Genomic DNA, 267,357 nt, shown 5'->3' with positions numbered 1-267,357 from the left:
CCGCCCCCGTCCCGCCGCACGGCCCCGCCAGTGCCACGAGCGCTCCTCCCCTCCCGCGCCGCTTCCCGCGGCAGCCCCGCGCCACGGCCAGCCGGCACGCGGCATTCCTGGCACCCACGGTGTGCCACCAAATGGGAATTTTGCGGGAACTGCAGGTGGGAAAAGGAAGTACACACAGATCGGACAGAAGTGCAAACGGTTGATGGTGCGGGCTTACGTTGGAATATCACGTAGTTACCAGGAGGAGGGGGAATGGCTTCAAAGTGAAAGAGTAGGTTTAGATTACATATGAGTAAAAAAATCTTCACTGCGAGGGTGGTGAGGCACCGAACAGGTTGCACAGAGAAGCTGTGGATGCCCCATCCCTGGAAGTGTCCAAGGCCAGGTTGGATGGGGGCTCTGAGCAACCTGGTCTAGTGGAAGGTGTCCCTGCCCATGGCAGGGTGTTGGAACTAAGTGATTTTTAAGGTCCCTTCCAACCCAGGCCATTCTGATTCCATGATTCTGTGATCACAGGTGTCATCTTAATGTGTTTTACTTGCCTTTAAAATGTTACTGTTAGAGTTTTCAGCAGGATTGCTGCAAACTCCCATAATTGTTTAATTTCTCTTTGATACTGATAGATGAAAGGTCTGTCTGCTCTGCTGAAACCCTGTAAGCACTTTTCCATTGCAAGTATCCATTATGCAAAATAAGCTTTGCTGCCATGTGACTGACAAATTATGTATGGCTGGAGCATCTAAAAGCTTACTAGTGGATGGCTTTGGGTTACATCAGAGCTCAACTTCTCAGAAACTCCCACGGCTCTGTCTTGTTAATTAGCTTCCTGAAAGCCCACATATGACACAGACTGGCTTGCTTCATTATGGCAAGGTGACCAAAGCCAACACGTTGGTAGGCAGCATTATTATAAAGTGGGGGGGGATGAGACAAGACAGACACGGACACAAGGACACAACACGAAGAAAGGGAATTTATGAAGATTGCTGGTTTTCTAGTCCCTCCATGTAGTTTGCTTTTCAGGAGCAGTGCACACAGACGTCATGTATAATACATGTTGCTTTTAATCTGTGAAGCCTCATGCTGTGTTGAAAACCCCACAGGAAGATACTGTTTACTCAAGGGCCCCTGAACCAAAGCATTGAAAATTATGTCTGCCCAAAACACAGGTTAGGATGTGCACTGTAACCAATACAATCTGTCATCTGTATTTGTACTTAATAACCAATAGTGTAAGTGTCCCTCTGTAGTTAAAGTTCTTGGTCTTGATGTTGTATGTCCACAGTCTACTAACCATCTCTTTGGCACATTTAACTCACACAGCAGATACTCCTGCAAATACTGTAAAGTGAAAACTTTATCAGGTTAAACTAGCTGTTGTAAGAATTGGCAGCAGTGACACTGCAGCAACTGTAAGACTTGTGTGCTGTTGCCATCTAAGTACTCACAGAGCTTCTGTCGTGGGTTTGCAGTAGATGCTGCAAGATCACCCTCACGCCAATTCAGGTGTGCTTGTCCTGCTGCACTCAGAGCAATGCCCTTCACTTAATGCATCTGAGGAATGGGAAACCTCATCTCCAGTTTCCAACAACTGGCTTGCTTATATGTTTGCTTGTGCTTCAAAGTCCTGGTCATAGTTCTCAAGGTTCGTGACCATCAACTGCCTTTTTGGGACTGTCTGAAACTCGACAAAGATAGTGAAGCTCTCTAGGCCCAAAGATGCCTGAGCAGGAAAAAAACCCTCAAAACATTTACAACTTATCTGAAAACTGAAAAATGATAAATGGACTATTTCTGTGGTAACAGATTAAAGCAAAGGAAGTCACACAGATCAGAAAGTCCCTGGACAACACCTGATACTCAGAGGTTTTTAATGAGAGGAATGAAAAGCTGCACAAAAATCCTGTCCAGTTACTGTCTGTGGCTTGAGAGATACAAATTAGGTCACAGAACTTCTCTTGCCCAGTTTCCAGATAACGAGATAGACAGATCTGTGTGCTGTTCAAATCTTGACACTTTTTATTTGATTAAGGTTTCCCTATTTTTTTTTGAGAAAATGACTCTTTAACATTTTGGATAATTCTAACACTTTCTTTTTGAGGGGGGAAGGGATGCAGGAGAGGAGGTCGAAAGGGAGATTCTGACTTGAAGTGCCAGGCTGCTAGTAAAATTTGATTGAAAACCTGAAATCTGCTTCTTCAATTAATTCAGTCAGATTGAACTGGGAGGATATGTATTAGGTCAAGCTGTAGAAAATCTTTATTGTTGTATAAGTTGAAAGTTGCAAAGCTCTTTGTTGCTGTCATGGATGTACTCCTTGTCAAAATTAGAGTCTTTAATGAACATGAACTTTGACTGAAAGAAAATTTGACCTAAAATTAAAAGGATGGTTGAACTAATTAACAGGTGCTAAGCAAGCTCCCTTCCTGTGAATTTTATCCATAATTAGGACAATCTTAAACCAAACTTCAAGGTAAGAGACATCTCCAAAACTTGTAACTTGTCTTTAGCATAAAATTGGGTCTTCAGATTACTGTCTCCCATCAGCCCCCTATCCTATATTCCAGAGAGGATTTGGATACTTTGTGAGAGTTGGATGCCTTTTGAGGCAAACAGATCATGTAAGAGCTCTTGCTGCTGATAGCTGTTTTGTAAAGGCAAGTGTCAGTATCTCTCAGATATTTACAGTTTCTAAAATAAGTACTTTAAGATTTTTAATACTTAAGCTAAAGTATGTATGAAACAGTCATGAAGGCAAGTGAATCCACTACAGCTTCCACTGCTACCTGGAGCAATGAAAATAAGTGATTGTAGTAAACTGTATGTTCCCCTAGAGTTGAAAAGGCCTTTTTGGTATTTATTTCATTCATTCTCATGTAGGAAGAAATGGATAAAAGAGGTTGAAAAAAAAACAAACAACAAATCCCTTCCTGACACGCACCAAACCAAGGTCCTGGAGCAACACACCATTAAATTCCTGGAGCAACACACCATTAAATTTTCAATATGAAAAGTGAAAAGAATTGGGTCAGTGTTGGTGTAAGAATCTGGTGGACGAATGTAAATGTCACTGTTTGGGAAACGAATCAGTACTTTTTGTTGGTTTGGCTTTTGTTTGTTTGGGTTGTTTTTTTTTTTTTGTTTTGTTTTTTATCTCTACTAGTTGACCTACCAGACACCAAATCACATCTGTGCAAAAGTTCACTCATTTTTCCTTCCTTTAAGATCTGAATACAGCCAATGATCAGGCATTACCTCAATCTGATCAGTTTACTGTGAGCAGAGATCTTCAGAGTCCTAGGTATCTTTCAAACTTTAATTTAAAATAGATCACTTGAAAGAATTAAAAAATACAAAGGGTTACATCTGGTTCCCTCACAACGTTTGAAGCAGCAGCGAAACCAAAACAGGACTGCAAACACCTTCTCCTTTATTATAATGCTTTGACATTGTAGAAAACTATGTCCTTCACAAGCCACACACTTCTACATGAATGCACCTGAGGAAGAGGAAGGCTGCTCTCCTAAGTGCCTGTGGAATGTGAACTCTTTTGTGGATGAAAATCCAGTTCAGCGAAGCATGTCAGCATGTGTGTAAGACTGCTTCATTTCAGCCATGCATTTAAGAATGCGCTTAAATTTAAATATGTACTTAGCTGAATCGTTTTGCTAAGGCGAGATTGATGGCTGAATTGAGGCATTAAACTTTAATGACAGAGCTGGGAACACAAAATAATATGTAAATTGGCATGTGTTGTGTTGGGACTAGAACAAACTGATTCAAACAATGCAATCATTGCATGATTAAGATCTCTTGAAAGATGTGAAGCCATTAGAAAGGCTTAGGACCTGGTGACTTGAGAAGGGGCACAATCACTGACAATTGCTCAATCCTCACCCCATCTCAAATCACTTGTTTTAGGAGTGTTTGGAGGGGAGACTGGGTGGAAATTTCTTCCACACAGTAACTTAAACACTCAGATCTCTGTTGGTACATTAATTCTGTATGTTGCTCAGGGCAGGGTCATCTACTGATCTCCTTTTAACTAGGATGAAGAATGAATTCTTTGACTTCTTTTGGTCCAGTCACAAGTAACTTGAGCAGCTCTGTCCTTCTTGTCTGGAGAGACTCTGGAGTGAATGCTCTCCATGAGGCCCTGCCGGTCACGCGTTGTGCTCCTGCACAGGCAGGGCAGTGCCTCTAGGAAGGTCACCATGGAGCTGAGCACTGTGGTTTCCACCACGTGCTGATGACACCTGTTCTTTTTATTTCTCCCTCTTTAGACCCACTCAGGGCAGCCAAACAGTTTATACAATGACTCATGAAGATGGAGATATGGATAAAATCCTATCTGTCCAGAAGAGGCTGAGGTAATGTTTGCAGAAGAAAGAAACTGCTTCATTTCTGCTTGGCAGAAGATGCTGTATTTGTTCCTCCAAGTATAAGCAGTATTATATTATGCTTCCCAGATACATTCTTTTTGTGATTTTGTTTTCTACATTTTGGATGCATCATTTCTGTTAACTTTCTATTTAATAGAACAATGTTAACAGCTGTACTATAAACTCTGAAATAGTGATGGTGGTTTTGCATGTAATCCTTTTTTCTGTACAATAAAAGCAGTGGTGAGTCATACAGAAAAGCTCTATCTATCTCAGAGGCTGGTGGATCAAACAGGAGCTCTGACATTAGCTCCTGTGCCTGGTTTGCAGATCACATGCAAATGCCCCTTGACTGTATTTGTGCATCAGGAATGTTTACACAATGAATCAATTAGTTTTGAAAGAAGGAATGGCACTAAGGCTCAAGGTAAAGTTCAGCTACAAAAGTTTTGAAAAGAGACAAAACATCTCCCTCCTCCTCCAGAATAAATGCAGACTACTGTGAAAAGAGATGTTTCTTTTTTTCTTTTTTTTTTTTAATTAAAATGACAGGTAAAAATGATTCATTGAAATATCTACATTAACCAATGATTTTCTTGAAAGTATTTGTTGAAAGATTCAACACAATAAGTTTGACATAATTAAGTGATAATGCAGTAACACTTAAGCTCCTCTGAAAGTGACTTTTATTGTAACAATAAATCCTGCCTCAATAGTTTTTTGGAGATAAAGCATGTGTTACATGAATGATGTTGTTTTATCTTCCCACCTTTGGAATATCTTAGACCAAAGTGGCACATGAAAGAAATATTTTCTGCATGTAGTGTCAGGGGTGTTATGATTAAAACTATATACAGTCTTGTATCCCTATTATTCTTCTACAAATCTTCTTTTATCCTTCAGACTAGAAAAGGTAGCAGGAGATAGCACAACTTGCTCCTTGCTTATAGTTACATAACTGATACTTTCATATAATACTTTATCTCAGATTACCAATAACTGAGAGAGAGGGAGAGAGAAAACACCCTAACAGACTTAAGCCTTACCACATAATCACTGTAGGAACAATGAAACCTGAAGTACCAGGACCCACTGGAATTGTTCAGACCCACCAGGACCCTGGTTTGTGCAGGGAGGTAAACTAGACAACCTCCAGACATCCCTGCCAACCTAATTTATTCCATGATTGCTGCATGGTCTCTTTCTTAATCTGAAGCATTTGTGACTTGTCTACATTTGGCTTTTGTTCAAATAAGTAGAACATTCATTTATGTTGCTAACAGTAGCATTGCTCAAGCTGTAGCAGTGTAAAGATACAGCCAAGACAAACTTTATGAAGACAAATATTATCTTTTTCTTGGGCCAGTAGATGCAGCTAGACTAGCTATAGGTACTATGGGCCCACACAGATTGTGTTGGATCTGAAGCTTGCAGCAAACACGTGGCTGATAAAGGCTGGGAACAATCGCTCTGATAGAATGTGAGTGGTTTTCTTTTTCCCAATTTAGTGAATTAGATTAGACTGATATGGCTTAGGATGACAAGATGTCTGCAATATCAATTGATACTCTCTGTTTCCATTGGAATAAATTACAAAATCAACTTTTGTGAAACATTGGAGGCAAAATTCCCCTTTGAGGAGGTTGAGTGTTTATACTCTGATCCTGTAGCTTTGCACTGACATGGAGGAGCTCTGGGGTGGTTGGATCATGAGCAGCTCCAGTGGGCTTCTGGACTGATGAACATCTTTGATTTATAGTCCTGATTTGTGATCCTGATTTTGAACTACATTCCATCATTTCTGAAACTGACAAATACATTCCTTACTGCTAAGTGCTCCTCACATGTCTTGCAGAAATATTTCCACCACTGCAAACTTCTTATTTTGACTCTGTGCTCTTCTAATATGGGACTGGCCCTATGGTTGGTACTGCTGGAATTTTGCATGAGCAAAGACTGGAGCTGAGTGAATATATATCCTAAAAATTCATTTGCATTCAAAAGAGAACTTCCATTTAGCTGTGGTTGTAATCCTTTCATATTTATTTTCTATGCATATGTGATCATTTGAGCTTTACTAGCATAATACTTGTCTGAGAATTTCCGTGTGACTTACTCATGAGAGGCAAACATTTTATTCAAAGGCTGGGTCACCAAAAGGCAGATTAGATTTTTCTGTTTACTTTGTTTTGATTACTTATTCAAATCAAATTTACGATCCCTGTGGATAAAGCAAAGCAAAACTAGGCAATATTATAGTCAGTGGGACAGTAAACATTCACACTGTAGTTGTTAATTTAAAAGCCTACCTCGATATAGGTCAAAAGATATATGGGGCATAAATTATCTTTACTTGATTTATTGCAGAAGATACATTCCAAGCTGAAAATTTCAATCTGGATTACAAAATTCAGAAATGCAACGATCTGCAGACCTACAATTACTGAGGTATTTTATCGACAATTTTATAACAAGCACATTTTAGATATGAACTGCAGAGGTACAAGTGATTCAAGGCAAAATTTGCAATTTGAAAATCCTCTGGTAAGAGTAGCAAGGGTGAGTTAGAAATGCAGGATGTGGTTGCTTAGTTACTAAGCAGGAGTCCACCTGGAGAGCACAGAGCCCCTGCACTTCAGAGTATGGAGATGGGCTCCGCCCTTTGTTTTTGACTGACATTACTGCTGAATGTTAAAACCTAAAATGTGGGACCAGACAACTTTAATGAACGGTGGCTACCTCATTGCTATTGCAGCCAGTGGCAGTGTGACCATCCTTCCATCAGGGAAGGTAGAATCACGGGGAAAATTATAGACAAAATTTCATTTTAAGAGGCATTTTAGAGAATGCACCTTGGATATTTTTCTCTCAAATGCCATTCTACTGCACTCAGATTGACAAATCACAGATCTTCATTATCTGTTTTAATATTTTCAATGTAACCTTGATTACTTTTAATAATTTTTTAACTGTTTAAAACCTCTAAAAAATTGTTAACCTTTAGTATTTGAAATTAGTTTTCTTAGCAGAAACTGTGTAACAAGATTGTGTGATTCTGTGAAGTTTCTGCAATTTGCCAAAATCTGTTTTAAAAAGAAAATTACTTTCTACTGCTGCTTTTGAGTTCAGACCAAGTTTAGTAATTTCCAGTAGATGTGAAAATGGAAAGATGTCAGACTAATCTTAATAAAATTTTCCTGGAAATTGAGATGGCTCTTCAGAATTCCCCAGTCTACAGTTTTCCTTATGCAAGTGACAGCAGTTCAGCCTTGCTGCATGTTTCAAACTTGCAGTACTACTTATCGTTTTCCCAAAATGTAGTCTTCTTCTTTTGAAAAAGTAACTGAATTATGTTTGCTGAAATAAAAATGTGGAGATAGATATTTAAGAGCAAATGCATATCACTGATTTTTTTAGCCAAAATGAGTTTTTACACAACTACACTTATGACCAAATAATTTCTCGTTACTTGTTGTAATGTATATTTTTGTGAATATAAATATGTTATAAAATTCAATCCATAGAAAATAATCTGCTTCTGAAGTTAAAACTTATTGATACTTTGGGAACTGATTATAACAAACTTTTAGGATACAGTGCATGACAAGTCATTCCTCTGAAGGGAAGTTCTAGCCAGGTGAGGGTTGGTCTCTTCTCCCAGGCACTCAGCAATAGGACAAGGGGGCACAGGCTCAAGCTCTGCCAGGGGAAATTTAAGTTGGAGATCACAAAAAAATTCTTTCCAGAGAGAGTAATCAGGCATTGAAATGGGCTGCCCAGAGAGGTGGTGGATTCCCCATCCCTGGAGGTTTTTAAACTGAGATTGGATGTGGCGCTGAGTGCCATGATCTGGTAAATGGGCTGGAGTTGGACCAAGGGTTGGACTTGATGATCTCAGAGGTCTTTTCCAACCCAATCGATTCTATGATTCTATGATTCTATCATCCTTATATTTGTCTGCTTTAACAAGTTGAAGATTCCAAATGTGGATTCCCAACCTGCTGTATAAAAGAATCTTATTTTTCCAAACATGTTGTATAGAAACAAAAACCTAGTCAAAATTTAGATTTGTTCCCTGTTAGGATACAGAGGGTAGTGTCTTGCAGATGTATCTTACAATTTCAGTGCATTCAAATATGATAAAATCTCTATTGCAATTCTGAAATGTTTTTGACAGATGAAGAAAATCAATTGAAAAATCTCAGCTATACAACTTTAAAGATGAAATGATAGTTTATCTGATAATTTCTTTATGTTATGCAGTGAGCTGGGTAGTTACGGATCTGTTAGTTTCCTATTAGGGAGTAGCATAGCCTCAAAATTAAAATTCATAAATTATGCTATATTTTAAGATTCAAATGTTCAATTTTGGTGTGTATTTTAAATTTTGAAATATTTATAATGTATTTTCACCACTGTCTTGAAAATAATCAAGAAGACATTGGATTATTCCCCTTTCAACTGTGCAAAAATAAGTTAGAAGCACAGATGTTTTCCATAATTTGAAGCCTTAGAGGCCACAGGGAAAAATATTTTTAAATCAAATTTTTAATGGTTTCCATAATTGAAAGATATGCTAACATATTGTTGGGAATGCACAAAGTTTTTGTTTTGGAATATATGCAATTTTGACTAAGAGTGAATCTTGGAAAACAGCATGATCTAATTTGCTGTCACAGTCAAGTGATCTGTATGAATGACTTCAGATAATCTTATGACATACTTTTTTGTGCTTCTGCAGCTGCCATCTTGTCTTTTTCCAATTTTCTTATTTCTTAGCTAAAAATCAGATCTCAAACTCTGTGTTTGTAGAAGCTACCTTGGAATTATTTTATCACTCACACTATTTATATGCATTAGTGTACTTAAGGATGCAACTAGTTAAGAAACCTCTGCATAAATTGCAGTAAGTATTGTACTGAGATATGCACAGTAAGTTCTTAACAAATTTTCCAAAGTACAGCACATCTTTACAGTTGCATCCAAAGGGCAGGTTAGTGTCACAGTTATGGCCAGAGTCTGTGTAGGAATGTAGCTTGGCCAAGTAAAAGTATGTATGTAATACATAAAGCCCATCTTACTGTGGCATTACTTGCCCGTGCAATACCCATTTTTCATACCTAAAACTCTGATGCTTTTTTCCATACAGTTAATAGTTACTGATGTGAAAATGCAAGGGTAGGACTTCTGGACATGATCTGACTCCCTGCTGGCATGGGAGCAGGAGGAATGCATCTGCATCACATTGTTCCCCACGATGTGGGGAGGCACAGAAGGCAGATACTGGCCAGGATCAGGGCATTCCAGAAGCTGAAAAATTAAGGGACCATGAAGTACCTTGCAGATGAGCCTCACTTGCTCCAGAGAAGTGAATATTCATGTCTTTCTTCTCTGACCTTTGGCTCACTCTCCGGGGTTCTTTAATTTTAATTTAAACTGGAGACTAAGGGAAAGGAGTATAATCACCCCAGTTCTTCTGAAGGAATCTTCCATCCCTGAAACCTTCAACCACCTCTTGCCATCCAAATTACTTTTTCCCCCTCTCCCGTTTCATCTTGTGCTGCCCTCTTGCATTAGCAGTTCCTCACACACAAGCAGCATAATACAAAACCATATCAAGATGAAACCTTTCCTGCAGGCTGCTGAATCCTGGCTGGGAATTAACAAAAACCTACAGTAAGGGTTCTCTTGAGCCAATCCTGCAAACAACCAGCTGCCCTGGCCAGTTGAAACACTGAAGCATTGCATTTAAACACATCAGAAGCCATTGGCAAAGTTCTGTAGTATTAGTCCTTGTCCATCATCTCCTTAGCTGGGTTAAAAGAGTTCAAGCAATGGTCGGAGCAATGTGTTATTTTAACAGTCAAAAAACAAAGCCACATCTGCAGTTCCTGCTTTAGGTGAGCAATTTAGCACAGCCTTAGAACTATGTAAAAAGACAAGTGAGGGTTTTTTTAATGCTGTGAGTAATTATTATTGAGATGTTAACTTTGTGCAAAATTCTACTTTGAAAATGAGATTTAATCGAAAGTTACTGTGCTTAGTGTTACTGTGCATAGGTCTCCGTTTTCTTCTTGATCATGCAAAAATGAATGCAATAAGACATGACTCTTAAATTAAAGAGGGGATTATCACCTTCAGGGAGAAGTCAAAGGATTTAGGAAGAATCTCAAATAAGGTGTGGATGAACACAGTAATGACCAAGAGGTTAGCATTCACTGTCTGATAGGTTGAAATAAGGGAAGACCATTTGAGATGTGTATAACAAAGGTTTTTCAGTTTCCTGAAACCAGATTTGTTAACTATTAGTGTGTGCTAAAAAACCTTTGCCCTTTGATAAAAGGTTGGGAAATAAAATGTACATGTTAAATCTAAAGTAATTTTTCATTATTAGTAATATTATTAAATGTTATGTTTTGCCCTGTTTGTTTTTGTTGGGTAGGTTCATGTTCTGCCAGTTAATCCTGTTCTTTTGCATATTTTAATAATAAAGCACCTAATAAGGCGGTGACTGCTTCTAATAAATTAAAACCACCTGGATAAATAGAGAGGTGGTGTTGTCTATTAGGCACAATATCCAGGTTTGGTTAAAAACAGGAAAGTCTGTTTGAGCTCTCAAAGTAGCTTCTGCAGCCTAACACAGACATAAGACATTTGCTCTCAGCTCTATCAGAAATGCCTGAAGCATAAGGACCTGGTAAGTTCTGTTCACAGACAGAAATAATCACCTCACACAATATCAGATTTTGTCTGTTCAGCCCTCATAAATATTGTTGCAAATTCTACATGTGATAGAGAGAAAAAGAATTCTGCAGGCTTGTGAGATTTTTACTTTTTCAGCTCAGTGTGGTTTAATCACAAGCTTGGTAGCTTGGAAAAGAACAACCTACTTGTGCATTTTCCCAAAAGCAGATGGCTCATATGCCTCTGAAACAGAGAGGATGAAATGCTGAGGCTGTGGCTGGTTTCAATGCTTGCCTCATCAGTGGTGCTGCCAGTCACCCTACAAACCAGTGCAAGGTAGGTTTGAGTCAGAGGTGCTTACAGTACCTTCTGATAGTCTGAAACAACTGGGACTTACCCTGATTTTTCAGTCAGGCCCTTATAATTGTCAGTATGTTAGTGCACTGAGCTTGGCAACTCTTAGAGGCTGGGTTTAGCCAGGAATTCTGGATGACATCTCAGCAAAATTTTGACTGTTTCACATATGAGCCCATATGGAAACTGAGCTCTTTGGAAGTGCTTGGTCATTATCTAAGTGCGACTTTATCATTCTACATCAGCATAACCTTTCTGGGGACCTCTCCATGGGTGAAAGTACTGAGCTGAGGAGAAAAAAGGATCAGGAGAAAATGTACTACAGTAACCCCTTATTGGTGAATGAATGCACACTCATGCATACTTCAGCTATCAGCTTTGATATCCAAACACAATAGAGCTATAGACTAGGCTCAGAACTTGACCCTCAGTATCTTACTGCCAGGGCATTTATTCCTCAACTGGTTTCTTTAGTCTTAGGCTGTTTTGTGCTAAGTAATGAAGAAGCCTGGTAACCCTTGCTGTGCCGGAGGAGATTGTCCCTGTACAGCTGCAGTGGTGTAAGACCGGCAAACTTGAGCCCAACATGTAATGACATCTCCTGCTAATCCTTCTTCATCAACAGAATCCAAGCTTTACTAAACTGCTTTACTGATGGGATAATGATCACTTCTGTCTGTCAAGGCCTCCTTTTCAATGAAGATATAAAAGGGATCTATATAAAATCTATCTCCTCTTGGTCATGAAATATTTTATTAGGTTGTGAAGCACAGATTGTACAGCTGAGAGCATAACAAATTTGGAGAGAACTATCCCTGGAAAAACCATTTATGCTGCTCTCCTGCACATTCCTGTCTGCCTTTTATATCACTGTTAATATTATGAAGTGCATCTTTCTGCATGGTGGTCACAGTTCAAAGATTATTTGAAGGGAATATCTCATGACAGTCATTTTGGTTGATCAAGCCTTTGTAGTACCTGAGATGCAAGGATTTATGTTTTTTTGCTGTCTATCCCTCATATACATATATGTATATGTATGTATCTACCTCAAACTGATGGATTAAAGTAACTAGAACAGAGGAATCCCCATCCTAAGGACAGTATCTTCAGCTGTATTTGTGGTTTCAGTGAACACTTGTCTTTTGAGACAGTGGAGGAAAATTACAGAATACAAATATAAAATCAAGGAGCAGGAAGTATTTCTTTTCTTTAATCAAAAGCTCTGCTGACCTGTGTTCCTTTGTAACCTACTGGAAGGTCAGCCACGTATAGAACATAACACTATGGCTTTGAGTAGGGGAAATTACTTCAGCAAACACAAGGTCCTGATGACTCTATGTTCAATTCTCTGACTGCCCCTTCCCCTTTAATAGTAGGGAAAATATGAGGATGTATTTTGGCAGTCTCCATAGGACTGGACCAGATACCCAGCTTTTTAAAAAGAGAAAGCAGCACTTCCCTTTTAGGTAACAATCTAAAACTGTTTTAACGTCCCTGAATGATTTCTCCTTCCTGTGCCAAACAACTTTCAGATTCTAAGTGATTACCTTGTCTTGTGCCTTTTGGTCACAGCTGCATTGACATATGCAGCAGCACATATGAAAAAAGCTCTGTCACCACACCTTCACATTTACAAGTACTTGAGCACAGCACCTGCTGTGCTTTCTAGTGTGTTTTATTGAAAGCCATGCATGTGACAACCTATTGCCAGGGGAGGAGGGTCAGCACAAGAGACAGACATCAACTTTAAAGAACAAGTGTCTAATTTTACTATAGTGCAAGACAGCAAAGCTTACAAAAGAAGCCAAGAATTACAAAAGGATAAGTTCAGCAATGCACCTAATCATTACTACAAAGAATGTCTATAGTGATTAAGAAAGATAGATCAGCAGTTACCCCTTTAATACATTACCATCATCCTCCAGACCCACAGGTCAGCTGGGAAGCCCCAGTCACAGAAAAGGGTTGGAGAACATTCCCGGTAACTGGGACGTCCTACACAGTGTGTCCACTCGTAGTTGAGGTCTCCATCATTGTTGAGAAAGGATCCAGCTTTTATATTGTTAAACAAACAAGCTTACTTCACCACTTAGTGTGGAAAACATCTGGGTTCCTTCTCTCCTTGGGTTTCACCCAAAGCCTGGCCAGGGCTGAGAGGAAAAATGAGAGAGCTAATTTTGATCATCTACTGCCAAGCAGGGCCAGACATCTTCCATGGCCTTGGCCAGTCTCTAAATACAGAAATATAAATACATTCTTATTTCATTAATGAACAGATACAAATGTTCACTAATAAGCGGATACAAATATATCTTACTTAACAAGCATGTATGTTTACACAGTCTTATCATGCTATGTATTTTACTAATGATTATACATAATTTTGGCTAATAAGCAGATACGTGGCTAAACATAACATTAGGTTGGAAGGTTCATCTAGAGGTCAACTGTGGCTCAGGGCCTGTTGTTCAGGCCTCAGCCCTTCACAACCATACTATGAATGTTGTGCTTTCTCTCCCATCCCTTCCCCAATGTGCAAGTCACACCTGTAAGTGCACTACTTTTTTTTGGCAGAAATTTTGTTTTAAATGCATGTGCTGCTATTTATATACTGTAGAAAACATGAGGCTTAAAGCACTTGGCACAAAAGACACAGGCTGGTAATGTTCATAGTTTCTGAGGGAGTTCATTCCCCATAAGATGAGGTTTGCCTTTATGGGAAGTTCTCTTCCAAGTGAGGAGCAAAGTTGGTCATCACAATCTTCACACAGGAACTTTAAATGAATTTGGGCCCCAGACCACTGAGTGCTTTGAAGACAATAAACTTGGGCTGCACTCAATGTTGTATGAAAACACTAAAAGGGTACTTGTCCTAGTCTGTGTTGGCAAGAAGGAATGTTGCAGCCTTGTACTTGCTGGAATTTCCTAAGGGCTCATGACTTCTCACTCATATACATGGCACCGCTTTTGCATAGACAAGAGCTGAAAAAAGTTTGTATAATGGGGAACAGGTCATCAACAGTTGGAACAGGGAGGAAGTGTCCTGGAACTGGAAGCGGTGGGGTGTGTTAAGAAGCAAGAGCCTGTCATCCGTCATGAGCCCCTGGAGCTTTGCAAGTAGCTGACCCAGTGTGCCAGTTGTGGTTTGGTAACTTCAACCAAAGTCTACAGAAAAGTCCTTGGAGTGTTTCCCTTCACACAATAGTGTAACTTCTTTCTATTACAGGAGTCACTTGTAACTAACTCCATTTGCTCTTCTCAAGACTTGGGAGTAAGCTGAATGCAATGATGATGTTGTAGAGAACTATAATTATTTTATGTAAATGATATACTGCTGACATACAAGTTCAGTTTTGTAGTGTCCACGTGTGGAGCTGGATACAGCTGTAAAGTGCCCTGGCTTTTGAGGGAATGAAAAAAAAGTAGGGCCGCATGACAGAGGTGCAGTTTCACACCCATACACAGTTGATGCATCTTGCGGGGAACAGCTTGTACTATTTTGGTGCAATGAGGACTCTTGCTACTTCCCTAAGTTAGAGTAACAGCATCTCATTGCTGACAGCATCAGCACAGAGTCACAGAGTAGGGGAATGGTTGTCTGCTCAAGAGGTACTGATAGAGACTGATTTAACTACACCAGTGTGGCCATTCTGTGACTCTTGTGAACACACTTGTGACTGACTCACTGTTCCCATGCTGAGTTATATCATGTGACAGACTTCAAGGCTATGCCAACTTAAGGTTGCTAAGTAATGGACTCCTTGGCAGCAGGAGGAATGCTGCCAGCTGGGGTTCCCCAGGTTATGCTGATTTATAATATAAACTCGTTCTATTCTGTGTGTTGACTTGAATCCAGATTTGGACACAGTTAGGACCCAATTGCTGTTAGATGAGCCTGTAGGTGACTTCTGACTAACTTCTTTCATTTGTACAGGTGTGAAAATCTTGATGCTCTGGATTAGCTGGATAGAAAGGATATACCCAGAGCTGACCAGCTACTGCTCTCCTGAAGTAAAGTAGCACTACTGTCAGATAGGTTGCCACCCCTTCCCCACACACATGAAAGATGATGGATAAGCAATTAAAACTCATGTGGCATACAGAAAAATGCATTATTTAAACTGTGCTTCCTGACAGAATCAAATGACCATGTGATTACATCATGAGGGTGTAATCAAAGGGGTACAGTGGTGGTACTGCTACACAGACATCTTCAAAGGGAGCTTTTTTGGCTGGGATTTCAACCTCAGTCTCAACCTGTCTGTTCCTAAAAGGGATGGCAGCTCTGCAGAATGCTGACTCCCATGACCAATAAATGACATTACTTTTTCTCCAGTTATCATAAATAACATTTACTGTTAAAACACATGACAAAAACTCAATTACATTTTTTGCTGTTTTGAAAGAAATGCCTTTCTAGAATTCACTATGTGGTTAAAAGACTCTGCAATGGAGCTTTTATGATCAGACTGTTGTGCTCTAAATTGAAATAAAAAGAAGTACCTTCTTTGCCAAGGTGGTTTCAAATTGCCACAGTCAAAAGTCAAAACTTCAACATAATCTGAGATGACCAAGAGTATTTGTACAATGTAATGTCTGGTGACAAAACACCCTTCAGAAAAGCCATATCACCATACAAAATGAATTTAAAAGTGATTGCATAATATTTTTTCTTTTATTCTAGATATCAGCATCTCCCATAGACAAATACGTAACTTGCTGGATGAATAGACCAAGTCCTGCATGTTCTGAAAATTTGCAGTAATTCAATAAAGATTTCTTTTAAGAAAAGTACAGTATTTGGCTAACACTGTGAAATTTGCCCTCTGCTTAGGCCTTCACCTGCACCACCACATTTCAGCTTTCTGTCCTCTCTGTGTGTGCCCTCACACGTGCTTATTGTCACCAATACTGGCTAGTGAAATGACCCAATTTAGTCCTAAAATAGTGCATGCAAGTGAGCTGGTGCAGAGGAGAAGGAGCTAACTTCTAAAGAAGGGGTAAGAACAAGCCCTGTGCACATGCATAACATTCTAGCCCAGTGCTCGGTTGAGGCTAGTGTCCTGTGGAATTCCACCTCCTCCTGTATTAGCTAATTAGGTGGTGACAGGAACTCTCCCGGCTGCTGGCCCTTCGTCATCAACACTGCTCATTTGTTGAATGTTGCCTGGCCTGCGGGTTTGGCCTGCAGTGACTAATGATTTTCCAAGTGATTGAGCACAATCAAGGGACCGCTTCCCAGCAGATACCTTGTTTCAGAAGTTAAGAGGGTTGAATACAACAGGCATGGGCTAAAGTCCTTCCCATCTTCCCTTACTGACAGAGAATGGTCCTGGATAGTGCTCATTTGTGAGGATGTCTGCCTACATACTTGATCATTCGTTTTGCCCATACCACATGATTTATAAAGAAAAAAATTATTATCCACTGTCCCTCTGCAAATTGTCAGTGGAGATTGATCACATTTGGAGGGAACATGGAGGCCCTTGGCAGTCCTCATAGAATCACAATAGTTTGAGTAGGAAGGTGCCTTTAAAGGTCATCTAGTCTTTGCAATGAAAAAGGACATCTTCAACTAGATCAGATTGCCCAGAGCCTCATCCAACTTGACCTTGAATATTTCCAGGCATGAAGCATCTGCCACCTCTCTGGACAACCTGTTCCAGTGTTCCAGCACCCTCTGTTAAAATTTTCTTCCTTATATCTACATATACCTTCTCTTAAAAACTGTGAGCCCTTGTCCCATGTAATAAGCCCTGCTAAAGGGTTTGTCTGGATATTTCTTATAAGCCCACTTTAAGCACTGAAACTCTACAATAAGGCCTTGCTGAAACCTTCTTTCTCCAGGCTCTCAGCAACTCTTTGTAGAAGAGCTGCTCCACTCCTCTGATCATCTTGGTGGCCTTTCTTTGGACCTACTCCAGTGGGTCCATATCCTCCCTGTGTTGAGGACCCCAGAGCTGGACACAGTACTCCAGGTGGGGGTCTCACCAGAGTAGAAGGGCAGAATTACTGCCCTCAACCTGCTGGTCACATTGCTTTTGATGCAGCCCAGAATACCGTTGGCTTTCTGGGCCACAAGTGCACATTGCCGGGTCATGACCAGCTTTTTACCTACCAGTACCCTCAAGTCGTTCTCTGCAGTGTTGCTCTCAATCCCTTCTCTCCTCAGCCTGCATTGATACCAGGGGTTGCCCTGACCCAAGTGTAGGACCCTGCACTTGGCTTTGTTGAACGTCATTAGGTTCTCAAGGGCCCACTTCTTGAGCTTGTCCAGGTCCCTCTGGATGGCATCCCATCCTTCAGGTGTATCAATAGCACCACTCAGCTTAGTGTCATCTCCCCATTTACTGAGAGTGCACTCAATCCCTTTGCCTATGTCACTGATGAAAGTATAAGGCAGTGCTTGTCTCCATAGGGACCTCTGAGGGACATCTTTATTTACAGTGGCAGGGGCACTTTGGTGCTCCAGTCCCCATCTTGCACCCCATCCACTTGAGAGGTGTGGAAAGAGAGATTGGCAGTAGAATTTGAGGCCAAAATTGAGTATCTCAGCTGCCTTCTATTACCAGTTTGCCAGTCATGCCCACTGAAGGACTACACTTTCTTTGACCTTCCTTTTCTGGCTAACAAATCTGTAGAAGCACTTCTTGCTATTCTTTTCATTCCTCACTGAGTTCAGCTCCACCTACACCTTGGCCTGCCTAACCCCATCCCTACAAAACTTGACTGCATCACTATATTCTTCCCAGGATACCTGTCCCTGCTTCCCCTGCCTGTGAATTTCATTTTTTCCCTTTAGTTTTAGCAGCAAGTTTTGACTCAGCCGTGCTGGTATTTTGCCTTCCTTTCCTGATTTGTTACACCTGTGGATCAAGAGCTCCTATGCTTTTTGGAAAGCATCCTTAAAGATCTGCCAGCTCTGTTCTGCTCCCTTGTCCTCAAGGGCAGTTTCCCAGGGGGTCCCATTTACTAACTCCTAACAGCTGGAAGTTTGCTTTACTGATATTCAGGGTCCTGGCTTTACTCTTTGACTGACCCATATCCCTCTGGACTGTGAAATCCACCAGCACCTGATCACTGCAGCCCAGACTGTCTCCAGTCTTGAAATCCTTGATTAGCTCTCTTGCTTTGGTAACTATCAGATCCAGTACTGCATCCCCTCTGTTAGGGCTGTCTATGTCCTGGCTCAAGAAGTTATACTCCATGCATTCCAGGAATCTCCTGGATTGCCTATGGGTCACTGTACTACTTTTCTAGCAGATGTTGGGGTGGTTGAAGTCAGCAGGGCAAGAGCCTACAAGCACGATGATGCCTCCTGTAGCTGGAGCAGGAAAGTTTCATCAGTAGGCTTCCCTCGGTCAGGTGGCCTGTAGCAAACACTGACCATCAGGTTACTTTTGTTGCCTTTGTCTTTGATACTTATCCACAGGCTTTCAACCTACTTGTGGATATTCTTCAGAGACAGTTCTTCATGTTCTATCCATCACTTGATGTAGAGGGGAACCCTTCTGCCTCTCCTGTCCTTTCTGAACAGCCTGTAGCCATCGATAGCCACACTCCAGTCATGGAACTCATCCCACCAAGTTTCAGTAATGGCAACTAGGTTGTCACTTTCTAGCACCATGGTGGCTTCCAACTGCTCCTGTTTGTTGCCCATGCTAAGTATGTTGGTACAGAGACAGTTCAGCTGGGCTGTTGGCCATGTCACCACCTTACAGGAACACCCCTTAATTCCTCTGAGATACTTCCCTGTTGGCTTGTATTACCCTAGGAGCTCCTGGCTCATCTCTGTAAGACTTCAAGTGTGCTGTGGTATAGACTGCATCTTTCAGAGCTGGCTGAGGCCCTCACTAGGACTCTGTCACTCTAACCTTGGTGTGTCATCCCAAAGCTTTATCACAGTCTAGACTTACATTATCCTCCTCCCACTTCAAGTTTAAAGCTCTGTTGACAAGCTGTGCTATATGGTGAGGAAAGACCTCCTTCCTGCTTAATAATGAGGGGAAAATGTAAGGTTTAAATTTGGTGACTTCAACATCAAACTAACTTTGACCCACAGACACTGAATGCCATTGAAACGGAAGCTGCAAGATAATCAGTTCTGGGGCTGGAAGAAGATTTTCTGGGCAATGTTTCTGAATCATTTTTGCGGTAGTACTGCCACCTTTGTCCGTTAATAATGCTTTAGCAATGAAACTGCTTTGCTTTGGGTAGAACTCAGAACTTCTCTGCTTTCTTAGAAAAACAAAATTATGCTGATTTGTATTTTTTCCTTATGCAGGCTGCATTTGTTTGCACACAAGATGTGAATAATGAAGGAGTCTACAAAATTCAGCTGGGGAAATTCTGTTGGAGTTTGCAAGAACAAAACACACAAAAACAGCCTATCAAGTGAAAATGGCTGATTGATGCAAAAGGCAACACAGATGGAGGTAATGGGGTTTCAAAAGAGACATTAGAGAAGATCTGAATGGAAGCTCATAAATCTGCAGCAATTCAGCTTTGCCAAGAATTGCAGTGGGAAATCCTCACTAGGAGAGGTATTTCCATGCTGTATTCACCCATGAGAGCTTTGCTAGGGCAACCACGGGAAAGGCATGATCTAGTGATGACGGTGGGGCCCAGTAATCAGCATTCCTAAGCCCTGCCAGCCTGGCTGCTGACTCACCAGGTAGCCTTGAGTGAATCACTCATTGCCAGATGAGTCCACCTGACCTTGTCAAGGTGCCGCAAACAAGGAAGGAAAACAGAACTTACCTTTGGCAACTCTGACAAACAAGTTTTATCATGTTGTATTACAGCTTCCCCTGTGCCACCATGTCTTGGTTTCAGAGGAAAAAACCAAAATGTTTACCCACAAACGGGGGAGGGGGCCTCCTCCACAATAATCACGCCACTCTTTATGAAATTTAAGAAAAGGAACTTTAAATACAAGAAGGATAACTGTTCTTAACTGAGATATATATATATATATGTAAACAGACCAGAGTAAACCGCTTCCCCAACACCACAAGAGAAAAAAAAGAACAACAAAAACCCCCAAAACCAGCAGGTCTCCTCCTGGAGAAAAGCTGTACTTATGGCAGCATCGGTGCCACAGCCCGGCCGGCGGCAGGGTGAGCTCCCAGATGAACTCTGTCTCTCTCTCTCTGTGTCTCCCGTCGCAAACGAAGAAGGAAAAACTGGAAGTGACGAACCGCTGCGTGTCCTAGAAAAGCAGCTGCAAGTTCTCTCTCCCAGGTCGCTGCCCAGCCGGGGCAGGCAGGCCGTGATGCTGCAAACAGCGGTGAGACCGGAGCAGAGGCCGGGACCCCAGATGCAGGAACCAGGAGAGCAGTCGTGGCAAGGAGAAAAGAAGGGGCTCCCCAAGAAGCAACAGCAGCGAGCAGCCAGGAGCAGTCCGGGGCAGGCAGGAGCAGCCAGGAGACGGCCTCTCCTCTACCTAGCACACACATCGCTCCTGTGTTCCACCCAGCTAAGAATGGAAAAATGTCCCCAAAAACAAAAGAGACAATCTACCCCCACCCAAGCGATCAGTAGTTAACTACTTTTTGTTAACTACTGGCATGGGCAGTTAGTGGCAGGGGAGAGAATTTACATAAGAATTCCAAACTACAACACACCAGATAAGCAGCATGGCCAGGGAAGAAGGTTTAGGCCAGGCCAGGCCAGGCCAGGTTGTTTGGACTATGGGCTGTTGTCCTGGTGGGCCAGAGACACAAAGGGGTTGTTTGTTAGCTGAGGAGGATGAGGGAGGCTATTGACTGTTGCAAAAGAAATATGCAGTGGTAGAAAGCTCTTTGTACATAGGAAGTGGAGAATCTGGTTGGTGGAAAGCTTTTTGTACTTGGCAGCAGAGAACCCAACGGCTCAGCAGATCCCACGGGAAAGACCAGTGAGAGAGGAGGGTGCAGAGCGCCAGGGAGGGAGCCACATGAACATATGAAATAGTCTCGTACCACGCCAGCTCAGCTGAAGGGCTTAGGCTGGCCTTAAATCTTCCACCAAATGGCAAAAAGATCACTGCTTCTGGGAGTGGGCTATTAAATCCTGGAGGGCCACAAAATCTGGGGATTTTTCTGGTTTATTCCACCAGTGTCTCACCAGAAAGCATGCTGCATTGCTCGTCTGGGAAGGGCTGTCCTTGGTGCAACAACCTGACTCAAGGCAATTGCTGTGACATGCTCTTTCTCCTCTATGGGATCAGATGTGGGCAGCCTTGGAGTCTGAAACAATTCGGGATTGGGTTTTTCTGAGGGTTTCTCTCTGTGGTGCCTCTCCATAGCATCTCTTGTACCACCACCTCTGACCACTAACACTAAGCTGGACCGATATGAGTTGCAAAGCCTAAAATAAGAGCTGAGACCTAGATGGTGCTTGGTCAGACCTGCAAGCTCAGGACAGAAGGAGCCATAATTACCCTTCTCCCCTCCTGAGCTTCAGCTCACCTTGCCTCCGAGTGCTGGCTCTGGACCAAACTTCCCTGTTTCAGGAGATAATGTTGTCATTAATCACATTGCTGCATCTAGTATTTATACATAGAAAATTCAGGCTGTATTCCAGGTCATTGAAAATCACTCCCGAGTGCCAGCAGAGTTAGCTTTTGGCTGCAGCTGCTCAGATCCCATTACTGGTAAGGATCCTCACTAACATCTGTGGGGGCAGATTTTCAAGGAGGGGCAAATGAGAGGCTGCCCTGCAGAGCTGTAATCTGGGGTTTGGAGTCAGCCTGCATCTTGTACAGAGCCATATATAAGTGCCATTAAAGTCAGTCCAGAAGTTCTCACTGCAGTAGGCAGCTTAAGACACAAACACAGGCAACAAGGTGTGTCCTTGAGCACTTCCCCTGCCCAGCTCCTCCTGGGCTCTGTGAGGGCTGTGAAATGCTGGAGGGTTTGGGATGGGTCTCAGCTCTGCTGGGCTGAGGTGGGTAAACCAATGTGAGTAAGCTATATGGCCCCTAATTTCTGTCACTGTAACCCTTCAGTGACACCTGGAAGCTTCAGGGAGTGGTTCATAAAACTGCATTTACAACAGGTCAGCTGCTCTAATGGAGCTGCAGGAAGAGGTGTCTAGAAATCTTCATAGGTATGGGCTAAGCCCAACTATGTACCACAGACGACACAGAAAACTGTCCTGAACTGCTTGCACTAACCCACAAGCCAGGTTGTATTTTAGTAGGTAGTTTTCCACCAGTCTGTAAAGTATTCTCAGCACTCCAGCAGTCACACAGGTAGGTGATGGACATCCCTCTATGTGAGGTCTCACCCTGACACCACAAAGCACTCCACAGGAAGCAAGCCTTCATTCAGAGAGGGAGATGCCTCCATGCAGTAAGTGCTTCTCTTTTCTGGTCTGTGACTCTATTGGGAAACCAGGCTGGTGAAACATGTTTGCCAATTTTAATCCCTGGATAGCAGAGTGAAGACTTACATCCTTTGCACTGTGTCCAGCTACAGCATTGCTTTGCTAAACATATTAAGTGTTAGAATTTTTGTAGTCTCTTGGTAGATAAAAATAATACTTATGCTGAAGCTGGCCCATTGAGCTAGTGAAACACTGAAAACTCCCAGTAGTCTTTGAATAGATACATTTCAAAGCATTGCCCAAATATTTTGGAACAATATTCAGACTATGTTTTCTTTGTGAAATAAATTATTTGATGTTTGCAAAATATTTGATGTCTGCAACCTATTGAATTTGACTCTTAGCTCATGTTGAGCACTAAGCAACATGCTTCATGGCTGGAGGACTAAAGTTTCTCTCCTGACAACTGGTGACCAATTGCTTTTCTTTTTTTGGCTTTTCTGCAGGTATTTTATGCTAAATTCATGAAGCAATTGCCGAATGGCTTCTAATCACTGGTAGAAAAAACATCATTATCTCAAAAGTTGCAGTAAATTAAATTATGTGTTTTAGTTACACACACCTAAATGCTTTATTTACTCTTTGAAAAGAGCTATGAGCTAATTTTCTCTTCCTGAAACTATTAATGGGTATATTTTCAGTCATAGCTGGAGTTGCATGTATTACGTGACCAGCTGTCGTGTTAAATTCCTTTGGGCAAATCACCATTTAGTACTGCAGGTGCAAATTCTTCTGGAGACAGTGGGAGCAGCAACTACATATCCAAGAGCTGCACTTTGCCTGTTGAATTGAATTATCCAGACTCTCAGAGAGGACAAGGGGGAAAACAGAAGCAATAAATTGCAGTACCATTGGTATGCTGGAAGGATATAGAGGGATATGCCTTTTTGGACACTTTTCAGAAAAGCTGGTGAGCATATTTGAGAGGCTGGGAAAGAGGTAGCAACTGGAGCCAGTGGGAGAGCATGACTGTACCCACTGTCAGAGTTTCAGTGCACCAAAGCCAGGGTGCCTCACCCCATAATGACACAGCTAAATGGAAAGATTTTGTTTCTTTTGTGTCTCCACCCAGCTAGATAAAGATATGGCTAATGAAAGCCAAGTCACACCTGTCTACTGGCACCTTTTCCTCTTTAATTACGTGTGTTACCTTCCCAGATAGATTTATCTCAGCATAGAGATAAGTAGGTTCTTTTTGTTTGTTTTCTGTTTACCTTTTAATTTCAGAGGAAGTGTTTCATACCTGAAAGGTACAGATTGCAGTTGCTTTTACTTTCTCTAAGCTTAACTCTGGTGGCAAAATGGGAGCTGCTGAATCTTTTGTGTTTGATCCACTAGAGAACAGATCCGTAAATAAAAAGTTGGGGCTGCACAGATTATAGCCCTCTGACAATAGCCCATTAAAACCCATGAGGTAAACCCAGGGATGTCTTCAGCAATTTCATGAAACCAAAAATATTTATGTTTCTGATTTTAATATTTTCACATATCTTTTTATCTTTTTGCATATTATGATTTGAAGGAATTTTAATTCACCTCAAAATACTCGTTAATGCAATGGAAACACTTCACTGTCTAGTGTAGCTGGTTCTCGATCTGCATCTTTCATCAATACCTTCTCTGGGGAAATCTTTATTTCTAACAGACAACCCAAATCAGGATAACAGAGTTTGACCTACAATGAATTAGGGAAGCAGACATGGCTTAGCTGAGAAAACAGAGGTTTCTGTTAAGTGTGGAATTATCTGTCCTGAAGCAAAAACCCTTCTTGAACATACCGTATGTTCAGATGAGAAAATATTTTTTCAACTTCAAGCCTCTAGCAGAATGATAAAAGTCCTCATGTTGAAACTACAGGTGCTTCATGCAACACTGAGTAAATTCCTCTGGAATGAGTTTGGCTGGGGAGAAGTGACAGTGCTTTTATTCATTGCGCAAGCACCTCAGTCAGTCTGCTCAGGTTTCTGGAAACCTCTGTGGTCTGATTCACTATTTCCTTACTGTTTGTTCTGGGAGTGGGAGTAACTATGCAAACATGATGTTGATGCAATATGGTAGGGAGTATCTAGGCTAATCCCTACATTCAACTTCTGAACATGTTTGTTGAAAGCAAGGGGTTGGATTCCTTACTGTCTTCTCTCCTATGCTGTCTGTAAGCCTATGGAGATATAGCTACATATAGAGTTTTACACTCACTTTCTAACTGTAAATCACCCTGTGCAAGCCAGTGAAAGAGGTAATTTCAAGCGTACAGTGAACATGTTCTGACAGTTGGCATAGCTAGTATAAAAATTTATTATCATTTTACAGTTTTCATTTTAAAATTTGATCTTTTTACAAATTTACAACTTCTAAGAAATCATTGTTGTCTTCAGAATCATCTAAGGTAGTCAAGCTAACATCTTGGTTTTGATTTTGGTATTGATGGCTTGGTGCTTTCAATGAAGAATTACAATTTTCTTTCCTCCAGATTTCCTTTATTATGTCCAAAGATTTAGTTGTTCTACCAAGACTCCTCTGGTGACTAAGAGTTTAGTTGGAGGTCAGTATAGGAACCAGAAGCACACTTTTAGAGGTCTGTGGCATTTTTCAATATGCATTTCAGTCAGCATCCATCTCAACTAACATTGAGCACCTGCATCCGCATCTGAGCTAATCCTGTATGTCCCATTCCAGTAACAGTGAGAAACATTTGAGCTGTTTTAGGTATCTGCCTTATCAAGAAAGATAGGAAAACCTGCTTCCTTACATCGACAGTGAAGGCATCCCTTCAATGGACTTATATGTGGAAGGCTGCAGCCAGTTTGGTGATGGGACATCCCACCCTTTGCAACTGAGCAAGAAGCAGGATTTGATACAACAACTAGGTTATTTAAAGTAGCAGAATGTCTGAAGGAAGAAAAAACCCCCAGCAGACCTTCAGACCTGCTTTCCAGTTCCTGATTCTCCAGGGAATGTTGTGTTGGTTTTGGAGACATTTATGAGCGAGGAGTATTTAATGATTCCTTTAAAGGCTGCAGTTTTTAAGTGCAGGGTGCATGGTGGTTGCAAGTCTTTTCAGGAAAGAAAACCTTGACTTGTATTTGTCTGCAGATGGTATACTTTCAGTTGCAAAGCAGTGATATGGAGACCAGAAAGGTTTCCTGTTTAATCTCCCAGACAGAACTACAAACACATGAACAGTTTTCTAGAAAAACACAGCTAGAAGATTGCACTTCCTGGCATTGGCTGTGTAACACTGAACTGTAGGTGGATGTGGTTTGATATTGTGAAGTGTACATGGCATGCAGACAGGCAGGACAGGAGTCCATGGGACTTGGGATGCATCTGTGGGTGCTGAGGGAGACAGCTGTGGCTTTCTGGCATCTTTGGAAGGCTGTGGTCATTGGGGAAAGCCTCCAGTGACTGGAAAAATGTGAATGTCACATCTGAAGTGTGAGAAAGGATCCAAGAATCTGCAGGTTTGTTGACCTAGCCTGAAAAAGAAAGCTTATGAACATATCTTTTTGCCTTCCCACCCTGCCTGTCTTCTATGCTGGGATGACTGGCTCTGTGAACAAAAAGAGAGCAATGCTCATTACAAAGATACGAAACAGTACTGGCCCCAGTACTGACCCCTGAGGGAGGCCACTAGCAACCAGCTGTCACTGGAACTTTGTACCTCTGACCACAAACCTTTAAACCTAGTGTGATCCAGCCAGCTTTCCACCCACAATACAGTCCGCTCATCTCTTTCAGCAGTTTGGCTCTAAGGATGCTGTGAGAGGCTACAGTGAAGGCCAAGATCAAATCAAGAGGCAACTGGCACAGGCTGCAACAAAGGCAATCCTGATCAGATGAACGGAAAACCAAACCTCATGGGAGAATTGATTCCTACTCTGAAACACCCATTCTTCAAGATGCTGATAACACAGCTACTCAAGGCCCTGAACCATGTGTTGTTCTAAGAGAGCCCGATTCTAGTGAAGGGGTGGACCAGATGGGTGAAAGGCACTCAGACAGATCCTTTCGAATCTGAATTATTCTGTGGTGTGTGTGTTTATATGTAGGTGTGCAGGAGACTTTCAGCACCAGCTCTGGCCTTGTGTGGGAGGCTGTTTTGTACCTTAATTCAAAACAGTCATGTTTGGCCTTCTCCAGGAGAAGAAACAACATTCTGAGAGCTGATGTTTTTGTTTCCACTTCTGTTATGGAGATGTCAGAATCATGAAAGTTACCACCGTGTTTGAGACTAATTACCACCTATTTGATAAAAAGAATATAGGGCTGTATTGCTTTCTTACAATGTCAGGTGTGGAAGCTGTATGACCAATGGGAGGAGGTCTGTGCTCTCCTACAGAGGAAGGGCTGAAGGACAGAGCTGTCAGTCTACTGCTTATCATCCCTAATACCTATTTCTTGTTTTGTGTGTGAGTTGGTGTTTGTTTCACCCCTGACCCTGCTCTAAAATAAAAGATAATAGTTCAACATGTTCTTCCCATGCAGAGGCAGATAAAGAGAAATAACAGCAAGGATAGACCTATGGGGAACAGCAGTGAGAGGCAGTATGTACCTTCTCTGTCCGCCAGATAGGAAACAGAATAACCTTTAAGGGCTCAGCCAACAGAAAACATTTTCGTGACATCATCAGTACTAAACCTAAGCAACTCATGTTAATATTGCTTCCAGTATCATGATATAGATAATGCCTGTGAATGGATAGAAGGCTCCACATTGTGGGGCTACATCTGTGTACATTTTATCTCATATCTGATAATATAAGCACTTCTCTCTGTGCTCATTCTGAATCTTAGAGGAACATCAAGCGGGGCTCCTCTGACCCATTTTATAGCAGACCCACCTGCACTGAGCTTCCCTTTGTGGACAGAGGAGAGATATAAGTATTTCCATGGAGTAATTTCTCTCTTTTGATAGCATATCTTCAGAATATATTATACAACTGCCTGGAAACATCTGTTTCTTTCTAGCTTCTGGAAAGGATGTGTGGGTGACAGACTCAAATGCAGATATCTACACTATAAACATCAAGGGTGCAGATTCATCCCACCCTAATTGTAGTATGTTTGGGTAATTGCCCTGACCAGCCTCTCACAGGACCCTCAGTAACAGGGTCTGCATGTGAGCTCAGGCCCTGGTGCCCAGCCCTTGCCCCACCTATGTTGTAATTTTGCTATGCCCTGATGATCCTGACTGTCCTAGTTCAGCAGCCAGAACCAGTTTATCACTGTGCGGGTGTGAACAAAACTGTGTATTCTACACCTTCTACATCATTTCTCATTAACTGAACAATGGACCATTTGCAGCAGCTGCCCAGGGTACACCTTACCCCTCAGGTTACAAGCTGGGTGTTAAAGAAGCCTGTGAGATAAGAGCTGTGATAACTGCCCTCTGGGGAGGCATCAGCACCTTCACACCCAGCCTGAGGGGTCACGTCTCCTATGGGCCATCAACAATTCTAAAAATACCCTATGACTCACAGAGTCAGATCACCCATTGTGGAACTCCCTGCACTGGGGGAGATTCTGGGCATTCTCACCTGAACCTGGAGACTTCTGGGATCACACATCGGATCCAGAGGAGGACCAGAACCTTGACAGGACTGCGACCCCCACTCTCGACCACACTGTGACTGTCATCTGCACCAACAGTTTTTTCACTTTCTTTTACTTTGGTTTCGGGGGAACCACATCGGGCTCAGCACAGGGGCTAACGAACACCATTGTGTTTGTGCCCCAGAGTGCTGGGTTGTACTTCTAGATTTTGTGGGGTAAAACCAATTTCTATTTGTATCATTGAATTTATTGTAATATTTTTATTAAATTGTAACTCTGACTTATAGTCTTTTTTGTGTTGGGTTCATTTCTCCTGCCAGTTTACCTTTAAACCAGCACACTGACATACTCCTTTGACTCTGCATATTGACTTCACACCCAGCTCGTTGCCTGCTCCAGCATTCTTCCACAAGTCCTGCACCAGCTCCACAGGGATGTTACAACAACCCAAAGGGATCTGAAACCTGAAATGTCAGACATCAATGGGCAGGCAGCTGGACTGTGTCTCACGTGTCTAAAGCCTAAGTAAGTGTCTGTGTGGGAGCAAAGTGTCTAAGCTCTTGGTACAGTCAGTAAGGATCTAGACTATATACTTAGTGGAGTCTGGAGATAAATTCAGCTGACCAAATTTTGGTGTCTACCTCAGGAGAAGAGTAGCTTGCTAGGTTCCATCAGCTGTATGGGGTCAGTCTTCCTTGGCTACCATTGGAGTTTAAGCTGTATCTCACATCCAGGCACTATAATTCAGGCAAGCTAAATCCCACCCATGGTGACTAAAAAGTGAATAAAGAAATACATTTATGAGAAAAATAGGAAAATGTTCACTTTTTGTGTTAAACATTATGATTTTCATCTAAGGCTTATAGAAAGGGAAAAGCTTTGTGGCTATTTAAGGTTCAGTCACTGTGTCTGTACAGGCAATCACACGCTTACGGTGTGTTATATAAACTCTAACAAAACACATCCTTTGTTTATAGTCATATGGATTTACAAACGCTCTCTGGAAGAACAGAGACACACACATTGTATACAATATATTTTTTGTTTCTGTAAACTGTAAATGTGAACTTATAAATAATAATTTGGGATATTTTGCATATGGTTTTCTGCATTCTGTCTTTGTATGTTTACAAGTAAATGAAAATATTGGTAGTGTAAAATTATGATCTCTTTTTGCCCAGTCTCCTCTGCTCAGTTCTAAGGTATTCTTATATCCTCCTCTGTTGCCATAGAAATGATTGATACGTCCAATCACAGTATTCTTGCCATACCTTTGCTTCTACATATTGCCCTTTAAACCAGACTATCAGTTGACATTTTGATATTTTGCGTTATGTTCTGCAGAGACCAAAAAAAGAACTCAAATCAAACCCCAAAACCTTTGGCTTTGAGAAGCCTGAAACTAATCCAAAAGGCAAACTTACAAATATTAATACTGTGAATATCCATGATGTTATTCTAACCCTTGTGACATTTGTTTTTATTAACCCCTGACTCTGGCAAGCAATGACTTTGTGAGAATCTTAGCATCTTCTCATGCAAAATAAGTATTTGCATTGTTTAAATCTTCCTAGATATGGAACTTTAGAACAGAAAAGCAAATTTAAAGAGCTTCCTTTTCAGGGGCCTGCTAATTTGAGGAAGAATTAATTACAATTTTTGCAAATTTGGGTTTCCCTCTCAAGAAAGAAGAAGAAAAAAGGAACTAGTTAAGTTCTTTGAAATGATGCAATGAATAGCAGTCAGATTGACAAATTTAATTTTGCTTAATGTGTTTCAGAACTTAGTAATGCAAGCTGGCTACTTCCAGACTCAGATATCCATTCCACAGCAGTTTATCACCCTAAGAAATACCCTGGAGCTGACTGGACTTCTTTTCTACTGGTTTCCATTTCCTCCCAACAGTGCCTGCAGGGATATGTCACCAGACATACCTCCTGTTCCCTGCCTCTGGGCCATAAGTTTTGGGGTTTTTTTCCTTTTCCCCTCATTCCTTGTCCAGAACCCCATGAAGGCCTCTACACGGTCTCCTGTACATCCTCTATGCAGAGAGGGCTTTCTGTTTCTCTAAGGCATTTGCAAAGCATGAGTGCTCTCAGCTCAGAGTAAAGGAGCGCAACACACTTGGGAAAGGAGTCTGCATGGCTTTGCACCCCTGCTGCCTCCCATTGAGATACTCAGCATTTGGTCCATGCCCCAGAGGATCAGCTCAGAGCAGGGTGGCACAGGCAACAGCAAAAGGGGCTCTCGGTGCAATTGTGGCATGTCACTGGCGGACCTCGAAGCTGCTGCTTTCTTAGTCTCTTGGCTTTTTTGAGGACTCTGCATCCTGATGCTGCCTGTAATACCGATTTCTAGCAAGTGCCACTAGGTGGCTCGAGATTGAACCTCTGCACGGAACAGCTTTCAGTGGGATGTGTGTGTGTGTGGGGCAGCAATTTGGGAGTTATCCTTGGGTGGTGTGCACCACCCTCATCGCTTCTGTGATTTTCAGATCTTGGTTATAGATGCTGAAGGAGGGAAAGGGGCACCCAGCAAACTCTGAAATGGGAACAAGCTCATTCTCATTTCTCATGTGAAATGAAACACCAGGAATTTTCTTTGATTTATTCCTTGAGAACTGGGACTAGTGATAGCCTGGAGCTCAGCAGTACTCCCTGGAACACCAGTCATGCCTGTCCACTTCCCTCACCCCCACAAAATCCAGTCCCAACCCTCCTCCCCCAAAAAGTGTGTAGTAGTATTCTCTTTTAAAGTTTATCAAAGGCAATTGTTACCATCATCAGGGTCTTATTTTGAACTGAGTTTGCCTTGAGAACCCACCATGGATGAGAGGTCTGAGTCTAACCTACTGAACGAGAGAAGGGCTTTCCTAGACCCAGCCGATGACAAGGGTGATCACCACAAGCATCAGTTTTGTGCCTGTCGCCCTTGTGACCTCTTTCCCAGGGCTGCCCTGAAGTAATCAATTACTACCCATTTCTTGTTTTCCTCCATACCAAATGTCTATGTTTTCTGCCCCTTCTTATTCACTGTTATTCCAGGGTGCTCCTTGGGTTGTCCTTCCCTCAATGCATGGGGCTTTATGTGTTCTCCTGCAGCAGGAGATCTGCTGGCATCTCTTCTTCTCTCCCAGACAGTACACTTCCACATACCAGGAGGGCTGTATTCCTCTTCCCTTCCCTCACTGATAGCTGTCTGGGCACCAGACCTGTGGTTTGGCACACACCCTCTGCCTCTGTGGTGGGGCATCTCCCACCTGCCACTACCCTGAGCTGCCCCAGCTGCCTGTGGGGCAGGTGAGAGGATGCTGTGGGCAGGAGCTAGGAGGAGGAGGAGAGCGGGATGTACTTCTCAGCCCTGCCTGGAAAACCTCGCCCTGCTCCCTGGGGAGGCCAGGGCTGAGTTTGTCAGGGTGTCAACAGCTCAAAGGCAAGGAGGAGGAGGGGAAAGAGGAGATAGAGGCATTGTTGAGCAAGAAGATACAAGTGGGTGCCACTAGGCAGTTGTTTGAACTAAAAACAACTGCAGAGATGCTGGGAGCTGTAGCTGTGCTGAGCAGCTAGCCCATCCCCCTCACGTGGTGTTTTGATTCCCCTTTTCCTCCCCCAGAGTCAACAGGGCTTTGGCCAGTGATACCTTCCCTGACATTTTGGATTTGATTAGAAAGCAACGTATATCCTATGACATACAGGCAGGCGAGCACAGCAGCGCTGACAAGTCAAGCATGTGGTCTCACAGACCCTGACAGCAAGTCAGATATATGCCCCCACTCCATTGTGGTCCTTAAAAATTCCTCATTTAGGGCCAGAGACAGCAAAAACAACACCAAAGTACTCACCTGGCTCTTCTGTAATAAAGCATGGGGAAATTTCATTTGAGTTCTGCACAGCAGCTACTAGAGGTCCCAGTAACCCTCCAGAAATTAGAGGCTTGTTTAAAAGTGTAAAAATACACTTATTTCCAACTTTGCTTTTATTGAGAGAAAAGGGATGAAAAACGAATTCATTCGCCCCACCTGAAGCCTCTTCCATACTAGTGTTGGCTCTTGCCTCAGCCTCTGTCCCCACAAGCATTACCTGCCTCCTCCCAGAGGGCTCCTCCTGTCTTCCTCATTTTTAGGGTGGAGGCTAATAAGCTCCCCAACCCTGGTAAGTCGGGATTAATTAACCTGCAGATCCCTGCAGGCTTCCAACACCTGCTAGCTGAGAGAATCCAGCCAGACTCTCACGGTGCCTTTTTTTTTTTTTTTTGCACACAGCAAGTTTTAGAACCTGAAATAAGGGAAGGTTATTAGCTCTGGCTTTGCCTGTGTGTTTTACAGTGAAGAAACTAAAAAGGGGGAGGGGGGAAATAATATTTTATAGGGTCTGTTTTCATTCCTTTTTTTTTTTTCGTTTTAATCTAGACCAGCAATCTCTTTTGCATGGGAGAGGCATCTGCTAGCAAGCAGCTCTGCTGCATGCTATTACCACCTTTCTGAGGCTGCGGGACACAATTTTAGCTGAGTTCTGCCTTTCTGCTAATGGGCACCCCTCTCTTCTGGCTGGTGGCTGCCATCTGTGGCAAATGTAGAGCATGTAGTCAATCACTGGGGGATGCTGTTATCTGGTGCAACAGCTCTCTAGGGACTGATTTAGGGCCACTATAGTAATGACAGAGCTAATTGGATTTTTTTAGTCCCCCAACCTGTGTTTCCAGATGTGACAGAGAAGCATTGCTTTATTAACCTAGCTGTGTTCATCCATGCTTCCTGTTACAGAGGAAGTGATTTCGTGTTTTTTTTTCTTGGTGTTGAATCACAGCTTAGGGGGGGTTGTTTCCTGCCAGTTCCTGAACAAGAGCGAAGTGGTCTTTCTTGCTTGCTGGAATTGTACAGCATGCACTGAGCAGGGGTGCCACCCTGCTGAATATTGGCATTTTTTCTTTCAGTGAACACTTCTTGTTATCTCCACTAGTAAATGACTCCTTTTCCAGTGGACTGGGCAAACCAGAAAAAAAAATCCCTGGCAACATTCTTCAGTGACCCATTCAGGTGGATAAACCTTTTACAAATATTCCTTCACAGCTAACAGGATACTGGCAAATACCTTGTGTGCAGAAGAATGAAGATGGTGTTTTGCTGGCTCCCCTCCTGCAAGAGCCTTGGCCACTGCTGGAGAATTGCTACCACACAGCCTTTCCCTGCCCAGGCTCCACCTTCACACCAGCTTTCGTGCCCTCTGGGTCCTCCCTGCAGCTAGATGAAAACTGAATTAAAATACAGAGCTGTTTTCTGCTAATGCTTTGGCCCAACACCTCCCAGGCTGTGAGGGAGGAGAAAAGGGCCCACCTGGATGGGAAGATGTTTATTCACTGTAGAGCAGCAGCCTCAGTTCCTCTGCCAGTGCAGCTCACCAGCCACGTGTTCTTTTTTGCTATGCCTTTCTGGGAGAGATGAGAAACAAAGGCCCAAAGGGATCTTAAAAGGCATGCCGAAGGTCATAGTACGACAAACTCACAAGTTTTCTCACAAGTTTTGCTAGAGTGTTGTACAAAGCATCCAAAGAACAACTTGTATGCTATATTTGTTTGGATAATCCTGTGCTTTAGATAATGAACAGCCTGGCTCCATGTGTGACCCACTGCTAGGGCAAAGGAGTGTGTTTTAGAGAGCAGAAATTATTTTATGTCATGGCCATTGATCCTTTGTATTCTGCAGTTGTTCCCTGAGAATCTCCACAAGAATAAGTGCCCCATCTTTATTGATTGCAAAGATCTTCAAATGAGGCTGAAGGCTTGATAGTACTGTGCACAACACCACTTCAAAACCAGAGTGAAGAACATCCTTTATATCAGCATGGTAAATCTGTGTTCTTCACAGTCCAAGCAAGGGGGATGGTGGCTCTTGCCAACCCAAGTGGCTCCAACAGGATTCTTAAAAGAACACTTAAAAGGACACTCCATCCACCTGCAAACAGTCACAGCAAAGACTTTAAGAAATGTGGCTCTGGAGCAAGAAGGACCACATGCAATACCATCTGCATAAACGTCAGAGGCTTCATTCCCTTGGAAACCCTAAACCTGTAGACACATCTGCTTGTGCCTGGTCACTCCTTTCTCCTTACTTCGCACTTAACCTCTCTCCTTTCCTTCTCTTTTTTTAACCCCATCTGCCAGCATCAGGGCAAATCTGCTTTTGTATGCAGAATAGCTGCCTCTTCCCTACCACTCACACATCAGCCACAGTATCTTTTCCATCCACGATTCTATATAGCTCTTCTTTCACTAGCAACTGAAGGCTAGTACCTCAATAGTGGTTCTCCTTACAAAATCCCTACCTGCCCTCCCACACAGTTTCCCTGTGAAGCATTATTCCTAGCATCCTGGACTTGGCTTGCCTAAAGGCTGCCGCTCTTTAACTAGAAGACATGCTTCTGGCATTCCTAGGAAGAGAATTACAGTCATGCTGGCAGCTGCCCTGTGCCCCTGTCTATTGCAATAGCTCAAGATGATGCCAGCAGGCCCTGGGCTGCATTAGGAAGAGGGTCACCAGAAGGTCGAGGCAGCTGATTATTCCCATCTGTTCAGCACTGGTAGACAGACACATCGTGATGCTGGGTCCAGTTCTGAGCTGCCCAGTACAACACAGATAGGAACTTACTGCAGTTAGACAGTGAAGGGCTGTGAAAATGATGGTGTACCTGACATCTGAGGAGAGGCTGAGAGATCTGGTATTGTTCAGCCTGGAAAAGAGAAGCGTCAGAGGTATCTGAACCTTGTGTATGAACACCCAATGGGTTGACTAAAGAAGATGAAGTCAGACTGTAAGTGGTGTCCAGTTAAAGAATAAGAGGCAGTTGGCATGAATTGAAATACAAGAAATACCATTTCAACATTAAAAAAATCTCACACTTCTTTACTAAAAAGGTGACCACCTAGACAGCTTGTGGAGTCTCCATCCTTGGAGATACTCAAAATCCACCTGTATCCTGTCCTAAGCAAGCTGCACTAGCTGTCTTTGCTCTGATCAGGTGTCAGACTAGGCAATTCCAAGAGGCATCTGCCTTCTAGCCTTCACCATTCTGTGATCTGGCTTGCTGAGCCTCATGTCCTGTGGTCAGGCTCACTAAGCTTACCCTCAGCCATCTTGATTCAGTGGTGTTTGGCACTCTGTGGTAAAGGGACAAATTAACTCTTTTGTAGCAGATATTCAAGACACACCGAGCAGCTGACAAACACACACGTGATATGGGAGTAGATGAGGAAAAATCCATAGAGTGTTAAGTCCAGACAAGGCTTGTGGGATTCATCCCATCTAGTTCTGGACATTTGTAGTGTAACCATTTATGCCTGAGTGATGTAACTCCCTTTTGAGTCAAACAGACTCACTTCTGGCTCCCTTTTGAGTCAATACAGAGAAAGAGGCATTTCTAAAAAGTGATTCATGTGACCTATTTCACATGAGATGAATCATGGCCAAGAACTGCCTTTCCTTCTCTGATGACTATTATGAAGAGAAAGAGATGTGAAGAGGTCAAGTTTGGACTTCTATACTGTATACATCTTATGGCATTTAGGATGATTCCCACCTCTGATATTTGTGCCGAAGTCTATCTGTAATTGTCTAGAGTAAATTTTTACACACCATAAAATGCAGTCAAATTTGATGAATGTCTCTTCGACTACAAAGAGGACTAAACAAACAGACAACTGAAACGGACAGACAAACCACAGAGCACTAAAGATTAGAAGTTTGTACAAACAACCTAGGAGCCGGATGGAATTCTATTTTACTATTCCAAGAATGAGTGTTTTAGGGGTGCAGATCAAGGGCACTTTTTGAGTAATGGGACTTCATCTGGTATATTGGACCGAAGTCAAGGGTCCTAAACCCAAACCTATAGATTCCTTCTGTGGCTGGGCTACTCACAGTCCAAGGGAGTCTAGAGAACTGGTCACTGGTCACTTGATCAGTCCATGCTAATATCTCTGGGGTGGACAGAAGAGAGCTGTGGACAAGATGGCTCAGTAAGGATGTATATTAGATCAGTCTTTGCAATTGTTAGTCCAGATTTCTTTGCATACATCCATCAACAGGATCTTAACAGGCCAGATCTTCACAGTATCATGCTGTTGATTGGAGTTTCTTATTTATAAACTATCCTTGGCCTGAAATGACAAGCAGCAAGGAGGTAATATATATCCTTGGCAGTGACAGGCCCTAGGCTGGGTCAAATGCTTGAAGGGCCCTGCAAGAAGACACATATCTTGTCTTGTCTTTTGAAATATGACGAAACAACACAGCATAAAACCGTTTTCCCTTTTTGCACTGTCTGGCATGCATCTGGACAGCATTTGGACAGAAGACTGATCCAACTTGGCAGAGATGGTTTGGCTATGCAGAACGATGCCTGCACACACTATAGGAAGCCAGATTGCATAAACACAATGGTTGTATGGATGCTGAGGTGCAGTGTGGTCTTGGGTGCCTTAGACAGTCAGTCTAGGAGCTTGACCTTAATACTGCTCCAAGGGTTCTGTGAAAAGGCACTATAGCTCCAAATTTCAACAGACAAGTAATCGTGTTGCAAGATGCTTAGCCCCGGGATTTTTCAAGAGAAGCCACAGTCTTAGAGAGCTGCATAATTTTGGGATGTTAGCATTGTAAAAAAAAAATAAAGGATTGAGAAAGTATATGAAGTCAACAGCTTAGAAGAATAACATATGAATTGTGAATGATAGTTACTCTCAGATTAGGTATCCTAAATCTCAAATTAGTTCCTAGTATGAAAGGACTTGTGGCCTATGATTTCTCAGCATGTTGATAAAGACAATAATGCTTCCCCCCCAAGTGCTCAGAGATTGACACACAACTATATAAGATTTAAGTGTTATTAAATGTAGATATCAGCTGTTGTCCTGTAAAATGTAGTATGCAAAAATGTTGGAAATTGCTGTGGGATGCAGGGATAAGGTTGATATTTAAATATAATTTTATACCTTTCCAGTGTAAAATTTCATCATTAAAAAGTCATACAGTGTTTCTGTCCTATGTTATTTTGGTGGTGAGAGGATGCTTGAAATGTGTGGTGCTAAAGTAGCTGGTCTGTATTTAAAAATTGCCTTTTCAATGGTATGAAAATATATCTACATGTTTTCTTCCAGCAGAGGTGAATGAACACAAAGACAGGGCCTTTTTTTCTCTGCTGCACAAGTGTCCACCTTTGCATGATCTCCACCCTTTTCTCACACTGGCATGACTCCATGTAGGTCAAGAACAGTCAGCTGCAGAGGTTTCTACCCCCAAACTTAGCAAAATTGAAATGCAAGAGAAAACAATTGTGGTGACATCGTATTCTTTCTCAGACAAATTTCAGATCCCAACATTAGTGTAAAGATAGTCTTTCTCTCCTGGAGGAAATAAAGGACTTGTTCAGGAAGGGAACTGCAAGCATGGTTTTAGTACAGCTGGCAATGTCCTAGGGAACTCTGCAAAGCCTCCTGCCAAGTATGTAAGATCTGATCTGGGGGAACGCCCTTATTCAGAAGTGTACATTTGCATGCCATTAATGTCCTACTAGCTTTAGTACTTTAGCTCTTTTCTGAACTGGGACTTCCTCCTGTGGTATATGCCTTCATCTCATCATTTTCTTCCTATGTATTTATACTTAGCTCAAATAACGGCTCCAGTCTGAGCTTGTGAGAGGAGGGAGCAACAACGATCAAAGCAGCAGAAAAAGTTTTCAAAGTGCTGTTGGGAAATCATGGGCTGTTTTTTTATTCTTTGTATAAATTTTCCTGCTTTTTCCATTTCAGGGCTACTTGAGCCAAGGCCAAATTGCCTATTCACCACTGCCTAACAACATCCTTGTTTCTGATGAAGACTGCTTATAGTAAGTACACCAGTCTTAAATAGGAGAAGTTGGTCATCAGAGCTTCCATGCAGTTCCAGAAGAGTTACACTAATTCATAGCAGTTAAATATCTGTCCCCTGGACTTCATTTTGCTAGCCAAATGGGTAAATATCTTCCAAAGCATACATGATCGCACAGCTGAAAATCTTAAAAACTGGAACTGCATGAAAAAGCATTGCCTGGCCACATGGGATTCATCGCACCAGTCCAAGATGTCTTCAGCACAGGCTTCAGCCTCCAAACTAACCGTGCCTTCTTAGTGCTAAGATACTATTCCTCTGTTCCTCTTTGTCTGTCTACTTCATGATGAGATGAACCCAAAGGTTCATCCTGGAGGTGCTTACCTCTTTCAGTGACTATTAAAAGAAGCTTAGGTGATCAGCTTAGGTACAGGCATGCAAAAGGGACAGATGAATCACACATGTTTTATCTGGAGATCATAGCTCTCTGTAGACTCTCTTTAATTCAGTGTTTCTGCTATGACTAGAACCCCCCTAAAGCCTCCCCATTTCAGAAGAAAAAAATATTTGTATTGATTAGGAAGTTTTTCACTAGCAGTACTTCACAGTTTGATGCCGTGAATGACCCTTCCCCCCAAAAACAGGACTTCGAGCCACGTTAGTGTAGGGTAAGATAAAAAGTAAAGGTCCTTTAATAACACAGGGCCTACAGCCCACAGGAATACAGGATGACATGCATGTGTCTTAGTTCTTGTTTCTATGGCTTTTATAATAAGATCCTTCCAATCATTGCTTTACACATTTCTCAGTCCAGCCCCAGTCCCACCCCTGGTCCAACCCCCTGGAATTGGGTCTGGGGTCGTCAGGACCCTCTGTCTTCATCAGCTCTTCTTCCTCAGGCACACAAAGGTCTCTTGGAGCTTATCCAATTCTGGCTTTTGGGTCACTCTGACCTATGTTTATGTTTCATTCTGTAGGCCTTCTGATATCCTTCAGCTCTTTACCTTGGAAAGGAGTCTAAACAAGATTAATTAACTAAAGGAATTTGAGCTCCCTGTTCTGGGACAGGGGTAGTGATAGAAAGGCATTAAACTGTTAGAAATATTAACCCTCTAAAAATCTACAACTACTGTGTTCCTAAAATCTACAAAATGTGAAAATCAGAACAAAAACCCTTTCGGCATCAGTTACACCCAAGGAGCTTTACCAAACTGCTGTGTCACAGTTGCCCTGATATTTGGCCTACTTAAAACCAGATCACAGAGGGTAAATGTATCATACAGAAGAGCTCCCTATTAAATTAGCAAGATCTAGAAAAAGACAGAAGATGTCCTTGCAAGCCAAACTGTAATACAAAGCCAGAATACTTTGCCTTACGTCTAAATCCAGCAATGCCCCATAATATTCAACCTTTTACTATATTTTGATGACAGTATTTTGTTTAAAAGAATACCTGGAGGATTATTTTGTGTCAATCAGTAGCCCTTTTCATTTCAACAATCTATTTTTTAAAATTATATACTGCTTGGTGATATCAGCCTAGAGGCTTTGTCTGTTCCCATGGACCTTTCCCTGGTATTTCTACTGACATGTCAGCAGCAGCCCCACGAGATCTTGCTTTTGCTGTTGGAGCTACGCTTAAGAAGTTGCCAATGCCATTTCACCATTTCAGTCTCCCACTTGCTCTTCTTTGCTGTCATGGCCTCCTCAGTGATGCCACTGCCAGGAATCAGAACAAATTCACTCCTTCTGGGGGAGTGTTATTTTTTTGGCCAGTGTGAGGCTTAGTCCTGCAAACTCTTGTTCTGGCTATAAGAATTCACCCAAGGAGAGGTGTGAAGTCAGGTACAAGGCACCAGAGAAGAGAAGAGCAGGAGCAGTTTAAGTTAGCTTTACTGACAAAGCTAGAGTTTCCTGAAATTATGGCCTCTGTGGACCTCATGCTGTATAAAATGAAAGGGAAACTTAAATCAATTAAGTCTGTGTATTAATTGTGGAAATCCTTACATGGTGTTACATTTCCTTCAACAGCACTGTGTTTTAATTTTTCATTTGAAAGGATAGTTAATTCTCACCTAAGCTTTTTTCCCCGCTCTTCTTTTGCATTTTGGTGATAATTCAGTCTTCATTTTAGAGTTACTTTCAAAACATAATTCCCTACTCATTGTAAAATATAACACCAAATGAAAATCCCTTCAACATTCAAATAAAAGGGACTAGGAAACTGAAGAAGAAAGCTTTCAAAGGGCAGACTTCAGTAGTCTTAATGTTTGTTTAATATATGTGCCTTACACTTTAATTTTGACTTCTATAATTTACCTCACTTAAGGCACAGTTCTCAAAGTTTTATGAATTCACAGGGAGTTTGCACAATGCATGAAGTTCAACACAGGGATAAATTTGTAGGATTAAAGGCAGCTGTACTCAGACCAGGGGCACTGTGGGGATTCTTGCTATCACAGCTCTCTTGCAGAAGCCCACTGTTTGTAGAAGTGCATTGGCTTCATTCTGACTTCTGTACCAGCTCAGGCCACGGTTAAAGATTGATTATGACCAGATCTGTGGACTTTTTTGAATCACCTTGCTCTGCATCAGATACAGATTCACAACATCATCTTTCTGTTCAGTTACCCAAGTATAGAGAATTATTTCTGTGCTAGCTTTATGCCTTTTTTTTTTACCAAGTTTAAGCTGGCTACAGTATCTTCATCAGAAGATGGTCTGTGACAAAATTACTCCCTCAGAAATTTTTAACACATTTAAATTGACAGAATAAGTTCATAAATGTTAAGTGCTTTGCATCATGTTGTTGGGGCATTTCTGACTCAGTACAGCGAACATCAAGACTGTGTTCAGGGTCATGCCAAAACAAGGCCCATGTTCCTGAAAAGTGACCCTTACCTATCTCCTCAAGAGCCTGGCAGGCTTGCAGACTCAACTTGAACTGTGTTTATATAAGCTGGAGGGCTCTGAAAGAGCAGCACAACCACCTTCACTCTTACTACCTTGCTTGTTTCTGCCTTCATCACAGTGTGAGTGCAACTGAGCTGGAAAAAAACAAAATAAAATCTGAAAACAGGTGTTTTTTCCAATAGATACCTGTTTGGTCACATGACTCTTGTAAGGACAATGCAGTGACAGGAGCCAAAGACCAGAAGAAAAAAGCACAGGATACATGCCTGTGTGCTTGGTGGAGAGATCCTTATATAAGAACTGCCTGTAAATGCCTGCAGAGTCACAGCCACCATCATGATGGCAAAGCAACTTTTCTTATTCTGCAGCACAACCACAGCATGAGCAGGTTCTCTCTCTGCCTTGCTCATCATCCAAAAGCACAGATCTCAGAAACTCTGAGTGAGCATACCCAGGTGACACTGAGTGAGATAAAGCACATCAAGACAAATGTGAGGAGAACCAATACTCCATGAGGAGTTCTGACTCAGACAGGGAAGAAAAGAATTTGCTCATAGCTGCTACAGATACAGCTCAGGGCCCTGCATAAGAAGTGAAATAAGTGGCACAGTTGGGTCATGGGAAGATAACTACAAGCCAGCTTAGCTACAAGCAGAGATAGTCTGTGACAGCCAGTCACACTCAGTAATTGCATGCTTTGTATGACATATAGCAGGACCAGAAACAGCTTGTTAAAAGTCAGAGCATGGGCAGTCTCAAAAAATATCCATGGGATCATCTCCATTAGCCCAAGCATGCAACAGTGTTTTTATGTCAGGGTCATACCTTTTTGCCAGGTTTAAGCCCAACTGCAGAACTGCCAATTTGCAGTCTGATATGAAGTGCAAGATTGTGGACTGTGATGTGAATTCAGTCTGAGTAGGTCAGTTAGGGATGTGGAGTAAGAGAAAGACTGTGGCCGCATGAAATCACCCTTCCCTGCGTACAGGAGCAGTCTCTTCATGGAGACACAGTGCACCATGGATGTAAATCCCGTGTGGGTATGTTCAGAGTCAGATTCAAAATGCCCCAACTAGGTGATGCAAATTGCTGAACTTCACTCTACTGGTTTAGATTTGTACACAGATTTCTTTGGAAGCACATTATCCTGACAAACTTCATACCATTTCAGCTATCAGCTTCTCATGTCTTATGGCTCTAGATGGACCACATCCATCATAAAAGATGACATAAACACTGTATTATGCTATTTTCATAAGAATCTGTTAATTTGTGATCTGGATCATGTTAGAACTGCTGGGTGTTCCAGTACTGCACAGGTATGATGCTAATTATTACAGAACTAAGGTCAACTTTTCTCTTTAGGCTACACTACAGTGCCATCTGAGGTAAATCTTTCTACTCAAAATGACTTTTAGGACATGGTTTTGTGGTACCTAGATCTCTGTGCAACAAGAATTCCTGTTCTCACATTTCTGTCCACCACTCATTTAAAGCAGGTGTTAGTAGTGTGTTAGTAAGAGGTGAAGCAATCCTGCAAAAACATAAAGATGGTGTTTTCTATTGTGCTGAGATCAGCCTAGCTACCTGACCACAACACAGGGGAGCTGTGCTGGCACAGACGAGAAAACAGCACAGATGTGGAGCCTGGCTGGGTCTGGGGAAAGGTGGGCACCTCTAAAGTGCTGACAGTGCTGATAGTACTGTGCCTTCCCGCCTGGTACTGAGCAGCTGTGGAAAGTGCTCTGACTCACTTTGCCACTCTTCCTGCGCTAGCGAGATTTCTATTTTTAGGCAGTCCCTGTGTTTCAGAAGTCCTTTCAATCCAGTCCCCAAAATGCTAACAGAGGAAGCCAGCCAGGGGATGAAGAGTGATGGCCTCAAAGCATACAGTTAGTGGAAAACTGCTCCTTTTTTGCCCCATGCAACTAGGTGCATGAGTCTTGCCTGTGTGCTGGAATGAGGGTAACCCACTGGTCTGGGAGGCAGGGCAGTATCCTGAGAAAGGAGGAGCAGCAGGATGTCACCAGCAGCAGTGTGTGTGCAACAGGGCAACAAGAGCTGTAGGAACATGTCCACCCATATGACATTCATATGCAGCATGTAAGAACCTGGGTGTGCCAGCAGTGATCATGCAGAGCAGCTCTCACATAGAGGTGTGAAATAGTGGTGGTGGAAGCAGCAGAGGAAAGGAGCATAAGCTGGAGGAAGGCTGATTGTGTGGCATCCTTCAGGAATTGTTCTGCTCCCATTATGTGTTGTAATCAATGGCATGAGGAGAACATGCAGTATTTAATGTCTCCCAAGTGCCCTCTGACCTTGGGATCTCATGTACAGCAGAAGACATGGACTGTGCACTCATCCTCACTGACTACTCTGTCCTATGATAACTCCTCACCTCATGGACTTTTTCAGCCAAGGAGAGAATGATCTTCCTAGGGTATGAAGGGGAACATGTCTAACACTTCACACTATCAAGGAGGTCAAAATCACTCTCATATTCCACATAGAGAACGAGAATGGAGACAGGAAATGAGATGCCCCAAGGCTATGGGATGAATCAGCAGTGGAAACAAAATGAAAATTCAGAATTTCCTGTCTCTTTATTCATCTCTCTGAGTACTGTTGATGATTAAGCTCATAAAAAGTTAGTGCCGTTGATGACCTCTGGTCAGTGATTAGGGCCTCAGCACATTAAATGCGGAAAATAATAAAACAAAGACAATGTCAAAGAACTGGGGAAAAAAAATAGAGAGCAAGGAATTTCTTTTGTGGCTAGAACATAAATGTTGGGTTCCCATTGCTTCCACAGTGCCTCTTCCAGTAAGGAAGGAAGCTTCTCTAGTTCTACCCCTAAGGATCCACTGAGAGTTGAAATTGGCTTAAGCCACAGCCACAACCAAGAGGCAATGCAATGGTTACACTGCCTTCCCTCATGCAGCTTCTGCCCCTGTCCTTTTGTCCACACAACTGCTCAGGCAGGCACATGATGAAGCAGCCCAGGGAACTGATCAATAGTAACATTAAAAGTTCTTTTCCTTTCGTGGCCTAGCTTTGCTATGAATCCTGGCTCACTGCACAGCTGTATGAATGCTTGTGCTGACACATGGGATGAGGTGCCAGAGAACAGGAATAAATGGCCAGAGAAAGGGAGGCTCAGCACCCCTCTTTCAGGAATGCTGAAACTGCTCAGGCAGACACAGCTTCTCTGTTCCCTCCACTGCTATGAGCACAGTGAGCAGGGCTGGGGCAACTGTGTCTGAGGGTGATGGAAATCAGCACACAGGCCCCCAGCTTTCTCCTGCTTTGCTCCCAAATGGATGGAGCTGAGTCAGATTTTTTGATGCTTCGACGTAGTTTGTCATTAGAGAACACTGTGTGTGCTCTGTGTGTGGGGTGACTATCCACAGGGCTGAAATTGCCTTTTCTTGCATTTCATCTTCATTACAGTTTTTGATGGCTGTCTCACTCTGTCTCCTCAAGGGTGTTGGTTTCATCGTGAGGAAGAGTTGAAACAGATCACTCATCTTTCCAGTGGTTTTAGATTTGACCTTTTAACCTTTAGACTTTCCAAACTGGGTAAGTACACTTTTCTGGTGAAGAGCATGATGAACATGTGAAGAGAGTGGTTTTGGCCACAGCCAGAGAGGCTTCTTCCTCAGGAAAGCAAGCCTTTCATCCGTCTGCTTGTGTGGGAAAGAAAAGGAAGGTGAGGCAGCAGAGCACGGTGCTTCACCCTGGGAACAAGCAGGAAGTTCTCTTGTGGCATTTACTGCTTTATGAAAACTATTTTTTCCCTAAACTTAGGACATATGTTACTTTTCAAGGATTCATAATCTTGTTGTCAGCACTTTTGCTTCTTTAGTGGTCTTCTGGTATAATTCTAAAACACACCAAATAATAAACTCACTGTAATAAAATATAAGCTCAAGGCAGAGACGGAATACTATGGTGGAACCACATCAGAGCTACAGTGGTGAAAATGTGCATTTGGGCTTAGATCCTTGGCTCTAAAAAACCTGGGCTGTCGTTTTCAGGGACACAAGAAAGGTGTTACATGCTGGGTTTGGAAAACTTGCAGTTCAGATTTTGGGCTTGAAAGTCTTTCAGTGTCCACAAATACACAGCAACAGTCTCTAAGGTAGTATTAACATTACAAGAGGGGATTGTGGAGTTATAACAGATGTGTTCCACAGAAATGTCTTATTCATACTCAATAACAGTAAAAAAAGGAAGTATCAGGAGAGGACAAGAAACCAGGACAATACCATGACACTGCATAGGGAACCCATCATGAACATGATGTAGAAATCCACTTCCCTGTCTTAAAAAAGAAGGCATTAGAAGCAGAAATGGTTCAATGAAGGACAAATACAGAGTAGAATCATAGATTTGATTGGGTTGGAAAAGACCTCTGAGATCATCAAGTCCAACCCTTGGAGTAGCTTCCATTCATGGCATCACTAAAAAGATCAGAATTTGCCAGCTGGCAAAAACTGAGGAGAAACAAAACACAACAGAAGACTATAAAAAATTAGTGGAGAAATTGAATAGAAAATGATTGGTGTCCCTTGTAACAGAAGAACTAGCAGAGTTTTTTGTTTGTTTTTTTTTTGTTGTTGTTTTTGTTTGTTTGTTTTGTTTTTTTTTGCAATCTAGCACATGCTGGTTCAAAGCCAATGAACAAAGGTGGTCTCCATATAACATGCTAGTTCACCTTTGGAACTCTGAGTCAGAGGACACTGTAAGAGCCAGAAACGTGTATGAATCCACAAAGTAAATGGGCAATCTAATGGGAAGAAAAAAAATCAGAGAATGAAATACAGTGACACCAAATGCTGCTAAAGAACACTGAGCTGTAGAGAGCTGGCAGGATACCCCAGGGAAGTATTACTGGATGCTTAAAGTATCCCTGTGATCTTCTCTCAGCATTTAGCACTGGCTACATCTGCAGACAGGATGCTGGGGCAGATGGGAAATGGATCTGACCTTCCAAGACTTCTCTTATGCATAAAAAGGCTAAGTTAAATAAGCCATGTAATGCAAACCAGGCCAAAGATAATAAATCTTTTTGGAAATGCACTTTTCAAAATCCACTGCATCTTTAGACCTGATCTTGCTCCTGTGTGCATGCTCTCAGGTGGACCCAGCACCAAACCCATTAAAAATAGTTTGCCTTTTTCCAACTATAGGTTGCTGTACAGAGAAAAACAGTTTCCCGGCCTAGGCTGGAGTTTCCTTTATTTGTATCTGCACTTTAAGTGAAAATGAAGTACACTATTAAACTGTTATGGTAATTTACTCTTACACTTTCTGCTCAACAGGTTTGCTTTGTTTCAAAAGTATGTTTCTGTGATACTTATAGCTATGTATATGTAATTTTGTGGTTAAACTAGGAGAGGAAAACCTTGGTTCCCACAGGAAATGTAACTCGACCTCTTGCAAGCAGGTAACACTTTTGCCTTATCAGTGTGATAAAGAACTTCAAGAGAAACAAATCCTGCCAAAGTTTACACCTGCCTGCGAATGTGTGATGTGTCTAGCTCAAAAGAGGTTAATGAGATTTTTCCACGATCAGATTCTGCTGGAGGATTCTACTGGGTGGGAATGGGCCTGACACAGTCCTGTCTGTCAGTAAACGATGTGCTAAAATACCATGGCATTTGGGTCTGGTTCCGGGGGCAAGGATTTGGCTTGCTTTCTGCAGAAGTCTCTGATGGGGCAGGAATGCTTTTCCTGTGTGCCTGCGGTCCCGGGGCAGTGGGAAACAGATTCTGCTGGCCATGTGACCGGGGATGGAAAGGGAAAACACCCCTATCCCCGGTCAGCACCTGCCGTGACAGCCCCCAGCACTGGCTGCGCTGTGCCCCAGCGGCGTGGCGGGGGCGGCGGGACCCGCTCCCTGCCCTGGCCGGGAGCAGAGCAGCGTGGGCTGCCCGCAACATCAGCGGGTCGCGCAGCCCCACGGCCCTGCCGCAGACCCCACGGCCCTGCCGCAGACCCCACGGCCCTGCCGCGGACACGCGTGGGGCTCCGGGCCGGGCCCAAGCGCTGTTGTGGCGGGGCGGGGGCCGCCCCGGACCCGCGGGGCTGTGGCGGGGCGGCAGCGCGGGCAGGGCTGCGGGGCCGACTCCCTCCCCGCCCGCTCCCTCCCTCCGTCTCTCTGTGTCTCTCTCCCCGCGAGTTTACCCAGCAGTGCTCTGTGCGGGCGCGTTTCCGCCGGTTTTTCCTGTTGGAGAAGGGAAGGGGGAGCTGTTTTCTCTCTCTCTCTCTCTCTCTTCTCTCGCAGTATATTTTGTATCCCTTTTCTCCTCCTCCTTCTCCTCCTCCTTCTCCTCCTCCTCCTCCCCGGCTATCTTTGTCTGGCTCGCAGCACCCCGCTCCAGCCCCGCGCCCCTGCCCCGCCGCCCCGGGACGCGCCGCCCGTGCCCGCCGTGTCCGGCGCCCTTGGATGCGAGGGCAGCGCCGCGGGAAGGGCTGGGAGGCGGCGGGGGATCCGCCGCGGCGCTGGGCGTGAGCCGCCCCCTTATGCGAGAGCGGGGCCGCGGTTGCCACTGCTGGCTCCCGGCGTGAGCGCCGCCGGCCGGGCCGGGCCGGGCCGAACCGGGCCGAGCCGTGCCATGCCCGGGCGCGGGGCGCATCGTGAGGCTGCCAGAGGCTGCCGGCCCCGGCGCCGCTCCTGCCGCCGCCGCCGCGACATGGTGTGAGCCGCTGCCGCCGGGGACGAGCGGGCACCACCGACCCACCCACTCACCCATCGACCCGCAGCCTCGGGGGCACCCAGCCCCGCACTGCAACGCGGGGAGACACACGGACGCACGGACAAACCGCAGCACCCCTTCTCCTTCCTCCTTCCCTTCCTTCACCTCCCTCTCCCCCCCTCCTCCTCCCACCATCCATCTATCTATCCATCATCCCCCCTGCCAACCCCTCCCAATGTTGAAGAGTTTCAACCCGGCGGGGCTGGAGTGAAGAAGGGAAGGGCGGAAGGGAGGAGAGAAGAGCGGAGCGGAGCTCCGCGCAATTCACAGCTGCTCCAGAGAGAGGGGAGCGGCCTCGCTATTATTTAACAGAGGAGGAAAAAAATTAAAAGAAAAAAAAACACAAAAAGAAGAAACTGGAAAATGGCGAACGATTCTCCTGCAAAAAGTCTGGTGGATATCGACCTTTCCTCCCTGCGGGTGAGTGCCGGGGCCGGGGGCCGGGGCGGGGGCCCCCCGGGGCGGCGCGGCCCTTGCCGGGGCTGCGGGGCCCGGGGATGGGAGCGGCCGGGCTGGGGCCGGGGCCGAGGCCGGGGCCGGGGCCGGAGCCGGGCCGGGGCGTGGGGGGCCCACGGCCGCGTCGGGGAGCCCTCCCGCGGGGGCGGGCGGGGGGAGCGCGGCCCTGGGCTGCTTTTCCTTTGTTTGCATGTATTGGCATGTGCGTGGAAAAACAGGGCGCAACAGCTGCACGCCGCCAGCAGCCGGGCTCGCTGGCTCGGCTCTGCCAGCAGCCATCGCCTCCCAGAAATGTAACCCCGCTTCTCTTCTCCCCCTTTTCCCTCCCGCCCACCCCCGGCCCCTCTGCCCCTTCCTCCCCCTAGGACCCCGCTGGGATTTTTGAGCTCGTGGAAGTGGTTGGCAATGGCACGTACGGGCAAGTCTACAAGGTTTGTGTCAGAATTTCTTTTCCTTTTATTGTCGTTGATTTTCCAGAGGGTACCCGGTGCCTGCACCGGGCTGAGCACAAGGCTGCAGGCCAGGCACCCGCTGTGGCAAACGGAGCAGTGAGGGGTGGTCAAAGTGCTGTCCTTGTTATTGTTGCTGTCCGTGACAAGTTTGTCAGCCTCTTGCGTTCTGCGTTTTCCGAGGGGCACAAATTAGTCTCCCAAGTAGCCATCCTGAAATGATGAAATAGCTCTTTATTGTCCTTACTCCCCCCTGTGCTCCCTCCAGAGAAATGACAAACCAAGTAGACGCTGTCAGAGTGTGGCTGGGTTATACAAATAAGGTCCATGGGCTTATTGAGATTTGCTGCTGAAAATCCTCATGGAAGTTGCTGCTACTGCTCCAGTGACTTTAGACAAAGACATTTGCCTCGATTAAAATTGTCATTCGGTTTCCTTGTTGGAAAACCGTCAACTTGCTAAAGCTGTGGAGTTGGGGGTGAGTGCATCCAATCTCACTGGGATGTGCAGTGGATGGGGGCTGCAAAGTGACAGTAATAAGCGATTGAAGTAGGGAAGCTTATTTTGTGAAAATCAGAATTCCCAGAATAACCTGTTTGACAAGTGTACAACTTTAAAAAATAGAAATCGGACAGTGCCCATGTGGGTGTGAAACTAGCCTACTTTTTTGTTGTTGTTTCTTTTTTTCCCCTTTAGTGTGCAGTCAGTGGAACAAACAAACCTTGAGATTGCATGACGTTGCAGTGAGTGCTAGCTCCCAGGATGACTAATTATTCACACAGACTTAGTACTTGGCTAAAGACTGAAGGCTCTGGCCTTAAACTGTAAAAATGCAAGACACATTTAAAGAGGGAACGAGAGATAACTGAAAGTAACTGAGGATGCCTAGCTGCCTGTTTGGTTTCTTTGGTTGGTTTTGTTGTTGTTGGGTTTTTTGTTTTGTTTTGGTTTTTTGCTTATAAACAAGGCAGTGTAATTGGTGAGTTTCCCTGATGGCAAGATACTGTTGCGTGCAGCTCCAGTAACTAAATAAAGCACTTTGGTGCCTCTTCTGCAAATGAAATGCATGTCAGTTTGTTTTGAGGGCGTGAACCTCAGCCTTCCTGATGGAGAAGTCTGCCTCTACAACGTGTGTTGCCTTTTAAGACTTGAGGTAGAATAACCAGGCTGCTGCTGTTGGCATAAAGCTGGAAAAAAGGATGTGGCTCCAAAGGCCAGAGGAAAGGGGGGAGATGAGTAAGAACCTGCACTTTGACACAATCACGACCATTTAAATTTTTTCTGTCATTTTTTTCTGATAATTGAAATGACACAATTTAATTTTTTTTAGTAATCCTTTCCCTTCTAGAGCCTGCATCAGCTGAGACCTTAAAAAAATGTAGGACATGAATGTGTGACTTGAAACTCTCCTGTTAATTATTGCAATTTGGTGCATTGTTTCTCAGCTTACTTGTTAATGCTTTTAGTTAATGAGGAAAGTTCTCCGTGGTTTAACAGTCTTGGCAACTGAAATTTTAAATTTCTTTTTCCTTAAGTATGATGGAACTCTCCCAGAATAGTTAGCTTTAGAAATGAAACTCAGCACATATATTTATTGACCTGGAAGAGCTGAATGAACACCTGATGTCTAAGGGCATTGGTGTCACTGTGATAGCAGTGGGAGCAACAGGCTTGCTGTGGAGTCTGCAGACAGTAGTGGATTGACAGTTGTTTTAAGTTTGGGTTGGCACTGCTTCTTCTTCTTAGGCATTTGCCCACATTTATGTACAGAGGCTGATAATGTGGACATGTAACAGCTTTACATATACAAAAAGTACCAAACTAAATTTCCTTGCTGTGATAAACGCCCTGTAGAGAGCTAAGGGTTGGACTGGATGATCCTTGTGGGTCCCTTCCAACTCAGCATATTCTCTGATTCTGTGATCTGCTTAAAATAATGAAGTTACATGAAAAAAATTGTTGCAATAGTATTTAACTTTTCTTGGCCACTTTTTAGTTGCTCCAGGGACACCCAAAGGTGAAACTGTGTGTATATATTTTGAGGGCTTTCGTAGGAACTGCCTAACTGAGGGAAAAATGTGGTTTAACTGTGTTTGCTTGTTGCCTTCCGCTTTCCTCCTACTCAGCAACCAGTCCTTGAAATCTCTCTTCCTCAATGGTTTTATTTCCCTTTTAAGTGGTCTGTCATCCCAAGGGACGTGGGGGTGGGGTGTAGGTTGCCTTTGAGGAGCTGTGCTCCGAGATGTAGTTTGATGTACTTCCACATTCGAGTATAGGCATCAGCGATGATGTCACCCGGGAGCGGGATTGGCTGGCTACCTGCCACTGCCGGGAGGACACGGAGGGAGTGGGGAGGACATGACGTTATCTCTTTGTCTAGCTCATACACCCCAGCGATGATGCAGAAGGTCGTTTGCCTTGCTGAGGAATCTGCTTTCCAGCAGTGGTGGGAAGGGGACTGTGGCTACCTGTTGAAAACCAGAAAACAGTCCTGTTTTTCCCCTCTTTGCCTTAACTGATCTTGCTGGAAATAGCTGATCTATCTAGCATTTCTGTATCTAGTTCTACCTTAGCTTTTTATTTATCTATATATAGGTGTGTAGATGTATAAACAAGCATGAAACGTGAGGGTAGCCCTTGGATGTTTGGCACCTAAATAGCAGTGGAGTCACAGAGCAGTGTGGACCCTCGTGGGATTTTATGCCATTGAATGTGTTGGCTTATGTGAAGGGTGCTGTGGGCCTGAGATCTCAGTGGTGAGGTATTAAAATAGTAAGTTTTATGCTGCTGTGCTCGAACTGGGGTAATGGCTTTAAACTGAAAGAGAGCAGGTTTAGATTAGATATTGAGAAGGAATTCTTTACTCTGAGGGTAGTGAAGCACTGAACCAGGCTGCCCAGAGAAGTTGTAGGTGGCCCACTCCTGCAAGTGTTCAAGGCCAGGCTTGACTGGGCTTTGAGCAGTCTGGTGTAGTGGAAGCAGTTGGCACTAGCTGATCTTTAAGATCTTTTCCAACCCAAACCATTGTGTGATCCTGTGATTCTGAAGTCTCTAGAGTTTACATTATTTTCATCCTCATAACTGTATTTACACGTCTCCCCTATGAAGGAGTCTTGTGTTCCAAGAGGAACTTTGTAAAAAGTGGTGAACTGGTGAAAAAAAAAGAGCCTGAGGTTCCCCAGCCCTGGGTAGCTAAAAGAAAGGGGTGTTTTGGGAGAGCCTTTGCCAAGCTCAGCGGAAGGGGCAGCAGTGAGGATGGCTCATGTGTCCTGGGGCCAAGCAGAGCTCCTCTACTGCTCCTCTGAAATCCCGGGGAATGAAAGTCCGCATCGAAGTTGTTTGCCCTTTCGCAGCTGGTTCAAACTCCGACGACAATGGTGTGGAAGTTGCATTGCTGAGATTACGTAGGAAGCACAGGGTTAAATGCAGCCAAGTACAGCCGGTAGCCTTCCCTCTGAGCCGAGGCAGGAAGGGCTCACCACAGAACCCCGTGGGTCAGTAGTCTTACCACTTTTAAGGAGCCCCGCGCCTCTGCTGGGGTTGGGCGGGGTGAATTTCCCGTCAGTAGGTCGGAGTCAGCTGTCGGGAGGCGGGCGGCGTGTGCGGGCCGGTCCGGGCAGTGCCCCGTGCCCGCGGGGCACAGCGGGCAGGAGCGCCCAACGCTCGCCCGCCTCAGCGCTGTGCCCCCTCCTGAGGGGCATCAGGGCAGGCTGTGAATGGCACGGGAATCCACAGAAATAATGGTGCTAGCATGCAGCTGGGTTTTCTGTGCCCGCTGCTGGCTTGTGGTGCGGATGAGATGGACGATGGATGGATGTGCCACCCCTCTTCTTTCCTCTTCAGTGAGCTCAGTCCCGCTTCGGTGTAATTGGAACTTGTAGCCAGGCTCGAAGTGATCGGCTGTCTTAAGGGCTGTTTTTTGATCTGTTGCAAGTAGTGGAGAAGCATTTTTAACATTGTTGCAGTTAGATTTTAGTTTTTCACCTCCAACAGTAAGCTTAATTTGAAGTTTGGCTTGAACCAAATTAAAACACTCCTGAAATTTGTTTCGAGATAAGGTTCAAACTTGATGTTTGCTTCCCTTCTAGTTTTGGGTGGGTTTTTTTGTGTTTTCTTGGTTTTTTGGTGTTTGGGGTTTTTTTTGTGTGTGTGTGTGTGAAAATTACCTGTTAACCAAAGACAATTGGTTAATACTTCTAAAATTTTAAAATCTCTACCATCTGATCATTCATAGAGGCTTCTTAATTTTGCGGTTGAGACTGAACTGTGTTAACTTGCTCACTCACTTTTTTCAATGTGCATGTCTGTGTTTTTTAAGACATCTAACACTTCAAAATATTTGTTGTGAGTGTTCTATTACATCTTGCAGATAGACATTGTAATTCTCTTGTGACAACAATGTCAGGGGGCAGTGGGGGGAAGGACGTTTTTGTGGATAGTCTGGGATATAACAGGAGTGCACCAGGAAGATGAGAATTAGGGTTGATACTCCTAATTGCCCTCAACGCAGGCTGGTGACTTTTTAAGAGCCTTGTAATAGTTAATTCATAGTGAAGGCTTCTTTTGTTGATTTATGTTGCTGCTTTCCAAAACTGCATGTAAATGATGTGTATTGTCTAACTGCTGGCTTGTAAGAGGAAATGATGTAAGATGGGATCGTTTAAATGCTGATTTGAAAATAAATTGAAACTTGTATAAATATTTTCCCACGCTAGGGATACCCTCGTTTTGTCCTAATGGAGTTTGTCTTACAAGGTGACTGTGTTGGGTGGTAGGAAGAGAGGACAGTGCTTAGTATTCTCTACTAAGTCAGTCAAGGCATTTTTTTCCCCTCCTTCTCCCCTTTGTTTCTCTCACTGCTAAAGGGACATCATTGTGTATTCAAATGATTTTGTTAAACATGAATACAATTCCAGTCTTATCACTATAAAGACAAACTGTACTCAGAATCAGTGAGGTCACTGGTTTTCAGGAACTGGTCCAGACCAGCTCTCTTAAGTATGAACTGCCCTTCTTCCTTTCCTCCTCTGATTTTTTTTTGTGGATTGTGTTGCAAAGTGACAGTTTGTCATTGGAAAAATCATGAAGGACCAGGCAGTGACTGGAACACTGGAATTTTTTTGGGTTCTACAGCTAGATGTTTACCCTTCTATCCTCGCCCAAACTGTCTGAACTTTTGACCAGTTCTCCACCACCCAAATCCTTCTTAATTAAATATACAAAAGCTAGGCAGGTGGCCAGTGGGGATTACTGATATTTATTTTTATTAAAAAAAAAAGAAAAAGAGAAAAGAAAGCAATGTGTCAGTTGTGGGTAGCCACATGTCCCTCTTATTCTTCCTCCCCCAGTCCATCTGTCTGTTTGCAAAATGTGAGGGTTTTTTGTATCTTGTCTTAAATCAAATTGCAGGCTCCTGTGGCAGGGACTCCTCATTTCTGGAGTAAATAGAAGAGGACTCGGCACTCTCGGTACATGCAGGTCTTCAAGGTGGTGGATGGAACAAGATCTAACCCAGAGTTTTATGCTGACTCCTAGGATTTTTTTTCAGTTTTCTATAGGAATATATTTAAACTGGTGTGGATAAAATTTCAGTTGAAATCATCTTGTACTCTCCCCTTGCTTTTTGCATGTGTGTGCTCTCTCCTTATTGGTAGTAGTAGGGATCCTTTCCCCAGGCTTGTATACGTAGATAGTGTTCCCCAACGAGGTCTCTGCACTTTGCTCCAGGCATGAAAAAGATGAGCTTTATCCATAAGGCCCAGAGCAGGCGATTTTAGTAGTTTTGGGATGTTGAAGAAAGACGAGAGGAAAACGAGGGAGGTACACCTTGCATTCCTTGCTTTATTTTTGCTTTCTCCTAGTAATGGCACCTAGTTTGGTGACATGCTGTCAACTTCCAGGCACCGGAGCCTTGACAGTAGTGTGCGGAAACGCTTTGGTCTCTATGATGATGGCAGATCCACACCTCCCACCCTAGGGAATGATGTAGAGGAACGTCCCCAAAGGGAATCCAGCATTAAAAGAGATGCTCACCGTTTGCATTTCCGTGCCTTCAACAAATACATTCGTTAGTATGAATTTTTGCACTAGAATGCTACCTGACTTTTCTCATGTGGTCTAGCATGTGTTTGTGTATACACATTATGTTCTAGTCATCGTCTTTTCAAGTAGTACTTGCTGTTTCAAGGGTGATTTCAGCTCAGTAGTTCACATACCTACCTTCCTGAGATTTGTTTTCTTTGGAGGAAAGTGGTATTTTTGTTTTTCCCATTTTACACTTCTGACTGTACACTCTGGCTCTACCAGCCTTTGGATGACGCTGATATTTAAGCTCAACAGCACTGACTTGCACAATGTGAGCTTGACTGTAGTAAAAAGTTACAGTAAGATCCTTATCTGTGTCATTATTTTAGGTCCCAGCCAACAGAAAGTGGTGGAAAGAATTCAGCTTGCTTGAACGAGCATTGGATTTGGGAGGGGATCTCATGGCTTTGCACAAGAATTCTCTTATCAAATACCTTATGTTTGTAGCATTATAGGTCCCTGATTATTTCTCAGGTCAGCACAGGCTTGCGTTCTGATACTGTTGGCTCTCAAATTGGGCAACTATGGGAAGGAGGAGCAAAAAATGCACAACTTTACATACCTCTTGGGAACCTTGAGGTACCTTTGAATGTAGAGGGCTTGGAACTTTTGACATTGCATCTCAGTATTATTTCCAAAGTGTACTTTTGGCCTTGGATGTGGTGTGAGGCACTTTGACAGAGGCACAAAAATACGACACTTGCAAGCTGTAGGGTGCTGTTGAATGGTCAGTAATATGCTGTTGTGAAGTTCATGATACTTCCACCTAAGCCTCATTCTTGCTCCTCTGTCGTGTCCTGAGCAAGGCTTGATGTATCTTCTTCAGGGTGGCCACAGGGCTCTGCAGTCGTAACTTGTATCTTACCTGTTTCAGTGTTAGAAAAAGGACAGAGCAGCTTTCTGAAAGAGAAGTGAATACAAGCTGGGGACACTATAGTCCTGCAGACAGAGCAGTCCTCTGCTCTTCCAGGCTTTACCATCCTGCAGCAGAGTGAAATCTGCTGTTCTAGTGTAATGAATAATTACAATTTGACCTCAGTGGTGGTGGTTTTAATTTGCTGCTGACTGGGAGATCTCTGAAAAGCACCACTAAATAAAGATGAAATCACAGAGCTTGCAGAGCAGAGATGCTGACCCTTGCAGAGGACGTGCACTTCTGAGGCACATAAGGGTTGGATAGGTGTATGGATGCAGTGAGCTTCTCTGCACCTTATTTAGAAATTGGTGCAACTAACTGCAATCTCTGGTCCCCTGTGCAGCTCAGCTGTAGCAGGTGTGAAGGGTGTTGACTTCTCTCAGGGGTTCTCTCATGCCCCCTCCTCCTGCTTGACCTTGCATCATAGTTGCAAATAAAGGATGAAATCTATGGGAGGATTTGGAGTTAGGGAGAGATAGTGGAACAGTTGAGAGAGCAGCAGTCTACTGAAGGTGAATTTACAGAAGAAATCAGAAGGTGAAGAAGAATCTGGCTTAAATGCTGAGGATCAATTAGTGAACTGTTCTTATTTGTGGGAAACAAAAAGTAGCGTGGAGTCAGGGAAGTGCTTAATATAAGTAAGGAACAGCTTAACTGTCAGTAGAAACACATTAGTGTTATAATTTATATTTAAAAATGAATATATTGTTATGAAAGTTATATTGTGGAGTTCATCGACCAGCCAGGCTGTGGGCTTATGCACACCAGGGGAAAGTTTATTGACATGTTTTTGTGCAAATTTCAGCATGGCCCAGGCTGAGGAGACCTCCCTCAGCCCACCTAGCCATGTTGTGACCATGTGCCAGAATAAGGGATGTCTTTTGGGGGAGATTGTTTAACACTAGTGGCAAAATGCTTCTTTCCCACCAGAGCTGCGCCTCCCCAGATTGGTCTGGCACTGTAGGTGTCATTATTATTATACAAACAGGACACTACAAGTGCCAACAGGTCCTGATCAGCCTGTCTAGCAATGAAACACCTAACGTGGTAAAACTCCTAACATGGATGCAGTTATACTGGTATTGTAGTGCTTATCTAGTGTGTCTCCGCCACCTCCCTTTGGAGCTGTCCCACGGCACGTTGATAAGCCCTGCTCTCCATGCAGTGATTGCAGTGACTCATGGGTTTGTACCTGCCGCTGAAGGAGCTGCATGGACTGTAGACACGCGCTTCCTGGAGCAAGGTCTAGTCCTGGAGAACATCTGCTGTGGGCTGGTAAAGTAAACTAAAAATAAATGGCAGAGGAACTGGACTTCACACCAATCTATGAGATTCATAGTGAAGACATTTTATTACACATAGCACACAGTTTATATAGGGTTAGGACTACAGCTTATTGGCTAAAAGAGTTACACACCACCATGCTAGAAACTTCAATTGGTTAAAACCTATCTCTCACAAGTCCCATGTTTATATTATTTCATCCTGGCTATTTTTGTGCACCTGCAGAGTTCTGTGTATTACTACTATGTGAATTCTTGGGGAGTAAACCTCCTCCCTATCAGCCAGCAGAAACTGAGCTCTTAGCTGCCTCTGGCTGATAGCTAAGTCTCACAGGGCTTTCTATAGGTCTGAATTGCTCACTTTGGATTTTACTGTAACAACAGGCTGGGGTCAGGGATGTGGCTTGGGGGCTATTGGTGGTTTGCCATGGCCGTTTGTCTGCTTGTCCCCTGTGCCTGTGTGCCTCAAGCACCCCAGCAACTCCCTTGCTCTGGGGCTGCTGGTGAGGTTCACTTGTTTAATGCTCTTCTCGCCACCCTAGCTGAGGGAATCTCAAAAGAGCCCTCTGGGCACTTTAGGTTTGCAGCTTTGGAGGCATGGGTGCTGCCCCACTCCATACCTGCCTCTGAAGGTGTTCTTTCTTCTAGTGTTACTCTTCCTATGGAAATGCAGGTCCACATGTCCATCCTTGACACCTCTCTGCTTCCTCTGGCTACTCACTCTGTGATGTGTTATCTCCCCAAATGGGTTCTCTTTTTGTTATGTCCATGAATTTCCCCTCAGCTTCATTGCATATTTTAGGGCTCTGAAAATTGTGCTGGTTTTAGTTGTGAATGTCTGGGTTACCATCTTTTTATGTTGACCAGTCTATGGTATGGACTTATTGGCTCTGGTTCCTGCATCTGGCAACTGCACCTGAGGACAGAGGTGAAATGGAACGGTGTTACTTACTTAGGTAGATAAAAGAATGGCAGCAGCTTGAAATAATTGATTGCAACAAATCTGAATTTTATTAACTTCCTGAGGACTACTAAGGCAATAGTTTACTCCTGCTGGGTTACCTCAAAGCTGATGCACTTTGTTTGGGATTTTTGCATTTGGCACTGTTAAAAATTATTTGAAGTCTTAAAAATACAACAGACAATTTCAGTTAAGCTCCAGTAGTTACAGTCGTTTCTTCACAGGATTTTGTGAGAGTAGCTGTAGGGGATGACAGTGGGCAAGAGTTCATGATTCTAATTTAAACTGTAAGCTCAAAACAAAATAAACGTGTCTCAAAACTTGCTCTCCAAACTTAGAGCTGTCTAATGGTATTGGGTTGTTTTGTTTTCACATTCAGGAAAGAAAAGCTTAAGGTCGATGGGTCTTACTGTGTTATCGTAAAGTATACTATGCCCTACTTGGATTTATGTATCTTAGAGTCAGGGACATCCAAACGTTTTTTCAGTTCATTATTTTTCTTCATTTTTGTGCTTTCCAAGGGAAATTCCATAGAATACCTAAAAGAAAGCGTAACTGTACCCATCTTAGAAAGCTCTTGTCAAGAGGGAATACTTGTAGCTGAGTTATAAACCTTTACATGCAGGATCCATGAATTAAATAAAAATGCTGGTGACCCCTTAGCTGTAGTCCACTACCATGTGCTACTGCAATAATAAAAATAATTCTTGAGGGAACTGGCGCAGCAGAGTTTGCAAGTAATAATGAGGTGTTTGCTGACTGGAAGCCCTAATTAAGTTTCTTTTGTGCTTCCCAAAAAAGTGATAGTGCTATTTAATTCCAGTTATGTTATGGTGGCCTAACAGGTGCAAAATGCATTTTGTAGTGAGAGCTGATGATGCACACAGATGCACAGTAATTTAGAGCTTGTTTCTGTATGGTGGGCTTGGATGATACTTTTGAAAGGTGCTTAAGTAGGTGGGCTGCTTACTGTCCTTTTGCCTTCAATCTGAGCTGTGTGCTCTGGGACTCAGAGTGGAGAGCAATAGTACAGGGGAATGGCCTCTGGAGACAACTATGCTGGGATGAGATGAGTTACTGTTTACCTGCATCTTGGTTAGTTAAAATGGGAGTTTCGGATGAATGTCACAGTTTTATGTCTTCTGGATGTCTTAGAATGGGATAGGTTAACCCAACCATGTACCATGTATGCAGCAGCTTCTACAGTCCATCTTCTTTGTGGGATATATAGTAGGAGTGAAGATGCCTTTTTAAGGGAAAGTATGAAAGTGATTGACATGTGAAAATCCCCTGGCCCATCATGGAAGGAAAACATCCATTTTCTCAAAAGACTCCTAAATAAGTGACCTGTTTGTGCATTTTCCAAAAGGTGAATGTGCTTGGTGGATATTCTCTGCACTCTTATGTGGAGGCTGGGAACTTACATATAAATAGGTTTATTTCTGCAGAACTTCTGAGGGATCTGCTTGAGAACTATCACTGTGAAAAGCAATCAGTGCCTTATGTCTCTTCTCTGTGCCTCAGCAGTAAGCACTGGGGTCTTTCAGTCCAGGTAAATTAAACTTCTATAGAGAATGCCTTTCATCCAGCTTACTGTTTTTCAGGAGAGAATGATAGAAATACTTCAGCTTTTTTATGATGTTGATGAGGGTTGTAATTAAGTGCCTGACATTTATATTGGTTTTTTTTTTCAAAGGTGTGCTTCTCTGTAAGGTATCCTTTCCCATCAAAGTTTGTTTGTTTGTTTATTTGTTTATTTTCCCCAGATGTGTCACTGTATTGCTTCTCCCAGTCTGTAAGCTCAGCTAGTAGAATTTAGTTTGGTTGTGAATTTTATAATTAAATCTTAACCTGTTGTAAATCTAAGTATCTTTAATGAACACTGGGTTGGTTTTTGGGAGGACAATAACCTGGATCTTCCTTCAGCAGCTACAGTTGTGAAGTACTTGAAATTTCATATTCCCCAATATTTGTTAGACTGAGCTGTCAGTTGCATGGTAATGTCCTGTATAAACACAGAAGGAAGTGGAACTCTCTCGTCCTTCTCCTCTGATAGTCAAGTTATCCCCTGTGCTTTACTTTAGGGTAAGGGTGTTAGAGGGAAGTACAGTGGGGAACTTATGTAAATTATTCCCAGCCACTCAGGAAATACATAGCAGAGGTACAATCAAAACCTCTGAACACAGCGTTATGTGCTTTAATCAAAAGATATCCCTCCTTTTGCTTTAGTGGTAGCTGGGATCAGTTTTCACACTTACCCAAGCCAAACAGAGGGCAGACTTAGCATGCAGACCCTCTGGTCTCAAGAACTGTCCAGAGGAAGGGTCTAAGTGTCCTTAGGTGACCAGCTGGGTGGATCTCATAGAGTGAGTCTCATGGTACCCTGCTTGTTTTGCTTGTTTTTGTGGTGGAATTGCTATGTGCTGTCCTGCAGTTGGTGAGGTTTCTGCTTAAATGAGTTTTGCAGAAAGGCCTGAACTGAATTGCTCACACTTAACTGTATTGCTGTCTGTAACAGAGGTGAGAAAAGTATTAGGATATTTTACCATGACTAAACAGCAGCTTTTAATACCTTTAAAGTTGGTATATTGACATTTATGAGCAGATATCACATTACAGTGATAGCTTAAGGGGCCTTCTGCTGTGTATGAGAGCTCTTGGTTGATTGAGAAAGCAAATAAATAACATTTTAAAGCCACCCTAACACAATCAAGCATGTTAAATCGAAAATGCAAGTTGATACTATATCCTTAGAGTATCCTGTAAACTGCTGTTACTTCAGCAGATGAAGTTAGTGATGTACTGTCACAGGAGAAGGAGCAAAAGGCGCAGCATTGAGACCTGTGGGGGAGTTTGGGATGTGAAGGACCTCCCTCCTTTCACAGCTGGTGTTCTGTACACCATACTTTGCACCCAAGGGGTTTGGGGCTTTGGCAGAGCTGGCACACCTCCACGCTCCCTTAACTTGTCGCCTTCGCCTGTGTTTCTGGTGTGGTCTTGCGGGGGAAGAAAGAATGTCAGCCTATTAATAGTGACAGCGCAGGCTTTCTCCTCTTCATCTGTTAAAGATCACTGGAATGCTTTGAATAACAAATTAATGAAAAATCTCTTTGGGTTTTTTCTTTTTTTTTTTTAATCTGAGCATTGGGAAAGGTGCGCTTTGCTCCTTCTTTTCCCCCATGTAAAACACATTGAAATTCTCTGATCTGATGTGTCTTTGGAGACTATGCAGATCCCCCTGTGCTTTTTCAGCAAGAGTTAAGTTCTGGGGTGATGACAAGTGAATATGGAGAAAATATTTCAAGTCATGTAAAGAAATACTATTTGCGAAATAACCTGAGTGTTAAAAGGAGGAACAGGAGAAGATTTTCTTAGCCTTTGTGCAATTTTACATGGCAAGAAATGAAAATCTTTAATATTGACCTAATTTTATTTGTATTTAAGATCAAAGAGCTCTTGTGAATGAGTTGCTTGTCTTATATGTCAGTGGCTTTATGGTTTTTTGAATGGCTTGAGGCAGTAAATCAGTTCTGAGTAATGCTACCTTTCCTTAGATTTCCTCTGAGGTAATGGAAGAGTGCTCTGGTTTCCTCTTCAGGAATAAAGATATAATAGTGAGCAGACTTCTTTCCAGCTAATTACTGAGTTTGGACGTGCCTCCTCATGGACCAAGTGTTCTGGCAGCACTTGTGCTGGGTTTTAGGAAAGGATGGAAGAAATGGACAACAAAAACACTGTCATTGACACTGTCACTTTGGTTGCAGATTAAGTCTTTGTTGTGATCAAGGCTGGCTTTGGAGTGTCCTCTTTTGCTGCTGCTCTGCACCCCTTAGGTCTTTGATAACAGCATGTAATCAGTGTGTACTGTTGTTGCACAAAGAATATATGTTTTGTATACATGTGCTGTGGTTCCCCTGGGCTGTATGGGAAAGGGGAAGGTTTTATTTTGTGCTCCCCACCAGAAGGATCTTCTGTTGCAGAAAGGAGAAGGGAAGGTTAGGCAGACAGATGGAACACCTTGGGTGGTATCTGATTACTTTATTCCAGGAGGCGGAGGGATCCTCCTTGCTTACATGGTACAGAGCTGTGCTGAAAGTACCAGGTCTTGGAGATGACTGGACTCACTGGAGAATCTACTCTTCCAATAGTACCATAATCTGGGTTTAAATCTTTCCCCGTAACTCAGAAAGAAGATGGGAAAAGGATATTTGAACAGCATTTCGAATCTGTAAAGATGGCATCAACTTAGTTTGTAGATCCTTGTGAGTTTGGAAACAAAGCCCAATAGACTTGGATATAAAAATGTCATATTACTGTTAATATTTTTTCTCCCTGTAGGGAAAAGAGAGTCTTCTTAAGGGAAGAATCCTAAATCCTCTTCTTTAAGAATTGTTTTTGCAGGTGCTGTCATCTCAGCTGTTGGCTGACTTGAAATGGCACATGTAGATGAACCCCTACTGAAGAGGGTGTGGGTGGTACAGCACCTCTGAGGTGGTAGTTGTGTCTGCTGAGCTTTGACTGCTTGTGGGTCTGCAGCATTAGCGGTGGATGCTGCTGACTTGGCCCTGCCTCTTCTCACCTCCTCGGTGCTGAGATGGAGCTTGTTGTGAGAGTGAGAGGTGCCCAGTAAATGCGGAATCTCATAAAGTCACTAATGTTGCTGAACTTTACCGAAACCTGGCTTTTTGTCAAGTTTAGCTGAAAAATTGGGATTATGTTTTCCCTCCAGGAACTCTTGGTTTAAAGCTCCATTAATTGTGTGTCAGTTACCACATGTGTTATGATAATAATCAAGAGTGGAAAAGACTAGATTTATTTCAGTAAACATTTCACCTAGTAAAAATTTAATAGCTTATACGCCTTCAAAGGCAAAGACCATTCCTTTTTCTCCTATGTGGATTGTGCACCTAGAAGCAGTACAGAGTATTTCCCAGGGAGATGTGTTTTTAACCTGACCTTGAGATGTTGCTCTTCCCAAGAGATGTATGGGGCTGTTCCAAGGATTCTGAGTCCTGAGTTTCTTTGCAAGGCACAGATTGAATTTGCCTGTGCTGTGCTGAATTCTGTGGGTTTCTTTTAATAGTGACTACGGACAGCTTTGAAAGATGATAAAAACAACATGCTGAAATGACTAGGGACTTGCGTCTGAATCACAGCCATCCGCAAAACCACCTGGTTTTGGGAACCATTCTGCATGACAGCAGAGAGTCTATTGAGCACCCAAGCCAAACTTCTCTTCAACAAATATGTGATTTCATTGTTTGAATGTTTTGAGGGAAATGCTTTAAACATCTCTGCTGTCTCTAGCCAGCAGGAATGCAAAGACTTAACAGATTATGCAGAGCGCCCGTATGTTTATAATTTAAGAGGTGTAAATGTCATTTGAGAGACATGGAATTAAGAGCATGATAGAGGTAATCCTTCTTCTCCAGGGTTCAGGTGTATATTGATTTAGTTTAGATTATTTTTTAAAGCTAGATGTACTCTCCAGGAACAGACCCTCATCTGAAGTCAGAGTAACTAAACTGAGTGCCAGCCTGGCTCTGCAGCTTGTGGTTAGAGCTGTGTGGGCAAAGGCTGGCATGTTTTTGGTTTGAGACAATGTTCACTTGTCAGACTTGAGAGCAAAAAAGTATTCTTTCTAGATAGAACACTCTCTGGAAGTGTCTCAGGTCTTAAACTTCTTTGACTTATTCTTTAATCTTTTTTTCATGTAATGAATTTTCTAATTTTGTCATTTTTCTTAGCAGTGGCAAGTTTCTCTTCCTTTCTGTGTTTTTTTTTTGTCCTCGCTCTCTTCTGTCATACTTGTTTGATGTGGATGAATTCCTCTTGGTGGCCTCCCTTTCTCTATGCTCCTCATCTTTGGCATTTCTTCTCTAGGGTTGTCCATGGCTTATTTTCTTTTTTTTTTTTAGTATAAAAGTAACTAAAAAATAGAAAGGATATGGTTAAATCCATGTGACCTCTGGTATTGGCTGTAGTTCTGCCAAGATGAGTGAGGGTGAGGTATGTTTGTTTTTACGTGGATGTGTTGCTCCACATGAATTCTGTACCCTCTTTAGATCTTTATTTTGTGGTCTCTTTTTGCCCTGGCTTTCTGAAGAAATGAGGCTCTGTCCATTTTATTCTGTCCTCAACACTTTCTTAACCTCAGGGCTGACTTCAGCAGTGTTTTGATTTGGGGTATGGGTCTGAAATCCTTACAAGTTTTATGAAAAAATAGATGACTATGTAGACGGGAGTGTGACAGCCTGTTTACTCTTCTCCCCACTGCTTCTTTGTGGAGATAGCCTATTAAACTCCCTCTTTATTGTCACTGGGAGGGTGTGTGCCTGAGCTTCAGGCTTACTTTTGCTTGCAGATCTGTCTTTCATTCCACTGGGATGTTTTTTTTTACCCCCATCTTTGAGACATAACTGGTGCCATCTTCTGAGGTTGGGATGTTCCCCACCAGCAGACAGAGGCGCTCTGCAGGGATGATCTGCCCTCTCCCAGGGCAGGGGTCCTCTTCCCGTTGAGATTGAAGGTGTGAGGTTTGGATGTGCTAACTAAAGTATATTCAAAGTCTTTGTCTAGACAAGGCACTGCCCCTGACACATGCTAAGTTGGTTTTGTTAAAGCCTCGGGTACTTAGTGTGTGCTAACCTCGGGTGGTAAATCCGGGGCTAGACAAGCCCCCTAAGGAGGTGGTGGACGAGGTGGGGATTTCTTTGCATTAGTCTTGGCTGTAACTTCAGCTGGTGCCTGAATGCAAAACTGGTTATAAGCAGTAATAAACCCTGGGTGCTTTTTCTCTTGTCAGCTCCTGTCTGAATAGGGGCTTTTTCATGACACATGCTTGTTTGCTCATGTTTCTCTTTTAAGGAAAGCAGTTAAACTAGGCAATAACCACTAGTAATTCAGTGCTCTGTTAAGCATGTAATAAACCAAGCCCCAGATCCCTCGATCTGGAACCATTAGAGACTGCGGCCCTTTGTTTCTCTTTTGGTGGGCAGGAGGGAAGAAATGGGACATGGCCAACTTGTTTGGTGTGGGAAGGACAAAAGGGTGGCTGGACGGGGGAGAGGTGTGATGATGTGCTCCCAGGACAGGCATCGCCATCCTTCCCAAAAATTGCAGGATCAAATTCTGGCCTTTGCTCTATGTCTGTGATGGCAGAACATCATGAAGTCTGCTGCAAATTTGTTCTAAAAAGGAATTAGAGCTCCTTATGGCTGGTGTTGAACAATGTACAGGTCTCAGCTCATCCTCCTTAGTAAAGTGGGAACCTCTCATTGACTACAAGGCTTGCTGTTGTGTTCTGACCTTTGTTTAATCCAGGTGCAGCCCACCTGTGGGCTAGTCAGTAGCTGATTCAATTCTGCTCTGCTTGCACTCATTGCCAAAATACAACCTACTAAATTACCAAGTGGACTTCGTTGGCTGTTTTGTTTTTAGTTTGTTTTTTTGTTTAGTTTATTTTTGTTTTGTTTTGGTTGTTTTTGTTTTGTTTGTTTGTGTTAGAAAGCTCCTTCATGCAAGTGTTGGTACAGAGTGGAAATGAAGCTAAGACTTTAACCAGTGTGTTGATACATGTTTAGGACAAGTGTCTTACAGAGTTCTGGGAAACTCTTATTGTAAAAACAAAATTAAAGTGCCTTCTAATCTCTAAACTGCCCCCTTAAACCTCAAATGCTTTGCTCTTTCATAAAGAGAATGGCTTCATGCTCTTTCTCTGCATGATTCTGCAAAATACATTCCCAAAGGGGACCTTTCTTCTACTTATGCAGAACAAATTTTAGGAAAACGTTTCACTTTCTTCAGATTTATGAAAATTAACTCCATCATGACTTTTCAAAGTGTGAGTTTAAGCAAAAAATCACAAGTTATTTCAGTACTGGTTCTGATGCAGCTGTTTAAGGAATCTCTTTTTTAAACTGGGGGTGGCTGTTAATTATATTCAGGAGGCAAAAATGCAGTGTTGAGCTGAATAAACTGTTGGTTAGCTGATACTTATTTTGAGGTTGGGTGTGGCAGGTACGAAAGAGTTCTGTCAGAAACATCAAAGGAGAAGGACTGGTTTAAATTTTGAAATAACAGATTTTTAACAACATTTTCTAAGATTTTTCCTTCTGCAACATATTTTTACCAGCACTGCCATCTGGAAGAGCACCATTGCTCCCTGCCACCCTGCTTCCACTGCTTCGTTGCAATGCTTCTGGCTTTCCAAAATGTGATGTGACTTTTAGATGCTCAGTGCAGTTCACTGTAGGACTTGGACTATACACGAACTTTGTTTCTCAGTCCTCTCGGTATAAGAAGGCACCTAGTGGTTCTGTAAATGCTGAGTGGCAGTAAGACTGTAAGTGCTAGGCAAGTGATAGAGAGGAAGTGGGGGAACTGAGGAAGGAGAGCAGGTTGTCCCTGTGGGTCTCTCTTTAGCTGCTTGGCTGGCAGCTTCCACGTGGACCATCACCGCATCCTGTCTCTGGTTCTGTGGGTTAGCCCGTGTGATCGTCCCCCTGAGACTGTGTGGGCATCATGGCCTTAAGAAATGGTTCATTTAATTTGTCAGGATGATAATAACATTTGATGGGGGAAGCTTTAAATGTGAAGTGACTGCCCTTGGAGCCTGAAGCTTAGCCACAGTTTTCCTGGCTGGTTGTGCTTCTCCTCTCTGAATGTATCCATGGATTTGGTAGCCGTCTGCCCCTCTACTTTTCCTGCCTTTCCTGGGAGTGGAGTGGTTGGGAGAGCAGGGACACACACTAGGCTTACTACACTCAGTTTCTCAGCCTGCCAGGTTTACCAGGTGAAGTAAAATCAGTCATCTATTCAGATTTTTCTCGCCTCTTGTACGGACTGAGGTGTGCGTAGGAGTGTCTGTGACCTTGTGCTGTATCATGAACAGTGTGGGATGGAGAGACTGATGTACACCTCTCCAGCATTAGGCACACTGATTGCCACTCTATCCTTGTTCAGTCTTCCAGGACAGGAATACAGGGGTCCCTCTGGCACTGGCAGGCAACAGATTATAAAGACCAAAACTCTCACGAAGGTATCTGCAGTTTTGAATGTACTCACATAGCCCTTTTTCTCCAGGAAAACCATGATTGCATCTGTTTTTTTGAGATTTCCCTCCTCCCCTCTCCCCCTTTTGATATGCAGGGAGGTGACAGTTGTGGGAGGATTGAACCAAGTCTGTTTTTTTAGGTATTAGGAGGTACTTAGAGGAGTTTCTGTTCAGACCACCATCTGGACAAAGATTCATTTGCTGAGGAGTTGCGCTGGTTCCAGGGGTAGACTGTTCACGTGGTGTGGGTGGTACCAGCAGGCTGAAAAAGCAGTAAGGGAAGGTATAGGTTTCTATGTTGTTACTTTAGGACAGTGTGTTTCTTGAAGTTTTTACTGGATGGAAAAAAGCAGGTAGTTGGTGCAGATGGGCAGATCTGTTTTTTAGAGGGTTTGGTGTTGACCTCCGTAATACATTGGGTAGGCAAAGGACTCTAACCCTCGTTAATTGCTCCTGTATGGCAAATTCAGTAATAATAAAAGTGCTTGAGTACTTGGGAATTGCTTTTTCCTTCCACTTAACTGGACCCATCCCTGTCCCAGGCAGGAATTGCTGAAAGCAGCTTAGGTTCTTGGGAAGAGTTTAAATTGCAGCAGATTTCCAACCTGACCCCTTGAAGTGTTTGGCTCTTGCCCTTGGACACAGATCCTGTTAGTCCTGCTCTGTTGAATTTAACTGGCTGTGTTTCATGCTCTCTGTGCTGGAATTGATTGCCAGGGGGACACGGCACACATGTCCTGCTCTAGGGACACCACACCGGTGGGGATTCACATTTAGGCACCAGAAGGATTAAAGGGCACATTTTGCAAAGATACTACTTCGTCTCACTGATAAGCTGCGCTGAGCAGGCGCAGGGACAGAAGGTTAATGCCCCTTTTACCCAGGGTCTGTTTAAAGAAAGGCAGTCATTTAGCTAAAATATACATCCACAGTTCATTTCTGTTTAAACTGAAATTACTGAGTAAAGAAATGCATCCTGGGAATAGATTAAGCCGTGTGCCAGGAAAGGAGCACATTTCTCTCAAGCTCAGTTGACAGCAATATGCTTCAGGGCTTTCTGTATTAAATATTTGATAAATCTGTAGTAGACTTCAATTCTGCATGGTTTTAATTACTTTTGATTTTTTAAGCCTGCAGGATTCTGACTTTTTTTTTCATCGTGATCCTGTTTCATCGTGGAGTAAAGCACTTGGGTATAATCAGCCATAGCCACATCCTTATGATTGGCAGAGTGATCCCTGTGAAGCTGGTCATAAGGCTACATTTTTGACTCTGGGAGGTCCAGAAAGTTTTGGTCCTGAAATTTGTGGCTTCAGAAATACTTGATTAACTTTATTATTGTAGCAAAAGATTAGTTTTACTGCTGTTTTCCATATTTTATTAAAAGTGCAAGCATATGTGTTTGCTTCTAATAAACCCTTTCTTTCTGTTTCTCTGCTGGGTTGTTAGCAGCCAGTGCTTCCAGGGATTGTGGGGTGGGGAGAGAGGGATGGTGGGGAGGGAGGGATGGTGGAGAAACATTTGCTCCTCCAATTTTCTTTGAATTATTTTATGTCAGAAAATATTTACATTTCGTTTGGGGTTTTTTGGGTTAGGGAGGGTGATTCTCCCTGGGGTTTTTAAAGCAGGGTTCTGGATTTTCCTCTCCTGTTGAGTTATATTTGTAGTGTCTTTGCCCATCTGTGTGCTGTAAGCATGTAGGTGCCACTGCCCTCTGTGCCTGTTTGCTTTTCCCCCCCCAGTCCCAGCTAAGCAAAGCTGAGACCTTTCACTGCTCCCTGCATTGCATATCCATCTTATGGATAAACTTGTCTTGCAGGGGAGCCATGGACACAAGCAGTTCTGCTGAGCAGATGCACCCACGTTATCTCCCTGTGTAATTTACATCGGCCAGTGCAATGGTCTCACAACACTGAATGGAGAGGGAGGTCAAGGGAAAAAAACAAACCAACCCAGCCATAAGCAGTTGCTTGTAGCTTTTTCAGACAGCGTGTTCTTGCTGCTGCTTTATCACTCACATGCTGTGGGCTGGCAGACTGCGGACTGCAGAGAATAAGGAAAAAAAGAATTAAATCCACTCCAGAGAGAACTTTGTTGTTTGCTTATTCGTGGTGCAGATATCTTTCCTAGCAAGAGTACACATTTTTAAGGGAAAAGCACCGACCCCATGTGAGCAATTGTGATATTTTCTTGTGAGTAATCAATACATCCTTGTGCAAAGCAGGGCTGTTAAAAATACTTTCACCCAGCCAGAGGTGCAGGCCAGTAGTTGACAGTCTTTCTCCATTTCTCCTTATTATGACCAGCTCTGCAGCTGTTTGTCTTTTGAGAGTCCCTTTTGGGGGATGTTTTCTGTGACTTAATTTTTTTCCCCCTCCCCTTATGGTACATTCTTGGTCTCTGAGTTTTGCGTTCTCCATCCTTCAGAATATTTAATAATGTGGGAAATAAATCTTTCTTCATTCTGTTTTCCATAAGGTTGTAGGTATTTAAGAAACGCTGGGGACAGCTAAAACAAAAGGCCTTCCAAGACAAAAAGTATAATACAAGCCCCCTGAGTATCTTTGTCTTCTCCAGCTGCCCACTAGTAACCCTCCTTTTCCTTCAGTCTTGGGGGCTCCGTGAAGCCTCTTCCCTTTGGATTTAGCAAGTGCTCTTGCCTCTTAATCACTAGCAATAAAAACATGCGCTTAAGATCAGTTGAGTGTCTGGGGATAGTTCTCAAGACTGTATGTCTCAGTCTCTGCAGCTTTTTCCAACAGTGAGTGTGGATGGAGTGACTCAGACCCCTAAACTGGAGCTGACTGAGTGGCTTGCCTGGGGGCATGTGCTTGACCATTTCCCTCTTACCCCTTGCCTGGGGCAGAGATGGGTATTGGGCAGGTCCTCATTTTTCAGGAAACATCAGGGAAGTTATGTATGACTGGGTAGAGGATATGTTTGCTGTGTGTGCAACACTGGTGAAACTTTTGCCAAAGGGCTGCAGCTCACCCTGCTCCTTTCTCTGATACTAAATGTGTTTTAAGGAGACTGTGCTACTATGGGCAGCCATGGGAAGATGCTTTCAGTGTGGGTATGGTTCATAGGAACACAGTCACATAGCTGATGAGGGTTGATCTGTGTCAGGGCTTATGTTAGCCATGGGTGACCCTCTGGCTGACTGCAGGTTTGAAAGCTTAAGCTTGGATGGGACAGCCTGGTCATGCTGTCTTCCTCCATCACCTGCCTCTGCCTCTGCTCGTCAGCACGTTAGTGTTGCCCAACGCCAGTTTAACTCCTTGTCAATTCATCTCTATTATACAAGTCATCTGCTGACAAAACAAAGATCTGGGTCACTGCTCTTAAAATAGATCCAGCATTAGGCAAATTGTTCAAGCAAGCTTTCCTTTCCTCTGAGAAGGCAATGTTAACCCAGCCTCATAGGGATACCCCTAAGAAGTACAGCATCCTACAGCAGAGGCCCTGTCAGTTTTGCCTAATATGCTTTTAAAAAAATGCCAGCTGTTTGCACAATATTTGACTGGTGCCTGAGTGAGTAAGGTTTTCTTTCTTTATATTAATGCAGATGTATGCATCAATATGAATGATTTTTTTTTTTTTGAGGTGGTCTTTGCAAGCCTTTTCTTTCTTTGGGCTTTGGTTCCTGAAAGTGTGGATTGGCTTGTTAGCTTTATCCATAACAGCCGTAATAAATGTTATCTGTACAAGCTTATAGACAGAGTTTAATGGTGCCGCTTTCATCTTGATAATAATCATCCAGAAACTGCTCTGAACACACTGTGCCAAGCTCACATGTGGGTGCGCAACTGGTCAAGGTTGAATTACTCATTAAATTCACTTTTAAGGTCACAGCTGGGCTTCTGCAGACTTTGATCCTGAGTTATAGGACGACTTGCTGCACCACTTGCCCTTCTGCCAGACTACTGCAGATTTCCTGGGCCTAGGCTGCAAAATGTACTGCCTGGTGGTTTATTTTGCTTGTCCACGGGATTTCTTCTGCTCTGAAGAGAACTAATGGCACTGGGAATGGAACTGGAAAACACTGATTGAGAAAGGGGAAGTGGGAAGTAGGATGTTGGTTGTTCTTGCTCATCAGAGTCAACCTCTCTGTGTGTGTTGACGTTACTGTGGGCATGGAAAGCACAGTAGCCATTGATTTGATGAACTGGAAAGTCTAGGTGGAATTTCCATTTATGAGGCAGATACGGTTTGGTGTCCCATGAATGTGTTCCCTGTTTGACCCCTTGCCAGTCTGAGTTAGCAGTAGCAGAACGTGCCTCTACTGATGGAGGAGCTGGCAGTTTTCTTCTAATTGCAGGCTCATAGAATCCTTTCAATTGGAAAAAACCCTTTAATGTCATCAAATCCAACTGTTAATCTGGCACTGCCAAGTTATGCCTTAGAAAACATGGTATGTTTTTGAGGGAGAAGTGAGAGGACAGCGTGAGCCCTCATAATTCTTACCCTACCCTCTTCCTAATGTTATATTAATAATACCTGCTTCTGTTTTGGGTGATACCCCAAGTAGACACTAGACAAGGTTGTGGGTAGTGCTGTGCTATCATCTGAAACCAGCACAAACTGTGCACCCCAGCAAGGCTTCAGGGGAGCAGATACCTTCAAGATCGATCTGACAAAACCAGGCTGCTGACCAGGGGGCTGTGTGTGGAGGCAAGTAAAATACTGGTGAGAGTTGTGTGCAGCAGCGTTGTAAGTGGAGTTTCAGACTTATGTTTGGGCAACAGAAAATTGCTCTTTGTGCTAGCCCTCTGCAGCCCTGAAAAGCAGTGGCGTGAGCACTCACCACACATAGGGAATGGTGGCAGTTCTTCTGTAGTGTGTTAGCAAGAGCACTTGGTTAGCATGGAGTTCAGATGAAAGCACTTCCTTGGAGATGTGATCCTTTATCTCCTTCCTCCTGTAGACTACTCCAGCTATTGCACTGTAGAAAAGTCTTGGTAGAATCTATCCTGTTCTCCTGTTGAAATTTTAATACTTGCATGACTAAAGGTTTGATTGGTTTGGGAAGGAGATGATAGGCTGTGTATGGCTTTGTGTGATACATCATCACGTGCAGTGTTTTTTAAGAATTCGTGAGTCTGCACATCTAAGAATATTGAAATACTGTTCAGGTGAAAGAGAGGATGAAGAGTTGGTTGTTAATGATAGTTCCTCCACTTGGAAGAGGAGAGGTGGGAATGCTAGTACCTATTTCAGCCCTCTCCCGACAGTGTACTGTGAGGAAAAACAGAATGCCTAAGCACCTCTGAGGGGTGAGAGGGGAGGGCAGGCTGAACTGAGGAGTGGCTGTTGGCAGGTACCAGTTTTACCCCCAGTGAGGGACTGAGAAACAGAGGGAGTCCAATACTTCTGTAGATACTGTGCTCGTGCTGGATGGGAGCAGAAAGCTCCCTCCCTGATCAGGCCTGTATGTCCCCAGCAGTTTCTAAGTCCAAACTGTCTCTTGCCTGTCAGCTAAGGACAAACCATTTCTTCTCACAGACTAGGGGAAAAATCAAAGATCACTGTGGTAACCATTAATAATGTTTCTCTAATTTCCTGTGATGAAATGTTGCTTTGTTTCTTTTTTTCTTTGATGATGAGAAAGCAGAAATACCAGGCAGTGATTTTAAATGTCCCTCTCCAAAGGACATCACTAGTTTGGAAATTAACTCCTTTGTTTTGTCATGCTGCCATTGAGGTTAATCCTTACCTGGAGACTGGCATTTGCCTTTTCATTTTGGATTCTTCCCATTCCCAAATCACAAGTCTAATCAATTTAAGCAGAAATTAAAGATGGCAAACTGGGAAAATACTTTGCACTGTTTTCCTAGAGTGGCTGGTGCTTGTCGTGTGGTAGACCTTGTCAGTGATGCATTGGGAGCAGAAAACTCTTACTTGTTTGTCCCAAATCATTGTCAGGAAGATGGACTGAATGTGGGTCAAAAATTGTTTCAGGTGATTGTCACTCTTTTTATTTCAGCTGTTCTGAAGTTTTGCTGTACTGAGCCCAGCACTAAAGGTGAATGTCCTTCAGCTGCTGCTGCACCTTCGTTTGTGAGCTGAGCTCTGGGCTTGAGTTTTTGCTTGAATGTTTTAGTCACAAAGGGTGAGGATGGGGCAGAGAATGGTTTGCTGAATGTATTTGTGAGATCAGGCCTAAAGTTGTTCACATGACAATACTGAAGTACTAAAATGCACAGAGTAGGATTTTTCAGCAGGGCAATGCTGAGGTGCTGTATGCTTGAGTTACTTACTGTGTCTTTAAAAAACTGTTACCACTCTCTGTCTCTCTTATGTCAGCATTTCTTTTACAAAATTAGATTAAATTTGGCCCAGAACGACTTTTTTTTTCTCTTTTCCCCCAAGGGAATGGAATATTCATATGGGCTAGAAAACCAGCAAAAAGTAAATAGAAGTTTGCTGAAGTGGTCTTGCTGCTTGTGTTGTGCCTTTGGTATTACTCTCTTTGTTGGGAATGTTGAGCTAAATCTTAACTGAGGTTTGAATGGTGTAATCATGTGAAGTGCTAATTTTGACTCAAGAGGTAAGACAACAAAAGGAAGAAGAATAGAACAGTGGACATAATGCAGAGAGATTGAATTATTATGTTAAAGCCACATATGAAATATTCCTATTCAGGTGTTTTCATGCAGCTTGTAAGTCCTCTGTGCCAAGCCTTGTTGCTTGGTCTCCTCTGTGTCATTACTATAAATTTTTTAGTGTATGAGAGAAATGTGTGTGTACTGCACATCAGAATAATATAAATCATGCATGTTAACATACTAAGTGGATAGCTCTAACTGCTCTGTTAGGTTGATGGTGTCTTTATAATCAGGCCTTCTAAATCTGTGTCCTTTGCTCAGCGTACGGAGCTGTGACAGCTGTCCCTTGGACATTCATGTGCATATATTCATTTTTAGTTCCTGTATCAATCACTGGTTTTATGCAAAGCTTGATCAGGTTGATAAAAGGCAAAAAAGGATCATATCTAATACAGCTTACAGTGAAAAGTGGCACAGTAAGTTTCTCCTGCATGAACAGCAGTCCCCTGATGTATCAAGGAGACCTGATTATACAACAGGACTAATCAGCTCTGGATGCTGCCATGAATTATGGGTTGGCTTAAGTGCTGTGATACATGTTTCTGCCTTAAATTGATGTCAGAATCAAAACAAAAAACCAGAGCTGAAAGTCCAAATGTTGACAAGGCTTATCTTCTTTAGGTGTTCATCAGGGTTAAAGAAGAAGTTTCTTAATGTAATTATAACCTGTCTCTTCTATCCAGACTAGCAAGAATAAACCAGGTTATATTAAAACTTTACTCCGTGGTGTTACACAACCATGCTTATTTAAATGTGGCTATTTTTGTAATATGCATTGTGCCTTAATGGGAGTAGTGGATAAAGAGTGTTGACCCACTGAAGCATAGCTGAATGTAGAGGTATAGTGTTTATGCATGTTTGCACTTAGGGCAGAAAAAAGGTGGAAAACAATGAATGTGGGGAAAAAGAATCATATCTGGTATAACTATATGCCTTCTCATCATATGGAGAACCAATGAATTATATCTCCCCTCCCTTTCTTTATTTGTCTGTTTTCCATTTTTATTTTGCTATTTACAATGGTGTAATTTTGGCACCTTATGCACACAGCCTCCTCACTTTTTAATTTTGTACACCTGCAATTAATGTCTAAGGCTTACCTGTTTACTCAGACTTAGTTGCATCTATGGTTGAGAGAGGAATAGGTGCTTCCAGGTGATTCATCTGACCTGTCTTATTCCCTAATCAAAAGATGACTAGCTGAAACTAGCACTTAGGTGCCCTGAATTAGGACTGATGTGTTCCTTTTTTCCACCCTCATAATTTTACCCACTCAAATTGCTTTGTGAAGAGACTGAGGAGGGTGACTTTGGTCCGTCTCCAGTAATGCCCAAACCAGGTCCACAGCTGTTAGGTGAGTTTGGAGAATAACTGTGCTTGGGAGGTGGTGATTCAGACCAAGTGGCCTTCAGAAACCGTACAATACTGGCTATGGAGAACTCAGCTGTCTCTTAGATATGCAAATAGGCTCCCTTTGTTTTGGCTGGGAGAACTGGGTGTCTGTGTCTCCTCATGATGAGATTGTTTGTTTGTTTATCTATATGGGATTTTCAACATCATAAATTCTAAGTATAATTATAATAATAGATTACATGGTTATTTCACAGTGTGCCCTCTGCTGCCATCAGCTACTGCGTTCAAGAGCCTGTGTACCCATTCACAGCTCCTGCCCTCTTGCCATCTCTGTATTCCTGTTGTTCCAGGTTTCTCCTCATTGAAAGTTGTAGAACTTTTCAAACATTAAAAAAAAATTAAAGGAATGCTAAGAGCATTTTTGGGGTTGTCCTGTCCAGGAGCAGGATTTAGACTCAATGATTCTTGTGGGTTCCTTCTAACTCAGGATGTTCTATCATTGTGTGATTCTAACATGGTCTAGTAAGGAGGAAATTATCGATGCATTGGTAAGAAGCAGCACTCTGATGCCTTATTTTTGTGCAGACTGGGAGTAGTGGCACAGCCCCTGTGACGTGTGAGGTGTGTCTGTGGAGGAAAGCTGGCACCTAGCTTACAAATAATTATGGTCTAAGCAAGCTTGGAAAAGGGGCGGAGCGCAGTGAATAATTCGGTTTGTGCGGGTTTTGTTATGTGATAGGGTCAACTTCACTTGGGTTCCCATTTAATTTTTCTTCTAGGGTTTTACCCTTGGAAGATTCAAGTCACAAAATGAAGGGACACTGCCACGTGTGTGCTTCTTTTTGGAGGGAAGACTCAAAATCTGAACCTCCAAACTTAAACCTGGGTCTTTCTCTGGTGATTCTTTCAGCAGATGCATTGGCTGGGGGAGCTTGGCCCTTACCCAGCACCATTCCCTTAGCTGGGCTGGTACAGCCCTGGCAGCAGCCTGAATTTCAGCCTTAGGGCAGCTGTGCAAAGTGGCACCGGGTGCGGGAACAGTGGGGAGGGAGGAGGAGGAGGTTGAAGGGATGCTGGGATTGGCCCTGCTGTGAAACATGTACTTGGGAAACTGTGGTTGGAGACTGGCCTTTCATGAAAGTTGGATTTAGGTCTCTTTAGTGCTGGATCAGAAGTATTCTGATCAGATCTGAAACCTCACTGTGTAAACTCTGCTGGTTCAAATCTGTTTGCATTTATTTATTTATTTTATTTAAACGAGTTAAAACTTTCCACTGATGAGGCTTTGTACAAATTTGGGTGTCTCTCTCCTCCTGGAGCCAGTGGAAAGCTGGCAGGGTGTCCGAGCTTTCTTTCTTTTCCTTGGCTAGTGCAAGAGTAGTGTGGCTGGCTGGCTGCTGGCTTCTTGCCAGCATTTTGGGGTGGGGAGGTGATGGGCTTTGCTTGCCCCACGGGTGCCTGCTGGCTGGTTGGTGCTGGCAGGCTCCTGAGGATGGTGTGGTCCCCAGCTGGCACCAGTGCTGGCAAAACTGTGGCAACGTGTACTGCTCACACAGCTTGATTTGGCCAGGCACAGCCACTATTGTTGCTACAGAAAAATCAAAGGTGAGCAATTCAGATCTATATAGACCCTGTGAGGCTGAAGGCAGATATCAGCTGAGAAGCAGCAAGGCCACAGCTGCTGTTGTCTGGTAAAGGAGAAATCACTCCTTAGTTCTTAGCAACTCCCCAGAACCTTCTCATGAGAACTCAGGTTTCCCACAGGATGCTGGAGATGTTCCTGAAAACAGTCAGGATGATTTCACCAAAACACTGGACTTGTGAGATACAGATTATAACCAACTGGGATTTGCAGTTAGATGATGTGAGATTCAATTTAGCCAATGGAACGTAGCCTTAACCCTGTATAAACTGTGTGCAGTGTGTAATAAATGGCATTCGCTTGATCACATTGGTCTGATGTGTGGTGTCCTTATTCCTTATTATTTACTTTACCCCATGGCATGCACCCAGCTGAAAGAGCATTCCAGCTGCCTCTGCCAGCGTGTTGGGGGCAGCGTGCTGAGCGGGACGATGCCCTGGCACGGTGCTGCTTGTGCAGATGAGGTCCCTGTCGCTCTTGCTGGGGTGCCACGTCAGCTAGAAACTGTTAGCTCAGGAGCTGGAGCACTTGCAAATACATAAAACATGGATTAAAAATGTTGGGCTGGAGCGTTGAAGGGAGGTCTCTCAAGTCTCACCTGTGCTATGAAGATAACCATCTAGGCCTCTTTACCCAGGGTACAGCACAGTGCGAGTAAATGGTTCTTAGGATTGCTGATGAGGAACACCCCACAGCCAGCTTGTCTCCCTTGAAGGGGCTCATGGGTCTGCACTCATGGATGCTTGCAGCTTTGTCTTGAACAGTTTCCCTTCTGTGCTACTGCTCCTGAGGGAACATCATGTTCGAGTGAGGCAAAATCCTATTAAACTGATAGCTTCTCCTGCCCCAAGGAGAGGTAGGGAAACCTATGCCCCTTATTTTCTCCTCCCAATCACTGTGTCTGTGGGACAGTGATAGTACTGGCTAGTACAAGACCAAATTAATTCTTTTTCATTTATTGTTGTTTCTTGATGGGAGATTAAATTGAAATGGAAACACCACGTCAGAAAACTAGTAGAGCATTTAGTTTTACCTGGAAGCTGTATTAGGAGTGTGAAGCTTTCCTGGTAAGTTTTTCCCTGAAATGGTATTTTGACTGTGCAGCCCCTGTATTTGTTTGAACCAGGGGTGTTCCCTTCTTATGTTTACTGTTTTTCCCTTTTGCAAGCCGAACATCCCTCAGGTGTGCAGCTGAGCCATCCTGTGGTGGGTGGGACTGAAGGCAAGAGAAGGACAAGCATGTGCAGGAAGAGACATATTCTGGATTCCTGCTGTGGAGATGAGTAATCAGTGGTGGTTAAAGCAAAACAGCAGAATTACAGATAGAGTTTTATCTTTTCCTCACAATCCTTTTCCCTGCTGGAGAGCTTTGTACCCTTTCCTCATTAAGGTCTAAACAGCTGAGCCCCAGTGTTGCAGAAAAAAGTTGTGGGCGTGTTTTTTGTTGGCATTGGAAAAAACTTGCAAATTATCTTACTATTTTTCTCTTTTTACTGTGATCTTTGAAAATACGATCAATAGCCACATGCTAAATGCTGGATAGTTTGTGGAAGGGATTGTTGCACAGGACATGAGGTGTTTGTGTACTGCCTGGGTATGAGGATATGAAGAAATGCTCCTTTGTTTTTATAGGACTAACTTTGACTATATAGTATATTGGGGAGCAGAACTAGGAACTGAAGCCTACTGACACAGTTGCCCAGCCTGGTAGTTGTAAAGGTTTTGTGTATGAGGCCGTGAACAATGGCCTGGAATGTGATGCTATTGATTTTTTTTTCCCTGCAGTGTTTCGTAAATACTGTGCTGTTTAACTCAGCTTTTAACCTTGCAGGCAGTTTGAAGTGTGAGGCTTCTCACCCAGCATCAGATGGCTCACTCAGTGGAAAAAAAGCCAACCACCCTACAGCTCAAATCCCATCAGTACGTGAAAACGTGCCCATTCTGCTGTCCAATTCCCAGCAAAAGCGCCTGGGTGGTGGCAGCCCTCCAGGGTGGTCCCTGGGAGGTCTTGCACAGCTCACTGAGAGAGAAGTGTGAGCGCTGCAGGCTCCAACACTGCCTGGAGCCGTCAGCCTGCAGTCTGAGACGCCTTTGTTTGTCTCCTGATCGCTCTAGCATCTGTTTGGGCCTAACAGGGCTTTGTAGTACAGTGTAACTCTGCTTGCTGAGTTTTAGACTGCATGTGGTACTCCGTACTTGCCATGAAGAGACGACCATAGAGTGCTCTGAAAAAAAATCTTACAGCTAACCGAGACTTGTTTTAACCAGTTACCATTTCACTGAACGTTGCATTGCATATTCATTATAAAAAAAATACAAAACATAAAAAGTCCAGCGGGGAGCTTTATACCTTCTCCATGTTTTTATAATGTTCCCATTTTTCTGGATGTGCAGGTGTCTCATTTACATTCCTAGAAACACAGCATTCATGTTTCCTTTAAAGTCAAGGTTTCTGATCTGTTGTACTTAGCTTAAGGCATCCTTGGCATCGCTCAGGAACACCTTTGAGAGGAGACTGTTTCACAACGCAGTAACTGCAGGTGGTGACGTCATGGTGATACAAGCAAAAGAAAAATGATCAGGGGTGTCACCATGTGAGTTGGGTTTCTCTGGTGCTGTGTTACCCATGAGTGTGTCTTGTGTGTTGAGTTTCTGTCACAGCATGTCTTGATCTGTGCCTCGGTGTTCTGCTGTGCCTCTCATACAGCCAACCCTTTGAGCAGGTTATTGTACTGATTCTTCTCCCGGTTGTGCAGATCTGGATTTAGTTAGTGCTACACTCCCCTGTCTGACTTATTTATTGCTGTTTCACAAGGCAGATCAGCAAATACTGTTGAAAGACACACTTGATAGCATTATTAGGAGAAAAGCCAGTGCTGATCTTGTCTGTAGGTGGAATGACTACTCCTTGTAAATAAGATGATTAACACACATGCACACAGGAAAAAAAAACCCAACCGAAGAAAAAGGCCTTGAAATGTTCATTTTTTCCTTTAGACATCACTCTTGACTTGCTTGGGGCGAGGACCCTGTGTTGTGGTGAGTCTCTGATGGGTGACTCAGAAGGAGTGCTGATGACAAAACATCTGCTGGGAGTTTCTGCTTATGAGAGGAGCATCCTGTTTCTGCTTCTCTGCACCTTGCCTGCTTAGCCATCAGGCAGCTGTAGACGTTGCCTGTGTCTGTACTAATAAGTGCTCTGAGGTCACCCCAGAAATTAATTATATGCCAGGCAGTTAAATGCAACCCTGATGCCCAATCCCGTCAGATCTCAGAAGCTGAGCAGGGTCAGGCCTAGTTAGTACTTGGATGGGAGACCTCCTGGGAATACCGGGGGCTGTAGGCTCTAGTCGCGAGGACTTCACTGTCACTGTCCAAGCTCGCTCTGCCGTGGCAGATGAACCTCAGGAGTTCATCTGGTGGGGCCAGCTCTGTGCACGCTGTGCCTCACTTAAAAAGTCCACTGCGCAGGCTGGAAGGGCACACCCACATGGGGAGAGCCCTTCCCAAAGCTTCGTGTGCGAAGTCTAGCCATGAATTATATGCTGGACAAACAGTGGAAATGTAAAAGTATTTTTTGTTTCCTGGAGTAGCCCTCTTTGAAGTTTGGTGATGCAGAAAATGTACTGGAGGCTCTCATAGAGATTGTATGGCGAGGATTTTGCTGTAGGATCAGCTAAACGTGAAAAGGTCTGACCTGTAGGTGATTGAAATGAGTGTTGGCTAAAGTTAAGAAAGTAACAAAATGCGTAATTTTGTGTCTTTGTGTTTTACACCTCTGCCTGTTGATGCTTCTGCCTAAGCCAAGTTGGCAATGAAAGTGTCTAATTCCGAGTGTTGTTGGAAGATTTTGATACTGAATGTGGCTTTTATGTTGAGCTCTTTTGGGAACCAAATTCTATCATTTTATGATGGAACAATTTTAAGAAAGGGCAAGTGCTAGGTATCCCTTTGTCTTTTTTTATTCCACCTTCCCCTTTTTTTGTTTTCTATTTTCCTTTCGGGAGTGTGTGGGGTTGGTTTGTTTGTTTTTGTTTGTTTGTTTGTTTGTTTTTAATTAGCGCTATGGTAAGTTGATTGCACCTGTCAGGATCCTGATGTGTTGTGCTCATGATTCCAAGACAATGTAGCCATGGTCCAGTCGTTGCACTTGAATTCTTTGCATTCTGGCAGCATTCGTTGTTTAGCTGTTGGGATCTGTTAGAGTGCAGAAATCCCCATGGTGGGAAGGCATGCACATAGGCTCTGTGCTGAGAAATTATTTGATCGACCCCCCCTCCCCCCTGTGGAAAACATGTACTTTCAAAGGCTGTTTATTTGCCTTGCAGAGGGTCAACTCTAAAACCCTTTCTGAAATTATGCTCCTTGAAATCCTCTTGAAGAATGGTGGGCTCAAGCCAGAAAGGTCTTGTTTTACAGCCCTGCTGTCATGAAAGAAATCTAAGAGTAAAAAAAATACAGCTTCAATACTTCAGATATTTATTTTGCCCTTCCATTACACAAGCATCCTCTCCGTCCTTAGCTTGGGAGCCAGGGCATGTGTGTATGTGGGGCTGAGCATTCGAGGGGAACCCTGCTGCACAGGCACTTTTGGGCCTCTTCTGGACTCTGGTTCCCTTGTTGTTTTAACAAATAATCTTTGACCCATTTAGAATACTAATAAATACACCCTTCTCTTCCCAGTTCTCAGAAATCTCTTCAGTCTCCTGGTTGATTATGTATCTCCAAGCTTGCACAAATAAGTCCTCCAGTGTTATCTCGCCAAATGAAACCTTGGGAGGATGTGCTTGACCTTGTTTTTGTGCAGTGACTGTACCTTACCCACTTGTTCTGAAGAAGAAAGGTTTTGGTCTGTCAGCATGAACAAAATCCTTATCTTGTTCATGTTTTAATGGTCTGTATTGTAGACTTCACAATACTAGCCTGTATTATCCAAAAGCCCTTCATAGGAGGCATTTTAAACTGGAAGTTAAAACCAGAAAACAAACCAGAAGTGAAACTCCTGTACTCCTGTGATTGCCTACATTCCTTTCTTCCTTCTAAACTGATATATAGTTTTTCTTTTACATTTTTGCATGTCCTCACAACAAATGGGGTGCTTGCTACTTGGTAGCCCAAGCTCCAGCCCTGGCTTTCATGAGAGGCATTAATTTGAAAGAAAATTTAAGAATATCTGTAGGCTGCTAAAGAAAAACTGGAAGGCTTGCTTCATGTTAAGAGCTCCTATGTCATTCTTAGCTATGGAAATAAATGAGACTTGTTTTTGTGACCTGGCATATTTGCCTGAACTCCCTCCTTGTCACTGGTGGATGGAAGGACAGGCTTGTAGGTCTGTGTAACAACAGGTCAGAGGAACACTGCTTTCCAGAGCAACAGGAAAGGAATAAAAGCCCAAATACCTACTTTCAATTCCATGTCTGTGCATCTGCTCTGGGAAACTTCAAGATGGAAATAAATTAAGATTCAAGAATGCTTGGTTGGTAGCTTCCCTGGTACATGATCCTCTGTATTGTTTAAAGAATGTAAGCCCTTGTTTTAAACCCATCTGTCTCGGTTTGAGGGGAAAAACCAAAATGTTTTACCCACAAGCAGGGGAGGGGCCTCCTCCACAATAATCACACCACTCTTTATCAAATTTAAGAAAAGGAATTTTAATACAAGAAGGATAACTGATATATATATATATATATATATATATATATATATATATATATATGTAAACAGACTAGTGCAACCCACTTCCCCAACACCATAAGAGAAAAAAAAAAACAAGAACAAGACCCAGCAGGTTTTCCTCCGGGAGAAAAGGTTATACTTAAGTGTCCTTGTCACAGCCCGGCTGGCTGCAGAGTGAGTTTCAGTCCCTCTCCAGCGAAACAGACGAGCAGTGGGCTTTCAGATGGACTCAGTCTCTTCCCCCTGTGTTCCCCGTCCAAGAAGCAGAAAGGTACGAGCAACCAGCAGCAAATCCAAGGCAGGCAGCAGCACGGCAGGAAAAAGTAATCCGAAGTAGGCAGCGGCAAGACAGCCAGGGAAAACCCCAGCAGTAACCAGCAGGGCAGCCTGCCTCCTTGGAGCCCCCACTCCCCCGTTCCGCCGAGCCAAGACTGAGGAGAATATCCAAAAAAAAACCAAAAGAGACAAACCTGCCCCCACCCCAGCGATCACAGTTAACTGCTTCTTTTGTTAACCGCTGGCCTGGGCAGTTAAGTGGCAGGGGAGAGAATTTACATAATAATCCCAAACTACAACACCATCCCCATCCATCAGAACCAAGAAAGTAAGGAGTGACTTGTTGAATTTGGACTGGGCCAGGTCTGCTTTCCTGAGACCAAACAGGGAGTTGTGCAGTGAGCTTTACAGGAGTAATCTCTTGTAAAGAAAATGGTTCCTCAGAGGGTGCTGCTCATTTCCCAAAGTGCAGCTTGCAGGAGATGAGGATGTCCATAGCACTGGGGTACAGTGTATCTTGGGCATCCTGAGATAGGTGTGCTGATGGGAATGGGCTCCTGCTGGTGGAGATGTGACAGTGCCTCCCAGAACTCTCCAGATTGTATTGCAAAAGTTCTTCTGGAGTTTTGCTTTAAAGACTAAAGGGAATCAGAAGCATTTGGCATTAGGTCAAAATGGTGAGATTTATTCTCCTGCTTGCTGTGGTTTTATATTTCTAAAGCCAGTATGAGATTGTTAGCAGTCTTGTAGTATGTGTTCACTTGATTTTGAGATACTTCCAATGCTACTGTGCTTCCTAGCACTGTTTCAGACCATCAGGTTAGCTCCAGAAAAGACTAGAAGAGCAATTGTTGGTATCAGTTTCTGCAGTTCACTGACAGTCTGTTATGCATGCAAGGACCAGGTCTGGTTTTGATCTGATTAGCTTGTTTATAGCTTCAGGTAGAAGAGCTGAAAACTGCCTGGAAGCCACTTTGCCATCTTTTGTTTTCCTTGGTTCTTCAAAAGACTATTGGTTTTATGAGTAGCCTTTCTCACCCTGTTTGAAAGCTTTTGTGTTTGGAGCAGTATTTGTAGAAAATCTAATGTTGACAGACAGTAATATATTTAAACAACTTTTCTCCAGACCTTTTTGTCATGGTTGGACTATCTGGGAGGCTGGTTATATTATGCAGAGCCTAGGCATGGAGTCAGATTTCATGTTTTGGTTAATTTGCAGGTCATTTAGAGCTCAAGGTATTGCAAAAAGACAGCAGAGCTGTGTGAAAAACACGAGGTTTATCACTTGCCCCATCTGCTTTTCCTTTTTTTTCTTTTTTTCCCTTTTTTTCCCTTTTTTTTTTTTGGTATCTTATTCTGAGGAACTAGCTTTCCTGTTTTACCTGCTTTTCCAGTTCACGCCCTAAAAATCACTGAACTTTCAATGAAGAGGTGAACTTGAAGTCAACCAAATGGCCTCCTTCTTTGTGTTTGTTTGAAAGAAAGTTTTAATTTTTTAAGATTTAACCAACTAACCCTCACCAGTGGTACTTCCAGCTCCTCACTGGTGGCCTTTGCCTGAGAGAGTCATACTTGCAGGTGGTGTCCTGATGGGAATGAGACCTTGACAGTGGTCCCTAAGATGAGTAACACTCTGTGTAGGGCTACATCTGTCCTATGGCTTTTATGGTCTCTTCTCTAGGTCTGTTCTGGCAATAGTGAAAGAGAAATTTGATCCTTGATGGTGTGGGAGGCCAAAGATGGCACCGACTACTTTCTGTTCAGAGAGCAGATCACCCAGCTCTTGAAACACCTTCAAATGGTAGTTCTTTAAACTCTTTAAAACTTGTGGTTTTGCATATTCTTTTCACTTTTGAGATGTAAGTAAAGCACAAAAATAAACATTGCGTAAAGTTAGAGCTGGCGATTCAGGAGAGGTTTTCTACCCCTTCCAGCGCAATATTAACCTTGTAATGGTCTTAAGTGTAAACAAATGCTGGGAATGGTTCAGGAGTCTGAAGTCTGATCACTTTAGACAAATCTGTGGTTGGAAGCAGTGACAGACAAGAGGACAGAGCTGGGGCTTGGGAAGCTGCTTTGCTTTCCTGGTTAATCTGTCACTACTGTGGGGTGCCTGGCTGTGCCCCCAGTGGGACCACGGGACAAACTGCAATGAGTTTGGACTCAAAAGCAGGATGGGTCTGAGAGAGGAAAAGTCCCTGTTTGGTACTAAAACTTCTGAGACAGTGACATCAGTCATCAGCCTGGCCAGAGCTGTGTATGTATCTTACTGATGTAGAACATGCTCCCTTTGAAAAGGGGCAGGGGGAAGCTTGTGAGACAGAGCACGAGAGGTAGCTGTTATGGAGAGGCTGACAAGTTTGGTATGAGTCACCCAACGTGGGGAATAATCCCTTGTTAATTAACTAACAGAGAGAGAAGCAACCGGCTGTGAACTGTGTCCATGGTGTAGACGTTTTCTTAGGCGCCGTCATCTCAGCCTGCTGGCACTGGGAGATTGTGTCTTGCTTCAGCACTGATGAGCTGCAATCCATTTTCCTTCTGCTCTCAGGGTTTTTCTGTATTGGTGTGACAGGCAGAACCTGGGAGAAGTTGAAAACCAGCTGTTGGCTATGGTGGTTTGACCTTGGCTGTGTGCCCAGTGCTCACCAAAGCTGCTCTATCACTCCCCTCCTCAACTGGACAGGGGAGAGAAAGTATAACAAAAGGCTTTTGGGCCAAGATAAAGGCAGGGAGAGATCACCAGTCAACCTCACAGCAAAACAGGCTCGACTTGGGGAAATTAATTGAATTGATACCCATCAAATGACAGTAGGCTAACAAGAGGTAAAACAAATCTTAAAAACACCTCCTCCTCACCTCTCCCTGCTTCCTGGGCTTAACTTTTTTCATGATTTTCTACTCCCTCACCCCAGTGGTGCAGGGAGACAGGAAATGGGGTCTGTGGTCAGTAAATCATACGTTGTTTCAGCCACTGCTTCATCCTTAGGGAGACGAATCCTTCCCCTGTTCCAGTATGAGGGCCCTTGCACAGGAAACAGTCCTCCACAAACTCCTCCAACATGAGTTCTTCCCATGGGCTGCAGTTCTTTGTGAACTCTTGCAGCGTGTGTCCCTTCCATAGGGTGCAGTCCTTCAGGAACAGATTGCTCCAGGGTGGATCCTCTGTGAGGGCACAGGTCCTGTCATCAAACCTGCTCCAGCATGGGTTCCTTTCTTCACTGGTGCCCAGGTTCTGCCAGGAGCATGCTCCCGTGTGGCCTTCCCCACAGGCTCACAGACTTCCAGGCATCCATCTGCTCCAGCATGGGGTCTTCTGGGGACTGTAGGTGGAGATCTACTGCTCCATAGACTGCCAAGGGCTTCAGAGGAACAGTCCACCTCACCATGAGCTGCAGGGGAATCTGCCCCAGCACCTGGAGCCCCTTCTCCCCCTCCTTCACTGACCTTGGTGTCCACATAGTTGTTTTGCATATTTTCACTCCTACTTTCTCTGCCTGCAATTACTTTCGTGCAGTAATTTTTCCCCCTTCTTAAATATATTATCCTGGAGTTGTTGCTGGGCTTGGCCTTGACTAGCAGTGGGTCTGTTTTGGAGATGACTGGTGTTGGCTCTGTTGGACGTGGGGGAAGCTTGTAGCAGCTCCTCAGAGAAGACACCTCTATAGCTCCCTGCCTACCAGAACCTTGCCATGCAAACCCAATACATTGGCCTGTGAGATCTTACTGGTGCCATTTATACTGATGGCTTTCGTCTGCACGGTTTCTGGGGCTTGAATTAAACCTGGGAAAGCGCAATTGAATCAGCCTGTGGATTACTTCAAGCGCTTTTGTGTGTGCTTCTAATTTGCTTTACTAGAAGAATAAGAGTTTGTCCTTTTTTATTTTTCTTTCCCTTCAGTATAGTGATGGCTTGAGTTTTCCAGAACTAGTCCACTGAGAGGAGGAAAAAAAAGGATGTGTTTAGGCAGCTGAAGGCTTCAGCAGCTTAGTGCTTGTCTACATGGGGAAGTTAGTGCGCAGTAAGCTAGGGTGTGAATTTACAGCACGCTAGCTGCTCTGCACTAACTCCCCCTGTGGATGCTGAGTGTGCACTAAGAGCGCCTGTTGGGCAGGGTAATTTAGTCCATTGAAAGAAAGTGTGCTGAAAATTCACACTGCTGCTTCCTTCACCCTGACTTTCCCATGTAGACAAGCCCTTAGTAAGTCTAGGATAAAACATTCTTGTTCAAAGGTCTGGCTTAAATTCTTTCCTCCTTGTTATTTCCTCCCTCTTTCCCTTTTCTCTCTTTGTTTTATCTCCCCTTTTATTCTATTCAGTGCAGATTAAATGTAGTTGGGGCTTTGTCATCCTGGTGAAAACTGTCTGTACACATAAATTTGGTGGGAAGAAGGGGATGACTTCAGAGGGACGCTTGAAAGATATACATGTAAGAGTGTAAAATGCTTTTGGACCAGATGCAGAAAGAGGCATGTCCTCCAAAACGCAAGGTGGATTTGACTCAGCCTAAATGGTTTAACCAAAAGCTGGGGCATAGTGATTTGGAGAAAAGTCCTTTCCTTTGTGTAGAAGATGAGGAGCTATTTATACATGAAACTGTAGGTTTTGTAGACATATTCTTAGATTTGTTTATTCTTCAACAGTTTGGGACCCCATAAAAAAACCTTTTCATGAGTACAGGCAGTAATTCTTAGTGATTCCTGAGGTATCAGGGCAGATTAGTGTTGAGGAAATTATGGAAACAAATTAATTTTTAATAGGTTGTACTCACTGATGGTTATTTCGCTCAGCACATCTCACTGCCTATTGTCTCTGTTTCATTTCCTCTTGGGAGGTAGGAAATGTGAGAAGGAAAATTGTGTGTGCTGGTACAAAATGCAGAGCCTCTAGTCATCTTTAGGTATGGTTTAGCATATAAAATTTTGCCTGTGTCATACTGATTTTTTTCTGTCTAGATTTTGGAGAAGTAGGTGATTCTGGTGACTTAAATGATGGAATGAAAATTTGCATTTCCTCTTCCTAATTGAGAGAGTGAGAAGGCATGATTACATATATATGTGTGAAAACAAACAACTCTTTTACAGCTCATCTCACTGTGCTAAAGTAAGCCTAGTCAAGTGGGTGAAATAGGTCAGGTACAGTGTTACACCATCCTGCCTCTTCCAGCATGTATCCTGGTTCATGGGGGAGTTTCACGGAGGGCTTTTCCAACTTGCCTGCCCCAGCCCTGATGATATACAGGCTCTTCCCTCTCTCCGGTATTTGTGCACTCGTGTACAATTCATATATGTGTGGTTATGCTGGATACAGTTCATTTCATTCAGTGTTTCCAAATGTGAAGGAGATGAGCAATTTGGGGGTAAAAGAGTAATTCCAGGGCTGTCTTTGATGTAGAGATCTTATTTTAAGGATTGGCACAAACATAGAACTATAGGAAACTGCCTGTTCAGTGCTTGGTTGTTCCATATCCTCTCCATAGGCCCCATCTATGCTGTCTTAAATGGTCCACAACTGTCTTAATGGTACACTGCTGTAAAGTCTTAGAGTTACTGCCACAGGGATGGGAAGCAATTATATCATCCTTCTCTTTTTGCCAGAACATGTGATGTTATATAGTTTGTCTTTAAAGTACAGAAAATGGCAGTGGTTCTGCATGTTGCCCTGGCTCATGTGACTTTGTGAAGTGGACTTTGGCCTCCTTTAGCAGAGATCATGAACAGTAAATGGAGACGCTCCGTGGCTTTGGGGTGACTGACTAAATTCTTCCTACTGCTGTTCCTTGTCGGCTGCATTATATCAGCTGGTAGCTTGTCAGCCTGTAAACATATATTTCGTTGTTTTATAGAGGGTTTATAAAACACAGGAAAAAGTTCCTGTAGGGTTTGAGAAGAATAAATAAACCCCCAGTGTATCTGTGCAAAGGAGCAGAAGTTGTTCCTTGTATTATAATTGTAACATATTGTGGATGGATGTCTTTTATATAAACAAGCCTTAAAAAAAAGGCAATATGGTAGGTGCTCTTGCTGCAATTTCCCTTCCAAATTAAACTGATCTATGCCCTTTTTTTCTTGCCTGGTGCAACCTTACTTAAATTGCTTTGAGCCAATTTTTTTTTTTTTTTTAGATCTTTCTGGTCATTTCCTTTCTTTTCTGGCATCTGTGGTGGGAATATGTCTCTGTTTAGCCACTCCTCCCCTCCTTTCCATTTTTGGGAGACCCTTCTCCTGTAAATGTTCCCAGTGCCAGCTTCCCTGTGCTGCTGCTCCTGGACGTGCCAAGCAGTGAACAAAGCTGAACTTTAGCAGTCTCTTGGCTTTCCAGGCGCCTGCCAGCTTCTGAATAGCAGCCGGGGAGACTGACAAGGCACTTTTCTCCTCCCGCTTTCCTGCTTTTTGGCAAGGCAAGGCTGGCCACTGGGACTGTGCCCTTGCGGGCTTATGAAGACATTACTCACCTTCTTTTAGTCCGAGTTTGGTTTTGAGTGACTCCCTTCATAGCTAGCAGGGCACAGAGGTGGGATTGTGCTGTGACTGAAAGCTTGGGCTCTGCTGTGGCTGCGGAGCTTGCACCGGGGTCCCTCCTGTTTCCTTGGGTGAGAAGAGTCAGTCAGAGCATTGCTTCTGCCCTTTGAGCATCAAACTCCTAAACACAATTAAGCAGGGCAAGAAAGAGACGGACAAAGGGACTCTTTGCTTCCAGTTTTCTTGCCTAGAGCTGGGAGATTGAGGGGATGCAGTGCAGCAGGGGCCATGGCAAAGCCTTGTTTTGTGTGGGGCGGCCAGCTCTGCACACCACACTGGCTGGCACGCCTGGGAGGACTCGAAGGTGACAGAGATAAGGCTTGGATCCTAGTAACCCGACTAATAAAAGACTTATTCCAGCCTTAATAAGCTCCTTGGACAGATGGATTCTGTTGGACAGATGGATTTAATCTGGGAAAATGATTACACAGCTTTTGTACTCATTAGTATTTTTGATCTTGGTATTTATGTGTTAATATTCTTGCCGTAGGTTGGTGACAATACGTCTGTGTAAACCTACACTGCTTTCTGCTTGCAGCAGTGGGGCAAGATGCCTTTATGCTTCCCTTCCCACCCAAGTATGTGGTCTATATTTTATAGACATGCATACAGGTATGTAGATATGTATACAGACATATGTCTATAACATATATGTAGACTATATTCCCAGGATTCCTGCATGACAGAGGTGCTAGCTTCCATTTTGATAGGGCTGTGCAGCCCTGTGTCCCCTGAAGGTGCAGCTTGAAGTGATTTTGTAAGCAGGAATATTCTGTGTCTGGCTTGTGTGCAGCCACCTTTTTGAAGGAGACTTGGCAGCTCTTTGAGATAGTGTAGGAGTTCAAAGTTGAGACTATTGAGTTGTCCTCATGTCCTCAATAGCATAATAAACAGTGTGATGGACCAGAGAGTAACTAAACAGATTCACAGTCCTCATAAAACAGAGGAAAGCACTTGCACTGGAGAGGGTGCATAATAGGAGATGGTTTGGGAATAATTAATGTTAGAACAGAGGAATGATAATAAGAATCATCTCTCCCTAAGGTTTGTTCATAGCAAGAAGCTATAGAAACACAGAATGAGAAAGAACATTCCAAACATTTTGTGATTGGACTTTTTATTTTCATTGCCCTAAGTGAGAGGTACTTAATTTTAAGCACTTAATTTTCCCATTATGGATGGGTGTCACTTGCAGCTCTGGACTGGCTGGGGATTTTTGAAATAGCTGGAGCATGATGAAGTTTTAAATGAAGTCAGAAATGGAATCTTACAGTGGAAACTTTCTTCATATATTTAATTTACTACCTCCAGAGCTAGTGGAAAAGGGCTGGGGGCAGAGGGAAAGGGAAGAATGATATTCATGAATTGTTCCGTGAATGTGTGAGTGGGTGTTTTAATGGGAAAAAAAAAGCAAACAGAAACCAACTTAATTTCACAAGGTTTATCAACTTACTTTGCTGTAACTGAAGCAATGTTTGCCAAATATTTGGGTTTTTTTCCTCCCCAGCACTTCATTTTCCTATAAATGCTTTACCATTGCTACCCTCTCATGGAGGATTAGCTTGGTGGTTTTGCAGGCTTTGAAGGGATGGCCGTTTGCAGTGGGGGGTGCAGTGGGTTTTGTGACCTGCCCTGGAAGTCTGGCCTGAGCTGCTGGCCAGAGTGTGAGTGTGCAGGATTGGGCAGTGCCCACCCTGTCACCTCCCTGATGCCAGGTTACCCTGCAGCATGGACAGCCTTCCGTTTCTGCCCAGAAGGAATCTCCTTTGGAATACCTTTCCCAGTGTTGGCATCTGCACTTTTGGTTTTCACAGGGAATGTGCTAAGGTGGAAGTATTGGTACTTAAAATGTTTCAGAGCTCTCTCACATATGGTGTGCCCCTTATCTTCTCTCACCAGTAGGCAGGAATAGGTAAGCTATTTTCTGTTTCTGTAGCTGCCTGGAAACCACAGGTAGGAGTGTCAGAGGTCTGTAGTGCAGCCCTTTCCTCCCTGTGAGCCATGGGGTGCGATGTGATGTGCACAGGTGGGGCTCTGGCAGTACCAGGTGATTGATTCACACAGCCAGGTGCTCTGTGACCAAAGCACAGGGTGTAGATTGTGCTGGTGCTGGTGAGGCTTCTCTGCCCCTCTAATTGTCATACTAATGTGGATTAGTATTAAAATAACACAGACTTCTGGGTGGAAGGTGCTCATGGTTGATGTTTTGATTTTTTTGTGTGTGTCTCTGATGAATTGTTCAGTGTTTATGTGTCTAGACTTTCCTGATTCTGGAAAAAACCCCAAACGACTAAGAATGATGTGCTCGTGTTTCAGGGACCTCAGGGCTGTTGTGGTGAGATGTTCAAGATCTGGTTGCTGTGAAAGGGAGATGGGGTTGTCAAGCAAAGAGCAATTAAAGAATTCTTCGGGGAACAGATGATCCCAGCTGTGTGATTAAAAATAGTGGCCTGCTGCTGTCAGTGCTGTTTGGGTTTGCAGTTAGAAGCAGAGCCTAGGAGGGCAGTGGACTGCTGCCCCTCCCAGGGCCTGGTTGCAGGATTCAGAGGCCTGTCTGCTCAATCATTCTTCCTGCTGGTACTTTCTTTCCTGGGAGGCGGTCCCATGGTGTAAAGGAGAGCACTATGGACTCTGAATCCCAAGGACCTGAGTTCAAGTCTCAGTGGGACCGTCCCCTGGCAGTTCAATGCCTCCCTGCCATCCCATCCCGTTAGATCTCGGATGCTCAGCAGGGTCAGCCCCGGTCAGTACCGGGTGCTGTGACAGTCCCGAGGACTTCACTGTCACTGTCCAAGCTCGCTCGGCTGTGGCAGATGGACCTGAGGACTTAAACGGTGGGGCCAGTTCTGTGCATGCTGTGCCTCGCCTAAAAAATCCACTGCGCAGGCTGGAAGGGCACACCCACGTGGGGAGAGCCCTGCCCAAATCTTTGTTCATGAAGTCTGACCATATATATATCTATATATCTATATCTATCATTTATATCATCTATATCTCTATATCTCTCTATATCTCTCTCTATATATCTATATATATTTATATATGGTTCTATATCTATATCTCTATATATGGTTATATATATATAACTTTCTTTTCTCCTGCTTTCCAAACGCACTCGCCGGGAAGCCCCACCCTGGTCAAGGGGGTGAAGGGTGGTGCTGGCGGCTGTGCATGCTCTGGGGTGCTTGTTTCTATGCAGCCTGCTTCAAAACAACAGGCATCCCTGCACATAGAAAAACTCTCTGTGTCTGACTGGATGCTTCATTGGATCTCTGAAAAAAAATGCTAACACAAGTCTTTAGTTACAAATAAAAACAACAGAAAAACAACTGCTGTGAAGCAGCATCATTTATACTGGCCAGTGGTGAGTCTTAGAAATTGATTTTCCCCAAGTAATGGAGTTCACTTTTCTTTTTTACCTTTTTTTGTTTTTTTAGGTAGGTGTTCTGCATTACATATTGTATTAATAAAGCACCTCCTAGATGAATCCCTTTATTTAGGGAAATATCTCCTTGGCTTTTCTCCTTTATCTTTTTTAATGATGGCTTTGCTCTGCTTTCCGACTGCTACCATGAATCATGTGTGTGGTAATAGATCTCTGTCAAGGTCTGCTTGCTCACAGAATTCAGAAGGGGAACAAATGATGAAATGCCTTGAAGATGAAGAACTGCTGTGGCCATTTTACAGGTTGAAAAACAAAGAAACCCCAAACCCACTGGCATGAAGTAATTTTTCTGTGAGGAAAGGTGACTGAAAAGACAATAGAAAAGCAAGTCTGACATAACTGCAACCCTCCAATTCTTTTAAGTCTTGTCCAGCTGTGTAAAGGAGTGCAGATGGCATTGGCTTTTTGATCAGCCTTTTCTTTGCTTGCTTGTTATCATTCAAGGATATTTGCATCCTTTGCCTGCAACAAACCAGAATTTGCTTTTATGGTGAGATTTGAATGACTCAAAGAAATTTATTTCTGCTGTAGTTTCATTTAAATTCAAAACACCATTTGATTGGTTTTGGTTAAGAGGGGTCATGTGGGCAGTATTCTCTTTTGCCAGGAAAATTAATGTGCTTCCCATATTCAGCTTGCAAAGAGCAGTTGCTGGTGTGTTGAGTTGCTGGTACTCAGCTGTGATGAGTGTCAGGGTTGGAGGATAAAGACCTTTGGACTTGTAACTGAATTCCTGTAGTAAACTTGTTGGCAAAGCAACTAACTGAGCTAGCATTTGTGATCCATGAGGGGCCAGCCAGGCACCTTCTTGAGTGCTTACAGATGAGCCGTGAGGGAGGGAGGGTGGTGTGCTGCTGGAAGCACTTTCTTGGTGGCAACTGGAATAAGGAGAAGGAGTGCCTGCCCTGCAGTGCTCCAGTTTTAGTATCACACAGCTGTGGACAGAGGCGGCTGGAGCTCAGATGCCACTCCGATTTGGAGCAGGCAAAGCATGCATGTAGGTGGATTGGATAACTTTAGCACAAAGAAAAAGGTTTCTATTGTAGGTTTAGGGTAGGGAATGATAGGGATTTTTTGCTTTTCAGTGATGGAAAGGTTTTGTTTGTCACAGCATAGATGTCATACACTTCTGTTGTCTTCTGGTCTTTTAGAAATAATACTTCTTTAGGCTAATCCTGCTCTGAAGGGTAGGTATGCATTCACTATCTAGTTCTGCTCTGGACCATACTGGCCAAATCCCAAATAATTCCCAGATTTAGTGAGATCAGAGTCCCAGCCTCGGATTCAGCAGTGTGTTACAGGTCATGTGTCTATCTATATTGGATAGAGCAGGAAGCTGTTCCTTTTAAAATGCCTGTTCTTAACATTGTTGAAGTCTTTGTCCCCTGAGCCCTGTTTGATGTTCTGGGGATGACTGTTATCACTCTCCTTGGAGATTATTTGCAGTTGTTTAAGCTATGCTGATTGCCACAGGATGAGGCTGTCAGTATTATTTGGGGTGCCTTTGTAGCTAAAAAATACATATTTTTATCCTAGCCTATCTTCTTCGGAGCTGCAAGCACATGTTAACCACTCCTTGGAAACACCTTGTCGAAGGCAGTACTGAGAAAATACTATAGTCTCTGTTAAAAAGAGGCAATTTTAGTCTGTTATTCATTTTCCCTCACATTTCTTCTCCCAGTGTTTATACCCCTTGATTGCTTGGGAGCATGCCTTTTTCTGGAGTATATAGAAGTCTGCTGTAGAAAAAGTTATCTTTAATTTTGGATGGAAGTGCTAGAGCATTGATACTGAGGAAAATACAGACGTGCTCTCAAATTGATGTTCACAAACAATTTCATTGACTAGAGGCCTAAAGGGGCAAATTATTTCAATTTATTAAATACTTTTTTGTAATCCTAGATTGGAAGTGTTTCCTGTTTGAATTACACACATCACAAGTGGGAGAAAGCTGCATCTAGTTTGTTCTACGTACTGAAGAACTAGAAACAGTTGGATTTGGATTAATTAGAGCTACCAGTAATAAAGTGTTTTACTCACAGCTCTTAGACTTTGTCTTGAAGAGCAGATTCGTCACTGTGATTGAGGGTGACATGAGGACTGAATCATACACTCAGCCTCATCCAAAATTTGCATATAATGCATTTTAATTACTTTTAAATTTGGAATAAAAACCCATCTCATGGTGATCTTTATGCTAAAAGCATGCTCTGCATTTTTATAGTAAGATTGCATTTTGGTGATTGCTTCATGGCATTTTAATATAGTTTTTAATGAGGAATTTTTTCTACAGAAGCTTTGCTTTGCATTTTTATTTAAAAAAATAGTCTTTTAGTTGTAGACTAAGCTAAGAAATACTGAACTGAGAGGTAATTTGCTTTGTCTTCTTTATGCGGGGTGTTCTTATGCCCCTATCTTGGTTTTGAACAATGTTACCTTTTGGTATATGATAAAGTTGATGACAGGTCAGTGAAGTATGACGACAGAGTCAGGCTTGATTTTAGCGTGTTTGGTACTCAGAAAGGTCATTAAGTTCTTTTACAGTCTTATTTAAATACATCTGTTAGTTGCTTAACCCATGTTTGAAGTGGAAGGACAGACTTTTGATTGGGCAGAACGTATAATCATGGAAAGTGAATAACAGCTTGTGATTATGGACTTGAAACTACGGGTGAGAATTTTTATAGTGGCATGTAGTTTGTATAAGTAACCGAATTAAAATTTAACCATATGTGAATATCTTTCCTTGTACGGAATACGTTTATTCAAAAAAAAAAGGAAGAAGAAAACTAACCCCAAAGGGATCCAGCAATTGCAGGGAGTGCCTTGCATTTGATCTCTTACCAGTCTTTCACTAGTAGTATTTTAAAGTATGAATTTAATCTTAATGCATACATAATTCTTTCCTATTTCCACTTGTTTGATTTGGACTGCGAGAACAGAGCAACAGCTAATATCTGTGTTCATCAATACCCGCTTCCACATCACCACCTCCTTGGGGGAGAGCTTTTGCTTTCAGAGCAGTGTTTCAAAAGCACTTCTCTAAGCTCAGACTTGAGCTCTGCTCCCAGAAGCTGCCAGGCTGGCTGGGCCTGAGGGGGCTGGAGGACTGTTCTAATTTACCTGTTGCTTCTTCCGTAAAGAAGAAAACATCTGAAAAGAGGAGGGGAGTAGGGGAAAAAAATCTTTGCTTTTTCCATCGAGCTGTACAACTCCACTTAGCCAACTCAATACTAAATCCCAATAAAGGGAAAACAGGAACTTTCTCATTTGCTTCGTTGCTTTATGTCAGCATTGCATCTTCCCAACTGCACTTAGGGCTGAGTCCTACTCTTTAAGATGCCAGTGAGCTGCCACTCTTGATGGAATAGCCTGTTTTCTAAGAACTTAAGCTTTTTCTACACAAGAATCTAAGTGTATTTGGAATAGCCTAAGAGCTTCCATGTGGGATCAAACTGCAGATCTGTACTGCCTAGGCTTCTGTCTCTAGTACTTGGCAGTGATGGAGAAAAGGATTAATATGTGTATATACAGAGAAAGAGAGAGACCTCCCATAGGATATACCAACCTTTGGCAGTGCATGGTGGGGGTGTGGAGTGGGTGCTTTTTTTTTTTTCCGACCAAGGTTGCATCCAGTTCATTCATGCTTAATAGCCCTTATGGTATAAACCATGTTTCCACCTTTGGCTTCAAAGGCATCCTGTGGGAAGGAGTCTGGCTGTGTGAAAAAGTACTGGTTGAACTTGCTACTCAATAAACAGTAGTAGAAGCACCATGTTGTGGCTCTTCAAGGTGGATGTCTCTGCCTAGGGAGGAACCCTCAAGAGGCATCTGCAGCTGGCACAGCCTTACCTTTCCTGGTGTTCTTCTCCCCTCATTTCAAGATAGCAAAGTTACACCTACACCTCGGCAGCTTGATGACCTGTGGGTTGCCTTGCATGTGTGCACATCCCACTTCCATCTGCCAGGCATAATTAATAATGTGTGTGTGTCCATCTATTAGAGTATCAGGCTGGTGTAAACAGTCCTTTTTCATTTGGAAACACGGCTGCTCAAAAGCATGCTATCACCAAATTGGTATTTGTTTTAATCCACAAGTTGGAAAAATATGTTTTTCTGATTTATTAGGCTGTCATGAGGGCTCCGTAAGTTAGGCCTAGATCTTGCTGTCTTCTGCAATCTCAGCTGGGACTCCCTTCCAAAACTGCTGAGTCCCATTTTTGCTGTAAGAGTTTCGTGTGTCCTGCAGTTAGGAAAAGAGCACTTGAGATGAAAAGTTGTTTGTTAATAGTAAATTTGGAGCTTAATTAAATAAATTATTTCAGTTTTAAAAATATTCTTTAGCTCTGAAAGAGATCTTGTGAATTTCTGCAGTTGTTTTTCAACTTCTCAGCAAAGTATAGGATGAGTTTTATGCAGAATCAAAACAAGCTTTAGGTGTTACTTGCCACATAGTGTTTGTTGGGGATAGTTTCTCAGCTGTGGGGTTTTATCTGATGTAATTTTCTAATTTAGCTCTCCAGCCTGTATTCTAAGTGTATGCATTTTGTCATTGATCTGCTTTCAAATATTCATGTATGGAATTTGGTGCTTCGAAGTGTTGTAGCCTTTTGTGGAAGGAGGGAAGAAGAAAAGCAAAAAATGCACAAATAAACATTTCATGGTAATATTCTTATGTATGTAAACTCAGATGTTCATCAGATCAGTAGGGAGCAGAATTTTTTCTAATAATGGTGTCCACGAAGAAATAGCTCAGCAAATTTGAGTAGCCCAGGAAGACAGGAACAAAAGGATGTGACTCACCCAGTGTGTGTCTTTCAGGGAGACCAATGAAAATGTGAAGAAAGACTGTGAAATGGTGCGTATGTTGTTTTTGGCATCTGTTTGGACCTGCAAAAGACTTTGGTTTTTATAAGGAAAAATGCTTTTGGCTATCTTCTTTTATCTTCTGAATATTTTCAGCAGCTTCAGAAATCAGTGTTTTGCAGAAAAGGAGTTTGGATTATGACGACTTTGCTCTCTGTTAGTAAAGAGTGATAATTATTTGGATTTACTGTAATAAATATTTTCAGCATATCGTAATCTTCAATGAAATATGGCATGCATTGAACGTTTCCCAAGATATGGAATGCATTTTTCATATTTTTCAGAAAGTATGTAATCTTACTTTTTTTCCAGGATGGAGATTATTAAATAAAAAGTTGGGGTTTTTTCCACACCAGCAGTTGGTGACATAGTTTGCCGAGCATGCAGTATATAAACAGATGAAGGCTATTTTTGATGTGTCATTGTCTCAGCAAGATGGGAATTGGCAGCACCGATGAAATGACAAGTACTTGGCGCTGTCGACTTTACCACATGGCTGTCAGTCTAGCGATTAAAAAGAACTGGCAGGCGAGGGTTGCTGTGGTTTAAGCAGAGGAGCTGATTTTCTACTGTAGAGCCCAATTCTGCACAGTTTGATTCATCCTGAGGTTCTGAAATTAGGTGATTTGTCCCCAAGTGAGGAAGGGGTGGCTTGAGCATCTTGTGGAATGGAATCCTCAGGGTCAGGAGTGCTCCTCTGCAGACCCTCCTGTTGTGCTGCAGGGCTTGGCTTCCTAGCACCAATGGACTCATGGACACACGGACAGACGTGCACACATCCACAGTCAGGGTGCTGTGTTCTGAGCCAGAAGAATTCAGGTGTTGTATTGATCCTTGGACAGAAATCCTCTCAGTCCCTGTCAGGTCTGAACTCTGGGCTGAAGTTGCATTTGCTTTATATGGCATTATTTATAGTTAGCACTGGAATAAGAACGATAAGTTCGTTTTTACTGCTTTCTCTGAAATCTAAAATAACTGACTAACCTCTTCACAATACTGTGCAGGAGTAATTTCATCCCTTAAATTAGCAAGTTAGCTGAACACCATTAATGAAGAGCTTGATCTCTTGATGGATACAAGGGAGGGCAGAGAACATGCCTAAATTTAGGAATTTTCTCTCCCTGTGGGTGGGGATTGTATGTGCCCCAGCCAGGTCACTTTCTGTGACACGGTGAAGGGGTAACATTGTTGCAGAAAAGGGTTTTCTTTATTTATTTTAGTGTCACAGTCTAAAGGGTAATTGGAAGGACACTCTTAGGCAGTGCTGAAGTGCTTAAAGGGCTCCTTGTGGATGGTTAAGCAAAGGGGGCCTTTGTTCCAGGCTCCGCTGGGCTCACGTGATGGCAGCGAGGGGATAAATAGCGACGAGACATGTGCAAAGCAAAAGATTGACTTATCTTCACAGCCCTCCCCTCCCCGCCATCTCCACCCTTCTGCAGGCCTTTGGCTGATTTCTTTGTTGAGCACAATCCAGTTTTCTCTTCTGTAGTTAAATTCAGGGTGAGCAGGGGGAGTGGAGAGGGAAATCTCTATCCTGGTTAAGACAAAGTTGCCAATGACTTAATGCTGCAGAAAGGGCAGTTCTCCAGATGTGTTTAGGATTTTAATGAGTGTAGCTGATGGTTTGGTTAGGGGTTTTCTTTCCTTTTATGACAGATTGCTGATACCCATCCAGGAAACCTAAATGCAAAAGTCATTTGTGGCCGCACAGTTGTTCTCTTTCTCCTCCATCTCCCCAGGTCCAGACGTGCTTGTGCTCACTGTGGCAGCAGCCATGGGTGAGCTATCAGCAAAGGATGGTGGGAGCTGGGTGTTCTGTCCCAGTCCAGTCCTGGTCATAGTCCCTCTTTCTGCCCATGGGGATCTATCACTGCCTGCAGACACCTGGATGATCGATGCTGGTGCCTGGGTTTCAGAGGAACATGCTCCTACCAACCCCCTGCATGAGTCATCTGTCTTTAATGACCTCTCCACCTCTCCAGTGGGGGTTGGGTGGTGGTGGTTACTTTTTGGGAGTGTTTTTTATGTTTTTTTTGTTCCCACTTTCAGCAGAGAGGAAATTTTTCAGTATTGTGCCTGGTGGTTTCACGTTACAAATCCTCTCAGCTTGATTCTCATTTTACTGGACATTTTTCTGACCACCTTGTACCGGCTATAGGGAAGGGGGGAAAAGCCACTCTTGGGGGCTGAGATTGGCCTGCTGCCCCTTCGTTTTTATCTTTTCCTGCTTCTGTTTCTCAGGCTCAGTTTTAAGTCTCAGTTGCCAAATGTATGAAACAGGATGGCTAGACCTATTCAATCCTGAACTCACTTTAACAATTTAAACTTATCAGAACTGTGTTAAGGGATTTAAAGTTGCTTGGCCATTTCGGAATGAGCTCCATCATGAATGTTTATGGAGGGAACTGGACTGCTGCACATTTTGGCCTACATTCCTACTTCTGATGAAAGGAAAAAGGGGTAAAATACAACTTAACAGTTGTTCAGTGCAGGTCTTATTTTGCTTTGTTTTGTGAAGGCATCAGGAAAGAGATTGTGGGGGTGGGTGGGGATGGCACAGAGTTAGCTGAAGATTTGAACTCTTTGGGAGGCCAGGATCAATATGTATGTGACGGGAGGAGTGTGAATTCTTGGCATCACTGGTCTCAGTGATTTTCAGAGCTTACAGCAGCCTCAAACAACTGTGAAAATACATGCTTTGTGTTACACATGGGGTTTTGTTTTAAATCCTTTTTTTTATGAGTTTAGTACATCTCTGCTTTGTTTTGAGGGAACGAGTAGACATTAGTGCTTAGCCTTTCCCATGTTGCATACTTAAGCAGGTACTATGTAGAGTACTAGTTACTATTTTTTTATTCAGACGTAGTTATCCAACCACTTTTACCCCTGGCCTCCAAGTTTTCCAGGCCTTTGAAAGTTAGCACTATTTTAGGTACAAGTTGGACTTAGTGCTGTGCTCCCTCATGGAATACTGTTGTTACTTGCTCAATACATCCATTTTCTCCAGGTGGCTGGACTTCAGGGAGGTCTTGAGATCTCACCACTCTGCAGAACCTCACAACAGGGTAGGCCTGCCACAAGTTTTGAAGAAAACAGGCCTCTTTCATAGTTTTTTATACTAAAGTTCGGGTGGTCCCGTGGTGTAATGGAGAGCACTCTGGACTCTGTATCCCAAGGACCTGAGCTCAAGTCTCAGTGGGGACCGTCACCTGGCAGTTCAATGCCTCCCTGCCATCCCATCCCGTCAGATCTCGGATGCTCAGCAGGGTCAGCCCCGGTTAGTACCGGGTGCTGTGACAGTCCCGAGGACTTCACTGTCACTGTCCAAGCTCACTTGGCCGTGGCAGAGGGACCTCAGGACTTAAACGGTGGGGCCAGTTCTGCACACCCTGTGCCTCACCTAAAAAATCCGCTGTGCAGGCTGGAAGGGCACACCCAGGTGGGGAAAGCCCTGCCCAAATCTGCGTTTAATCAAAAATTCTTTCAGCTTAGACTTTCAGAGCTGTCGGTTCTTTGGGGAAGGTTTATGTTCTGGGGAAGAAAGCGGGCTACTGACCTGCTTTTGATAAGAGTGCCATCAGAACAGAAAATCCTCTATGTAATTGTTATGGGTTCATTAGCGTTGATATTACCAGTTGTTACATATGCACTATTACAGGTTATTGTCCCTTGGTGACCTGCAGTTCTTACTGAAAGTGCCAGTGTTTGGCCCCTGACTCTGTGTGGGAGGCTTGAAATAGCTCCTGGTGATGCTTTCATCGCCCACCTTTCCATCTATTGCCCTCATCACCCAGCACTGTGGAGCTCAGCAGCTGTCAGCAATTTGCCTGTGTCCAGAGGAGGCCTGGAGAGGTGACTGTGTTCAGGGCTGAAGCTCTAGAGGTTAAGAGCAAGCTGTGTCTTGTCTTCTTCCTTTGGCTGCCCCAAGCTGGCATTAGGGAAACCTTGGCTTTCATTATGGGTAAATTGCATTAAATGTGCTCTTTTCACTGTAGCTGTCATGTTGTTAGTGCACCTTTGTGCCAGATAAAATACCTGGGTTTGGAGGGATGTGGAGGAGGCAGGTTGAAGGAAGGGGATTTCTTTTTGTATGTGTGCATGGCTTGGACAAGAAATCTTTGAATCTCTCATGTAGTTTCTAATTTAATTCCCAGGGAGTGTGGGGTCTCCAGCTCAAACTCTGATGTGAGAAGTGCCTTCGGCTTTTGGGAGGGCTCAGAGAAAGGTGGTTTTTTTTGCGTGTTCACAGTATCTGTCTTCTGAAAATCACTACCTTCCTTTTTTTTTTTTAAACCTTTGAAGTAACATTGAGTGTTATCGCAGTGCTGATGCTGACAGAATGTCATGTGTTACCATTTCAGAGGCAGTGAGGTTTTGGGGGCTGCTTGAAGGAGGGCAATAGCTTGTTCTCTTGGTTTCCCACCCTTCCCACTGTGCTCTTGCAGGAGAATGTGGCTTGTCCTTGAACACTTTACGCTTTCTGCCATGGGGAAGCCCTATTGATCTGAGCCTTTAGCCATGAAGCTGGTGGAGATTTTGGGGTACACTGAAGAGCAGCAGAAGCCCAGAGGGATGGGTAGCTCAAAGAAGCCACATGCACAATTTGTCCCTGAGTACCAGCCTAGTATTCCCTAGGCCCTGGTGTCCTGCAGTGCTCTGGCATTGCCCCCAGCAAAGCTGCTGATGGTACTGTAGTATCAACATATGTCCCATTGCTGTCCCAGTCAGTGCTCTTGAAAATACCAGACTTCTCCTGGCTTGAGCAAATGTCAAGTCTCGTTATTAATTAGTTTTTTCCTCCTTTTTCCCACTAATCTTTCTGTGAGAAGCCCCTGTTCCTAGCCTGAAGAAGTGGATCAGTACTAGAATATTCACTCTTAAAAACATGGTACTCCCGTGCACTGACTTACAAATCCCATTGAAGCTTCTTATGCTGTTATTTGGTTTTGAAATATTTCAGATAGACTCTCATTGTCTGTGGCCTCATGCTTGTTTATTTACTTATTTATCCAGAGTGCCCTTTGGCCGGCTGAAGGGCTTCAGTCATTTTTGGCTGCACTTTGATAGGTCTTCTAAGTGTGGTTAGCAAGCATGCTTAAGCATGGTTTAAAATTGTTATGGCTGAGCAAAATTACAGTGTGCTTCTACCAGCATTGTCATGGGAGCCAGCTGGGGTCAGGGCCATCTGAAAAAACATGTTTCAAAATGAGGGAGAGCTGCAGCAGTCAGGGATGCTGGAATGGGTTGACCCGTCTTACAACCTGGCCTGGCCACAGGCACATCTGAGCCCTGCTCTGGTCCAGCCTCACAGCCTTCTCTGCCATCAGCGGCTGCCCTGCCTCCCTCCAGGGAGAAGGAGGTTTGGGAGGTGAGGGAGGTTGATGGAGAAAAGGCAGGAGGAAGGAGCAGAGGGCCTTTGGCATTGCAGAGCATATAGTGATTCACAGCATTGCCTGTTAGCCGGGGCAGGAATAACTTTTCATCTGTGTCATCCTGGGCTTTCAGCAGGCACTTTCCATAAGTGTTTTTTATAATAGCAGGTTAACCTTCCTGAGGGAAAAAAAATTGCCAAACTGTTCAAGACTAAAAGTCTGGCTATTGTAAAGGAAAATATGTTTGTAGCACAAATAAGTAATTATCTCCCAGAGCTTGGTCTGATGTATTCTCTCTTCTCAAAGGATCTGATGATACCATCTCAGTGGCATTTCCTCAGGAAAGTTTGTAGCTCAGATACCCCGCTACCCTGGCCTTGCCCGAGCCACTGGGAAGGGAAGGGGAGGGGGAGAAGGGATGACCATATGAGCATGTTTTCTAACGGAGACAGGAAACAAAACAGGATTCATTGCTTCTTTCACCTCTACTTCACTCCCGAGTAGGGGTGCAGCAGAGGTTTGTGCATGTGTTCCCCACGTGGGCTGTTGTGTTGTGGGTCTGCAGTGTGCTAATCTGCTGCATGTGATCACGTCTCCTTTCTGTGTCTGGCCCAGGTTACTTAACAACCAGCAGATTAACCTTAGGAAGATTTCCTCTGGCTTGAGAGGGAAGCCTGTTCTTTTCTTACTGAACAGGGAACTCTTACATAAGAGACCAAAGGTGTTGACTGCAGTCCTTGAGTATGGGATGCATGGCACATGTCTTGTGTTACTGGGACTTTTTTATAGTGTAGGTCATTTGAAGGGGGTTTGAACTTTTTTTCCTATTTTCCTTCCCAGCAAGATCAGTGAGCTGCAAACCGTATTAATGCAATTATATTATGCCATCTTTCCTTGCCCCCAAATCAATAATTTATGTGTACGTGTTTGTATATATGCATGTATATGTAAGTACACACATATGCATGTACAGCTATACAATCCATTTGTATAAAAGAGTCTCAGGAGACCATCCAGTCCTGTGCCCCAGGACCAGAGTGTTTTGGTTTGTCAGGCTGCTCCTGGTGGGTATTTTCTGTAACTTGTGTTCTTATGGTACTACACCCTTACATGGCCTATTTCTGGAGATAACATTCATTAATATGGAGAACACTGTAGTTTATGGCATGCCCTCTGATGTCCAGCTGATAAAATAAAAAGTATCAGGAGTTTATGTCGTATTCAATATTGGGTTTTGGTAGGAATGCTGTGTCCTTCACCCTCTCTGCCCCTGCTTTTCAGGAAGCCATGACCCTGTCCACTTGCTGCTGACAGGAGGTGTTCAGCCTCCCAGCCCAGCAGCACTGGTCTGAGATGTGGATGTTAATTTTCTTCACCCTCTCCTTGACAAAGAAGCAATTGGAGTTTTCTGCCAGTCTGTCTGTCTGGACCGGTGGTGGCTGCTGCGGCTGTGCCTGAGGCCAGGGGCTGGAGGAGGAGAGAGGGGAGCCACCAGGAACCTGCTCCTGGTGACAGTAGCTCACCTTTAGACGGGCTTTTATCTGAATCCCAGAGTCACACCCACAGGCATGTGCTCAGGTCTTGTCTGAGTGAAGTGTGAACCGCTGGTGCACTAATGGTGAGACGAAATGTGGGTCAAACTGTGACTTGCAGCAGTCGGGTCTGATAGGTGGGCTTAATTCGACAGTGAGGGACTCAGAAGATGTAGGTGCACATATGAGGGCTTCCCATTCCCACTGGTTCCACACCCTGCTTTCTGCTTACATTCTCAGATGCTTTCTTACTCTTGCCTTTTGCCCATTTTTTGTCTGTCTCCTCTTGCTGATGTAGTGGATTCCCTGATTTGCCTCATTTTACCTCCAAACAAGGACAGGAACTAACTTTATGCATCTTGGCTGAAGCTGAAAACAAAAGAACCTTCTCTCAAACACCTGTTTAATTTTTTTTGGGTGGGTGAGATGGTAAATCTCTTTGAAAGAATGTTTTCACCATTCTTGCTCTCCTCTTTCTTATCAAATATGCTTTTGATAATTAGTGAAAGTCACTCATGACTTTTTACAAGTGATCCTGTACATTAAGAGAAGTAACTCTTGGCAAACTATACCTTTTGGTTTCTTTAGGCATTTAAAAAAGGTGACTTACTCTTCCCATATACAGTAACAGCCTTTCTGTTTCAGCAGCTTTAGCTGGAAGAATGGAGTACAGCTACAAAAAATAGTCCTGCATTCATCTGGCTGATGTGAGAGAGCTTGCTTTCATAGAGGCATGTTTTGAAAAGGCTTAAGTTAGTTATGTTGTCCTCAAAAAACCAGAATTTGTTTTCATAGCTGAGGATGGAATAAATGGATTTCTTTAAATGACAGTATTTTAGTAAAAATGTGGGGAGTAAAGTAGTAATAAAATTGCTTGCAGCTGAGATAACATTTTATTTTATTTACTTATCTATTTTTTTCCTAGTTGAGAGCTAGTGCAAGGCATTGTCATTGCATGAGCACAGTGAAAAGGTCAGGTGCTCATTTTTGTTCCCCAAGTAAGGGATGAGAGTTGGAGTAGCTCCACTTTGCTTGAGAGCTCCTGGTTTTTATCAGCAGTCTGTGATCTAATCTGCTTACTCTTCTTGTTGATATGATTTTCTTCCTCCTTACTGGGTTACAAGATCAGCTGGACATCCCTCCCTCCCTCCATCCCTCCATCCCTCCCTCCCCCCATCATTGAGGTCCATACCTTTTGTAACCGCAGCAAAAGTCATGGGAGGAGGAATCTGCCTTAGCCTTTCCAAATTACTTCTCAGTTCCATGGCACCTCACTGAATACCCCCCTGAGACATGTCTAGGGAAAGGTAGATGGTTTTCTTCTCCTGACAGGGTTCATCCCAGTTCCAGTCACACAGCACAGTGGTAGTTAATTGTGAAGCTGTGCTGAAAGTTACGTCCTTGGCAGCAGTAAGTTTTTCTTGTTGAACCTTTTGGCATGGTAGTGGCTTTTAGCAACCCAGTACTCATGAACCTACTTCCTTAATTTATAAATATTAAATTAGAAGAATTAAATGTCTTCTGATTTTAGCCTTTAAGCTAATGAAAGTGAAGTAAATCATGGTCATGGATGAACAGCTATGTAAACTTGCTTCTGTAAAATACCCTGCCAAGTAGAATACTATAACAAAGTAAATCCTATAAGCCTAAAGCTTAGTTATTGATTTGATTTAGGCATATATACAAATGCTAAGAAAATACTGTTAATTTGGGTTCTAGTATAAGTTGTAATTCCAGTTGTAAAACAATTTCCATTATGAGCCTCAGATTGGAGACCCTCAGACTAACTGTGGTTTTTTCTTCTTCCCTGTTTTGGCTGACAGTTTGCATCTGGCTCATTCTCTCTAGAGAATGCTTTTAATGTTTGTGCTCTGTGGTTTTGTTTCGCCCTTGGAAATCAGGAAGATAATACGAGGAATTAGTTCCCTCATCTGATTGAATTCTATCGTTTGTTTCATAGGTTGGTCTGTAGCAAACATTTTAAACTAGTGGAGAAATTGACATTAGGGAGAGCTTGATAGCTCTTGAGATGTGGAAAGATTTTGGTATTCATAGAGAAGTCCATCAGTGGAAGAGTACCCTGAGAAATTGCCTCCATCAGAACCTCACAATATATTCTTAAAACCAAAGACTGTAAATAGTGTCACAGATCCTATGGGTTAGAACTGTGGCAATTCCAACAAAATCACATTTATAGGCAGACATGGCATGATTGATAAACATTGTCAAAATTTGGGCATGACAAACATCCTCTGAGCCCTGAAACAGGAGGCGCAAGCTTCAAGCTGTGTGCAAGTTGAGTTGATCAATAACATTGCTGCCTAAGAACTGGTGTTTTTAGGGTTTCGATGTACTTTTTGGAAGTATGTGCTTTGTTTTTGTGGATTTTAATACTTTTCTTATTTACATGGCCTTTTTTGAATACCATAACAGCATTTTGATCACTTTAGAGAATATTTTACTAATTTTAGGATTCCTGGGGTTTTCCCTTCCAGCTTACCAAGTGGCTGGGAAATTGCAGGGCCTGAAGTGTTGGACATGAGGCAGCCAGAGAAAAGAGCTGAATTTGCAGGAGTGCTTGTTCAGGCCAGGCCTTTTCACATGGAAGTTTCTGCCCTAACTGGGGCAGGATTAAACTCTTAGAGTATTTGTTGTCTGGGATAACTTGGGTGCACATGCTTTCCTGAAACAAGGACACCAGGTCGTAAGCTCTTTGGGCTGAGTGGTTTGCCTGTGTGGGTGGTTGAACGGTGCCACTGGTCACGGTTTGAGGCCACTGAGTGGTACTGCAGTGTGAATAAGAAATAAATTGTCACTGAGCCGCACTCCCACGCTGAGCCTCTGTAAATCCATTCAGTCCCAACAGGCTGTTGTTCCAACTTTAATTTGTGTTCAGTGTGAGCTTCCCCCAGTACCCAGACAGCATCGATAGCTGGTGGAGAGGCTGCAGCCTTATCTTCCCACTTACTTTGCAGAGTTAGCTCTGGTTCCCTTTTGCTCCTAATTGAAGAGTTTCCATTGAATTCCCATTTGCTGCTCATCAGTTTATGCCTGTCTGAGTTCTGGGAATGTCCCAAGCTCCTCTAATCTGCCTGGAGTGCAACTCCATAGGGAAGGGCTTCTTTGGCTTCCTGTGCTTCATGCCAGGTTGGATTCTCAGGATGTGGCTGGTGGGGAAGTTGTGTGAGCTGCAGGCTTCCTTCTCCCCACCTGCCTGGCTGATGCTGTTGCTCTGGGGTTTCTTCAGCTGTTTCCCATTGGGAGCTGGTGATGTTCTGTATATTTTCAGTGATGCAGAAAAACTGCCTGGCAAACCCAGCCTCATTAGTTCCTGTGGATGGCTTCTACCTTGAAAAATAACCTGCAGAACACCTACGTGCAAGGGTGTATTTACTCATGCTATAGATACCTGCTGTGAAGTTTCTCCCATCTGTGCCTCTGCCTAGATGGATTAATTTAATTTATAGCTTGCTGCAGCCATAGCTGCAGATGTGGGAGTCTGTCCATTCTACCCATGGCAGACTCTCACTCAAACTTTGCTCCTTTTTCTAGCATTTTTCTGAGGTTTAGGATCCTCTTTGATCCTTGACTGGCCTAGGAAGGAGTGAACTGTGTAAACCTGAATGTAATTGGTTGTTCTACTCAGTAAAAAGGGCTCTCTGTCTTTTTTTCCCTCTGCAGTAACTTCATTTTTGCCACGAGTTTCTCCCTTGCTTTGCTTTAACTGTTGGTGTTTGGGCATAGTAATATAAAACAGATAACCTTGGGGTATAAAATAGTTACTGTATAAATACTGCACGTGTAACTTCTGCCCCCTCCACAACTTCTTGCTCTAAGCTTTGTCTTCTTTTAAAATGCAGGAAACCTGATAGCTTAAGATAAATGGGATAAAGCAGATTGTTGGTGTCAAACCCAGCACTGGAAAGACACAGAAGAAGGGGCTCAGGAAGGAGTTGTACTTGGACTTTATGTTTTCATGTGATGTGAGGTCAGGTGTGCATTTGCGCTGGGTGATGCTTTGCTGGCCTCTGTCATTGTATTGAATGACTAATCAACCAGATAGTTAAATGCCTTCCAGTCCAAATTGTTAGTCCTCCTTTCCCAACAAAGAAAAGAATAACATAGTTTTAGCCTACTGTGCTGCTCCTTACTGCACTATATAGTGTGGGCCTCACAGAGAGCTTTATTTGGAACTTGGCGCAGGGAGAAGATAATTGGACTGTTGATCTTTTTTTTGACTGTTATGTTAAATTCAAGATGCACTTCCCTCTAACTGATGCTCATTATATGTGATCTTGTAAACTGCCCTGCTAACGTACCTTGATAATATTCTAATGAACCAGAGACACACAAAAGCACCAGGCAGAGGGTGATCTTAGGACCTAACTAATGATGTCTGCCGTTCCTAGAGGAGGCGGGGAGGAGGGTGACAAGTCCTTCATGCTGGTTGCGTGGTGCAGTTTCTTTAAATAGCTCTAACTCTTGCAGCTGAGCGAGAAGGAGGATGAGACTGTGTGCCTATTGGAGGGTCACGGGAGTGGTGGGCTACACCAAGTGCTTGGTGGTCCTCCATCACAACATTGAATGAATCGTGATCCAGGGATTTAAGAATCTTTTGCTTTGGAGCAGTCTCTTGGGAGTCCCACCTTGCTCTGCAAAAATTGTCATTTTAAGAGGAGAATTTAAACCTGCAGCAAATGCTGGGTAGGTTGTGGGGTACGGAAGAGGGTCCCTGTGGGAGTAGAGTGCTGCACGGCCCCAGGTTGCTCTTTGTTTCTGGAAACTTCTTCCTTGGATTTGCAGAATTTTAAAATTATTTGGCATAGAGTGAGCCATCAGTTGCGAAGTGTGGGAGGAGTTGGCCTGTGTTAAAGGCAGTTTTTTCTCACCACCCCTGAAACACAGAGCCTTTGGAGGATCTAGTGACTTTTAATTTTGGAAACAAGAACACCTTAGATCTGAAAGTACACCAGCAGCTCCAGCTCTGAGGCAGGCAAGGTGCAGAATTGACAGTGCTGAAGCAGTGGAGTTTTGTCCTGAAGGACAAAATGTCTCTACAGAGAGGGAATTCAGGAATTTATTTTATTTTGCTTTGCTTTCAGGCTTACAGATAAAGATCTGCATTTCCTCTATATCAGCAAATCTTGGATTTACAGTGTCTTGAAGACATTCAAATGATGCTGTTAGTATTTGTTTAACAGATCTTTCTTTACTTAAAAAGCTACTCTTTCTGAAGACTGTCTTAACTTGCTCATTCCCTTTTGCTGTACTGAAGAAGAGTGAAAGAATTAAGAATGATCCTTCCCATAAACCCCTTTCTTCCTTTCCAAATTTAATACGTAAAACATTAATGCTCAGAAGTTGAATGTTATAATGCAAATACTCCTAGAAAAATAACACCACCTCTTCAGGAATAGGAGATTTTTTTTTAATGTATGAGTTTAAGAATGAAAAATTTAAAAAGGTGGAGGGATTACTTACGCGAAGTGGTAGTAAACGGCAGCCTTTTTGAATAGGCATTCCTCTTTTTTTCATCCTGTTTGCCAAATTGCAGTGTTGTTTGCAGCATGTCTTTTACAAAGCCTGAGAAGTCATGTCTGCCATAAAGCTGCCCCTGTGTCCTTCGTTCCAGCCATGTCAAGGCACTTCCACAAAGTCAAAGGGAATCCTCTCACTTTCAGGGGCCACTTCAGCCCAACGCCTTCGAAACCAAGGTGCACCCAGCTGGGATGCTGCCTTTGAGCTGCTGGACCAGGGGTATTGCTGGTGGTGACATTGTACCTCAGGGGCAGTGGGATGGGACCTGTGTCCCACACTCTTCAGCTCCACACTCTCTTCCCTCTGCTCCTGTCCACCAAGGAAAGGTATGCTGGAGCACCTTGTCCTGCCTAGCCCCCAGCATCTGCTCCAAAAGAACATACATCTCTGATAAGTCTCATTCTGTTTTCTGCCTGCCCTGGCTTGTCCCACAAGGCATCAATTACCAGTATTCAGACTGCAAAAATGGAATTGCAGGATGCTGGCAGTCCAGTCTCAGCCTCTCGCTGGAGGAAGAGGAAGTCTGACTCGGTTTGCTTGGTTTACCCTCAGCACCCATGATCTTGTGTCTTGGCTTCTGTGGTGTGGTCTGCTCTCTTCCAGATCTGCCGTGGCACTGAATGTGCCTGATGCTTCTGTTGAAAGCATCCACTGCTGTCTCCTGGTCTCAAATGGCCACTCAGTACACAGGAACTGCAAATACTCATGTAGGGCACCAGTCCTGGTAATCTTTAGCTGTCTTTAGTGTGTGATCCATCTGTAGTGGCTTTTGCCCAGGAACATCAAAGCACTTTTAAAAATAAACAGTAATGAATTATGCCTGGCAACACAACTGTAAAACTAGTAATTTTATGGATTAAAAAAAAACAACAGGAAAAAATATGTTTCATGTTCAAAATTGCACAGGAAGTCTACAGCTGAAGTGGAATTGTGTCATCTCCTTCCAGACCTCTCTTGACATGCACTCTCCCATCTCACACTGTCTCAGGGTGACAAACACCCCAGATTTGTGTGTGTGTTCATGTGTGTCCTTCAATGTGACTCAAATTGCTCAAGACAGTAATACCCTTGTGAACTTGGGTTTTGAAGTTTCTGCTAGTTTTCATGGCAAAACTGGAAAACTAGAGATGAGGGGTGGAGTGGGAGGATTAGTCTGGAGTTTATCCTGGGAATCAGGTCTCTATTGGATCCTGGCAATGTTCCCACATCTCCATTTTGTCTTCCAACCCCAAACCCATTGTTCATGGGAGGACCTTTCTGATGCCTCTGTGTTCCTCTTGTGAGCAGAGTGTTAGAGGTACCTGCTGGGTTTAACAGGAAGAAGACATGGTTGGCATGTTTTTCTCTTTCAGAGCAAATGCAAGATGCAAATGTGTGCTCTTTATCTACTGGATGATTTGTCTGAGGAAATGAAAGGTGGTACAAGAAAACGGTTGCTTAATTTTTAAGCAGAATGAGGAGGCTTTTCAGGATGAGGCTTGAAAAGAGTAGAAAGAAACATTGTCAACTGAGATTTAGGGAAGTGGTCATAAGGCTAGAAATGCAGATGGTGTTTGGGTCAGACTGTCACTGAACTGAATGAAAAATTATAGCAATGCTAACATCTAAATACATATAGAACTTCCTCCACAAATAATTTTGCAGAGGTCTTCTGGCACAGCTGGTTTCAGAAGTGGTTTGGCTGAGAGCTTATGGTCTGCTAAAGAGTATTGCAAAAATATTTAATGGGTATTTGTTTCTTAAGTTTTAAAGTTTTTGTTGCTAGTACCTTTTCTTGGGTCTTAAGGATCTCGTTTCTGAAGATTTGAGAAGCACCTTGCATATTTTGGATGTTGCAGCAGACAAACACAGAGATTTGCTTTTTTCCCTGTCTTTGAACATCGGGCTATGGGGTTTCTTTTTACCCCACTGAATTTGGGGTGCCTGTATCTTCAGGAAGACCTTTCAGTCACAGCCAGAGTGGTGGGAAGGACAAATGGAGTCCAACCCTGGAAATGTCTGTCTAGCTGTGGTGGAGAGAAGCATCGTTAACTCTCATTAATGGCATCATTAAGTGGATAAGCCTTCTTTAAATCTAGCTTTGAGGAACCAAATTATCTTAATCTTATATTGGCAGTAAGTTCATCAACACTGTTTAGGCAATTGTTTTCTTTCCCTTTAGGAATGAAATTTGGTGCTCTGAAAGGAAACTTCTCTGTGCAAAGAGCACATAGGCAGGTTACGGTGGTGGTTGGGATTACTGAATGCTGGCATTTCCTCATCCGTCTAATCTGTTGTGTTCACATTTGTTTCCTGGGCTTTTCTGTTGTAGTGGCCTGTTCACATGTGTTTGTGTGTTCTCCATAGTAGTGTCTAGGCAGGGATCCTTCGTCAGGACTGGAAGCAGTGAGGTGCTGGAAGCAGTCCCCTTTTTTTTCCACCTCCCCTCTCCCCTGACCTTTTTCTTTGACTGTTCCTTCCAGCTTTATGAAGTGGGTGCCACCTCTTTATGTCATGGAATATCCATAAGACAGATTTCTTTCTTTGAGATTGCATGCTTAAAGTGAGCAGAGATGATAGGAAAGAAGCTCTGTTGGGTGTTGCCACCCTTCCCTTCCCCAGCTCATTTTTGATTCCTCGGCACTCTTGCCTGGGTCTACCTGTGAGTGTCACACGTGATCCAGTATCAGGTAATCTTGATTGAAGAAAGAAAGGCTTTGCTCATCATTCACAAGCCAGGGGGAATGAAATCCTAGCAGTACTTGAATTTATTAGGTATTCTCTTTGGAGATCCTGTTTTCTGAGATGAATGGAGTCATCATGGCTGGGAATGCTGAAGATCTGATGTAGAGGAAGAGGCGAAAGATAAGGCTGTACTTGCACATACCTGCCATAACCTTCAACTGCCTTGCTATTGACCTATCCACCAAACTAACAAGCTTTTGTTTGTTTGCAGTTGTCACCTCCTATCTCGAAGGACCCTGCCAAAGCATGGCATGGTTCCCCAGGGGGGCTGCACCAAGCTGGACATGCAGACCTCCGCCCTGGTTCCTCCCTGGGGCTCATTGTCCTCTGCTGTGTTTTTGACCCACTGCTTTTCTCAGGTCTCTTCCACAGCACAGCCTAGAGAAATGTAGCCTGAAGACTTTCTTTTTAAGTAAATTTCCTTGAAGGAATCAGTCTTGATTTAAGCATATCATGTATCTTCTAGTTTGTTTGCTTTAAACAGGCTTGTCTATCTATGCTTTGAATGATTTCTATCTCAAGAGAGAGCTAAAACTTGTCAAAGTAAGTGTAGTAAGTGTGCACTTATCACGGAGAGTGTGACACATTCACGGGAGTCATAAAAATAAATCGGATTAATTTCTGCCTGCAATGAAGACTGGAAAGCTGGAGTGATCTACTTCAAATTCACAGTAGTAGAATTTTTCTATTAATTTTCATTTGCTGTACTGAAGCCAAGAATGGTTCTTGAAGACTTTCATGCAACAGTCAACTACATTGTTCGCTTTTTCTTGCTTGCCACTTCTTATTGAATTTCAATTGAAACCCACTGATTTCAATGCTAACTATAAATGCAAGTGGCAAGCAGCATAATTAGGTAGATTAAATCTCTCTCAGCTACAGACTTATTCACATAGTGGAGAAATGTTGGTTTTCTTCTATTTTTTTTCTTTTTTCCTCTGGAATATTGTCTCTTGAAATTCCTAAACTAATGAGCAGACTAAATGGAAACTGTGCATTATCAGTGTTTAAATGTGCATAGAAGATGTTTTTTAAGCTACAAGAGTGATAGTAAAAATGAAAATAAAAAGCAGAGTCATCAAAATCCATTAAAGTAAAATCAAGCACTTGCTAGTTTTGTTGAAATGGAGTGCTGACATTTGTCAGTAGCTTGTACCTGCTTATTTTCTCTGCCCCAGCCATTTGCTTGCATACTAGGAAGCCCTTGCTCTGTGCTCCCTGCAGAAACTTGGATGTTACATCTCAGTTGTAATTGTTCAGATCTTAGATGATTCTAACTCTGATCCTCTTAGCTTTACCTCTTTCTTGGTTGCACTTAGAGTTTGTAGCAAAAATCAGAAAAGGAAGCCCCTGTAGCCTTCTGTTGGTAGAAGGTACAAACACTTTTCTTTCTTATTGACGTATGGACATCTTACATGCTTCCAGCTTTGAATTCTCGTGTTTATTTGAACTCAAGCCCAAATTAAGCTGTTGGGGTTTTCTTGATGTTTCAGATGGAAAGTCATTGGTGGCTTTGAGCTTTGTTTTATGTATTTTCTTTCCAGACGTGTGTGAGTTGTGCTCGAGCTAGATGAGGAGAGAGCACAAGAACCCTGTTTTTTTAACTTATTTTTTACTAAAACAGCCTCTTGGGCCCTGATCTACATAGAATAAGACCTTTGGGACAGAACTGTATATCTGTGGTGACCTGACTGCCCTTCATCAGACTGTGTGTAGCTGCACTGGGTGCCCCTGTGGTGCCTTTGGGAGGGTCAGAAAGCCACCAGCCTTCCCTTGGAAAGAGCCGGTTGTAGGAGCATAGACAGAGTCAGGCAGAGGTGAGTGCTGATGGAAAATGTGTTGTGGGGTGTATGTGTGACTCTGTGCGTGTTTTTCACCTTCAGTGATAGCAGAGCAGCATTCCAGCCAGAATTTTAACTTTGCCAGCGATGGGGCTGCCAGGGCTGCACTTTGGTTGCTGCTCCAACCCTCCTTCCCTTTGCTCCCTACCTTGTAGCTTCTGCATGTGGATAATTTCCCTGGGTGGGAAAGCACCCTCATCTGCTGGGCTGGTGAGTGGGGTGGGGTTCTCACTTTCACCAGGGTCTTCTCACGCAGAGTAGGTGATGTGGGTAGTTGAAGTGGTTGTTGATGCTCAGGTTTAGAGTGTTGTGCGTAGTCAGCTCTGAATTTGGCTCTGTGTGTGATGGGGCTGCCCCGCACTTGGCATAAATGTGTGTCTGTGCATGTGTGTGTCTTCAAACATGGTCCATAATTGACAGCACTTTGGGCCAAATTTTGTCTTGCATATGCTTGTCCTGGTGATCCATAGGTTCAGTGAAAATGCATTAAGTGTTAAGTATTGCTTGTGCTTGTGTTTTGAAAGACAAGCCCTTGGACTATTTATGAACTCTACTTTGACAACAGTTGCAATAGCTGTGCACTGTATAATTGAGCAATCTATTCCAGCATTCTATCTTCATATTTTCAGTGCAGACACATGATTATAATAAACTGTAATGCTCTTTCAGTAATTAAACAAGTGGCTATAAATTTATAAGGCAAACTTTAGAAACTTTGTAACTTTTGGAAATCCAGTTTTATTACGATTAAAAAAAATAGTTATTTTGTTTTCTCTTCAGTTTTGTCATTTGGGATAGGCACATCTGGGGTATGTAGACCCCTCCGCAGCATCTTGGACATCAGTCCTGCTGGTGATACAGCATTCCGACTGGTTGAAAAGACCTTGTTTTCTTTTCCTGATGGGAAGAGTAGTAGAGCAGGATCACAGCTGATTTAATTTTGTTTTCAGTGCATTACACTTAATTGGTAGATTGCTTAATTCTAGGAACTGCTGTTCTGCACCACCATAGCACATAATGTATTTAAGCCATGGCTGTAGTGTTTGGTCAGAGTACCTGATCATGATTAACATGACTATTTTCCAGATTCAAGTGGTGATTTATGTAAGTGGTGGGTAGCTTTTGAGGCTGTGTTGCTCAAACTCTCCTCTACAGGTAGCTTTCCATACATCCTAGGACAGTGTGACTGACCAAATACCTTGAAACAAGTGGAAGACTTCTAGTTAAAAAACCCCCGACATTTATTTCCAGCCCCCCTCTGTTCCTTTTAGTAAGGTTGGAAGTGGTGGAAAGTAATGGTAAAAGAGTAAATTTGGTACAGCTTTAACATTATGTATATCTGTGTTTGTAGGATTAAAATTTTTGAAGTTTAATTTCTGAATGGGATTAAGCAGTATTTTCACTTTTGAATCCCTAACAAAAATTAACTGGAAGTTTCTGGGCTGTTCCACTTCTGAGTCTGACTCTGAGCTGCACTAGCTGAGTGGCTGGTTATTTTGCAAAGCCCCACACAGCAGGAGGCAGTGTGACGGCTGTGCTGCCATCCAGTGGGTCTGGGTGCATCCCTCACAGTCAGCTCAGTTTGCTCTTGGACACACTGGAGTATCAGCAGATACATGGGATCTTTCATGACTGTCTCTTTGGAAAACAGCCAGCCGAGGATGGAAACTTTGGGTGTGTAGGGTGCTCCTGAGTCAGGGCTGAATGATTGCTGGAGGAGTTTTTTGGTTGTGGGGGTTTTGGTTTGTTTTTTTTTTTGTTGTTGGGTTTTTCACTGCCAGGATCTGGGACTTCGGTCTGAACTGTTTACAAGCTCTCGTCTCCATATCTGTGTTTGGAAGATGAGCTGGTGGGCCAGGATATGGTCAGCCTGCTGTAGTCATCAGCAGGGTTGGCCCATTGTCTGCTTCCTTTATGTTGTGCATCTGCTGTCTGGGAGATGGTGAGATGGGACCCTGTTGAGGCTTTTGTGTCCCTACTGCCTCTCCCCTTTATGTGAGCTTGGCTGCCAGGATGTTTGTAGGGCCAGAGGGACAACCTTGTTGCCCTTGTAGGGGGAGTGTTTGGGGTTGAGAAGCCCAACATCCCCTTCTTCCCTCCCCTTTGCCATTGGGAAGTGGTGCAGTATTACAGAGGTTTCGTGTTGCTGGGATAAGCTCCCTGGCTATATCATCAGCTACAAAATGTATGAGTCATCCTCAGCTGAATTTTGATTCTCACTCTTCTTGTGCAGTCTGGGGCAACAGTAAGTTGTCCTATTTGTTCCAGTTTGCCGAATGATTTACAACCAAAAGCTTGGCCTGTCTGCCTAGCAATTTTTATATTATATTTAATGGCAGCTGTGGTCCAGAGTAGTGACTTGTGGTCTGCAGGAATGGCTGATGTTGGATCATGAGCTGAATAATATTTTTGTGTAGTGTCATGAGCTGAGAGGTGTTTTTTTTCCTTAAAGTGAAGTTGTTATTAGAAATGCTAAAAAAAAAAAAAAAAAAAAAGGTCTGCAGTGTATATCCTACCTACAGCTAAAGAGGGGTGTGTTGGGGACTAAAATCACAGAATCATAGAATTGTTTAGTTTGAAAAAGACCTTTATGATCAAGTCCAGCTGTTGACCCAGCACTGCCAAGTCCACCATAAACCAGGTCCCCAAGTGCCACATCTGCATCCGTGTCTTTTGAATACCTCCACAGATGGTAATTCCACCACTTCCTTGGGCTGCCTGTTCTAGTGCCTGACCTCTCTTTTTGTAAAAAAAGTTTCCTAATACCCAACTTAAATCTTGCTTGGCACACCTTGAGTCCATTTCCTCTAATCCTCTCACTTGTTTATTTGGGAGAAGGGACTAACCCCCACCTTGCTACATGCAGCTTCCATTCAGAGAGTTGTTGAGACCACCAGGGTCTCCCCTGAGCTTTTTTCCCCAGGCTAAACAACCCCAGCTTCCTCAGCTGTTCCTCATAAGACTTGTTCTCCAGATATTTCACCAGCTCCATTGCCCTTCTCTGGACATGCTCCAGCACCTCAATGTCTGTTTTGTAGTGAGGGTCCCTAAACTGACACAGAATTCAACGTGTAGCCTCACCAGTACTGCCTGCTGGGAGGGGACACCAGGCTCACAGCCAGGTATTGATCTGCTGACTCTTCCTGTGGAAAGAAGTCTCACAAACCTTTTTGAACCAAAATAACTTTTGTTTAATCTGCATTTTATTTGTACCCTGAATGCACAGCAGAGCAGGAAAGGACCAGCTGCACTGGCAGTAGCACTGTGGCCTTGCTTGGGAAGTTCTCTCAAGAAATTTGTTTCCCTTTTTGTTTGCCACAGCTTGATCTGTGTGTTATTTAACATGGTGGTGAACATGTTTTGACTAGTTTTTGTGAGGCACTTGGTGTATTCTTGAGTACTCAGTAAAAAGTCATTATTGGAGAACATGCAGGCTCCATTTCCTTAATGCTGTTCTTTTCCGTGGATTAACCTGTGAGTTGAATGTGTTGCATAATGGCTTTTCTGTCCTGTGGCCCTTTCACATAATGAATATGTTGGCCACATGCTTTGGGGAGGCATATTAACTACTACCCAGATAGCAACTGAGAGGAACTTGCGTTCATTTTGGTCCTTCTGATAAACAAACAAATAAATAAATGTCTCTGCAACCTCTGAGATTGGGGTTTTGTTGCTACCAGCTCTGGTACAGAAAGGGTTGTTAGTACAGGCTTGGATTTCTGAGTCAAACTCCCATGCTGATAAAGCAGAAATAGTTTGAGGTCTCAAAATACTGCCTGAGTATTTGAAAATAGTTTGTGTGGACACAAAGCTGTTTACAGATCGTTCCCTGGCCACTAGCCAGTTTCTCAAGGACAAGGTGGTTTGGGATTTTTTTTCCCTTTAGAATCACAGATGTACTTGGCAGGTTATCAGAAGATAAAAATGCTGGAAATAGTCTCCTGGTGCGAGTCCTCATTTAATTAAAATACGTATAACTTTAGGCTAAATGTGTGTTTTGTGTCTTGGAAGCAAGTTGGTAAAATATTTCTTAATTCGTTCTTATCTATGGGGTTATAGGATAAAACATGGTCCCAGTCTTTTCAAGAATGCTTCCTATGGTAGTATTCCTGCAGCATACCTGGTGCTCTAGAAGATGTATTTTACTTTCAGCAGTTCTTGCCAGGTAAATTGTGGTTTCCTAGGCCATAGTAGGGAGGAGATGTGACTAACTGGAAGCGGCACTGTTGATGTTTGTAATGGCTAAAAGAAAGAGAATAGAATAGAATTAGAATAAGAATAAGAATTACAGCAGAGTAGAGAAGAATAGAATAGAATAGAATAGAATAGAATAGAATAGAATAGAATAGAATAATATGCTGAGTTAGAAGGGACCCACAGGGATCATTGAAGTCTGGCTCCTGATGGCACTCCATGTCTCTCCTGAGTAGGAAAAGCAAAAAGCTCAAAACTACACAGTTCTAGCCCATCTTTGTTGTGTGGTGTAACACTGGAGGAGTATTAACAGTTGGACTGGAACTTGGTGTTTTTATAACTACATATATATGTATATAAATTAATGTATATTTAAGAGTTCATTAGCTTTTCTTCTTTAATGCTAATGTTTTTTAAAGGCTGCCAATGAGAAATCTTCCATTTTAACCACATTGAAATAAAATGTGTTACACAGCCTGACTTCCCTGCTCTGCTCAGCTGTATTGTTCTACTGGGATGGTATTCATGGAAAGAGTTCCCTTCTTCTTGCCCCTCACTAATATTAAGCTGTCCGGTACTAGCAGATCTTCCCCATGGAGTGTGTTAGCATCTTGTGATGCAGCTAGACAGAAGGTGGGACTCTCTTGATGGGGACAGTTGAACATGGCATTTGTGTTGGGCTCCTTTGAGTCTAGTGGGCTGTATCAACAGCAGCAAACCCCAAAACATACTAAAAAGGGAAACAAAAAGCAGTGAAGTCAATTGCTCCCCCTTTTCCCTTCCCCTCCCACTATGTCTTTTACATTTACAATGAGGTTTTATGCCTTCCAAAACAATCACACCATCCATTTCTAACTTGAAATGAAGAAAAACTTGATTTCTGTGTATTGCCCCTCCTTGCTGCTCTCCTGGAGGCTGGTGGACATTGAGGATGGTGCCTCAGGCAGCCAGGCCCTGAAGCAGTGTAGCTGGACACGTGCTGTCTGTGACTGCTGGTGCCAACCAGGGAGGGACACTGACCTCTTGCTGCCTGTTGAGAGAATCATAGAACCATAGAGCCGATTGGGTTAGAAAAAGACCTCTGAGATCATCAAGTCCAAAGTCCAACCCTTGGTCCAACTCCAGTCCATTTACCAGATCATGGCACTCAGTGCCACGTCCAATCTCAGTTTAAAAACCTCCAGGGATGGTGAATCCACCACCTCTCTGGGCAGCCCATTCCAATGCCTGATTACTCTCTCTGAAAATAATTTCTTTCTGATCTCCAACTTAAATTTCCCCTGGCAGAGCTTGAGCCCGTGCCCCCTTGTCCTATTGCTGAGTGCCTGGGAGAAGAGACCAGCCCCCACCTGGCTAGAACTTCCCTTCAGGTAGTTCTAGACAGTGATGAGGTCACCTCTGAGCCTCCTCTTCTCCTCTGTCACCAGTTTCTTGGAACCGCTCTTTTTTTGTCAGTAGACTGAATGCAACAAGGCTGGTAGGGTGTGTGTGAGCTTGGTTTTCCGTCATTCATGGTGTATGACCTCTGACACTGTGCCCCAGCAGCGTACAGGCAACCCATGACAGTGCTGCTGCATGGAGGGGCAGGGACTAACTAGGTTGTGATAATTTCCTCCCTCCCCGTCCAAAGAAAAGTATGAATTTTTGGCACTTCTGTGTACCTGTATGCCTAAATAAATCCACTGGGGGCATCTTGCCTTCTCTTTTAGAAGGGTGTGCCCAGCACTGAGGAAGTTTCTCAGCACTGAGATAGTTTCTCAGCAGCTTCTTGGTGGTGAACAGAGTGAAACAGGTGCAGAGTTGCCTGGGGATGCAGAGGACCTTAGTCACAGGGTGTCTATTGCTCCTTTCAGTCAGAAAGCTCAGCTTTGCATGTCCAGGATGATGAGTTAAATGTCAATATGAATTCATTTAAAAAGTAGTCAAACAAAGCGAAGCAGCCCCAGGCATTTTTTGGACAGGCTTATTTTGGTGTCACTCTGGAGAAGCAGTGGGGAGACTCTGCCCTTTGTCTGCTGTTTCTCTCATCTTCAGGGGCACCTGCATTGTTTCAAAACCCCTGTCCACCTGTGTGGGGACCCTGGCAGGTCAGTTTGGGCCACACTTGGCCTGAGTTAGGAGCATCATGTGGTGCATGATGTCTCTCTGAAGTGACACTGCGTGGTTGTGATGCCATGTGGCAATTACGGGGCTTGCTCTGGTGACCTGTGGTGGTCACCTTCAACCTGATTAACACAGCCCTTGTTGCAGGCCATGGTGTTGGCCATGCCACCAAATCGTGCCTGCTGCTCCTTCAGGCAGTGGCCAATATCCAGTAGAACGTGTTTGGTGATGGAAGAGCCTATCTATCTGTAGACCATGTAATTTCATATCTACAAGTGTATGTTTTGTAATTTTGGTCTAAATTCTTCTCTTGATGTTCTCCATCTGGCTCATTTTTAATGATAGTTGACAGAAAGAAATTGTTCTGTATAAAAGAGACCATTGCAGGGTGTCCAAAGAGACAAATTGGTGTTAGGAGGGAGGGATTTAGTGACTGGTAAAGCCATTAAGGTAGTGTGAAGAACTGGTTTGAACGAGAGCCAGATACAGCCGATTTTAGCTGATGTTTCAAAAGGAAGCCAAATGTGCTCTGAGCCAACTGTGTCCATGTGGGAGGTATTCCTCTGCTCTAGTTTAATTATTTTCTATTGTTTTAGTTTGGAGTTGTTTTGGGTGTTTTGAGTAGTGTGCCAACTAAACTACCTAGGCAGGTTTAAAACCAGAAAAGAAGTGCAAGGATTAGTAAGGTCCTTCTCTTTTTGAAGAGGGCTAAGGGTGCAGATTCTATTATGAGAAAACGAGTGATGGTGTTTTCAGGAAAGAAATGGTGATTGGGGTGATGATTTTAAGGATGGCTCTTGAAGATGGTATTTTCCAGGCTGAGGTCTCAAACTGGTTAGGTTAAGTGTTCCTTTAGAAGAAATGTGTTATCGGGGGCAGGAAGCTCTACGTGGCCACCTACAGAGCACCAAAGCTTGATCTAGCTGATGCCTGGGGTGTCTGGCAGAGGGGCAGCACTCAGCATGGCATATCTTAAAAAAGATTTTCAGTGGCTTGAAGTTGAGGTCTTGTGGGAAAACACATGGCAGCATTGCTGCCAGTGTTGCCAGCAGATCCTAGTTTGTCAGCCTCTCCTGATCAGTATTTATGAGGAATGAAAAAGAGAGAGATGTGCAGGCTCCACTTGATAAGGCAATGTTTTGTGTCATTTGAGCCTGGAAATAAGTAATCTTGAGGGATCCTAGTTGGCTAAATGGATTGAGATTGGCACAAGAGGGTAATGAAAGGCCAGCCATGGTCTTAAACTGCACAGCTGCTAGACCTCTTACCTTCCCCTTCCCCTGCAACATCCTCTTCTTTTGCTGTGTTTTTAATGTGCTGCCCAGTCAAATGTCTCAGTGGTGGTGAACTGAAGAGGGCATAGTCATCAGACCTCACTCAGGCAAATCTTTCAAAGGTCTTTTGGGAGATTGGTGTTGTTTTCTATGTGAGTTGTCAAGAGAGCCGTCTATCATTGCAATTTGCTTTCTGTCCTCTCCCATCAGACAAAAACATCTCCTGATGATCAGTGGGTCAAGGTGGACTGCTGGGCAGGATTCTGGAAGTCGTCAGAAATGCCTTCTAACTGAGCTCTGCTGTTGACCTGTAGTGATCCTGGGAAAGTTAGATTGTGGCTTTCTGGCACGGTTTTCCCACCATCTTTTTTTTTTAACATTCCTTTTTCCTATTTGGGCAATGAGCTGTTTGGAAGAAGGAAATGCCTCTGATAATGTATATCCAGCATCTTTCAGAGTGGGAAACCTGCCACAAAAATGGCAATCAAAATGAAAAATCAATGGATAGAACTCTCTTTTTTTTTCTTCCTAGTGGGCAACATCTTTTCACTCTGTCCCATGAAGAACAAGACTGATATGAACTGTTGACTTTTCTGTGTATTATTTCACAGAATGCAGTTCTGTGCATGAGTAAATTGTCATTATTATTTTTTCATAGGCAGCTAGTGAGCCTGTGGATATCTAAAGCAGAATAGAGAGTATGTTGTTTTCTGTTTCGCTTTTCGGGCATTTGATGTCAAGAATTGACAGGGGGAAAACACAGAGCCCTGTTCTGTGTTTGACTTAAAACAGTGCAAGTCTTTAATAGCTTTGGTTTGTGTGGATTTAGAAATCATTTAACAGGCTGACTTTTTGTCTTGAGTTTCTGCAAAGATTTTCCAGGTTTTTCTATGGAGGTTTTTTGCTGAGCTTATTCTAGAAGTAGTCCTGATGCCACAGAAACATTATACCTTTTTTACAAATTTACCTACATCACTGGAGCCTGGCTCCAAATGCAATTTGGCTACAAATGCAATTAGGTAGACTTTTTGCTTAAGAAGACTTTAATTATTTGGTTTTGACTGGGAAGTTGCTTTCACTTTGTGGCATTCTCTCTTTTTGCCTGTCAAAATGTGTTGTTTCCTCCACAAGCAGTACTCTCATCACTTTGCACAGGGCAGACCTAATCTTTTCAGGGAGTGGAAAGAAGAGTCCAAGTTTTCACACTGCAGAATGGGTTGGTCTGCATCTTTCTGTGTTGGCGAGTGACAAAAAGAGCTGATGGTAAACATGACTTGGAATAATAAGTTATCACTTATTGCACTGGTGTATACAACCTAATAGCAGAGTGCAGCTTCATGGCCTATTGCCTCGGGCTGGTAGGAGTTTAGAGTCAACTGAATGAGAAACAAATTGGAAAGTGAAGTTTAGCATGGGGGAATTGTACATCATTACTTAGACATAGTACTGTGGTGAGCTTTTATTCGATAGATAGTCTAAATCTGGTCTGCTGCTTCTGTGTTCATTGTGGCAACTGAAATTGAGTTAGTAGGGGTGTTTTTCAAATCAGTTGCTCTTCTTTCTACAACTGTCAGTATAGAATAAATACTGGGAGCTTGGAAAAGTTTTCCAAATACTTAATTGTTTACAGTGTGCAGGATAATCCAAGCTTGCAAGTCATAGTCACATATGCTGCTTTCCTACCTTAACGTGTGATGTTGCCCCATATTCTGCTTCCATGCTATTTAGCTGGGGACAAAGCTTCCAGGAACAGTCTCCCAAATGCATGTTATTATACAGGTCTGAAACTGTGTTAGTAGGAGAATTGCCTTACTGGGAAATACATATCTTGGATAATTAGCAGGGGTTAGAAGTAAATGAGCTGGTAGGATTTCTTTTGCGTTTCATTTGCATCGTTCTTTGATAACATGAAGGCAAAAATAAAAAAAAGCCACCATGGAAAACAGCACATAACACCACTTGCCTTTGCACCTTTCCAAAACAAAAATTTTACAGTAATAATGTGTGCCAAGGAAGAAAGGGGCGAGAAGTAGGTGTATTAACTGACTTGGAGAGTGTGGGTAGGCTTGAAGCTTATAATGTTCTGCAGATCTTGGCAGTCTACCAAGGATTCCCCTTGTCCCCTCTGCTTTTCAACATGCTTAAGCCCACTGAGATGAGAAATAAACAGCATATTGCTATGAGATATGACTGAGGAATATGCTTAAGTGGAGGATTCAGTTTAAGATGCAGTTCAACACTGAGATTAGCTCAGTTGGTTAAAACTTGGTTGTAATAATGCCAAGGTCATGGGTTCAATCCCCTGTATGGGCCATTGACTTAAGAGTTGGACTCAGTGATCCTTGTGGGTCCCTTCCAATTCAGAATAGTCTGTAAATGCTGAAGTGTTGCTGTGTTGCTGTAAATGAACTTAGTGTCATCTGCATGAGAAGAAACAGGACAAAATTTGGGGCTGACAATCTTAACTTCATTGACTCCATTTAAAAATGCAATGGTGCAAGTAGCAGTGTTAGTAATATTCTTATACTTCTTCCTTGGAAGGATAAAGAAATGCTTTAATATGAATAGAACCATGAAATAAGGGAAGGAAAGACAGGGAGAATGCATAAGAAACAGCAGATAGTTTGAAAATTTTGGTCAATAAAATTTTAATGTGGTCTAAATGAAGGGAATGTATTGGTGGGCTAATTCCCACAGGAATGAGCTTACAGTGCTGATGTTTTCTTGTGGCCCCCATGCTGAAACCTGGTATGAGGCAAACTCACTCCCTTTTCTACCTGTTGCCACTGCCATGCAGTGAAACCTCTGCAGCCTCCTCAGTCCTTTGGCTCTGGGGGCAGTCATTTTAGGCTTAGCAAGATGCATCTGGGTTGCTGTTGTCTGCATTGCATATTTCATATCCATACTTAACATTCTGGCCATGGGATCCCCAGCTTCTGATATTTGACATAGAATCATAGAATCAGCTGGGTTGGAAGAGACCTCTGAGATCATGAAGTCCAACCCTTGATCCAACCCTGTGTAGCATGATTTAAGGAAACTGCTGTTTCCAGTTAGCATGGGCTGAGTTTTACAGTCTTGCAGAGTTTTTCACGTATCCAGATGGTAATTGACAACAATTCCCCTGGAGAAACAAAGCTGCAAAAACCTCTGCCGTGCTGTGGGTGATCCCGTGACTGTGATGCCCTGAGGGGCCACGAGTCCACATCACACTAAAGCAGGGGCCTTATTTCATATGGAAAATGCTGGAGTGATGTTGCTGAGAAATGGTGTCTGGATGGAGTTTTAATGGTTACTGCATTTGTGAAGTGTTGTGTGAGTTGTATTTGAATAAATTTTAATCCCAGGAGATTGAGTTCAGAGGGTTTCTCCCATCTATGATTTCTACAGTTCTTTCTTCATGTTCAGTCACTCTGCAATTTAATTATTATTCTTTTCAATGCAGACAAATTTTTCCAAAGCAAAAGCTGGCTGTGAAAGTCTGAAGATTGGTTTCCAAAATGGGAATGCTTAGCCATTTCGTGCTACAAGCAAAATTATTACCAGCATGCTAATAGTTTGACAAGCCTATTCTTGAGCAGAGCTGTGAAGCAGATAAACAAGCAAATAAAAACTCTGCTCCTGCTTATATTCTGTGCTTGTGATGTTTGCTTTTTCCCTCCCTCTGAAAATATTTTTAAAGAAAAGAATGTGGCTTCAAAATGTCCTTTTACTTCTCTCATATAAATTAATGTCACCCCCCCTCCCTCGCCACTGATGTAGATGCTTAGAATATAAGTGCTCCATACATTATAGAAAGAGTATTTGGAGTAATTTTAAACAATATTTTGAGCTGACCAGGGTTTAAATTTGGCCTGGGATACTGAGAAGCCCACACTTCCCACACTGCAGTTCCCTTGCTTTCAGTCCCTTAGGAGGGCTATATAGAAGCTTTTCCTGTCCCAGAAGAAGCAAAGTGAAACATGAGCAATTGCTGTGCTCTGCTGTAGCTGGCCCAGGTTTTCATTGGGACACTTGTGGAGGCACCAGCAGGATCCCGTAAAGCTGCAGGGGAAGGATGGTTGGGCTGGTGCACATTAGTCATCCTGAGTGGGCCAGTCTCACAGGGAGGAACACTGACTTAAGAAAAGCTGTGAAGCTGAGCTCTGGGAAATTTCAGGCGTGTCTCTGGAAATAGCAAGCCCACCAGTAGTTTGTAGATTTAAAGAGACAAATAGAGCAAAAAATTACATAAAATATGTGGTGTCCTGTGGATGTCTTGCTAATTTGCTCTTCTACATGCCACATTTTCTGCTTGGGTATATTCTGCCACCATTTTAGCATCTGTGCTTCCCTGCAGAATGAATGGTGCACTGTATTTCATTGTTTTTTAAAAAAATCTTTCCTCCGTTATCCTTAGTGTTGTACACTCTTTTTCCTCTGAGATATGCTTGTTATTCTATTATCTTTAGCATATTCTTTTTGTACCTCAAACTGTGCTTCCCACGTCCTTGGGCCTTCAAGTTCCTTTGACAGAGCTGTGGAAAATAGAGGCAGAGCTGAGAGTAGGCATTTTTCTGCCTTGGTGTAAGCCATTTCCTCCTCCTTCTTTGGGGGATGGGAAATCCTGAGGAGAAGATCACAGGCTTCTGCCAGTAGGCAGAGGTCCCAGGGTGGGAAATTGGGATTGGAAACCTCCTGGGCTTGCTGAAAGGCTTTGGTTCAAGAGGCAGTAAGGTCAAGGTGAGGTCAGTCTTGGCTACTGCACATAGGTTATGACCCTAACTTTGTTTCAAAATCGAAACCAGCTTCAGACCAAGTTGTAAAAAGAAATGCCTGCAGTAAAGAGAGTTTACAGAGCAAGCAAAAGCTTTAGTACAGTGATGTATTTAGAGAAAGCATGTGGATTGGTTAGTAAGGGGAGAGTGCAGCACAATAAGAGTTGTGAAAGAAAGCTGAGGCAGGCAATTCTGCAGCAATTCATCCTTTTGAATGCACCGGAATGCCCTCCATGGAGGGCATCATAGGGTGGGAAAGAGTCAAGATTTCTCTGAAGAGACTAGTGGTTTGGGGTGCTTCAGTTCTGACATGCCAATCTTGAAAGAATCTGTAAAGAGATTTATAAGTTAGTCCAGGGAAAAAACCACACTGTTGATGTCCATCAGCTGTAGTGGATGCTACACAGAGGTTCCTGCCTAGGAAAATTAGAAGTTGGTGAGGAGAGAAATAAAGGAACTATGACTTGAGTGAAATGTTTTGTTGTGTTTTTATCATTACTTGTGATAAAAGTGAAGAAATGTAGTGGTCTTACCTCTTGCTGGAGAGCCTGACGCAGACAAGAGCCTTTGGGGATGGTGCTTGTGAAAGTTGTTGGGAGACTGGGCTGTTTGAATGGAAGTTTCAAGGGAAACTGCTGGATATTAAGTGGAAAGCTGGAAAATACCACTAATAGGGATCACTTCTAAGTTCCTGTTTGGAAAAAAAATGCAAAACAGCCTATTGGTAGGTCCCCACTTCGTGAAAACATATAGTGGAGAGAAAGGTTTTTGTGAGAAGTTGGCTGAGGGCAGTTCCAGCCCATCAGGGCTGGAGGGGCCTGCCCTGCCACCTCCCTCCAGCCCTGCGATCTGCATTGTGCCACCTCTGCCTCTGTTCTGACTGCAGAACACACCTGTTTAATTTCCCAACTGCAATCCCCTGTCCCACCCTGCAGTTTGCGTTTTCTGTGTTAACTTTCTGCCATTTTAGTCATCTCAATGGGCTTATCATGTGATACAATGAGTGCCAGAAGGAGCTCAGTGCTCCCGGGAGAATTATGTGACAGGAGGCAGAGGAAGGAAGGGTAGGAGCTCCCTGCTGCAGGAACTGGGATCTGTTAACTCAGCTCCAGCTGTACTGAGAAACTGTACCCTTATCGTGGCATAGCTGAAGAGAGATGACAACTTGTTCTTGTCCAGCTATTGTGAGACAACCAAAGAGACCTCTTGCAGACCTGATGCATCACTTGCAGAAATCCCACCTTTTTCATTATTGAAGACCAAAACAAAGAGAAATGTCCTAAGCCATAATCATGGGCTAATCCCCCGAGTGTGCATGCATTTACCTAGTTATATGTCACCCAGGTGCCAGGCACTGGTGCATAGAAACAGAATATGCAACATGTGGAGTTTATCTATTCTGACATGTTAATAAACTACTGACTATGAGCTTGGCTAAAGTTAACGGAAGGGAAGCTGTGAATATAATCTGTCTGTACTTGATAATCATCATTTTGATGTAGAGAAAAAGAAATGGGTTCTAAAATCTGTATGAGAATATTTTAAAAATACTTTTTTTTTAAGCCATCTAGAGTATTTGTTTGTTTTAACTAGGACGTACCAGAAGGGTCCAGCACATTTGCAGAAAATCTAGTGACTGGAACTTTTGTCCAAATGTTTTACTCTGTGTATGCTGAAGGGATGGGTGAGATGCTGGAACTGACAGTTCTCTCTCTCTTATTCAGGGTCGGCATGTCAAAACAGGCCAGCTGGCAGCCATCAAAGTCATGGACGTTACTGAGGTGAGTAGAGGAACCTTCTGCTTTAGTAGCAACATGGGCAAAATTTAATAATGAGAGATGGTATACTGCTTACCTCATATTTCTGTTGATGGCTACATTCTTTGATATGAATGTTTGCTCTCTGCTTGCAGGACCTCTCAAACCCATCTGCCCTTTGCAAGATTTCTGTGTGCTGGCTCCTCTGGCCTTCACAAATTGCTTTACGTCCCAGGCCATATGAGTGCACAGAGCACTCCCTTTTCAGAAATTTCTTACAAGAGTGGAAAAAATTCACATTCCTTGCTTCCCACTTTTTTTCTTTTAAATGTATCATCTTGCTTTTACCTAAAAAGAAGGTGAGGAGGCTGCTTGATGTAGAGGATATTGGTACATTTGCAGCCTATGAAAGGGTATATGTTTATTCAAAGGAGTGAGTGTAATAAAGTTCCAAGAAGTCTGAAAGCAGAAACATCTGCAGGAAGATGAGCAGATTGCTAGCAGAATTCAGCAATGTAAAGTAGTAGTTGTAACTGACCCACGGGGATTTACTGTGGAGCTTTAGACGGGAAAGAAGGGAAATTAACCCAGACAAAGAAATAAAAAATATGTGCCTAAATTTGAATCTTTAGATGTCTTGCAGTTTATGCTGTTCAAAAAGCAATCAGTTTAAGTCTTAAAAACAGATCAAGCAAAGTATGGGCTTCTTCCTCTTGATGCCAGTTGTGTTGTATAGAGTTACACTAATTAACACAACAGCTTCAGATTTAAAATTGAATGAGAGCCTCCCATTTGCAAACCTTGACTGATACCACTCTTCTGTAGAGAGGTTGTGCCCTTTCAAACTAAGTGTCTTATTCTTCTGAACTGCTCAATCTTACATAGATATTAGGGTGAAAATTATGTTAATATGTGTGCATTGTACAGAGCAAGGGGTCTTTGGCAAGGCTGGTTATATTAAGCAAAACTCCTACAAGAGTATTGCTACAAAATATTTTATAGTTCAATGTGTGTATAGATGTAACAAATAAAAATGGTCTTGGATAAAAGGTCCTAGATGAGTGGTAGGGTGAAATGGAGAAACAGGCAGGTGAGAAGGAGGGCTTTGATAGGACTTCAGTCTTATCTCCAGATCTTCTAGTAGTCTGTGGGCAGTGTGACTGCTGCTCTCTAACGTGAGCTGTTGTGTCTGCCGAGAGCTAGATATTGCTGCTTTGTAAGATGGCCTGATAAAGATCAGTTTTCAGCTGAAGTTTTTCAAAGGCTGCCTTCATGAGGAGGCAGTGCTTTTTTGCTGCAGTTAATAAGTGGAGAAAACAGAAAAATGAAGGTGCATTGACGCACAGTGAAGGTTCTTTGCACAGCAAATATTTCCACTTGTGCAGTGGTTTTGCACAGGGCAGATTGCTGGACTATGCATTACAAAGGCTTCTTCCATAATACGAAGGTGGGCAGTACTGCACACTCTGTTTTTAATAGCATGTATTAATCACAAACAGTTGTAATGGAGAGGTTGCACAGGAAAAGGAAAACAATTGAAAAATGCTGTCTATGGTATGGCTAAGCTCATGTTGCAGGAGATTGTTTAAGTTTTGAAACTTTCTGTAATTTTCATTTGGTTTTGAAAAGCGAGTTGTATATTGGCACTGTCTTTCATAAGTGCAATGCTTTTTTAGCGGATGAAGGGCAGTCAGAGGGAAGAGTTTGGAGATGTTAGCCCCATGCAGCTTAAAAAAGCATAGTCATTCCTACCAGTGAAGCTCATGTGTTTTGCTTCAAAGTAATGAGTCTGTGGAGGCTAAAAATGTGTAAGTTCTTCCAAGTTGCGCTAAGTCAGCTGCACTTTTTAACACCAGGCATGGCTGATACTGTTGAATGTACTATTTTCTCAGTGGCACTTTTGGCCATAGGATGTTCCTGTCCAGTCTTGGTTCCTGGTTCCTTGTCCATTTCCCAACAGTTGTGCCAACATGACTGCCCCACAGCCAGATGGTGACCTTGATCAGTGAACAGGCCCTGCTTCCAGTTTAAAAATATCATTCCTCTCCTGGTTATTTATAATCTGGATTGGTTCATTGATCTAATGTAGCACATGGTGGTACGCACTGTTGTGCAATTGCTATGAACAAGGTGGCATGAGACCAGAAAAGAGCCACTACAGGCCATCAGGGAGAAGAGGCAGTAGCTCTCGTTGACATTTCTGCCAGAGATGGGCATATCCTCAAGCCATGGCTTCAGTTCCTCAAGGGATGGCTTCATGAACGCCTCCTTTTGCTGGCAAACAATGCAGCTACATCCTGGTGGTAGCTCACCACAGCCTACAGGGACAGTGGGAGGCAAGAATGCGGGGACTGTCCCAAAAGAAATGCAGAAGGAACCACAGCTTCAAATTCACCTTCTCTGCCTGCTGTAAGAGGTACAGTCAGATGAACTGCTAATGGAAATACTAACTGGGTCCATGCCCATGGAGCAAGAAGCTTCAGTGGAAACTTTCACAAAACTGAAATTGTGATTTTCCTGTAGGTGATTTGTGCCTATGTGCATATTTTATTGGCAGTGGTATCCTTTTCTGCGTAAATTCAAGCTGTACTATGGGGGATATCTGATTATTTTGACTAACCAGAGTTGAGAACAGACACAAGACTTTCTTTCTTCTTGAATACCTCTGATCCACTTGCTTTGCCAAATGGTTGACAAATTAGAAAACCTAATATGTTGGCATGCTCTGTGGGCACACCCCAAATGCTCAGTTTTGAAGGCCACGATTCTGCAATTCACGCACTGCTCGGGATCAGTGAAGTTACTTGAGCTCTGGGCTGTAAAGTTTTGACAACCAAAGGGAAGGGATGTTGAAGTCAAAGTAAAGGCTTTGCTTTAAACATTTTTGTTGGCATGATCAAAATGAGGTAGTATGACCTCTGACTAGAGATATTGGAAGAAACATTACAGCTCTGTAGCGTACATGGCACTATGGAAATGCTCTTCATATTTCCATCTTTTCTTGTGGTTTTCTCTTTAGATTTTAATTTTGAAAAGAATGGTGGCAATCATGAGAAAAGAGGAGGTGGGCTGAAGCTATCAGCTTGATCTTTGAATATATTATGACTAGTTAGTACTGCTGCCTTAAATGTTGGGGGGGAGTGTTGATATGCATAAAACTTTCCTGCCTCTTCTATTTTTGTCCTTTCTAAACAAATTAAGAAAAGACTTAGAAGACTATATGGATCTTTACAGATCTTTAGATCTACAAAGCACTAAGGAATCTGTAAGACCTAAAGATCTATAGGTTTTTAGTACAGATGGTGCATATATAGACCCTAATTTCACTTTCTGAGAGCAAAGCATGAGGCATGTAGGCTGAAAAATTTTTACTAGAGTGTAAAGCAAATAAAATCAAGAAAGTCTTCATCAATGGAAAGCTATTCTCGTTCCTTGTTGGAATGAGCCCAATGACCGTAAAAGGGGAACAATATGAACTATCAGTGTATACACACTTCAAAAATTGTTTTACCAAGTGCACATATGTAGGTTGAATCTCATGCTGCATGTGTGTTGTGGGGGAGGCATTACTTGAGAGATTCCCATAGTCAGTCATTAATTTTTTTGTTGTAGGGCCTCTGTTCTTTTTGTGACATTGTTTTGGAGAAGGCGAGGATCAATTCATGTTGACTGCTTCCACTCACTGACCGTGCTGTTAGGTTTCCATGACTGTAAGATTTCCATGACTTTTAAGATTTTGTAGTCACTGTTCAGTTAGAAGAATCTGTTTTCTTGTGAAGTAAGTTAACACTTAAAACCTTAGCAAAGCTTACTTGGCAGATCCGCCTGCATCCAAGCTGTTAACTTGCATTACACCCTAAAGCTTGACTCTGCTTAACTCTTTTGGAAGCTTTCCTTGCAGCTGCATGGTTGATTCCAGTGTCACTCCTGTGTTCCTCTTCCAGCAATGCTTTTCTCTTTGAAAGGTTTAGTAACTGATTTTAAAGGAAAAATACAATTGCTTCTTTTCTGTTTGTTACAACCCCTGATGCTGCTGCTTCTTCCTCCTACCTCTTCCCACACACACGCTTGGCATCCCTTGGGAAAGTTTTCTGTATGCCTTTTTTAATAGCAGCATTTCTCAGCTCTTGTGCCCAGTGTTTCATGACTTGTCCGGTCTAGTCTGTGTAAAATTATGCTAAGTAAACAACTGGATACTGTATCCTGCTGATTTATGAAAGAAGCTGGATTGCTTTTAGAGCTTGCCTGTCTTGCTGTTTCTGTATGTCCTCTGAAGAAAAATTAACAATGTCAGACCAAAACCTCCAGGCCTGCAGAGAAACATGGCACATCTCCCATACCTAGAACAGGAAAGGTTACCTGAATTACTCATTGCCATCTTCCTGACTCTGCTGACTGCTTTTATCTGTTGCAACAGGCAAGTCCCTTTTATTCTTGTGGGTCTATATGGCCTACGTGGTGTTAAACACTGCAGTCGTGTGAATGATCTATCCATTGTCCATAGGACATCCCAAGAGCAGTCTCCAGAAAAAGTGCAGATAGATAAAAATGTGTATGTATGTTTCCATGGAAACTGGCAGACAAAATGAGGGAATACAAAATACTAAACACCAAAACTTTGCCCTAATCGTTATGTATGTTCTTTTATTCCCAATGAAAACTCATAGACAATCCATGGATTTTGATCTGTTTGGAGGGAAAAAAATTTAAAAAGTGGATGGCTCACTCTAGAAGATTGGGAAATGCAGATCCTTGCGGCCCTGTGCAACAGAACTGGGTCAAGCCAGTCTGGAGAAGCTGAACATGGGCCATCCATTTAGTGCAGAGATGTGAATGCACTGCTTTACCTGGCTTAGTGCAGCTGCCTGATAAAGTACTTACATAACAGTCCATGGTTGTACCTACTGTGAAGTTTGCCGAAGCAAACCTGAAGTCAGTAGAGTTACCAAAAGCCTTTGCCACGTCACCTCTTCCTATGAGTCACTTCTTAACAAGAACTGGGGAAAATGGATGAAAGATCTAAAAATCCTGATTGTGCCATGGTGCATACTGGCACCCTGCTTGCTTGTCCCTCAAATATGAGGTTGGTTATGACTAGTCTGTACAATATTTTGTAGTCTTTGGTTAAACAGTTACCTGGCAAAACCAAGGAATCATTCTGTGGAAAAGGAATAAACAGGAAAGGTATTTACAATGTGGATAGCCCTGCTGTCCAGTCTATCCTGAAGCTGATTAACCTCTGATATCTTCTATGGATTAGGGAAAAAAAAAAGAGAAAAAGGCTGCTGGGAACCATCTATTTCAGTTCAGAGAAAAACAGCTGGACAGAGTGGTCCCTTAAGCTCTAACATGTGGTTTGGGAGGAGGTCAGAAGGAGGTACAGTAGTCTTGCAATCAGTAGCACAGCCTATTTTGAGCTGCAGAACATTTGCATAACTGACAGTTTCCCTCCTTAACTGAGATCCCTCACCTACAGCTCTGCTGCATGCCATTGCCCAGCAGCTTGGCACAGTTTTTCTCCCTGCTTTACCATGGACCTGATGCTGGAAGGTTCAGCCCTGGGTGTTGTCTCTGTGGGACCAGGCTCTCCTGCAGCTCCACGCTCCCCGTGTTTCTGTGAGACCCCCATCTGGGTCAGGCAGGGGCGGTTCTCTCTGTCCTGGATGATGTGGTGCAAAGGGCCTTGCAGGGGATGCCAGACATGTCACAACACCCCTGTCCTTGTGTGGCTGAGCAGTGCTTAGCTGCCAGCTCATAGGCCTATCAGAGAAGAACAATATTTAACTCTAAAGAGCCTTTTGTTCTTACAGTCATGTAAGGAACAGTGACTTTATCTACCAGCAAGGCAAATACATTTAACAGCTGTCTTTAGTCAGATCTGCAATTTTTGGACATGATCCAAGAAATTTCCTGGAGCAGTGCTGGCACCAGTTTGCATAAAGGGCAAACTTCCACTGTCTTCATATGAGTACTTACGTGGTTAGCAAGACTTCCCAGTTGCAGAAGCTTAATTGGAAAGGGGAGGATGTTGAGTTTGATGCAGTTTCAAGGAAGAGAGTGAATAGGGAGCTTCACAGGCAGTTTGAGGTCAGGACAGAAAGCTGTGGCTGTTACCAAGCATCTTGGGGAATTACACTACTGGAGAGAGCCAGTGTCAAGTGCTATGTCTCTGCATTGCTGTGTCCCAGCGAAGAGCAACTTCGCACTGATATTGTGTGACTGGGGGGAAAATGGACAAGAGGAGAGGAAAAAATGTTTTGCAGTCTGCTTTTTTCAACATATGTCTTCTCCTTATGCAAGATTTCCACCTAAGTGGAAGACTGTTTGCATGCACAGCCTGTCGTCAGTTGTCATTGAAGCTATACCACTCTATGTGTTTTAATGTGCTTGTTTTGGAACCTGACTGTTTCAAGGCTGAAGAAACAGATGTTTTCCTTTTGCCATGAAGATCTTGAGGGCACCTTTGCTGCCTCACTAGCATGTATTGTCTGTCAATAGCAAGAGAGCTTTGGTTGTGGAGGCTTCATGGTTCTTATTTAATAGGATTCCTGTTGCTTGGATTTTCAGCTGTGGTTGGGAGATGACTTTGTACTCAAGGTTAATTGTGGAACACTGTGTTGAGAAAGCATAAAGAAAGCCATGTTGTCTCTGCCTTCTCCTGGTCTGTATGCTTATGTCAGGTCTGACATGCAAGGTTTTTGTCCTGTCTAGCAGAAAATGTTTTGCCAGTGCTCTGTAAGTGGTAATGTAGTTTAGATAACACCTGAATTTATGGCTACTTAAAGGGAACTTTGCTGTAGTTTGGAGTGTAGAGAGTCTCCTTGTTTTATAGAGACAGCTTTAAAATTTTGCCTACCTGGCTTTGAGAGAACCAGACAACACTGTTCTGTAGCACAGCAAATGGTGCTTAGGATATACTCCTCAGCTCAGCACTGAAATCTGTTACTGCTTGTCAGTATGACAGAGTGTGTGTTTAATGCTGGGGCATAATGGAAATGGCTACACCTGACTTCGATAGCAGAAGGGCAGGATTGTGTATTAAGAAGATTTCACTGTGAGTCTTGAGCTCTTTGGACAAGTCTGGACTTCTTCTTTAAAAATGTCTTTCCTTTGGTCTGATGGTGCAACTCCACTGATACACTCAGAAGGAAAGGATAAGTCATCTAGGTGAACTTACTGACATCTGTTGCCACCCTCAGGCACTGTTTATCAGTCCAGGTGTCCAGTACTCCTGCATTTAGCTCTAATCCTGTGCCTGTTTTTCTTCAGTCTTTAGGCTTGGTACCTGCAGTCACCTGAAGACCTATTGTTAGCAGTGACAGAGAAGTCACTAATGACAATGATTTCATATTTATATGAATGACTGCTAACATCTGTCTGTGTTAGGGAAATCTGGATCCTACTAACAGTGGTGAAGGCTCAGTGTGGGTAGTGTTCAGATGCTTTCACAGTCGTGATATTTTACCTACCAGTCATACCTGCACTGACATGCATTTGAGCAATAATAGCCTGTGCAAATTCTTGTGATGGAACATTTCTTCCGAGCGAGGGGAGCGTTCATGTAGGTGGCCTTGATCTGGGTGATTTGCCGCTGCCTTCCCTGGTGCTGAGCTGTTTGTCTGAGCTGTCTGAGGAGATTCAAGTTCTGATGGGAAACAGAAATGTTTTGTGTGCAGATAATAGGAAAAAATATGGGGCTGCATTTTATATAATTTCTGTCAGACATGCAGCACAGCTCGATTTACCCCCAGTGAATCAGGCATATTGTCTACTCAAGGAAAACAAGGCAACCTTGTCAGTGTTAGAGCATGTGTGCTCTTGCCAGTTTGGGCAAAGTAGAACCAATGAGTGTTGTGACAGAGCACTGTGCTTTCAGTTTAGCAAGTTTCTAGGCTGAACTCAGGTCTGTGGTGTATTCCTCCTGCCTACAGAGGTGAGCAAAAGATCCCAGGTCCAGTATGACCTGCTGTCTTTCAAAGGTTCACTTTAAAATCTGGCTTGGGCATTAGGATCAAAGTCAGGGGAATTAATTCTCTGTTTATGTTAAAGAGGATATATCTGTTTGAAATGTAATCTTTCTTGACTGTGTTTAATTGGAGTTTCATAAACCGCACCTGCCTGTGGGCTCCTCCTGGTTTTGCTGCAACATTCCATATTTTTATCTTGACTTCCTAAGGAAATGAGGCTTCTTGGGAACGTTGAGTGTGTCCTGCCTTTTTTTCCACCAAATACCTTTTGGATCTGCTGGTCGACTTCAGCCAAGTTTAATAAAGGGAAATTCCTAAGATACAAAGTCCTGACAAGTTATGTGAGAACTGGCAGGCTGCACAGAGAAGGGAGAGGCTGAAATTTATACCCTCTGCTTTGAAAAGGTAGGCAGACCATAGACCTCTTCCATTATCAGTCAGCTGGCCACTGTTTTGCTGTAAATCAGATGGAGAAACTAGGTTACTTCTTTTTTATTTAAGAAAAAAGTTATGATGCTTCACTTCTCAAGTAAGTGCTGCAGCTGTAGGAAATGTGTGCAGAGTAGCACATGCAAACTACTTTCAAGTAATTTTAAGTCTCCCTCTGGTTCTTTCTGTAGTTTATGGGTCAACAAATCTAGTATTGAACATTTGAGATTACCCTGTGTGTTCTCTATCCCCTTCTTTCTTAACATGCATATGTGTATATCAACATAAAATAGCAATGATATTCTCCAGCATTTAATGAGACAAAAATGTTTTCTTAAAGTCCCTCGACAGTGCTCCTTTTGCAAAACACAGTTTGAATGATTGTGTGTGGAGTTGTTGGCTAAAATAGTCCTAAAGCCCATCTCCTAAATCTAGAGATTATGGTAGCAAGTGCTAATGCTCAGGGACCTGGGAATTCATTATACTTTAAGCCGGCTTGTAACCATGAGAAACGCTGTCCTTGTGCCTAACAGGAAAGTGTTCTCCTGCTGTTCCCAATCTCTTAAATATACAGTGGGAAGCACACAGCTGAGCTAGTGTTAAAAGAGCTCTGAAGATGGTTCACAGACTAGTTCAGCTGATCAGTGCAGGAGAAGATGCTGTTTGGCTCCAGAGCCTGGAAGTGACTCAAGGTCTTGCCAACAAGGGTCCTGTGTACATACCTCTAGATAGAGAGTAGCCTCCTGTCAGAGAACACTAATAAGGTGCAGATAGCCCCCTAAATAGAAGTGCAAAGGTGTTGTCATTCAATTGCAAAGAATGATGCTTCATAATAAGACTCTGGTTTAGTTTTGTTCCCCTGTGCTTGTCATCTCTCTTAGCACGATTAGAGCAATGGGAGTCTGGCCACAGAGGCACCTTTTTATTCTGATGTTTCCCTGTTGATTTTTTTAATGTCAGGCTTTATTTCTTCACTGTTTTATTCTGAAAGGTGTGTCTGTGAGAAGAGAGCATGTTAGTGGCAGAAATGCTACTGCTCCTGTGTGGACAGCAGGCACATGAGTGTTCTGTTTTGCCTCACATCCACCAGGTAAAATGGTAGTTTCTTTACCCAGAACATCACTGGTACAAAAGATGAGGTCAGAGTTCAACAGCCTGTTCTCTTTTGCATCTTGTTCTGTGGGTGATGGTAGCCTTTACAAGTGTCTGTCTCTACCCAGTGGAATGGTCAGTTCCAGAAGTGAGCTCAGCATTTTGTGTGTTGCTTGGTGTCCAAGGTGTTTCTGCAGCGTTTCACTTCAGCAGGGATATTTTCCACTGTAGCACCTTCTACCTGAACTGAGTTTTAGTGTTTGATTCTGGAGCCAATAAGAACTAAGTGGAAATCCAAGTGTAAATGCAGCAGCCCATGGACCTTCAGATAACTATTACCAGGCTGACAAAGCACATTGGCTCTGCCTGCAAAAGCAGGAAAGGAGAGTGTCCATGATCCCTGAAAATAATTTTCTTATGTGGAATATTTTACCAAATGGAAATATAATTGTGCAGAGAAACCACAGGCAGCAAGGGAGAGAGAGCATTCCCATGGCTGGCAGCTGGCTGCTTGGCTCCCCTGCACTAACCTGTCCTCCTGGCCAGGGCTGCAGGCGGACACGCAGCCCTGAGTCACTGCTGTGGAAACAGTGATGGAAAGGCAGCATTATTAATGAGGGTTTTATTTGTCTCTTGCATATTTTACTCAGCAGCCTTTTCACTAGTATTTATTGGTGTTACCTCTCTGAGCCTTTCGGACAAAACTGTTTTTATAAATGAGTTTGTTGTTTTTCATTCTGAATTTTTTTTTGCTTCTCTTACTATACCCCTTTGAAACAATGTTTTAAATGTAAAGCCTGTCATCAATTGTAAAATGATAGAATTGCACCGATTTATAGATCAGAGGGGGCTGCATGATCAAACAAGTCTCCATTCAAATTGAATCCCTGAGGGAGATGTGTGTTCCTGTTTCAGAATTGCTGCTGCTCCCCAATTCTGACTGAAAAGTTTGGGAAATGTACCTAGTCTTGATTTGCAACACAAATTGATAGCATTTGCACTGTTCATGTAAAAGCGAATGGATCAGCATGTAAATGCAAACTCATTCACCATGCCTACAGACTGTGTAAATTCAGGAAAGGATTTCTCCTACTGACAGGAAAGAAAAGAGGAATAGTTGCATTTTCTATTTGTAAACCTTCAGATGGCATCCCGTTGTGACAGCAGTGCTTCCTCTTGACATAGGTGTTTATGGTTCTAGTTACTTCTCTCCTGAGAAAAAGTTTTACAATACAGCATAGATAATTTGAAGCGTGGCTGCCACTGCAGGGGAGGCCCTGCCTTTCTTTCCCTCCTTTCCAAGCTTCCTCTGTACCAGCATCTATCTGGTCCCGTCCTTCAGAGCTCCACTGGAAACAAGTTGGGATGGTTTTTGGTGGTGGGGTTTTTTTGTGTGTTTGTGTGTATTTTTAATACAGATTAGCTTTCCACTGTTTTTGCCCTCCTAGAGCTGGGCAGGAGGTGAGTAAGAGGGGTCAGGCCGGTCAGGGAGTGAGAAAGGTGGCATTTGGGAACTGGCCTGAAGCAATAGCTCTACAAAGTTAGTCATGAGGCTGCCTGAGGAATGCATACCCATCCCTTTACACTGCAAATCCAGTAGGAAAAGCAGCTGTGCAACGCCTTTCCAACATCCTGGCTGCATCTTTCTCAACTACCTATGGTGACTGCTGAGAAACTACTCATAGTGTTCCACACCTGAAGAATTAGGAATAAAGATTGGAGTGTAAAGGTCTTCTGCAGAGATTCCCCCACCCTCTGGTACCTTCCACTGTGCAACAGGCTATTTTTAATCTACTTGCTTGCCTCAGAAGTTACTTCACTTTCTTCTTTGGACCATTTCCATAACATTTATTGTGATTCTGAATTCCAGTGTTTAGGATAATGTCAGAGCAAAGAACCACTGTGTGGCCAGCTCAGTTCTAATGCAAGAGCCAGAAAACTGTGCTGAGGATGTGTGATGCCGAGTGCCTCCGATCTGGTGACCTGTGGGAAACTGGCTTAGTTTAACTGCATTTTGCATCATGGCCCATGTTTGCAGGCAAAGAACCTTGTTAACCCTGAATCTAATGGTGCTCCAGTTAGTGAATGGCAAAAGAAAACAACCCTTCAGTGGGCTAATCTAGGTAGCCAGAGTAGGTCTACCTCTGAAAGACATCTGTTGGCTTTAAGTAAAGTCTGGAAACAAAAGCCCAGCCTGCCCTTGCTGAGTGTGCCTGGGTGGTACCACTGCTATTTCACTGGATGCCACTCATTCTTCCTCCATATAGATAGGATTTAAATCAGCAGTTTCTTGGGCAATAAAGTGGTTTTATAAGGTGTTAGAGTAGTCTTTCTGTGGGAAACAAGGCTCATTTTAACATACGATGCGTCTAATGATTTGCCCCTTTGACATATCATAGAATCAACAAGGTTGGAAGAGGTCTATGAGATCATCCAGTCTAACTGTCCACCCAGCACTACTACTGTAATTCCTAAACCATTAAACTGTACCACCCAGATCCAGATCCAGACAACTTCTTGAACATGGACAGGGATGGTGACTCCACTGCCTCCCTGGGCAACTATTCCAATGCCTGACCACTCCAAAAGTGAAAAACTTTTTTCTAATATTTAATCTGAATCTCCCTTGTCTCAGTGTAAGTCCTTTTCCTCTGCTTCTCTCTCTGTAGACATGGAAAGAGAGACTGGCCCCCACCTCACTACAGCCTCCTTTCAGGTCATTGTAGAGTGATGAGGTCACCCCGGAGTCCTCTCTTCTCTAGGCTAAACAAACCCAGCTCCCTCAGTCATTCCTCATAAGACCTGTTTTCTAGATCCTTCATGAGCCTTGTTGTCTTTCTCTGGACACACTTCAGTACCCCAGTGTTCTTTTTGTACATTTTATTTAGGTAGTTCTGTAATAGGTGGATTGCATACCGCTGGTTGATAAAGCCAGAAGAATGCAATTCAGTGGGTTTAGGCAGCATGTTGCAATTACATAGGAAAGACCTTCAGACACAGCACTCCTGAGGCAGTGCTGGATCCGGATGGAGATGAAGACTGACTGGCAGTTAATACGAAATTTTCCTAGGAAAAAGTGTTTCTTCTACTGGTTGTCTCTGCAGCTCGATAATGAATGGGATGAATATACTTGTGGAAACTTAAATATTCAGAAGCTGTATATTTGGTGGAGAGCAGAGATTGTGCCTATTACTAAGGATCAATACAGATCAAAAAGTTGGAATTCAGTGTTTGAGGTTGAGGGGAAAAAAAGACATTTACTATCAAGCCTACATTCTTGTGAGTTTTCCACTTTTTTCTGAGTCTTGATTAAGAACCACTCAGGATTGATTGATTCCTGTTTTGGATTAAAAATCTAATCCATGATTGTTCACAAAAATACCCATATTCATCAGCCTTTGGAATACAAATAGCTACTTAGAGTGTGGATAAACTGTCATGAGCACTCTGCTTAGTGTGGTTCCACAAACTGTGCTGTGCTCCTTGAAACATGGCCATCTTGACCTGGTGTGGATGATGAGCAGTGGTCTCCTATGCAGGTGTTTGTCTGCATTTTTCCTCCTGATTGCACTCAGTGAATAGTTGTGTAACTGCTCTGCTTTTTGCCATCACTAGAGGGCTTAAGAGGGACAAACCTGCTTGCCTTCTGCATGATGTCAAGAGCCAGAAGTTTCTTCTGAAACCTGATACACAGCATTGTACTAGAGACCTTTGAGTTATACTAGTAGGAGCTTACTGGTGTTCAGCAGGTTTTTTTTTGCATTTGCCATTCAGAGAACTTCTTTCATCGTTTTCTTTTTCCTTTTTAACCTTCTCTTTTAATCATCTTTACAAGATGAATGGTGAAACAGAGCCTTACCTGGCCCTAGAGCTGTGAGGTGAGTAGGGTTGGTGGACAGATAACAGCGCTTAAAAGGTTTTGTGGTGTCCTGCACTTCCCTGAAGGTGAAGCGACTGGAATGTGCAGGTTATCAGTGTGCACGGGCATGTGCCCACTCTCCAGTCCAGCACTACAGTGTTGGCACTGGGAAGAGGTGGCCAGAACTGGGTCGTGACTATTGCGTGGCTGTACATACTGTGGTTCCTGGGGAAAAGTGTCTGCTCACAAACCAAAGGCGTGAGGGAATAAGGGATGTATTGTATGAAAGACAACTGTAGCTGGATGTCTTGCTTTGAAGAGGTTTGCCAGTGAGTTGGAGAGCTGCCCTCAGCCAAGCCCACTTTCAGTTAGGAAGTTTCATAGGTCATGAAAAGCAGCAGTGTCTTTTTTTTTTCCATAGTGCCTTGCCTTTATATGCAGCAGCAAACATGCACTGCCGTCATTCCTTGTGCTTTGGATCAGCAGCTCAGCGTTAGCCCAGGGAGGCTTGTGAATTCCTCCCGATTTCTCTGTGGTGTGGGAGCTGAAGCACATAATGGCTATGATTCAAAGAGAAATGCTAGCTCTTTGCTACTGATCACTTTGGCAGAAACCTCCAGATGCAGATGCTCAGAGACTACAGACTGAGCTGTTTTGGGGCGAGTATTTTGTTTAAAAAAAAAAAGCACCTACAACCTTAGAATTTCCTATTATTAGTGATAGTACTAATAGTATGCTTTTCTATCTTTCTAACAGCCTCCCTATTCTCCCTTTTCCTATTCTACACCCCCCACGGCTCACTTTTTAATTCAAACCAGCTAAAAGCTTTTCCTAGTGGTGCATCGTTTGTTGGTAAACTGGCAAAGACAAACAACCAATTTAACCAGCAATTTCTGCGAGGCTTTTTGTTTTGAGTGGGCTTTGGAATTTTTCTGTGTGTCTGTTGGAGGGACAAGTCTGCAGGAAACTGCAGGAGAGGAGCCTCCAGCCATGACTGACTTTGTTCAGATGTCTGTAGTCTGGCAGAACTTGACCTCCGCAACACATGGTCTTTCACTTAGCTGCCTCTCTCCAGCTATTGGAGAGGTCCGATTTGCTGTGTGTGGGATTTCTGCTGCTTCCATGCTGCTTGGTAATGTTTCCAAACTGAACAGAGGATCCTTGCCTTGGTGGTGGAGCTGGAGCTGGCAGGGTTGCTGCAGTCTGTCCCTTTATGCATGACTTCATTGTCCCACTGCTCTGCTGTGAGCAAATCCGGTGCCTTGAACCATATCCTCCTGAATTTCGAAGCTCTCCAAACAATCTAGGTTTCCTCCTTCGGATATAACTGCTTCCCCCCCTCACCCTCCTCCTTCCTCTTTGCCTGAGCTAATTGCTCTTTGTTTGGTTTCAAATCAAGTGTGATTAAGGGAAGATTTCTTCAGACTGTCACTTCATCATGTTACCAGACTAGCATAGTAAAAAGTTGTAATATCTGTTGGGGTGAATACCCAGAGCACAGAATTACAGGCCCTTTCCTGCTCGTGAGTCATCTTCCCCTGAGACTGTAGAGATACATTAGTTTTATTCTTACAGAAAAAAAAGTCACTGAGAAGACAGCCAGTAATTTATCTGAACAAGAGAGGAGGTGGTGTTTTGTTGGTGTTATTTTTTTAACACGAGACTTATATCTTTAAGGAGGGCACTTGTCTGGGCATAGTTCCCATGCACATGCCAGCTGGTGAGCCTGGCTGGGCATGTTGGGGCCATATGTGGCATAGGAGATGTGGTAGCTACTTGAGGCTGAGGAAACCAAACCAATACTTTTTCCAAGGGAGATCAGGTTATATTATGTTTTGGAGGATTTCAGTAATACATGTTATGCCTGCATTTATTTTACAGGCAAGTTGCTGAGTTTTGTGTTTTAACAGGGGCTTGTGCCACAGGAGTGGGCTGTGTCTGTCTGAGCTGTCTGCCTGAGAAAAGAGACCCAGAGTAGCTCACAACACACACCCCTCCAGCACCTATTTATGTTGCCTTTCTCTTTGAATGTGTGTGATGCCCAGCAAATGCAATAAACAAAGGGTCGAGTCCCTTGCCACAAGCCTGAAGGAGAAGTGTTGCCCCCATCTCTGCCCCAGGGTGGGCTGCAGCCTCAATGAGCTGGTGGCTGTGCTTCCACCTCTTCCCTCACTGGTGCAGGGCTTTTTCTTTCTGGATGAGGTGGCCTGGTGTCTCGAGTTTCTCTTACAGACTCTGTTGTTGATATAGAGCCTGTCACAGAAGAGTTTTGGACTGAGTAAACCTCATTTTTTTCTTATCAGCACCCGGGTGTCGGTGCCTGACTCCCTTGTTCCTGCTCGGACTGCTTTGTGCCTGCTCTGCACACACGTCTGCGGTTTTAAGCAGCTGTCTGACAACTTAGTACTTTGCCCCTGTGGCCCCGCAGATCCCCTCTGCTGGTCATGTGTAGTCGTGACAGATAAGGCAGGGCTGACAGGTCAGGGCTGGCAGGAGCTGCTGCTTTGCAGCATCAGGGCAAATAGCAGCTGGGCCTCACTGGGAGCTGGTGTTGGGACTGGGAACTGGAATTCTGTCCCCAGACTCCTGCCGGTGCTCTCAGGGTTTCAGCTCAAGAGTGAGAGACTTGTGCTGGGGTCTGAGCTGTTTGTTTTTGAACTGGAGAGTGAGATGCCATAGCAGCTCTAATTTTTGAGGTGAAATACCTTTTAATAAGTGCTTGTCTATTCACAGGCCAGCAGGAAAACCGAAAGTGTATTGTGGTATTAGGGCCATTTTATATTTACTCCAGTCCTATTTCTTGGCTGTTAATCATGGTCTCTTTGTCACCTGCCCAGCTAAGGGTGTAAATGCAGCTGGGGTATATTATTTGCTAGCATTTGTTGCTTTATTTATCATGATGGAGGCAGAGGGGTTTTACTTTTCAGATAGATAAATAATTAGCTGGCTATCCTCAGCTTCCTTGCTCAGAGAGCAGGAGGAAGGTAGAGGGGGAACTATGACACCCTGTTTAATAGATGGACATGAGCATGTTGAGGCTCTGTTCATTGTCAATTCACTCCTGCAGCACCACTCAGCTGTGAGGTTTCCAGGCGTGCTTGGCAGCACCGACAACAAAAACATCTGGTCCAAGAATATAGCTCCCTTCTGCTGGCAGCTGCGTGAAAATGATTTTGTACATTGTGGCGTAATGCCAAATGCACTTAACTTGTACACTAAAGTGCACAGCCTTTATAGAGCTTTGGCAGTGCAGGGCGATTCTAAATGCTGTGCATAACTCAGCATTAATCTACCAAAGAAAATCAAAACCTCAGCAACCAATTTTATAAAGAACTCACTTATCACACGTGCCCAGATGTGGCTGTATCTTTGTACCTGTCTAACAGCTCTTCCTGTCTGAACACAAAGGAAAAGCTTTTTGGTCGCAGCCGTTGTTGTCATGTGGCCTCCATGAAGATTTGGCACAAACACGAAGGGAAATTTGCCCCTCTCAGACATCCCTGAATTCCTCTCCTCAGCAGCTGCATTTGTCTGTTACTGATAGAGGTTGCCTCCCCTCTTGTTTTAGAAAGGACCTGGTGTGTGCTGAAAAAAATGTTAACTGTGAATCAAGTAGTTTTAGTGTCGGCTGGTAAATTGTAATTTCAATGATTGGACCTGATAATTACAGACATCATCATCTTGTCAGTCAGTTGTAAATCACTCTGTAATGGATTTCCCTTTATAAAAAGAGCTGTATTTCTGAGCACAAGTGTATTTTAGAGGTAAAATATAATATCCGTATTCCTTCTTGCTTTGAAAACCCTTAGGGTTATAGGCATGGACCTCATTCGTATGTGAACAAGCAAGTTGGAGAGGTCTTTGCTCCAGGAAAGCTGCTCTCAACCTATATATTTCTAGTTTTTTTTTATTTTATGTTTATTCACACGGGATGGCTGAGCTTGGTGTTGCTTTTTCATCCCCAAAACTGCTGTTGGGTTGTAGGTTTTGGGAATGCTGCAGAAAACCAGGAAGGAGCTGAATCCCAGGGTCTGGTCTGGCATCAGTCATGGCCTTGGATTTACACTCAGAAGAAGGAGCCCATTCCTCCCCAAGAAATAGCAGGTGGTTTGAGGCTTGGGCAGGGGTGTTTCAGTGGGTGTGTGCAGGGCTGATGGTGTCACAGATACCAATCTCATGTTAATTCTCTGCTCTGTCACTGCTTTGAGCAGCAATTCTCACCAAACCAGAGAGAGAAGGATGAGAAGGGGGAGATGGTGGTGGCAAAGCGAGGAGGAGCAAGCCCTCCTCCCTTTTTGAAGCAGTCTTCTCTTGCAAAATGGGCAAAAGAAAACAAAGATTTTTCTAGGGTATTTTTAAAATTGAAAATGGAATTTGACAAGCCTGTAGGGCTTGGTCCATTTTCCTCCCTTCTACTCATCCCAGCCACCCACACTCTGCAGGGACAGTATAATTGCCGTGTTTCTGAAACACACAATAGTGGGCTGGTGTCGCAGGTTTCTTTGCAATCCCATCTGTCCCTCATCAGGTGAGAGGAACTGGACTTTGAACTTCTTGGGTCCCCCCTGTTTGCACCTGGCTTTCTGCATAAGGCAGAGGAGAAGACTGCAGATTAGTGACAGAGGCTGAGCAGTGACTAATACTGGACCAGAGCAGCTGAAGTGTTTAACCTTTAGGCAAATATTACCTGAAGGTAAAACTTGTAAGGACCTGTGCGCTCACGCTATGTCATTCAATCGTGTTTGTAAGACACATGTACAGATCTGATGATTCCTTTTATTCCTGTGTAATTGACATATTTTGGCTGCTTAACAAAAGAAACCTTGTGTTGAATAAGTCAGATCATGATCTCACACTAGTCCTTGCTTACAAGAAGTTTTTTGGAAGCTGTAGCATAGCTCAAAATTTTGAGTTTTCCTTTTGTGGGTTTAAAACACAGCATAGGTTACCAGCAGCACTAAAAATGGGCATTAAGTGTGGGTATTGGTTCCTAACCCGATGTATTGCCTTTGATGTTTGGGAATGTGATGACTTTCTGTTAGATGTTGTTTCATCTGGCAAGTGAACCTCAGACAGGGGTACACCACTTAAGAAAAGAAGCATTAAATCCATTTCTTCATAGTAGTGGGCTAAATAAAGTTTGCCACTTTTATAGAAGTGGATTGGTGGGCTGCAGAGAAAATGCAGTAATTTTGTTTTCCGGCTTTTCTTAGTAGTCATTTTCTGACAAAATGCAGGGTTTTGTTAGCGTTGCAGACGGAGTTTTAAATATTTGGAAGGAAAAACTGCAGCACTAACAACATGTTAATGTGGAGAGTTTCCTTAATTAAAGTCTGGAAGACTTAGGGAATATGGACAGCTGATGGATTAGCAATATGCTACAAAGTTCCTCTTCCAAGTACTAGTTGATTTGTGTTCAGAAGTCAAGGTCCATAATAAATTTGTAATCTTCCAGTAACTGTTTGCTGGCCGTAACAATTGATATGACTAGTGACCAAAGACTGGATTAATTCTGTTGAGTTTTAGGCACACAGTGGTTGTGCTGAAGCCTGGCACCTGGGCATCTGAAATTTAGCACTGGGGGAAAGGTGTCTGGGAGGGAACAGGTCTGTCCACCTGAGGTGGTATTCATCCTATGGAGAGATAGAGATAACTGGTGGAACTGTGCTCCCTGGATGTGTGAAGTACTTGGTTTGTGGCTGCCAGCTGCTTACTGCTGGCAGTTGTGGTGGTTCCTTTTTGTGCTCCCCCCTGAGGTGGTGTTTTATTTTTTAATGTATGATTGATTTTGCAATGCCATTGCCAATCTGCCCTCTCTGCTTTGCAAATCTGCCAGTTTGCTTTTGGCCTACATAGTATCAGGAATTGAGCAGTGCCAAGTCTTTCATCATTGTTGTGCAAAGAAAATGGTGGCATGGGATGGAGTTGCTGAATTTCTCATGTAAGCTACTTCTGCAGACCCATCTCTTTTTAATAAAGGATCCTATGTGAAACAGCCCCAAGGAAAGCCATGATGGGATAACTTCCTTCCTCATGTTTGTTCTGTTCCTGTTTGGGTATGCATGGCGTTAGCTTTCCTGTTTGCTATCCCAAACTCTTGGGATATTTTATTTATCTTTTAGGATTTGGGTTTCATTCTATATATGAAATGAAAGATGGGTTGTAAATAATTTTCTCTTCCCTGTTCATCTACAAGACTCATTGGTCAGTGTGGGTGTGAGGCTGTATAGTGAACCAATCTGTCCTGTGAGGGAATTAGCATCTTCATGTAATTTTAGGTTTTCATGATGCATGTACTGGAAGAACATTAGTGTTACACTAGAACTGCTATTTTTAATGTATTTTACCATCTCAGTTTACATTTCTGCTAATATAGCATCTGTGTGACATTTGGTGCATAGGAAATCTGCTTTCAGTCATTTCAGCCTTTTGTTTTCTCCTCTCAGATGTTTGCCCCCTCTAAGTTTAAAGCTTAGTTTCAAACCAGAACTTCAGTTTCTTGTTGAATCTCTCCAGCTGCATGAAACCTGCAGGACTTGAGAGCTTTTTCCGTCTCTCAGGTCCAAACTGGCCCAGCAGTGTCTGGATGGCACATGCAGGGATGGACCCATGGGTTGATCCCTTTGGGCAGGAGATCTGCCCACCAGGTGGGAGCAGTGGAGCTTCACATTGCCCAGGGGAGAGCAGGGACCAGGCAATGGGCCAGTTCCTCCCCTAACTCTGTCACTCCCAGAGATGCTGCTTTCTTTGTCATCAAATGTTCACTGAAATTGGAAGTAAAAAAGCTGTGCAACTTTTTGGCATTGTGCATTAATCTATTTTCTCTCCAGCATCTACATCTTGTATTGTCTGAGCTTGGAGCTTTGCATAAGGAGATGGCTGTAATTTCTTTCCTCCACATGCAGGCTTACTTTTCGTATCTGCTAGCAAGGGCTTATTCTGTTCACAAGAAATCTGAGACTGGATGTAGAACTGTGTAGCAACAGGCGTTTTTAGTGTGAATAATGGTGAGGAAAGTGGGGTACGAAACCTTCCCTCTTTTATGAGAGCTCTGAAGATGTCAGTGTAAGGCCAGCTTGTTGCATAACTTGTAAGTAATTTAGGCTTTATGAGGATGGACAGTTGAATTGTGTAGCTGGGACAAACATGCAATCTCAGCAGGAAACTCTTTAAAGTATGTAGGATTGAGGGACTAGCCTTGGAAATGAAGGGATTTGCCCTTAGGAGATTTCTCTCCTGGTTTTCTTTGGAAAAGCCTGTGGCATCCTAGGGTTATACTGAGGGCGGTCAGCACTGGTGCAGTTTCTGTGCCTTCAGAGCAGCTCACTGAGTGACCAGCGAAGGCACCGGAGGCACATCAGGCAAGAAAGAAAATATTGTTGTCAGAGCGACTGGCAGAGGAGGTGGTTTGGGGGGGAGACAACAGACAAGTATTGTCTTCACGTGGTTTTTGGCTCCTTCCTGCCTGCACGTGATTCCATGTCCCGTGCCTGCACAATGCTGCTACACAGGCTCCTTCGGGCAGTGCTGGGACCCTGCTGAGGAGCTCGCCCTCCCTCACGCCTTTTTGTCCAGTTAATTTCACTGTCGCTTTATGGCTGCAACCTCAGCGATGGCACTGCTGCAAACAAGTGGGCTCATTTTCTCTCTTGTTTCAAATGATGCCTTTAGCATGCAGTAGGGAGGGTGTTGTGCCAAGGGGAGACAAAGCAGCTTCTGTTTTGTGTGTGTTTGGAAGTGTGTTTCTCACCTGCTTGATGAAATGTTGCCACTGAAGGTAACCGAACTTGGTCATAAGGACAGCACTGTTCTGCCAGCCAGTCTTCACAAATCTAAGGGTTTTTTTGACCCTTGAAAGAGGTTCACAACATCTTCTGCAATAACTCTGCCTGAGCTGTGTTGCCGGTTTGCTGTTTCTGGCAGCCCGGGCTCTGTGCTGGCAGCAGCAGCAGCAGCTCGCAGGCTGGTGGGCAGCTCACAGTGACAGCATGGGTTTCCGGAAAGCTCACAAACAGTAAAGCCTGTGAAGGGCTCTCCCTGCATGAGCTGCGTATGTGGACAAGGAGCATAGTCTGAGAGGCACCCTCACAGCAGTGGTGGGGCAGATGTTCACCACCCCCGCCATGTTGTTGGGTGTCTAGTGCTCTTTCGGCATCTCTGAGTGTGGGGCATGATAGATGCCTTTTCTTAAGAGTGAACAGTCTGAAGGCCTTTGAAAAAGTGTGTTAGGGAAGGACTTGAAGGACAGTGCAGAGAAATTAATGTGCAGATGCCAAGGTGGGAAGAGTCTGTGGGTAAGGGGTCCATGAAAAAGAGACCTTGCACATGAAGTGAAACAGGCACAGGGAATGTTGGGAGTGAAAAGGTAACAAAGGAGAGAGACAGAAGGGAAATAAACTTGGATGAGGTTTTTAGCTTGAGTATGACAATGCTCAAAGGCTGTAAAAGACTCTCAAGACAGATGGGATATAATAAGAAAGCTGGAGGATCCTGTAAAGATTTAGGAGGACTTGTATATGGACTTGTTAAATGTTTACCTCACCTCTTGATTAAAGTATTTTCTTTTAAACAGTTTAGACTTTCCCTCTCAAGAAAACTGTTTGGTATTTTCTCTTCAGATCTATTTTATGTCATATTCCCAATCCCAACACTCTATTGTGGTGTTGGAGAGGATCATGTTTTTCCACATTGCACTGTCTGCACTGCAAGTTCCTCTGCTTTATGCAAACTTCCTACCTTGGCAGTCACTGGCAGGGATTTACCTGGCATTTGGAGTGTCATTGCTCTTATAGTCTGGTTCCTCCCAAAATTACAATCTCCTTGCTGGCTTGGAGGCAGCACCACAGCTCCCAGTTCAAGTACTGTGTTGTGTGCAATACTGCCCCAACTTCCCTTGCCAGAATATCTCCCTCGTGTGTGAGAACTTTATTAACGAGTGTATATATTGCGGGTTTCAGCAGCAGAAAAGGTCACCTATTGTGCTAGGCACTATTCAGACTTTCCCTGTCCTGGACAGATTGTGCTCTGAATGGATGCCAGCCAGGTCTGGTGTGAGAGGAGCAAGAGAGTTGTGACATTCAAGCAGAATGGTGCTTTGCAAAAGTTGGTGTTGTGATTTATTGAGAAACATTTTTCTTTATGTTTTTGGTGTGGTTTAGGAGGTTGTTTGGGTTTTTGTTTTGGTTTTTTTTTTTTTTTTTTTTGTTTTTTTGTCTTGGTTTGGGTATTTTTTGTTTTCATATGTGTGGAGGGCAGAAATGAAAAGTGAGAGGAAGCAGAAAAGAAAATAAACTGGATTTCTTGTGGGTGTCTCGTGTTTTTCTTCAACTTTGGTGTCAGGGGCACACTGTGAAAGAAAGGGCAAGTCGTCATCATTTCGGTGCCTGTGAAGGCAAACAGGTTTCCTCACCACTACCCTGAGGGTCTGTGGATTAGCAGTCCCTTTTCTGTCCCAGTGTTGAACTGAGGCTACTGCCTGCCCCTCCACACAGATCTCAGCTCTCCTGTAATCTAAAGAATCCCACATTCCACAAGTTACTACTGGAGCTTGTGATCCTCAGCAGCTCAGCTTACCCTGAAACTCCAGGCAGAGCATTGCCAGCTGCCATTCCCCAGGCAGGGCAGCTCCCTGGGTATAGGCAGGCAGAGACAGCACTGGGAAAGCAAAGGAGATTTGAGGTTTCTCTTTCCATCCCCTTTGCTGGTGTGTTCAGCTTTCCACTCTTTGGTAGTGATATTGGCTTCTGGTTGTAGCTAAAACGACTGTATGCTGTTGTGAGGAGAGAGCTGAGATTTGTCACTGTCTCGTTTCTTAAATCAAAAAGCAAAGTTACCGACGAGACCAATTTGTATTCCACTTCATACTGATTTAGAGCAGCATATAAATCATCTGGCAGGATAGGTAAACTTGTTCTTACCTTTATCACAGAACATTGTCTTGCTGAACTGTGTTTTCTCATTTGCATTTACCCTCATCGAATTACTAGGGTAACTAAAACCTTCTGATGTTGTCCTGTTTCTTCTGCTCGAGCAGTGCCATCCCTTAAATGGGCATAATCAACAAATGGCAAAGAGCAGTGGTCAGACAGCTCTTCCACATGGGGGAGTTTGGGTGGAAAATCACCACTTGCATGCCCTGGGACATGTCTTTGCTCTACCTTTAGATGACTTGCTTTTCATTTGTTGAGTTGGTTGATTGGCTTTTATAATTTAAAAATTCAGCTTCTGAAGTAATTTCATTTTCTATAGGGCTTAGGAAACAGTGTTAATTCTCCCTTGCTCCCCAAAGTGCGTTTCTGAGAGACAGATGCTCTTAAGGGTCTTGTACCAGTTTTAGTTGCTAGAACAGGTCAGGACTGTTATGCTTGACCTCCTGAGGCATCTGGACAATGATGTTTAGGTAAGTGTATAGAAACAGGACAGATATCAAGTGATTTTTCTTATTCTTTGGTTTTGTTCTTGCCACTTTTGATACTTCTAGAGCTTAATTCTCTTCCATCCTTACACAATGTACAGCAAAGTGTTTCTGCATTCTTCATATTCTAAAAATTTGTGTAAATAAGCAGAATTTTCTTTCAATAATGATGTGGGGGGGTGGGGTATTACCTTTGGAAAATGTGCTGAAATGGAATAATCAAGCTGTCCAGATTAATGTGCCATATATGGATCTACTCTAGTAGCTTTTAATTGACTGGGAGTTACTCCAGTCATGACCATGGTCAGATCCTTAAATCATTAGCTACTTAAATCATCACAGTTTTGTAAGTGCTGATGTGGTGAAAATAACAAGTCATTGATTTGCCATCTGCATGAGGAAAAACTTGTACTGATATTTAACATGAAATGATGAATGGAAAAGCAAGCAGTGTTAGATTTTGTGCTACAGCCATAAGCAAGCTGATCAGGTGCCGCTGGATGGTGTGCTGAGAGGTGGCATGACTAGTTTTATTTTTAATGTGCTAATTCAAATTATTAGAAATTATCTTAGTGTACATAGGTGGATTTCTGTGTGGGCATCATACAGGGGTTTTAATCTTATGGGCAAAATTATTTTGATCAAAGAGCATTGCAGTTAGAAATCCCTAGAAATGCTTGCACATCCATTTAATCTGAGAAGGGAAACACATGGAAAGGGAGAGGAAAGCTGCTCTAAGCTTGATCTAACCATGTGAGTCTCGCAAAAGTATAGCTTACTGCAAAAATTACTGGTAGTCAGATGTGCTGTCACAAACAGAGAGCAAATGTAGAAATATCAAACACTTATCCCAGCCCAATCACAGGGAAGACAAAGAAGGTTTCAATGTGAGTTTGTATGCACAGATAATGGCTTAAAGTGGTAATTGATGCCAGCTGCATAAAATCACTAGGAAGGGCTCACCAGCTGCCTCTCTCCTCCAAGAAAAAAGGATATACTTTTGTATTATTTCATGAGAATGACAGACTCTCGCATAAATCAGTTTTTATGTTCTCCTTCTGTGGGGTACCAGCGCCTCTGCAAATGGAGGTACTGTTAGTGGTGCTTGTGTTGTTGGGAGGAGGTGAGGGACCTTCTGTCTGTGAGGCTGGTTCACATGTCCAAATCCCAGGATGGCTCCTGAAACACCTTGCTCTGCGCAGGAGGATCCCTGCAGCACGCTGCAGCGTACCCTCCCTGAGGCACGTGTGTCAGTAAGGAGACCTGTGTGGAAATAGTCTTATCCGGTGAGATTTTTGGGTGGGACTCATGTCACCGTGTTGTAAGACATCTGCCAGATTGGTGTCTGCACCTTGGCTAATGACCTCAACCTGCTTTTGTAGTTGGAGGCAAGAAGTAAACACTGGTGGGGTGCACATTGTTTGGCGTCTTTCAGATGTCCATATTGAAATGAAGTGAGCTGTATGCTGGGAAAAAAAATGCTCCTGAATTTTGGTCTGGCCAACTTTTTTTTTAATTTCCTTTTTTAAAAATCTTCACCAGCTGCTGTACTGCAGTGGTGCTGCTGCCTTCCCTGTGCTGATTAATCCTTGTGATAGTACCTGTCACCACAAAGTCTTCAGGACTCATTGCCAGGGAGTTATTGATCCACACTAAGTAAGTGGAGTCCTCCAAAGCCTGGCAGGAATTACTGAATCCATTTATTTTTGTAGACTGGATTTTGGACTGAACTGAACTGTAGTTGAGACGCTATTTGTGTTGTGGACAAATGCTCACAGGCAGCTGAAATAGGAGTGTAGGAGCCATATTAGCCTTTTATTGTTTGTTCTTCAGGGGTTTGGGTGGTCTCTCCTCTTCTCTCCCTCTCCTCTCCCTCTCCTCTCCCTCTCTTCTCCCTCTCTTCTCCCTCTCTTCTCCCTCTCCCTCTCCCTCTCCCTCTCCCTCTCCCTCTCCCTCTCCCTCTCCCTCTCCCTCTCCCTCTCCCTCTCCTCTCCTCTCCTCTCCTCTCCTCTCCTCTCCTCTCCTCTCCTCTCCTCTCCTCTCCTCTCCTCTCCTCTCCTCTCCTCTCCTCTCCTCTCCTCTCCTCTCCTCTCCTCTCCTCTCCTCTCCTCTCCTCTCCTCTCCTCTCCTCTCCTCTCCTCTCCTCTCCTCTCCTCTCCTCTCCTCTCCTCTCCTCTCCTCTCCTCTCCTCTCCTCTCCTCTCCTCTCCTCTCCTCTCCTCTCCTCTCCTCTCCTCTCTCCCCCTTTTTTTTCTTCTTTCCTTTTTCAGAAAGAGATCCTGTCTAAGTGTTATCATTTTGGCTGCTGTTAGAGTAGACAAACATGAACAACTTTTAGGACATCCTGCCCACTGTATTGTAAAAGCTATTGTGGTCGTGTGCTGAGAGTAGGAAATAATTTTTGTCTAAAAAGTCAGTTCAAAATAGCACATTAATCCAGTTATACATATTAACTTATCAGCAATTAAGTCCCAAATTGTTAAGTTTAACAAAGCTTCTATTACAGTTTTTTTTGGCCTAAATGCATGGTTCAGAGGTTCAGTGTAGTCGTTCCTAGTATAAGCATATATTCTTCTTCTCTTTTTTTTTTCCTTTTTTTGCATATAGTCTAAATAAATAAAAAATCATGCAACAGTAAGGACAACAGAAGCAGCTGAGGAAGCACCAAGTTAGCTTTTGGCTCAAAAAGCTGTTCTAACAACACTTTCTCCTAGGGCTGCTGTTCACTGAGAACTTTGATTTACAAGATTCTTTTACTGTTTTGTTCAGTGTTCCAGAAGTACACAGTGTTTTACTTCAAAGATGCTTCATGAGAATATAAGAATGTTTTATCCCTGGTGCATTTTGGGAATTCCGTCACAATAATTTACAAGCATCGCATCCCACTATCAGAGTATTTGAAATTGTTTGTTTTGTTGCATAGAGTAGCTTCTTTTGCTCAAGCCGTGTATACCAGCATGCATAAACAGTTAACATGTAGTTAGTATTGGCATCTGCATATGTCGTGAATAGCATATTTGATTGCTAGCATGGTACAAATTGCAAGGAAGTTTAAGGCTTATAATTTTATCATGCAATCATCTTTGACGTCACAGAATAATCAAAATATGTACTACTGTTCCCATCAGCCAGCAATCCTAGGGAACAGAAGTTTTGGGTTCTTCCTGGAATCAGTTTAAGGTAGACATCTTCTGCTGGGATATCTAAGGATAGAAAATTGTGAAGCAAATAAAGACTGTGCCTAAAGGGATATCCATCTGCCTTTTCATTTGTTGCCTTGATAGGTGCTTGAAGAAGACTCCCACTGTCTTAGGTATGGAAAGGGAGAGCTGGGGGTGGGATGGTGTCTACTCCTTCTATGTCTGCTGGCTGCTTGCTCAGACACCACCTCAAAGCGTGCAGATCCTTCCATGCAACATGTCCTACTGTGACTTCAGAAACAGATTGTGGGTGTTTTTAAGGAAGGGTTTCATAGTGTTACCCTTTTCAGCTCTTTGAAGATGTGACCTCCCTTCACCTGAGCTGCTCTCTGCTTGGCATCTTGCTGAAGCAGGGGGAGCTGGGGGAAATCCTTCCTCTGCCTTTGTGTCCCAGCATCCTGTTTACTGCCTGGGCTCCTCGCCCGTTCTTCCTGATGCACTTGCTCGTCCTCCACAGAGACAGATGGAGAAGCAGGAAACTTGTGCACGAGACAAACGCTTTGTCCTTGCAGTGGGGGAATTCCTGATCTCCACCTCTGCTTTCCTGTGTCAGTCCTGTGCTGGCACCGAGGTGGGAACCTGCCTCAGCAGCTGGCTTGCATGGAGCTGCTGTCTGGCAGTTAAATAGAACTGGTTGCAATTTGCAAAATTAAAGGAGGAAAAATGAGGAAGATTGAAGTAATACTTCTTTAACAAAACTTCACAGATTTTTCCAGTTTTCTAGTTCTCTGGGTTACGTATAATAAAAGTCTTCAAGATAGGTGTTTGCTTATAGTATTATAAGCATAGGTTTTTTGGAACAGATTATGTCCTGCTCCATCATTGGGTCAAGCCCAGTGCATCCTTCATTTGTTTTTTTTTTTGCAGTGCTGAAAATTTGTGAAAATAAGACTTGTTTTAGAACTATCTCATTAAACAGGATTTTGATGTCATGACCATAAGTTGGGTTTCCTGAGCCATGATGGTGGTGGAAATTGAACTTTAAGCAAATATATTTTTACAAAAGTGAAGAATCAATAAATAATGCATGTTGTATATTAAACACATGGGAGTTTGTTTTGTTTTATTGTTTTTTCTAAAGGATGAAGAAGAAGAAATCAAGCTGGAGATTAATATGTTAAAGAAATATTCTCATCATAGAAATATTGCAACTTACTATGGTGCTTTCATTAAGAAAAGTCCTCCAGGACATGACGACCAACTGTGGGTAAGCAGATGTTTTTCAAATATGTTCATGTGTCTTTCCCTATTGGATATAGTTTGAGCATGACAGAAGTATCACATTATGGAAAGGCAAACTAATAGAATGTGGTGATTGCCTGAACAGATAGATAAGTGAATCACATAGGTTAATCACACATCCTTAAGAGAATGGCTTAACTGAAGCTTCCTATAGGCAGTGGATTTGTTCTTTAAATAATGTTTTTCTCCCCACTTCCCTGATGGGTAGTAGCATGTTTCTTGGGAACAAGACAGCTGAGCTGAGCAGTAAAAATATGTTACTGTGAAAAGAAAGCTGCACTTGAGTATCGTACCCTTTACATTTCCCATCCCACCTCATCTGCACCCTCTGGAGGACTGAAGTTTGGGTTTGAAACAGCAGGGTATAGTCATCAGTACATGTTCTTCCATAAATAAATGGAAGTTAAAGGATAAGATGTGTTGCAATGGTGTGATCAGTTTGATTCCTTCAGCACTGGATGTGCTCTTGTTGCTAATGCATTTTGCATAGCTGAGCAAATCCAGATTCCCAGCATTAAATTACAGTGATTAAATCAGTCCTTGAAAATGTGGTAACTAATGTGAGACATATTCCATATATGTCTTGACACACATTGAAGACATTTGCTTGAATCCATTTTCCAGGCAGAGATATAAGATAAATTCTGTTCTCTGCTCTGCTTCACAAGGATTTCCTAAATCAATGCTGCAACCTGATTATTTTGCTTTGCTGAACAGCTGAGAACTGTATTTAATGTTGGTTGTACACTGATACTTGTTTTTCAGCTTGTTATGGAGTTTTGTGGGGCAGGGTCTATCACAGATCTTGTGAAGAACACGAAAGGGAATACTCTGAAAGAAGACTGGATAGCATATATCTCCAGAGAGATTCTCCGGGTAAGAAAAATAGTCTGTTCCACACAGAAATAGTCTTAAAAGATGTAGCCTAGGTTGAGGTTCTGCAAGAAGCTGTTTCTGATCAATCCCATTAGCCATGTCATCACTTGGAGAGTGAGTAGGAGCAGATAGATGTCTGCTCCATATCATTTAACTGGATGTGAGTTGTACTGTATTGTAGCAGCAAACTTGCAGAAAACAGCAATTGTTAGTCATGACAAGCCAGCAGAAGAGCCAGTGACCTTACCTATTGTAGAAGCTGTGAAACAGTGTCCGTAAGACTTGAGGCTGAAAGTGTTGTAGCACAGTAGGGTACAGAGCTGTTTTTTTCAAATGTGCTTGCAGCTGTCTTTGCTCCTAATCAAGTCTATGGAGGAAGGGAGTTGTTGGCTCAGGCCAGCAGTCAGGACTTCTGTGCTGTGACGTGCTCTCATATTGTGTGTTCCTGCAGTCTGTCTAGAGCAAGCAGCTACATCATGTGTGGCTGTGCAGTGCTAGCAGATGGTGTTGCAAAAGTTTTTCAGGAAGGGGGCTGCAACTTACCATTTTTCTAAAACTGTAACTAATTCATCTTAATATTTAATTTCCAGTTGGTACAGTTTAAGTGCATTTTGAATTGGCATTTGTTTGCTGCACTAAGTAAATCTGGTGTGGTTTTCCTCATGCTTCTTTGTAAAACAAATTGCCTCCTACCCATACCACTACACAGTATGTTTGTTCAATTGCCTAATCATAAATGAAGTTCTAAAGGGCTTTGTATATTAAAGGAAACCAACACTGGCTCTTGCATAAATCAGTGCTGCTGTTGTCTGTGTTACACGTTTGCTCTGTCTCGGCAATTTTTAAGATGAGGATGAAGGACGACATATAATTCTGGTCTCCTGCTCTAATTCCAAATGGTAGAAGAGAGTCCAGCTGCTGGCATTTAGGCTGGCACATTTTAAGTTGTTTACAAGGGAGAAGTTGTATTTTAAATCAAATAGATAACATGCTTTAATATGAGGAAAGGTAACTTCTGCAGGACTGATCTTATACTTGATTTGAGAGCTGTGTGGCCTTGGAGATATTCCATGCTATGCTGCATTCATCCTAGGTTGTCCTTAGGTAAAGTAGTCAAATGATTTCTGAGAAGAGGAAGATTTATTTACCTCAGAAAAGAGTTAGGGAAAGCTGTTTTCTCATTCCAGGGAAAAATTTGCAGAAAGAAGCCTTAATTACTGGCCAGCAGGGACTGGAATTCTGGAAAAAAAGGAATGCTAAAGCCACATTGCTATGGCACATTGCAAAAGCTGATTGGACACAGAGTTTGTCAGAGATGGAGAAGAAGTTGTATAACACAAAGTTAAATGAGCTAAAGGGCCAAAGATTGATTTAAATGGAGACACAGCTGAAGATTGAGCTGGTGGATCCTTGTATGATTGGACAGGTCTGGGGACTGCAGAAGCATGGAGACATGTCACTCTGTTTCCTCCCAGCCCTTTGCAAGCCCAAATGTGTTTTTTCAGTAAAATTAGTTGGTACTCTGGAGAGAACAGACAGTTATCTCTCTGGCTGGGTCAGAGTAGCAGAAGGCTTTAAAAAATATCCTGTGTGAAGTTGTGGAAAAGCCTTAATTCCTGTGAAAAGTAAGACTGCACTTAGCATTAGCAGTCAGTGAAGGTGTTGGAGACATCAGCCATTCACTTGATTTGCTTGTGACATGTGGAGAGAAGTTGTGGATGGTGGGTTTTTTGTCACACCCATTAACTGTTTTAAAAAAAGAAAATCGCACAATAGTTATGTAGGCAAACTGGTAAATGATCATTTAATGAAGAACATGTGTTAGGAAATACTTCCCTACAGCAACCACTACTCTCTTAACCTCTTGCAGCTGTAAAGGTTCTATTTCTTTATTTTTCATAAAACATTAAAAGCCTGTGAGGGCAATGTGAACAGGCAAGACGATCCCACTGGAGACTACAATTTTCCGAGCAGAAAACTGAGGAGAAACCAAATTACAGGCAGTTGCTAATACGGTTGCCTGTTGTTCTCCCAATTACATTAGAGAGTAAAATGCAACATATGTCTTTCTCAGCCCTCCCTCCACATGGCTAATGCTTTGGGGCACGCATCCAGGTGCTGTCTCAACAAAAAGCACCGTATGCCAGGAGGTTTTGTTTCCTTTGGAAAGTATAATGCTTACACTTCTTTTTATTTTTCTTTCCTCCTTTTTCCTTTTGCTTTTTTTTTCTGAGGAGCAATTATCTGGCTTCATATTTATAGAGGCTAGAGAAGAGAACTGCAGCTTTGCAGTAGAGCGTTTCTTTGTCATCTGTCATCTCTTGTCCTCAAACATAACTGCAGTCATCAACCTCCCACCCCCTTCTCAGGGGTGCATATGTGCATGTTGATGCTGCCTCCTTTTTTCTTCCACCACCATTCCCCAGACTAAATTCTGTGTGACCCTGTGCATGTCAGATGTCAGTGAAACACGATGCTGGTATCATTTACAGTGTAGGTGCATGGAGACTTTCTCAGAGCTGGACTTTCTTCACAGGACAGCTGAGAGGTGCTTGCACACTGCAGATATTGGGCTGTATCTAGATACAGTGTGTGCATGACCTGGGATGGGACCTGTGTCTCTGCTCCATTGCCAAAAGCTGTGTGGGTGGTGTGTGCCTGCTGCAAGGCTGCTGCGGGTTGCATTACATCCAGTTGCTGAGCCAGAGCCCAAGACTTTTTGGGGCTGCTGTGTATGAGTAGTCTGTTGCTAAGCCAAAAGCTTAACTCTGAACATCCTCTCTTTCCTCTCTTCTCCTTAATGCAGGGGTTGGCACATCTTCATGCCCATCACGTGATCCACAGGGATATCAAAGGACAAAATGTGTTGTTAACAGAGAACGCAGAAGTGAAACTTGGTAAGTATGCACATATGTCCACTTCCTCATTCTTTCAGCCTTTGATTCTATGACATTCCCAAATTAATAAGTTCATCCTTTGAGCCCCACAACATGTTTTATAGCATGAGTACTCCATCACTGCTTCCATGTGGATTGACAGCCTTTATGTATTTCCTCCTGCTTTGGGATGTAGAGCGCAGGTTGTTGCTGAATTTTGTTAGAAGATGTTGACTTTCATGCCAGAGAATCAGCGAGGGGATCATTTTGTTTCCCCCACTGAGCTGTGTGTAACTTGAGTTTGTTCTGTTTCCCTTTATTCTGGACTTGGGAAGTGACAGGAGTGGCTTTAATTAAAATAGCACCTGCTGTTCAGATTCTGGACACAAAACCATGATCTGAAGAGCCTCTCGAGGGAGCTGTGGCATTGAGTTCAAAACACAGTTCCAGCTCTGGCATGCCTGCTGTAAACCATGCTCATCCCTGGCCTCTTCTCTCACTGCCAAGTGGACATACTCTTTTTTTTAATCGTCTCTAATTTGTCTCTTTTAGTTACTGCACATGTTAACCTTCTCTGATTGTATCACGCTACACTTGCCACCTTTTTTTCATTAAATATAGAGTCATGTTGGAGCCCTCCCACCCAGCCCACATCCCTTCTGTTTTGCATTACACCTTCCTGCAGCATGAGGCATGGGAAGATGTCCTGGCTGCTGGAGGAGGAAGCTCTTGGGAGAGCTTTAGTTTGTTTGGTCCAAAATGGAGCACAGTAGCTTCCAAGCCATTGCTCCCACTGAGCTTGTCTACACCAGTTTGTCAGTGTCACTTGAATGATGGATGCAGTGAAGCTGACACAGCCCTCCTAGATTAGATGCAGCTACTGGTATAGAAAGACATATAGCACTGGTTGTGAGCAGGGAGAACTGAAGGGCAGAAAACAGCTTTGTAATATAATTGCCTTGTAATGAAATGAGCACCTCTTTTGCAACCTGTGTGCATGTGTTCTTCAAAGTTAGCACTTCTTGAATAATCCTCATCTTTTGCTCCCATTGATGCTCCTGCACTGTGCATTAAAGCAGAGACCAATTCCCTGAAAAACAGATTGTTTTTACTGTCCAATTTTAGAGCAGAAAAAGTGGTGAGCTGAAAGGGAGATGTGTTCATGCATGTGGTTTTCCCACAGCAATGGGAAGTACCTTAGGGAAGAGGCTCTTTCTGTATAGGCAAAGGTACTTGGCTTCATTGTGTGAGAAAGGAATAGAGCTTTCTCAGCCTCCCAGGCAGTATTTTTGCAGCTATGCTCTCCCTTCAGTCCAGGCAGACTGGCGAGACATATAGGAGAGGTGGTCCCTTGACACTTGTGGCCCAAGCACACTGCATGTGAACCACAAGGGCTCAGTTGCTTCAGGATTAATCACTGTATTTCTCCTCAGCTTGGTCCTCCCACGTGGAACATCCACAGGGTTTTATTTCCAAATCACTTTATTGAAGTAATCACTGCATTGTTTTTCCCGTCTTATTTTATTTTACTCTTTTCCCACTCACAGTGGATTTCGGTGTGAGCGCTCAGCTGGACAGGACAGTTGGCAGGAGAAACACTTTTATTGGGACTCCGTATTGGATGGCTCCAGAAGTTATTGCCTGTGATGAAAATCCAGATGCTACTTATGATTACAGAGTAAGAGAAACCTGGTTCAATTAAAAATCCGAAACATACACTTGCAGTATAAATGTCCATGAATTATGGCAGTTTTTGAGGCTTTTTATGCTTTGTAGGAGTAATAATCATTTTGTGTAGTTACATTCTTATTCCAGGAGTACAGGATATGGATACTGTCAAATCGTGACCTTTAATCGTTGTTGTTTGTAATATTGTACGTGTAAGGCATAAGGAGTTTTGGACTTTAGAGTGCTGTAGGTACTTCAAGAAGGCAAAAAATTTTAACTGGAAATGCTGGTGTTCTCAGTTTGTATAATGGTTGTCCTTTAAATTCTGTTAGACTATGTCCCAGTTATTGTAGTAACCCAGAACAATACGTTTTAGTTGTTGCCTTAAATAGAACCACCGTCTGGTGAGCCAGTGAGGTACAGAAGGAGCCCTTAAAACTATTCCTGTTTTCAGGATACATATACAAGTTGATGAAAATTTATCCATCACAACATTTCTTAACAAAAAGGATTCTGTACATAGTTTGGTGCAAACGAAAAATTTAATTACTGCAAACCCCTCATTTTCATGATGGTATTTGCACTGCCCTGAAGAATATGAGGTGTATATATATTTAAAATGAAATTTATCTAGTGAAAGTATAGTGTAATCTTAAAAGTTCTTCTCAGCTGATTTTAATGAAAGCACAAGGAAATTAAAAAATATGAAAATATGCTTCTAATTCAGTGTTCCAACTTCTAACCAAGGGCAACAAGAATATCAGAAAGCCAGGGATTAAGGTCTCAGAGCTGAATATCAATTATATCAATTCATTATATCAGTTTACTGAGACTGTGGTGTTAGCTATCAGTATGTTTGTGTAAGCCTAAACTCTTTAAAAAACTGAGATTGTTTGAATTGGTGTTTTTTAACTTTTGACTATGATTGATTAGATTGATTCTATTTCTCTTGATATAATTGCTTTTTACATCTATCACCCCATTGTACTAAAGATAATGCTTTATATCTTTGTAGATAGAGTTATTAGTGAAGGTTTGTTATTAAATGATTAATAAAATAGAAAAACTCCCTGTAATATTTGTTAATGAAGTAGTGATATGAAAAATAACTCCTCCTGCCTATGAAAACACCTGTTTATTGTTACTGGTGGAGCTGGTAGGGCACTTTGTCCCAAACAATTCATGTTTGAAAGATTTTGTAAGGTTATGGGTTTGTGCAATTTAACTTAAACGGCTTAACTGGACTAAGAGAAAAGATTGCCTTGCTGGGTCTGGAAAGACAATTGTTAGAAATGCTTTTCTGCTTGTAGTATGTGAAGAGCTTATTTGCTCATTAGTTTTGTTTTTAAAAAAAACACCAGTATGACCAGAAATGAAGATATTTTGTTCAAGAGCAGCTCTCTGTCACAGCAGCCTTCTCCAGCACTTTGCCCATTAAGGCGCGTCGCTGGAGTTGGTCCGGTGCCAGCACTCTTCCGTCTTTTGCCTATGTTTGACCTGCCTGCCCTTCATTCAGGCTCTCCCTAGTCAGAGGCACTGGCCAGCGGTGGTCCTGTGAAAGGCTCCTGCTGAAAGACTCTTGTTCTGTAACGTTTCAAGCCAAGCTGAGATGGTAGGGAAGGAGAGTTGACTTTGGCTGTAAGCAATGTCTCCGGTACAGACAGAGGTGAAGTAAATGTTGAGAACCTCTGCCTTTTCAGTGGTGTTAGTGGTGACTAAGTCACCTTTCTGGTTTAACAGTGGGCCAATATTTTCCTTCTATTCCTGCTTATTGTTTACATACCTAAAAACCCTTTCTTGTAGTTTTTGATGTCTTTGGCCACTTTAAATTTGAGCTGAGCTTTTGGTTTTATAACTGCATCTCTACACACCCTGGCAATGCCCTTGTTCAGTTCTTTTTAAATAAGGGAATATTGGAAACTGTTGTTTCACAGTCTTAGATTTATGGCAAATGCATTTTCCACTGTCATAATGTGGGTATATTTTTATGTGTTACTAGAAAGGGTTATTTGCTAACTCTGTAAGAATATGTGCGTGTGTTTCTGCATATACATATGTATTATGTGAAAAGTAGGATTTTATGATACTGTTACAAGAAAAAAGTAGCTTGTATTACTCAAATAGCCATGGTCTTTGGTTTCAGCCTCACCTACAGGGCCTCTCTAAATAGTACTCTCTGTCTGAATGGGCAAATCCACCTACTAACATATGGTCTCTCTCTTTTTATGCAGAGTGACCTTTGGTCATGCGGCATTACAGCCATAGAGATGGCAGAAGGAGCTCCCCGTAAGTGACACGTGTGCTTCTCCAGTGGGCTGATTAAGATTGAAACATATACTTGGGTGATGCTGGTTGTAATCTAAGCCTAGTTTTGAGGTTTCTGAAAGTATCCTTGTGTTATTCCTGTTCTCTTTGGTTTTGCCAGCTCTATAAATACAAAATCCCATAAATAGCAATGCTTTTGATAAAGATAGGGTTGTGTTTAAGCACTACAGTGCAGACTGCAGTAATTTAATTTCTATAGTAGGAATATTTAGAAGCTAATTGAGTGTCTGACTTCCTTCCTATGGGTAGTATATTGTGTTTTGGAGTTGTGTCCCAATTTTTCTATGGCCTGGCATGGAATACTGAAACCTCAGCTGGGGGAGAGTCAGCGGGGCTTTGAGGAAACAGGCCTTAATGAAAAAAGCATCTGTAACGATTGTTTCTGTGTTGACTTTCTGTTGGTCTGGATAATGCTAACATTGCTTCTCTTTTTGTTTCCACTTGTCATGGGTGGTGTTGGTATTCCTTAGCAGTGATATGACTTAAACTGTAAATCAATCTTCAGCACAAAGCACCAGACTTAGGTTTTCTCAGGCAGGGATCATTGTCAGTTCATATGGATGTTTTTTGAGAGGGAAATCAAAACCGAAACAGACAACTTTTTAATAGCTTCTTTTCCTTTCACATTGTTCTTTTGGAGTATCAGGACAGGCAGCAGATATATATGAGGAGGACAGACACATTTGAAAACAAAAGAAGTTAGACATGCTGTTTTGGCTTTTAATGATAATTCTTATGAAAGTTCTTATTGAACTTGCAAATACATTTTCCCTCACCCTCAGCTGGAGCTTGGTATTTAAAAAATAACAGCTTAAGGTACCTAAAAGTAAGATAATTTTTTTTACACATGAAAAAGTACCACCACACCACGGCCCAGCTTGAAATGTCTGTCTTTGAAATAATCATGTTGAAAAAAAGTATTGATATTTCCTGGCTAAATTGTGGTAATTTCATTATAGCTGCTGCGTGATGATATTGTTATTGTTGTTGAAGTTAATGTAGGATTTATAAATTAAGTCATAATGCTCTTGTGTTGATTCATGTTTTAGGAAGTCTGATGGTTTGGTTTTGGTTTTTTTTCCCCTTCCTAATTTGCATGAATGCCCATGTGAGAGCTGCTCCCAGGACACCTCAGCCAGTGCTGTGTTAAGTGTTTGAGCTTCCCCTTGACTTATTTTTGCCATACCATTTTGTTCATTGCATTGGCTTGCCTGGATGGCTTTGAAGTCAAAGCTGTGTCTGTGGGCTCTGTAAGCCTAGAATTGGACAGTATTTTCTTTTTTGATTTCCAAACCAAAGCAGAACTTGGCCCCTCTTTGTGTAAAAGCACAAGAGGGGCATTTGAGAAGTAAGCAAAGATCCAATGTAAATGCTGAACAGCTCTTGTCCTCTGGCATGTGGGCTCTTCCTCCTCCTCCAGTGGCAGCTGAAGAGTCCATCTTTAAGCTTGATGGTTTCCTGGGATCCACAGGCATCCAAGGGGCTTCTTTGTTGCAATTGTGGCCCCTTATTTCTGAATCCAGAATTCACTTCAATCTGTTTCTCCTGCTGTGTGCAAATATCACATCTTCCTGCTGTGATTACTCAGGCTGAGACTGATAGTGCAAGAAGTCAAACACAGGAGCATGGTTAAAACAGAAGATTTGCTCCTAGTGACAATTCTTGGGCAGCCTCTCTCCCTGCTCCCTTGTTTCCCTGTGTTGCTGTGCCATGGAACAGGAGGAAAGGCTGTCTGGCAGAGTTCTTGGACTCCCACTGTATGTCCACTGAAACTAACAGAACTTCTTTTGACAAAAGTTATGGGTTTGCATTTCAGTTCTGCAGGGTATCCTTTTTATTCTGATACAGACCCTCCTGTGCTTCAAATTTGTAGTGTCTTCAAGTAAAAAAAATACCTAAGTCTGAGAGTAAAAATGAACTATCATCCATAATGAGAGTGAAGGACAGGTGGAGGGAAGATTTTATGAAACAGTAGCTGTCATTCTTCCCTTCTGCCATCATCCTCTCCCAATGTTTTATTGAGCAGAAAGCCAATAGAATAGTTAGATGGCTTGGGGCTCCCATCATGGCTAACTCTGAAGGTTAATCCATGCTTCCATCTCTTTCTCTTTTTGGGTGACCCGTGGCACACTGAGCTGTGGAATTGTAATTTTGGGCTAATTCCATTTGCCTGTGTTGCTGTCTCCACCTGCTGCATGTATGTTTGGGATGGTGGGAATGATTGTGGAAGCTGAAGTCATGTATTGACAGAGAGCAACTAAACCAATGTCTGTATGTCTCTGGTTTTATTTCCTTCCCTTCAGCACTCTGTGACATGCATCCCATGAGGGCACTCTTTCTGATACCCAGGAACCCTCCCCCACGGTTAAAATCCAAGAAATGGTACGTATTGGTTATATCTTGCTTGGAGCATTTTGTAGTATGATGTTTTCTTGTGTCATATGCAGTTTTGTTACCACTTCCACAAAACTGTAAAGCAATTTAAGCAAAAATCCCTCTGTTATCTTCTGTGCCATTGAATCAAAGCATAAAATAAAATACTTGTGTTATTTAGTTCTGTTTGTCTCAGAGAAATTTTATCTTGAATTGTGTGAAAGTCACTTCTTGACAGAGCAGCATCTGTATTAAGGTGACAAATGGATCCATATTTTAAAAAATAAACTCCTGCAGCACTCTTAATAGGCACTATGTTTTCTCAGATGTACCATAACACAGAAACAGAACAGTAGTATAATGTTCTAGTTGCTAAATAGAAAGGAGCTATTAAAACTATGAAGGCTTTTACTATAATTGTTGTAAACGGTTGGAATTGAGTGCTTGCTTCTTGCCAGCTGAGAAGAATCCATTAGTATTGGAGGATTTCCTCCCAGTTACTGGTTACAACTGGCACATATGAAAAAAATACTCCCTAGAAAGAGGTTTCTTACAGACTGAATGTGATCATGGGATGCTGTGATCCTGTCAAAATAATGAAGTGATTTGACTGCCTGTTCAGTATCAACATAATATAAACTTGGCTTGCTTGCTGGGCTTGGTCTTTACCTGGATTGACTTATTTATGCATTTGTACTGTTAAGGCATCACTCTCTCATTCTTACTTTATATTAAAGGAATAGAGATGCATATACAGTATTTGCATAAGCCTTGCATTAACCTTTTAATGTAAAATAGTAACACTTCAGGCATGAGGAATAAAACAACAATCTGAACAACCAAGTTACCTTGAATTCAGCCTTTTTGATTACTGTAGGAATGTGAACTAATGGATGGAAACCATTGTTTTTACACTTAACCATGTAGTGGGGATGTTTAGTTTCCAAACACTGAAGCAGGTTGAGAGCACCTACCAATTAAAAAGTTACTCTGGTCAAAGCCAGTGCTGCTGTGACTCAACCATTTTGGTAGTGTGCTCAGTAGCAGGTTGTGAGAAAATAGGCCAAGTAATGAAATATTGTAGAATGGCTTGGGTTGGAGTGACCTTAAAGATCATCTAGTTCTAAACCCTGCCATGGACAGGGATACTACTCACTAGTTCAGTTAGCTCAGGACGCCATTCAATCTGACCTTGAACACTTCCAGGGATGGTACATCCACAACTTCTCTGGGCAGCCTCTTCCAGTGCTTCACTGCAGTTTTGAATATTTCCGCTATTGGCATTTTGCAAGGCAGCTTGTTTGGTGACTTCTTTCTTGAGAGGTCCTCTTTCAAGAGTTCAAATGAAGTTCAAATTTAGGAAGGTGGTGCTGCAGCTTAGCTAACTCCCATACCCTGTCACCATGCTATGTGCAAGAGGAGCTCAGTGCAGTTCATGCCCTTAAATTGTGTCAGGGGGAATTTGACCCCACATGCCTGTGTTGAACAGACAACATGGATCAACATCCACCTGTTGTTCTATAAAAATTTCTTGGTGTGACTCTTCAGATAAAAAAAATAATCTTAATTTCTAGCAGATCTAACTATGTGAGCCCAGCTGTATACAAAAGTAGGGCAGTGCTACTTGTGTCAGGAGTGGCAGATGCAGTTCTGATTTTTCGTCTGGCCATCTGTAGCAGATGTGCCCTTGGATAACATGGGCAGGTGGAGGCACACCAGAGCTGCCCTGCCTCTGCTCCAAGCAAGCTGGATTCTATCCAGCTCTGATCCAGAAGTAGCAGAGCTGGGTTTGCATGATTTACCTTTGTTTATAGATCCTGACTTTCAGGGCAATTATGCCTGTGAAAGAGGGCACATTACTGTGAGGCTGTGCCTAAGCATTGCAGGTGTGTTCATGTCACCATGTGTCCCGTCAGCCATGTGTCCATCCAGCCCAGTGCTCAGCTGGGACATGCTCCACTCTGTTTCAGAGGTACACTTGCAGGCAGTCCTTGGACTGTCCTCTCAGATGTGATGCTCTTTGAGGAGAGGAATTTGACTTTGAGGAACAACAGAAAAATTGTTTCTGCTGAGTTTTACCTGTCATCTTGTTTTGTAATTTTTTTCCTTCTTGCTTTCTCAGGTCAAAAAAGTTTTTCAGTTTTATAGAAGGTTGTCTAGTGAAGAATTACATGCAGCGACCTTCTACAGAGCAACTGTTGAAACATCCCTTTATACGTGACCAACCAAATGAAAGGCAAGTCCGGATCCAGCTTAAGGACCATATAGACAGGACCAGGAAGAAGAGAGGAGAGAAAGGTATGCAGTTTAGGAAAATCAAGTATTTCAACTTTCAAAAATACCTATTCTTGTCCTGCTTTGCATTCTAAATCCTCATGCGTAGAGAAGATCCAAAAAACCCAAATCCTTAAAACGTTCTTTTTTAATTCATAATTTGATTACAGCAGGCTTCTAGGTTTTGTTCTGTCCTTTACAGAGAAAGTATCAATGTGAAACACCATATTTTCCAATACATTAAGTTTCCTCACTTCTGGGCCACTGCCTCTTCCATACAAGTGTTAAATGATAGTTAGGAGCATATTGGCATATGAGCCTTTCCCTTTCTTGATCTGTGGTAGTTTCATTTCCTAGAATAGTGCCATAAATCAGACTTATGGGAAATAACTCATCACAAGAGCTATGAAGCAAATGTTTTGGGTACCCTTTTCTCTTTATTCAGGTGGTGCTGAGGTTCTCCATGTGTCTTGTATCACATAAAAAAATCTGGTATCATTCGGGGAGCTTGTTCGTAGTTTTCTGCAAAGCACTGTACTGCTTATAGAATGAGTTTTAGGGTCTGTAATTCATCTCACTGAAGGGGACAGCAGCTGGTTCACTGAGGTGCTACTGCAACTCCACACTGTCCTAACATTAAATATAAGTACTATCTAGGCCTTTGTTTCTTTCCTGTTAGATGAGACGGAGTATGAATATAGTGGAAGTGAGGAAGAAGAGGAGGAAGTGCCTGAACAAGAAGGAGAGCCAAGGTAATAATTGCTTTTGAGATAGCTCTGGGCAGTCCATGCCAAGTAAGTCTAAAGGTCTGTGATTATGAATCAGGAGGATGCTAAATTTCTGTCTCTTATTAAGTGAATGCACAAGCCATATAAATCACCCGGAGGGTTTGAATACCTGCCCTGTGACTGCTAAAGGCTTTAAAGCTTCCCCTCCTATGGCTTAGAGCCCACAAGCTCTGGTTGGAGGGTGATTTATGGCAAATATGATTGATCAGGGTCTCCCCAATGTCAGCAATGGTCCTTACTTTGCTTGGCCTCATTTCACACCTTCCCCTGGGAAGTGTATTTGACATGCAACCATTGTCTTTGCTCTGAAAGAAACGAGATTAAACTTTAACATCATGATATATTTTATAAATGTTCCTCTGCTTTGGAAAGGGTATGTATGTAATTGCCCATCAGGCTTTATTGTATGGAAGGCTTTAACTTCCTCTTGTTGCAGTTCCATTGTCAATGTGCCTGGAGAATCAACCCTCCGACGTGATTTCCTGAGACTGCAGCAGGAAAACAAGGAACGGTCCGAGGCCCTTCGGAGACAGCAGCTGCTGCAGGAGCAGCAGCTCCGCGAGCAGGAGGAGTACAAGAGGCAGCTGCTGGCAGAGAGGCAGAAGCGCATCGAGCAACAGAAGGAGCAAAGGAGGCGGCTAGAAGAGGTAGAAACAGCAGACTGGAGTTTGGGGGGCAAAAGCCCCTCTTGCACTTGTGTTTCCTCTTCCCATGCCTATTTAAAAACAGTTCCCTGTGGCACATCTGTCTTTCCCAGCACATCTCAGAAAAGAAAACAACTTGTGAAAATCCACCTGCAAACATAGAGCAGAGCACTTAGATCCATGCCTGGCTACTTGAATATAAGCTGTCTTCCCAAGTATTTGAATTTCCAGTGGCTCCAGTGGAGGCAACAGGAGCTAGAGCTGGGGTGTTTTTTGGGTACCAGGCTGTGTCTTGGTCTCTTGTCTAGACTTTTGGTAGCTGTAGAGATCAGACATTAATTATTCCCAGATGGATTCTTTTCTCAGGAGTATTTTTTAGAGGGGGTATAACATGTTTCAAATTTCCCTTTAAAACTTTCTCAAACATCTGCGTTTGGCATTTGTACATGGTGGGTAGAAGCATATTTTTTGATGTATTATTCTCTCATGCATAGTAGCTAGCTTAATGACTAAAAGCCACCTAGGTCATAGAATCATAAAATGATTTGGATTGGAAGAGGCCCATAAGGGTAGATTTATAAATATGTTTCATAAATCAATGTTAAAACTGTAATTTTGCAATAATTACAAATATGTAAATCATGCTTTTGTGATATGGTAAGGAGGCAATTTCTACACACTAGTGGAAGATAAAAGAAAGTGAATGTACATGTTCAATATTGCTCTGGTAAGGAGGCAATTTTTATACGCTACTGGAAGATAAAAGGAAGTGAATGTACATGATCAATATTGTTCTGTCATACTTTTCACCTCCTAAGATCTTGTATGCATTTATATATGTATATGTATATGGAATATGCAGTGTGAGCTTCAGAGGTAGGAGGATTTCAAAACAGCTCTTCAGGCCAGTGCTGGGTATGACACAGAGCTGAAGTGAAAGCAATCTTCTGGCTCTTCAGGAAGTGCAGGGTCAAATTCTAGTTGTCCTTAAATGACCTCTTGCTTGAGTCTCAGTTTCAACTGTTCACTTAGCAATGATGGAAAAACTACACCCAGTCTGGTTTTCCAAATTCTGGTAATGTTTAATGAGGATGCAACCAGGACCAAATGTTGATTTGCATCCCGTGATATGTTTGCATAACAAATAATACAAAGTTCCAAATACTTTCCAGGTCACATTATGCTTCTTATCCCTCTTTTTCAGTGTGCAAATGAGTTTAGTGCTGCCATAAGGAGGGATTGGCAGCTAAGATTTAGCCACACATGAATCCAGAGGAGGGACAAGGGGAAGGCACATAAACTCCATTTCTCTTCTGTTTCTTCCCCACCCTTCTGAGAATGCCAAGATAAACATCATAGCACTTCCAAGTGTTTTTAGACTCTGTAGCTATTCTGTGGGCAGAGCTACTAATAAAAGAAGACACGAGAAAAATATGAAAATAAAATGCTGATATTGTCAAAGGTGGGCAAAACTCGAGATGCTGTTTAGCCTCTAAAATTTTTTGTAGTGTGGGAGTCAATGATTTCATTTAAATGCCCCTTTAATCTCTGAGGTTCTACAGGCAGTATTTTTTGTTGAGGAAGAGGATTGCAATTACATTATCTAGGTCATTTAGTAATCAGCGCAACTCTTAAAATCTGGATTTTCTTTTTAAAATAAAGAAGATGCTGCTGCTACTAGTGAAAACAAAGCAGTGCAATCTGGTTTTCCTTGCATAGGTCAAACTTTCTGGGGATGTTGCAGGTATCACATCTTAATGAGCAACTCAAAAGAAAATGTAGTTACCTGAAAGTTATGTTTAATCAGTCCTGCTTTTTAAAATAGAGAACAAAACTGACAGCTTCTACAACCACAAGACAGCATGTAACGTAGACTGTTGTATTACTGAATAGGGTTGCACAGTAAACTATGTAAAATTTGTAAGATAGAAGCTTTTTTACCTTGTATTGGTCTGTAACCTCTAGCTGGTTCTCCTGGAGGCATAAATATGAATAATGAGTTACAAAGGTTTCCTTTTGCAGGTGGTGGGGTGAGCATATTGTTCTTAAAGTGAATTAAAAAAGGCTCACATTTAGCTTTTGGAAAAACCCCATTTAGTTCTTTGGATCTTGTGTTGAAAAAATGTATGATCCCAAGTGATTTTTGACGAAATAGCAGCCAAAACAAACTTTCAGATGGGGGAAGGGTGGTAGACATCTATTTAGATAAACAGTGTTGTGACACAATTGAAGGCCAAAATATCATAATGTTGTCACTTTGTCCTTAACTCACCCCCCTGTTTTGATTAAGCCAGTAAACAATGAAGAGCTTGGTAATGGGAGTTAAGATTAGTGTCAGGCATTGAATCTCGGGGCTTCCATAGCTTTGTTGATGTTTTTGCCAAGCCTCACTTTCTTGTAATTTTTTCTTGTGTAAAGTAAGTTTATGTTTGCATATACCCGTTTAATATTCTTTGTTAGAATTTTATGCATTAGATAATCTTCCTGGACGAGTTGCATATACTTCCCCCCCTCCCTACTTCCTAAATTAAAACTGAGGGCTTGTTCTTACAATGCTGGCACAGAGCCTAGACAGTTTTGACCGAGACTGTAACAGGAACGGTGTTTAGGACATCTGCCAAAAACTGTAATTCTCAGCAGTATTAGAGAAAACATTGCTTTTTAAAAAGGCACATAGGTGACTTCTAAAACTCGTTGTTACAGGAACATTATAATTTGGGTATTACTGAGGAGGTGAAAATGATATGTGGTCAAAGTACAGAAAATGACCTGAGACATTTTGGGAAGGGTATTATTTGTCCTAGCCACAACCCTCCTTTAAAAGTCATATGAAGACTATCAGCTGAAATGTTTCTACAGCAATGCATGCAACATGAGAAACAAAGAAGAGGAGCTTGAAGTTTTGGCCTAGTCCCAGAGATTGTACATCAGTGGCACAAGAGAACCTGGTGGGATGAGACCTGTGACTGGAGTGCCCTGTTGGGCTCTTCAGGAGGTTTAGGCAGGGCAGAAGAGGAGGAAGCGTGACACCGTATGCAATAGAAGGAATGTATGGAGCTCACAGCTGGCAGTGGCACAGTTGAGAGGCTCTGGGTAAGAATCAAGGGGCAAACAAAAATGTGGATGTCATTGTGGGAGCCTGTTGTAGACCTCCCAGCCAGGACAATGACACTGATAACTGATTCTTTGATGAACTGAGGGACATTTCCAAGTCAACTGCCCTTGTCTTTATGGGGGACTTCAGCTTGCCAGAAATTAACTGGGATCCTCACACAGGTGATACAACCTGGCCAGAAGATTCCTAAAATACCTAGATGACTACTTTATGGAACAGATCCTAAGGGACCTGACTCAGAAAGATGCTTCCCTTGATCTGCTGCTTGCCAACAGAGAGGTTCTCATGATCCAAGTGGAGGTTGGTGGCCATTCTGGCTGCAGTGACCACGAAGTGATTGAATTTAAAGTCTCTGTTGACAGGAGGAAAAGTGACAGCAAAACCTCATCTCTGGACATGAGAAGAGCAGACTTCATGCTGCTCAGGGAATTAGGAAGCAAAGTCCCCTGGGAAAATGTTTTTGCAGGTGCTGGGGTTCATCCTTACTGTTCACTTTTAAACATCACGTCCAAAGAGCACAGGAGGAGACAATTAACAAATATCAGAAGTCAAGCAGGAGAGGCAGAAGGCTGGTTTACCTGGGCTGGGATCTTCTCTTGGAAATAAGGCAAAAAGGGAAGGTGTGTGCCCAGTGAAAGCAAGGTCAAGTGAATGGGAAGAATGTGGAAATGCTGCTTGCTGCTCTAGGGAGAAAATTTATGTGGCCAAAGCTCAGCTGAAGTTGGCCAGAAACATGAAGGACAAAAAAAAGGAGTTTTTTCAAATATATTAATGGCAATAGGCAGTATAGAAATATCATTAGCCTGTTGCAGGATGAGAATGGTCACTGAGACAGAGACAAGGCAGAGGTGTTTAATACTTTTTTTGCCTCTGTCTCCAACACGGATGCTGGACCAAGGGGATCTCAGTGCCTTGAGCTAGAGGATCATGACTGCAAGAATGCTCACCTCCTAGTTGACCCTGAAATTGTGGGATCTGCTACTGAAGTGACACCTGCCTAGTTGATCAAAGGAAGCCAGTTGATGTCATCTTTTTGGATTTCAGTAGAGCTTTCAGTACTGTCTCTCACAGGATCCTTCTGGACAAAATGTCCATCCCACAGCCGGATAAACACATCATGTAGTGGGTGAGCAACTGGATCATGGGTCGAGCACAGAGGGTAATAGTGAATGGGGCAACATCAGACTGGTGACCTGTCACTAGTGGGTTCCACAGAGCTCCATTTTGGGCCCTGTGCTCTTCAACATCTTCAGGAATGACTTGGACACAGGACTGGAAGGCATACTGAGCAAGTTTACTTTACAAAACTGGGAGGAACTGTTGACTCCCTCAAAGGCTGGGAGGCCCTGCAGAGAGACCTTGACAGATAAGAGGATGGGCAATCACCAACCATATGAAATTCAACAAAGGAAAGTGCTGGATTCTGCACCTGGGATGGGGCAACCCTGGATGTATGTACAGGTTGGGGAATAAAATGCTGGAAAGCAGTGCCATGGAAGGGGCCCTGGGAGTCCTGGTCGATGGCAAGTCGAATATGAGTCAGCAGTGCCCTGGCAGCCAGGAGAGCCAACTGTGTCCTGGGGGGCATCAGGCACAGCATCACCAACTGGCTGAGGGAGGGGATTGTCCCACCCTGCTCTGCACTGGGGTGGCCTCACCTTGACTGTTGTGTGCAGTTTTGGGCACCACAGTGTAAGAAGGATATTAAACTCTACAGAGTGTCCAAAGGAGAGCAGTGAAGATGGTGAAGAGCCTTATGGGGATGCTGTGTGAGAAGTGGCTGAGGGCACTTGGTCTGTACAGGCTGGAGAAGAGGAGACTGAGGGGAGACTTCACTGCAGTTACAGGTTCCTTGTGAGAGTCAGAGGAGGAGCAGGCACTGATCTCTTCTCTGTGGTGACCAGTGACAGAATCCAAGGAAGGTTGTCAGTGGAGGTTCAGAAAAGGATTCTTCACCTAGAGGGTGGTTGGACAGTGGAACAGGCTCCCTGGAGAAATGGTCACAGCACCAAACCTGACAGAGTTCAAGAAGTGTTTGGATGATGCTTTCGAGCACATGGGGTGACTCTTTAAGATAGTGCTATGCAGGGCTAAGGGTTGGATGATCCTTGTGGGTCCCTTCTAGCTCAGCATATTCTGTGATTCTGTGAACTATGTAAGTATTTAAATAGTTAAAACAAGAAATCTCAGCTGTTCTGGCTGATCAGGTATATATCTATGTTTCTGCTCAGCAATATGGAGGCAACTACTGGGTGCTAAGAGGTATTTGATTTTGTGCGTTGCAAAACCAAGTATAGTTTGGTAAATTCAGAATTGGTTGTGCTGGAATCCCATTCTGTGTGAAGCTTCACAGTTCAGGATAACTTCAGTAAATGGCATCTCTCTCCCTGGCTGTGAGAACCTAAGGGATGTTTTTAAAGTGGTAGGTTATAGGTCCACTGGCAAGTAGTACAGTGCTGTAGAGGCAGATTGTGGAGGATAATAATTAAAATGCTGAGGACCTGAAGATCTCACTCCATGTCTTTGAAGGAATGGAGGAATTCCTTTGGACTAGCTGAGGTCTAGACTGCATGCCTGCCTGTGGTTGGAGTGCATCTACCTTTTTAATTTCGTCCAAAAGGAGTGGTTGGCACTCCAAGACATTTTCAAAATATGAAACAAAACTGGATAAGTGGAGATGATTGGATGATTCACTTCAAAACAGTACTCCTGATCTGAACCAAGATGTTAATGTAGGTGTACCTGCAGGCAATTTTTGCCAAGGCTTTGTTTCTTTTCCAGAAGGGAAGATTATTCATATCTGCTTAATTTGAATTGCTTGCAGCTTGGATTGGTACTGAGTAAAAAGTTCTACTTCTGGTTTATCTCTAGTGTGGACAAAGCAAAAGTCTCTTTATTAATCTCTTCATAAACTGATACCAGGCTACCTGATTATTTGTGAAAGAAATAATTCATATATGCATTTATCAATATATAAGACAGAATAAGAGTATTTTATGATTTTTAAATTAGAGGATCTGTATCTATCTTTATCATTTCATTGTATGAATGAGGGCCTGGATTTGTTGGAATACACCAACGGCATGTGTAGTTGCAATGCCCCCTCCTGGTAAATCCTGCTCTACTGCATGGACTTTCAGTTTGGAGATGTTGGGTTCCATTATGAGATGGTCATTATTGCACCTTAGAACTGGACAAGGAGCGAGAGTGTTGACACTGTTTTCTGTGTGCGTTTTGGGGTTTAGAGTTTTTTGTTTTTTTAAAAAATCTTATTTGCATAGCAAATGCTCACATCGTGAAATACAGTAATTTCAGGAAGTATGGGCTCTGTCAAAATTCTGTTTTGACATGTCTGAAATTTCTTTGAAGAGTTCTTGCCCTTACCTTCTGGTCTACAGTTAGCTCCTTGGAAATAAGCTTTTCATGTGATGTGCAGGAAAGTTGGTAATACCATATCTAAACAAAGGAGATCTGGATATGCATTCCTAATTTCAGGAATCTAGATTTATACTTGCTGTTTATTGGGCAACATTGTTTATATCAGGTCTTTTTGTAGTACATGATAAAAATTACAGTATCTGACAGTCACACTGAAATCAGAAGGCCAATTTTTATAAACAGAAATGACATTGATTTTAACTAATTGTTTGCCCCTGTACCTCTGCCCTCCTTTGGGCAAGCCAGAGGAACATAGTGATTGGAGTTTTGGTGTGTCCTCATGGAAGAGTTGCTAGAGGCAGTCAGGAAGGCAACCTTCTGCCAACTGAAAGATAGTAAGAAGTCAGCTAAAGGGCTGCTTCTGAAGGCAACTGACGTCAGTGCAACTTGCCACCAACCAGCTTTGCTATTCCCTTGACATGATGTAGTCTAGGACCCAAGAGATGGTTGTCACTGTAGGTTTCCTTTCCCTGGGCTTGTTAAAAGTAAATTCCACTTTGTTAGTGACCAGTAGTTTGATTCTGAGGTTTCAAAGCCCATGTGCAAAGGAAGTGAAATCTTTCATTTACAGCTAGGTCTGGGAATAAGGGGATCATGCAGGGTGTTTGTGCAGGCTCCTGCAGTGCCAGATACCTCCCTTCCCATGCACCTGGCAAGGGACTGAGACAGGGTCTGATGAGAAGGCAGAATTGATGCTGAGAAACCCCCACCTCCCTGTATACTTTGGCAGATAGATAATAGCACATTTGTGCTTTGGAGATTTGGCTTAAATGCACACTGGTGTCAGGCAGAGAATTGTTTTTTCCCCGCCTTCTTTTGCTGAGTAATAAATATCTACTATTGTACTGAGCTATATATCTGGATCAGGTTTATTAAAAGTCTCATCTTTAAACAATTGATTTTGTTTATTTTGTGATGCTGTGGGAAACTGCCTCTCAATCAATTTGAAACTTACTTTTCTCATATTAAGTTCAGTTATTTATAATTATTGCTGAATGCTTCTGAATTAATTCAAGAAGCAAGGAATTTGCCCATCTTCCTTGTATAAGAACGATGCTATCCCAAGATCTGCAATATATCCACTTAACAATGTCAACACAGTATTGTTTGAGTTGATGAATTGCATATTAACCAGTCAGCAGTGTGCTGTCTCTTGCATCCTCAAGGCAACAATATTATTGTACTTCACATCTTAGTTTTCTTAAACAAAGAGCCTGTCAGACTTGATTAGCCAAGAAGCACCTGAATATATTTACTTAAATGCAGAAATTGCTCGACACTGATGTGTATATTCAGAAATAAAAGTGCCTACTTAATCCTTTTACAGTCCTTAAAAAATGAGGGAAGGGAAGCAGTGAAACCTATGGAATGTACTGCGTGCTGTAGCTGCCTCGCAGCGCTTTTGCTATTTTTGTATCTGCTTGCACTGAAGAGAGCTTTCTTAAGCACAAGCAAAAAGGCTGGTAAATGGATTTAGTTAAAAGAGACGCAAGAGTAAGGATGCTGTGTTTCTGAGAAGATACAGAAAATGTGGGGGAGAAAAGAGCTTATGTCTTATGGCACAGGAGGATGGCAGTGAATCCAGGATGGTGCTATGGGCTAGAAAGGAGGGTGTCATAGTTATAGCGTGGGTGTATTTGAACAGTGGTCTTCAAGAAAGTTGCATCTTTTCCTGTACATTAGTTAATTAAAGAATATTTGAAAGCAGCCTGTATTATTTAAATCCTGGTAATTCATAGGATCATGAAATGGTTTGGGTTGGAAAGGACCTCAAAGACCATCTAGCTTCAACCCCTGTGCCGTGGATAGGGACACCTTCCAGTGCTCAAAGCCCCATCCAACCTGGCTTTGAACACTTCCAGGGATGGGACATCCACAACTTCTCATGACAGAAAAGTCCAGAGAACCCCAAGGACCATCTTCCACCCCCACCCTGCAATGTTTCTTATCCACTGTCTTGTCAGTATCAATTCCAGAAGATGGAAAGGCTGTTGATCTTTCAATTACTTCATATTAATGCAGGATAATGTGCCAAGCAGGGAAAACTCATCCTCTGAAGTAACACAGAGTGTAGATCAGCCTTTGGTTGTTCAGTTGAGCACAACTATGAAATGCACACCAGTAACAGGGTTTGTGAACCCAAATAAAATCTTAGTCTGAATGCTCTTGCTTGCCAGACTACCTGGAGTGCCTTAAGACTGGCAAATCTGTGGCAGTTTTCCTCAACAGAAGCTGGGCACAGTATTAACCTTCAACCGGAATGTGATAAGGAATAACTAATGTAGGTTTTCATTTTTGTTCTTGGGATTAAATTTGTGCATGTTATTTTTTGGTTTAAATTTCTTCTGTATTTTTTAGCATATTATAGAAACCTATAGTGGAAGTAAATGTTGTAGAGATATTCCCAGTTGATGGTTGAAAAGGAGACAGCTGGGTCTTTTGACACTTAGGCAGTTGTGGGAGGCTGCCTGGGATTTTGAGGTAGGTGGAGTAACTGAATGCTTCTGCTGAAGTGCATGAAGAGCTGGTCACGACTGTATGGGCATTTAAAATGTCTCCTCTGAAGTCATATGTGGTGCTCTAGACATAAATGAGTCAGTTCATGCTTTTCTAGAGCTGTTTTCCAGGTTCTTTTTAAACTTGAGCAGACTTACCAGCACCAATTTGTATTTGGGTCACGTATGGAAGATTATCTGTGTAAGTGTAAAAGCTTAGTTCAGCTGGTTTTCCTCTTTTACATATAGGTGCTTTTGATGTTCTGGGAGGGGCTGAGGTGCTGTTGGTCAGCCTTCCTTCTCTCTTAGGCAAAGTTTTGGGTAGTCCATTAAATTGAGCTTGGATGTTGGGGCAACACTACCACATTCTTAGCAGACTGACCATGAATTATTTTAAGAGAAGCTACTCACAGAAAGTTCAGATAGTTGTCATGTCAGTTGGCTGATTCAGCAGGGCTGATAATTCCCTTTTGCCAACATGTTGGAAATTTGTTGATGTCAAGAAAGTTGTCAGTTGTTCAAAGATTGAGGTTTCAGTGTTAGCCTCTCTTGAAAAGAGCAGTGAGCTTCCACACCTTGGTTGTCAGGAATATGGTATATGACTTTGTGTGTGTGCCTGAAGAAACCAGAGTGAGTATGCAGGGCTGCTTTGGGAGGTAGATGTGTACTGGGTATGAGTTAGCTTCCTGATGGAAGGAACACCTGCATAAAATGTTTTGTCACTCAGTTGCAGAGCTTGCCAGTCCTGGTCAATCTTGCTCTTCACCATAGAAAACAACCCCACCTCTTTCTTTGATAACAACAAAAGTAAAACTTTGTGGTTTCTTTTCCCTTTTTGTAGCAACAAAGAAGAGAAAGGGAAGCTCGAAGGCAACAAGAGCGTGAGCAAAGGCGGAGAGAACAGGAGGAAAAAAGACGTCTGGAAGAAATGGAGAGGAGGCGTAAGGAGGAGGAAGAGAGAAGAAGAGCAGAGGAGGAAAAGAGGAGGGTAGAAAGGGAGCAGGTGAGTCCATGATACAGATATATGTGAATAGGTTTGTTTCTTCTAAATTCTAACCTAATTTTTAAAAGTTAGTAAGCCTAAATCAGCTTAGAGGCAACCTAATACTAACTCTTTCGTCTATGTTGTTTTTGACAGCAAATGCACTTACATAGATCGTGGGGCTTTATGGAAAATTCTGGCAGACTCAATATTCCCTCAAAAAAAGAAGTCTTGTTACAGCACTCATTCTAAATTCAGCTCTGCCCCTGGGCTGGACTAAAAATCATCAGAATTGGTGAAATCATCACTGGGGCTGAAAATTGTTTCTAGGCTTGTCTTGCTGGATCAGTGGTTCTTGCAGGACATGCCTCTGTTCAGAAGGCCTTTCAAGAGAAGGGCAGCTCTGTTGTGTGTCAACTTCTGGCACTCAGAATTGGTCAGAGGCTTGTCATGAGCTTTGAATACTCTGAATTTGAGGTGGAATCTTTGAGCTGCAGAGGGTTTTCCTTCCTAAAACTTGAATATGTGATTTCACTCTCTTTCTTTAAAATCAGCTCTAATAATGTATGCCAGTATAGGCAACAAGTATATCTTCTGTCAGAGTGCCCTTAATATATTGAAAGTACAAGTGAGAAGCCTGTTAAACTGTGAAACTCAGCTGCTATATTTCTGCATGAAATCTGCATGTTTTAAAATCCTTTAATAACTTTAATCAGGGTGATAATCAGAGCAGTACTTACTGTGCATGTACTGCAAAATACTGATTCCAAATAAAGATCCAAAACTTCTGTCCTAGAGACTGATTGTAAATTTCCCATTAACTTAAGGAATGCTGGGTTTGGCCCTGATATATCTTAATTTTTTCTTACATAAAGTCACTGTATTTGAGATCATTGATGATTGTATTGCTGGATAATTTTATTGTGTTTGTATGTGTTTCAAAGATTTTTGAGTCAAGAGAAGAGAAGACTAACCAATGGGAGTAAATATATGGAAAAATCTCTAATTACAGCATAGCAATTTGCTTTTGGGCAGACACCGGGTATTCCCCCAGCTGCTTATTGAGCTGTTGAAATGCTAATTACGCACAGTGCCAATAATGACAAATGGTTAATTGACATGGCCAAGTGGAACCACTCTGAATTTTTATTCTTTTTTTTTAAAAGAAAAGACATGTCCCCTCTTAGAATTTTTGTTAACTCAAACTGTGGCTCAGCCAACATGCATAACAACAGTATAGTGTATCTCATCAGTCTGTCACAAGACTTTCTATAACTCCCATCACTGTATCACTGATCCATTAATTTCTTTATGCATACAATGTAAATGTGTGTGTGTGCTTGTGTGTGTGCGCATGCACATGTTACATACTTCCATTAATTGCATGATAGGATGTTACCCGCTTGGGTTTGGTGCTTCAGAGTTTGAGTTCTTCCAGGGGGTATATGAAGCAGTGGGTAAATGTCGACCTGTTGAGGCTGCAGGTGAAGAGATGGATAGATTGCAAGAGCAAGCGAATTTAGTCTAATATCTGTTTCCTGGTGGATGTTTGTTTGTGTCATAACCATTGCATAATTCAGCAAGGCTGGCAGCATTTGCTCAGGAGAAGCTTCCAGTGAGGGCGGCAGGGGAGATGGCAGGGCAGGTCCCAACTGCACTTGGCAGAGCCCCTTTGTGGGAACTCACTCCAGCTCTGCCCACACTATGCCTGGCTCTAGCTGTTGCTAACAGTTCATCGCACCAGTGCAACACACTAATGTTTAATACAACTTGCATGTGACTTTGTATTGGCTGTGTTGAGTCAGACTTGCTGTGTTTTAACTCTCCAAAACTTTCAAGTGCATTTTGCTGCTTCTTGAAGCCACTTCCAAAATACATAAATGAGCTCTGGCCCGTGCCCGTAACATTTGCAGGAGTGCAAATTTGAGAACAGAAAGGGGCCAAAATCCAATGCTCAGGAAGAAGGGCTTCCTAAATTGTTCTGCAGGCACTAATCCATCCTGAAGTGCGTTTCTCGTTAAAGCTGAACTGGGGAAGTAGCGTGTGGTGTTCCACCCAGGGGGTTCTGATGCATTCCTTTTGAATAAATTTATTGCTGGGTAATTTCTATGTGACAGGAGTATATCAGGCGACAGCTAGAAGAGGAGCAGCGGCACTTGGAAATTCTACAGCAGCAGCTGCTCCAGGAGCAGGCCATGTTACTGGTAAAGCACTGTATCTGTTTTGTTCAGTAGCTATAGGATCCATTTATCTGGCCAGTCCTAGGCTTCCCTCAGTTGGGCACAGCTGCACTGACAGTATGACAACAAAGGAGCTTGATTAAAAGGCCATTTATGCTAGTGTTGTGGGCTGACAGGCACATATGAGAAGTGCTGTATGGTCACACTGCTTTCTGGGCAGTAAGAGAAGGCTTTATGTTAAAGTGGAACAGTTCTGGTGTGGTGGTCAAGTTTCTGAACAGACATTGGCATTCAGTGAAGAACTAGAGTGCTTGTGTTGCAGATCAAAAGCACACATGATATGTAAATCCTCCCCGGGATACAATGGCCTAGTGTTGGTCTAAGTCACTGTTTTTTGAACTTTACACTGGATTTAGTATAAATAACTCTTCTTTTCTTTCCCCTTTAATTAAAATCAATTTTGACATAATCTCCAATCATGTCAAGCTTAGAAGTACTCTCTTGACTTTCCCAACATGAGACACAAGCCATATGGGCCTAACTTAGCTCGTGGTTACACTTTAACGATGAAATAAACAAAAAATAAAACCATTAAGAAAAAAAGAAAGAGTGCAACAGCAACTAAAAAGGTGCATTTTAACGGGATGGATAGGGACACATCCACCATACAATCAATGTCATGTCTTGAATTACTCACCTGTTCTCTCAAAGGAATACAGATGGCGAGAGATGGAGGAACACCGACAGGCAGAGCGACTCCAGCGCCAGTTGCAGCAGGAGCAAGCCTACCTCCTGTCACTGCAGCATGATCACAGACGGCAGCAGCAGCAGCAGCAGCAACAGCAGCAGCAGCAGCAACAGCAACAGCAACAGCAGCAGCAGCAAGAAAGAAATAAACAAAGCTATCATACCCCTGAGCCAAAATCTCACTATGAGCCTGCTGAAAGAGCACGTGAGGTAAGTCCTTCTTGTGGGCAGGAATCTGCTTGTTTGCATCAGCATGACTGGAGTTCTGCAACAGTACAGTTGGAGTTCTGCTACAGTACGGTTGGAGACCAAAGCATCACTCATAAGGGCTAAGATACTTGTTGGTCACTGGTTTCCAAACCTGTGGGCTACTTCTGAGTACTTCTGCTACAGTCATTGAAGTTCAGACTTTTGAGATATAGAAGTTGTAAAGAAAGTCTGGAAGGCTCCAGACTAAGGGGACCTCGCTTTGGAAGCATCACATTAGGAAGTTACGTCTCTGTTCATCAGACATGTTTTTATAGGAAGCACTGATGCAGTTGGTGATCTTCTCTGGCAAGTAGTGGCAATTGGAAATTGAGAGGCAGTTGGAAAGCACAAACTTGTAAGGGATGTTTGCACACAGTACGTATTTACACATTTGATGTTTTAAATGTAGAAATTTCCTTCTCATGAACACAAGCCTTAATTTCATTAGTTTCACTTTTGGAGTGTTAAGTACTCTCCTGAGATCGTGTCGCACTCTTTTGAAACTCTGTGGTGCTACCTTCTTGGACTTCAGGGACTTACAAATCAATCAAAAGTCACCAGAGTGCTATTTGTTTCAGTGAGTGGTCCGCAGTCTCCATTGGTCCATGGGTAAGCTAAGCAAGTAATTGCCTCTGATGCATACTTGGCTTTCTTTCAGTAGTCTTATTCTTACATTTCACTTGAGAACCATATTGCCCACAAACCACCAGACTGGGCAATGCTAGTCAAAGCTCTTAATGGCATTCATTAGCAGCATGTGGGAACTAGGTAAATACATTTTGGAACAAGAATAAAAACATCCTTGGGGCTGTTGAACATGATAAAATAGCTCTTGGTTTACCTTCATCCTGTAGTGCTTCTTAGTCTTTGAAGTATTGCTGTTTGGGCTTGGTGGACACAAACTCATTTTCTGTTAGATGCTGTTGTCCAAGTTCTTCATAAACCATATTTGTGCTCTTTATCCATTCTGCTTGATGGTTGAAGTATCTGGTATGTCTCTCTTGGAATAACTTCAGACATATCTGATACGTGGTGGTGCAGATGTGGAACTAGCCCTCCAGTACTCATTTGCACACTCTTATCCCACCGCAATGAAACCACAGTGCCAGTCCAGCACTTCTGTCCAGCCTGAATGCTGGCTCTGCTCCATTTTCCTTTCAGAGTTGAAAAGGAGAGAAACTCATGAAGATTCAAGTGTTACTTCCTTTAGGATAACCACTGATTCAGCTATTTTTTGGTTGTAGTCTTTTCCTTTTGTGATTGCTCTAGCTGGAAAGAGTAAAGGCACAGAAAAATTGGTTAGTAGTCAAATCTTCCCACAGATTGCTGTGTAATAGTCTTTTTAAAAAGTGTGGTAGAAGTATAGTTCTGGCAGTGGGAGTGATGCCAGTTGATCTTACCAGCAGGAATTGATCACATCATTCTTGACATAAAATAGTGAACTGAAACAAATGTTTTGTGCCTCATACTTTGGGACACACTGCTCTCTAGAGAGTTTCCATCTATGGAGGGACTGACCATAGGGCTGACTTTCCTTTTCTGGCAAAGTCTAGTGGTGATCAGTTATTTTCCCCATTGCAGTAGCAATGAGGATAAGGAAAAGCACTTCTAAGATTAGCTTTGGGAAGCATTGGGAAGCTTAGAGCTTAATACCATTGTCAGGTCTAGACAGTCAGATGACTGGAGCACAGGCTGTTTTCTATTCAGGGTTGCACTCTCTGCCTTCCCACTTCTTGCCTTGTTTTGAAGACATGTGGCTTGTGCAGTTCATGTGCTTTCTGGAAGAAACCTCCTATCATCTGCAGCTAGAGATATGAAAACCTGCTCCTTCAGACAGAAGGACTTCAGGCTATTCCTTGTTCTATTCATAACAAGGAGTCTGGCCTGTTTTTTAACCTTTAAAGGATGACTGTGAATTTGAACATGGTGGTGAAAATAATTGTATGGTGAGATGCTTGCCTCCATTATTGTTGTACTTCCCACGACATAGTGTATTTTGTGTAGACCTGGCAGAAGCTTCTCTGCTTGTTCCCATAGGCAAACTGTTCCTATCCTCCAGTTTTGGAAAACAGAGGCAGTTTGGGTTTGTAAAGCAGCCCAGCTGAGGTGAGGAGTCCTGGAAATTTGCCTCTGTCTTCTGACAGCCAGTCTCTCCAGAATGTCACTGCTAGGAAATCACCCCAATACTGGTTTTGTGCTTCAGGCACAAGGGTTAAAGCAAATTAAATCAGCCCAAGCTGCCAGTTTAATCTTTGTTTGATGCTTTGATAAAATTGTGGGAGTGTAGCACTCCTCAGAGATAACTCCTCTGGCAGAAATGCACATGCTGCCCTGGTTCCAGCAAAAGACCATCTTAGGAAATGGCAGTATATTTCCTTTCTACCTGTAGCCTCACTCTATCTCTTGACCTTCATACTTCTTACTTCATTCTCAGTGCTGTGACCTTGGAATAGGCAATGTTTCTGCATGAGGACCTTGTTTGATGTTCTTCTGAGGCTGAGCACATCTGATTTAGTCTTCCTCTCAACAAGTTCTTGAGGTTAATGTATCATCAGTTCTACACTTTCCCAAGAACAAGAAACAAGCTGCTGGGGTTGTCCTCTGAAGCCTGTGAGGTTGTGTTGGGATTATTTGATAAGAGAGAGGATGATCAGTCCTGCTGTTTTGGACCTAAAGCCAAACAGACTGCAGTATTACCTTATAGAGAAGCATATCCTGCTATCTTTTCTTCCATTGCCAAAGAGAGAAGCACAGGAAAGCAGATAATCCAAAACCATTGGTTTCACAAGGTTAGTAACTAAAGTAAAGGAGAGCAGTGGGAAATGTACTTTTATATTATAAAATTGTTTCTGTTTCCATGTATCTTTTTTATGTCTGTGGGGAAAATACTGATGAATAATAATTAGTTTGGGCAAAAAGAAGCCCCATAATAGTCTTTCATCATATTGTCTCACATCTTACCACCTCCTGTATCTCCTCTCTTTCTAATATGGATTTTCCATATTGCTATACTTGCCACTAGCTCAGTCAGCAAACTTACAGTGCTGGCAGAAGTGGTAGGGAAAAAATCCTGCCAAACCTCAAATGGATTTAGTTGCTTTGTGGTAAAGAAAAGGTGATACTCACTTTTGTAGTTCTACTGTAGTTGGTTTTATTGACTCAAGGCTTAACCTTCATTTATTTTGGCTTAGGTGGAGGAGAGATTTAGAAAAACTAATCAGGGCTCCCCTGAAGCACAGTCTAAACAGATGGGCAAAGTGTTGGAGCCACCAGTGCCTTCAAGATCAGAGTCCTTTTCCAATGGGAACTCAGAACCTGCTCAGCCTGCTCTGCAGAGGCCAATGGAGCCCCAGGTAAGCATCCAGGAAAATCCTGGTGAGTCTGGAGGAAATGCGGAAGTCCCAACAGGTTTTCTTCAAATTTGCACGTCTTGGCACTTAGAAAGTCTTAATGTAAAGGGTAGCACTGTTGCACAATGTAGCTTATTCAGTAGTTTTGCTCTATGTCTGTTTTTGCTTATTTTATTGATAAACTGATGAATTTTTGGGTTTGGTTGGGTTTTTTTTAAATGTTACAGCTAGATTAGAACTGTGGCATTCTGTTATCTCTGCAATGGCGACGTGGTGGACTAAACACTGGTGACAGTTTCAGAACACTTCTACAATTCAGAATTTGCTCTGTGCAATGTATTTACTACTAAAAAGGAAAAAAGTGAGCTTGCTTGGTTTTTAGAATTCTTACAGAGACATGCTAACTAAACAAGTGACTTTTAATAGTATGAGCACTGTTTCAAGGAGATTTACAAAACATGACTAAGAAAAGCAAGTTTGTTGTCAGTAGGCCTTCAGTTGCTAAATAGAGATCTGTACCACTCCTGGAAAATCAAAAAGAGGTTGAAACCACTGGGCTGCATGGCAGCTATTCTGTTATTTTCTAATGAGGAGTCTCCAGATTTTGATATCTGATCTCATAGGAATTATGGCATGAATTGAAAAAGTAACCTTTGTCTAAAATTTAGACATAGTCTATAAATTCTGAGCAATTTGGGTATAGTAAATTAAATGGTGTAGTTCTGCATTCAATTGCTCTAGTTCCATGCAGAGTTTTCTTCTTTCAAATAAAGTCTATTGATGACAATGTAAGCTAAAACCAACCCTGATTGTGACTAGGTATTGCAACTCTTCTGGGCAATGGGAGAATTTGAACAGACGGGAGAGTGGGAGAAATCAGGACAGAACTTCATCTCTTACTCATTAAGCCCTGGGTTTTATTCAAACCTCTATGACTATTTCAAAATATTGGACTTGTATCTTCATATTCTTTGTGCCAGTTACTTTTAAAGTCTGTGTCTTCCACTCATATTAAGGATAATCAGGCTCTTCAACAGCTGTGTGTATTAAAATTGAGGAAATAATAATCATACAAAAACAAATACATCCAGCCTACTGAAACTGGGATTCAAAGCAAAGTTTTGTTTAATTATTAGGTGTGGAAATAGTGTGTTCCTCAATTAGGACCTCTCCTCCTCCTTAGTTTCAGAAATCAACTCTGAAAGACAGGTTTATGCACAAAGAAGAAACAGGCTGAAGGGTCAATATGGATTTCAATGGAAATCCCAATGGAATTTTAACTCTGGAGTCACTTTGTGCCTTCTTAATATTTTTAGTTGAATATGTGTGTGCGTGTGTGTGTGTAGTTTGTGTCTAAATATGTATATATGTACGGCACATGGTACATATATGGTGTGAGTATAATATGCATTGTACATATGTATACTGTATACAATATATATTATGTGTTTTATATATATTGCAATGACTGTAAAGGAATAAAGGCTTTGTGTTATGGTCTCTCTCCAAAAGTTTGGAACTGTATCTTGTTCCTAAATTTATTAGGAAGCATAAATGTTTGTTGGTTTGCACAATTTTAGAGCATTCTTTAATTTTATACATTTCTTCAATTGGATATCCACTTCAAATCTCCCACCCCACCAGTGCTGCCATGAGATCTGGCCAAAGGCCACTGAAGACTGGGGAATGGAAGGCGACTACTGTCTTGAGTGGCCTTTGGACTTAGGCTCATGGGGCAGATATTGGGTCCCATTTTCTTCGGGGCACCAGTGTATGTGTATGTGGAGAGCATATCTCACAAAAAATGCGTATGTGCTGCATTTCAGTCTGTTACGTTCTTTGGGCGCTTGCCTTGCTTTTAAGTGCATTGATTCCACCCCACGCTTACCTAATGCCATAACCAATTTGTCTCTGCCCACCCCACCTGCCTTTATTCTGTGTTAGTTGGAAAGCCGTTTATACTGAGCGCATTGAATGTTTTATGTTTTGTTTTCTTGTAAGGTACAGTGGTCCCATCTGGCATCTCTCAAGAACAATGTTTCCCCTGTCTCGCGATCCCATTCCTTCAGTGACCCTTCTCCCAAATTTGCTCATCACCATCTTCGTTCCCAGGACCCATATCCACCTTCACGCAGTGAAGTGCTAAATCAGAGTTCTGACTCTAAGTCGGAGGTACCTGACCCCACTCAAAAGGCTTGGGCTAGATCAGACAGTGACGAGGTGCCTCCAAGGGTAAGAAGTAGAAAGACAGATGTGTGCTATTTTTTTATTATTAATTATAATTTTCTTAAGGATGTGATACCCTGGGCACTGGGAGGACCGTGCTCTTGTGCCAGCATTGGTAACAGTATTTTGGAAGGCAGATCATAATATAGGTGTTCAGTCAATGGGTTAATGATAATCAACCTTAAGTACAGTACTGGAGCTTCATATAAAATTGGCAATTATTTACAGAATTCTGCTATTTCAAAGAAACAATTTATTATGCAAAGTTAACAAGTCATCACTCTATTCAGGAAAAAACTTAAAATTTCCCTGAGTTTATTGCTCAGAGTTAATCTTACTCTTCATCTGTTAGCAACCCAAACTATGAATCATACAGTTACTTAAAATTGAACAAAAAGGAAACATTCAATTTATTTTCTCCTCCTCTCCCCCTCCCATCCCCCCTCCCATCCACTGGGATTTGCTTCTTCTGAGTATATTCTTGCTCCCCCACCAGTCTTTGCCTTCTGCTGATCCATTCCTGGGCATTTGTTTGATTCCCTTGAGCTTATTCTCCTAATTCTCATGCTGTTTCAGCAAATTGCTTTGTGCCTCCCCTGCTTCAGTCAAAACGCCATATTCTTTTTAAATGTCTCAGTAGTTGGGGAGGATAGCAGGGCGTGTATGTGTTCGTGTGGTAACTATTAAACACTTTTTAATGTTAAGACTAAGCTTTGTGTTCTCTTCAAATTTTGAATAGCATCCTAACTAAGGCTTTTGGTTTTATGGGTGTTTGTTTATTGCTTTTGGTCATTGGACTTAGAAAGTGTTCTTAAAATCCTAAGAATATATTCTGTGACAGGAGAGGTTTAATCTTCCTCTTCTCTCTCTCTCCTCTTCATGAGTTAACACAATCTTTTTTCCTCCAAGGTACCTGTGAGAACAACATCCCGATCACCAGTCCTGTCCCGCCGTGATTCTCCACTGCAGGGCAGTGGGCAGCAAAATAACCAAGCAGGTCAAAGAAACTCCACGAGGTTTGTAAGCCTACATTTCCTCACCTTTCTTGAACTGGAAGAAAAAGGCTCATGGGAAATCAGGCATTTCCAGACAGCTTTTGGCAATGCCAAAAGGACATGCAAAAAGGAGATGATGTTGGATCCCTTTTCAGTAATGATTAATATTAATTTCCCTTGATCTAGCATATGTGCCAGCTAACACTGGCAAAATTTCTTCTGCTTTCTCCTGCTTTGAGTTGTCTGCCATGTAACTTTAGCAAAAATTTCAATATCCTTAAGATTTTGGAAAAAAAGTGGCCATTTATGAACATCTTGCCTTTTGATGCAACAGGTCAACTTGGACATGCTGTGGGGATTACTGTCAGAAGTGTTTGTAATATCTGAAGTGCAGAGATCTCAGAAACTTCCTGGCCTCTAAGCCAGAACCAGACTTTGGGAGAGGGATAAACATCCATGAGCAGTGACTCAGAACACCTGAGGTCAGGAAGGGGAGGAGGGATATGTCTTCTGAGCTCAACAGAGCAACATGGACAGGGCCCTGTGGAACTGGCTCACTGTACAGGGCTGAGGGTATTCTGGTATTCTTTTTTGGCTTGTTCTTGGATGCCCAGGGCAATTCTGAGCCAGTTTTAAACCTGCTGCATGCAGGTTGGGAGAACTGTCCTCTTTGGGTTAGATACACAAGAATGGCAGGTAGACGACTCCATACAAAAAAAATAGCTTGTACCCACCTAAAGTTTTTTTTACCATCATAAATAAGATAATAGGTATTTCATAGGGAGCCACTGCCTGGGTTATGAAGCATCACTGATGCAGTTATTTCAGATGAGTTATTAATGAAACACTGAGGAAGAATGATTTTTGAGTTTAGAAACAGGAACCTAGAACTGAAGTGTGTGACAAAGAATTTCTTCCCTTCCCTGATACAGCAATATAGAACCTCGTCTTCTGTGGGAAAGGGTGGAGAAGCTTGTACCAAGGCCAGGCAGTGGCAGTTCTTCGGGTTCAAGCAACTCTGGCTCGCAGCCTGGCTCCCATCCTGGCTCTCAGAGTGGGTCTGGAGAGCGGTTCCGGATGAGATGTAAGTCCTTCTCCCGTCTTTTGTAACATTGTGTTTCTAAGCTGTGAAACACTCAGTAATTAAGGATGATAACCCTCACACAGAACAGTGTTTGAACATGCAGTTTCAAAGATGGATTAGCTTCCTCTACCCCCTTTTCTGAGTGTCCTTGCTTGGGAAAGGTGATCAGCATAGAAGTAGTTGTCAAAGTGTTTCATTGTTCTTTAATTCACATCAAATCACTGCTTCATTTTCCTATGTGCAAACAGCCCAGTCTCAATGCCCTCATAGCTCCATTCCTCAAGTGTGCAAGGGCACATTTTGATGCTTGTTGTCTGTCACCTTGGTAGTTTTTGACAGAGTGAAGACTGCTGTGAATAGGTCTCAGCTGAGCTAGGTTGGATGCTGATGGAGGTTTTCCAGGTTGTGGCCACACCTGAATCTTTGATTTACAGTTGTGTGACTGTTTACTTTGGCTTCAATGATGTTTTTTTCCGTAGTCCTTCAGGGACAATGTAATAGTGAACGAATGCAACTTAGGCCTTACAGTCAGACACCACCACTGGATAGTCTTCTCACCTCTCTTCGTCTCTTCAAAATGAAGTTAAGAAAAACAAATTTTAGCTCCCTACTTAATCTCTTTTTTCTGTGTTCCTTTTGGGGTCTTGGCACATGCAGCATCATCCAAATCAGAGGGTTCACCATCACAGCGTCATGAAAGTGCACCTAAAAAGCCTGAAGAGAAAAAGGAAGTCTTCAGACCTATCAAGCCTGCTGTAAGTTGCATCCACTTTTCCCTGTCCACCTTCTCTTTCAGCAAGCCTCACAAGAAGTATAGTGTGAGCTTCCATTCGTGGTGCCCTCAGGGATGAACTTCAGCTTGAGTTGATTTTCTAACTGTGGGTGTGGCAGCACATTCTCGGCTATGCAATTGCCTGCACCCATTGCAGTTCTTTAAACATTAGATTTTTCTCTGCTTCTGGGATTGATTTCTGCTCTCTGGTCTTTTTCCTTCCTAACCTTTGCCTTTCTCTCTTTCAATCCTGTGCTTCCTTCCTGGGACTGGACCAATGATCGTGCATTTGACCTGAAATGTGCCAATACTGGGCTGAATGGTGCAGGGAGAAGTGGTAAGACCTTAACTTGATGCTACTTTCTGTGAAAGATTTCTGACATTTATGTGGCTGCTATTACAATTGATTACAACTGTGTGTCCAGTTGTGTCTTGGGAAACTCAGTGGGTTTTCACAGTATTTCCAACTTTCCTTAAAACTTTCTTCTCTTGCCATATCTCTTGTGATACTGCACTAGCATCGAAATCTGTCAGCTTTCTTAAAGAAACATAGAGGTTTGTCCTTCATTTCAGATAATAGGGGAATGCTATTAACCTGGAAAGTTTAGGAAAATAAACTGTGACAGTCAACCACTATGTGAGAATGGGTCCTGGTGCTTGTATGTGTCCTTCAGATCATATCGTAGGGTAAACTGAAGTTATAATCAGGGTAGTTGGGATTCAGAGTATGCACGTTTTTCTGTGATGTGGCAAGACCCCCTTAGGCTGACTCTTCTGGTGCTTTAATTTATCAGAAAGTGAGTTTTTATAACTGTTAGGAATGACTAAGTCTGAGGAAACAGTGCTGCTGGGGCAATGCAAGCATGACAGTGGACAAGTGAGCAAACTTGGGCACTAATCCTGTGGGTTTGTCTTGCAAGCTGTTCTTCCTTCTTGCTTGCAATGTCAGGGTTTTTGTTTATTTTTCTTTCCACTCCCATCAGGATTTAACTGCATTGGCAAAGGAGTTGCGGGCAGTAGAGGATGTGCGACCTCCACATAAAGTAACGGACTACTCATCCTCAAGTGAGGAGTCAGGGACAACAGATGAGGAAGATGATGATATGGAACAAGAAGGAGCAGATGAATCTACTTCTGGACCAGATGATGTCCGAGCAGTGTTAGTTCTTCTAACAATGTTTTGCATCTGTGTTCCCTCATAGGGGATTGAAGGAAAAGGGTGTTGGGTATTTTGGCTTGTATGTTAGTTCATTCAACTTACTTCAATCTATGAGCAAGACATAGCAGGCTTGTATGTTCATACTTTCAAACACTGAGGGTAATCTTCTCAATGTTCTTTACCTCTTCTCCCTTGATTTGTTACAAAATGAAAAATGGTGTTTAACAATCTCCTGATCTTTTCTTTTTTTGATAGAGAGACTTTTCTAGGCGAGTTATGTAAATATTCCACTCTGGGCAAAATACAAATTAGTTTTCAGTGTGCCTTGATGCAGGGCAGTGACAGCTAGGGCACTAGTGCTGTTATCTCACTCCAGTTATTTCTTGTCTGACAAATAGGTCAACATTGAACTTGAGCAATGGTGAAACAGAGTCAGTAAAAACCATGATCGTCCATGATGATGTGGAGAGTGAACCTGCCTTGACTCCTTCTAAAGAGGGCACCTTAATTGTTCGACAGGTACTGCTTTTCCTTCCCTGTGCAGTGCTGCACTCTTTCTGTGCTCATTAACCCACTCGCTCATTTACCCATGCTGTTTCTACATTGTGTTTGTTGTTCGTATTATCAAGACACAGCTGTAGTGAATTTCAGATGAGCAAGATATTTGATGCATGCAAAGAGGAGAGTAGCCCTTCACCCCTTGCTTCTGTTTTGCATGCTTTTCAGTGACACCCATGGCAGCACCATGCAGAATATCTCAAAGTCTGTGGGAGAGGAGGGTAGAAAAGCTGCAGGTGTGTGCAGCAAGTACCTGGAGCGAGAACTTAGTTTAGTTTTACCATAGGACCAAATGTATGTCTCAGGAATGGGACTGGGAGGGAGACTAGGGTGGGAGAACTCAGGGTTTTTTAAAATTGTTTTGAACCTGTAGTTGAGGGCATACAGACCATACAGATAACATACACACACATTTACATACAAATTCATGAAACAATTAGTGTGGGAGAGAAGCAGAATAGGTGGTGAGGCAGACAATGTGGACAGAGCTAGAGTGCTGTATTATATTGCCTTTGATTCTGAAAACACTGCCTTCCTGTGCGTCTGAAAGATAATGATTCCCTTCTTTGAAATGGGCTTGTGTGTTAATGAGCGTGCTAGCTTATAGGAGTTTCCTCAGTTATCACATTTCCGAGTTTCACAAATGAATGCCAATTTCTTAATTGAGCCCTCTGGTTTGAAAATTAAGATTTCATGGTTATTGTTTTAAATAATTAGCTGCAGGCATTTTCCAGAAAGTCCAAACTGCTATCTGTATAGGATCTAAGTTAGTTTTAAATGGAACACTAGGGAAAGAAATCCTCACCCCATCCCCAAAAATGTGCTTGTCCCTGATGTGGTGTCAGACTTAGCAGCGCAGTTACTCTTTTGTTAATTGGTGGAACTGGCTGTGCAAGTCAACCACATAAACCAAGCTTTTGCCTGCCAGAAGAGGTGGGAATTTGATGAATTCTAGTAGCTCTGCCCAGTTTTCTTTTCCATCCAGGCATCAAAGAATGTATTATCAGTTTATTTTAAAAAATAAATTTAAAAATAAATGTGAAAAGGTAGGAAGTGAGGGAGAGAAGGAGAGAGGTTGTTAGGGATATAGACCTTTAAGCAGCACTTGAGCAAGACAAGTGTGCCTGTTTTTTCTACAGAGTACAGTTGACAAAAAGCGTGCCAGCCATCATGAGAGCAATGGCTTTGCCGGTCGCATTCACCTCTTGCCAGATCTCTTACAGCAAAGCCATTCCTCCTCCACTTCCTCCACCTCCTCCTCCCCATCCTCCAGCCAGCCGACACCCACCATGTCCCCACAGACACCCCAGGACAAGCTAACTACTAATGAGGTATGTCTTACACCACAGCTGGCTGCTTTTGTAGGGTTATAGCAGCATTGCCTAGTAGCTAGTTTGCAAAGGAACTCCAGCCAATCTCCCCTGCTTTTTTTTTCTGTCACCTTTGTTCCCACCCCCCAAATAACACATTTCAGTTCTGTGTAAGAAGCCTGTAACTCTAGAACAGTCCCATGCCAAACTTGCCAGTTTACTATTTTTGCTTCCTCTTAGTGAGTCATTAATTGCATGGTGTTCGTTTTAAACTAAACTTGACTACTGCATTTTCAAGCCAATACTCTTTTTTTTAAATACTGTTTTATTCTGGGAGCAGGCTAATTGCAAGCAGTGTGTCTCTTCAGAATCAGCAGTTAATTTTGGCTTTGTCAGTAAAAGCTGGACTAGTAACTCCATGCATATGAGGAGCTGCTTGTGCAAACTCACCCTTTGGGAGGAGGAAGCGGCTGTGGAAGCATTTTGCTCTTTAAACCTTGCCACGTGGTTTGAGTGAACAAATCAGGTGTTGCCCAGGAGGGTTGTAAAAGCCTGATGTATTGTGATTTTGGAATAATGAATGGGGGAAAATATTTGCTTTTTTTTTTCCAAGTTATGTGTCAACTGTGAAAAGCAGCTGTGTGAAGATGACTGTTCACCAGCACTGGTTATGTCCAGGTAGAGAAGGCTTTGCTGTGGGAGAAGCTCCCTCTTGCTCTTCTGGACCGAACCCAGGATGGTGCCTTCCCTTACCAAGTGCTGGTGGGAAAGCCTGGCCCTTCCTGTGTGTGTAACCCCTCATAGCAGAGGAGATGCACGTGTGTCAATGAAAAAAAGGGTGTTGTTTGACCCTTACCAACTCCTAGCACTTAATGAGGAGCCTGATATGGTGTCTCCACTTCCTGGCTGGTTGGCCAGCCTGGCTTACAAGGAGAGCCTCTCAAGCAGGCGATGATGCAGGGGAGCAAAACTTGGTGAAAAGAAGCTGCTGCTTCTCAGGGTAGACTCTTGCCATGTAGGAGTGCAAGTGCTGTGATAAGAAGGAGAAGTTGCAGTCAGCTGGGTAAGCTGATGGCAATGCACATACTTACCACATAATCAAAAGTCCTTCTGAACCACATAGCAGGAGGGAGTGTGGGAGGGAGAGTCTCCTCCTGGAAATTCATTTAGCATAATACTTAATTTTCAGCTATGCTTCATTGGTCTTTGATCTTTCTAAAAGTGCACTCTTGTAGGTTATAGAGATCAGTTGATTGTTCCAGAGATATGCTTGCTCATAACTTTGATCTAAGGAAAAAGTAAGCAGGATTCAGTTAACTCAGCTTGGGAAGTGGAGTCTGGGGCAGTACCTGGTGATGAAGGAACGTATTGGTATAGAGCTGTGTAGGGGAGCAGTACACTCTGAAGATCCGTTGCTGTTCTTTTCTGCAGAGTAGAGGCTTAGGAAGATCAGAGGTCGAAGATTAGGTGATGCTAAAGAAGTGTTTCATAACTATGTTTGCATAAAGCTGAGCAAAAGTCCAGTACTGCTTGGTATAACTTACCCACATGCACACCCTTTTTGTGTATACTGTTTTTCACTTGTCCCATTCTGCTTCAGTATGCAATGTTGTCACTATAATACTAAACTGGCAAGGATTTTGAAGTCATTTCATTTCCACTTTTAACAGTTCATTGTTTCACTTGTCTTCTTTCTTTCTTTCTTTCTTTCTTTCTTTATGGTTTTTCATGTTTAGACTTCATAACTCAGCAAGCATCAGTGATTTTATCCACCACATATTCATAGTCTTATCACTGTTTGCTACACCTTCCACACTAATGAGCCCCTTTGTTTGATACAGGTTTAATATGTTTCATTGTCAAATAAAGGTGGAAGAACCTGCTGCAGCTTTCTGGCAAGAGGCTCAGGTTAAGCAAAATAGGGAGAATGAGCAGTCACACACATTGAAACGTAATCCATCATAGAAGTGAATACTTGATCCCAGATGATTTTTATTTTGTTGCACAAGCCAAGAGATCAAACTTCATACTTTATTAAACTAGCTCAATTCAGGAGATGCTTCATAAATTCAAAAACTGTAGGTAGTAGGCAGCTTGCAGATAAAATAGTATACTTAAATTTAAGCAGATTATTAAAAGAAGAGACATTCCCTTGCTTTGTGCCTCATTGTAGTGGCCTGTCCTAGAAAGCTTTGCTAGCAGCTGAGATTCAGGGATGACATTTTAGCTGATTACATTTTGCTGTAACATGTGCAGTGTGCACATGTTTGTAGTTCAGGTGTGCTTGTAGTGCATTGTGTACCCATGAAGGAAGTATAGAAGCTTGGGGGCGGCTCTGTAGCATAATTCTGTAGTGACTTTAAAGTGTTGGTTGTTGTTATCCATGCTTTTTGTTGTCATTAATATTAATAAAGTTGAAATTTACATTGCAGACTCAGTCCGCTAGTAACACACTCCAGAAACACAAATCTTCCTCCTCCTTTACACCTTTTATAGACCCCAGATTACTACAGATTTCTCCATCTAGTGGGACAACTGTGACTTCTGTGGGTAAGTAAAGTAGTTGAAGACAACAATTGAAAAAGGTTTCAGTGACTTCAGTGGCTCTTTAAAGTACTTAAGAATATTACCATCATGCTTTTTATTTTATTTGCAATGGATTGCATAGTTTATTTTCTTTTTCCATTTGCATTTCTTACAAAAAGAAAGACTTGCTCTGTATTCTCAGTTACTGATTTGAGTTGTATAATGTAAAGAGTATATGGCCAGAGTTTAGCTCCTGAGGGATATTTACATGAACTTTACTTTTTTATTTTTCAGTAGGATTTTCTAGTGAAGCAATGAGATCAGAGGCAATAAGGCAAGACCCTACACGGAAAGGATCAGTTGTCAATGTGAATCCCACGAATACACGGCCACAGAGTGATACACCGGAGATTCGCAAATACAAGAAAAGATTCAATTCTGAGATACTGTGTGCTGCCTTATGGGGTAATGCAAACGTGTTCTTCCCTTGCCTCCTGAGCTCATGAAGTGTAGATGTGCCAATACGAGCTTGCAGTGTTTGATAATATATCTCCGAAACTGTAGTTGTTCCTCTGCATTTATTCAGTGCTTGTTTACATCTTCTTGTTGCAAGAACTGATTATTATTGCGTTGTTTACAGTATGTTGTTTCTGCTTTGATATAATTTCCCACTGGTGTATATATATATATATATATATATATATACTTCCGATGGCACAGTTCAGACTTGGAATCACAGAATCATAGAACCATTAAGGTTGTAAAAGACCTTCAAGATTATCGAGTCCAACCTTTGACTGAACACCACCATATCAACCAGATCGCTATGTGCCACATCCAGTCCTTTTTTGAGTGCTTGAAGGGATGGTGACTCTACCACCTCCTTAGGTAGCCTGTTCCAATGCTAAACCACCCTTCAGTAAAAAAATTCTTCCTGGTGTCCATTCTGAACCTACCCTGGTGCAGCTTGAGTCCTCTTGTTGCAGTGTTGCAAGTTGCTTGGGAGAGGCTTCATTTGGTTCATCAGGATGTTGTTTTCAGCTCTCTCTAAACCCTGCTAGTACATCTCTTGCAGCTTTTGGGAGGTTGTAGTAGTCCTTACATTGTACGCCTAGTACACACATGGTATTTGTTTTGAAAAATAATGATCTTCTTGAGCCCCTTGCTAAGGTATTGTTGCAGAGCTTGATTAAGATGTGTTTTGTAAGAGAAGGGTAGGAGAGCCTTTTTCGATTCTGAGACTGTGGCTTGGCTTTGTTGAGAGTGGTTACTGCAGAGAGAAGCTGGGTATGAGATGTCAGCTGACCAAATGTGTCTGGTCTTCTTGTCACAAGGGATAATTGGTGTTGGTGCCAGACCAGTTAGTCAGGATCTCACACTTCACTATGCTTAGAGCAGTGCTTGTTGCCTACTGCCATATGAAGTCAATGCTGCAATACCCAGGGAAAGCTTTCCTCTGCTATGCCGTTTCTTTCTTGGTCAGAGTCTATGGGGGCATGTGATTTTTTTTGTTAGCTGGATGTTAATAGTTGATGCTTGTGCATGTTACATACATATTTTTCTAGTATGCCAAAACTTGGCAGACTGTAAATGCACATGCGTCTCACTTTAAAAACTATGAAGAAGAGAGTTGGCTATACACCTCAGTCACGTGATGATATGTAACACAGTCCACTTCTCTTTTCTACATTTTAATAGCTCTTTCCAGGGCTTTAGTTCTCTTTTGGGGTTATTTCCAGCATTTCTTGTTTCTCGGAACAGCACTGTTGTCCCAGTCTTCTTGCCTGCAAACCTGTGCCAGTTAAAGAGCTCTCCCAACACTTTTATCTTCCTATCTGCTGTTTTCTTTATTTCCATAATTTACTGCTAAGCATATTTACCCCAATGATATTTCTGCTTGTATTCATTCTCTGATAAAATGAGGACTTGTGCAAATGTAAATTTTCAGGCTGTGAGAGGGCAGAGGCAGAGAGAAAACATATGGTATCCGTAAAGATGACTCATAATTTCTTTAATCTGCCTTGTTTTGCCAGTAGCAATTTTTGTTAATGGTTTTACATTTCTTTGATCTGTGTATCTGACTGTTAAGGTGATTTCAAGAGAAGGTGTTAAATCAGAAGTGTGTTACAGCTGTAACACAGCCCTTCATTGTTAAACATTTAGGCCAAACTATAGTGATTCAAGCTGGTGCACATGCTTATTTCTTGATAAGGTTTAGCTCCCTTTTGCCTTAAGCAAATTAAACCATTTCATGGTGGTGCTTCTTATTCAAAAATAGGAGGACTTGCTTTGCTTTGCCTTTACCAATGGTAATGCCAGTAGTATCTGGCAGGCTGCTGATTGCATTAGGTCTGTGATGCTGTTTTTTCTAGTTCTGAGTGGTGAAAGTCAGTGTTAATGATATGGATGCAGTAGCATAGATTTTTGCACCCAACCTCCACAGACAGCCTGTACGTTTTCAGGAAGCATTTCCATTTGCTTGAAAAAACCAGAACTTCTTAATTGTAGGGTGGCAGTAGAAGAGCTCTGCTGCCTGTGAGTAATGAGGCTGCCTGCATTTTAAAATACAAGCATTGCTTGCCACCAGTGTAGTACCTCATTAGTTTAATCTCAAAATGCATATGGCTAAGGAAAGGGATTGGGGACAGGAGTGCACATGAACTTGAAGCAGAAACAACTGCACCACAAAGACAGCAGAAGGAGAGATGGGAGTGGAAACTGGAGCAACGGAGACCAGATGAGCAAAGAGGGTCAGGGACCCTGAGGGAGCAGTTTGCGTGTGCCTTGCTTTGAATTGTAATTTACACTGGAAAAAACACAGAAGTACATGTTGAAGCTGAATCACTCACAGAATTAGTCAGTGGGTCCTGGACCTGCAGGAGGGAGATCAACTGCTGGGCACTTCCTTGGCTGGTTTGGTGCTGCTGCAGCCTGTGCTGAGCCATAACTTGCGTGTGTCTCACACTACCTGCTTCCTTCTGCCACTTCCCAATTTGAGGATGTCTCTGAGTATGAGAGACAGTCTGTATGAAATGCTCTTGTGGTGAAATGCCCATGGGGGCTGCGTAATGGGATCCAGTGAGTGCAAACCACGTGGGGGATGCAGAGGTGGGAGGCGGGCAAGACAGGGATGAAGGAGGTGTCAGCAGCTGAAAGAGAGCCTGGGAGGGTGACAGGCCTCTCAGGAGAAGTAGCAGAGCAGCGGATCTGATCAAAGATATGTGATTGTTTCTGGGGAGTGCTAGGACCTCTGAAGTTTTCTTACTGAAAAGGCAAGAGAGGAAAATGGAGATGCGTGGTGGTTTTTGACCTTGCTGTGGGCTACATCTGTTTTTCCACCCAGAGGCTTTTCAGGGTGCTCCAGCACCTGCAGCTCATCCCCCTTCCCCATCATTACTTCCTCCGTGCTGCTGCTCTGCTCCACCCTAACACTCTTTCCCCTTTTAGAAACACCTTGTGCCCCCTGGGTCAGTTTTAATGTGCCCTCCCTTTTACAACCCACTCCCATGCCTGGTAGCCAAGGTGTTGTTTAGGTGAGCAATGCTCTTTTTCAATACTGTGAGAAGGCATGTCACTGCTAGAGATGCAGAACACACCGAGATACACACCTGTGCCCTGGGCCCACCTGCCATATTAGAAAAGGTTCATTATGAGATCAGCCCAAATGGCCCACTGGCACCAGTGTAGTTGTATCTGGGGATTAATTGTCTGACTAGCGATTAAGGCCATAAGCAATGTAACTATGATCATCTTGTGTGTTTCAGTTTTCTTATTTCATACATTTGGTTTAATGCCTATTGCCTGTGCTGTATCTGACCTGTCTCTGCAGAATTTGTGAGCTTCTGGGCTTAAACACTATTGCAAAGAAATAGCTATGAAATTTAAGAGTGATAATATATTAGTAGATATTTAAAACTTATTTATTATGTAAAAAATGTAATTGATTTTCCATGCTGAGATTTTGTGTACTCTTGGAAAGGGTTCCAATGGATCTTTGGAACTTTGTGTAAAGAAACTCCCTTATCAAATTTTCTCATTTGTATTTGCTTGATCCTTAGCAGAAACCTGTGGCAACACAAGATTACTGTAGTTCCTCTAGTTTTAACAGTCAGCTGGAAAAGATTGTAGTGAAGCTGAGGACCAACTTGTTGCCTATCCTCTTGCAGGAGGGCTGTGCCACAATTTCTTTCTTCCTGTGGGAACTGCTTTTATTGCCATGTCCTTTTCAAGAGCATCCTGTTACCAACTGCCCTACCAACACCTAATACATTTTTGGAATACATAGACTCGTGTACCATTTTGTGCCTCTCCTTTCTTCCAACATTAATGTGCCTTTTTGTTTGGGAGCTGGTGCTCTGTCCAGAGCACAGCTGGATAAACACACCATGTGGTGGGTGAGCAATTGGCTCATGGGTTGAGCACAGAGGGTAGTAGTGAATGGGGGAACATCAGACTGGGTGACCTGTCATTACTGGGTTCCACAGGGCTCCATTGCGAGCCCTGTGCTCTTCTAACATCTTCATAAATGACTTGGACAGAGGACTGGAAGGGATACTAAGCAAGTTTGCAGATGACAGAACTGGGAGGAGCTGTTGACTCCCTCAAAGGCAGGGAGGCCCTGCAGAGAGACCTTGACAGATAAGAGGATGGGCAATCACCAACCATATGAAGTTCAACAAAGGAAAGTGCCGGATTCTGCACCTGGAACGGGGCAACCCTGGATGTATGTACAGGTTGGGGAATGAGATGCTGCAAAGCAGTGTCATGGAAAGGGCCTTGGGAGTCCTGGTGGATGGCAAGTCGAATATGAGTCAGCAGTGCCCTGGCAGCCAGGAGGGCCATCTGTGTCCTGGGCTCATCAGGCAAAGCATCACCAGCTGGTTGAGGGCGGGGATTGTCCCGCTCTGCTCTGCACTGGGGCGGCCTCACTTTGGATATTGTGTGCAGGTTTGGGCACTGCAATATAAGAAAGGTATTAAGCTATAGAGAGTGTCCAAAGGAGGGCAGCGAAGATTGCCCCTTGAGGAGAAGTGTGTGAGAAGTGGCTGAGGTCACTTCGTTCAGGCTGGAGAAGAAGAGACTGAGGGAAGACATCATTGCAGTCTACAACTTTCTTTCAAGGGAAAGAGGCGGGACAGGCACTGATCTCTTCTCTGTGGTGACCACTGACAGAACTCAAGGGAATGGCCTCAAGTTGTGTCAGGGTAGGTTTAGGTTGAATATTAGAAAAAGATTCTTCACCCAGAGGGTGGTTGGACACTGGAACAGGCTCCCCAGGTAAATGGTCACAGCACCAAGCCTATGAGAGTTCAAGAAGCATTTAGATGATACTCTCAGGCACATGGTGTGTATCTTTGGGATGGTCTTGTGCAGGGCCAGGAGCTGGACTTGAAGATACTTGTGAGTCACTTCCAACTCAGCATATTCTGTGATTCTGTGATTCTTGAAAGCTCTCTTTGATCTGCCAGTCTCTTACTTTCTTGATCACCATTTAGTGTAGTAGTCACTGTGGGTAAGTAGTGTAGACAGCCTCTACATCAAGAGATCTTTTTTGCTGCAAACAACTGAGACCCAACTGACAGTAGTTGGACCTGCTTGAAACAAGACAGTTGCTGTATCAATCATCAATTCATCAAAATATGTGTATAATGGACCTCCTAACTTGGATCTTTGGTTTTATTTCTTCTAGGAGTGAACTTATTAGTGGGCACTGAAAGCGGTCTGATGCTCCTAGACAGAAGTGGGCAGGGGAAGGTTTATCCACTCATCAATCGACGACGATTCCAACAAATGGATGTACTTGAAGGGCTGAATGTCTTGGTGACAATTTCTGGTAAAGTTAACTGTTAAGCATTATATTTTTCCTCCATATGTCATGGCGTGGCAGAAAGCTTTTCTTGGCAGCCTTTTGAGGGGGAAGTCCTGACTTGACTGAAGTCAGTGGGTTTTCCATCATTTCACCTCTGAATCTGCAGTTTATTTCTGCAAGTGAATCATCTTCCACACAACACCCGTGCCTGCTTGCCCCCTGTCCTTCCTTCAGTAGGGTGACCTTTAAAAATGCTGTGCGTGATTGGGTGAAATGCCTGTCTTTGTTTGCTTCTTCAGTATTGGAAATTAATGCTTTGTGAAGTTTGTGAAAATAACATTCTTTCCCTCTGTCATAATTGCTTTCAACCTGACCTCTTTCTAACCACAACACAGTTTGCTACTTGGGTTTAAAGACTTCGTTGGGTTTTAAGATCTTTCTTGTGTGTTAAAAACTGGGGAAAAGTGGGTAAAGCTCTTGCTTTTAATGTGATGTGCAGTAAGAGTGTGTGTTTGAGAAAGAGGAGCACAGTGTGTACATGGTGTGGAAATTACCAGAGTGAGAAGGCAAATTGGTGCAGCTTTTGGCCCAGTGTCTCACTGGGTGCAACTTGTCGAATGCAAAGCAACAGGAGATGAAGGGTGGTGGTGATTGTTGTGTTTGTTTTGTGTGCACTGATGAAAAATGTGTTTTATGAAGCTTGAGGTTCCAGACTCTTTGGCTCCAGAGAATTATTGCATGAGGTTATCCTACTGTTAGGAAACTTGATGTTGCACAGTGTTAGTCTTTCTTCACAGGTGTTGTTCAGTCATTTACCTTCCTTTTGTTTTGTTTTGTTTGGTAAATTGGTCTTTGCTATTCTGCATGTATGACAGGGAGAGGATGTTAAATGAGATTTCTCACAGTGTTCCCTGTGTTGTTCAGACCCACCTAAATTTTGTTGAGGCTCTGGAACCTCTCTCAGTTTACTGAAGGAGCTGTCTGGCTCTCCCAAAACTTGTGCAAAAGGGCACACATCCAGACAATTTAATGGAATTTAATGCATTAGCAATGTTGTGCTACCATAGGTCCATAGAATTGTGCCCATACTGGTATCATCAACATGGGACTTGTTTCTGTCTGGAACAACTGAATTTTATTGGTTTGTCACTTGCTACATGCTCAGCTACAGCTATAGCTGTGCTGTGAAATCTATAAAAAGAAAAAGATGAATCAAGCAGTGTTTAAAAATACACAAACTGCTGTGTGTCCTTTTGATGGCTAATGCTGTATGCTAAAATATAAGCCGTTTGAAAGGCACCATTTGATAGAGTTTATTGTATAGCAGCCCTTGTAAACAAAAATATTGTATAATCCAACTTGGGTAAAATCTGTTTGTTTGAAACATACCCCACACAGATGACAAGTGTCTGCGATTCAGTCTTGTGTATAATTGTTTAGGTTTATTTATGTTTTTCTCAGTCACAGTTTGAGTACCGTGACACATCTGTTTTCTTTGTTTCCTTCAAAACTGTTGCTTCCTCTATGGAATCATGCTACATTAACCCTTAAGAAATCTGCTGATCTTTGGCTGTTTTATGCCTTTGTCTCTATCCCATCTCCTATGTTTTATAGGAGATACAAGGAGATTTATGGAGTACAAGGCAGGAAAGAGGCATTCTTGACCACTGGAAGGCAGAGCTGGGGGAGCATACTCAGTGAAACCTTAATGCCATTATGCCCAAGCTCCCCCTTATTTCCTGCTTTTGCCTTCTGCACTGTGCTTCTCAGGTTTTTTTGCCCTTATGCTGGACTTCCCTAAGCAGTTGCTTCACCTCTCCAAGCAAAACTGGAAAGCTGAAATGTGGTTGTGTTTCTGCAAATGGTATGTTTTGGCAGATTGGTTGTGGAACTGCGTCCGAGCTTTGTCCCAGTACTGCTACAGCTTCACTGAGAACATTGTTCAGCTCTCCATGGTTCCCTCAGCCTTATGTTCCCTTGAGTTTTTTTGGGAAGTGACATGCTGATGGTGGTGGGGTTTGAAAGGTGTCACCACATTGTGTGAAGGAGTTACAATGTGTTAGGATTTTGAGAGGATTGTCACCTAAATATGCTTCAGTTTGAAAACCTGCAATCAATCCTTGACCTGATTTATTTCTGAAGTACAAAACTTTTTGACAACAAAGCTTTTGATACTGAGATTGAGCCTGCTAGAACTGGTACAAGAAGTTTTTTGCAGGCGAAACAAAGCAGTTGATTGGTTTTTCAGTTTGTACTGTTGAGAGGCAAAAACATAGTTTCAGCTGCTCAGGTGATACAGTGCAGAGTCATAAAAGTGCTGGAGGTGAGAACAGCAATGTGCATACAGAACACACTCCAGTTGTGGCTCCCTGGGGGTTTTGCCAGCCCAACTCACTGATGGTGGCACCAGGAAGGTAGGAAGAGATGACAGAGTGGAAGAACTGGTTGGAATCTGCCTGCTTAATAATTAAAAACCACAGTGACAATAAAAACAAAAACTCAGTATAGGAAAAAGGGACTGCATTTGAAACTATGTCTGTGGGAGAATCCAGACTGGGAGTTCTCACAGAAGTCACTTGCTGATAAGTTCATTTGATGGCTGAGGCAGTTTTCTTTCTTATTTCATGACTGTAATGATTACATCCTCCCAAAAAAATTAAAAAGACCAGATTTTTGAGAGCTGTTTAAACTGACTAGTTGAACTTTACAAAGAGAATGTTCTAATCCTCCCACTCCAAATATGAACATTAAGAGCACCATAACGTGTTGAAATACATGCATAGCCATGTTTATATAACTAGCTGGTCCTGATCTTTTCATGTCAGGCTGCAGAAAGGCAGAGGAATTTCCTGTCTTGTGACTTTCCCTGTGGTCTAGACACCTAAACACAATGGGAACACACTTTAGATATTTCTCTGTTTGAAAAATAGTTTTGGTTGGAGAGAAATAACCCTGGTGCACATTATGTAAACTAAAATTTAAAAAAATTACCCACGTGCTGGGAATTTCCCATGTATACTGCTCTGAGTCTTCAAGGTTGACTAAGCTGCTGGGGAAGCTACAGCCTTGGAAACAGCTGAGGCAGAATTTGTCTCCTGGTGAACAGGGATTCATAATGGTTTTAAAAACATTTGGTGCATTGTAATGACCTTGAGCCCTCTGTGCTCTTCCTTGCCCAAAACTGCAGTGGCTTCTGGTCTGGACTAGGTTTCCTATTTTTCAGTGTTTCCAAAAGGACCCTTATGGCTTTTGTTTGCACTGTTTCCATTGACGGACAGATGTGGGACTTCTGGGAATACTGTTTCCTGCTCTAGTCCTTTCTCCAAATATTGGGAAAGTTACAGGGATGATGGGATTTTATCCCTTAATGAAACATGGCTTAATAAATGTGAAGTCAGGCAATAAATCAGGGTGTTCATTTACTGCCCAGTCTGCAGTCCCATTTATAATGGAGATAAACCAAGGACAGTGAAATGTTACTTCACATTTCATTGCATGCCGTCAGAAGAGAAGGACTTTTAAAATAAGGTAACAGGTCCAGTATTTGCAATCAGGTCTCCAGTTCCACTTCAAATTTAAGCTGAACAAACAGATTTTTTACTTTGTATCTTCTTTTTCTCCCGCCCTTCCCCATCCAAATAATTATAAAAAGGTCTTTTAGACTGTGTGTCTTTGTAATGCAGTGCCTTGTGGTGCTGGAGTCCATGGAGCAGGTCTGTTTGCAAGCTATGTTTCCCCATGCACCTACAGATGCTTTTTCTGATAAGCACAGCTCTGTTAGGGGATGCCCTGCCATCAGGATAGGGGTCTGTGCCAGCTCCAGGACCCCAGTGTGGAGCTAGTCAGACACAGCAGGGTGGTCTCAATTCTTGGGCCTCATTTCCTGCTGCAGCCAGTATCCCTGAGCAGCCAGCTGTGAACTGATTCATCAGTAGGCATCATGTGGAAACTTAAAAGACAACTTAAAAGCTGGGTGGCAGCTGGACCGTCTAGACAGGTCACAGCTTTCTGAAGCACAGACCAGCGCTGTGTCACTTGGCTAGCCCAGCAGTGACGGCACTACATGTCGCCTGTCTTCCTCTTACCTCCAAGGGCCATGGAACGCTTTTTACAGTCATCTGGCTGCCTCATCAGAGCTGGTGAAGCACAAGCATGGAGCTACTCCACTGACTAGTAGGGTCTCTGAGAGCATCTCCCGTTTCCTGTCCTTGCACAGAGACCTCATGGAGCCTTATTAACCCGCTCCTAGTCAAAGCAGGGATGATCTCCTGTCCTTCCCCACAGCTTCATCTGTGGAAGTGTAATGATTTCATGCAGCAAAGCAGCTGGAGGAAGCAGAATGCAACTTTGAGTGTGTGCATTTAGGGCCACCTTCTCACTAGTTCAGCAAATGCTTTGTAGGCCCTTAGTTGTTAAAGAATAACTGATAAAGTTTATCATGAACTTTGGTTTGCATTCAAGGAGGGCTTCTCATATTGAGAGTTAAGAGTCTGCACTGTATTTTGATGACAAGGCAGATGCATTGTCAGTTGAAGATAGGGCAGCCTGGGCAAGTGGCTTCTCTCACCTGTGGAGTAGAAACACCTCTCGCAGTTTCTGTGTGCAGCCTGATGAGTGTTACACCCTTTGCAGCACATGGGAAGGGCTGCTGACAAAGCAGTCATTGGCTTTTAGCAAGCGGATGAAGTTTGCATTGGCCGCATGAAATTCCCTCACAGGAATTTCAGATATTGTACATTCTTCCTTACAGCAGAACTGGTATAAAGTGGTCAGTAATGACATTGTTTAATGCCATGAGCAATCTTAATAAAACTCAATCAGTTTGTCTCTGAGGATGATACAATGGATAGAAATGTTCTGGTCGCTAACTGGGAAGAGTTTGTAAAAATACTTATCATATCCATATTCTTGTTCACTTATACTTCTTCCTTTCAAACCAGTCCTATTTGTTCTGATAGGTGTATAGATAGTTTCAGATCTCTTCTTCCGTCCTACTGTTCTCCTACAGTATTGTGCCAAAAAGAGCCATTCTGACTCAGCTATATATATATATATTTTAAAAAAATCTCAGTGCATGACTCTCTGGTGCTTTTGTTGTGGGAGTATAGCCCTATTCTAATGAAAGTTGTTTACATCCTAAGAACCAGACAGCCAAAGAGTTGTTCCCTTGCCATTTACGTTCATGTGGTGTTACCATGTGTCTTTGTCACTGATTATTGGTAAAGCATGTGTCTGGGTGGAGTCTGGAGTGAAGCTGTTGTGAATGTTAAAACTGAGGGAGATTTCTGTGGTGGCAGCATTTTCCCCTTCCTTCCTATTTTGGTTTGCTCTGCAGGGTTTTCTTTTTGCCTTTGCAGGGGTTTTTGCAAGTATCTTCCTATGGAGATAAACCATTTTTTTTCATTTTGTGGCCAGGTAAGAAGAACAAGTTGCGAGTTTACTATTTGTCCTGGTTAAGAAATAAAATTCTTCACAATGACCCTGAAGTAGAAAAGAAACAGGGCTGGACAACAGTGGGCGACTTGGAAGGTTGTGTGCACTATAAAGTTGGTGAGTAGTGAATGCCATAATCAAATAGTTGGGATAAAAGATGGCTGAGAAAAAGAACTGCAGTGCATGTAGCTACTAGGGTCAAGGTTTGGTTGGTTTTATTTCTAGATATCTTACCTATTCCTCAGTGTGAACTTTGCTGGCAAAGCACCAGAGTAGATGGCAAGGTACTGGGTTCAGTTAAAGATGAGAGAGGTTTTGTGGTGGCATGATGGAGCTGTGAGCTGGAGAGAGTGCAAATCCCTATCAATCTGCTTTCCATAATGGATGCAACTTCTAGAAGGGTGCTGATACAGGCAGCAAGGACTGGTAATATTTCACCACCTCTCAGACCCTTAAGATAACAGAGGGATTCTTGTCCCCAGCAAGTTATCTTCACCAGCAAGTTTCCCTGATCTTTTTACCATGGTCAATTTAGATGCTGGAAAAGATTGAAAAAAGTCTCTCTTTAATGTAGGTTTTAAAGACTAGGGAAAAAATAAAATAAAATAAAAAAAAACAGTGGAAGGAGAAAGGAAGCCCAGCAAGAGCATGAGCTTTGGGAGGGTATCTGGAAAGAGAAGCATATGTTTAACTTCAAGATGATTCATCGATTCCTCTTAGCTCATGAAATTCCCTAATGAGGTCTCAGATTCACTGCAATACAGTTATAGGATGAAGTGTATTTTCACTAGGCAAGTGGTCTTTGTGCGGTTTTAAGTAATTTAAATGGATTTTGCTATAGAAACTTGCACCAAAGCTAGTGAAAGACGTGTACCATTCACAGCCAGCAGAGTACGCAGTGAGCCTGCTGCCCTGCCGATGGGGATATGAACCAAGAGCTCTTCCTCCTGCTTGGGTTTCATGGTGCATTCTAAGGGGCACTGGATGCAGCCTTTGATTTTTCTCCCAAGAGCCAGCTCAGTTCCTTTCCAGCTGTGTCAGTCAATGTGGAGCAGCAGCAATCAAACTGTTCTCGGTCTCCTCCTGTCATGCTGTGCTCTTGGAAAAACCCCTTAATGGAGAGTAATCAATAGCAATGGCACTAAGTGACTGAGCTTGACCCCGAAAACAATTAATAATGCACTTCCCTGGTATCATACCCCAGGGTGTCAGCAGCATAATGAAGTGGCCTGTTAACAATACATCAACAGCTATTGAAAGGAGGCTTTCCAGCAGGGAAGAATCTGAAACAGGAGCATTCTCTTCCAGATGAAGAGGGGTTTGTTACCCTGGGCTGCAGCCTGGCACTAAACTTCTCTCTGAACCATAGAAATACAGTAGACTTCTTCAGGTAGTGAGAGGCATCTTTGACAGCTGTGCTTCAGTTCCCTAGAAGGAGAGTTCTGCCAATAGTTGGGCTTGCAGTCTGGACACTGTCACCAAGGCAGCTGGCACTGATTGCTTCCTTGTCTCTTTGATGCAACAGGGGGCTCAGACAACAGGGTGAAATGGTATTTATGGATCTCAGTTGCTTCAGGCAACTTTTGGCTCCTCTAAATGATAAATTGCTCTTTTGAAACTTAAGATTTGGGTGAATTCCCAGATAGCACCCAGAGCAAAGAATGGGGATTATCAAATGTTCTCTTTCACAGATAAGGTGGTTTTGTTCAACACCCCCCTCTTCCCCGCAAAAAAATTCCAGGAAGTCTTGTAAACTAGGCAAGACTGAACAAAAGCTCTGTTTTCAGTCAGTACAGCTGTGGAGGTTGAGAGACTTTTTTTGTCTGTTCAAAAAGTGTCAAGTCCTTTAACACTTACAGTTCAGTAGTCTTGCTTTACGGCACAGTAAAAGAAGCAAGTATTAGCTTGGTCTCCCTGTTGTCTACCAAGAGAAAACAACTGCTGGCTTGTACAGAAGTAGGATGTCTAAAAGACATTAAAGTAGCATTCATTAAAGAAATATTCTCAGAAGTCTTGAGTTTTTCGCTCCTGAAATTTTGGTTGGGAGATGTAATGGCAGAAGATGAAGTTGCATGAAATTAAACATTGTTTTGGAAAACTATCATATTCCTCTAAAATTTGGGCTAAAGATGTTGCAGTATCATCTAAATAATGTTTATTCTTATTCTTTCCCTATGGAAATGGGAAAGAATGCTGGAAATGGGTAAAGAAACCTCAATATTTGTAAGTCCACATAGATTTGTTCCTTCCCAAATCCAGATGGTAGCTGGAAATACGGATCCAGTAGCACTTCTGGAATGTCCAGAACAGAGCTTTTTCTAATGGTTAATTTAGCCAGCAATTTGAAGGAAGCAGTAGAGATGATCAGTGCATCTGTGGATCACTATGTAATGACACTTTCTTTCTGATAAATTATGTGGATTTTTTTTTCTTTTTGTCAAATGAGTTTTCTCAGACTTTAAGGACAAAGGAAAATTCTCCACTATTAAACTTGCCTTTTGCTTTTGAAATTGAGTTGTTTAGGGGTTTTTTTTAGTTTCCTTTTTTCCTCCTTTCCTCTGGGGAATTTTACCATCAGCTCAAAATCCAACTGCCAGTGCTGTGACTGGAACTGCCAATACATTCATTCACAGTCACAGCCTTCTTTTATTGGAATGTCCCTGTCTGAAAATTGATTTCCTTGTCTTGGTGAATAAGCAGTGTCCAATGTGGAAAAAAATAAGGGTAAATAAGTGTGTACTGACTAGGTAATTCTAAATGTCATGACATGTTCAGTTACTAGTAAGAGTAATTAATGACTTTTGTGGCATAAATGTATCAAAATGCTTAAGTACATAGAATTAGCAATCTTCAAATGCAATGTTACTAAACCCCTCAAAATGACTGTATTTTTTCATACTTATGTAAATTTTCTGCTTCCTTGAAATAATTGGAACAACTTTGGAATGACTGCTGAATTCTTTTTTGTTTAATTTCAGTAAAATACGAAAGAATCAAGTTCTTGGTAATTGCATTGAAGAGCTCTGTGGAAGTGTATGCATGGGCACCAAAGCCATACCATAAATTTATGGCCTTTAAGGTAACAGTATATTTCAGTAATACATAGGATTTTCTCATAGCCACTTGCAGTTACCTGTTTTACAAAAATGTTCTGACGTTTTTACCATGGCCATATTGCAAGTTCTTTGATAAATCTCCACAAACTTTGTATTTTATTTTAATTTAGGAGCTTTTTTAGTTCTAATAGGCAGTACGTAAAGGTCTGAACTGTGACCAAGCATAAATCAATAATGACACAACATCACAACCTTTTGTTTGATCTTTCTGTGAATAAAACACAAGACAGAGAGAAGTGGACTGAGTCTAAACTTGTCTGAGCAGAACAAGTCATTAAGTGATACTCAGCATTGTTATAGGATTTTTTTTGAATGCTGCAAGAATGAAGTTTGCTGGCTTGGTATGACTGGCAGACTGATTTATAGACAGTTACTGTGGGTTGTGCAGGTTGAAGTCAGTACTACAGGAGTGTTAAATTGCTCTGAATTTTGGAGAAAAGAATTCTTACTAAAAAAGCAAACAGACCAAGTAAACCTCACAGAAAATAGCTCAGGTGATTGAAATGCAGCAGTTTGCAGAGTAATCAGTCATAGTTTATGAGAGACATGTTAAACTAACTGGTTTGGTGGCTCAGGACCAGAGACGTGGAGGAATAAACCCATAGTATGTGCATTCAAGCATGTTTTTATAAAGCCTGCTGTTGTTCTAAGCAGTAAAGTAAATCTCTCTAATGGTTGTCTCACAGTCATTTGGAGAATTGGTACATAAGCCATTGCTGGTGGATCTAACCGTAGAAGAGGGTCAGAGACTAAAAGTGATCTATGGCTCCTGTGCTGGCTTCCATGCTGTTGATGTGGATTCAGGATCAGTCTACGATATTTATCTGCCAACACATGTAAGTACTGCTGCTGGGACCGGGTTTTCTCTTTCTTTCTGGTATATCACCCCCCTTTCCCCGCACCTTTCCTCAAATGATCAATGTGTCAGGCTGTCCCTGTGTATGTCCGCCAAATGCTTGCAGTGGTAAATTAGGTGGAGAGGTCTTAAGTAGATGCAGCCGCATGTGCTCAGGAGTTTGTGCCTCACTGTCAGTCCTTTCCTTATGGCCAGGATGTCCGTCTGGCTGGAAGTTGCCCATTCAGATCCAATGGGGGCAACATGACAGTTTCAGAGGTAGCAGCTAAAGGGCCGAGCACATTGCAAATGCCCAACAGCACAAATGACACTACAGCCTACTGATGAGTTTCAACAGAGTTGGCAAAGGCCAGGTGGCATTATCTACCCAGGGTTCCTGTTATTCATGGTACTCAGAGATGTCAGATGGACCACCACAAGCGCTGTTCAATGCAGTGCAGAGGTCTGAGGTCTGCATCTGGGCTGCTTGCCCCCGGCTCCCTTTCTGCCTATGGAAAGAAACAGGCACACCTACAGAGAAATTCATCTTTCCTGGTTTTGGATGTGTGCTTTAAGGTGAGAGGATGTCTGCCTCAGGGGTTTACAGGTCTTGGTCATTGTGTAGGGTGTGTAGCTTGAGGGGAAGCAGATCTAGCACTTCCAAAATGAGTGAATTTGGAATTAGGTGATCTTTAAAATCCCTTCCAACTCAAGCTGCCATTCAGTGAATCCCTGATGTGTGAGCCAAAACCAGAAACCATCCAGCCCTTTCTTCTAGCACAGGCTCTGCAGCATTAAAACGAAAGCTTTCCCTTCACTTCTCTCTCTGTAGATCCAGAGTAGTATCCAACCTCACGCAATCATCATTCTCCCAAACACGGATGGGATGGAGCTATTGGTGTGCTACGAGGATGAAGGAGTTTATGTCAACACATATGGAAGGATAACCAAGGATGTGGTTCTGCAGTGGGGAGAAATGCCAACTTCAGTTGGTAAGTGCCTCTGGTGAGCCATATACAATGGGCAGTTAGGGACTTGTGAGTGTGTGTGTGCATGAGAGCAGGAGCATCAAGTTTGCTGCTTTGCATCTGAAGTCATTGCTGTATTATTTCTGGAAAACACTTGCTCAAAGTAAAGAGTAGTCATATGGATCTGTTTTGTGCTGAAGTTTTTATGAAGAAAATCCAAAAATTATGGAGTTCATGATTGAAAAACTCACCATGACCTCTGTAGGCTGCTTCTGATTTTTTTCCAAAAAGCTGTGGAAACCTTTCAGTATAAAGACACAGAAAGTGGTAGATGAGTAAATTATTATGGGTAATTCTATGTAAATAACAAAATGTGTATCTCATTGGATGTATCTGTAATTAACTTCCAGATTGCTAATCTATCCTAGCACAATTCTCCCTCATCTCTCCACTTCAAAGTACGGTCATTTTGAGAGGGTGAGCAATGAGTGTAGTCAAATGGGTGCAGATTTTTTATGAACACAAGTACACACCAGGATCCCTCTTACTGCTTGTGATGCCGTATTTCAGTGCAGAGCGTAGCATGGACTGTGGTCACACCCTCCTTTTGTTGGGCAAGCACATTGCATTTTACATGGAATGGATGCACATACTGGGAGATGACTGCCGATGGCTGTTCGAGCAATAGGAACAATAATGGAGGAGGAAATTTAAGCAGATTTCATGCACAGCATATTCACTGTTGTGATTAACTCTTGATTAAATCTAAAAGCAAGCAGAATTTATCAGCTGGCAAATTCCGGAGCCTTTGGAGACTGGAATGCTTGTGAAGTAAACTGAGGCTCACTGAGGCAGCTGGCACCATCTGAACATCTCATCTGACAATTATTTGACCCTGTTAGCACTAGTGGCATATTTAAAAATAAGTAGCTTTTCATCATGATGGTAAATGCAATGTTATTGATGTGCATTATTCTGTAGTAGATAATATGACTTAATTTCACTGAAAATTAATATGAAAAAATTATTAAAAGGGAAGTACTGCAAAATTAAATATTTTTTCATTTTGCTGGCTAGGAAGTTCTGTTTTTCTGTTAACTGTGCATGCGAGTCAGAGGCAATAGCTTAGTCTTCGTTAAGTTCCCATGTGTTATTTTTGGCAGCATTCTTAAGACTATCCATCAAATTGCTTTTTGAATATACTTTTTCATAATGCTGGTGGCTTTCCTTTTTATTTCATTTTCTTACTGCTATCAAGAACAGGGTTTTTTTCTCATTCTGTTACTAATCTGTGTATCCCTGTGACAGTCATACAGGAAAATGTTTGATTTGTTGCTTTATTTGTACACAAAGGAAAACAGTATGTCAAATAATAATACTCTGAGAGCTTAATGTGAACCTCTTTTGAGTTATACATAATGATTTTCAGACCATTTGCCTTTTTCAGAAGATCAGTTTTTGAAGTATTACTCCCATTAAGGGAGGCTACAAATTTTTTTTTCTAGTTTTCCCTTTCCCTCTCATTCTCTGTTTTTTTGCTGACTAAGTCCTTCAGGAAGGGAAAACAACACTGTCAGACACAGAGTTGGTGCTGGGGACCTACTGGACTGGATGGCGTTAGTCTAAACCTTGGCGTCTGCTTTCTCCTAGTCAACACCTAATTAACCTGTCTCTTTGCCAAACTTGTGAGAAGAAGCCTGTGTTCCCTCCATTTAATGAAAGGTTATAAAGTTCCCTTTGTGTCATAAATGCTCAGGGAAGAAGTATATAACTAACAGAGAAAACACAGAAAGGAAATCTAAAAAAAAAAAAGTATTTTGAGGTGTCATGAATGTTCTGAGGACAGAAATAGCACTCTGAACATGTGTGTAGCTATAATACACGCAATGCAGGTAATTTTACAAGATGTGTCATTATATTCCTTGCTTTTTCTGTTCCTCCATGATGCTTTGTACGCTCCTAACATGCTGTTTTCTTTCCAAAGCATACATCCGATCTAACCAGATCATGGGCTGGGGAGAAAAAGCTATTGAAATACGGTCGGTGGAAACTGGACACTTGGATGGTGTGTTCATGCACAAAAGGGCACAAAGACTCAAATTCTTATGTGAACGCAATGACAAGGTATGTTGTTGCCCTCCACCAACTTTGTTGCCAAGATGATAAACATGTACTTCAATTGAGTACTTAGGTTGGGTTGACCCTGACCAGCAGCCAAACACTCACCCAGCCTCAAGGTCTGTCTCCTCTCTCATGGAATGGAAAGAAAATAGTAAGGCAAAAAGACTCACAGATAGAGATATAGTCAGTTCAGTAAGACAGCGAAGGCTGCTCTTGCAAACCTGACAAAAAAAGGAGTTAATATGCAACCTCCCATTGGCAGGTGATGTCCAGATGCTTTCTACACTTAATGCTTGTTTGGGAAGACAAATGCCATCACTACAATGTCCTCCCGTCCTCTCCCTTTCCCTGGGATTTTATTGCTGCATATGATGCTATATGTTATGGGACATCCATTTGGTCAGTTTGGGTCAACTGTCCCAGCATTGTGCCATCCCAGCCCTTGTCCATCTCAGCCCACTGGCCTTTTAGGGGTGGGTGGGCTGGAGAGAAAACCTTGATGCTGTGCAAGTGTTCTTCAGCAGTAGCCAAAACTAGTGTGTTAAACACTGCTTAACCACAGGTGCAAAGCCCAACAGCATGTAGGCTGCTGTGAAGAGTGTCAACTCCATCCCCACCAGACACTACACAAAACTGCAATTACACTGCAAATATTGAGGACAGTGAAGACAAATTAGAGTCACTGTTGTTCTACCTATTGAATTTGCCAATCTCTTTTCTTTGCAGGTTTTCTTTGCCTCCGTACGATCAGGTGGGAGTAGTCAAGTCTATTTCATGACCCTTGGCAGGACTTCTCTTCTTAGCTGGTAGAAGCAGTGGGATTTGAAGAGGAATTGCTGACATCCAGAGTCTGAGATCTTCATAACTTGGAATTATTTTCAACTGGAGTACAGACCTGCACTAATGCAGCACTCTGTGTAAATGTGTGTGCAGGCATCACTGGTGTTAGGTTTCTTTGTGTTTTTCAACTGAGGCTGCGACGCAGCTGGTGCTGTAAAGATATTGCCATCAGGTGCTACAATGTCTTTGAGATTCGGGATCACTCTAGAAAGCTACAGGTCTTCTTTTCCCTTCAGCTCCAGGATTCCTAGGCTTTGAAGGACTCTGATTGTTAGTGTTAAAGCAGAGAAGGGGGAAAAAAGGAAGAAAAACAAACCAGGCTTACCACGAATATGCTGTTTGTTGAGTGGACAGGAGTCAGGCAAGAGAAGGTGAGAAGTGGTGTAGAGAGTCAGACTGGCTGAAACAGAGGGCAGATTAGTCTAGAATGTTAACAATTTATTTAATTGACATTTCTTTTTTGTAATGTGACAATATGTGGACAGAGAGGAAGGTGCAAGTTTTAAGAAGTTAATATTTATAAAATGTGAAAGACACAGTCACTAGGATAACTTCTTCTTGGGGACAGGGAGGGTGGGAAGGGACTTGGGGTGGAATTCTTAGAGTTTTTTGTTTCTGCAGTTTTATTTTGGCCTGGCCAATAATGTTAGTCATTTTCTGTGTACCAGGTGTTGCCTGAAACATGTGCAGATGATAAAAAAAAAGGACAAAAAAATTCATTTTCTATAATGATTCTGTGTTAGGCCAGAACTTGGTTATGTCACAGTATTAGCACTGCCTCAGTTAAAGGTTTAATTTTTGTTTAAACCTAGAAGTGCAAGAACAGTTTTACCACAGTCTGCACTCGCAGAACAAAAAAAAAAAAAAGGAAAAAAAAAGATAAAAAAAGAAAAAAAGAGAAATAAAATCCAAACTACATATGTTTATTTTTTGTGCCTACCTCATTGTTTTTAATGCATAAAATAAAAGAGGTGGTTTAGTTTATACGTTTTTAGAAGAAAACCATTAATGTCTAATTTAATCTTAATACCAAAAGTACCAGATTGAAAGGTTTCTGACTGTTATTGCATAGCAAGTTTCAGCAGGAGGTGAGAGTAGTCTGTTGGAGCAATAGTGGTAGTGGTATGGCAGTGAGACACTGATTAATGTAATCTGCTTACAAAATTTGGTGAAGCAAGCATTTTCTAAACCAGTTTCATCCTTAAATAGAAGTCTGAATTTAGCCTAAAACCAGAGGTTTCACTCTTCTAACATATGGGCTTAGTAACAGGCAGGTAAAAGTAACTAGACTAGTTCTATAAATTGTTAAATGTTGTAGGAAACATTTTGGGGCGGTGATGTTTTTCTTTTTAAAGAATGCAATGCACTAAAACTCTTTTAAGAATGTAGTTAATACTGCTTATTCATAAAAACAGCGTATACCTGTGTTTAGATGTAAGATCCCAGCTCTGGCTTTTTTCTTTCTCTTTTTTTAAGTCAGTTTTATTTTATGAATAAGTTCTGACATTTGTAATAAATGTCTTGAGAGTAATAATTTGTTTAATGGCTACATGTTCATTACTTGAGAAATCTTGAGTGTATAATAATCTGTTGGGTGTAATAATGCACAGTGTCACGATTCAGCCATTCTCCTTTTTGTTCTCTCTTTTTTTTCCTTAATTCTTTTGATGGGGTACTTTGTTGACAGCTGCCTTAAGCTGTTCATTCAGTGAACAGGCTCTCAGTGTTTCATGGGCTTTGTCTTCTGCTGTGGTTAACTTTCCTTCATAGCATGACAGGTAGGGCTTTTTAAACACGTATTCTTCAATTCACTGAAGCCGGTGGCTCGAGCGACTGGTCACACAATCAATTAAGAGCCAAGAGCACCCAGTGTGCAAAGCTCAGACTCAACAGACCCTTCTTTTGGTGTCAAATCTGACTGCTGTAAATCCTTCAACCCCAGTCAGCGCTGCTGCTGAAGACTCTCCTTCGAACATCATAGATGGTTGAAAAGCGAGTGGTAAATGCGTACCTCCAGCGCATGTGTGTGCACACAGCAACCCCACTCCCCCCCTCCACAAAAGAATCAAAACTCAAGAAAGCCTTACATTTGCTGGCGGAGGAATACCTAGAACTATTTTTTTTTAATTGTATGACTTTTGAATAGCGTTGAAGGTGAAGGATGTGTTCTTTTCAGGCCCAGTGTGGTCAACCAGAAGAACGATCAACCTTTTGTACTATAATGAACTAAAGGGGACTTGGAAATGCAATGTGATGGTAGACATGGGTGTAATCACAGAGCTGCCCTGTAGTGTAGTTTGCCGAAGCTGATTCGATCGAATGTCAGTCTGCGTGATTTAAATCTTCCAGTGCTATGTGGTCAAAATTAATCTAGTCCTTGAAAGCTGATGCTATTCACCTAGAGGAAGATGCTCCAGTGCTGTAGGGATGCCCAGGTCATGGATACATGCTGTTGAAGCTTTGAGGCTCTGGGGGAGGTTGGAAATCTCCTTCCTTCAGCGGGTCTGCCCACCTGGCAGCTTCTGCCTTCACAGAAGTGCCGACATGGCAAGGTGAAAACAGTATTACAAAACCACTACATATACCAACATCAAACTCATCAAACAGTGCTTTTGTAAGCAAAGAAGAAAAGAAAAGCTCCTAGGTTTAGTTTTAAGCTTTAATAAGTAATAATTTTCTGTATCTTTAAGTCAAAGTAACCCTAACTTGTATGACTGCAGTGTTTTCATTTTTTATCTTATGCACATGTTATGTTGGAGAAAATGTTTACAAAAATGGTTTTGTTACACTAATGTGCATCACATATTTATGGTTTATTTGAAAGTGATTTTTGTGGGTTTTTTAGTTTTTCATAGTAGTAGTAGTACACTTTTTGTGATTTATAACCCCAAACTCTGCTGATTATAAAGATGCTAAACAATAATACAAAATGACAAACTGCATTAAAATTACTAATCGTAGAGCTGCAAAGCAGACTGGTGACAAGTAAAACACTCAGCCTTTTTTTTGCAGTGCTATCTAACTTGTCTTCTGTGTATTATGGAAATTACTGTTTTTTCCCCGTTTTTCCTTAAATAAAGTCAAATTGACACCTATTGTATGTGGAAAGTATTTTGAATATCTACTAGCTGCAGAACTCAAGCTGCATGTTGCGTAGTTGCATGTTACCATAAGAACAAAAGCCTTATTGTCAAATCTCATCAATTTAGAGAATTTGACGATAAATGTGGGCTTTCAAGGGCTTTTTTTGTTGTTCTTTTATTTTTTTCTTAAAACCCAATCTCCTGATGCAGTTGCTCTTTTGAGAATTGCAGTTTTCCTTTTAACGAGAAAGTGAAAGTCTTAGAAATGGGAAGGAGAGCCTGGCGTTTCAGAAAGAAGTTGCACAAGGCAAGCTTGGGTGCGTTGCGAACGTGCTGTCCTGCCACACCACCTTCAGGCGTGTGTTTTTTGTGAGCTGGCATGGCTTACTGTCAAGAGTGCAGTGAGCAGGAGTCCTGAGCCAGATTCTTGCACAGCATAAAAGCATGGCTTCAAAAAAGCCAGGCTTTCCGAGTCATAAGTCACAAATACTGAGCAGGTTTGATGCAAAGTCACTGTTTTCACCCCCAGGGTTTCTGCTGGGCTTTGCCTGTATTTTTTCACTACTGACTGTGTTTGTTTTCTGAAGCAAAGATAAGCAGTAGACATTTCCTTCCAAGTAGACTGGTCTCTGTGTGAGGAGGAGGAGGAGGAAGTCTACAGTCCTGGGCCCCTGCCTTTCCTTGCACTCTCATCTGTAGAAGGCACGGGATGTGATGTAATTTGAAAAATGTTTCAAGGTTTCACTTGCTTCCTATGGACAAAGGTATCTGAAATCCTCTAGCCTCACAACTCTTCCACTTCTGCAAGGATAGATACTGACTGTACTTAAAAAACTTATCAGGACCAGCCAACTGCTGGTCACGCTGCTGCTGGCTCTGCTCCAGTTGCTGCTTCAGAGCTGCTGGTTTTCTTCAGTCATTCGTGATCTGTTGAAGACTTCCCCGAGTAAAGTGTGCTTAGACATAATTGAATGAGCACCACATCTACCCATGAAGACAGATGTGAGGTGATGCTCATTCCAGGTGCAGGAAGTAACTGAAAGCAGCAAGCCCAGGTATGAGCTTCACGGCATGCACTGGCAGAGGCAATGTAGAGCAGGGAAAACCTTCACGGTTTTGTAAATAGAGGAACAATTATGGTGACTTACAGGAAGAAAGAAATAAAAAAATTAAGAGCATTGGCAACTAAGCAGCAGACTTCATTTCTCTATGGGACTTGTGTAGATAGTAGTGGTGAGAGACACCCAAATTTGTACTTCATAAGGGAAGGAGGGATGTTTATGGGGCAGAAGAGAACAAACAGTGAAGCAAAGGAACATCTTAAAAATTAACCACTTGCAGTAGTCAAACCAGAGAAAGAAATGATCAAACTCCAAAAGAATCACTTGAAACAACTTTTTTACAAAGCTTTTAAATATCCAAGTTAAATATTAGTAAGAAAAGTGCATAACAAAAGATTGAAGTAACAAAAATCTAAATTAGAAAAGGTACAAGAGCCAGGCCTTTTCAGGAGGTTGCTCTGCTGAAAGTCATGTGCTTGGAGCATTAGGATTGTATATGAAAGGGGAAAAGTCTAGTTTTGTGGACTGCTAGGTTTTTATGCAGAGAGCTTGTTAATTCTTCTCCTTGTATCCGTATTGTGGTCTGGGATGAGGACTAATAGTACTGAAAAGAGACTGAAGTTGGAGTAACTTCAAATGCAAGAAAAGAGCCGATGGCAGAGAGGCAGCTCAGCACTGTGCATTCAACAAGGGAATCAACTGTGTCAAAATGGACCATTGCAACAAATACACTAATAGAAATGTGAATGCATTTCATTTCCACCTTAGGGTCCAGTGCCTTGTGAGCTCTGGCATCTTAGCCCAAAGCTGATTTCTCTCGTTTTTCCAAGATCACTGAAGAAACACAGTGAGTTGTGCCATACTGCTTAAGCAGTATTCGATAAACGCTTGTCATGGCCAACATGGTTTACTTGCTGCTGGCTCTTACTTTGACTGGCAATCCCAAACAGTCCAGCAGGGAAACAATCCTGGGAACTTAACTGTGAGAAGACTTCCTTTACTACATGAGGAACATGCTTTATGACCAGAATTTCAGCTGCATACGAGGGTTGTCCCTTGCCTGCCGGACTGAAAGTTCAAAGAGCCGTGTGTGCCCAGCAGCAGTAAAAATATTGGGTGTACCTCTCTCCCAGTATATACAAATTCACTGCTGAGCTCCAGCATCCAGCTGTTGGTCTATTTCCAATCCTTTAAAGGTGGGAAGTCTGGTAACAACTGTCTTCTTTTGACTTCACTTTTTTTTTGAGAGTCTTTTTTAACATACTGCAGTGTTAGTCCTGCTTGGGGAGGTGTGAAAATGCAGGGTCAGGCCAAAATCAGCACAATCATTATAGCCACTTGTATTGCTGTGGTGGTTATGGGTTGGGGGAATTAAAGGAGAACATCAGGTCACTTCATTTTCACTCTATAATTTTGTGGCTCCATGCAGCATATGCTCCTGAAGGGTAAAAACTCTGCTCTAGAAATACTGATCATCTTACTCTCCTTACCTCTCTGGTTTATCCCACTCTTGATCTAAACAATAAAAAATTAGGGAGAGAAGGAGGGAGGAAGGTGTTTAATTGCTTAAGAAAATAAATCCCTGACAATCAAAGTATGCCCTTTCCAGCTGAGGAAATGACAGGTTTTTTTCCTTTGTTAAATTCACTTTAATGTTTCTTTCTCAGGCTCTTGTGGTTCTATGGGGTAAATATATGGCACAGGAAAGTCAAATTAATTTGTTCCAACTGCTGTATATGGCTCAGATTTTACTTGCCCTCTTCTGTGGAATTTTTTTATTTCACAACCTTATGTTTGTCATTCAGCATAATTTGGCCATTAAAAGGCATTACCACACTTCCATTTTATTATATTTTTTGCATCTCCCAAGCAATTTTGTCCAGGCCATGTTAGCCATGGAAAAAGTGCTTTTTGGGCTCTCAAACAACTGTTGAAGCGAAGGGATTGTCAGCTTTTGTCACAGGGATGTTACAGACAATTTTTGGTAGAGTCATTCTTACAAACAGGCAAAGCTGAAAGACAGAAGAGAGTAAATGGCATGTTTGGGAGCTTTTACTGAGTCAGAGAGGTAGTAAGAAAACAGGTTTTAGTTTAAGTTCCTTCAACTCAGCCATTAAACCATCTTGGTCCCTTTGTGTTTGGCTGACTCCCTTATGTTTGAGGAAGGCAACAGAGTGTGATCCACAGGGTCACATTGCTGGGCCAGATGCCTTTACTGACTAAAACTTTGGCACTTCAGACATGAAGCCATTAGCAAGGTGAGTCTGTGGGAGAGCAGAAGTGTAGAGGGAATGCCTGTTTTCCTCTTCTGTTTTATTGCAATGATTTTACCGAATTGCCTACCACTGCTAAGGATACACATGCTTGTAGTTGACATATAGCACGTCTATTTGCAACAAGGAGAAGTCCTGGCTTTTAGCAACCCTGTGTCTCCTACTGGTGGTGCCACCAGACAGAAAGTGGACCTGGTCCTCCTAGTTGTCAAGAGGTTTTTCCACCCGACTGCACGCTTAAGCATTTATGTTATCTTCAAACATGGTGGGCATAATCTAGCCTCTCTTCTCCCAAGCACTTAGTAAGTGGAGGTTAGAACACAACTGCCTAAATGTAATCCCAAACCTGCAGGCAGACTTCCTACTAAAGAATCCTACCATTGTGCAGCCTACATAGAGCAGAGCACCTGGCGAAGCCAGACTGGTGGGCACATATAGAAGCTCTTTCCTAAGAACTGACTCTCTGAGCTTCATTAAGTGCTAGATCTACCTCAATCAAATCACAAGAACTTCTGGAAAATTCATATGGAAATTTTCTTGATGTTTCAGTAATGAAATTAACTGAAAGATAAGAGAGCACAAACTGGCATAGAATGTTAAAATGCAAAGTATGTAATTATAGACTCACAATTGTAATGACTCTAATGGATATCAGAGACAAGTATAAAAGGAGAATAAATTATTTCAGGGCATAAAGAATCAGTTATGGGTAATTAAACAGCAATTACCATTACTGTGCTGCTATGATAGGTTTTTTAAAACTAATTTTTCTAAAATGGAATAATGCAAGTTAAGCATGAATTCATCTGTTATCTGCCATTTAGATAAAAACATTTTTCTAGTGCTTTTCAAGATGTGCCAGTGGGACAGATCTCAATTTTAAACCAGAGAAAGCTCCAGGGGTTTTTATGAAGTGAATTATTTCACGTTGCACAGCTGTTCAATGGCATCATTTAAGCTCATGTTTGGTGAGGTGCATAAACCCTTGCCCACTGCCAATCAAGGGAGCCAGCAATCAGCCTCCAACAGAACAAACTGGTTCTTTACATGTTTGAGATGAAGGGATTTGGTAAATTGGTAATCCCAGGCTCCAATTCAGAGCAAGGATGGCACACCTTAGAGTGGCTAACATGATTGTTGGTTCAGTCCACAGTGCTGGGATGGCTGAACCTGGAAATCAGCTGTTAAAAAGCTGCACTTTTTAAAATTGAGACAAATGCTTATTGGTGTGGCCTTGCCTTAAAGGGCCCTTGTCAAACCTGTTCAGGTGGGCACCTGCTCCATGAACAGGTGTGGTGTGTGAAGGATCAGTAGTTCTGCTCATGACATCAGAGACTGAAGACGGTGGTGGCATTACAAACGATGAGCCAAGAAGGCAGTGGGCCACCTTCTCTCCATCTGAAGGCACTGAAGACTTTGCAGCTGGGGGGAAACTCCTTACTGGTACCAGTGCACAAACTCAAGTGTTAGAATTGACATCACAAAATGAAGATAGAGGATAACTTTGCCTGTATTGCATCATAGCATGCATTTAGGAGCAAGGAAATTAATTCTAGGTTTGCTCCTAGCCCTCTCTACAAATGACCCATGGTAGCAGTTTTGCAGTGTGCTAAGTCCCTAAAACCTGGGTGCTCTTTGATATTCTGAGTGGTTTCCAGCTGCTGCAGAAGAGATGTTGGGGTTCCCAGAGAGGTGGGGATGTCTGGGTGGGAACTGCATGCATGGGTTTAGGTACCCAAACCCCATCAGGGGTTTTAGCATATTTGCCATGACTTGTCATCTATTGTGTGTGTTTGTGTACTACTTTGTGTAGCTGAACCAGTAGATACAGTAATGCAAACCTTTTAACAAAGAATTTTTTAAAATGCTGAAAAATTATGAAATACCAGAGTTTAATGTTCCTAACTTAATCCAGACATGTCTTTCTACTGCTCAGCATTTAATTACGTTTATAGACTTTTCTTGAAATACTGTATTCACTGTATAACAGATGGCCCTCATGAGAGTGTTCCAAAACTGTCTTTATCCTTATTAATTAGTTTGGAGCCTTTTGTATGTCTTGATATCATCTGAAGTGCTTGTTTTTTTCATAAATGGTATCGATTTATATGGTTCAAAAATTCTAATGAAATTCTTTGCATTCCTATTGAGGGAATGGTATCATTAGAAGCAATTTTTCTACTATCCTAACCTGAAATGAGAAACAAAAGGTTAGATTTTTTTATGGAAAAGAATTTTAAGAGCATTTTGTTTCAGAAAAAAAAATCAAGTCATTGCGGTATTTAGTCAAAACTAATTTCTTAATTTCTAATAACTGTAATATTTTGCTTGGTGTAATAACCACCAGGATATCACTATGGTAACTGTAATTTGAATTCTGAAGGTATTTTCATGTTGCTTCATTCATCATCCCTATGTATGGTGCATTTTGAATGGACATCTCTCATGGTTGAGCTCACGAAGTTTGTCTCCAAAGGAAATATGTTGCATCAGGCTGCACCTAGATTTTTGAGGGGTTGGGTGTATATAAAAACCTATGTGCCAGGTGAGAGAAAACATTTTATAAATTTTATAGTATTGATTAAGTATTGCAGAGAGTACCAATTAATTGAAATATTTTGTCTTGGTCAAACTGACCTTAGCCAAAGTTTACCTCTCTCCTTTGATCGGAGTACTTCCATTTAACAAGAGCAGTGTCTCTTTCCATGAGATATATCGGTTGAGCAGCAAATTAATTTTCTGATTAAAGAGGAAAAGACTGAGATGGAAAAGGCATAAGTCCCCTGTGATCTTTTATATATGAAGCACTGAAGTGATGTTCTGTCCAGCCGGCACAAATTTTTAGTCCTTGAGCTGCCCTGTGCCTCTCCATCTGCCCCAGTGAGAAGCCCTTGTTGATTTCCAGCCACGGCACCCACAGATCTCAGCTGCAGACCTGTGGACAAACACCTAATTTGAGTAGGTGCTTCGGAGTGATGGATCTTTTTAGAACAACTGAGACTTGGGGCAGAAGGGGGAAAGTATAAACAACTCAGATGTACCAAACACAAGGCGCAAGCATGTCCTTGGAGTTCAGCGGGCTGTGTCTTCAGCTCACTGGCACAAGAGAGCTTGTGGCAGATAACTGTTAATTAGAGCTGGTCATTTTCTAAAGAAAACTGAGCCCAGTAGGACAAAGGGAGGTTTAGGCTGAAAATGAAAAAGGGTGATAGTGCTATGCTGTAACACCAGTGTGTATCATGGGGCCCTGATTTCTGTTACCTGTTTCTCATGCATTTTTTGGAAGAGGATTTATTCACTGCCTTTAAACATGTGTCTTCTGCCTAAAGGTGCATACCTTGATATTTATTTTGTGAAGACAGTACAAAAATAGATTTTCCCAGAAATTCCACAGTGGGCTTTTAAAGAGCAATAATTGCGCCACTGACGGCATGGGAGTTGGGCACAACTCCTCATGCCACAGCATACAGACCAAAGGAGCAGAACCCCTTGTGCTCCTTGTGGTGTATGGACATGTGTCTAAGAAGGAAACAGAGCATTGTTCAGCACTGTTGTTCACGCCATTACAAAGAGTGTTTCACAATTTGGGTTCTTATCTGAAATTACTCCACTATATTGACCTCCTGGGAACAGTTTGCAGCTGAGATTCACTGCAGCACATTATTTGTTTATAAAAGACCAGTCAGAATGGAGCCTAGAAGGCAGCTAACAGTAAAATATGCTCTTATGGAGTTTTTGCAGTTAGAAAATTGGAAGTGAAATCTATGAGTCTGGTTTCTGCAGGAACTTGGATGAAGTGTAAACCAGAAGCAATCTGGAAACCTGTGTTGCTTTCTAAAGTCAACCACATTCTGGGTACCTCAGGTCAATGAAAGTTAATTCATGTTGATTTGGGTGAACTGTGAGAAGATGGGCAATGGAGAGCTGCCTTCTACTGTTGATGAGCTCCATCTTCTGCTCTCTGATTTTTATGCACCTCCATGTCGGTAGTACAGCCAGAGATCGCACTGCAGCTACTTCCAAACACATCTGTGAGGTCTTGTATGCACTAAGGCAAGGGAGCAGACGGCCCTCCCAGACATCCTTGTTCCCGGATCTGCTCATTTTTGTTCCTGCAAGGCAGACAAACCTCCTTCACCAGATCCTTTGTAGCCACTGCTGAGGTTGGAGGGGCTGGCCAGCCCAGTAAACCCACCTGGACCTTTGCTGGCCCTTTTTGTGGAAGGTGGTAAAGTACTTTTGGACCCTTGTATTTGAGTGGTCTCCTTGTGTGGCACTGCCACAGCGAGTGACCTAGGCTCGGGTGAGAGACCCTCTGGTGACTCTGAGGGCTGGCCCTAGTGAACCATGCCATGCCTGTTCGCCTGTCAGCTCCACCATGGCAAGGAGGAAGGAAAACAAGAGGCAACAAAAATAAACAAAGTGAAGTTGTTCCTTTTTTGCCCCATTTCTGTAAACAGTACCAACCCTTTTAGCTTCAGTTTTGTTTCTAGTAATGAGGAGCACAGTGTTCTCATTCCTGTTGCTGAAATGGCTAAAATGGCTCTTAGATCTTCCCATTCCTTTGTGATAACAGCACTGTGAGGAGGAAGACATGATTTCTTAGTATCTGTGAGATGTTTGCATGACAAGTCCAAATATACAAGAGCTCTTTTGACATGCATAGGAGGAGTAGATAGGCCAGGGACTGCATGCCAGTGGAGCTGGGGTGGGATGCTGCCCGCAGCTGTGCTGCACAGCTGGAGGACATGCAGTCTGGGGAGGGTAGTGAGGCTTTGCACCTGGTCCTGCACCTTGGGGCTTGCCAAGCTGAGTGCCACCAGCTGGGGGAAATTCCCATCAGCAGATCCCGCAGGCAAGACCTGTTATTAAGGATCTTCCCACACCTGGGTGCATCTGCTGGAGGAGATGCAGCTTTCTTCCCTCTGCAAAGCGTGCCTTTAAGGCCTCCAGGACTCATTACCTTCTCAGAAGCTTGATAGGCTTGTATTTTTGCAGCAGTTGTAAATTCAGTCTTATTTGAAGAAGTCTTATTGTTCCCATTCCCTTCTGCTTTTCTCAACTCATTTTTTTTCCTGCTGTCTGACTTTCCTTCCTTCCTTTGCTAGCTTTCATACTTCTGTTTCTGCCAAAAAACAATATTTGTTTTGCAATGTAGTGAATTGAGGCAACACACTGGAGAATCTTTTAATGGATACAGCTATTACTACTTCTAACAAAGATGCGACTGTGTGGTACTGGGATTGTATTTCTGCACTACGCTGTGTAACTGTGCATGTGTCCTAGCAAACTGTCGCAAGATAGGCGGACACTCCAGCTTTTAATCAAACAGCTTTGGGCTAATAAGCAGGCAAAGGAGGAAGCTGCAGAATACATTTCTATCTTATCTGTGGAAGTTTGATACCCTTGTTGTAGTTTGGGATTATTATGTAAATTCTCTCCCCTGCCACTTAACTGCCCAGGCCAGCGGTTAACAAAAGAAGCAGTTAACTGTTGATCGCGGGGGTGGGGGCAGGTTTGTCTCTTTTGGTTTTGTTTTGGATATTCTCCCCAGTCTTGGCTCGGCGGAACGGGGGAGTGGGGGCTCGAAGGAGGCAGGCTGCCCTGCTGGTTACTGCTGGGTTTTTCCTGGCTGTCTTGGTGCTGCCTAGCTCGGACTACTTTTCGTGCCGCGCTGCTGCTGCTACCTGCCTTGGATTTGCTGCTGGTTGCTCGTACCTTTCTGCTTCTTGGACGGGGAACACAGGGGGAAGAGACTTGAGTCCATCTGAAAGCTCACTGCACGTCTGTCTCGCTGGAGAGGGACTGAAACTCACTCTGCAGCCAGCCGGGCTGTGACATGAACACTTAAGTATAACCTTTTTCTCGCGGAGGAAAACCTGCTGGGTTTTGTTGTCGTTTTGGTTTTTTTTTTCTTTCTCTTGTGGTGTTGGGGGAGTGGGTTGCACTAGTCTGTTTACATATATATATAGCAGTTATCCTTCTTGTATTAAAATTCCTTTTCTTAAATTTGATAAAGAGTGGTGTGATTATCGTGGAGGAGGCCCCTCCCCTGCTTGTGGATAAAACATTTTGGTTTTTTCCCCTCAAACCGAGACAACCCTGTAGTTGAATACCGGCTTGCAAGAAACAGAGACCAGAGGGACCAGAAAATGCAAATATTCATATATTTGATTTTATGTGGATTGATGAGTGTTAAATTGTGGTCACCTTTTCAAATCCAGATCAAAGACATACCAGCTGGAGGCTGAATGTTTGCATGCATTGTTTTGGCAGGCACATTGCAAATCCAGAGGACATAAGCACTGCAGAAAGAGGAGGACACCTCCTGGGAAACTGTAGCTGGGGCATTTGCTCAGCATCAGAAGTATGGATGGTTTAGTGGTGGACTTGGCAGTGTTAGGTTTATGGTTGAACTCAATGGTCTTTTCCTGCCTAAACAATTCTATATTCTGAGAGATTTTGAACAGAAAAAATCCAAGTATTGTTTCTAAATTGGCCATCTATTTGCAAAATGTGTATCAGCAAATGCTCTAATTTCACATACGTGACTTGGTTTCAATCTGACTGTGGTAATTCCAAGGCTTGACTAATGAATTTTGTAATAGCTGTCTTCACTGCTTACTCTGGAAAGTGTTATCTGTGCTGACATTTCTCACGCACCAAATGCAGAGGCCTAGAAGTTCCTTTTGAATTTGAAAAATGGTGCTATTAAGCAAGCCCATCTTGCAAGCCCTAATCTCACTCCAGGAAACACCATTCATGTGAAGATGTGATCATCAGAAAAGTGCATCCAGTTTCCTTCCTGTGAGGTCTGGGCTGAGCTTGTATCTCTCGGTACGGATGCTGAGTGCTTATTGGGACGCAGGATAGCTTTTAGTAAGAGTTTTGTGCAATGGGAGTAGTTTGGGAGTTGCTCAGAAATCTGAAGTTTGCACAGAGGCAGTGGCAGTAAATATTTTTGAAGGCTGTCATGGGTCAGAGATAAAAAACTAAAATGTGTCTTTGTCAGGTGAGTAACACCAATGCTGGTCATGTAAACGGACAAATTCTTCTTGCAACATCACTTGCAATATCAAATACCACCCTGTATGTGGCAAATATTTCCTTTTTCCCCCTTCTTTTTCTTCCCTTTTCTGAATGAGCACATTAAGATAGCCTGCTTCAAGCCATAGTTTAGAGAGGTTCACATCTCAGGTGACCAAAGTTTCATTGCCATTTCATAGTAAGAGGCTGTGAATTTAATCTGGAAATTTTAATAATGACTCTATCCTTTCTCAGACTGATAAGATTTTAACATTTAAGCCTTCTCCAGAAAGGTCTTCAGGAAACCCAAAATTTAATTCACCCACAGTTAAAAGGCATTTGATTAATTCTAGCACTTGAGATTTCTATTGTGGTTTTCTTAGAGTAGGGAGACTGTTCCTGGGAGGATCATCAAGGTCACTGCTGTACTGCTGCTTTGATGATTAGTTGAGGTAAATTCCTAGTAATGGATAGAAGGGAACAATCCTTTTCCAGCAGAAATATGGCATGTTTTTAACATACAGTCTTAGTACATTGGTGGAATGTAGCCATCTTCTTACTATATGTTTTTAAAATGCAATGTGGCAGGAAGTTTCAGGAGAGTGAGCTGGTAACCACAAAAACTCACTTGTGGCACCTTGTTCTTTTCCCCCTCATACTTGTCTGAGATTGGTGGAACAAGAGACGCTAGAAGGGAACAGCCTCTAAACATTGAGTAAGACTGTAGACATCCTCTAACCTTCTCCTTTAGATTATTCTTTCTGTCCCATCCAAAAAAAAACCCAAACCCAAAACCTCCAAAGGTTTTGTATATGTGCTATCCTTTTGATGTGTTAGGGACACATGTTGATGTCTTCATCTGTTAAGAGATTAAAATTCTCACTTCCCTACCCTTAAAAGCTTCAGCTTCCTTCAGCTGAATATGATTTGAGTGCCGCATCCATCCAACTTGAAAAAACATAGTGATTCATTTTGCTTGGGAGAGCAGGTAAGCACTTGACATATTGACTCGATGTGCTGCTCACAGCCTACTGTGGCACCCAAACACTGACGAACCCTTTCTGCTTTTGGCAGAATACATCACTAGTTGGATTTCTTCAAGATTTGAAACAGATGGTTTGTAGTCCATTTTGATATCATTTAGCAGAGGGGTACCTTTAAGGTACAATCATCTTGTATTTTTCTCTCTGCAAAGTCTCTGATCTCCAGGTCTAGGAACTAGCATGCATATTATTTCTAGAGTACTGTAGAACTGTGAGTATATAATTTCACAAGTTAATCTTAAAATAGTGCAAGTGTAAATGTCAGTAGCTTTTCACATAGATACACTGCACTTTTAAATTCCTTTATTTATTGTAGTTTTATATATTGCTTTTTTATTGCAGGAGAAATTATATTAAGTTTACTTCTATTTAAAAGATATTGCAAGTGCATCAAAATGCTGCCTAAATAAACCCCACCTAGAGACCTAGCCTCTTCCCCATTGAGAAAATACACCCGAATTTTTTGAGAACTGGACTTGAGCAAGCCAGTTTGGTCACAGTTAACTGAGTTCCCCTACCACCAGCTTTGGCTGGTGCAGTGCTGAAGTGGGTACTCCTGAAATAGGGCCAGGGTCAGATTTTTTCAGTGCCCAGGTCTGAGGTTGTTCAGGCCAAATGTCTCAGTTTGGGTCATGTCTATTTAACTATTTAGCATAAGTTTGTGTGAGTAAAGAGGCACACATGAATGGGCTTATTTCCCACCTCAAGTCTGTGCCTGGTGTATTGGGACTTAAACTGATGGAGTGAAACTTACTTACTTCACCACTGTTGTGAATTATTTTTAAGAACTGATGCGTCTGAGGCATATTTAAAGACAGTAAGAATCCTTGAAGTGAACAGCATGTGATATGTGAAAGAAGAGGAGGGAGTAAGCAGCTGAAAAAGGAGATAAAATTAGAAGTGTAAGTGTCATTGGGCACAGACAGATGGGTACCAGCTGTCTTTTTTGGTAGATACTTAGATATTCTCTATGAACTGTGGAAGCAAAATGTGCTCTAACTGAACACTGCTAACCCTGTAGAAAAAAAATCTGTAAAAATATGAACCCTAGATTTAAATTATTTATAAGTAGAGCCATATTTTGGGTAAAGTATGTTGCTGTTTAATATTAAAATAGGTAAATATTTTAAATTGTTTCAGTCTCTAGTGCTGCAGAAAAACCTCTGGAGACAGGGTGAATATTTACTCTATATCACAGATGGGGAAGGGAGCTGTTATTTTTGAAGCAAGACAAAAAATTATACATACCTTCTTTTTTTTTGAAATGCTGATTCAGTTTTTCACAAAAAGAAAACTGGCAGCAGACCAAAAAAGTACAAGACCACCCATTCGAATTATTTGTTTCATATATTTAAACTCGACAAAGTAGAGAGAACAGTCTATAAAAAAAAAAAACAACAAACCCCCCCAACCAAACAAACAAAAAACCCCAACAAACAAACAAAAAAAAAACACTAAGGAAGGAGAAGAAGAATGATGAGCTAGGGCTGAAAGGAGAAGTAAGTGAAAAACTGATGTGAAAAATTGTGGTGTGTGTCCACTGCTGCAGCTGCCTTCCCTGCTCCACTGGAGTTCATAATGTGGTTAGACTTGGATGGATGCACAGCCACTGCTTTGAGACTCATAACCTTACCAACAGGAATCATTATAGGACAGTATATTCCTCCAGCTCCAGCTGCTGAAGTTATATAGGAAACTTGGTGTACAATTTTTGTTAAAAAACCCCAACATTTTGTCTTGATACCTTGCTATGTTGAGGAGGTCATACTACCACCCAGGGCAGCTAACAAGAGCTCTGTGTCATATTTAGGGTAATATTGACATGCCTGCCATTCACATTAACTGCTGTGTTGTGGCTCTCTATGTGGAAGACACTGGTGACTGAGGCCATTGAAGGGAAATGCTTCCCACATTCAACAAATTTGAGGAAATGTAGCTTGGAAGCATCCCAAAACATGGAACAGATTCCTTGTCATATTTATTAGGAGAAAAACATGCAGGTAATGTTAATTGCAATGGATGTCCTGCAGAATGTCATAATTCATAATTTGAGCCAGGATTCCCAAATTCCTATATCCTAGAGACCACAGACACATTTTAAAGTATACATCAGCAGGCCACATTAAACTTCAAGACATGAGTGGTTATAATGGTTGTTTGGCTTGGTTTCTTCTAGAATGTGTTTCCAGAAAGCAAATTCTAAATGTTCTCAGGTGCTTTCATCTCATTTCACAGCACTGATGACTTGCTCTAGTTGTAAACTGAATTAGTTCATCCAGGGTGAGCTTTTTGTTGTCAAATGAGCAGCAAGCATCAAAATCAAATTTGTAAAGAGGAAGCAAGCTGAAGCCTCTTGATGTGTGGCAATTCTTCCGGAACAGGGCAGGCAGCATGCAATCTAGGATGGCCCCCAGGGACAACAGATCAATGAATACTTGCACGGAGATGTTGCCTAAGTAAACACAGTCACAGGGTCTTGTTTCACAAGTGTATTTCCCTGTTACTTGACTAGTAATGAGATGCTCTTTATACAGTGAACTCTGGGTACCTCATGGCTGCCTCTCTTTCCTAGAAGACCTGATGTCTACAACTTTATGGGCCAGAGTGCAATGCACAAGGTTGAGCATGGACTGAATTGGGGGTGCAAGGGCTGAATTGTTTCCCAACATGATGCTGCCCTGAAAGGTGTATCTACACTTTCAGCTTCACACATGTGCTGAAGCAATGTATGGTTGCGTGACTAGTGCACGTACAGTACATTTTGTTCTGCAATCAGTTTCCATAGGTTTCATTTCACTATCTCCCACAGATTGCTGATAAGTGCTGTGTATTCTGGTCAGCCTTCAAGCAATGCTTCCACAAGTTTTCAGGAAACCTGTGGGTGTTCTGCACAGGATGTCCTTGGACATTGGCCCATGGGTATCATTCCCGCAACTTCACCTTTCCTGCAAATGGGTGCCTTTTAAAAATTCTGCCTTCTTGAATGGTGAAAGCCTTGATGTACTTTGTGATCTTTGCAGTCAGTCTTATAAACAAGGAAGCAGCGAGTAGCTGAATCCAAAGGTAATAGAAAGATACAAGCAATCAGCCAGTCCTATGTCTGGAGATGGGTCAACCAAAAGTAGGCACAGGGATGCAGTGCTGGGGATCAGAGGGACGGAATGGCAGGGAAAGACCTCCAAAGCCACTTGCCTTGGGCTGTGGAAAAGCTTGCTGCAGTGGCCTGTCGGCATGAGAACTCTTGCACATAGACTTTGCTCTTTGCAAATTTATCCTCTACTTTTTGTGAACCCATTTCATAGATGATGATGATGATGCATGACAGAGGAATGTGCCACCTTAAAGCGTCTTTGTCTAAAACTAAGACTAAATGGCAAACTGAAAGTTCTTTGTGACTAGACACAGCTGGACTTCAGGGGTTGCGTGGTGCTGGCTTCAACCAGCAGGAAGAGAATAAAGGACACAACAGAAAATATTTCTACAGAATTTTGAGAATCCATAGTATGTATACATGGGTTATGGCTGTCCTACCTCAAGCAGGACATAAAATTGCAAAATGTACACACATGGGCAGCAAGTATGGCAGAGGATCCAGAGCTACATCCCCTGCAGCAAGATTAGATAGTTGATAGGACAGACTAGGCATTTGGAAGACATGTTCGTGGCTAGAGGCTGGCGGTAGAACAGACTTCTTAACACCAGGTGGTGTTGGAATTAGTCCTTTCTTGAGGCTCTGAAAGACCTTAATTACTGTTTGCCTGAAAATACAAAGGGGAAAAGTCAGGCTATGTGTGTCGTGTTCTTACATCTCCTTAAACATCAGCTGTGAGTTACTGTCAAGACCAGAAATAGGGCTCTGTGGATTTTCAGTCTGACTTGTTGTGACTGCTCTGACATTCTTATGGTTTCAGATTCCTCAGTTGTCATGAATATTTTTCTGCAAGATGCTGCAAGCTATGATCTCTGACTGTTGGATGCCCTTTGGCAGATTAAAGGGTCTTTAGAAGACCTGGAGGTGTTTTCCACTAATTTGTGTATTGAAAAGTTTTTTCCCATACATATATGTGTCGCTTTTTCTCCTGAAGTCCCAAAAGTCCAGAACACCTTTTGTTCCTGGCTTACAAAGCCTTTTGCTGGCAAGACTGACCTATATCCTGAGTAAGCTGCACTGTGCACATAGGGATAGCTATGCATGCATTTTCAGGGCAGAAGAGTAAAGAGAGGGTCTTGGGATCAATGCTGAACATTCCTGACACATCTTCATATCATGAGAGCTGCTGACTGTGAGGTGGGCAGCCTTCATGGATGAACCAGGTACATGGCTGAGAGGGTTCTCTATGGCATTGCAAAGGTGGAGAATGATGCCGTTAAACTCTTAATGGTAACAACAGTCTCTCCTGCATTTGTACCACTGTACATTCTCCATCTCCTGTGTCCTGGCCCTACTTTTTCTCATAACCTACCTTTTCCAATGACCTACCTATTACTGTGTCAGTAGGTAACTTATCTCTGTACAAAATCCCCCGGTTAAATGTGTGATCTGGTTGTAGCAGCCTGTGCATGACTGGTAAGGCCACTGGGAGGACAGAGGTCTGCAGGGATGTGAGGGTTGTGCAGGAGAAGAGTGTAAGAGATGGACAAGAAAATGCATCAGAGGCACATCAGAACTTGGCTCCGGGTTTGGATGAATTTGCATCCACTTTCCTACAGGTGAAATTTCTCCTGTCTAGAAAGGTCTTTTTTTGAGAGAGGCTTGATAATGTATATAAAATACTAGAGGGTTTGCAAACCCTGCATTTTGTTTATTGAACGTGAAACACCTGAACCCAGAGCAACATGAATTTATTCATGGCAGATTCTAAGTGAGGCATAAGCCCTCTTAAAAACAGAGCTTCCTCAGTTCATTATCCCTCCTGTGCACCAGCTTCTGATGAAAACCGCTCTTGCATAAACACAAAACTCAGTACATTGAGAGAATTCAGAGAATACTATTGCTACCATTGCTACTTACGGGAAGTAGAGATTAACTGCTAGCTTTTGCTTTGTGTGTGTGCACATTGTTTTTGGTTTTTTTTCTCCTTTATGCATAAATATAAGCTGCCTTATCACAACCCACAGTTTGTGTTATTTCTCTTTCCTCCCACCTTGCTCTCCGCCCTGTCTGGCTGGGAAGGGGAATGATAGAGCGTCTGGGTGGGCACCTGCATTCAACCAAGGTGAACCCATCACAGTTGTCTTCTTAAACCAATCACCATAACTGGTTTAGAAATCTATTGTCCCTGTTGTTTTGGCTCATGTAACTCTGTATGACTTCCTGCTCCTCAACTGGACATAGTTCCTCCTCTGTCTGCTGTCACCATGGGCTTTCTGTAATCACTGCTGAAATTTTAAATCCTTCAACACTTTTGACATACAAGACCACAGAGCACATTATATTCCTTCATATATAAAAAGATCAATAATGATTGAAAGCAAGGACTGTACTTTTGGAACTGGAGGGAAAGAAAAAGCAATCTCAGGTTTGCTTTTTCCCTAGCATGCCTCTAGTGCCCTTACTGTCTCACTCTTGTGGTCTGAGAAGATGCCAAAGCTGTGGGAAATGACTGCTTTCTGTTTTCCTTAGCATTGATGCCTCCCAGTCAGCCCTATCTCTCAGCCCTGACATGGAGAGTGACCGTGTTGGTGCCACAGCTTTGCTTGAAGCCCTGCACTAAGGTGTGTTAGGTGGTGTGTGCTGCAGGCTTACTACATCCAAGAAATGGGGATGGCTGCTAGCTTGGGGAGACAGAAGGAACCTCAGTGAGGTTGTAGCAAGTTGAGAGTTTGGCCTCTTCTTCCACTTAACAAGTCACAAGACAAGAGGAAATAGCCTCAAGTTGCCCCAGGAGAGGTTTAGATGAGATATTAGGAAAAATTTCCTCACTGAAAGGATGGATAGGCTTTGGAATATTCTGCCTAAGGAACTGCAGAAATCACCGTCCCTGGAAGTGTTCAGAAGGTGTGTGAATATGGCACTTGGAGATGTGGTTTAGTGATGAACATGGTGATGCTGAGTTAATGGTTGGTTTTCTAAGGGTGGCCCAGATTAGAAAGATATAGAGGCAGCAATGTTGGGCCCCCTCATTGATCCTCTTGCTGAATCTGAGGTCCCCATCACCATGTGTGACCACATTGATAAGTGTGGAATCAGCAATGTTTGGCCTCTGCCCTGATTCGCTTGGCATGTCTTTTCCAGCCCCAGTGTCCCTGGAGCTCTAGGCTCTGTGGCTGAGTGCATTCTAACCCCAAATCTAATGACAACTTGTCACTGGGACTGAGGTCCCCATCACCAGGTCAGAAAAGTAGGGAAGCAGCAATGTTGGGATCCTGCTGTAATCCCCCTGCCATGCTTTTTCCTGCTCCAGTGTGCCTGGAGCTGTAGGCTCTGTGGCTCTGTGGACCATAACCCTAATGTTAATGGCATCTTTTCACTATGACTGATGCCCCCATCATCGTGGGTGACCATCATTTGAAAGGTGTGGAAGCAGCAATGTTGAGGTCCTGAACTGATACCCTTGGCATTCCTTTTCCAGCTTAAGTATCCATGGAGTTCTATGCTCTTTTGCTCTCTGATCCCTGACACTAACCTGAACCATAAACCTGAACAAAATTCAGAATAATTTTACCCATGAGACAAGGAAGAGATATTTTTTCACTTTTATTGTCATTTCAGAGAGACATTAGAATATGTTGTGTTGTAGTTTGGGATTATTATGTAAATTCTCTCCCCCGCCACTAACTGCCCATGCCAGCAGTTAACAAAAGAAGTAGTTAACTGCTGATCACTTGGATGGGGGCAGGTTTGTCTCTTTTGTTTTTTTGGGGACATCTTTTTTTCTTAGCTCGGCAGAACGCAGGAGCGGTGGTGGCCAAGGAGGGAAGCCGTTCTGCTGGCTACTGCTGGGGCTTCTGGCTGAGACGCTGTTTTTTCTCCTCGCTGCTGCTGTTTCTGCTGGTTCCTGCATCTGGGATCCCAGCCTCTGTTCCAGCCTGACCACCACCTACACTGACCACCGCCTGCACCGTCACAGCCTGCCTGCCCCGACGGGGGCAGTGACCCAGGAGAGAGAGAGGTTTGCAGCTGCTTTTGCAGGACACGTGGTGGTTCCCCATTTTCAGCTTTCTTTTTCCTTCATCTGGGACAAGAGACACAGAGTTCATCTGAGAGCTAACCACTCGTCTGTCTCGCTGGAGAGGGACTGGGAATTACTGGGGACTCACTCCGCAGCCAGCCGGACTGTGACATTTGACACTGCTTAAGTATAACTTTCCTCCTGAAGGAAAACCTGCTGGGTTTTGTTGTTGTTTGTTTTTTTTTCTTTCTCTTGTGGTGTTGGGGAAGTGGGTTGCACTAGTCTGTTTACATATATATATATATATATAGCAGTTATCCTTCTTGTATTAAAATTGCTTTTCTTAAATTTGATAAAGAGTGGTGTGATTATCGTGGAGGAGGCCCCTCCCCTGCTTGTGGGTAAACATTTTGGTTTTTTTTTCCCCTCAAACCAAGACAGTTGATATTTAGATTGTCACTATTTAGCAATTTAAATTACTCTCTCTAGTTCAGTTTAGAGGGACAGAGATATCACTTTACTTCTGCTACTTTCAACAAATTCAGCTTTGCAACAATTCTCTACCACTGCTTTTCCACATAGCACCAAATATCAAGTAGACTGTGCCCTGGGATGGTTTTCTCTCTTAAATAAAATTCAGCAAATCCCACTTTTTCAGAAGCTATTTCTTTATTTCACTGGTCTATGGCTGCAAGTCTGTGCACAGCAACTCTGGACCTCTCTGGTCATTACTTTGTCTCTTTCAGCCTGTTGATTTCTACGTTGAGGGTCTCCTCCTCCATGTCCCTTCCAGCTCCTGAGAGTGTCATTATTTTTTGCAGTCTGCCTGGCTTCTATTGCAGTGAAAAGGTCTCTGGAAATCCCAGGAACAAGCAATGGTGAGGCAATCTGTAACCAAGCCATTGTTACTCTGGCCAAACTAGCACTCTCTCATGACAAACTGTATCTCTTGGAGCATCTCCTCCTGTTTCTTCCACTTAGTCATATACAACTTGTGTATGACAGCACTTTTTCCTCTGGTTAAGCATGTAAATTCATGTGTTCTTGGAATCTGTCATGTGTTGTGCTAATTCCTCTGTTTAGTCTTTCTCTTTCCCCCAGGTATTTGATGGTTCTCAGAGCTTCTCTTCTTCCCTCTCCATTTCTGTGCTTCTCCAGACCCCATCTGGGAATGGTGCACAAGAACATCAGAAATTATTAAAACCAGGTTTGCTCATATCTATAAGCCCAAGATCATATCTTGGTGCAATAGCTGTGGTTTACTTTGCATCTGCTTGCCAGTCATCTTTCAACATCCAATATTTCTTAATCCCTCATCACCTTATTCTTACATGAACCAGAGAAATTTTCTTCAGTTTTAATTGCATGAAGTTCACTTAGCCAAACTTGATAACAGAACAAATAGCAAAGCCCATGGGATTGCAGTTCTTGGACGTCAAACCTCATCAGCCACAGAGCCACTTGAGTGAGTTCCTCCAGGACAGACAGCAGAACCTGAGAGCTGATAGAAGCAGCTGGTACATTAACTGTTCCTTATAAAATAGTCTTAGCCCCATTATATGATGCCTGAATTTCCATTTTCCGTTCCACAGAGTGGAGACACTGAACAGATACCCCGTGTTTGTGGAGGCCTTTTGAATGTCTCTGTTGCAAGGAACTTCCAGAACACTGAATATTTCTTGAGATTTTGTTTATTTTACTGGGATGTCTGAGGACAGTAAAAACCACCCAAATGTGGCAAGACAGCTGCATGTAGCCCTGATGTGGGAAATAGCTATCTAGTGAGATGAGCAACGAGTGAGACATAGGAGTCTGATCTTCAAGTTAGGAATTTCACAGCTATTCTCCAACATTTTGAGCTGTATAAATGAATCATCAGCACAACGAAACCACAGAATGACACCAGCTTCCCTAAAAGAGTCTCTCTCTATATACGTAGTTGCTAGACTTGCATATTTCTGTTTATAAATACTCAGTGATAACTGACCGCAAAAATGCCATGGCCTTCTTAGCAGACAGCTCCTAAAAACTCATAAACTTGTTTTATCTTTCGTTTCTTCCTGAGTTATTCTAAACCAGACTTTTGCACCTCCAGATAAATTATCTTAATTTGAGGTTCTTATAGTGGTGCGTGTGATCAGATATTTTCTGGATAAAAACACATCCAGGACAGAGCTCTTCTGAAGAAAGCTGTTTAGCAGTGTTTATCCTTGTTAGATGTATCCAAGGACATGATGTTATCTGGAAACTGCACTGCTATTTGGATTTAGTTTAGTTTTCTAAGGAAGGTCAGCACATGTTACTGTGTTATAAAGTCACTCAATGTTTCAGCTGTATCCTCCAAGGGACTGGGTCTTCAAAGTGCCTGGAGTTGTAGTAGTATGAGGAAAGTTGGTCATTGCTGATGTGTACAAATGGGAGACCCAAAGCACTTCCTCACCAGGCAGAACCCAGTTCTTACATGTGGTGATGGGCAAAGACAAGTTGACCAGTTGGCATCAGTGTAGTTGTGAGCGAGCCCAAGCATGTGCTGCTGCACCTGGCCATGACAAACTGGATGTGGGTGAGGTGGGAGTGGAGGACACAACATAAGGGGAAGGAAAGCACTGGAGCGTGGTGGGGAAAGGTCATGAGGTGGCTGCAGAGAAGGAATGTCTGTGAGAACACAGGGCACACACCTGTGGGAAAGAAGCGATGCTAGTTCTGCTGCTCATCAAACTGGTTGCTGGCATGTCTTTACTCAGTGCACACAATGAATGTGTTTGTAGCAGTGGGTAGGTACAATTTTTCCAAAGATATCAAGCCTCATTTCCTGCAGTTTTGCTCTTTTTGAGTCTGGTAAACAACTGGGGAATTATCTGGTTCTGGTGAACAGGGTTACAGTCAGAAACTCCCACATCTATCACACAAGTCACTCATACAGTAACAGCCTGAATTTAAACTTAATATAATACAGCTACCCAATCTGACAACCCTTCTTTCTGGTTGTATACAGTGAACTGGAAAAGGAAAGACTGATATAGTTTCATAATCTATGACATCAGATTTTCAGAATGATGTTCAGAGATTTCAGAAGGGAAGAACAGGAGTTGCATAGTCCAAATGTGGTAGTTTAGGACCAAGGGAGATGAGTTCTTTCTTTTCTACAAGAAGATGGAGTGTTACAGGTCAGTGAGTAACTTCAGTTATATTATCAGCCTTTCAGACTTATGGATAACATGACTGCTAAGGAAAACTGGGCAGCTATGTGTGGATCTGACAACTGTAGAGAACCTTGCAATGACTGCACTGATCAGGAGATAGAAACTGTAAAGATCACAGATTGAAATACAGGGCTTCATGATTTTTTTCTTTTTGTTTATTTACAGAAATTGTTATAATATGGTCAATATTGCCTGCACAAAGGAATATATGCAATCCAAGCATATGACACATCCCTAAAGATTGCAGTATGTTAATAGATGTCTTCATGAATATGTTTCTTCTCTCCGTAGTAGAGGGCAGCTTGGTTTCAAAACCTGATAATTTTTCATCTCTTAAACAATATTCTGAGGTCTCCAATACAAGTAAGACTAATATTACTTAGAGTCATTGAATTATGCTAGGATTAAATAAAAGATGGTTCCTACATGGTTAGTGTAATAAACACCTATGTTGTTTTTATTCCTCTGTCATTATGTGGTTAGTGAGAGCATCACAAGGCCTGAGCCTTGGCCTAGGACCCCAGAGCTCCAGACAAGGGCTGCTTGGCTGAGGTTTACAAAGCCAGGACAAGCAAGGATATTTTACTGAGGTCTGCTAGACTTGTGTTCTGACACCAGGTCTGGCAGGTCAGCTGGACACCATGTCTTACCTTCCTGGACTTGCAGTGAGGCAGTGCATGACAGCAGCTCCATGGAGCATCAAGAGGCTGTAAGAGATGCAGGGTTGCCTGGAGGAATCATCATGAGTCAGGACAAAGCACAGGAAAAATGTTTCATAATTCAGTTCCAGATCAAAATTCTTCATTAGGTTGCCCTCTTCCAGACATGTGAAGGCCAACATTGGCACAATTCATAATCCATTTCTTAGTCCTTCTGCTTTTGATCTACTTATAACTGTAATTTCTTTACACCCCATTGCAAGAGAGCCTTAATGTAGGCTGCCACACTGAAATGGGTATTATGGAAGGAAAGAGCAATCAGCACATTTGTGACTCACAAGTGATATGGGAAAACACAGAAGATTTATGTTGCCCATGAAGAGCTTGCTAAAACACGTAATGTGAAAATTACAATTATTTAGCTACTGTGCAATTTTTTGGCCACTGACCATGCTGCAGGACACCTTCTGTTATGCATGAGAATTTTTTATTTGAGGTAGACTGTGGAATAGTCATGTGAAGACATGAGTGTATACAACCTACCATTCGTCAGAAAAAAGGAAAATTAGTCATATATTTATTTAGCAGTTATTTCCCCTTTTTTGAGAAATCCAAACACATATTTTTTCTGTGCCTTTGTTTCCCTCATCTTCACTCTACGGAAGGAAAGAAAGTTGTGTCTAAAATGTCGTTTGGTTCTGACACAAATCGGATTGAGCAATGAGAGACAAATTTCCGCTGTGTGTTGAGCTAGACCTTATATAAGGTCCTCACTAACAATTTTCATGATAGCTTGTTTTTGTGAGAAGCTAATGGCTGAAAGACTGAAGAAACAGAGGTGAGTGAATCTGATGGAAATTTGAGAATGAAAACCTGCCCTAAGCTCTCCAATAAGGTTGATGGAGATTGCTAGGTCACTAAACCAAAGGGACCAAAAAGCTATGAACAAAATAACCAAGTGTTTTTGTCAGGCTAAGGATCTGAAGTGACAGAAACCCACCTGTTACAGGGTCTCCTGTGAAACATGGGGCTTGTTAATGCCACGAGCACCTAGTCCAGGTGTAGCTGAGAAGGGCTACAGCTCCATTCCAATGCCCTGGAAATCCTCACAGATCTAGCAGTAGGGGAGATGACCCATGGTTATGAAAGAGTGTTATTGAGCAAGAAGTTGGCTTTGTGGTGTTGCAGAGATAGCAATAAGCTGGAAATAGTTTATTATGGTCAGATTATCAGATGTCCGATAAGTACAGCTACCAGAACAGGAAGCAATTAGGATTAAAACCATGATATAAATATGAGAATTATAGGATACACAGAAGGTGCCCAAAGGTGAATACTTGCAAATATGGCTGTGTTATGTTGGTAGAAATGGATTTTTTTTTGCTTTTGGATATGATTTGAAGTAGTTGTCCAGTCATTTAATATTCATCATAGTGTTAGCCTAATGCTAAATGCATGCGATTTCCATTCCTGTATATAAAATGGAAATTGCATGTACCATGTGCATAGATGTATTGTATTGCTCATAAATTCCTTATACAGACCATAAACTAGTGCCTCTCTACAGCAAATTTCAAATATTTTTGCCTGCAGCACAATGAGGTAACACATTGTCAATCAACCAAATAACAGCAACTGAAGCCTCCTGGCAGAGCAGAAGCACTCAGTGATGTACGCAGAAGCTGCTGGACCCTTGCCAGGCCCATACAGATGACACTTGATAAATGACTGGCAGTGGATAGTTTTGTTTTCCCTTAGTGCCACCATATCTGATTTTCAGGACAAGTTATTCAGGGTTTTCCGTATCTTTTGTTTTAGAACAGATATTATAGTGCCCATTCTGAAAACTTGTGCAGTGACAGCAAGATGGGTGTGCATGCAAAGGGGGTCAGTGTATTCTGTCCCCACAGAAACATTTGTTGGAGACTTTGAAAGTTTGGCTCTGGTTATAGCAGGAAGTTTGTCTGTAGCCTAATTCACACTAGCTGGCTGACTTTAGTGGTCACACTGGGGAAGATACAGTGACACAGGATTTAGTGAAGGTCATACAACCTTAGGAGACACCTGAGATGACGATTTCAGAGAACTAAAGTCTCTTCTGCTGCATCTTTGCTCCTGTGTTCACCCAAGCTACTACACTACAGCTCACTTAAAGCACCTGACCTGTGCCATAGTCACATCTTGTTGCTAAACAAGCAGAGCTAGATTTTTCCACCCATAACTGTTGCACTGATAAGCTGGGAGGACAGCAGCATCTTGTGGTATGTTGCTTTCATCTCCTGGAGTGAAGAGGAAGGGACAGAAGTGACATGTGTTTGCCAAGCCAGATGTCTAGTTCCACAAGTCAGCCCCCATCAACTAGGAACGAAGGCACCTTTCCGCTCACTAAGGGTGAACCAAAGATCCCCATGTCCAGAGTAAGGAAAAGAGCAGTTAACTCTTAAAATAACACTGAGTATTTTCATTATATCATCTGTCTTGTAATAAACTTCCTTGTAGATTTCAAGACACTTTTCCTCGACCTTTTTCTTCTAATTTCCTGTGGAAAAAAATGTGTGGGCTCTTCTTTGTCCTGGTGATGTGCACAGCAGGTGCCTCTGCTTTCAGACTCCAGCAAGTCAAAAGCACAGGTAAGGTCATGTGTTTTTTTTCCTTCTCTCTCCCTTACCCTCCTTTTTAATATGCCTGTCTGACAGTAATGTAAAAATATCCCTGATTTATACAGAAAACTGCCCAGATCACACCGTGTTTTTCAAACAGTACTATGAACTGCATGAAGAACCTGTGGTTCTGAAGTGCCCTTCCCCCAGATACAAACATTTGGATTTCTCTACCTTGATCCCTAATATCACATGGTATAAAAATGGTTCAGAAACCATGATATCAGGAAGAGATGAAGATTCAAGAATCTGGGCAAAAGGAAATGAACTGTGGTTTTTACCAGTGATGCTAGAAGACTCAGGAGTATACATCTGCACCAAAAGGTGGGTATTAAAGAAAATCCAGTGCACTAACAAGATTGCTCTTTATTTTTAACTCCAGTTATACTCAGAGCATTTCTGGGTAAGATTATTTCCACATTGACATTATTGGAGACAAGAATGTGGAAAGTCAGAATGTTAAATGCACTGTGTGTCTCCTATAGTTGTATATACTGAAATATGGATAAATTGTGAGATGGGATTGCTGCTTTGGCTACAATCTCATGCCAAAACAGTGTGTAGAGAGTTTGTTCCAGCTTGCCTATGTGCCAGTCAGTGGTACAGCAAGTGGGAATGGTGTAGGCAGGGGATTTTGCAGAATGCATTTCAGATTGTCTTATGAAGCATATACTAAGGCACTGTGGCTCTGCAGTGGCTTCCTTCTTCCCTCTTCCTAATCCTTGGTCTTCATTTTATTTCTGCTTCACATTTTAAACCAGAATTTGATTGCCTTGGCATTGCTGAAAGACTTTCACAAGACCTGATGTGTACCTATTAGACTGATACCAGACTTGTGATATTGCAGTGGACTGAGACTTTAGGCATGGCTTTTTTCAGCCCTATTGGTCATCTCTTTTTGAGTGTTTACAATCTGACTTTGTACTGTTTCAAAAGAGGCATCAGGATCTGGATTGTTGGGAACTGAAGAAGGCAAAAACTCCCATCATCCTTAGAGCCTGAACTCGAGAAGGTGTTCCAGGTCACTGTCTCCTTCCAGCTCCTCCAGCCAAGCCAGCCTCCCAGTACACCCCTGGCACCTTGCTCTGGGGTTTATAGAGGAGAATATATCTCTACATCCCTGGAGTTGCTTGTGTAAAGCATGGTTTCCTTTCTGGCAAAACACATCTTGTGAATGCTGTGTGTCAGCAGTAGAAGAGATGGACAGGCAGAACTCAAGTTGAAAATCATGTTGAGCATATTGGGTTGGCCTTTCCACACGTCTCAGCAGTGATTTCACTGGTGGAGCAGAAGAGAAGACACTGACAGTGAGGCCAAAACAATAAAAAGTGGCAAATATTTTCTAGAGCAGAGTAGTAGCCTGAGACCTTCAAGGGTGTTTTTTAACCCCTTCTTTGGACTATTCTGCCTCAGTTCATCACTATATAACACTATGGAAGTGCTAACAACAGCTATAATAAACTGCTGTGAAACATAGTAGAAAAAGACATGCAAGAACTGAGTACATAACTTCATTGCTAACATTATTAGCGGTTTAACAGAGTGCAAGAAAATTGTATTTCCTTTGCAAATCATCTCACGGGGAAGCCACCAGATTCTTTTTTTCAACACTGTTAAATGAGAGTAGAAGCAAACTATCACAGATCTCTGCTTCTGTGGAGCAAGTATTTTGGATTTGGGCACCTGGCCTTTAAGTGACAGATGGCCATGGTACCCTGGCAGTAGTGTCAGTCTGCCTGCTGGCAGCACACAGCTGCTCTCCTGGAGGTGGCAGCCTGAACCCCCTGGCTTCGCTGGCCTGTTCAAGGATTGGGCACTGCCTTGTGTAGAGGCACCACCAAATCAGGCTTTCAGAGGTTGTAGAGGATGGGATGTAATTTAAGCATCTATCTCTCCTAGTTTGGTCCTTCTTGGAACTGGAAGTGACTGTTATTTGGGGCCTGAAAAAAAGTTAAATATTACAAACCTTTCAAAGCCAGAATGCCAGCTTTTCTACACAAAATGATAAGTACTCACAGAAATGTTGACAGTTCAATAGTGACTGTAGATGTATTTCAATACATGCTTCAAGGTTTTTATTTCATCATTAGGATTTTCATAGTCAGAACTCTTCCAAGGAAATGGTGGAGGGTTCATGACACCCCTGGTACTGTTCAGGTGAACACATTCACCCTTCTAGCAAAATGCTGTAGTCTAAGGGTGCACAGGAAACTTGGTGTACAAAAAAAGGTAAGAAGACAAGGCTGAAGGTCCAAGGCAGATGTGTGTCAGCAACATGTTTAGATTGTGCCAAAAGAACAGTACCAGTGATTTTCCAGCATCCCTCCTGGCGTGATCTCAGTCCTGGCCTCCTAGAAACAGCTCAGGAGAGAAATGAAGCCAGGAGAAAATATCTAGTGACACTTGAGTTCCTCGTGTCGCTAGTGGGTGTTCACCTCTCCCTTCTCTGTCTGCAGGAACTCCTCCCACTGCGCAGAGGTCTCCATCCACCTCACAGTCGTGGAGAAGACAGCTGCTCGGGAGATTGCCTATCCCCAGGTCCTCTTCACTTTCACCTCTGGAAAGATTGTTTGTCCTGACCTGTGGGATTTTATACCAAATAGGACAAGCCTGGAGCTCAAGTGGTACAAGGTAGAACCTTCACCTCCTCTTTGTGCATAGGCTAATGCCAACTTGGCACATAAATCTCTGCTTTATGTTTCTCCTGAACATCATGTTGGTAAAGTCATGAGCACAGTGTAATACACTGGGAATTTTAGGGTGGATGTATATATTTTTAGAAAGGTTCTCTGGGATGGATTCAGTACAGGGTGAAGTGTTCCGTATGTTGTATGCTCTCGTAGGCAGTGCAACTCTTTGTAAGGCTAGATTACTTACCCAATTCCATGGTTTGCCACCTGAGAACAGGCCCTTGTCTTCTGTGCTGTATTTCTCTTTATGGCCCTTCTAGTGAATCCTATAAAGTAGGACCTCCCAGGGATGCTTCCTCTATGTTCAGAAGGGGTAGCTTTCAGTAATCAACTGGAATACAGCATTGGAAATATTAGGTTAATTACACAATGCTTGCTTAGAGTGTTCTCCTGCCTAATTTGCCAGTTTGTGGCTTTTCAGGTAGGCAAGCCTAGTTTTGCCTCTAATATCAAATATCCTCACTTGATTATCCTCAGCTGTAAAATTTCACACTGGAGAGCAGGGGATTCTTCTTAGGTGTTCATAATAACTCGATCTAATTTTTATTTATGCTCCAATTAAGTTCACATGCTCTGCCTTGTGTGGCTGTTGTCTTACCATAGGATGCAATATATAGGCTGGCTTCCTATTGCAGCGCCTAAGTTGTGATCGGTACCATACCAGCAGAATGTTGCTGCTCATCATTCCCTTCAGATGTGGGATATAAACCACATTATCTAAGTAAAAGACTGTCCCCCTCAATATGGTTCTCATTACAACTGTCAGAAAGAGTTACCCTGCCTTCATGGAGTAGGAACATCATTGCTCCTAGTAGGACTCCAACCTTTGTATAAAGACAGCCTTAGGGATACAGAGCAGGAATTTATCACAGTTTATGAGGTATGTAGGGTAAGTAACAGTTATGTGAAAACCTTCATGGTCACTAGCATTTGTGTTCAAAGAAAACCTTACAATATTAGTCTTAGGAGGTCATGTATGGAAAGTGATACCATTGTGAAAACCTTCTGAGTACTAAAATGATTTTGTCTTAGAAGAGTATCTTGTCTGATTGAGGACTCAGAAAAGAGTCTATTACATCTTTTCCATCTCAAAGTGTGCACTTAAATGAAGAACATTGTAGATAGATTAAAATAACAGCTCTTCACACTTCATATATCACCCAGAATATTTTAAAGACAGATACACATTAAAAGAGTTTGCCCTTTGGTGGGAAAGTGGAACTGCTCACATTTCCCACTGGTATTTAATAACGGAGAGACAGGGATGAGTAATTTTGTCTGGGAGTTACACAGAGTGTAACCATAGCTATCTGAGTCATAACACCAGATACTGTCCTTTCTTCAGGATGCTCTGCCTTTGGAAGATGACAATGAAAAGTTCATCATTTTGAATGGTTCAACTTCTCTGATCATGACATCTGTGCTACCAACAGATGCTGGCTATTACACTTGCAAAATGTCATTTCCATTTGAAGGTGTGACGTATGAAATCACCAGGACAATTCAGCTAGAAACTGTTGGTAAATATAATATTTGATAATTACAGGCATGAAGCACCTCTTATACTAGGAAAAGCTGAGAGAATTGGGTTTGATCAGCCTGGAAAAGCAAAGCCTTTTGGATAACATAATTGTGACCTTACAATACCTGAAGGGGCTTATGAGAAAGAGGGAGAGGGATGTTTTACAAGAGCATGAAGTGACAGGACAAGGGAAAATGGCTTCAAACTGAAAAGGGACAAGTTGACATTAGATATTAGGAGAAAGTTCTTTGTTGTGAGGGTGGTGAGGCACTGGAATGGGCTCCCCAGAGAAGTTTTGGGTGTTCCATCCTCATCCCTGGAAGTGTTCAAGGCCAGGCTGGATGGAGCTCCACATAACCTGATCTACTGAAACACGTCCCTGCCATGGCAGGGAAGTTGGAATGAGATGATCTTTAAGGCCACTTCCAATCCAAACCGTTCTGTGATTCTGTGGTTCAGTGATTGACACCTTAAAACATTATAGGACTTAAGAAAACCTCTTTGCTAGTGGGACTTGTGAGGGGAGTTCATGCTCGGTCTCTCAGGCATGCCAAGGGAAGGGGACACCGTGAGTGCTTCCTCTGGCACTGATGGGGCTCCTATGGCACCACTGGCAGGACAGGGGGTACTTTTGCAAGTACCCGTGTTTGTTAAACAGAGTAATTTATGTCTTGGGGGCAGTGGGTTGTCACTGCAAACGGCTTCAGAGGGTTTAGGAGTTAAAGCACTTCGTAGTGGCTCAGGGCGGGGGCCGGACGCGGTTTGGCAGAGGCTGGGAGCGGAGCGGGGCCGCGGGAGGAAGGGGCGATGCTGCGCCGAGAGGCCACCAGGGGGCGGCCGTGCCGCGGGTTCCCCTTGCTGCATCCATCGGGATGGGAGGGAACCGCATCCTTCCTCCGCAGCCGCGGGCTCTGGGCTTGGAATGGGAATGACTCCTTTTGCCAGGCGGTTTAACAGTCAAATGCGTTCCTGGGAGACGACAGATGTTGAGCGAAGTGGCACGTTTTCTGGGTCTGGGGCCATGCCCAAGTTCTCTTCTGCTAGCACTCACTTTGTTCTCTTTCTAACTTCAGAAAAAGAGAAGAGAATTACTCCAATAATTGTATATCCAAACCAAAAGACAACATCAGCTGCTCTAGGTAAGGCCCAATATTATTCTTGGAAACACCTAATGAGAGAAAAATTAAAGCCGATCTTCTTACAGTGTAATTTCTTGGTGTAAATTGTTGTAGTATCCTTGATCTTGACTATCCTACCTGAGAGTCAGTGCTGGAGTAGTTTTTGCTTCTTACTGCCTACAACCAGATGCTGTTTTACAGGTAGGAGAAGCTGCAGAACTGCTGTACATTTTAGGCCCTTACAAAGCAATAAAAGCGTGTTTGCACCATTAGCTCAGCCGTCCAGAATTCCCCTTTCACTTAAGAACTGTTCATATTTTCTCAGATTGATCTGGTTATCTGGTAGCTTTTTACTGTTTGAACTAGACAGTTGTTAGTTAGCAAGTACTTTGATAGGATCTCAAATTTTCTTGGAAGATTATATTGTGACAATAAATTCCTGTTGCATTTCCTCTTCCCAGAAAATGCCAGTTTTATTTTACACTAAACTTTTTTAACTTGGGTACTATACACACAACTGTGTCCTAGGATATTGTTAGTTTTCTTTCCATCACTGCAGGACTACCAAGTCTTTTTTTTTCTTTGTTTCTTTTCTTTTCCCCCCATGCTATCTACTTCCATATAGTGTTTTATATTCTTTTTATCACCACCTGCACAGGTATAATAATAACACTGTTTGCATTATGTGGCCTTGTGTTTTCCATATAAGATAGATCCACACCAGTCTGGAGCCTCTTTATCCTTACCTCTGAGGTACAATAACTATAGCAAAATTTCAGAATTTTTGCACAATCACTTTATCCCTGGAGGGCCCACCTTGAGATGAATGCTCTTGCCCACAGCATCTCTGAGTAAGCTACACTTTTGGTTAGTGCAGTTGCTCCAGAGGGGTAAAGCACACAGTGCCCTTTGGGCTGCAGTACATCAGAAAGAGCAAGGCCACAGGGATGCAGCTTTGCCTCCTGAGGAACGTGTTTAGAGCAAGAGTTGCTAATTGTTGCAATAGGGAAATGGTTTGGTAGCACTGGGAAGGTTGGCCAAACTGAAGGGGTTTGCTGCCAAGGAGTTGGGGATCAAAAGCAATCTGGGGATTAACTTCAATTTTGAATGTAGTCGTGCTTGACATGTGTGGAAACTTGATTTCCCACTGGAGTTGTTGCCTATCACCAAAAAAGAGAGGAGTTCTTCACATGTATCCAAATTGTTTCTCAATCTTTGTGTTTTTTGACAGGCTCCAAGATGACTCTTCCATGCAAAGTGTTTGTTGGGCTGAGCAGCCACATCCAAACCTACGTGGAATGGCTGGCAAATGACACCAGCGTTGATGTGGTTTATAAACAAAGCAGAATCACAGAGGGAGAACGACAGTAAGTCTGGGTGAAAGTGCTTCCTTGTGCTTGTTGTTCTAGCCTGCAGTGCTGCAGTGGCTCTTGGTGCAGCTAAATGCCAGGTAATGAAATGGAACACAGACAGATCTGAAGTGAAGGCGAAAGCTGAGAAAAAAAAAATGGGCAGGCAAGCAAAAAACCATCCCAAACACAGCCCAGTCAGGGTGAAATAAATTCTTTACCTCTATTTTTCGATTCATGGTATTTTGCAAATGAGTCAACATTGAGACTTAAACCAGAAACACATTTTCATGAGCAACTGAGCTGATGTAAGAGCAGATACAGTGGAAAGCAACGAGACTTGGTCCTGCCCAGGGGTTTCTCTTATCTCTCTCCTTGTCCCATGCTAGAAAAGTGGCAACATTCTCTTCTTGACAGTCATGAGGTTCTCTGAATACACTAAGGCAACAAAAAACTACCCAGTGTTTTGATGATTTTTTAAAAAATAGTTGTTTTCCCCCTTAAACTTGTTCTTTTCCACATTACTGAGTGAAACTGACTCACAGACACCCAGTGAGTGCTAGAACTGACGCCAGGGTAGCACTGAAGGGAATGTTGGTGGGAGGGAGAAACAGGATGTTCCACATCCTCTTGCCCTGATACATTGTGTCTCTCAGCCTTGAAAAGCTTTCTTTCAGCTGCCTCATAGCTGCATGCCTCAAGGCCTTTCCCACTAGGAAAGGAGGTAAGACATCTGCTTTCCGGACCTGTGACATGTTAACCTGAGTAACTCACTTACATTCAGGCACACCTCTAGTGTTTTGCAAATGGGAGGTAAAACTTCCAGCTGAAATCTCTCCAAGTCGGACTGTTGTCTTTCGTTTCATGAACCTGAGAGTGCCTACAAAGATCATCGCCCTCACCTGAGGTGCAGTGGCTCTGCCTGTACTGGTGGACAGAGACTGAAAGGTTTCTTTGCCCTAGGATGCCATTGCCTCAGTTGTTAATTGCTAAACTGGTCACACATGGGCTGGAACTTTCCCAAAGAGTTCCTGGATATCTGACTAGAGTTTAGCACAGGTTGTTCCCAAAAGAGTCTGGGGATGTGGCTTGTGTATTTTAAGGGACAAAAGTGTTTAACAGCTATGGATATGAGCTGGCTTTGGCCATTTGTATTCACCAGTGCAGATCTAATCCTGCTGCAGCCAGAGGTAACATGGTGACTCAGCTGTATGCCCAAGCCTTTATGTGTTTTCCCATTCCCCACAGCATGACTGGGAGCATTGATTTATAATCTTGTTTACATGGGTAAGTGCAAATGCATTAAACCTGTGGTTGGGAACCACAAAAGGTATTGCAGCTATAGTCTCTGCAGGTTTAGAACAGAGCACACACATACTTTCTTACTTGGACTTTAAAAATTACTTTTATTATGACTATCTCTATCATTATTGCTGTTACATATTATTATGCAATTGCACAAGGACAGTGACCATGGCAGCTAAGGCTCCTGTAGAACCCAGTGTGTGAGACACTCCAGTTTTGCCATAAGCCTCCATTATGACAGCACGGCAAAACAACTCAAATGCCATCAGGAAAACAAATTCCCTGCAGAAATCTCTGGGAAAAAGCCTACCACCATGTTACTGCCTTCCTGTGGTACAGTCCTGGGAGGAGTGCCCAGGGAATTCCATTGCCATGTTGCAGGCTCATGATCATATCATTAAAGAGCAGCTGCACAACTGCCCCAGCAATGAATAAAAGATACCAAGGGACAATGTTTGACTGCAGCTAGAAAACCATTTTCAAACACTTGGACTCCTGAAACAATAAGGTTGAAATAATCTGGAAACTTCTTAGACAGTTTCTTGTGTTGAGCTTTTGGCTTGGGGCATGTGAAAGACAGGAATGGTTGTTCAGGTTTTTGAGAGAGCATTTGCAGGGTTATGTTCTCCATATGTCTTCTTCCTGCTGGTAATAATAGTTTCAGAAATGAATAGGTGGTCAGAAGGAATTAGGTCCTTCCACAATGCTGTACAGCAAGCTCAAAGATATACAGAATTCTACTTGCCTTTCTTCCCTCCCTTTTATTTACTTTTGCAAGACAAATTCAGATATTTTTTTCTGTGTGCTCCAAAATGTGAAGAATGAGTACTGCCCACTGAGACTCAAGTAGTTAGCACAACTGGGCTGGGAGACAACTTGTCCTTGAATGCTGAGGGGCTAGTTCAGAAATTAGCCACTATCCAATGCACTTTTTTGCAATATGCTCTTAGAATGAATATATATCAAATAGAGAAGGCAGCTTATAAAAGTATTGAATGTCAAACTTTTTTTATTCTTTCAGAGAAATTGTAGAAAATGGGGAAAACTTCATTGAAGTACCATTGATTTTTGATTCTGTTGAAGAAATGGACTTTTACACAGACTTTACCTGTCTGGCTGAGAACACATACGGATACCAAGTTCTGCCAACAAGGGTCAAGCAGGAAGGTAGCTAATTTGATTGCTTATTTTGGATGATTGTTATCATTATTCTGATGCTGACATATCATCCAAGCCTTTTATACTGTCAGAGACAGTGTCGGGATGAATTATTGCCTGGGGAAAGTCTGGTTGCCTCTTTCACCTGTAGTGTCTGACACAGCCTGTTCACAAAATACATCTTCTGTGGGTCATTTACCAGCATTTAATACAGGGACAAGGACCCATCTGTGCTAGTGTATCTGTTTATGTTGTAAGACTCTAATTTAGATACACTCTGTGGAATGATGGTTTCAGTGAGACTACTGGCAAATTCCCTTTCGGTGCAGCAGGATCAGATCTCTTCCAGTTCCTCAATAAGTAGGGGGAAAAAAGACAATATCGGAATGAATTATTTGAGTGTTCCTTTTCCTCATGCACAGACTACCACCAAAATAACAAGAAGTGTAAATTATGATGGGTGTTGTTATTTTGGCTCCTAGAGATGGGAAGAGAAGACCTCAGCTCAGTGCAATTAATGCTGCAGCATGAGAGACCATTGGCTATGAACCAGCTGTAAAAACAATCGGAAGCAATGCTAATTGTTTCTTTGCATGAGGTGGATGAATCATCAAAGCTTCCTCAAACTGTCTTAGAAGGCATTCATTATGAGTTATAACTTAATCTTCATTATGAATTATAACTTACTTTGACATCCTATGATGAGAGATTTGTGCTCACTTTGCTGGATGATATGCTGCCCCTGTTCGTGAGCTACACAATTATTACTACAGAGGAGTCAATGCATGTTGGAATAATGCAAAATGGTTTGGACAGAGATTGGTCTTGGAAACTAGCTGTATTTGGGAAGATGTTCAGCATCTCAGCTTGATCATTACTAATTTATAAGCTGCTCTGTAGAAAATTATTCACACAACTTGTAGATAGGTGTTATGTACTCCCACTCCATGTAGTGTTTTTACTTCCTACTTGGAGTGTCTCTGCTTTACGAAACCAAGATAGCACACAGACACTGTGGCCAGAGGTTGGGAAGAGTCAGGTGTATGTAAAGGATTGAACTTTTATTCTCACCCTCTGTTGTTTTCCAATTCTTCTTCCCATCTTCATAAACACATTTCCCAGAGTGTCCAATCAATAGACCTCTTCCTTTCACATGTGAACAAGCTGTGCTGGAATGTTAACTTGCAGGCGTCCTTTTTATTGTGATTTCTCCTCTTCCTCCTTGAACTTAGAGAACTATGTTCCTTGGAGCTTGTTGGATCTTTTTTAATATTTAACTTCTTTACTTTTCCAGCTGTTGGCTTGTCCTGGTACGTTGCAATGATTCCCATTGCATTGGCCTGTGTGATCGTGGGAGGGATATACATGCACAAGTGCTGGAAGCGAAGAGACGAAAAAGGATATACAATAGCAAAGGTTTAAAATCTGTTTGGCTCTTCAACTGCTAAGAGAACAAAAGATCACCATGGCTATCTTTCACATGAGACACTTTTCTGACCTGATATACTGCATTCCCAGCAGACAGATACATATCAGCTCTTTCCCTCTTCTCCAAGTCTTCTGTGGTCTGATGAAGTTAAGAAGCTTGCATTTTTATGCTGCCTAGATGCAGGAAACCTGATTCTATTATTTTGCAACTAGAGTGCAATCTGTAAAATTTTGTAACACAGAATACCAGGATCATGCTCTAGATACGAAAAAGGCAGCGAAAGGGAGGTGCTCTCACCCTTTGTAATTCCAATAAACTTACTGGGAGTTTTTTTGTTTGTTTGGGTTTTTTTCTCTTTTTTTTCATTGAGGAAAAGGAAAAGAAACCTGCTAAATATATATATATATATATAAAATGCTAAGAAAGCTTGCTACAAAAGGACTATTTGACAGTAGAGTGGAAAAGTAGTTTTCTTATGCAACAAAACTAAATTTATTTTACTTCAGTCTAAAAAGAGCCATTTGTTTTCTCTTTTCCAGAGCCAAATGCAGTTGTCTTGGCAACTATATATCTATGAACTTCTCCATAGAAAAACTATTTTTTTTCACCTTTTGGATAACTCTTTGCTTAAATGGACTGTCTCAGAATATCCTTCCCCCAAAGTTAACTACATCTGTATAACAGATAACTGTACACTGGAGTATTTGGTTCTGTTTTATCTACCAATGTCATAGCCAGAGATTCATAGGCAGCTGTAACATGTTGTTATCTTTGCCAAGGAAAGAATTTGGAGGGATGTTTTACTGTTTTGAGAGTCATTTGACTAATAAAAACTTTTATTCCTGGAAGTGGTTGGACAGATTGCCAGTAATAATTAACAGTCTCACCCTTTTGTGCCTCCAACCCTTTCTGTGAGCAGTCTGGTTGTAGCTTCAAATTGTGTCCTTTAAACTGCAGTATTCAAATTGATTACTTATGATGCAAAACACTACCTGTCAGGTTAATCTAACTGTATCCTAGTCTTGACATAAATCAGAAGGGAGCAATAAATAATCGGTGACCATGTTGTACTTTGAGGGTCAGAATGAGTAAAATTACTTGGTTACTTCCTCTTTGAAGAGATATCACTTATGATAGCTAAGAAATAGCTCCATGATATATAATGTGTATTATCTTCATTTGCATGGGAGGGAGGAGAACCTGTCTTAAGGACTACCTTGTAACAGAACCATAACAGACACCTCTCACAGACACTGAAGATAAAGCTTTCTGTTCATGTAAGTCATCCCATAGGTTTTTCAAACTCTGTAGGGAAAAAAGCCAACAACAACAACAACAACATAAAAAATGTTGGCTCCAAAGAAAAAAATTATAACAACCTACGGAAACCACATCCAGCTGGGAAAGACCATAATCTAATTCCTTTCCACCACCTCTTATAGTTGGCTCTGAATTTAGTCCAATAAATATCTGGAAAAACTTTAAAGAGTAGGATGTGGCTTGAGTTAAGAAACCTTCATTATCTATTAGCAGGAACTTTCACATTAATGAGATTTAAGCCAAAGCCTCCCTTTAAATATTCTAAATGTTTGCTGTGAAGATACAGGCATGGAGATTAGCGTTCTAATGCAGTCTGAGTCAAGAGCAACCAAAGAATACCACAGAACTCACTGTTTCCAAGCACAGAATGTTAGAGATGATGATAAAGACTACATATATTTTATGGGCAGATGGGAAAAAACTGTCTGCAGGTATGGAAAACAGTCAATCCACTTGGCTATCTGTTCTTTGAAGGAAGAAAACTATATATGAACTGACCAATGCTGGAAGGTTCATGAAAAATATTTCAGGAACATCAGGAATGGTCATTATTTTCAAGCAATCACTAGTCTGCAGCTAGAGAACAAATTATGTTTGTCAATAATGTGATTGGTTCTTCCTTTCCATGTGTATCCTTCAAGAATAGCCTGATAACACATCTGGCTGCAGGGGCAGGTTGGATTTCACTTAGTAGCAGAAAAGAAGCAGAACTTCAGTATATGGAGTATTGGTGCCATAAGAAAGTTAAATACCTCAGATCCTCCTCCAAACTAGAGAAAGAAAAGTGAATGTGAAATAAAAATTAAGCATGTAGATAATGGATGTTACATATGCAGTGGCACCTTGTATACAAAAGGAATGTAAAGAAACAAAAGCTTATCTTTTATGAAGTGATATTCGGTTCTCTAACTATTGGTATAGTAATATTCTAAAGGCTTTCCTCATAAGCAGACTTGTTCAAGTGAACTATATAGTGTAGATATTTTACAGGTAGACTTGAACAAGTGACCTACTTAATGTAAATGTTTAATGTCAATTTGTATCATTATACAGAAGGGTAACATTGTTTTTGAAAATAGTATAGTATGGCCAAACTTCCCGAACGAAGATGTGGGAAGAGCTCTCCCCAGGTGGGGGTGTGCCCTCCGAGCCTGCGCAGTGGATTTTTTAGGTGAGGCACAGCGTGCGCTGAACTGGCCCCACCATTTAAGTCCCAAGGTCCATTTGCCACGGCCGAGCGAGCTTGGACGGTGACAGTGAAGTCCTCAGGACTGTCTACAGCATTTTGAAAATTATATTTTGAAAATATAATGTGAAAAATGGAAAACAAATACAAAACAAACCAAAATGCTGGTGTATCAGGTGTGTGGGAAGGAAGATGTGATGTATGAGATGGCTCTTTGAGGATGGCTGGTCTTTCCCAGAGAGTAGGCATGTTTCCAGTGCTCTGCTGCAGAGGGACTTGTCCCCTGGAGGCACAGTCACCCCTGCTCTGTGGGATTGCAGGTTGGGCTCCATTGTTCAGCTGCTTCTTCTCTCACCTTGCGACTGTGCCCGGTCACACCAAAGGAGGACTGAATCCTGATGGGCCAAGCTGTGTTCCTGACTGCCACCACTTTCATTCGTCCTTGCTCTGCAGTCCCCCAAGTTCTCAGGCTCACTCTGGGGACTTGACACTGGGTGATCTTTCTCTGCCTACCAGCTGTCTGAGAATTCTGTTCCCCTACAGGTTTCTGTGGGGAGACTTCAGTTACAGACTGTCACTCTAGCAATGTGGATTTAGCATGTGCTTCCCAGGTGGGGAGATCTGTTCAGCTTCTGTTCAGCTTCACGAAGGCAAGATTTTTGTCTCCTTTTTTTCATTCGAAATTAGAGCAGTCCAATTGCCACTGTATTTCAGGTAGATCCGTCCTGGAAGATCAGAGTTATTAAAGTCAGAGTCTCAATGTATTTTGAGAAGAAGATATCCTGAATCTCAAGGCAAGTTGAAAGTGAGGACTTAGTTTTACTGATTTATAATCAGACCTGGAAAGAAATACAGTATTAGGGAATATCACTTCCCATCAGGATCCAGGGCTCTGCACCACCATGTTTCTCTACAGAAAATTTAATGATATAAGGACAAGGCCACCTCATTCCTGGAAGTGCAAACTGTGAGTTTATAGTATTTTCCAGAGAGCTCATGTACTTGCAAGAGCTTCAAAGGCACACCCACAGAGAAGAAGAGACTGGTGTACCATGGTCTTGGCATGACTTGGCATCCAGGACAGAGGCTGCTCATACAGAAGTAGCTCTCTTCAGGAAACAAGTTTTGTTAATAATTATTTCTTGTTTTATTCAGCATATGTGATCTTGATGTCAGGTATCCATCTATATAGGCAGCAAAACTAATGTTTGACCAGTGTAGCACCTAAAAAACCCCTAAACATAATCTGAAGATCACCAAATAATTAGAGCTGCTCATTTCCCCCCAAAACCCTTAAATAAATGTAGGAACAAGTGGAAACAAGGATTGGACCCACACACAGATTTGGTTTTGGACCATCAAGACAAGAAAGTTAATTTTTTTTATTCTACTAGCTGGGAAGGGAAGGTGTACACGCAGAAGGACAAGGACTGTGTGAAATAGCATTGTCAGAAACAGTGCTTTTAAGTAAAAGAACAGCTCATGACAGTGTCTATGATTATTCTGACTCAAGTCTGCAAGGCAAGAGGCCTAGCAGAGCAAAACAACGTAAGAAATAGGTCTTATGTTTTCGAGCCAAGAACTCCCTGTGCACTCACAACCTTGTTGTGGTAAAGATAGCGTAGGGTGGGGTACCCCTCATCCAGCCTTCATGTGACCAAAAGCAATACAGCTGGTCCAAGCTAACCATTGGTGTTTCCTCTCCACTCCCTGGAGAAAGAGTTCTCTCTGGTGCCTAAAATAAATGGGATGAATTGTACATCATAGGTGCCTGCCTTTTCCCACCAGTTTACAACAAAGTGAGAAGAATCCACTCTGCAATACAGGAGCAATTGCTTGTGGACTGCAAGATTTCAGGTCATCAGAGAGGTTATTAAAAAAACAGTCAAGCCCAGAGACACATCTTCAGTCGTCAAAGCTCTTGGGCTTTCTTGGGAAATTACTTTAATGCTTGCAGGGGAATGACACAGGCTCCTGGTAAATGAAAATACTGCAAGAGATTGGGAGGCAGGCACAAAGGTATATACAGTGGAATCCAACAAAAAGACAGGCTGAAAATATCTGACCGGTGTCTCTGAAAAACATTTGCGGTCATGAACTGCCACAGCTGTTGCCGGAGGAAAAGAAAGAGCTGCCCTGTGTGTGTGGCTGAAGTACACAAAGCCCTGCTGGGACTGGGAGGAAGTGTGACTGCAGATGAGTAGGGGGCTCTTGGTCATGCACAGAGCAGTGGGGGCTGCCACCCCTTCCACAGCACTCAGCCAGCTCAATTCCCAGAGCACCTGCCTGCTCCTTGCAGGCACTGCTGGGCCAGAGCAGAAGATTGGAAAAAATTTTTATATGGAAATGAAATACCATAAAACTGGCCTGCTGCCAGTGGACAAACACAGGTCATTGGTAAGAAAACCTCTGAAATGTATGTATATACATAAAGTATTAGCCTTCTTTAGTGTGCTTATTGGACTGGAAATTATAGTCTCTATCAGTCTATACATTAGCTAGTGTACACGATGTAAACAGCTGAGTAAAGCAGATGGAATATAACATTAGTCAGTTTTCCAAAAGGACATATCGTTCTCTTCCCGAAATTCCTCAGCCAGGCACCTAATAATGAGGACACTTAAAAACTCATATAGATCCAAACTCGCTTGTTAGAACTTCAGAAATTCATCTATTACTGAATCTTTAACTGTAAAGTGCAGTTCGTCTCTTGCAATTGTGTGTCCTTCCTACCAATTTTGGGTTTTTGCACCAGTCTTAATTGTCTCAGAATCTGACGATGAATTCGGGTGTAAACAGGAAACTCCTTTGTAGCATGTTGAAATAGTCTCACATTCTTGACAAGAAGTGAAGGCCCTCTCTTTCTCACTCTTTTCACTGATTTGTCATCTATTGAATAGTGCCACAAGAGCTTCACTTACATGTACATAAGTTTCATAGAAATGCACATCTTAAATACTTTGTGGGTAATGAGGCTTTGCCAGTGTTTCTGTCTTGTGGGTCCTGAATGGTATTTTTTAAAGCAGTAGAGGTCCTGCTCTTCCTTGGTTACTGAGAATTCAGTTATCCATCTGCTAAGCTGTGGGATAAATGAATCATCCTGTTTGCTTGCTTTGGCTCCCAAACGTGCTTCGTCATAAGTGCTAAGGAGGCCAAGCTATGACTGGAAATAGCTGATACTGTTTGTTTACTTGAAAAAACCCCTCTCGAGTAACTTGTAGCTTTCAAGTTGGAGACAGCACTGAACAAAGTAATTAAACGGTATCATTACATGTACCCTCAATGTATTACTACCACTCTTTTTGCTTTGACTGGGCCTCACCTTTGCTGATCTTCAACCAGTTTGAGAACACTCCAGAGGAGACAGTGGGCAAGCCATGGTGGTTTCTTAGTGCTGATCATTATAACTCTGCTAGACCGTGGACACTGGGGACTAGGGCCTCCTTCTTATCAGAGAACCACAGAACGATTTGGGTTGGAATGGGCCTCAAAGATCAACTAGTTCCAATACCCCTGCCACAGGCAGGGACACTTTCCACTTGAAGGCTGCTCAAAGCTCCATCCAACCTGGCCTTGAACACTTTCAGGGTTGGGGAATCCACAGCTTCTCTGGGCAACCTGTTCCAGTGTCTCACCACCCTCCCAGTAAAGAATTTCTACCTTATGTCAAATCTAACCCTACTGTCTTTCAATTTAAAAGACATCCCCCTTGCCTTGTCACTACACACCCTTCTCAAGAGTCACTCTCTAGCTTTCTTATGGGCCCCCTTCTTGTGCGTAGAGAAGAGCTATCAGCTCAGGGAAAAAACAGGTGCCCTGTCTTTGGTCATAGCTGATGAGTCGCTTATTAGATTAATCTAAGCCAGTAAAATACAGGAGAAATCACAATAGTGAAAGAGCTGAGATTCACCTCTCCACCCAAGAATGGCAGAACTCTATGACTGATTGCTTCTTGATAGGAAACACAATACAAGGGTTTTTAAAATTATTACTATTATAATGTTAAATGGCACTGTTTAGAAATATGGATTGCTTGGGAGAACATAAATATGAGTGGAAGACTGTGGCTTCTCATGGGTAAAGCTGTGAAGTGCTGCCAGGACAGCTGGGGAATAGAGATCTTGTGAGAATAGGCAACATGAGCTTATTCTGTGCCTGGAAAGGCAATGACAGGTCATGATAACTTCACACAAGTTCATCCAAAGGGAGAGTGAAAAAGTAAGGGCATGTAATTCTTTCCAGTAATGAAGGAGGTGTGAATAAGAAATGCATAACCAAAATTAGGTTGGCCTCTAATCACTGCAGCAGTGAGGTCCTGAAAGAGCATCTCAGCAGGAGTAATATGTAGGAAAAGAAAATCTTTCAAACTTGGAGTGGGTACAGCTATGAAAAGGATTTGATGTGTGTGACAGCAGGGGGTCTTCCTGCACAGCTGAATCATGTCCTCTGACTTTGTGCTCTTTACTTCCATTGAAAAAGGGCTGGGCAGCTGAAGATAAAAAATGCCATCCAAGAGTTTAATTAGTTGGTTATTATTATTTCCTCAGTTAAATCTCCAGTGCCCATAGTTACAGACCTTACAAGCTTGTAAGGTCTAGAAGATCAAAAGAATTAAACACTGAACACAATTGCTGGATATGTCTTTGTAGACATGTCCAAAGTCCTGGTCTGTTTTTAACCTCTGCCGGAAGATGCCAGTTGCCCCTGGAAAACAGTCGTTAATCAGAGCAGGCTTTCATGGTGGAGACAGCAAATAGTCTCTAAACAAAACTGTGTTGTGAGAGTTAATTTAGCTCTTCATATGACCCAAGTGCCTGTATTATGCAAAGAGGAGGAGAAAGAGGCCCTTAAATGCTGCTAGATCCTTTTGCACTCATTGTCTTGAATGGTACTCCCTGCTTGTCTATTTTACTTTTTAATGGCTACTTCTGTGTTATACACTCTTGGCCATGCACTGGGAACCATGATGGAGCAATGTTGCCCCAGAGAGGAACCCAGGAGCTTCCTGGCCTAGGCCAGCAGGATCTCTCAGACTGCAAGCAAACAGAGGAGTGATGTCTCTGCCATGAATGTCAGGTCGCTGGAGGCAAGCAGCAAAGGGTGCAGTAATGATAAGTGGCAGTGGCATCCATCTCCCAGCTCTGGAAGAGTTCTTTAGGACATAGAAACCAGCTGCTGAGACATGACTGCTGGAGGCTTGACAGAAATATTTTATACCTTATGGGATTACATTTCAGGATCACTGCCTGTTTCTGTATACGGGCTTTTCTTAACTTTAATTATAAAAGCAGAATTCACCCAAATGAAATCCCCTCATCTCTCCTTAAATCAGTAACTCAAGTTTTTCGCTGTGTACGCAATATGGGACACACTGACTGTGCAAGGCAGTCTGAGACTGTGTATATGTCGGTCACCAACTTTGCAATTTAGACTTAATGCTTGTCATATGTAGCATTTGCTTTCATTCTGTTTCTTTTTGATTAAGAAAACTAATCAAATCCTACTTTTACAATGAGTCTTAAAAGTGGATCATGGAGCTTTAATCTTGTTATTCTTCAAGACAACATATGATGCAATGCTTAGAGGAGGTCTGAGCATGCCATAACTCGTTTGCATGAACAAGACATAATTTTCAGAGAATATCCAAAGTTTCTCTAGATCAAGCTTCAACACTACTTTTTTTTTCCCTATTTCCTTTAATTTATTAGGTTTGTAGCATACATTCCAGCAAAGTGGATGTAAGAGGACTAACTGTACAATGAACCTGGTCAGGGTGGTGGGATGGGAGACAGAGGAAAGAGACAAGTCTCAGTGTAGCTCACCTGTGAGCAGTAGTCTTTCTGCTTCCTCAGGACGCCCTGTCTACCTCTTACACCAGTGGTACATCTCCACCTCTGTGGCATAGCACTCTCCTCGATTCAGGCTATTTTCTTTGGTCAGCAAAGTCCCAGGTGATGTACAGGAAACTGAGTGCCCCAGGCCCAGCTGTTCTTCCTGTGTGGGTATTTGGATGCAGTTACCTTGACCTTAGTTCCTAACACAAGGACGTTTTCCTCAGGGTAAAGCCAGCTCAGGTTGGCTCATGAGCTGAGAGCCTTTTACTCTTGCCATATATCTAACTTGAAATTGGGCATGTAATTAGTTTTTTTTAGCCCAACAAAAATTTGTCACTAACTCATGGGTGCTTGCTGTCTTTCAACGTTTCCATGTGAATAAAACTTTAATGCATGAAATCAGAGACCATGAAATATTTGTGCATTACAATAAAATAATATGAGCTGAGGCATTTGTAATGGTGTTTTTTAAATGGAGATGTTGATAACATTGCATTTTCAAACTCCTGCATTTATCATGTTATTTAAACACTGTAAGAATGATGGCTATATGTTCACATAGGAAAACTAAATTTAGGTTGTGAAAATAAATGCCAGACTCCTAATAAAACACAGTAGGTTGTTAAGAAGTGACTAACATAGATGCAGCTTTTTTCTTTTTGCATGAGCTTATCCTTTTAGGACAACTAGGTAATTAGTGTGCAGGTTTTAGCTGAAGAAAAGGGCAATTTTAAAGTCAGCACAGTTAATTTTTGCCGCATGTGATTTGTTTGCTCACTTTTTGACCTCTTTATTGAAAAGTTTTTGACTTTTCTTACATTTTTATCAGGGACATAGCAGACAGATTAAACCCAACACAAGAGCTTAGATATATTAATTTGGCATGCCGTTAGTATGAGAGACATGTGCATCCCTCTAAAGTATTTTAGACTTCTCTAGCTTACTATTAAATAGTTTAATACAGTCTATATCTATAGAAAAAAATTTCTAGTGAACTTAAGTTATTTATTTGTTTCTCACAGGCCTGAAATTCCATTTCACAACATCACAAATGCTTGGGTTTCCTGAACTCACTGCTGAAACCTTGTGGCTCTCCAGTTTAAAAGCAGGATCTAAAATTCTGTTTTTCAAAGCTACATTCACTCTATGGGATCTATGCTCCTACATGTCATAATGAATACACACAAGTGCAGGATGGAAGGAAAAAAAGAAGGTGTCCAAGAGTTCTTCTAATTTGCATCTACATGAAACCTACTTTTTTTTTTCAACAGAATGACTCTAATACTACTGCAGAAAAAGAAAGAAAAATCCCTCAGCAAAGCTTTCTTACAGTATTCAAAACTATTGTTTATCTGCAATGTTTGTGTTTATAAGGGACATTAACAACCAATTCACTCAGCAATACATGCAGATAACCTTCTTTGACCAGTAATTCAAAGTTTCTTTGCTGCTTAACTTGGAAGACAAAATATAATGATCCAGCTGGTTGTCAAAGGCTTGGCATAGCATTACTAATGGGTAGTTAGTTTAAGTGACTTGTTTGTCATTTCAAGGGAGATTTGTGACAGGTCTAAGTATGAAATTTTATTCTCAAAAGCAATGTCCACATCCTTAAAGAAGAGTCTTCTCGTACTCCAAACCCTGCTTCATCCCTTACTAGCTTACAGCTTTTACAGTGAATGAGAAAGGAGCACTCCCATGAACAACCTCCTGTGTGGTTCAGGCCTGATTAATTTCCATGGTTTGGGCCATCATGTGGTCTCCAAGGTGAAAAAAGACTATAAAGCATGATGTATTTGAAGCATTTGTCTAAATGTGTCTCAATCCTTAATTCTTAAATTACACAATTTCAGAAGACTTGATTTCGCAATCTCATTTATATTCTTCAAACACATTTTTTTATGTGTATGTGTTCCTAAAATAGCTTTTAGTTTATTAAAAATCACAGTGGTTAAGTTGAATTGTTAGTTAAGCCAGGCCTGGCTGGAGTCAAAGGGATGCAGGATGTCAGTTAGAAAAATAGTATTGCAGTGTAATGTGGGTGGACATGGAAAAATACTGCCATTCAAAATTAGGCATTATGGTGTTATTTCTACCATTTGCCTCTTGCGTGACTGTCTCTTCCACTGATCCTGACCCTTCCACCACTGTTCATTAGTCCTCACTTCGATACACTTGTGACTGCATCCAGTCTCAGTCTTCACCCTGACATTTTTTGCATCTCTCCTTCCTGTTTTTGGGCTAGCTGTGTCTTGCAATTTGGCTATGAGGAAATAAAATATGAAATTGTGTCATATGTTCTCACTCAGTGTCTCTGTACTGCTTTCCTGGCTTCAATTGTGAAGGGAAGCTTTTCCACAAACATCTGCCAGATGATGACTGCCTGAATTGGAAAATAGCTCCTTGGTTCCCATAAAGAGGTACTTTTCCTTCCTTGGCTGAGAACAAACCTATACTTTTTCTGGAAAGGCATAAGCTAATGCTGAAGGCCACTGCATTCTCAAGTTGTTTTTTTAAATAAAGTATTAAGCACTTTGCATCTTAGCTTGCATCCTTCTACACTTGAATATACAGCATGTCTCTGTACATACAAAGAGGAGAGGTTATGTTTGGCTTTGAAATATATTCTGTCATGCACCTCTCAAGACAGAGGTCATCTGCCATTCTCCATTCCGACTTTCAACAGGCCAGCCAGACCTATGGCCTGAAGCATAATATTTTTCTTTAAATGTGAACACTGTCTCTCTGAACTTATAGCGTGCCTGAGTTCTGCATATCTAATGCCTTGGTCTGTAGATCCAAGACAACTACAACTCCACCTCCTAATTTCTAGCATTTTCTAACTCATCAGGTCTAATTCTTTAAGCCTGAAAATTTCCTAAGTGCCTGCAGCTGGATACTGATACATGCAAAGAAATGTGTGTTTATAGAGCGATGTGCTGTTAGAGCTATGCTGAAATTCAGGCTTCTGCAGAGAGATAGATATTTGGCACCAAGGGGCAGCCTGAAAAGCTGAACCTTGTCACAGCCACAGCTCCCCTGGGAAAGACCAGATATAAGCTGTTTTTTAGAGCAAGGGAGCTGAAACTTCACCTTGGGAGAATGTCACTGTGTGCCAGGCTGCCCTTGCCTGTTTCAGGCAGAGGACAGGGGAGGAGTGTCTGCTCCTGTGACTGGCACGGTTTGCTGCTTCTGATGAGTGACTAATGTAGGAAGCAGGCATGTCCCAGAGAGAAGGGAGTGGAGCTCTCCAGCCCTGTCTGTCTTTCTTTCCCCTGGATTGTTTTGGCTGTTTCCTGGAGTGCATCTTCCTCCCTGGAAAGTGAAGAATTTAGGGAGGATGTAGAAGACCCTTTCTAGGTCTCCTTTTCCAGTACTTCATGTGAAGCAATAAAGTAATTGTGCCTAGTTCTGTCTGTTAGCTTTTTGAGTTCTA

General features: G+C 42.6%; 2 protein-coding genes across 9 annotated transcripts; both read left to right on the top strand.

The window, feature by feature from the left end:
* The first annotated feature begins 47,335 nt into the window (after positions 1–47,335).
* MAP4K4 (mitogen-activated protein kinase kinase kinase kinase 4) lies at positions 47,336–219,985 on the top strand. 7 transcript variants are annotated; one of them, XM_071579303.1, is made up of 32 exons: positions 47,336–48,295; positions 48,697–48,762; positions 128,524–128,580; positions 156,598–156,723; positions 157,524–157,634; positions 160,441–160,531; positions 162,058–162,188; positions 164,410–164,464; positions 166,807–166,885; positions 168,999–169,174; positions 169,830–169,902; positions 170,375–170,585; positions 180,472–180,633; positions 182,730–182,816; positions 183,504–183,749; positions 186,980–187,141; positions 189,140–189,370; positions 190,274–190,380; positions 191,292–191,443; positions 192,101–192,198; positions 193,199–193,374; positions 193,773–193,893; positions 195,072–195,263; positions 197,675–197,792; positions 198,066–198,233; positions 203,458–203,601; positions 208,993–209,127; positions 211,989–212,089; positions 212,813–212,962; positions 213,794–213,953; positions 215,914–216,053; positions 216,777–219,985. In XM_071579303.1, exons 1-32 carry the CDS (start codon positions 48,239–48,241, stop codon positions 216,858–216,860), a joined length of 4,167 nt encoding a protein of 1,388 aa, XP_071435404.1. In that variant the 5' UTR covers positions 47,336–48,238; the 3' UTR covers positions 216,861–219,985. The 7 variants fall into 7 exon arrangements, with proteins under 7 accessions (XP_071435404.1, XP_071435315.1, XP_071435486.1 ...); XM_071579214.1 differs by having other exon boundaries at positions 198,063–198,233; XM_071579385.1 differs by lacking the exon at positions 182,730–182,816 and having other exon boundaries at positions 198,063–198,233.
* Positions 219,986–238,528: 18,543 nt separating this feature from the next.
* IL1R2 (interleukin 1 receptor type 2) lies at positions 238,529–256,434 on the top strand. 2 transcript variants are annotated; one of them, XM_071579096.1, is made up of 9 exons: positions 238,529–238,675; positions 244,850–244,980; positions 245,076–245,334; positions 247,467–247,641; positions 249,046–249,220; positions 250,296–250,361; positions 251,572–251,707; positions 254,016–254,161; positions 255,447–256,434. In XM_071579096.1, the coding sequence occupies exons 2-9, from the start codon at positions 244,902–244,904 to the stop codon at positions 255,572–255,574; spliced, it is 1,164 nt and encodes a 387-aa protein (XP_071435197.1). In that variant the 5' UTR covers positions 238,529–238,675; positions 244,850–244,901; the 3' UTR covers positions 255,575–256,434. The 2 variants fall into 2 exon arrangements, with proteins under 2 accessions (XP_071435197.1, XP_071435111.1); XM_071579010.1 differs by lacking the exon at positions 238,529–238,675 and adding an exon at positions 243,161–243,188.
* The last annotated feature ends 10,923 nt before the right edge of the window (positions 256,435–267,357 follow it).

This window comes from Pithys albifrons, chromosome 1 (genome assembly GCF_047495875.1).
Source record: "Pithys albifrons albifrons isolate INPA30051 chromosome 1, PitAlb_v1, whole genome shotgun sequence".
NCBI lineage: Eukaryota > Metazoa > Chordata > Aves > Passeriformes > Thamnophilidae > Pithys > Pithys albifrons.
The sequence above is the reverse complement of the archived record's forward strand: the minus strand, read 5'-3'. Positions and strand labels throughout refer to the sequence as shown.

What these genes read in the sequence shown, in the direction of transcription:
- IL1R2 (XM_071579010.1), top strand. Translation starts at nt 243,163, where the DNA reads ATGGCTGAAAGACTGAAGAAACAGAG. An exon ending in GAAAGACTGAAGAAACAGAG is followed by an intron (nt 243,189 to 244,849) that starts GTGAGTGAATCT and finishes ACTTCCTTGTAG; the next exon opens with ATTTCAAGACACTTTTCCTC. An exon ending in AATTCAGCTAGAAACTGTTG is followed by an intron (nt 249,221 to 250,295) that starts GTAAATATAATA and finishes TTCTAACTTCAG; the next exon opens with AAAAAGAGAAGAGAATTACT.
- MAP4K4 (XM_071579214.1), top strand. Translation starts at nt 48,239, where the DNA reads ATGGCGAACGATTCTCCTGCAAAAAGTCTGGTGGATATCGACCTTTCC. An exon ending in AGAGGCCAATGGAGCCCCAG is followed by an intron (nt 187,142 to 189,139) that starts GTAAGCATCCAG and finishes TTTTCTTGTAAG; the next exon opens with GTACAGTGGTCCCATCTGGC. An exon ending in TATGTGAACGCAATGACAAG is followed by an intron (nt 216,054 to 216,776) that starts GTATGTTGTTGC and finishes TTTTCTTTGCAG; the next exon opens with GTTTTCTTTGCCTCCGTACG.